At 38.4% G+C, this 242,427-nt stretch overlaps 2 protein-coding genes across 2 annotated transcripts; both read right to left on the reverse strand.

Moving 5' to 3' along the window:
- Positions 1 to 1,859: 1,859 nt before the first annotated feature.
- FYB1 (FYN binding protein 1) lies at positions 1,860 to 172,892 on the reverse strand. Its single transcript, XM_081233888.1, has 19 exons — positions 172,607 to 172,892; positions 97,784 to 98,939; positions 54,163 to 54,319; positions 35,793 to 35,839; positions 33,847 to 33,866; positions 33,374 to 33,408; positions 32,280 to 32,400; positions 29,826 to 29,985; positions 29,180 to 29,324; positions 24,805 to 24,827; positions 23,662 to 23,728; positions 22,758 to 22,892; positions 21,065 to 21,090; positions 18,488 to 18,554; positions 15,891 to 15,981; positions 14,568 to 14,730; positions 6,914 to 6,947; positions 4,010 to 4,041; positions 1,860 to 3,221 (listed from the first exon to the last, which is right to left on the reverse strand). The coding sequence occupies exons 2-19, from the start codon at positions 98,910 to 98,912 to the stop codon at positions 3,199 to 3,201; spliced, it is 2,475 nt and encodes an 824-aa protein (XP_081090014.1). The 5' UTR covers positions 98,913 to 98,939; positions 172,607 to 172,892; the 3' UTR covers positions 1,860 to 3,198.
- An 11,267-nt stretch (positions 172,893 to 184,159) lies between these two features.
- On the reverse strand, positions 184,160 to 236,297 carry C9 (complement C9). Its single transcript, XM_081231266.1, has 11 exons — positions 236,180 to 236,297; positions 223,153 to 223,258; positions 222,623 to 222,767; positions 222,221 to 222,368; positions 215,172 to 215,310; positions 205,501 to 205,770; positions 201,106 to 201,346; positions 198,209 to 198,334; positions 195,672 to 195,850; positions 187,901 to 188,129; positions 184,160 to 184,490 (listed from the first exon to the last, which is right to left on the reverse strand). The coding sequence occupies exons 1-10, from the start codon at positions 236,254 to 236,256 to the stop codon at positions 187,914 to 187,916; spliced, it is 1,647 nt and encodes a 548-aa protein (XP_081087392.1). The 5' UTR covers positions 236,257 to 236,297; the 3' UTR covers positions 184,160 to 184,490; positions 187,901 to 187,913.
- Between the last annotated feature and the right edge of the window lie 6,130 nt (positions 236,298 to 242,427).

Raw genomic sequence — 242,427 nt, forward strand, 5'->3', positions numbered from 1 at the left:
TACAAACTCTCCAGCGCTACTGTGTTCAGTGCAGGTCCTCTGGAAAGCAAACACTAAGATTGAGTGAAAGTGTAGTAATTTTTTTTTTTGGGGGGTGACACAAATACCTGTGTCAGTGGAAATGGGAGGGGGCCAGGGAAGGCTGGAGGAGCCATCAGGCAGCAGCGCAAGTCTGACCTCATGAAGGGAGGAGGGGGAGATGATTGGGTAGAAGCATCTCAGAGTGATATGTGGGGTAAGGAAGGGTTAGCCAGGCTGCTGGAAGCTTATGTATCTTTCAGGAACAGGCCTGCCATGCTCAATTGCTGGCTACACAGGAGCAGTCTGTGGGAAACTTGGCATTGGCACAACTGTGGGGATGGATTTCAGAGTGTAGAAGCTGGGGCCTTTGGTTAATTAAGCTCTCTGAGGTTGAAAGTCTGTGAGGCACATTCTCCTGGCTGCCACATATACCCTACCTTTTTTGGGGGGTGGCACGCCGGGTGGCATGTAGGGGTCTTAGTTCCCCAACCAGGGATTGAACCTGTGTCCCCTGCAGGGGAAGTATGGGAGCCCTAACCACTGGACCACCAGGGAATTCCATTTACCCTACTATTTTAAGACAACAAGATGAGGAAAGGAAGATAGAAATGGTCTGTCGTTAGAGAGGTATTTGGATTCGAGGCAAGGTTTCCTGCTGTTTTTCAAATAGGAAAGACTTTGGTATGTTTGTAAGCCTAGAAGAGGGAATCTGCAGAATGGAAGATGTTAAAGATAGAAAAGAGGAAGGGAAGGATGGAAAGAGGAATGGGGAAGAGGTGCAAGAGGGAGGTTGATAATGAATTAATTGTGGAGGAGGAAGACTCCAGAGAAGGTAGAAAGACGTGAGATAACAGGTTGTGTCTTTGACTCTAAGCAGTGACATCTTATTTTCTGGGATAGTGTCTGGATAGGGTTAAGGTTGAACGTTGTAGGAAGTTAAAGGGAACTGCACTTGGTTATCTCAATTTCCACCACAAAACAGGAGGCAAAGTATCAAGGGCACCAGTGGTGGAAGGTTTGGTCTTGAACAGGAGGTACCACCCCATCCTCTGAGGCGGAAATCAAAAGAGGTAAAAAATGGGCTCAAAGACACATAGATTTGGGATCAACTCACAGGACAGAAGGGCTGATGGCCTTGATTTCTTGATAAGTAGGAGGCAAAGTTATCTGCTGAAGGTATTATTTATTTGTCGCTCTTCTCACACGACAAAATTCCTCACATAAAACCATAACAGAAATAATATTTAGTATATTAAAATTAATACTTCAGATATTTCTCCTATATTAAGATGATTGTCTATTACATAAATCTTTCATAAACATGTGTCTGTTTCTTGGTGTATAAACCATAACTCTGAAAGAGTCCCTTGATATAATTTAGAATTTTAAAAACTGACATTGTATTGAGTTTATACCATTCTCAATCAGAAGATAAAATTACTGGAAACATAATGTCAGTGTATGTTGTATATTTGTTACCAAATGTAACAAACAAAAACCACTTTTGGATGATGTAATTTTATCTAGTATTAAAATAAATTCATCACGTGAGCAAATACTGGCTCTCCCTATCAAAAAGTAGACATCAAAATATTTCATAATTGGAGGGAGTCTTTGAGATCAGTGGCTTCTAATTTGGGGGCCTCAGACCCCCAGAATATACACATTGAACAATAGTAGTTGATGATCTATTTTTAAATTTCAAAGCACCTAATAGAAATCCCACTTTACCACATGAAGACTTTGAGTTCCTTTACAATTATTTGAAGTTATTTCAATTCAGTGGGGCTACTCTTCAGACTCTCCAATGGGCCTTTGCAATATTAAAACATGGATAATGCATTAATCATTATTTAATCAATGAGTTTTAAAAATCAGCAAAACTTCTGAAACACAGGGCTAGGGTAGAGGGAGGATTATAGACATTTGAGGTAACTGATAGTGAAAACGTTGGGAAAAATTGACTTAGTCTAATCCTGAAATTTGCAGATGAGAAAACTAGGAGGAGGATAAATAATTTATCCAGTAACACATCATGGTTCATTAATAGCAGAGCCAGCATTAGGATTTGCTCAATTCATATTTTGGAAGCTGTGAAAAAATTTCCTAATATGCTATTTTCTTGGGTGTTAGGTTTCTGCATTTTGTATCATGGTGTTTAGTGTTCTTAGCATTTGGAACCCAAATGCTTCACATTTTGTTTTTGGGTTGTTTTTGGTTGAGTACGTACCAATAGGAAATACCCCAGCCCAAACGCTAAGGTTTATTAATTTGTATTTCCTCTGCTGGCCAACTTTCCAGTAAAGTGGTTTAAATTTTTTTTTTCCATAGAGGTAATTGAGAAACAAAAACAGAAACCTTTAAAAGAGTCTTCATAGTAAAAAGGTGCCATAAAAGGCTAGTTAATTTTTAACTCCATTCTTCCATTCTTCATAATTTTAGGGTAGTCTTCATTCATATCTACCCTAAAATACAGTACTTTAAACAGAATTATATGGTTAGCATATGAATCTACACAAAGAAAACATTTTAGATCCTTGTACAGTTTTAATCTTAGGTGTGCATACTAATTGCACACATTCTCATCAAATAATTAAAAAATATTCATAATTAACAAATAGGGACAAACTTTATACAAAAGTTCTGTTACTACTATAATTTTTGAAAACATTTAACCCACCAGTAAGAGTGGAGACAGCCCTGCCTTTTAAAAGATAGATAATTTGAATAGAGAATATAAGATAGGATCATTAGAAGTACAAACAAGAGTTTTTCTTCTTATGAAAAGTTTAAAAATTTCCTTCCTTATATTTTTGTTGTTCTTTATACTTTTTTAGACAACAGCCATTTTTTCTCAAAGATTTTTTTTTTTTTTAGGAAGGGAGAGTTGTCTATTGATGGTCTAAAAGAAGTGCTTACATAATTGTTGCTGAGGCAGAACTGGGTATTTAATATTTCTTACATCTCATTGATGCAGTCTTCCAAGATGTTGATTAAGCAGAGAAATCATTTTCTAAGTCCAAAATCTCAAAATGAATAAAAATAATCAGAATTTTATAACAAATGGTAATAACTAGTTTTGTGCATTCATTTTCTATGATACCCGATAACATAGGCCAATTAAAACACAGACTTCACATTGTCATCAAATGAACATAGAATGACCAAAGCTGAGAACTAGTCATTGTCATAGATGCAACCTAAAAGAAGAAAATACAAATTTAAATTAGTTACACAAAATACATATCCTCTAAGTGTTCCAACGTTGTAAATGTAAATGATTCATACTCTCCTGGTTTAGGATAAAAATAGGAGAATTGGCTCACTTTATGAAAAAGCAGTTAAATCGAAGGCCAATATTTATTTAACATTCATTGCTTAGTGTACTTTTCCAAACAAAGTTTCTGGACAAATCTATTCTCTATCAAAATGAGACTCAAGATTATTTTACCTGGTACTTAATTAAATGTACTTTTTGATAGTAGTTCTGAATGAGGTTGAAAACGTTAGGTATCAGTAAGAATCATACATTTAAAAGGAGACTAAAAGGAACATAATTAACACTATATTTCATTTCAGGTGAGATTAATTTTTTAGATCATAATTTAGAAATGTACAATGCTTAGATAGTACTAGTGAGTAATACAGGTTATGAAATAAGTACCTACTTATTGTCGAGGCACAAATATTTTTGTGGATAAAAGCAATTCTTATTAAGATTCATGGTATAATGAAAAATACACTAATATTTCATTCTTTTGTTTTCCAAGAAAATAAATAAGAGATTTTTCCTTGATTTTCAGTCATGTTCAAAAATAATTTTATTTCATTATACCATGGCATTTACCTCTCTTAACATTTTCAGGTGATTCAAATTCTAATCAGATTGGAAGGCTCTAATTAATCCAGCAAGCTATTTTCAGTATTTCAGTAAGAACAGTAAATTCACCATGACTGTTCTCTGTGCTGGGTGCCACGTGAGACTTACCATCAGCAATATCGTCATAAATCTCTCCATCACTGTAAATGTAGAAAATAAATTTTATTTTAAAAAAAGAATCTTCTTAACATTAAAGCAATATTTAGGTTATAAGTTTAATAATGTGATTTTATGTGACACAAGGCATTTAAGGGTGAGAAGTTATATTTATAAGTGGGAAGAAATTTCATATTCATCTGTATCTTCTTTCATTGACTTAATCTAATCCTCTGTTTCATTCTTAAATGACGCACACACACACACACACACACACAATTTATTCCATATCATAGACATACAGAATAATGAAAACATGCCCCAAGAGCATAGACCATGCCTTACTCATCTTTAGATAGAACTATAAGCCTAGCACACAGCTGTCCTTGGTCAATAGTGTTTGTTGAACTGAACAAACTTAAAAATCATGGCACAGTACTCCACTGAGGGCCCTAATCCAAAACTGTGATGGATTCTTTATGTTCAGTAATATCAGATTTATACTACTTTCACTTGAACTTCAAATGTTGAATCAAATACAGAAATATTAGGCATAGGCCTTCCCTGGTGGCACAGTGGTTGAGAGTCCACCTGCCGATGCAGGGGACGCAGGTTCGTGCCCGGGTTCGGGAGGATCCCGCATGCCGCGGAGCGGCTGGGCCCGTGAGCCATGGACGCTGAGCCTGCGCGTCTGGAGCCTGTGCTCCACAACGGGAGAGGCCACAGCAATGAGAGGCCCGTGTACCAAAAAAAAAAAAAAAAAAAAAAAAATTTGGCATAGGAAATGAGTGCATCATTTTTGCAATGTTTCTAATTATAATTTGTAAATATTAATTTAAAATATATAAATATTGTTTACAAAATAAGCAGCCAGGATATGGTTTGTATGGTGATTCTTTTTTTTATTTATATATTTTATTTATTTATTTATAATTAATTTATTTATTTTATTTTTGGCTGCATTGGGTCTTCATTGCTGCACGCCAAGCTTTCTCTAGTTGCAGCGAGCGGGGGCTACTCTTCACTGTGGTGCGTGGGCTTCTCATTGCGGTGGCTTCTCTTGTTGCGGAGCATGGGCTCTAGGCACGCGGGCTTCAGTAGCTGTGGTGCTCAGGCTTAGTTGCTCAGAGGTATGCAGGATCTTCCTGGACCAGGGCTTGAACCCATGTCACCTGCATTGGCAGGCGGACTCTTAACCACAACGCCACCAGGGAAGTCCTATTTTTTTACTTTTTAAATTTTTTGGCCATGCCGCACGGCATGTGGGATCTTAGTTTCCCGACCAGGGATCAAACCCATGTCCCCTGCATTGGAAGCATGGAGTCTTAACCACTGGACTGCCAAGGAAGTCACTGTATGGTGATTCTTATGTTATATAATTTTTTAAATATTTGTGGTTATAGGAAGCAGCCATAATAATCATTCTGGTGAGTTTTACACATTTTAGGTTTTATCTGGTCCTGAATCTTTGTGAAATATTCTATTCCACACACACACTGAGTCCCTCCTATGTACCAGGAGATATAAGGAAGACACAGCTTTTATTTCAAGAAACTTATAATCTAATGGAGGAGAGAATGATATGCAAGTAATTAAAATAAAAAGAATTATAAATATTAATATAGCCTTGAAACGTAGGATACACAAATGTAAGGTGATTTTGTCATTTAGACCAGACCTACTCTTGGTTCCTATACTACCTCTGTGCATTTATCATGGAAGCAACAGCAGGCTTTTCAAATTGCTGCCAACTATGGCAGATGCTGTGAGTTCCCTATGTCTTCTGTTTGCATCCTTTCTCTGAGATTGAGGGAGGATTTGGCTAATGGAAATCCGATACAAATGCAAAGAGGACAGATTTTTTCTATTATTCATTCAATAAACTTTTATTAAGTATTCACTTCAATAGGTGGTAAAGCAATAATTACTTAGAGAGTACACTTTCTGAATTCTCTCTTAATCATCCTGTAGTAATCACTGATGAAGACGTGGTCCCGTTATTTGTCACGCATTCTTTCCTTGAAATTTGTATCTTTCATAGAGTAAAACCTACTGAAAAGTCCCATGCCTACTACTGTGATTAATGCTCTGAGGAAAATAAAAGTACTGTGATTATTTTTCTTTTGACTCTTTCCTGGTTTGCTGACAGAGCCCTTAACATTGCTTTGCCTCTTTCTGATTGGTGTCAGGTTGTTTATGGATACAGTTTGTGAATCTTCCTTGATTTCTTAATCATGCTGAATTCTGTAAATCTCTGTATTGGTATATGACCTACCCTAATAATGGAGTTCATTTCTTGCACTGGTTTACTTGGAATAGAATCTTATAACATTGTGGGTGGACTCTAATAGCACTAGTACCAGACTGTGACAATGTCCTATTCATAAAAATAGAAGAATCATTGACCACTATCTTTTTCTTGCATGCTTCCAAAAAAGGCAATTTAATACTCTACTATGCCTAGTGTGAGTAAAGAAAAGCCTTCAATTAGGGGCCAAGCTGTAAACCGTTAACAGGTGATATTTGAACCTACTCTGCAGACACTAATCGATACCTGATTAATTCAATTCAATCAACTGCATTAATAGCTAGTGAAATGCAAAGTATTAATGAAAGTGTTAGTGGTTTTGACCTGTCTCCAATATTTGCAATGTGTGTATCCAATGAATATATAAAACTATGAACTGTATAATCATGAATGAGAAGAGCTCCTCCTTTATACTTAAAAGAGTGACACTTTATCAAAACTAACTTTGTTATGGGTACTACCATATTGACATTAGTATAGCATATTGTTTTAAAATTTGTTTATGATAGTTTAGTAGATTATCATATGTAAGTGATATTAGGAAACTTTCTTAAAGAAAAACATATAATTATTTTTGGAAGTATAGTAGTAGAAGAAAATGGGCTTACTTGTCCACCAAGTAACTCCGAAGGACATAACCATCTAAGAAAGAAAAAGAAAATAAATTTTATTAACAAACTTGAAAACTCCCTACTATTTTTAAAGAAATTGAAATAGAATTTAATAATTAAAAGAATATGATATAATATATTGAATAATTATATCTATCTCCAAATATGACTTATTTTTCTTATTTGTGTCCACTTTTCTCTCCTTCCTTTTTTTTTTAACATCTTTATTGGAGTATAATTGTTTTACAGTGGTGTGTTAGTTTCTGCTTTATAACTTTTCCTCTTCTCTCTAACTTTTTTTCTCTCTCTCTCTCTCTCCTACATGACTCTTTTCCTCCATTTACAATCTTTCCTCCTTTACCCCTTAAATTAAAAACCAATATTTTCTTTTCTAAGCTACTGTAGGTTGTAGCACAATCTTCTTTCACATTTTAATCTATTTCTTTAAGGTGTTACCCATTTGACACAGTTTTAAGAATTTATTAAGCATAATTTCTCCTATGCCAAAAGGTCACAGGTAGGGATTTTAAATATCACCAGGTCTAAGACTTAACTTTTCAAATTTTATTATACTGAACAGTCAGAACTGTGTTCCATTCCCCTTTCAGATCTGCAATCTAGTGTTTACTTGGGGGCGTGTGCATTCTAAATGGTTTCAAAACAGCTGTCTTATAATCAGCGTGAAAGATCTTTCACTATTGCTTTTGCCATTTGACAGAGTGTCAATGTTTGCATTTTCTTCTTTCATGGAACAAATAATTATTAGAAGAGCACGTATCAGGGATTCTAGTGATTCCTCTGTTAAATGGAAAATAAACATTTTATACAAGAAAGCAAAGATTTTTTTCACTTTATTTTTGCCCCTCTTGTGCAAAATACTCCTAAGAAAAAATACGGGCTATTTTTCTTAAGAAAATGTCTGCTGACATCTAATTAATGTTACTAGCCTTTGGAATTATTGGTTTTGTGTTAGCGTCTAGCCACTGTTGTATGCTTGAGATCAGTACCATTTATAGTCTTGTCAATACAGCTTCTAAATAACTTCTTTCACTGAGTCAATCTATTGGTTTTGCTCCACCTCAGATCTAGTTTTGGTTCTAAATCAGAGTAAATGTGTAAAAAATGATAAAGCAGGAAGCTCACAAGCAAAAATTAATACCAATGTTAATAAACTTATGTAAACATACTAATATCATATTTCCATTGATTTAACATGCCAAATTTTTCAAAAGTTAGAATCATACAACTGAAATTGTAGATTAAAATTTAAGACAATGAACTTTCCCTTGAAATATTCCAGGGTAAAAAAAATTCCACCAAAATATTTTGTCAAGAAATAAACTTGTTGATGAAAATTGTTCATAAGAATCATATTTGGAAAATAAAGAATCAAAGTTATCTTTGTATTACTGCAGCATGGCAGTAATGAAGCATATGTCAAAATGATAAAAGTATAATAAGTAATATTTTTCTCAGAGTATGAAAAATTAGACCATGTTATACCTTCCTTTTTATTTCAATTAAAGAAGTGGGAAAATTCATATAAAGGTCATCTAAAATTAATATCTATGATCCTTGGGTAGACTTTGATTCCACAGTTCTTTCAGTCATTTCACGTTAACAAACTTAAAAAAAAAGTTAAGGTAGACATCATCATTTAGCATAATTTTTAAAGGGGGATAATCTCATCTCTAACAAATTCAAATCTATGTGTGTCTCTCAAAAGAGAAACTCTGTGCAAATAACAGACTTTTTGAACAAATTGTGGATTTTGTGTCAGGCTTCCAATAATTGAAGTCTGTCTTTACTTGTACTTCTGTTTAGGGTTAACATAAAGTGTGAACCATTTCTACAGACAGTAAGAGTCACAAAGTTTTTTTTTTTCATTAGTTAAAATTGATGGTTATGTTTTCATTTTGAATTTTCTCTTAAAACAAATTGGAAAATAAAACAATACAAGTAAGTGTTCCCATGATATTCATGTTTAAATTAATAATTTTAAAATAACAACTGAAGCCTTTAACAATGAAGTCAATCTCATCATGAGTTGTCTGGGCTTTGTAAAGTGTCTGAACTAATATTAGAATGTAGACAATTAGAGAAATGTATAAGAAGTAAGAAAATATTGTCAGAGATTGGAATTATTCTGGCCTCAAGTATATTTATGTTGTTGTTTGTAAAAAATATTTAGAAGGTCAAGAGAAACAAAATCCAAAACAAAGAGAATATAATCACCATTTCTGGAAACAAGAGGTTTTTATTTTCTTGTGCTTGTAGGTCATCTACTTTTTAAAACTCAGTTATGCTAAAATTGTGTAGACCTGGATAAAACACTATCTGTAATTAGGCATAAAACAGTCCTTTCAACGACCAAAGTTAATAACTCATGATATACAGCTTAATTACCTAACCTCACAAAGTTTATTATAAAAAAATATATTTTCTTAGCTTCTCAAATCCCTATTACATTTCCTCCTATATCTTGACTCTTCAAGAGTTCTATGGAGCAGCTTTTTCTTTTGTTGAAAGCTCTAATGTTGTTGCTGTTTTGTTGTTGTGTGAGCTACATAAACATCAACGATTGTGAATATTATTTAAGAACAAACTTATCAGGGGGTTGGGATGTGGGATGGTACTGTGCTGCTCTACTTTAGTTCCCTGAAATGATGTGATCATTGGGGCTCATAAACTATAAAATCACTATTATATAGCACTTTTGCAGGGTTAACAACTTTTAATACAGCATAGGTTTTGCTGTCTAGTACCTTTAAAAATCTCCGCTGAAACTTCATTCTATTACAAGCACGATTCATGACAGTGTCAAAACAAGTGTCTTACCATGAAGTTTTAAACAACTTCTCCATGATAGTTCCTAGACACAAATTTTTTTTTTTTTGCAGTAGAAAAATGTTCTCTGCTTACATGTTCCATGAACATTCATCATAGGGAATGTAATGAAAAATACAAACAAATGAAATAAACAGAAAACCTCATCATAGTTCTGTAACATGCAGAGTGGCTGCTGTGTTTAGTTAGCTCTATAATATCGTGGGCACTGGCACACCAGGGATTCTCACACATAATATGAAATTATCATTAGGAAATCTCACATTCATAGAGCAGAACACAGTCACTTGAAACAAATGTTTTGAAATATGTGGTGGGTAGAGTTGGTTAAGAAAGTAACACCCACCCACCATATGTGCCAGTTAATTTTTTCCCAAAACATTTACTTGCTACAGTGCAGATGTGTCCCAGGACTAATAACTCACCTTTCAGAAGGGTGTTGTGAATATAAAATTACCAAGGATATACAAAACCATCTTTGGAAAAAATGAAAAATATCTTTGTTCTAATATTTTCAAAATTTTTACTCAATAAAAATGACAAATTTTATTATTTCCTTATTATTTCCTTTGTTGTGAGCAAATCCAGAAATAAAGTTAAACTTACTCAATTTGGCCTCATGCAGTTTAAAAACAATAAAGTCATACTGCATAGATTTACTAAGGCAAGTGGAACAATATCAGACTTCAAGAGAAAATGCTCATAGTGTAATAGAAATTAAAAACAAAATGCAGTGTATAATGCTAAATATAAATTATTATCCTAGGTCTATAAAAATGTTCTCTTTCCCTCTCTCTTTTTCTCTCCCTACTTATTTTTAGGGCTTCAAATCAGGTGACATTAAATTTCTGAATACAAAAATTTTCTTCAGTGAACATGTGTTGTTTTAAAATCGAAACCAAAATTACCTAAGCAAAGAAATGATAAATTGGATTTGGGGACACCCAAAGCACCTTTAAAATTCCCCTTCCTTTGATGCCCAAAGGAAATGGACAACATTTTGGTCTCAAATAACTCAGCTTATGTCTCATTCCACACTTTTTTGTAGAAAAATTTTCTCCAGTGACAGGAGGTGGGAAAACTCACAGCTTAAGAGACTCTGAGTTGAGGAACATGCACAAATATTAGCGAGAAATTCTAAACATTTGGGAATGTGACAGAAATATATATTTAAGATCTCAATGCCTCTACAATATGCTTTTCTACAAGTCAGTGGGTGAGACTTGATCAAATGTGATAATGCCTGTAAAAGTGGCTCGTACTCTACTCCACAGTGGGAAGGGATTACTGTTAATGATTTAGCCTCTCATATCTATCATTACAAATTAGGTTTAAGTAAACTACGGTTTTCTTTTTTTTTTTTTTTGGTCTGGATTAAAGAAGAATAGAAAGTAAGGAAAATATAAGGGTCATCATGGTGTTGGACTGCAAATGTCGTTACTGCTAATTAGATGTAGAAAAAAGGAACTGAAAGATTCAGAGTCTCCCAAATGATACACAACAAGTGAACCACATCACTATGGCTAAGACAGAGAACTTTTGTCTTCTAACAAGTTAAACTATTCAACGGACTTCTTCCTGTGAATGTCAGTATGTCAGATTTTCATCTGGTTATCCGACTGCAATCTCCAAATTGTTATACTCAATTCAGCAAGCCCCAAACAAGGTGCCAGGCAGTGTAGAATGTGTTGGCAATACAATGTTGAGAACATTTCACTGAAGCTACTCTCAAGCTCAGTCTCATAAAAGTAATAGATTGGAAAAACAGTAAAGATAGTGACAGCAATAACAGTAGTGGCATGGTGCAGCAAGGGAGAGATTAACTGTGTTAGGGTGGCTGCGGAGGAGTGAGTGAGTGTACTTCCAATTTTAGAGGACAACTGGGTTGTTTTTAATAGATAATTTATGGGCATTCCAAGTAGAATAAAATAGCATAGAAGGATGAAATAGCATAATTTATTCAGGGAATGACAAATGAGTAGTTTACATTTCTGGAGTGTTAGTTGCAGATGGGAAATAGTTGATGAAGGTGAGGCTAGATCACAAAGAGTTTTATATACTAACCCTAAGGACTTCATGTTTTTAAAAATAATATTTGGGTAACAGTATGTTGAGTGGATTGGCTGAGAGAAGGGTAAGGGAGACATATCATTTGAAAGGCTATTGCAATAATCCAGGTGAGGAAGGGTTAAATCCATACAACAATTGTCCCAAATCCTATGGAGGTATTTGAGGAATAGATCAGAAATTAAGAAAATTAAACATGTTAAGGATCCAGCTCAAGGAAAGTCTAACCAGCAGTTTCAGAAAAATTAAGAAAAGCAAGAGATTTGGAAAAATAAAAGGGAAAGTAAGCAGATATGATCATTGAATTGTGGAATAATGCAATCGTAGATGCTCTTGGTGGTCCTCCCACCTGCCCAGGAGTAGGCTTCAATTCCTGATGGACACGGAGTTGTTGTATAAGTACCCCAGTTTGTTTCCCACCAGATGGGATAACACTGCTGCTCCGAGTTCCCAACTGATTAAGCTCCTACTACCCAAGTGTACCTTTTTTTGATAACAAGATTTTATTAGCTGCCTTCTCTTCCCAGTCTACTTCTCCACGTGCTCATGGGAGTATCCCAGAATCTCCTCCCAAATGGGAAAGCCAAACTAAGACAAAGTCTAGGCCAAAGAAAGTCTATAAATAAAAACAACTAGTACGCAAGTGCTACTGATATAATCATCTGGTTTTCATTCTGTTCGAGATGGACCCCCAAACCACCTAAGAATTGAATTAGTTATCAGTGAGCTTGAGAATTGTAAAGTGCATTGGCCCTGCAGCAGAAAAAAAAAAGAAGATAAAAGTTACAAGGAACTCTTGATTTTATCTACCAGAATGTCATGTAATGTTTTCACCTCTCATTTTTAACAGATGATAAATTCTAAGAGGATAGGAGTCATCCAGTCATCCATAGCAGTATTTAGAATTATTGATGTTGAAGTAGAAAATGATAGCAGATTACAAATTATCCCAGAATGGCTGTTGCTTTTCCTCATTCTTAAGGTCTACTGGTTCCTAGGTAGGAGTCTCCTCTGAATTTCTCTTTTTGATGCTGAATCTACATCTGCTCATCTGTATCTATACATGTTTGTTGTTGAGGTCATTTATATCCTGTTACTCAGAGTATGTTCTGTGGACCAGCAGCATCAATTACCTGGGAGCTTGGGAAAACACCTTACCTCAGACCTACTAAGTTAGAATCTGCATTTTTAACAAGATCCCCACGTGAAATGTATGCACTTTGAAGCCGAGGAGCATTGCTGTAGATGGGATTTGTTGCGGGGAAAGAAATCTCAGGACAGCAGGTCAAGATAAGTCTGAAGCTTGTCCTCTGGAGAAAGGTCCACATGACAAGTACTAGAACAATTCTCTGTTGTGAAAAATGTGAAATAATTTGGAAAGTAGAGGGAAGGAAACATATCATTTAGGCCCATCACCCTAATCAGCCACTATTAGGATTTTAGTTTGGTTTCTTTTATTTACATATTTTTTAACATAGCTGTAAATAAATCCTATCCTACTTAAAGCAGGCTTCTTATTTCTCTTACTGTTGTATCATGAGAATTTCCTCATGCTATCATAATCATCCTGGAAAATACTCAGTTTGTATATTCATCATAACTTATTTAATAATTTTAAAAATTTGAACATTTTAAAATATTTTGATGACCTTTTAAAGCATGAAGTTATTCTGCATTTAAGACTATTCCTTGGGGTACATCTTCACAAATCCTGATCTGAATGAGGGTTTTCTTTGTCTTCTGGAGCTCCATCTTTGAATTATCTCCAGTGACCTTCAAGTCGTAATGCTACATACCCCTGCCTGTTATCCTTTGCACCCACATCCCATTTTTTTCTTTTAAAGCCAACCACACCCCTTCCATAAAAATTTTAGATCCATTTTCCCCACCCTTGAGTCACTGTATTTTATTCTTAAAAAAATCTACTTCGGTTCCTGTCCCTGAGTCACTTTCCTGTCATTAAAATTGAACTCAGAGTTTGTGTTTTCCATGCAGACTTACCGAGCTGATATGGGACAACCATGCTGGCTATTCAATTTTAAATATAGGACAACATAATTTTGACTTACTCTTCCCTGGACGTTAAATGAAATAAGCTTCCTTTTAAAACTGGACAAAAACATTTCCATCTGCCAGCTTTAGTAGCTAAGAGAGGACAGGACTCTCTTGTGTTTATTTGGAATAGAATGTCATATTAAATGTGGCCGAACAGGAAGTGAAAACAAGTGAATTTGCAAGGTAGGAAAACTGGAGATTCTAGGTGTGACATATGCAATATAACTTCAAACCAGACCAGAGCAGAACCACTCACTACTTTAGCAGAGTGGTTCTCACTTTAGTGTACATAGGAGCAAACTAGGGAAGCCGTTATGATCACAGACTCTGTCTGACCCACAGAGTACGTGACTCAGCAAGTGAAGGGTGGGTCCAGGGTGTTAGAATTGTAATACACACAGGAGTTTTCTGATGCTGGTGGTCTGTGGGACCACATTTTCAGAAGCACTAATTTGGCAAAACTTTGGCAACTCAGTGCCAAATATAGCAGGTGGGAAATGAAAAGATAAAATAAAATAAAATACATTGATTCCAGCACAGCAAGATCTCCAGTTTCTTAATGTTTTCCACAATTCACAAAGCATGAGCAAAAACAGTTAATACAAATAGGAATGATCACTAAAACTTGTTTAGTCGTTAAATTCTGGGGTGTCCTATCTATAAAGAATAAATAGTGACTTACATTTTCCTTCTTCATTCCTGCAGAGAACTTTTGTATCATCTGTGTTTTGTATAACTTCCAGGGATTCCCCAGGCTTTACCTGTAGATCTCTGTTCCCCCACTTTTTAGAAGTTAAGTAGGGTGAAACTTTGGTGGAATAGAGGACTCTAATTTCACCATCATACTGGAAAAATAAGGAAAAGCATTTACATTATTGATTGATGTGTATTATTCAAGTAATTCATTGACAGATTTATTAAGAAAATCTTTGTAAATAACTAGTTCCTTGTTTTCAAAAAATAACAATAACTTCTTTGGAGAAAAATCACTCATAACCTCACCAACCTAATAATTTTTTTTTTTTTTTTTGCCGTACGCGGGCCTCTCACTGTTGTGGCCTCTCCCGTTGCGGAGCTCAGGCTCCGAACATGCAGGCTCAGCGGCCATGGCTCACGGGCCCAGCCGCTCCGCGGCATGTGGGATCTTCCCAGACTGGGGCACGAACCCATGTCCCATGCATCAGCAGGCGGACTCTCAACCACTGCGCCACCAGGGAAGCCCCTAATAATTATTTTTAAAATAAAAAGTTTTTTAAAATTTAAGATGTAATGCATGTGTTGATTTGTCGCACTCATATATTGCAAAATGATAACAATCAGAACTTAAATTCTATTGGCTTGATTACCTCGCAATATTACCATTTCTTTTTTTATAGTGAGAACATTTAAGATTTGCTCCGTTAGGGACTTCCATGTATATAATACAGTATTGCTAACTATAAGCACCGTGCTGTAATTAGATCCCTAAAACTTATTCATCTAACTGCTGAGTATTTGTACCCTTTGACAGACATCTCCTCATGCTCCCCTCCTCTGGTAACCACGATTTTACTCTTGATTTCTGTGGGTTTGGTTTTTTTAGATTCCACATATAAGTGATATCATACAGTATTTGTCTCTGTCATTCTGACTTATTTTGCTTAGTATAATGCTCTCAAGGTCCGTCCATGTTGTCACAAATGGCAGGATTTCTTTGTTTTTCATGGCTAAATAATATTTCACATATATCTATCTATCTCACATCTTTTTTATCTATTCTATTTTTAGCTTACCTTATTAAGTTTCAAAGGACAGCTAAATTTAGATGATTATCACAGTACATATATTGTGCATGTATGAGAGTTTGCTTAATTTCTTATAGGAATAAATTTAAATCTAAAATAAATTTTGTAGAAAATAAAGGAGTTGTGATGGAGAACTGTGATATTGATAATTACACTTTTAAAAATCATCAATTTTTTTATTAGCACTTTGAACTTTGTATGATATTTAAATGTAAACATACTTTAAATTTTTTCCTGAAGTCTTTTTCTTCTTTTTCTTGCTTTTTTAGTTTCTTAGGGTCTTTTTCTTCTGCCTTGGCCTTGGCTCCTTGACTAGGATTGCAGAATACACATAAAATAGCATTTAGTTTCAAAATATAAGAAGAATAGTGTATAACAGACAATTCATAATATTACATTTTTGTTAAATTTCATTTTCAATTATCTTTGTTAGAAATCTAGTACATTCATTGTAATAAATGATAACATTTTATAATGTAGAATAGATCTTCAAGAGAATACAAACTGAGTTAAAATGGAAGTGAGAGATAATGTATTATGTTGAATGGTATAAAATGACTGAAGTATAGTTTAAACATGATTACATATCAGCAGTTTCATATGATTCAACCTATTCTTGAACCCCTTATATTTTTCAACCCTTCCTAGATAATTAAGTGGTTTGGCTAATGTCATAGAAAAGGCTTTTTAAAAAAGAACACTTTGTGAAAGACTGATTTTTATGGCTTAAAAAATTTATCTATATATAATCTACTTAAAACAAAGCCAGGGTCACATCTCATGATACCAACTAAAGCCAATTATTATAAGAGAGGTGAACAGCTCTGAGGTAGTGATTCTCCAGCCTGGCCACATATAGGATCACCTGGGAAGTTTTTTAAAAATACCAGACCTTGTCTAATTCCCAGAAATTAAATTAATTAAAAATTCTAATTAATTAAATTGAGTGAGGTCCAGGTACTGACATATATATTTTAAAAGCTCCTGGGTGATATTAATTTGCAACCAAGGTTGTGAACAATTCCTGGGTTAAGTATGGATGTTAGGGAAAGGCTGTGACTCTCTGTAGGAGGGAATTTAAAAAATCAGAATATTTGTGAATAATGAAAAATTTTAAACACTGACATTAATTTTGATTACCTAAGGTAAAGTTTTGTTTGTAACTGATTTATTTAAATTTTTGAATCTTAGAATTTAGTTCATTCACTGGGAAATGAATTAACACACTGTCCTGCCCTAGGTTCTGCATTGTCCCTCATATCTTCTCTCTGATGGTACCTGGGTAGTAGTGGAATCACTGGCCCGGATTAGCACTCTGGAGCGATCAGAATATACATGAATGTTAAAAATGCCCCACAAGCTCTCTTTAAAGGTAATTTATTGACATTTATTTAAAAAGTAGAATGCTGTGTTAGAGACACATGATTGCCTTAAACTCTGAAAATAAGCAACAGGAAAGAAATTAGTACATATTGCACAAAGTTTAATCAGCTGGGGCTTATTTTGCTTAAAGAAAAGGGCCAGTGGGTGACTCTGGGTTCCTAGAGAGCTATTTAATGGAATGTGGTGGCATTTCTACAGTAATATTAAACACAAAAATGTGCTTAAAACTGTCAGGAATAGAAGTGACTTCCCAATGGTGAGGAATATTAAAACTTAACATATTTCTGAAGATTAGATTTTCCTTTCATGGAGAACTGAAAAAGGAGAATGATTCTCCTTTCATATTTCTGGTGTGTTTTCCCTGTAGAACTTGATCTTCCTATATAAATAACAGGATATTTTCCCCTCAGTTTCTTTGATCTTGCTCTTGTTCTGTAAAATTAGTTTAAAAATGTTGGTTAAAAAAACCAAAAAAGACAAAAACAGAAACTTAGAGTTCACTCATGCATTTTTACCAGTACAGCTCAGAAGACACCACTTACTGTATTCCATTGATGTTACTTTTTTCCTTTAACTGATCAACTTCAAGATCTTTTTATTCATCTTTCTTTTTTCTTGAAAAAGCTAGAGAGGTGTTCTTGCTTCCATACATAGCATGTATCAGATCATCTCACATATTTATTGGAGTATATAAAAGCATCCTAACGTGTTATTTTCTATTACAAAAGAATTTTCAAAAGGTACTCCTCTTCTATTAATTGATTTTAGATTTTCCTACAACTTTTGTCTAAAATTAAACTGAAGCCATAGGTAAGCTAAAGAATGTCACTATTCACTGTTGACTGTTTTTGTTTGTTTGAATGGAACCTTTGAGAATCAGATGATTTTGTGAAAAAGTGACATAACTCTTAAAAGTCCTTTCAAAACACAAATCTTCTCTCTCTTTTTTTTTTCATAAAAGGAAATGATCTTCTTGTGGAGGATGGAGGAGTCTTGAAGCAGGTGGGTTAGGATTGAGACATAAACTAAGCAGTGTGTTCAAGACAAAAAACGTTTTGAGAAAAAAGTAAAAAAGGGAGCGAATGAATCAGTGAGAGCAGTTGCGATCAGGCTCTCAAATATTTTCCCAGTGAATGAGTGAATAAATGAATGAAGACATTGATGAGTCACAGGTCAGAAGATAATCAGGGGACAGGAAGAAGGACCACTGGGAAGGGGTGAGGGGAAGCGAGAGAGAGAGAAGGAGGAGGAGGACCTGAGCTATCCATCCATTGACAAACCTGGCAGAGAGGTCAGAGTTGGGATCAGGGAGAGGAGGACTGAGCCAACAGGATGGCACACAGTACACACGCCCTCACTGGGGTTTTATTCCAGCTGAATTTTCTTGAACCGTCTGATGTTCATTACTTTATTGTAATGAGAACATTTAAATTACCTCATCTCTGGTGGTGGAGCAGGGAAATCAGAGGCATCCACATCATCGTAAACTTCATCTCCCATGTCTAACAAAAGACAGAATAGCAAATGTTGAAACACTGTTAGTGTACATTTTGATATGAGCATTCAATGGTATTTTAATATAAAGATTGTTTCAAGGACAACAAAATACGTTTTCCTGAGGTCTCTGTACATTTCTCCTGGAGGCACTGCCTATTCCTTAAAAGGGAGAGGTTCCTATCTTCCTTGATGCTTGTGTTAAATATCCCTCAAAAAGAAAAACAACAACAACAAAACAGTGACAATGATTATAACTATTGTTATCAGAAAAAACCCCTAAAGCAATGACTGAGATTATTTGAATATCCACAAATGTGATGAATTGTAAGATTAGTAGATTGCTGACAAGCAAATCAATATTACTGGCCATTGGCTGCAGGTAGAGATTGAAGTCAAGATTTTTATGGGATTTGGGGTGCTAGGATAATATATATCATTTTATTTATATGTCTTTGTCTTTGTGCCTATCTATCTATCCCTCTTTTTTACTCATTGATCTGTCTTTATTAACTTTTACCTTATAGGAATATTATGTGTGGCACAATTGTAAAATAAAAGACACTTCTGATACCAGCAGGTCCTGAGAATCAGTACTGGTGGAAAAGTTGATATGACCTTAACTGGTTCAAAGGCTTTTCCAATATGTAGACATTTTTCTTGCTTCTAGACTTCTTGTTAATAAAGTCAGGAGGAATGTGTCCTGTCTACACCTATTAAGTTGCTCCACAGCAAATTAAGCTGAAGAGATGAGTTGAAGAGAGTACAAATGTTTTAAGGAATGATTATCACAGAAAGTTTAAAATGTTCTCTGGTAGTGGTAAGGATTTGATTTCCTTTAAAAAATCCCCCCCCCCCACCTTGGGACTTCCCTGGTGGCACAGTGGATAGGACTCTACGCTCCCAATGCAGGGAGCCTGGGTTGATCCCTGGTTAGGGAACTAGATCCCACATGCATGCAACAACTAAGAGTTCACATGCCATAACTAAGAAGCCGGGGAGCTGCAACTAAGGAGCCCGCTTGCTGCAACTAAGACCTGGTGCAACCAAAAATAACCCTCCCCTTCTGTATATATGTACACACACACACACACACACACATATATATATATATATATGCTCTGTATATGTATGTATATATGTCCGTGTGTGTGTGTGCTTGTGTGTGTATTTTCCTCCCACTCAGGTTAAGTAATTTCACAGGATAAAACTTGCTCAACTATATGAAGAATCTATAATAAAAATGTAAAAATACAACATATCACTGGTTTCCAGAAAGGGAAAAGTTACTATTCCATGCACATGCACTTAATACACATTTGAGAATGAAAGAAAATTAAAACAAGAAACACATTTTTTACTTAATTGATCACATTTTTTCCATTTTGTACCTACTATTTGTGGAGCTAAGTTTCTTGAGTACTTTTTGAAAATTATAGATTAAGATATAAGTTTATCAGTTATTGATCAATTTAAGTTAGAGCCTTACATATTTTCAAATTGATAACTGAAAACAAAGTCAGATAAACAGTCTGGAAGAATAGATTATCTTTGTGTTTGGTTTGCTATTTCAATTTATTGATTGATTGATGTTGGGGGTAGGAGTTAATTAATTAATTAATTAATTTTTGCTGTCTGGCATCTTCATTTCTGTGCAAGGGCTTTCTGTAGTTGTGGCAAGCGGGGGCCACTCTTCATCGCGGTGCTCAGGCCTCTCACTATTGCGGCCTCTCTTGTTGCAGAGCACAGGCTCCAGACGCATAGGCTCAGTAGTTGTGGCTCACGGGCCTAGTTGCTCCGTGGCATGTGGGATCCTCCCAGACCAGGGCTCGAACCCATGTCCCCTGCATTAGCAGGCAGATTCTCAACCACTGCGCCCCCAGGGAAGCCATCTTTCAATTTATTTGCAAGTTAAAATAAACTTTTTGAAAGCCCCTGAATATTCTTGTGAGACATTTTATTTTGTTCAAAGTAAATTTAAGAAAACTCCTTTAAAGATCTGTCTCAGCAGGGGTAAAAAAATAAGCTGATCAAATTTGTACAAAGAAGAAACTGTTTCACATTGAGCAGTGGAAAATTTTCCAAAGACAATATACGTGATACATTTTAAAAATCAAAGAAATTTAGATTTAGAAGGACCTTCATGGCATATAATGTGGCATGTTTGTGGTAATCTTTATGCATAAGTCCAATACATCAAGCTCTGACTGAATTGGGGTGGGGAGGGTCCATGGGGAATGTTGGGGTCCATCCCTACTCACTTGTCCCTTTCTCCATAGTGATCCTATGGCTGGAAGAACTGTTTAAAAATCATTGATATTTAAAAATTTCCTCTTCCCACTGTTTTACTGTTGAGAAACTGTGGCGACCCCAGGTGAAGTTACTTGACAAGGTTACACAATATATTATTTTCAGAGTTAGGATTTTAATTCAGACAGCTTGACTATAGCCAATCCTTTCCACTACCTCATCTGCAAGGAGTGAGATATAAAATATACAATTAGCTTTTATTACTTACCCACTTGTTTAGGAGGAGAAGGGAAACTGGAAAGAAAATGAGAACACAGTTATAATCAGACCAATATAAACACAAAAATTTAGTCTTTTATTTAGGAGAGACATGAATAGCCTGGAGGCTTATAAAGTCTAATTAATCTGTTGACTGTCATTCCTTTCTCATCCTCCATTTCTCTGCTAAGTCCCAAGTTTTTGTCCATCAATCTGGAATTTAGCAAGACTTTTTGTCAACTCCAGTGTTGACCAAAAAAGTCAAGAGTCAAGATATCCAGTGGTTTATTTTGCTCACAGCCATTAGACCAATGTTTGCAGATTTGTTCTATGAAGTTTGGGCATATTACCATACCAGAGTAATTAAATGGTCTCAGTATTCTGGAGTCATTGTGGCATAGCTCAGGCCCGAAACTGTTTATTTGACTCAAAGAATAGAAATGCCGAGTCAAAATCAGCAGAGGTCATAGGAATCTCTATATGACCATGTTTCAACAATATGTACATGTATATCTCCAAAAGAAGAATGATGAATAAGAGAGGAATATCCACTGAAATTAGAGAGTGAGAGCTTATTAACAGAAGTGATTTGAAATCAGGATCGGGTGGCTTTTAGTTGCAACAGAAAACGACCTTTGCTTTTATTACTTTCTGAGCTTTAAACACACACACATACACACATCACTGGAAGAATGGTGCACAGTTACAGTAAAGTGTGAAAGGTCATTAGTTCAGTGATCTAAAACCAGAATTAGCTGGTGTGTAATTAGAGCAAAAAAAAATCTGTGCTTTTATTTCTAAGGACTACATTTGAGTAATGCTGCATGAAGAGAAGATTTGCTATGTTTACTTGTAATTTTAAGAGTCCTGTTTATTGAGTGTTGTTTTAGTGTCTCACAAAAGTGTTTAAAATTAGGACTTCTATGTGGAATTAACATCTTATAAAGACTTCAGTTAAGTGTGGTGAATCTATTAGGCACATACAAAATAAGGATATCCTGTACCAGCGAGTGTAATTAAGATACTTCAAATTCATACACATGGAACTTATACTAAAGGGTTATTTTTAGACGGAAAGATAAAATTTATGATTTAGTTTTATTTATACAAACTAAAGATATTTAGAATAATTTTATTATAGGATAAATATGTAATTCAAGTAGAATTAATATATCACAATTGTGATATAGAGTTACAAAGACTTTAAATACTGTACTTAGAGAAAAGAAATTCCAAATTGTGTCCTTTATTTCTAGCAATTAATTTTTAAAAGAAAATGTATATTTTGAAGAATAGTCAGTATACAATATTATATAATAAAATGTGGCATTGGAATTGTGAACATTCAGATGTGATGCCACAGTTAAAAAAAGTCCTACTAAATGGAGGGTGAGTGTGTATGAGTGTGTGAGGGTGTGTGTGTGTGCACTTGTGCATGTGTGTGCTTGTACATGTTTGAATGGAAAGCCAAATATATTTTTGAACCATATGATGATTTTCGAATACTTTGTGCTCCTCTTATATAAATGCATGAGTTTAAGGGTGACACAGTAAATGAGGCTAGAATAACTAATGGAAAAACACATTAAAATGGCTTAAAAGTCTGTCAGAAATTGGTTATTGGTTATAAAATATTAGCAGCATTTGATTAAATTATTAGTGTTGTTATCGTGCACTGTATTTGGTGGTTGGTCGACTCTTACGATGAACCTTCATTGTCTGACTCAGAGTCTTTTGCTTTCTCTCGTATACTTTTCTTTCTGTCATCTTTTCCCTTTAACATCTTCAAAATCCCCCAGGACCACGTGTTACTCTTCTCTTCAACCTGTTGCATGGAGCTTTGAAGCATGCAGGTATTGATCAGATTTTTTATAATTATACTGCTTTGATCATTCAGGCTGTAAGCTACTCATTGTATTGAACAAAATGAAGCTATTACGTTTATAGGTTATGGTCTTTGAATACTGCTTCTACTAGGTAAATAGTTAAGTTATTTTTTCCTATTTGGTAGATTTCTCCTGGTTCTTAAACTAGCGAGCCAAGTCAGGATTAAGTTTTAAACATCAATTTAGCTTTACTGTATTAAAAGTAAGTTGTTAATAGATTAAAATTTTTTAATGTATTTAAATTTTAAAATACGCCATTTCAAAAGTTTAAACACCTATAGGATTCAATACTGGTTTTGCCACAGATAGCATATGATCTCAGTTTCTTTGGGTTGCCTACAACTATGATTAATATACAAAGGATAGCCATGTGACTGATTAACTTTCCAGATTGTCATAAAAATAAATTATTGATTGATAAATAAATGATAGGGAAAAGTTTGAAAAAAAAATCTGCAACACTTCTAATCCTTTATCCCTTTTTCCTTTCACTTCTTTTGATGTAGTTGTCAAGGTTATTCCAAACAATATACCACTTCATTTGAAGTGTGGTGCAGTTACACTTCCGCATTTACTAATGCTGTTAATTAAACATTCAAATAATTTTTGGTAATGTAACAGGGAATGCTATTTCTGCTTTTTATTTTAAATAGAAATCAAAACTATACAATTCCACTATATACAATACTTTGCAGAAAGGCAATTCGCTGATCATTCTTACCCATTAACAGCATCCTCCTCTTCTATCCCATCATAAATATCATCATCTGGGGGAGGTGGGAACATCCCTTCATGTGAATTATGGGGGAAAAAGTCTTTTGTTAATTTTATAATTTGGTCACAAATGTTCACTCAAAATCTGATAATAACTCTGTCTTATTTAATCACAGAAAGCATCCTATTTTCATATCAACTATTTAAATAAAAAGTAGCTTTATTTCCCACTGTCACATAGGTAGTAGGTAAATTAATTATTTTTAACATTATCTTATAAGGAATTCTTAGAGGTGAAATGTAATAAAAATATGAGGGAAGATAAAGAGTAGTATGCATGGGAGATGAAAGAAATGGGGGGGAAATAACTATGAAAAAAGTAAAATTAAATAAAGATGGAGTTAGAATTTATTGTGGAAAAAGAAGGGAGAGGTGATAAGAAAAATTTAATTAGTACTGAGGAGACATTCAGAAAAAACTACTGATCAAGATATAAGTAAAGAAAAGCAAATAAAATGAAAGGTGAATTTATAAACATTGATGGGGTGACTTTTCATTTCTTTATTTCATTTAATCAATGGATATTTTAAAAGTTAAACCTTTATTTAATTTGTTATCCTATAGTCCTTAGGAACCTTTCTATTTGACAAATATTTATTTAACAAATCTTTATTGAGTACCTTCTCTGTACAGGAATATGCACAGTCAACTTGAAATTTGATTTTTAGGATGAGAATTTTAACACTGCCAGGTATTAGTAACCCTTATTTTGTTGATGAGATAAAAAGGAGTCTTTAGGAGTCATAGCTAAGGTGACCATGTAAGTTATCATCCAAACAAGGATATTTCTGAAAGTGAAGGGGGATACTACTAAAAATTGTGCTCAGACAATTGGCATAAATCAAGACTGCCCTGGGCATACTGGAAGCGGAGTCACCCTATGACCCATAACAAACTTGGAAGAAAGAACTGACTTGCTCAGGGTCACTCAGTGGCCAGGGCTGGACTCCAGGTCATTGGTTCCTAGTCCAGTGTTCTTTCTACCACATTAAGATCCTCCTCGTTATTTGCAGACAAAAGCATTTTGTCATTAGTACACACGAAAACGTTGAAGACTTGCAGAAACTGCTGATGAAAGTGTGTGGCTTACCTCCACTTCCACTCTGATTGTGGCTAGGAAAAAAAAGTGGACCAATTAAATTAATATATGAAGTATTTAGCTATCAGGGAGAGAAGTACATATATTAAGCAGTTATACAAAAGAAAAAATAACATTCCAATCAAAAGTTTATCAGGATGTTATTTACAATAGCCAAGATATATCAATAGAAGCAACCTAAGTGTCCATCGACAGATGAATGGATAAAGAAGACGTAGTATATGTACACAATGGAATGTCACTCAGTCATAAAAAGAATGAGATTTTGTCATTTGCAACAACACTGGTGGACCTACAGGGTATTGTACTTAGTGAAATAAGTCAGATAGTTAAAGACACATACTGTATGTTATCACTTATATGTGGAATCTAAAAAAAGTAAAACGAATGAATATTACAAGACAGAAAGAGACTCGCAGATATTGAGAACAAAGTATTGGTTATCAGTAACAAGGGGATGGGGTGGAGGGGCAAGTTGGGGATAAAGCTTTAAGAGGTACAAACTACTATGTATAAAATAAATAAGCTACAAGGATATATTGTACAGCATAGAGAATATAGCCAATATTTTATAATAACTTTAAATGGAGTATAACCTATAAAAACATTGAATCACTATGTTGTATACCTGAAACTAATATAGTATTGTAAATCAACTATATTTTAGTTAGAAAAAAATTTATCAGATGTTATATGTGAAAAGGAAGAAAAACTGTTCCTTATTGTAATAGATGAGTAGTAACAAAGCAAAAAACAAAGCAAAACAAACCTAATAAGAATCAAGTGAGATTCAGTACCATAAAGTATTCTAAACAATGATACTGTTTGCTTCTAGCATTTTCCCATGGGGCAGTTTTCAGATTATACTGTATTACATCATTCCATAGATGGACTTATTTATAAAAAGAGAGTATTATTCCAGAACCATTATTGCATTAAATTCAATTTTCTTTTGCTATCTTATAGTCACAGCATTTAACTCTTAGTCCAATAGCATTACACTTTTTTAAAAGGGAGAACTTAAAAAAAATTGAAATCCTCTTCATGGGGCCTTTGTAGAGTGTGGCTCCTGATTCTCTAAATCCAGAATTCTGATTTTTAATTTATTTTGATAACATTCTATATTTCCCCTCTTTATAATCGTCTGTTTTCTTGTCCATTTCTCCCACTAAAATATGAGTTCTGTGAGAACAAAGGAAGTGTAGAGTGTGAGAACTAAAAAAAAAAATCTCAGAAGTCATCTAGTTCATTTTGCAGAAAGAAATTGAGGCTCTGAGAAATGACATGATATGACCAAGCCCACTTTTAAGTAAATGAAGAGATGAGAGGAGAACTTTAGCATACTGCCTTCCCTTACAATATCCTTTTGGCTACATCTCGCTGCACTCCCTGTCACCATTTTTGCCTTTTGGATAATCTGCCAGTTACAGATATCAGTCTGATATTACAATCGTATAGTGTAATTATACACTCATATCTGATTCCTCAACCTTTAAGTCAGAATAAAATAAATTGGTCCGACGCAGATCTACTGCTAATCTAGAAATAAAAAGTACATTTGTTAATGGAACTTTGGAGAAAAACATGCTACAAGTGTCCTAATATATAAATAAGAATTGATTTTTGATGAATTTTTAGTATGTTCTCTACTTGCTTACAAACTATTTTCACATTCATTGTCCTCAACACTTCCCTTTGAGCCTGAAGCAAGCAGACAGAATTATGTGAAAAACTGCAGTTTGGGTTGGCTGCCACTCCTGGCAAATACAATACATTCCCTTGGAGAGTCTCACACCCAATTCCTAAAGAACAGAGTTATAAGCAGGAGCAAAGCCACCATACATTATTTCACTTCTATAGCCGTTCTTCAATTTCCTATAACGGTCTTTTTGGAATACAAACAATTGATCAGATGAATGAGAGGTAAGGAGAGGAGAGTGTGAGAAAAGAGGAGGAAAGAGAAAGAGGAAAGGATAAATCGCAGGGAAAAGGTTGGAAACATACATAGAAGAAAGTTTTTTTATGTGATGGACGAGTGGTATTTGCACTTGTAATTTCCTTTTGTTCAATGTTTCACATTTAGCACAAAAAATTGCTTAGTTGAGAAGAAAGGGAGAAGAACCGCTGTCAGGACCTGTGCTTTTAAGCCTCCTGTCTGCTCACAGAATTTGAAGTACACAGTCCACTCTCCTTACCCTGGAGGAATTGGGAAAGAGCTGGTAAAGAGTGCAAGGAACCAGGAGGCATCTGGGGGAGGGAGAGGAGAGGATGGTGCCTTCTCTTATTCTTGCCAGGACAAGCTGCCAGCTATACTCAGCATCTTTCCTTGTTCTACTAAGGACAAAGCATATTCTGTTATGAGATCTCTGCCAGCAGCAGCTGTGGTTTCAAGAAAAAAACTTGTGTAGTAGTGATGTCTCTTATTCCATTTTCTTGTTAAATATGCATAAGGGAGGAATAGATGCTAGTAAATATTGTGGGGCTATACTTGTTTAAAATATTAAGCATAAAAACCATACACTTCCTCCAACCCCAGTTTATTAAATGGAAGATTCTTTTTCTGCTACGTGTTTACAAACTAGAGATATCTTTTAGAGTTGTGGTATGTATAGACTAGATAAAAGGAAAAGGTAATAGTATTAGTTTTGGGGAATAGTCACCTATTATGGAAAATAATGTTTCATTTTAAGGATATCATCCCTTTTTGTGGATTTATCATGTTTTTTCTTGAGTATGTTCATCAGTGTAAATATGTATATATTAATATAACTGGGGTTCTTTAATTTCAAATTAAGAGAAATGTGTGTGTTTTTTTTTTAAAGATAAAAGACAAACATAAGGTATAATGTTGCTAATATACATGGTATGGCATACTCATGTCCAGAAAATTCTGTAACTCTCAGAATATGGCCATTTGGAACTTTGACCTCCAAATTAGCATTTACTGACTTTCAAATTAGGTCAAGGTGTTTCTTATTACTAAGGCCAATTTACAATCTGTAAACTCCACTGCATACATCACATGTTTTGATATATATTGTATAATTTATGATCATAACATGGTAAGAAGGCATGGAAGGCCATCATTCTTTTTTTTTGGCTGTGCCACGTGGCCTGTAGGATCTTAGTTCCCCAACCAGGGATTGAACCCAGGCCCCAGGCAGTGAAAGCCCAGAATCCTAACCACCAGTCCGCCAGGGAATTCCCTATTATTCAATTTAGAAAGACAAAACTGCCAGAGAGAAACATAAGTTTAATTGATGCCATGAGCTCAAAGTCCACAAGAGGCAAATTTAATTCTTCATATATTTCAAAAGTATATTACTGTTTTGATCATTTTACATTTTTTAAATGGTTGATAATGAAAACATTTTTCCTTTAAAATTTGAGTTATGAAGAATGCAGACACATTTTTTCCCAAGTGAAGATCTAGCACAGATCACGTGTTTTGGGATCACGTGGGGGGTTTCCCAATTTCACAAATGGGCATAAAAAGAGGACTCTTCACCGTGCTGGAGATTTTCCTTCTCCTTTTCCTTCAACTTGAAGGGATTACGGCTTTACCAGGAAAGGGAGATATTGGAGGCAGGAAGGAATGAAAAGAAAAGGGGAATGGAAAAGGAAGGAGAAGGAAGGACAAGGAAGATCAGAGCTAGGAAAAAGAGACAGAAGAGGAGGCAAGGATAAAGGGAGCTGGAGATGGAGAAAAGAGAGAAGGGAAGGAAAGGTATGTGGGAGAAGATGGCCACCCTCTCCTCTGGACTCCTCTACACCAGAAAGATGTTCCCATAATTCTTGCAGGGAGGTCATGCCATTCTAGTGGAATGAATGGAAAGTTGGACCCTTAGTTGATTGCCAGGGATCATAGGTGATTTTTCATTTTTACTCTTAAAGAGCAAAGTAGAGTTGGCTTAAAAAAGCATTTTTGTCTGTTATGTTTTTAAATAAGAACGACGAACATATTTAGACTCAGATTTCAGAGAAAAACACTTTATATTTTTCAGAGCTAACTTCTACATCTCATCCTTCAATTTTACAAAATCATACTTACTTTAGGCATATCCTTAAATCAAATCAGAATAAATACCGTAAAACAGCATTTTGAATTGACAACACATTTGGCAATATCTGGCAAATGGCCCATTATATTTCAAGTAGTATTTGATACATACAACCAAAGAGTAAAATAAAAGACTATGGAGTTTCAAATGACTTTTCATACATATTGAATTGATTGTAAATGGTAATTTAGTTTAGTGATAGAGAACAGTAGGAAATAGGGAAAGTAAAATTCTAGCATCTTAAAATCCACAGTCTCTGACAAAGAGATGATTTGATTTGCTTTACAATTTGTATTTACACATACCTGTTAACATCTTCCTGCTCTGCGACATCATCATATACTTCCTGGTCATCTTCAAAAGGTCTTGATGAAAGAGCACCAAGCGAGTTTTTTTTCCGTTTCAAGGAATCATAGTCAATCTCTACAGCCGTTGTTTTAATATAGCCATCTACCAAAAGGGGAACAATTTATGTTCAAGTAACTGTAGTTTAAATATCATAAAGTTGTGGGTAAAATATTAATTGCACACCTACTATTTAAATTTTCCCTTTATTTCTTTGCTTGCAATTCTGATTTATAGACTTGTTGACACATGTTTCACTGTGCTTTGTCAAAGTCTTATGCTGTTGTGGTTTGGGGTAAGCCTAGGGTCTATTTTCAAGATTCCAAAGTGATTCATATGAATCATTTTTGCCTTTTAACATCAATGAAGAACCTAATGCTCTTTGCTCCTCCCGGGGATACTATAAAAATTTACATTTTTCCCCATTAAAAAATTACACAGATGAGGTGAAGATGGAGCTATACCTGTCATTTAAAATCTTCCTATCTTTGTCCACCGTGTAACGTGCTCCCAACTTAATGCTTATGAGTAGCTTTGGAAGAATTTTCCCATTAATATTGGCTCAAATAGAAAACACTTCAAAGTCGTAGGAAAATGTGCACTCACATGACCCCCTGGCTGTTCTGCCCAGCCATTTCCCTTCAGGGTTGTCTGTGATTCGGATTATTTCAATTTCCTCTCCTTGCTTGAAGCTCAGTTCATTCTTTCCTCCTTTGACATCACAGCAAGCTTTTGCTTGGTGGATGACTTGAATAGGGCCTGTTAGCTGCAAAGAGGAAAAGAAAATCACGACCGGCTTCTTTACTATTCAGAACATCTTTAAGGAATGCGGTTTTGAAAGACAATATGTCCACCACTTGTCAACCTGCCTATTTCCAACATTTACAAGTTCGAACTAGAAGTTGAGGGTGAATGTTATTCCTGGTGAATGTTCTCAGAGGAGGGGTTAGGGGAAAATTGCAGAGGTCAGACAGAACCAGCAAAGAACAGGTAAGCGTATGCTCGGGGGCCAGGAGAGAGTGGCAGTGATCTGTTGACCTCTGGAACTCTGTGGACGATTTGCAGAGAAAGCCACCGATAACCGAATACCACTTATGTACAACATGCTGGGTGCTTTGTGTTTTTATGGGGTATGCTGGTGGTTTGCTTGGTAGACAGAGAAATAGCTTTGTGAATAATAAAAATAACAAACAAATATTATAAGAGGTTTTTAACTTAATATCCTGAAGAGTACAGTGTTTTCTTGACAGCAGGGGAATAATCTAGTTTAGAGGCCGTGAATCCTAAACATTTCCTAATCCTAAATGGGTCTTTTCAACAGAATTTCTTGGACCTTTTGATATGCAAATATGCATTGTGAGTTTTGAAGAAGGTCTACTTTATTTTACTGAACTTGTGATGTGATGAATTGTGAGACATATCATTAATTATGCACCACCAAGAAAGAAAGAAAATAGCTTAAGTTAAATTTTGATATGCCAACGATGTTAAAATGCATCTTAATATCAGAATTTTAAAATGTGAAATATTTTGTCTTGGAATTAATGAAATGTGAAGCTATGTGACAGTTCTCACATTTAGTTATTTAATTGGAACATCTATTAACATTTTGTGGAAGGAATATAGAGTGTGAAGTCCTAGTCTTGACAAACATTTGAGTTCATATTTGGTAGTATGTCTTCCATATCCTATTTTTTTCTTACTAACAAATGTTATTCAAATGAATGAGTGAAACAATGCAAAACTGATTTCTCAAAAAAAAAAACCCCACAAGGGAAAGCTTCACACCACTCCTTCAAAACTACAAACAGTCTCTTCATAAAAAGTACGTTATAAAGATTTTCATTTAAGAAATTAGTTTTTCATGTTTTCCACTTGAAAACTAGAAACATTGATAGCCATACATTCTGTATGAGTAAAATGTTTTAGTATTCACACTGTAATCTTAATTTTGCTTAATGTAGTAAGCAAAATTGAATGAGGTCCTATAATAGTTACAGTGCCTTCCGTGCATTATTTTATTTAATTCCATAAAAAACTTTCAGGAGAGGTATCATTGACTCATTTTAAAAATAAGAATCTGAGGTTCAGAGAAGTTTAGTAATATGCCCATGATCACATTATTTGCATGTGCAGTTGGACTTTGAATCCATATCTGTCCAACTGACTCTAAGCTTTACATTTTCCCTTTGCCCTGCTGTTGAATCTTTGTTTTACTATAATCAATATACTGGGAAATTATATACAAACCACATTTTTATAATTCAAACCATATTGTAAATGTTCAGGAGGAATTAAATATTTAAAGGAAACTTGATATGAATCCTTTTTATAGTGAGAAATAGTTTTGTAAATAGATAATCACTCTATAGCTGACATACTAGACCCACCCCAGATGGGCCATGTCATCAAAGACGTACTGGCCAAAAGAGTATAGTCTGCAAGTATAGTGGTAGTGGTGGTAGTAATAGAAACCACACAATTAGAAATCAGAGATCAGAGAAGACAGAGGTCAAAAATCCAGGTGGATGAAGAGGGAGGAGAAACAGCAGGTATCAAAAGTCAGCATGTACATCGGCTTAAAATAAAGGCAAAAATGTAAGTCAGGTCTAGACAGCAGCAGTCAGGTAGCTCACGGAGCTTTATTGCGACAGGTCTGGTTAATCCAGAGACACTTCTGTCCCTCGTACCACTATAATACATGCCACAGGGATGTGTATGTGTGTGGTCTTGAGCTCATATTATGAGTAGGATAAAATGAAATGCATAACAAAGAGGGTCAAGATGGGTCTGAGAAATCAAGTACTCTTTCACTCAATTGACATAAAATTTCCTGAGCTCCCACCATATTTTATTTGGATTTTATTACATTAGTTTTTTAGTGTAGGGGTAAAGGAGATTATTGGACAAAAACATTACTATTGTGAAGGTAGTTACTCTTTAGAAAACAATGATTAAGTAATTCTCCGACCATGTAAGGTTTCAAGAATTGTGCCCCTTTTGTGTGAAAGTTATAAAAAGAGGTTACTCTTTTTCACCCTTTGGCAAGCAAGCTCTTACTTTAAATTTCTTCTTTATTTCCTGTTCTTTCTTTTCTCTCTCTTTCTGTTCCTTTTTCTCCAGCTCTAATCTCTTCTTTTCCTCCTTTTCCCTTTTCTTCTCTCTTTCTTTGGATGCTTCTCTGTGGATTAAAATTGTAAGTTTGTTTTAGCATCCACGGGCATTGATGTGTCAGGGCTCCCTATCCAGAGAGGTTTCTACCCAGAACAGAAGATAGTATGTGAAGAAGTATAGGTGAAGGTATAAAGCCAAGGCTTGTCAAAATTCCTGGGTGTGTGAGACTGTTCTTAGAACCAGCAGGAGGCATTCAAATGAGGGTGCCTTCCTAAGGTTCTGCTGCGCTTACAGCTCATGCAGGCAAGTGGAAAGCACTGTTTATAACGGCTCTTGCTTAATCTCTCCTCTCTCTCTCTCTCTCTCTCTCTCTCTCATGCACTCACTAGTACAAGTTCACGTACACACATGCACTTGTACATACATGTACAAACCTTAATTCGGAAACTTTAGTCAGAATTAGTTGAATAAGAACTGGGTAGGGAAAATTAACATATTTGAATCAACAAAAGGTAAAATAACATATTCATTCTACTTCTACTCATTTTCCAAGAAATTTCTTAGTCTCGGGCTACCCAGAAACCCATTTTGGAACCCTTTCTAACACCTTTCTGTTTAGCAGGCTAAAACTTTGGCATCTGGTGCTGTGTTAAATCGTCTCTCATAGCAAGGTTGTGAGGTGAAGAGCTATCTAGGTGAGGACATTGTAACGTATACACGAATTCATGTTCCCAAAGACACACCGAGAGCAAGAAATCAGATTCCCGGCCCCTGTGATTCCCTGCCTGTGGGCTATCTAGTGGGCTGCAGGCCTCTGACCTCTCCGGGGATGGCGTTTTAATAGAGTCCTCTGTGAAATCCTTAGACAAGAAAAGAATCTTTAGTCCTTTGTATTGAAATAAAGGTTATCATTGTATGCCCGACATTTGAACAATACAGCTTTTCCCTTCCAGTGTTGACTATCCCTCCACTCTCCCTCATACAAATCATTATATTCATCTTAGAAGGAAAATATCATGGTAAAAAAATGTAACTCATACATGTCTTCATATGTTTCTCCTTCACTCTCTTGTTCCTGTCAAGAAAAACATTAATAATGATTAACTGTACTTATTTAATAAGGGAACATACACATATTACATTGCTCAAATAATCAGTAAAACAAGCATACATTTTTGTGTCAATTTGGCTTATTTAAAATATTTTTGTTTCCTTTTTAGAGATAGACTGGAAAAGGAAGCACAGAAAGATTTCATTTTATATCTTACTATGTAATTCAGATGTGTAGCCAGACTTCATCTATGTTTAGCATTACAAAATTACTATGAGTCAGTGTAATAATGGGTGTTTAATGTCTCAAGCATTTTAGATGAAATAAGATTATATATGGAAAAAATCACCATTACTCATAAGGATTTTCATTTGTTGGTTTATATCAATAGAAAATGAATCACAATAATTGTTACATATTCTAGTTACAGCAATATAATATGAGAAGGAAAAAAAAACTGACCTCATCCAGATTTCCAGTTCCTAAAGTGTTTAAAAAAAGAATACAATTTCATATACTGTAATTAAGAAGTGCTTTAATACAGGATTATTAGATGTAATATAATATTCAAAACAGTTCATCATGTAACAGAATTTATAATTTACCAAAGGTATAGAAGTACAAAATAGAATATGCAGTTTAGATTCTTACTATGGCTTTTTTGAATCTTATAATTTAATTATAAAATCAATTCACTGACTTTCATAAGATAATGCAAAAGCCAAAAATTAATGAAGACACTCTTTATTCTCTTTATGAAAAGCATGCACATTTGGTTTTGTGGGCTTGCAGTATGGAACAAAGATTTTACCAGAAAATCACAAGTAGTTCACACTTTTCGACTTACTTGTTCCCAAGGATTTGCTTTCATGTGTCAAACAAATCAAGTTAATAAGATTTTTTAAAAAGATATTTACTGCTCAAGGGTTTGGTAGTATCAATAAATTACCAGGTACAAAGACATCATCTAAAACAATAATAATAAAAACAGTGTGGAACTGATATACAAATGAATGGACCAATGGAATAGAGCAGAGAGCTCAGAGACAGATACACAAATTTACACACACACAAATAGAAACACACATTATGCACACACAAACACACCTATATATACAAAGACACAAACACACCAATAGAGTTAATACAGTAAATGTGGCATTATAAATTAAGGAGAAAAGGGTGGATTTCAGAGTATGGTAATGGGAAAACCGGCTTTGTACATGAGACAACAAATCTAGATTTCTACTAATACCTCAAAAGTGGACTACAAAGAGATCAAAGACCTAACTATAAAGGATAAAGTTCATAGAAGAAAATGGAAGATAATATTTGTATTTCCTAGGGATAGGACTTCTTAAATAAAACTTAAAAAGTATAAACTACAAAGTAAATATTAATGAATTTGATTATATCAATATATTTATGTTCAGTGAAGGACAGCATGGACTAAGTTAATAGACAATGGACAGAATGAGAGAAGATATTTGCAATATCTACAACTGACATAGGATTAATATCTGGAATACAAAGGAACTCCTGCAAGTCAGCCAGAAAAGGATACCAACCCCAAGAAAAAAATGGTCAAGGAATAGGAACTGGCAACGTACAGAAGAGAAAACCACAAAGGCTAATAAACAAATCAAGTATTCGAACTCAGCAGCAAGCAGAGATATGAAAATGAAGCAAGTCATTATTTTATGCATGTAAGACTGGAAACAACTGGAAAGCTGCATAGTACTATGCACTGGCAAAAGGTAGGCATCTTGGAATCTTCATGCCCTGTGATGGGAGTACACAGAGATGCAGCTCTTCTGGAGAGCACTCTAATCATACTCAGTTGGAATGAATATGCCATTGCTTACAAGCAGCCACTCTACTGCTGGATATACATAAAGAAAGGCTCTCAGAGGTCCACATGGGGATATGGACAAGAAGGTGCATTGAACTATTATTCGTGGTACCAGCGAGTTGAAGGTGAAATGTGAATGCATAGGATGCATACCATGGAGTGCTGTGCAGTAGTTAACAGAAAGGAATTAAATATACATATACAACATGGAGGAGCTCCCCAAAACACATTATGCTGAGTATAAAAAAAGGCCAGAGTGAGCTATAATATACAGTTTATGTAAATTGAAATATGTACATATACACATACAACAGCATGCAAAGAATAAGTTCAAAAGACACACACTAAGTACATTAGAATATTTGTCTCTGGTAAGGGGGAGGAAGGAAAGGGAGTGGGTCATGGAGATAAAAGGAAATAAATAAATAAGTAAAATAAGAGAGGGGTCTTGCATGGACCAATGACGATAATGACCCATTAATGATCCTATGAGAATAATTAACTCAAACTTCCGTATCTGAGGGAACAAATAAATAAAACATCTTTCGCCTCTTACCATCAGAGTGCATGACATTATCTTGATTTTCTTCATTTACAGGGCTTCTGAAAACAAGAGAGAAGAAAAAGTGAAAATGGAACAAGTAGATGCTCCCCTTACAATGAAAAAGAAAAAAGAATAAAAGGATCATTTAAAAATAACTCTTCTCTTTCATATCTGCTCTGATTTAAAACTTCAGAAGTCAGTAGAATAGGCTTTAGCCTCGTATTGATGCCACTACTGCTGGAAAAAAATGGAGAATAAGGGAGCTTGAGCACAGCAGTGCCCATTCAAAGTGAGTATCTACAATTAATCAGTAGTTTAGTTTCAGGGCAGAAATATTTTTCTGTTAAAATGACAGTATGTCAATAAGTCAATTCTGGGTACTGAAGGTATATGATTGGCTGTATGGTACAGATTCCAAAGATCATTAGTTCCAATCCTGACTCATCACCCTTTTCCAGATGTTCTCCATCTGGTTTTGCTTCCATCACTTGTGGCTTGGACTCCAAAGTGCTTCATTCCAAACCACTTCACTCCAACTACTCATAACAGCTATCAATACCTGGGCTTCATGAATCCCTAATGATTTATGGAACAATCTATATTTTCTATTGCTATTCTTGGGTTGATTTGCATAACTGGGGAAAATTGCCATTTTACTGATTTAGGATATTACCAATAATTGACATTCAATCTCAGCTATACCCCCAACACTATTCTATAATCTCATTACGATTTTTTTCTAGTCAACCCTCTCTTGCATCATCCTTCCCAATGGCTATTCAAAACGTTCATTACTTCCCTCAGATCTCCTATTCCTCTCCTTTCTCTTTTCATCAGATGATCTTGTTTCTTATTTCACTGATAAAATGGCACTTATTGGGGGTGAACTCTCTTCAAATGCATTCCTTTAACTCCCAAGCTTATCTACAGTTACGCTCATCCTTACCTGTCCCTACCGAAGTTCTTTCCATCTGTGTTCTGAATCCTATCTGAATGATCAATTATTTTACTTCTTTTATTTGCTTTCTTCTGTGTGTCATCATATTATTTATATTACTATTATTGTTCTTCTTCTTTCACTCCCAATCCCTAAATATCTCACTACTGCTTTCTCCCTCAGCCCCAGTTACTCTCATTCATGAAGGACAAACACTTCTCTTCACCTTTCTAAATCCTCCACATTACCACAAGGCCATCCTCCTTTTCCCAAATTCGAAAAAGCTGTCCATACTTACCGACTTTACTTGCTCTCCTCCTACTCATTTCTTCATTGACTACAATCTGGCTTCCCTTGCTAATCCTTCACTGAAACTATTCTTAAAAGATTTGATTACCAAATCCATTAAACAATTCTCAGCCAGCACCTTACCTGATGGCTTTGTGGCTCTTATCACAGTATTGGCTATTTTGCCTTCCTGGATTCTCCTTTGTTTCCATGAGAAATCTGTCCCACTCACTTCTTGTCCCTCTGGTCACTACCCCACAATTTCCTTTGTGGGTTAATTTGCTCTGACTTCCCTTTTTAAGTGATGGTGTTCTTTTGTGTTCCAGTCTTGGCTTCCTCATTTTTATTTTCACTCTATATTTGCCCCTAGATGGTCTCATATTCTCATATAACTCCACAGCTTCACATATTATCTTAATGTTGGTGACTACATGTTGAAATCTCTAGTCCAGACTCACTTCTGAGTTTCAGACTCATCTATCTATCTATCTGTCTATCCATCCATTAATCTATCTATCTATTCATCTTCCTATCTATCTTTATTTGTATGTCCCACTGACAGTTCTATATTAACATCCCAGAAGCTGAGGTTTCCCTCTTTCATCCCAGCCTAAACCTGTTTTTCCTACTAAGTTTCTTACCTTGGTCAATTGCACCACAATTCCCTTAACCACCTAAGACTTAAGTCATCCTTTATTTCTCACTCTTCTACAGTCCCACATCGAATTAATCAAGTTCTGTAAGTTCTGCAAGTTCTGCGTATTTAGTGTCTCCTATAATACACTTCCCCTTCTGCCTCTCCTCTAACCTGCTAGACACAAGAACAGGATTCTTTCATTGCTAGTGTGGACCCATGCAGTAGCCTTCTGGACAGTCTTCTAGTGATGAAAGTTGCTCTTCATGTTTCCTACCCTTAAAGTCCCTTCTACATGCTTCTGCCAAAGTGATCTTTCTAACATGAAATTGACACCATTTGAAGAATGTGAGCAGGAAGTGCCTTGTTATCACTGAGACCCTCTTGTAGCCCAGGAAGAATTGCCATGGATATACATGTCTCAGTTTCCACCTGAGATGGTAAACATATGTGATCATAAACTGTTATCTAATAAACTCACGTTTAAAAAAATTGAACATTTAAAATTTAACACATATGCATAGCTTACTACTTAGGTAAGTGTAAAGGCCCAGTGAAATTGATCATGACATGACACTTGTTTTTCTTAGTAAGCCTTTTTTAGATCTTGGATGATTCAGAATTAAATACAGAAACGATGAAGTAATTCAAGCCCACGGTACAAAAATCTGTTTATAATCATTGGGACAATATATGTATGTTCAATATTTTAAGTATTTGTAGTATTTAAGAGATTTACTACATTAGATATTCAGTTGAAAATCTGTGTCACATCACTTAAAAATTTGTCAGTTAGACATAATATTTTAGTTGAAAAGTAAGGACTCTAAGTGTTAATGTCAATGGCTGCTGGCCTCACAAAACAGAGTCAGCCAAAATTATGAGCTCCTAATAAAAGAATATACCATCATCTAGGAAGGAGTCTTACCTAAATAAAGAAAAAAGTACATTTAGAAAATAGAACTAAATTTGATCAAGCCCCCATCTGTATCCAACTACCAATTTGAAGAGGAATGGGGAACACACAAGCTATACTGTGAGGAAACAATCAGTGCAATCTAGAGTGTGGGCAACTATAATGACCACGAACAACTTGATTTGCTCAACAAATAAATTGCAATAATTGAAAAGAAAGTAATAGAGGGTGAACCTAGAGACTGAAAGAGAATTACAAAACATATAAGCCATAAACTTTGCTTGGATTCTTATTCAAACAAACAAGAAAACTCACATAGAGTTTAGGAGAAAACTGGAAATTTGAAGACTTTATTTCTTAAATTAATACATAGAGTCTAGTTTTAGGAAAACCTATGGAAATATTTATGGTTGTTATTACATGATGCTTGGTATTAGTTTCAAAGTAATAAGAGAAGAGAGAAGTGGGGGGTATAGATGAAACAAGATTGGTAGTGAGTTAAAAACTGTTGAAGTTGGGGAAGGGTGCATGGGTGCATACTATGCTATTCTCCTTGCATTTTATACACTTAAAATTTTTTTAAATAAATGTTTCTTAAAAAGTATAAGAAGAAGACTAGGAACCAAGATGGTGGAGTAGAAGGACGTGCTCTCACACCCTCTTGTGAGAAGACAAGAATCACAACTAGCTGCTGGACAATCATCAACAAGAAGACATGGAACTCACCAAAAAAGACACCCAACATCCAAAGAAAAAGGAGAAGCCACATTGAGACAGTAGGATGGGCACAATGACAGTCAAATCAAATCCCATAACTGCTGGGTGGGTGACATACAGACTGTAGAACACTCATACCACAGAAGTCCACCCACTGGAGTGAAGGTCCTGAGCCCCACGTCAGGCTTCCCAACCTGGTGGTATGGCAAACGGGAGGAGGAATTCCAACAGGAGGAGGAAGAAGCAAGAAGAACTACAAACCTGCAGCCTTTGGAACAAAAACCACATTCACAGAAAGACAGACAAGATGAAAAGGCAGAGGGCCACGTACCAGATGAAGGAACAAGATAAAACCCCAGAAAATCAACTAAATGAAGTGGAGATAGGCAACCTTCCAGAAAAAGAATTCAGAATAATGATAGTGAAGATGATCCAGGACCTCAGAAAAAGAATGGAGGCAAAGATCGAGAAGATGCAAGAAAAGATGAACAAAGACCTAGAAGAAATAAAGAACAAACAAACAGAGATGAACAATACAATAACTGAAATGAAAACTACACTAGAAGGAATCAATAGCAGAATAACTGAGGCAGAAGAACGGATAAGTGACCTGGAAAACAGAATTGTGGAATTTACTTCTGCGGAACAGAAAAAATAAAAAAGAATGAAAAGAAATGAAAACAGCCTAAGAGACTTCTGGGACAACATTAAATGCAACAGCATTCGCATTATAGGGGTCGAAGAAGGAGAAGAGAGAAAGTACCAGAGAAAATATTTGAAGAGATTATAGTTGAAAACTTCCCTAACATGGAAAATGAAATAGCCACCCAAGTCCAGGAAGCGCAGTAAGTCTCATACAGAATAAACACAAGGATAAACATGCCAAGACACATAGTAATCAAATTGGCAAAAATTAAAGACAAACAAAAATTATTGAAAGTAGCAAGGGAAAAATGACAAATAACATACAAGGGAACTCCCATAAGCTTAACAGCTGATTTCTCAGCAGAAACTCTCAAGCCAGAAGGGAGTGGCATGATATACTTAAAGTGATGAAGGGAAGAACTTACAACTAAGATTATTCTACCCAGCAAGGATCTCATTCAGATTCGATGGAGAGATCAAAAGCTTTACAGACAAGCAAAAGCTAAGAGAATTCAGCACAACCAAACTAGCTCTACAACAAATGCTAAAGAAACTGCTCTAACTGCAAAACACAAGAGAAGAAAAGAATCTACAAAAACAAACCCCAAACAATTAAGAAAATGGTCATAGGAACATACATTTCTATAATTACCTTAAACGTGAATGGTTTAAAGGCTCCAACCAAAAGACACAGGCTTGCTGAATGGATACAAAAACAAGACCCATATACATGCTGTCTAAAAGAGACCCACTTCAGACCTAGGGAAACATACAGACTGAAAGTGAGGGGATGGAAAAAGGTATTCCATGCAAATGGAAATCAAAAGAAAGCTGGAGTAGCAATATTCACATCAGATAAAATAGACTTTAAAATAAAGAATGTTACAAGAGACAAGGAAGGACACTACATAATGATCAAGGGATCAATCCAAAAAGAAGATATAACAATTATAAATATATATGCACCCAACATAGGAGCACCTGAATACATAAGGAACTGCTAACAGCTGTAAATGAGGAAATCGAAAGTAAAACAATAATAGTGGGGGACTTTAACACCTCACTTACACCAATGGACAGATGATCCAAAATGAAAATAAATAAGGAAAGAGAAGCTTTAAATGACACAATAGACCAGATAGATTTTATTGATATTTATAGGACATTGCATTCAAAAACAGCAGATTACACTTTCTTCTAAAGTGCACATGGAACATTCTCCAGGATAGATCACATCCTGGGTCACAAATCAAGCCTCAGTATATTTAAGAAAACTGAAATCAAATCAAGCATCTTTTCTGACCACAACGCTATGAGATTAGAAATAAATTACAGGGGATAAAACGTAAAAAACAAAAACACATGGAGGCTAAACAATACATTACTAAATAACCAAAAGATCCCTGAAGAAATCAAAGAGGAAATCAGAAAATACCTAGAGACAAATGACAATGAAAACATGACTATCCAAAACCTACGGGATGCAGCAAAAGCAGTTCAAAGAGGGAAGTTTATAGCTATACAAGCCTACCTCAAGAAACAGGAAAAATCTCAACCAAACAATCTAACCGTACACCTAAAGGAACTAGAGAAAGAAGAATAAACAAAACCCAAAGTTAGCAGAAGGAAAGAAATCATAAAGATCACAGCAGAAATACATGAAATAGAAACAAAGAAAACTATAGCAAAGATCAATAAAACTAAAAGCTGGTTCTTTGAGAAGAGAAGATAAACAAAATTGATAAACCTTTAGCTAGACTCCTCAAGAAAAAGAGGGAGATGATTCAGATCAATAAAATTAGAAATGAAAACGGAGAAGTTACAACAGACACCACAGAAATACAAAGCATCCTAAGAGACTGCTACAAGCAACTCTATGCCAATAAAATGGACAATCTGGAAGAAATGGACAAATTCTTAGAAAGGTATAACCTTCAAAGACTGAACCAGGAAGAAACAGAAAATATGAACAGACCAATCACAAGTAATGAAATTGAAACTGTGATTAAAAATCTTCAATAAACAAAAGTCCAGGACCAGATGGCTTCACAGGTGAATTCTATCAAACATTTAGAGAAGAGCTAACACCAATCCTTCTCAAACTCTTCCAAAAAATTGCAGAGGAAGGAACACTCCCAAATTGATTCTATGAGGCCACCATCACTCTGATACCAAAACAAGACAAAGATACTACAAAAAAAGAAAATTAAAGACCAATATCACTGATGAATATCGATGCAAAAATCCTCAACAAAATACTAGCAAACAGAATCCAACAACACATTAAAAGGATCATACACCATGAACAAGTTAGATTTATCCCAGGGATGCAAGGATTCTTCAATATACACAAATCAATCAATGTGATACACCATATTAACAAATTGAAGAATAAAAACCATATGATCATCTCTATAGATGCAGAAAAAGTTTTTGACGAAATCCAACACCCAGTTATGATAAAAACTCTCCAGGAAGTGGGCATAGAGGGAACCTACCTCAACATAATAAAGGCCATATACGGCAAACCCACAGCAAACATCATTCTCAATGGTGAAAAACCGAAAGTGTTTCCTCTAAGATCAGGAAGAAGACAAAGATGTCCACTCTCACCACTATTATTCAACATAGATTTGGAAGTCCCAGCTATGGCAATCAGAGAAGAAAAAGAAATAAAAGGAATACAATTGGAAAAGAAAAAGTAAAACGGTCACTGTTTGCAGATGACATGATACTATACATAGAGAATGCTAAAAATGCCACCAGAAAACTACTAGGGCTAATCAATGAATTTGGTAAAGTTGCAAGATACAAAATTAATGCACAGAAATCTCTTGCATTCCTATACACTAATGATGAAAAATCTGAAATAGAAATTAAGGAAACACTCCCATTTACCATTGCAACAAAGAGAATAAAATACCTAGGAATAAACCTACCGAGGGAGACAAAAGACCTGTATGCAGAAAACTATAAGACACTGATGAAAGAAATTAAGGATGGTACCAACAGATGGAGAGATATACCATGTTCTTGGATTGCAAGAATCAATATTGTGAAATTGACTATACTACCCAAGGCAATCTACAGACTCAGTGCAACCCCTATTAAATTACCAATGGCATTTTTTACAGAACGAGAACAAATCAACTTAAAATTTGTATGGAGACACAAAAGAGCCCGAATAGCAAAAGTAGTCTGGAGGGAAAAAAACGGAGTGAGAGGAATCAGACTCCCTAACTTCAGACTCTACTACAAAGCTACAGTAATCAAGGCAATATGGTACTGGCACAAAAACAGAAACATAGATCAATGGAAAAAGAGAGAAACCCACACACCTACGGTCAACTAATCTATGACAAAGGAGGAAAGGATATACAATGGACAAAAGAAATCCTCTTCAATAAGTGGTGCTGGGAAAACTGGACAGCTACATGTAAAAAAATGAAATTAGAACACTCCCTAACACCATACACAAAAATAAACTCAAGGGCTTCCCTGGTGGCGCAGTGGTTGAGAGTCTGCCTGCCGATGCAGGGAACACGGGTTCGTGCCCCGCTCCGGGAGGATCCCACATGCTGTGGAGCGGCTGGGTCTTGTGAGCCATGGCCGCTGAGCCTGCGCGTCCGGAGCCTATGCTCCGCAACGGGAGAGGCCACAACAGTGAGAGGCCCGCGTACCGCAAAAAAAAAAAAAATAAAAAAAAAAAATAAACTCAAAATGGATTTGAGACCTAAATGTAAGACCGAACACTCTAAAACTCTTAGAGGAAAATATAGGAAGAAAACTGTTTGACGTAAATCACAGCAAGATCTTTTTTGATCCACCTCCTAGAGTAATGGAAATAAAAACAAAAATAAACAAATGGGACGTAATGAAACTTAAAAGCTTTTGCACAGAAAGGGAAACCATAAACAAGACGAAAAGACAACCCTCAGAATGGGAGAAAATATTTGCAAACGAGTCAATGGATAAAGGATTAATTTCCAAAATATATAAACAGCTCAATATTAAAGAAACAAACAACCCAATCTAATAATGGGCAGAAGACCTAAGTAGACATTTCTCCAAAGAAGACATACAGATGGCCAGGAAGCACATGAAAAGCTGCTCAACATCACTAATTATTAGAGAAATGCAAATCAAAACTACAATGAGGTATCACCTCACACCTCACACCAGTTAGAATGGGCATCATCAGAAAATCTACAAACAACAAATGCTGGAGAGGGTGTGGAGGAAAGGGAACCCTCTTGCACTGTTGGTGGGAATGTAAATTGATACAGCCTCTATGGAAAACAGTATGGAATTTCCTTAAATAATGAAAAATAAAATTACCATATGATCCAGCAATCCCACTACTGGGCATATACCCAGAGAAAACCATAATTCAAAAAGACACACGCACCCCAGTGTTCATTGCAGCACTATTTACAATAGCCAGGTCATGGAAGCAACCTAAATGCCCACTGAAAGATGAATGGATAAAGAAGATGTTGTACATATATACAATGGAATATTACTCAGCCATAAAAAGGAATGAAATTGGGTCATTTGTTGAGACATGGATGGATCTAGAGACTGTCCTACAGAGTGTAGTAAGTCAGAAAGAGAAAAACAAATATCGTATATTAATGTATGTATGTGGAACCTAGAACAATGGTACAGATGAACCGGTTTGCAGGTCAGAAGTTGAGACACAGATGTAGAGAACAAACATATGGACACCAAGGGGGGATAGCTGCGGGGTGTGGGGATGGTGGTGTGATGAATTGGGCGATTGGGATTGACATGTATACACTGATGTGTATAAAATTGATGACTAATAAGAGCCTGTTATATAAAAAATAAATTAAATTAAATTAAAAAATTAAAAAAAGAAGTATAAGAAAAATCCAATTGCAAATGCAGTTGGAATAGGTAAGAGAAATTGATATGGTTTAATAGATTTACAAGAGTTGTTTAAGTTCTTGGGAGGTTTGCTGAGTGGAGTTATGAAATTTGTTCAGTCAGGTATCAGAAATGCTTAAAAACAAAATTCAATATGTAAATTTATACCCATAATGGGAAACATGTAAGGGAGTTTAATTACTTAAATTTATTATAAACATAACTATTGATTTGAAAGAAGTTAGTCTGAATTTTCCAAACACTAATCAAAGATCCCCCTGAAAATAATTATTCTTATTTAAATAAAAATTGCTAGGTGTATAAATTGCATAGCAAGTTATATTTTGTGAGTTTAAGTATTTAAAATAAATTAGGCCTTTGCATTACTAACTTTAGTGAATTGAATATTACTTAAAAGCACAAGATGTAAATACCTTAGACATCAAAATACACTGACATTCTACAGAATAAAATCTATAGTTCTTTTCATGGTATATAGTTCTTAAGATCAGTCCTGCTCGTTTACAGTTTTATTTTCCATATTTCCTCTTCTTACATTGTCTTCTTTTCATATATTAATACTGAATTCACTTATTCTATGAACACTGGTTTCTTGTTCCTCCATGCTTAGCCCCTGCTGTTTGCCTTCTCTGGAATAATTCTCCCTTCTCATCATCCCCTGCTGTGGCCCTCCTTAATCTTTAAATCTTTAAGCCTCTTCTTAAACACTCCCTCCTCTGTGAAGTTATCCCAACTCCCCCAAGCTCACACAGTTGCTGCTTCCATATGTCATACATTGCTCACTACAGAGATTATTCTGGATTGCTATAATTATAGAGCAATTACTTGCAGGTCTCTATTCCTACTACAAGACCATAAGCCCTTGGAATAAAGAGATTACCACTCTGTTAGTTAATTTATTATTATGACTGTCATTTTTAGGAAGCTATTAGAATAATTCCTGTTATGTATAGGACTTTGATTTTTTTTGGCCAAATTAACGATGTCTTAGTAATACTAAGAAACGAATGCTTATTATTAAGGTGAATTGTTTATTATCATTTTTGAAGAAGAATATAAGTTAAAAAGACTACTGGACTTGCAGTTTACTTCCTGAAACACTTGGATGAATTACAAATATTTGCAAAATGAAGGGGATCTGCATAACACACTCATACATATATGCCTGCACTTTAATGTAAACCATTTATTACTTGTAGGTAATGTTTGTATGCATACATATATTCATGGAACCAACATTATAGCATATAAATTTTAGTTTTATATAGGTCTGAATTCACCATATATAGAACATTAAAATAGTCATCAATATAGTCACTAAATATGAAATAGTGTTAAGAATAGGAATAACAGTGAAGAATAAAATGAAGAAAGATGAGAGGGAGAAATAGGTGAGTGTCAAGGATAGACCCAGATCAAACTGTCACCAGCTGCTCAAAACAGTGTTCCAGGCATTGAGAAAAGCCACACAGAGAGATAAAGAGACAAACAACGACACTAGCCATAACCCAAGTCCTAGAAAAGTAAACAGAGGGAGCGGGTAAAGAAGAAAAGGAAGCTTATCAGTTGTTACAATAAGGACTTCTATTCAAGAAGGCCTTTCACCATAGTTCTTTGTTTTAGTATAAACAAAGCATACAGAATTAAATAGGAAAAGCAAAATTAATTTAATGTTATGACTGTCATGTTTAGAAAGCTATTAGAGCTCTATTTCCTGACTTTTAAAGATGGGAACTGTTGACCTTTATACTTTACTTGCTATTCATGACCTTTATTCCGTGACTTTAGCTCTTAATTGTCAGTTTGTTTTTTAAAGAAGAAGGAGGAAATCTAAGCGACATATAAAACTGTGTTCTATACCTGACCTCACTGAAAATGAAATTCCATGAATTTTTCTCTGAAACACGACTTCCTGTATTTAATGCATGAGAAATTATAAAACTATGACTTCTTTAAGCCAATGGACTTAGGTAAGAGTGTCTGGGAGTGCATGACTGATATGGCAAGTCTCAAAATTCCAGAAAGTGTTAAGCATTTCTTTTTTGTTTTTCTAATGTTCAAAAAATGTTGAAGAAAGTGTTACTTTATTTTTTTTAACATCTTTATTGGAGTATAATTGCTTTACAATGGTGTGTTAGTTTCTGCTTTATAAAAAAGTGAAGCAGTTATACATACACATGTTCCCATATCTCCTCCCTCTTGCGTCTCTCTCCCTCCCATCCTCCGTATCCCACGCCTCTAGGTGGTCACAAAGCGCCAAGCTGATCTCTCTGTGCTATGCGGCTGCCTCCCACTAGCAATCTATTTTACGCTTGGTAGTGTATATATGTCCATGCCACTCTCTCACATTGTGCAAGCTTACACTTCCCCCTCTCTGTGGCCTCGAGTCCATTCTCTAGTAGGTCTGTGTCTTTATTCCCGTCTAGCCCCTAGGTTCTTCATTACCATTTTTTTTCTTTAGATTCCATATATATGTATTAGCATACAGTATTTGTTTTTCTCTTTCTGACTTACTTCACTCTGTATGACAGACTCTAGGTCCATCCACCTCACTACAAATAACTCAATTTCGTTTCTTTTTATGGCTGAGTAATATTCCATTGTATATATGTGCCACATCTTCTTTATCCATTCATCTGTCGATGGACACTTAGGTTGCTTCCATGTCCTGGCTATTGTAAATAGAGCTGCAATGAACATTGTGGTACATGACTATTTTTGAATTATGGTTTTCTCAGGGTATATGCCCAGTAGTGGGATTGCTGGGTCATATGGTAATTCTATTTTTCATTATTTAAGGAACCTCCATACTGTTTTCCATAGTGGCTGTATCAATTTACATTCCCACCAACAGTGCAAGAGGGTTCCCTTTTCTCCACACCCTCTCCAGCATTTGTTGTTTGTAGATTTTCTGATGATGCCCATTCTAACTGGTGTGAAGTGATACCTCATTGTAGTTTTGATTTGCATTTCTCTAATGATTAGTGATGTTGAGCAGCTTTTCATGGGCTTCCTGGTCATCTGTATGTCTTCTTTGGAGAAATGTCTACTTAGGTTTTCTGCCCATTTTTGGATTGGGTTGTTTGTTTCTTTAATATTGAGCTGCATGAGCTGTTTATATATTTTGGAGATTCATCCTTTATCTGTTGGCTCGCTTGCAAATATTTTCTCCCATTCTGAGGGTGTCTTTTCGTCTTGTTTATGGTTCCCCTTGCTGTGCAAAAGCTTTTAAGTTTCATTACATCCCATTTGTTTATTTTTGTTTTTACTTCCATTACTCTAGGAGGTGGATCAAAAAAGATCTTGCTGTGATTTATGTCAAAGAATGTCCTTCCTATGTTTTCCTCTAAGAGTTTTATAGTGTCCAGCATTACATTTAGGTCTCAAATCAATTTTGAGTTTATTTTTGTGTATGGTGTTAGGGAGTGTTCTAATTTCATTTTTTTACATGTAGCTGTCCAGTTTTCCCAGCACCACTTATTGAAGAGGCTTTCTTTTGTCCATTGTATATTCTTGCTTCCTTTATCAAAGATAAGGTGACCATTGTGCATGGGTTTATCTGTGGGCTTTCTATCCTGTTCCATTGATAAATATTTCTGTTTTTGTGCCAGTACTGTACTGTCTTGATTACTGTAGCTTTGTAGTATAGTCTGAAGTCAGGGAGCCTGATTCCTCCAGCTCCATTTTCCTTTCTCAAGATTGCTTTGGCTCTTCAGGGTCTTCTGTGTTTCCATACAAATTGTGAAATTTTTTGTTCTAGTTCTGTGAAAAATGCCAGTGGTAGTTTGATAGGGTTTGCACTGAATCTGTAGATTGCTTTGGGTAGTAGAGTCATTTTCACAATGTTGATTCTTCCAATCCAAGAACATGGTATATCTCTCCATCTATTTGTATCATCTTTAATTTCTTTCATCAGTGTCTTATAATTTTCTACATAAAGGTCTTTCTTCTCCTTAGGTAGGTTTACTCCTAGGTATTTTATTCTTTTTGTTGCAATGGTAAATGCGAGTGTTTTCTTAATTTCACTTTCAGATTTTTCATCATTAGTGTATAGGAATGCAAGAGATTTCTGTGCATTAATTTTATATCCTGCTACTTTACCAAATTCATTGATTAGCTCTAGTAGTTTTCTGGCATCTTTAGGATTCTCTATGTATAGTATCATGTCATCTGCAAACAGTGACAGTTTTACTTCTTCTTTTCCAATTTGTATTCCTTTTATTTCTTTTTCTTCTCTGATTGCTGTGGCTAAAACTTCCAAGTCTTTGTTGAATAATATTGGTGACAGTGGGCAAACTTGTCTTGTTCCTGATCTTAGTGGAAATGGTTTCAGTTTTTCACCATTGAGGATGATGTTGCCTGTGGGTTTGTCATATATGGCCTTTATTATGTTGAGGAAAGTTCCCTCTATGTCTACTTTCTGGAGGATTTTTTTTATCATAAATGGGTTTTGAATTTTGTCATAAGTGTTAAGCGTTTCTAACTAATAAAAAGGTTATAATGGTAAATTCTTACTTTTCTTCTAATTTTAGAACCAGAAAAAGAAAAGTCTTACACTGACTAAGAATGACCTCAGGGTAAGAACTGCTTAATCTTTCCGTTTCCAATCTTAGTCATTTCCATTATTTATTATTTCTTATTACTTTACTTTTCCTATTGCATTACTATTAGCAACCATGTAATTTGCTTTGTATACCACAATATTCAACCACTGGTTCTGTGTTCATATGAATGAGTTATACTGTTAAAATTATAATTAATTTTTAAAAATGGTACCAAGAAATGCGTTACCCTAGAGATATTGATTTGAACACTAAAACTGATAAATGAGCTCCTTTGACCCATTTCAGTTCCTCTTCAGATGTCTGAGTAAAATAGAAAATAGAACTAGCTGATTTCTGACCACTAGGTGGGGAAACAATACAGTTTAAAATACTGTATAACTTTGGCCTCCACTACTGTCTTTTTGAAGATGTTTATTATTTGTAATTCTCACCTGCCTCCAATTCTTCACATTCTTAAGGCATACTGACCTGAAAGATATAATTACAAGTGACTTCTGGGAAGTGGGCAGGTGATAAAGACTGGGAGATCTCCTGAAATTCTTTCTTTGATCCCGATTCCTTTTCTTGCCTTAAGCAATACAGACTCTACACCCTGGGGAGAACTGTGAACCTTATCAGTCATTTATGCCTTTGGGAAGCCAGTCCCTCACCTGAGCACTAGTTCTTCGTTGTTCTAATCATTGGTTCTAGAAATTCACTTCCTTAGTGATCTTAACAGTGTCAGGACTTTAAGTGTGGAATATACACCCATGACTCTCAAATATATATTTTTAACCGACAACTCTCTCCTAAGCTCTTCACTTTTTATGCCTAATTGCCTCCTCAACATCTGGGCTTGCATGTTTAAGAGATGCCACAAGCTTAACATAGTTGGGCTCTCCTGATCTTCCCCACGCCCAAACTTGCTCACCTTCAGCCAATCCCATTTCTGTTGATGGACACATCAGCCTTGGAGTTACTCAGGCTCAAACCTTGGAGCCACATTGGATCCTCTTTTTCTTTCATACCCCAAATCCAAATTCTGTAGTCTCTACCTTCAAAATACCTCCAGAATCTGGACCTCGTACCACTTGCCCTGCACCCTCCTGGTTAGAGCCACTTCCGCACCTTGCCTGCATTTCTGCACTATCTGCCCAACTGGTTTCCCTTCTTCAGTTTTTGCCAACTGTCCCTTTTCAGACAGCTGTTAAGGTGATATTTACAAAACATAAGTGTGAGAATGTCACTGCTCTGCTCTAGCTCTTCAGGGTTTCCCATTTCACTTAGGATAAGAGCTGCAATCTCTATTATGACCCGCAGGGACCTGCATGAGCTGAGTCTTTCCCTCCTACTCCTTCCCTTTTTCATCTACTCCAGCCCCAGCTACCTCCTTCTGAGTCCCTGGACATTCTAGGGCTCTGTTCTGTCTGTCCTCTCTGCCTGGAATGGTCTTCCTCCAGATATCTGCATGACTAACTCCTTCACTTCCTTGAGTCTTTGCTCCAGTATAAATTCCTATAAGGGGAGTGACGCTCACCTGTCCCTTTAAAGTTGCAACACACTATCCCCAACCCTCAAGCTACACCACCTAATCTGCTCTACTTTCTCCTATAGCACTTGATATTTCCTAACATGCTATATCCTTTACTTGTTTATTATGTTTTTTCCCCTTGTGTCTCTTGCCCCCTGTTTTATGTGGGCTGGAATCTTTATTTTGTTCACTGATATTTTGTGAATTTCTATTGCAAAGGCACAAAGTAGTGGCTCAAAAAATTATTACTGGAAGGGTGGTGGTGAGAAGAAAAAGCATAGAACACACATCACTCACAATTTTACTTAAAAATCATTCCATAAATTTCCCTCTCACATGAAATATAAATTTGTGAGACTGAATATCAAGACCGATGTTACTTTCATTTCCTCTTTGTGTCTTTTCTAGCTTCCCCTCCTTGGGGGAAAGTTTCCAACCCAGATATTTCTTCATTTTGGATTTTACTTGAGGTCTCTGATGGGAGCTTGAAAGTCTTACACCATACACCACATTTTTACTTAAGAAAAAATTTTGTCTTATAGATGTCCCTTGTTTTTCATTTTCTCTGTTCTCTTCATCTGACATTTAACTTTCAGATGTGCCAGTTCTAGCTTATCTAGGCAATGTAACATCTAAGATTCTTGTTTCTCTCCAACTTTTTTCTGAGAGTAAGAGTAACTCTTAGATGAATCAAACTTTCTAATTAGGAGCCCTTAATAAGATGGAAATAGGGATGAGGTTAAGTTTATTACAACTGGTGGATTTTGCTGATTTCTGATGAAAACACTATTACAAGTAAAAATTTGAACCTGGCTGGTTGGCGGGCTCTTTTCAACTTTGCGCAAATTTCCTACAAAGTTGGGAAATTGACCAGCAATGGTATGATGTTGTAGTCCAGGCTACTGGTCTCTTTTTGAAATCTTTTCTTCTTTTTATAACTTTTTATTCTCCACTTTATCACAGTGGATTCTAGGGTGTAGGTTTACAGAACAGAGTTATCATAGCAGGCCTGAAGTTGCTATTTTTAAAAGAATCTTCTATCAAGATGGGCTATTGATTTGTAACTGGGAACTCAGCTCCGAAAGCATTTCCTGCACTGATAGGAAAAGTTGCCTAATGGTAAGAATGCTTTGCTGTGCCTAGATTGTATAAACAACATGACTTATGGTGAACACCTGCTTTCCTTCTAGAAGTCTAGTATTTTGGTAGTTGCTAGGCAGAAGGTGCCTAGGTGCCAGCTTTCAGTAAAAGCTGCCTCTAAAATGCTTTCCTGAGAAGCAACATTACACTTGTATTGCATTTTTTTACCTGGAGAAAAGAGCAGTCCTACTCTGTCCACTGCCAGGTTTAGAAGGAGAGTGTGACTGGGATAAATCTTAGCCATGAGTACTACTATGTGCTGAGTTCCGTGTGTCCTTTTAGTGGATCATCAAACATATGGGTGGTCTTGGGGACTCCCAAACATCAGGAATAATGCCAAACCCTCCTCCTCTCCATGATTTCTTCAATCAAAGAGTTACCAGTCTTTATGCCTTAGAAATGATCAGGAATTCATGCTCAAGCTACTTACTGAAATTTCTCATTAGAATTAAACAGGATCCAGAAAGATAACTGAAGCCAGGAGCTGGGATAGAGTCATATACTAAAATTCAAAAGTACTAAGATCAAAATCTAATGGGTTAAATTCATCAGAGTAGGAACAAAATTAGGAAAAAGACACAGGATTTAATACATGTGAATGGAAAGTAATTTACAGAGAAATCAAGTGTATATAAGAACACCTATTAGTTATTTTAATTAAACTAATATTTATTTGACACATATGTTAGTAGGCATATGGCTTACACTCTTATTTGGTAGCTGGTTATCATAAATTAGTATTCATAAACTCAAATGCCTGGAAGGGCATGTAGTTAACATAAATGCACAATGCAGCTTATACAGAGGATTGTAGCCACTAAGCTGCTCTAACACCTTCTAGTTAGTTGAAGTTATGCCTTTAACCCCCCCCACCAAAGCCTAATAAAGTGAAATATAGTGGTGGCTACCCATGACATGTTTTCAACCCCTGCTCTAAATTGTAATCATCAGCATTAAAGAAAGCTGTCAATCGGATTTTGATATTAATAGATTCTATCAGAAGGATTAAGGATATTAAGTGCTTTAAATGTAATGAATATCAATCTGATAGGGGATTGAAGTGAAGGAAAAACAAACGTAGCTAAATATTTTGGCATATTACTTACTTGCGGTAAAGGAGAATCATGCAAAACAATTTTCTAGAAGATCTACTCTGACTTGCCAAAGGAATCTATGCTTGCCATCATCTGGCTATTTCTTTTCAAAACATTGCATCTATCCCCATCTTCTGCTTACTTTTTCCTCAACCAGCTATTCTGGTAAATCACGGATAAAGAGCCCATGCATACAACCCATACAGTTTTGACATTTCTAAAACTACCATCTAAGAAAAGTGAGAGTGGGCTTGAATAAGTTTCCTAGCTTTTTAATACACAGTCAAAAATCTGAATATTCAGAGAAAACTTCCATTTTTTACTTAAAGGAGGTTATTTAGCAGGGTGGTTAAAAGCTCCCATTTTATTTGGACTCAGACTGACATTGACTCACATTTGGAGAAGTTACGTAGCCTCTGTAAAGTTCCATTTACTCATCTATGACAGGATGATAACACTAACCACTCAATAAAATTATAAGGATTATACATGTAACGTGCCTAGCACATCATAGGCAGTGAGTAAAATATGGTGGTGGTGGTGGTGGTGGTGATGATAATGGTGGTGATGGTGGTTGTGATAGTGGTGATGATGGCAATGATGGTGCTGGTGGCGATGATGATGGTGGTGATGATGATAATGGTGATGGTGGTGATGATGGCAGTGGTGGCTGTGGTGTTGGTGATGATAATGGTGGTGATGATGTTCATGGTGGTTGTGGTGATGCTAATGGTGGCGGTGGTGGTGCTGACTTGAAGAATGCTTCAGAACTTCTAAAAGGGCACTGGGAAATTTCTTCAAATGAACTCTTAAGGGGAAAACCACTGAAAAAAACAGAGAAATAAGAGTTGCTCAAGGGTATGGTGGTGTTAGAGCAGTTTGCTCAGCCATCTCATCCCCCTGCCAACTGCTCACCTTTGTGGCTACATTATTTTACCATGGAACCCTCAGCATTCAGCCAAACATAGTTTGAAAATCCATGGCAAGAGACTGACAAAGAAATGGCAAGATAACCTTTTGCTTACTTGAGATCTAAGGGAGGCTTAATATTTCTGGGAGGTAGACTTGGGACTGCCGATTGTGATGGGTGAGATGCTGGCAATGGTGGCTGGCTGGCCGGATACGATGGTGGCGGTGGTGGTAGGGAAGTTGTTGAGTAAGACGTTGAGACTTTGCTGGTACCTAAGAAGCAAAGCAAAAAATACTGTGAATTAAGACAAATCTTCAAACTATAAGAACTGGCTATTCCAAGTATGTAGAAATGAGGATTTTAAATATAAATATGTAAGAAATGCATTCTATTTATTCTAATTAATGCTTTAAAGAGTTTAATACTCTCAGTATCATGGGACATGGCTTTTTTATTTTCTTTCTGCATGCCAGCTTTTATATTTACAAAATTAAAACATCTACATATTTTTATACTTAAATGCTTACAAAATCTCTATAGCATCATGATTCTCTGAATCCTCCTCAACCCTCTTGCCCTCATAAAGTCAATTTTTTTTCTTTCTTATTTTTCTTTTTAAGTTCATTTTTTTTCACACACACACACTGTATTTTATTTTCACAAGAGATAAATAAACTGACACAAAGCATTGTAAGTGGATGACCAAAACAAAAGCAACAATGGTTGCAATTACCAAACACAAAACACACTCATACTATGTCATAATATTGACATTCAGTCCAGTAATCCTCCACTGTAACAGCTCCTTTACTTTGCAGTGAAAATTGATTTGTATATTTTTTGTCTCTGAGTCCTTGTGGGATTTTTTTTTAATTCAGACAGAAGGTCACAAAAATTATAATCATCCTCATCAGTTCACTCAGTCCCATGTAATTAATTTTTTTCATCTTGATCTTTTGTTAGCACTTTTATGAATTCATCAGTTTTCCATTAGAGTTCTGAAAATGCTTATTCATTCACTTCAGCAGTATAGGCAGTTACCAGAAACCTGTACTTGTCAGAGTTTTTTCCATGAATTCCTTGAAGATGAAACTCTTTTATAGGAACAATTTTGCAAAAGCATCAGAGTACACCAAGAACTGTCTGTAAATGACAAAAGACTTAAAAATGACCATGGTTAAAGATTTGATGAAAGTTCTTAATAATGCAAATGACAAGGAAATTTAGTTATTTCTGAGATATACATTTTAAAGTAATAACTAGAATTATGATTTATAACTATATACCAGAACATATAAGATTTTTAGAAATTTCATGTAATGTCTGAAACATTTATATTAACATATTTCCATACAAATAACCCAAAGAAAGTTTAGTATTAGTTGTTTTTTGTTTGTTTGTTTTTTTATACTGCAGGTTCTTATTAGTCATCAATTTTATACACATCAGTGTATACATGTCAATTCCAATCACCCAATTCATCACACCACCATCCCCACCCCCTTCCGTGGTTTTCCCCCCTTGTTATCCATACGTTTGTTCTCTACATCTGTGTCTCAAATCTTCCCTGCAAACTGGTTCATCTGTACCATTTTTCTAGGTTCCACATATATGCATTAATATACGATATTTGTTTTTCTCTTTCTGACTTACTTCACTCTGTATGACAGTGTCTAGGTCCATCCACGTCTCAACAAATGACTCAATTTCGTTCCATTTTATGGCTGAGTAATATTCCATTGTATATAAGTACCGCATCTTCTTAATCCATTCGTCTGTTGATGGGCATTTAGGTTGCTTCCATGATTAGGCTATTGTAAATAGTGTTGCAGTGAACAGTGGGATGCATGTGTCTTTCTGAATTATGGTTTTCTCTGTGCATGTGCTCAGTAGTGGGATTGCTGGATCATATGGTAATTCTATTTTCAGTTTTTAAGGAACCTCCATACTGTTCTCCATAGTGGCTGTATCAATTTACATTCCCACCAACAGTGCAAGAGGGTTCCCTTTCCTCCACACCTTCTCCAGCATTTGTTGTTTGGAGGTTTTCTGATGATGCCCATTCTAACTGGTGTGAAGTGATACCTCATTGTAGTTTTGATTTGTATTTCTCTAATAATTAGTGATATTGAGCAGCTTTTCATGTGCTTCCTGGTCATCTGTATGTCTTCTTTGGAGAAATGTCTATTCAAGTCTTTGGCCCATTTTTGGATTGGGTTGTTTGTTTCTTTAATATTGAGCTGCATGAGCTGTTTATATATTTTGGAGAGTAATCCTTTGTCCATTGATTCCTTTGCAAATATTTTCTCCCATTCTGAGGGTTGTCTTTTCATCTTGTTTATGGTTTCCTTTGCTGCGCAAAAGCTTTTAAGTTTCATTACATCCCATTTGTTTACTTTTGTTCTTATTTTCATTACTCTAGGAGGTGGATCAAAAAAGATCTTGCTGTGATTTATGTCAAAGAGTGTTCTTCCTATGTTTTCCTCTAAGAGTTTTATAGTGTCCAGCATTACATTTAGGTCTCAAATCAATTTTGAGTTTATTTTTGTGTATGGTGTTAGGGAGTGTTCTAATTTCATTCTTTTACATTTAGCTGCCCAGTTTTCCCAGCACCACATTTTGAAGAGACTGTCTTTTCTCCATTGTATATCTTTGCCTCCTTTGTCATAGATTAGCTGACCATATGTGCGTAGGTTTATCTCTGGGCTTTCTATTTTGTTCCATTGATCTACGTTTCTGTTTTTGTGCCAGTACCATATTGTCTTGATTACTGTAGCTTTGTAGTATAGTCTGAAGCCAGGGAGTCTCATTCTTCCAGCTCCATTTTTTCCCCTCAAGAATGCTTTGGCTATTCAGGGTCTTTTGTGTCTCCATACAAATTTTAAGATGATTTGTTCTAGTTCTATAAAAAATGCCATTGGTAATTTGATAGAGATTGCATTGAATCTGTAGATTGCTTTGGGTAGTATAGTCATTTTCACAATATTGATTCTTCCAATCCAAGAACATATTACATCTCTCCATCTGTTAGTATCACCTTTAATTTCCTTCATCTGTGTCTTATAGTTTTCTGCATACAGGTCTTTTGTCTCCCTAAGTAGGTTTATTCCTAGGTATATTATTCTTTTTGTTTCAGTGGTACATGGGAGTGTTTCCATAATTTCTCTTTCAGATTTTTCATCATTAGTGTATAGGAATGCAAGAGATTTCTGTGCAGTAATTTTGTATCCTGAAAATTTACCAAATTCATTGATTAGCTCTAGTAGTTTTCTGGTGACATTTTTAGGATTCTCTAACATTCTCATGTCACCTGCAAACAGTGACAGTTTTACATCTTCTTTTCCAATTTGTATTCCTTTTATTTCTTTTTCTTCTCTGATTGCTGTGGCTAGGACTTCCAAAGCTATGTTGAATAACAGTAGTGAGAGTGGACATCATTGTCTCGTTCCTGATCTTAGAGGAAATGGTTTCAGTTTTTCACCATTGAGAATGATGTTGGCTGTGGGTTTGTCATATATGGCCTTTATTATGTTGAGGTAGGTTCCCTCTATGCCCACTTCCTGGAGAGTTTTTATCATAAATGGGTGTTGAATTTTGTCAAAACCTTTTTCTGCATCTATTGAGATGATCATATGGTTTTTATTCTTCAATTTGCTAATATGGTGTATCACATTGATTGATTTGTGTATATTGAAGAATCCTTGCGTCCCTGGGATAAATCCCACTTGTTCATGGTGTATGATCCTTTTAATGTGTTGTTGGATTCTGTTTGCTAGTATTTTGTTGAGGATTTTTGCATTGATATTCATCAGTGATATTGGTCTGTAATTTTCTTTTTTTGTAGTATCTTTGTCTGGTTTTGGTATCAGGGTCATGGTGGCCTCATAGAATCAGTTTGGGAGTGTTTCTTCCTTTGCAGTTTTTTGAAAGAGTTTGAGAAGGATGGGTGTTAGCTCTTCTCTAAATGTTTGACAGAATTCACCTGTGAAGCCATCTGGTCCTGGACTTTGGTTTGTTGAAGATTTTTAATCACAGTTTCAATTTCATTACTTGTGATTGGTCTGTTCATATTTTCTGTTTCTTCCTGGTTCAGTCTTTGAATGTTATACCTTTCTAAGAATTTGTTCATTTCTTCCAGGTTGTCCATTTTATTGGCATAGAGTTGCTTGTAGTAGTCTCTTAGGATGCTTTGTATTTCTGTGGTGTCTGTTGTAACTTCTCCTTTTTTATTTCTAATTTTATTGATCTGAGTCCTCTCCCTCTTTTTCTTGATGAGTCTGGCCAATGGTTTATCAACTTTGTTTATCTTCTCAAAGAACCAGCTTTTAGTTTTATTGATCTTTGCTATTGTTTTCTTTGTTTCTATTTTATATATTTCTGCTCTGAACTTTATGATTTCTTTCCTTCTGCTAACTTTGGGTTTTGTTTATTCTTCTTTCTCTAGTTCCTTTAGGTGTACGGTTAGATTGTTTGGTTGAGATTTTTCCTGTTTCTTGAGGTAGGCTTGTATAGCTATAAACTTCCCTCTTTGAACTGCTTTTGCTGCATCCCATAGGTTTTGGATAGTCGTGTTTTCATTGTCATTTGTCTCTAGGTATTTTCTGATTTCCTCTTTGATTTCTTCAGGGATCTTTTGGTTATTTAGTAATGTATTGTTTAGCCTCCATGTGTTTTTGTTTTTTACGTTTTATCCCCTGTAATTTATTTCTAATCTCATAGCGTTGTGGTCAGAAAAGATGCTTGATTTGATTTCAGTTTTCTTAAATATACTGAGGCTTGATTTGTGACCCAGGATGTGATCTATCCTGGAGAATGTTCCATGAGCACTTGAGAAGAAAGTGTAATCTGCTGTTTTTGGATAGAATGTCCTATAGATATCAATTAAATCTATCTGGTCTATTGTGTCATTTAAAGCTTCTGTTTTTTTTTTTTTATTTTCATTTAGGATGATCTGTCCTTTGGTGTAAGTGAAGTGTTAAATTCCCCCTCTATTATTTTGTTACTCTCCATTTCTTCTTTTGTAGATGTTAGCAGTTGCCTTATGCATTCAGGTGCTCCTATGTTGGGTGCATATATATTTATATTTGTTATATCTTCTTCTTGGATTGATCCATTGATCATTATGTAGTGTCCTTCCTTGTCTCTTGTAACATTCTTTACTTTAAAGTCTATTTTATCTGATATGAGTATTGCTACTCTAGCTTTCTTTTGATTTCCATTTGCATGAAATATCTTTTCCATCTCCTCACTTCAGTCTGTATGTGTCCCTAGGTCTGAAGTGGGTCTCTTTTAGACAGCAGATATATGGGTCTTATTTTTGTATCCATTCAGGAAGCCTGTGTCTTTTGGTTGGAGCACTTAGTCCATTCACATTTAAGGTAATTATCGATATGTATATTCCTATGACCATTTTCTAATTTGTTTTGGGTTTGTTTTTGTAGATCCTTTTCTTCTCTTGTGTTTCTCAGTTAGAGAAGTTCCTTTAGCATTTGTTGTAGAGCTGGTTTGGTAGTGCTAATTTCTCTTAGCTTTTGCTTGTCTGTAAAGTTTTTGATTTCTCAGTCGAATCTGAATGAGATTCTTGCTGGGTAGAGTAATCTTAGTTTAAGTTCTTCCCTTTCATCACTTTAACTATATCATGCCACTCCCTTCTGGCTTGTAGAATTTCTGCTGAGAAATCAGCTGTTAATCTTATGGGAGTTCCCTTGTATGTTATTTGTCATTTTTCCCTTGCTCCTTTCAATAATTTTTGTTTGTCTTTAACTTTTGCCAATTTGATTACTATGTGTCTCAGTGTGTTTCTCCTTGGGTTTATCCTGTATGGGACTCCCTACTTCCTGGACTTGGGTGGCTATTTGCTTTCCCATGTTAGGGAAGTTTTCGACTATAATCTCTTCAAATATTTTCTCTGGTCGTTTCTGTCTCTCTTCTCCTTCTGGGACCCCTATCATGCAAATGTTGTTGCATTTAATGTTGTCCCAGAGGTCTCTTAGGCCGTCTTCATTTCTTTTCATTCTTTTTCCTTTATTCTGTTCCACAGCAGTGAATTCCACCATTCTGTCTTCTAGGTCACTTATCTGTTTTTCTGCCTCAGTTATTCTGCTATTGATTCCTTCTAGTGTAGTTTTCATTTCAGTTATCGTATTGTTCATCTCTGTTTGTTTGTTCTTTAATTCTTTTAGGTCTTTGTTAAGCATTTCTTGCATCTTCTCGATCTTTACCTCCATTCTTTTTCCGAGGTCCTGGATCATGTTTAGTATCATTATTCTGAATTGTTTTTCTGGAAGGTTGCCTATCTCCACTTCATTTAGTTGTTTTTCTGGGGTTTTATCTTGTTCCTTCATCTGGTACATAGCCCTCTGCCTTTTCATCTTGTCTTTCTGTGAATGTGGTTTTTGTTCCACAGGCTGCAGGACTGTAGTTCTTCTTGCTTCTGCTGTCTGCCCTCCAGTGGATGAGGCTATCTAAGAGGCTTGTGTAAGTTTCCTGATGGGAGGGACTGGTGGTGGGTAGAGCTGACTGTTGCTCTGGTGGGCAGCGCTCAGTAAAACTTTAATCCACTTGACTGTTGATGGGTGGGGCTGGGTTCCCTCCGTGTTGGTTGTTTTGCCTGAGGCAACCCAACACTAGAGCCTACCTGGGCTCTTTGTTTGGGCTAATGACACACTCTGGGAAGGCCCACCGCAAGGAGTACTTCCCAGAACTTCTGCTGCCAGTGTCCTTGTCCCCATGGTGAGCCACAGCCATCCCCCAGCTCTGCAGGAGACCCTCCAACACTAGCAGGTAAGTCTGGTTCAGTCTCCCCTGGGGTCACTGCTCCTTCCCCTGGGTCCCGATGCACACACTACTTTGTGTGTGCCCTCCAGGAGTGGAGTCTCTGTTTCCCCCAGTCCTGTCGAAGTCCTGCGAACAATTCTCACTAGGCTTCACAGTGTGATTCCCTAGGAATTCCTCCTCCCATTGCTGGACCCCCAGGTTGGGAAGCCTGATGTGGGGCTCGGAACCTTCACTCCAGTGGGTGGACTTCTGTGGTATAATTGTTCTCCAGCCTGTGAGCCACCCACCAGCAGTTATGGGATTTGATTTGACTGTGATTGTGCCCCTCCTACTGTCTCATTGTGGCTTCTCCTTTTTCTTTGGATGTGGGGTGTCTTTTTTGATGAGTTCCAGTTTCTTCCTGTTGATGATTGTCCAGCAGTTAGTTGTGATTCTGGTGTTCTTGCAAGAGGGAGTGAGAGCACGTCCTTCTACTCCGCCATCTTGGTTCCTCCCCTCATATACTCGACATGGCTTCTTAAATATTCAATTTCTTTCCCTACCTCTCCCCACCCCCAGTTTGTACATATAATTGACAAATAAAATTGTAAGATGTTTAAAGTGTATATGTGATGATTTGATATACATATATATTGTGAAAGGTTTCCTCCTATCAAGTTAGTTTACATCCATCACCTCACATATTGACCTTTTCTAGGGTTGGTGGTGAGAACATTTAAGTTCTATTCTTTTAGCAAATTTCAGTTATGCAATACTGTGTTATCAACTGTAGTCACCATGTTTTATTTTAGATCCTCAGATTTTACACATCTTATAACTGAAAGTTTCTACCCTTTGACCAACCACTTCTTCTTTTTTTTGCCCATCCCAGCCCCTGGCAACCACTTTTCTACTATTTATAGATTTTACAAAAAGCTTCCGAATTCCTTTTAGATATTTCTGCCTCTCTCCAAAATTTTTCACTTATGGTGATTATTAAATATACTACCCTCTCTCCTTTCTCTGACAGTCCTCTTGGAGTTTTAAAAATTGCTCAGCCCCTGCACCCCTGACTTGTGACACTTCTTGCAAGGCGCAAGTCTCACAGGAATAGCTCATTTTCTCTTTTGGCACCTATGTTTTCGGGTTGAGGTAGGGAGAATTAGTTCCCTTATAAATATTGTAAATAAAAATTTCTAACTGATTACAGTTATGTTAAAAATATTTTGTCTAGTTCATTTTTGTCATAAAGTTAATTTTTTTTGATATATAGGACTTACTACTTTTTCTCTAGTTCAATTAGTACATTCTTGGGAATTCCCTGGCGGTTCAGTGGTTAGGACTCGGTGCTCTCATTGCCAGGGGCCCGGGTTCAATCCCTAGTGGGGCAACTAAGATCCCAAAAGCCCCACAAGCCTTATGCTGGAGCTTTCTGATGGGCATCTGGGATGCGCCCCTGCTCTTCTGCCTGCCCCGCATCTACTCCCCCTCCCCTGGTTAGAATAATTTGAGCTGCCCAGAAAGGTGTGTCACTACTTTTCCACTGGACTTGGAACTCCAAGGGGGTCCTCTGGGAATTCTGCAGCCATATCACCACCACCACTAGAGGGCTTGCCTGAGGGTACAGCAAAACCAGAGGAAAGCAAGGCTGGGAGATGGAGAGGGGTTGGTTGGATTTTTTTTTTACTTTGGAAAATTGTTAGAGATAATTTGACAGGCTTAATGAGACACTAAACTGTGTAAGTGTCTTATTCCTCATTAAGCTTGGGAGAACACATGCTAAAGTTTTCCTATGTTACACTAGTATTTAGCAGTGGAATGTTTTGCTTTGCAAAATTTTTTTTAAACGTATTCATACAGTGATCATTTGGTTAAAAGGATTTTTTTTTTAGATGTTAAGGGTAGGAATTAATTAATTTATTTATTTATTTTTGCTGTGTTGGGTCTTCGTTTCTGTGCGAGGGCTTTCTCTAGTTGTGGCAAGTGGGGGCCACTCTTCATCGCGGTGTGCGGGCCTCTCACTATCATGGCCTCTGTTGTTGAGGAGCACAGGCTCCAGACGCACAGACTCAGTAGTTGTGGCTCATGGGCCTAGTTGCTCCGCAGCATGTGGGATCCTGCCAGGCCAGGGCTCGAACCTGTGTCCCCTGCATTAGCAGGCAGATTCTCAACCACTGCGCTACCAGGGAAGCCCTTGCTTTGCAAAGTTTATGGTCACTTTCAAATACTACAGAGAATATATTTGCATGTATACAAAATAATTCTAAGGAAAAGCATCTTAGTATTTCAGGGGGAAAAAAACAGGTAGACTTACCTTACTATAATATGATTGGTTCTAAAATCTTAATGTGGACTTTATAAAATATATCAAAATATAATTAGTAATATTGGAATTCTCAAAAACAAAAATCTAGTCTGATGTGATGAAAAGAAAAGTGTGGATATTGAATTATAATAAAGCAAGTAAAGAAGAAACAGAAAATAAATCTATAGGAAATTTCTGAGATTAATGATAACATTAATAAATCACTTTTTTGCTAGGAGCCATTTTAGGCATTTTGCATATGGAATTTTATTTAACTTTCATAACATTCCTTTGGGTATATATTATTATCTAGCTTCCATTTGATAATTAAGAAAACTACCCAAGTTCAGAAAGCCAGTAAACAATAGAGGTGGAATTCAAACTCAGGCAGAATTTGAACCTTAGTTGATTTCTTATGATGTCTGTGCCCTTTCTGCTATGTTCTGCTCATGCCCTCAAAGTGATGAAATGGAAATTAGTGATACATTCAAATGGACATATTAACACATTTTTGTAAGTCCGGCTTTTCTAATTGGTACTTTTCCTCTTAGTGCAGCTTTGACAACTGTTTTCAGTTTCATTAGGGCAGTACTAGCTCTGGCGTCTATAAAGTAATCTGTAAAGGAATTAAAATATATTGGTGTTTTGGATATATGTTTCAGAATTTGATCTTGGAAACCACATAGCAGGAAAGTAGATCTTCAGGAGTTAGTGGAAAATGGGCCCCCAAAGATGGATGACTGATGTGGGCTGACAGGAAAAAAAAAGTCTCATGAATTGGAATTGAGGAGTTTGAAATAAAATCATGAAAGGATTTAAAGATATGAAATAAATAAAGGGAAAGAACAACAAGTTTAGAGTTTGGTTGGCATCAAGAATTAGAAATGTAAAATTTGAGACCTAACACACAAAACTCTGATCTATCTGTTTATCTGTCTATCTATCCATCCATCCATCCATTTATCCATCCATCTATCTATCCATCCATCCATCTATCTATATGTGTGTGTGTGTGTATATATATATATGTCTTATCCCCCGAGTCTCAGGGGATATCGCCTAGGTAGTCTGTGGCTTTACAGGAATTGAAAAGACAATTTGGAATTTCTTCCCCAAAGAAGGAGAGGACTGTGTAGGGATATGGGTCTCATAGCAGTAGGCAGAGCTAGTCTCTTGGACAGTATAGGACAGCTCAGTGGCAGTGAGCTAATCAGGTGAATACGCAACCTACTGCCCACTCTCATCCCAAGTCAGATTCCGGAACTGTGTTCCTGGGCCTTTTAACTGGAACCCAAGGCTTCAAGGAGATACTGAGCATTTTGCTAAAAAGCCAAATGGAAGCTTGACTTACACCTTGCTGTAACACTTGAACTTCCACAAGAGATGTAATTTTGATAATAAAATTCTTAGCCATAATTTAAAAAATGTGACTAATAGAACTCACTGTACTTATAGTAGGGAACAGTTCATACTGGTTACAGAAAAAATGGGGAGAGTTGGGAATGAAGGGGAGAGAACTTGCAAAACCTTCTAGAGCATGAAAACAACTCTCAAGAATCTGGAAAGTTAACAACCTCTGATTCAAACTTCATTCTCTTAATTTTGGAAGCTCAGAAGAGGTCTTGCACAAGTCATGAGCCCCGCCTCAGGCCGGCCTGGATGGGTGGAACACAAGGGCCATTTTACCAGGAGCAAACTACTGGGAGAGGCTTCCATGAGTCAGCAGTGCCTAGGGGTTATCTGGCCTTGCCCTGAAGGGTGGCTCCAGGTTCACTGAAACACAAACTACCCAAAGTGGTGACATTATGTCAGGATTTAAAACTATAAATGGGGGGCTTCCATAGTGGCTCAGTGGTTGGGAATCACCTGCCAATGCAGGGGACACAGGTTCAGGCCCTGGTCCAGGAGGATCCCACTTGCTGCAGAGCGGCTGGGCCCGTGCACCACAACTACTGAGCCTGCGCTCTAGAGCCCATGAGCCACAACTACTGAGCCCACGTGCCACAGCTACTGAAGCCTGTGTGCCTAGAACCTGTGCTCCACAACAAGAGAAGCCACTGCAATGAGAAGCCCTCGCACCGCAACGAAGAGTAGCTCCCACTCACCGCAACTAGAGAAAGCCCGTGTGCAGCAACGAAGACCCAACACAGCCAAAAAACAAAATAAATAAATTAATTAAATAAATGTGAAAAAAAAAACTATAAATGGAAAAACAGAGTTGAGAAGGAAGGAAAGAAGAGATGCGGAGAAAGGGAGGGGGTGATTAATGAAGAAATGGTGATGGTGGTAATGTACTCATGTTATAGAAAATGGAAATTGTATTATTTCACAAACTTTGCACTTTAGATTTTTTTGACGACTAAATACTGGTTCCTGATATTGTCACAATAATCTTGTAACACAAATATCTATGAGGACTCGGGAAATCTATCCCACAGATTCTGACATTTATGACTTTTGATTAAGAAAGTACTTGTAACCTTCATGTCCCAAGGCATCTAAGGAGCATCTTGAGTTGTGGTTCTGGATTTCCTTTTTAATCCATGGATTCATCTATAAAACCAAAGACACTATCACCCAATTGCCATAAAACCCTGACTCTAGACCTAATTTCTAATTATGGTTTTGTTGGGATGTCTTAGAACTGAGCCAGAAATTAGAAAACTTAGATTTTACCACCAGCTCTGTCACCAAAGAGCTCTTTGTCACTGGCAAATCATTTAACTTCCACGTGATTTAGTTTTTCCAACTGTCAAAAGGGAGTGATATGACCCCAACTACTTCACATAGGTTTAAGGATTAGGTGAGCTGATATGTTTGGAAGTATCTTGAAAAGTCTGAAGCATTATATAAACATAAAAGATGATCACACAACGATGAGGGGGTGCCACAAATAAAATCATTACTAAGTTATCCTGAATTGAAATATTTTAAAATCATTTATATAAGGTCATTTATTTATTTGGGAATTATTATATGCCTGCCCCAAGATTTAGCCATTGAACTGGCAACATGGAATATAGAATTTTATTTTCTCTAAGCCTGGATAAGCATATGGCTATTGCCCATCCAAACAGGATGAAAAGCTCTAGCAATTGTATGGCATTTCCAGAACCTGGACTGGTGAATTCTGCACTAAGAACAATCTAAGTGCACACTTGATGGAACCCCTGGCAGTTGCCTGCCCATGCGCAGTCATTTACACCTAACTAAACATGGGCTTTTTCAGGACCGAGTCTCACTAAGATCTTATCACATTTACCACAATAGTGGTTTCAAAGTTCCCCACATTACCGGACCCTATTCATGTCTTCCTCATTCACCACAGATTTTCTTACCTCTTATTTTACTAACAGCATGGAGAACACTCTACCTGACCATTCCCACTTACCCTTCATTCTAACTTAAAGTCTCCTTACATCTTGCTTCCCTCATTTCCTTTATCACTGCTTCTCTGGAAAAACATCAGTCTTACCAATACTAGCTGCCATTCTTGGTTTGTATTAGTGCCCACTTCCTTATAGACCATGCTTCATTAATCACCAACTCTCTCACTTGCATCAGGTAAGAAACATTTATTACGAGATTACTATGTGTTCTGGACTGTGTGTTTCCTCCTTTATGATGCACTTCCCATCTTAAACATGGTTTGATCTCCTCTACTCTAAAGAAACACAACAATATCCTTTCTTCTTTATCCCCCACTCTAGTTACCAGCTGCTTTTTCTCCTTCCCTTCACAGCCACACTTCTTGGAACACAAGTCTATATTTGCCACTTCTATACCTTTATTGTGCTTGGGTGGCTTCATGGCAGAGGGAAGAATGAAATGTTCTGAGGTAGAGAGGCTTGGGTTAGAAATCAGACTTCACCACTCTTATGTTAACCTTTATTTAATTGTTTATTACTCAATTTGGGGCCTTAAGTAAGTTGCTTGAGTTCTCCAAGTCTTCATTTTCTCATCTGTGAAATGGTCATATACACCCACCTTGCAGAAGCACCTGAACATTGCAGCACTTAATAAACATTCCTGTTCTTAACTGTTACCTGATCTGACTGCATCATTGATATATGGCAGTTTGCCCACCTCAACTGTAAAAACCAAAACCTTTTCCCCAAACCAACTATGCATAATCTTGGTTCTGTTAAGAGATCTTAGAATGGGTTAAGAATCAGGAAGTTTAACTCCTTATCCAGCCTGTTAGGTACCAAACAAACAAACATTACTTTCACTTTCTTGATTCCTAAACAACACCAGAAGCAAGTTTTCAACATGGGAAGTAGAATGGTTTGGTAGAAACAATACTTGTGCTGGAATCATTCAGATCTGGGTTTGACTACCAATCCCAACTAGTAGTAGCTGTAGGACACTGGGTAATGTATTTTGCTTCTCTGGGTTTTATATTCCCTGCCTGTTAAAATAGGACTACTGCTTCCTAACATGCAGGATGGTTATGAGAATGAGAAATGATATGTGTACCTACCAAGCACATAGTGGATGTTCTACTTAAGAATTATCTTAGAACCTAGAACCATTGTGTTCTACATGGGACAGGCTCTCATTAAGCCTCCGAGGGCACGTTTATGTCTCTCTGTGTAGTGAGACTGGGATAATCATACGCTATTACGATTGACCTTTGATCTAGTATAGAATATCATTTACAATATAGGCATATAAGTAGTATTGCCATTTATGTCAAATCATAAAATTTTTCAGAAGATCCTCAGTAGCTTTCAAAAGTAAGGATTTGAAACCCCTGGGTCACAGGCTTAGAAAATCCTGTTTTACAGAATTTTTTTCTTGCCTGATTCAAAGTCATCTATTCTTATCTTCAAAGAATTTATAAACCCATAGCGGATGTAAACCCATAGAGAATGGGAAATTTTGAAAACCAATTTAGTTGAAAACAAAGTACTGTAACTATATTAGTAAAAAAAACAAAACAAAACAAAAAACCTTTGCTTTGAAAGCAAGCTGCCAAGAAAATGTTGGCCAGCTTAGAATAGTCCATTAACATGGAAAGAAAAGTAATACTGAAACGTTCATGTTTTCACAGATAATCAAGGCAGATATTAAAAAGAAGGTGAAGAGGTAGAGATCAAAACAAATATGATCAATTAGAGGAAAAGAAGTAAAGAAAGCCTTTGATCACTACCTTAAACTTCCCTATCTCAGATCTAACTGTAACATTCAATGTCTCTGAATACTTTTTTAATTCTTTTTTTTTCTTTCTTTCTTTTTTTTTTTTTTGTGGTACGTGGGCCTCTCACTGCTGTGGCCTCTCCTGTTGCGGAGCACAGGCTCCAGACGCACAGGCTCAGTGGCCATGGCTCACGGGCCCAGCTGCTCCGCGGCATGTGGGATCTTCCCGGACCGGGGCACGAACCCACGTCCCCTGCATCGGCAGGTGGACTCTCAACCACTGTGCCACCAGGGAAGCCCTACTTTTTTAATTCTTAAAACTTCACTTGCCCAATAACTTTGTTGGCTATCCATTTGTTTATATCGTTATTTTCATAATTAGACATAATCATGAAATGTAAGTTGTTTTTATAAATGTTTTTATTTTATTTATTTATTTGCGGTATGAGGGCCTCTCACTGCTGTGGCCTCTCCCGTTGCGGAGCCCAGGCTCCGGACGCACAGACTCAGCAGCCATGGCTCATGGGGCTAGCCACTCCATGGCATGTGGGATCTTCCCAGACCGGGGCACGAACCCGTGTCCCCTGAATTGGCAGGCGGACTCTCAACCACTGCGCCAGCAGGGAAGCCCTGTTTTTATTTATTTTCAATTCATAAAATAACATGAAATCAAATCACGCAGTAATTTGACTGAAGATTGCTGACTTCTGAACCTTTTCTTTTAAAAAAATGTTAAGTATTATATTAAAAGGAAAAAAGTCAGTATATAGGAAAAGTTTTTTGTCAGATGCTGATAGCTTACAAGGTGCCTTTCTTGTTCTGAGATAGAACATATTTGGGCAGAAGACAATAACTGAATTTCTTTTCTTCAAATGCTAAAATTCTTTAAAAAGTATACTAAAACTCATATAGGAATAAAGGAAGTACTAGAACTCAAGGTTTAGAAAATCCTCATATGAACTGTTTTATATGTTGAAGGAATAGTGAGTGTTTTGAGTAAATCAATACTTTAAAAATAAAAATCAATAAAAATCAATCCAGAAACAAAACATCTATAAGCAGAGAAGGAGTAAACATTGTTGATGCAGAGACAATGTTACAGCTTCAGAATGTGAGCAAATAGAGGGACAACTAAAGCAGATGCTTCAAACTCAACTGTCAGTGGAAGCCAGACAGGAACATGCATTTGTACATAGCTCTGGGAATCGACTGGTGAGCAGGAGATTCATGCCCTGGCTCAATGGAGTGGCTACTGCAGGGCTCCAGCCAACTGTAAATTTGTGGAGAACAAGTCTAGATTTTTCTGTGAAATCTTTTAATGTTTGAATGTTGACAACTAAGTAAACAAAACAAAACAAATACATAAAACAGACAACTTCCCCCAAATTCTGCACACCAAACAAAGCGCACTTTTGGATTAAATTACTTTGTGATAGACACCTTTTTTAAGTTAAGTGAGAGGAAGTGCCATAAAGAAAAGGTCTCTTAAGGGAAATTGCCTGATCATAGGTTCCTCCAGGAACCCAGTTTTTTCCTGCTAAAACTATAAGGATTTGAAAGGGGTAAATTAGACCACCAGACCAGGTAGAATCATGAATTGAGGAAAGAGGACCAGAACTGCCAACAGAGAAGACAGAGCTTCCCTGCAGCGCCTGGACAGAGATTCCAAAGGAAGAAGCACTGGAGAAGCAAAGTGACTACGACCCAGTATACCTGAAAGAAGCACAACTATGTAGACAGATGGATGTAAACAGAAGGTTCAGTTCAATTAATGTTTGTCATTTTCTATGGCAATGACTATTCTTGTCATTGCTAGTTTTGGAAGATCACCAAGGGAGAAGAGAGAAGGGTCCCTGAATCAAGAGACAGCACAAAAGCATCAGGTGATAAATCAAGACCTAGAGGAGAGAAAGACATAGAAGAAGAGAAGACCCAAGAGAGAAAATATAAAAGCCACAGAGAAGCTCCTACCAGAGGCATGACCTCAGGCAGGTCTTGCCCTCTTCCTTCTTTTCTTAAAAAAAACCACACAAAAAAAACAGTATTTTAATTTACACAAATAACATTAATTATTTCTTGAAAAAGTTCTGGAACAGAAAAAATAAAATTTCACATGACATCTCACTCCCCATTCCAACCATTGTTTATCTTTGCAGAACTTTTTCTATGCATTTATTCACCTACGGATGTATGCATAGAAATATCTGATTAAAAGCCTAAATATTGCTGTATGCTGAGCGTCAAATTGCATAGCATGGGCCTAGCTCACTCTTTTAACTGTGGCAGAGTGCTTTGTGATCAGGATATTTCATAGTTTGTACAGTCTTTACCCACTTTCTACTAACAATGCAGCCGTGAGCAGCTACCTACATGCTTCTCTGTATATCCGTGGCAGTAGTTTTCTAGACTAGGTATGTAAAAGTAGAATTATTGAGATGAAGGATTTGCACATTTTATATTCACATGGTTTCTGTGAAATTGTCCTCCAGTGGAGCTTTACCAGTAGAGACTCTCTGAAGGCTTGCCCCCTCATACCCTCTCTACCACTGGACATTTCTTTTTTTTTTTTTTGCGGTATGCGGGCCTCTCACTGTTGTGGCCTCTCCCGTTGTGGAGCACAGGCTCCGGACGCGCAGGCTCAGCGGCCATGGCTCACGGGCCCAGCCGCTCTGCGGCATGTGGGATCTTCCTGGACCGGGGCATGAACCTGTGTCCCCTGCATCGGCAGGTGGACTCTCAACCACTGTGCCACCAGGGAAGCCCCACTGGACATTTTTAATCATTTTTTTTCAGTTGTGTCAACGCCATCACTTAACTTTTCTGAGCCTCAATTTCATCTGTAAAATGATAAAAATCCTACTTCCCAGTGTTAGGATAATTACGTTAATTAACAAAAGTGCCTGTCACAAGTGCCTAGCTCACAGTAGGTAATCCAAGAACTTTCATTTCCTTCCCTTATTATGGATTCCTCAGTGAAGGACAATTTAATCTAGTTAGTTGTATTTGTATAATTTTCTTATGGTGCTAATAAACCTTTTCAATTAGTAATGTGTTTAACCATTGAGTAAATCTATTTTTAATTTTTAACCCAGATTCACAGTCTATTTTTAATTAAAGTGCTCTAATGAGGAATATTTCTTTTAGAGTTTAGTATTGCTATAGTATTATGTCCTGTGTTATAACCCAATTTTACCACTACATTCTTCTTTCAGTTACTGTGAAACCTTTGTTTTTATTTTCATTGTGATATTTTTTGGCTTTCACTTGTACTTTTCATTAGTCTGGGGTAAATAAAGGTGTATTTTAATGAAAATTAATGTAAATGAATGCTTACATTAATTTTTTTTTAGATTTTCACTAAAATGATAATTTAAAAGTTTGTATAGAAGATCTAAGGAACTCTGAGAATGTCTGAAGACCTCACATTGAAATATACTACCTTGTCTCTCCATAGCTCAGTCAGGTTTACGAATCGCAAATAAAGATTTCTCCACCTCATTTATCTCATCTGTGTGCTTTGCTTAATGATTCTAACTGATCAAACAATACCAAGTTTTACTGCTTCTAAATCTAATTCATAAATTTCTTCACTATATTATGCAAATTAAATTAAAATAATATAGTCACATTTACATTGTGCATCTAATCTTGTATGAAGTCCAAATATAATAGTAAATTGGTGAAATCAATGTATAATATTTAACAACTACTCATATTGGTTCCTATTTTGTATTTTCTTACTCCCTACATCTAGTATGTGAACAATTCCTATCAACGCTACCTCTGAAACATATTCTAAATTCATCTACTTGTCTCCCTTCCACCCTGGTCCAAGCCACATCGTTTCCCACCTGAAAATCTTCGAACCTGTCTTTCAGCTTCATTCTTATGTGCCTACATTTTATACTCCACACAGCAGTCAAAGATAAGTCCCAAAACGTAAACCAGATTATAATACTCTTCTTCATAATGGCTCCAATTTCAATGGCTTCCTTTTACAAATTCTAAACCATGACCTTCTAGGACCCATTGGATTTTGTCAGTGCCTACTGTTCCAGCCTCATCTTGAACCACTCCCCCTTCACTTATGGTATTCCAGCTGACTGAGGTCTTACTGTTTCTTTAACCAAGAAATAGGCTGATTCTTGCCTAAGGAATTTGCACTAACTGCTTTCTGGCCAGACATTCCTCTCCCATATCACTGTATAGTTGGACTTTCTCATCATTCATGACTCTGCTTAAATATTATCTTCTCAGAGAGGTCTTCACTGACAATCTCATCTAAAGTAGCTTCACCTTGTCTGCTACCTCTCAGTCACATCATTTTTTGTTTGTTTGTTTGTTTGTTTTTGTTTCTGCGGTACACGGGCCTCTCACTGTTGTGGCCTCTCCCATTGTGGAGCACAGGCTCTGGACGTGCAGGCTCAGCAGCCATGGCTCATGGGCCCAGCCGCTCTGCGGCATGTGGGATCTTCCCGGACCAGGGCATGAACCTGTGTCCCCTTCATCAGCAGGCGGACTCTCAACCACTGCGCCACCAGGGAAGCCCACATCATTGTTTTTATTTCATTCACAACACTAAGCATTCTCTGAATTTGTTATCCATTTACTTGTGTATTATCTGCTCCTCCAACTAGGATGTAAGCTATATGAAAGCAAAAACCATATAATCATTCTTATTGCTATATTCCCAGGCATAAACACATGGTAGTCACTCCCTAAATATTTGTTGAATGGATATATGAATAAATAATCTTCTGCTAGAAAAAAAATGTCAAACCCTCTTGGATCTTGTCACTCTTGGAACAAAGCAAAGGTTAAACACAATAAAGGATTTATTATGTAATTCATGTTTATCATTAATATTCACACTAAGGGTTATCATTTTTTGCATTCAGTAGTGAAATTGAATGCTAGAGGGCACTGAACAGAAAGACTGACAGTCAAATATAGGCATAAGTCATATAATTAGTAGAAAGAATAACATTTAATATCAGACTTGGAGTTGGAATAAGAAATCATCCAGTAGAAAAATTCACTGGGTCTAAATACAATTAAATTTTAAATCATTGACTTGACTGAAAGAAAGGAAATCTTTGGTAATAAGAGAGCAAGGCCAGTAAGCAGTATAGGATCAAGACTAAGGATTCTGAATAGATCAGAATTGGACGGGTCTAACTTCATCCAGAAAGGTCAGCCAGGAAGGAGAAAAGAGTCCAAGATAGCCAGCCAATGTAGAGTTCCAGTCAAAACCATGTACTTTGGAGTCAATCAGACTTGGAGTCAAATCCCCTCGACCTTGCACATAATTGATGCTCTTGTCCATATTGGAGTTTTAGCATGACTAAACTGGGAAGAGGGGAGGATAAGGGGTTTGGTAAGACCCCATTTTGCTCTTTCCACATGTGCCAGGAATTCACAAACAAAACAGTACATGTCCAACATATAATGGAACCAAACCAAAGTTATCTTGAGGAACCGGGAGATATAGAAAGCTATGACCACCGAAACTGCCCCAGCCTGATTTCTTCTGATATGCTTTGCTAAAACTGTATTACTTATACTTGTCTTGGTAAACTTTGACAGCTACAAATTGTGTCATAGTGTTCATTTTGACCAAACTTCCAATGCAGTCTTTTGCAGGACTGCATCAAAGGAGCACACTTAACTTAGATTGTTGATAACACCTTGTTGAAGGGCCTACTGCTACTTTAGAAGCTAAGAATTATATTTAAAGAAACCCCAATAAGTTAGAGAGCTCTAACTAGAATGACATTAAACACAAGAAGTACAAGTAAATTACTCAGTGACCAAAAATTTAGTATGTGATGGGGAAAAATCAAGTATGTACAGCAATCACAGAAAAACTTTTAGGGTAACCTTATTTCATCATAGATCAAATATTAATAAATTATATAGCATAGCTATTTTAAAACTTAAAATATTTAATATTGTAGATATTTCAACTGAAATATGGCCCCTAGTTTCAAAAAGGAATCACCTTTTAGGCTCTTATTAAATTGTCAGAATTTAATTATTCAGAAATTGAGTATAAGGCTGATTATTGAACTTAGATCTACAGCAGTAGTTTCAAAATTTAAGAGTAACTCGGGTGCATATTTAATAAACAGGTTCTAGGAGCCCATCCTTAGAGATTCTGATTCAGAGATGCTCTTGGATGGGGCTCAGTGATCTGCATTCTTGCCTAGAATCTCAGGGAGTTCTGATGCATGTAGACTATGGACCACATTTTGAGAAATGTTAATTTTGCTTTCTTCTCCTTTAAAGAAATACGGAAACTCAAGCCAGCTAATGTTGGCACTACTGACGTGGTAAGAGGTTTAGATTAAGGTATGAAGAGATGCTTTAAGTAAATTGCTTCAAAGAATTAAAAAAATAACTTAGAGATAGTATTTGTCCATTTTCTTCTATTTAGCATAGGACAGTGTTTCTTGAAGTGTAGACCCAGCACCAGTAGTATCAGCATCATCTGAGAACTAGTTAGAAATAGAAATTCTCAGACCCCATCTCAGATCTAATGAATTAGAGATTTTGGGGCTGGGACCCAGAAATCTGCATCTTAGCAAGTTCTGGGGTTGTTCTGGTGCACAGTCAAGTTTGAGAATCCTGGTGCAGACTAAATGGTGGTAGACCAGGGCTGTGAAGAGACTGGTAATTTTAAGTAGTCATTGTGCTAATAAGGTGTGTAACTTGTTGCCTGAAATGTATTATTTGTATTATTATCAAAACCTCTCTTTCTTAAAGCACAACTTGTTTATTTTTGACCCTCAATAATATCATATTGGCTACTAGATGATGCTTTCAGTTTGTACTTCATTTTCTAAGAGTTCCTTCTGTTTATTTCTTGTCTTGTCTACAAGAACCAAACCTTACATGATCCACCCATAGCTGAAATAAGAGAACCTTGTGATTATGAAATGGGAAAAACCTCATTAAGATGACACCACACTGAATTAGGAGATTGGAATTCACATATACACACTATTAAATATAAAATAGACAACCAAGAAGGACCTACTCTGTAGCACAGGGAACTATACTCAATATTTTGTAATAACCTATAAGGAAAAAGAATCTGAAAAAGAATGTATATATATAAATGAGTCACTATGTTGTACACCTGAAACTAACATGACATTGTAAATCAACTATAATTCAATTTTAACAAAGAACACCACACTACCCCTTTTATAATTGGATGGATGGGGAAGTGACAAGTAGAGGTGAAGAGTAATAAAGGCAAAGGGGAAGATCAGAAGATAACTTTAGGATATGGCAGACTGAAAAGATTGGAGAAAGGAAGACAAAGTGATCAGGAGCAATCTTTAATGTACAGTTTATAGAATACTGACCACCAGTTTTCTCTCCAGAAAGAGAGAAAGAACCAGGCAAAGTGGATTCATCAAGAGGGTAGAATCCATTTTGACTACGTACCCTATACATTTTATGGAGCAAATGGCCAAAGAATTAGAATCTCTGTTCCTAAAGACAACCATAAAATTGTAGGACTGGAAGTTCTTGTGAGTTTACTGTTTCTGTGCCTTTCACATAATTTGACGTAAAAAATTGATTGTTGATTCTTTATTAAGCCATCTTCCTGCTTCTGCATAGGACTTTGAAACACAGAATGAGAGAATCATTCAGCCTTATGGATGACAAAGCACAAAATAACTCTTTAAAGTATCCTCAGTTCTGATCAAAGATAAGAAGTCTGAGGTCCAGTTAAGTTTAGTGATTCATGAAGGAATGCAAATCTTAAAATCATGAGATCCTGATACTAGAATCCTTTTTCCTTATTCAGGTCTTATGTTCTTTCTACCATCCCAGGAAACCAAATCTCTCTCTACCTCATTTTTTCCAAAACCCTAAGGAGATAAAAGCTTAACATCTTCCTTTTGAAAGTTTTTTCAGTATCTCAGTGGTGAAATAACTGAAAATGTACATGTTACTCTTCAAGATGAAAGAAGCAGCTACGGAGAGACTAGGCAAAACAGAAAAATCAACAACTAATAGACTAAAGGCAAACATAGCAGGCAGAACTCTTCCCCCCACACAGAAACAGTTCTCCCAGTTGTTTTTGTGAAGGGGAGGACCTTAATAATTCTCCAGAGTCATGAGTATATGTTTGCTTGCTCATACGTTTGTGTGCATGTGTGTGCTGAGATGATTCCGGCTGTGAGCAAGGTTGATACCTAACTTCCGGGAAGGAGGGGAATTGTTGATAGCCAGATCTCTGAATTGAGGGGAAGAAGAAGGGATGTAGGGTGGGAAGACAGAGCAGAGTGGAGATTCACCCAGGCAGATTCTACATTGGCTGTTGAGCCTTCTTTACGGAGAATTCAAGAAAACATCAAAGAAGGGACCCGGTTGGTGAGGGGGAAGGTCATGTGTCAACAGCAACTGGGTTAGACATCTATTCGATGGGGCTTGGAGAAGACTGTAGTTGACTGATGTTCCTGATATAAGCAGTGAGCTGGGTTGGATTGAGTTGAAATGGTTCTGAAATGAGAATGTCTCACATGGACTGGAGTATGGGTGTGTGAAGGTTGGAACTAGCAAGGGACTTCTTTTGACCTCATTGAGCAAAACAGGTGCCTTCTTCTGGAGACAAAAAGAGAAGTATGACAAAAGTTGCTGTGAAAGTATGTGGAATCGCCACTCTATAATTTCATAACGAGCTCAACTCTTAATGTACCTTTTACGTGCAGGTTTTCTGCTGTGTAGGATGTTTCCAAAAGATTTTTAACTGCATGCTCATACTGCTCAGTGCTCTTCTTGGCCATCCTGATAGGATGCTAGGCAGAAAAGAATATCCATGTGCATCTGTTCAAATGGGGGTGGGCAGTACAAGCTTCCAAAGAAGCATTTGGAACTGGGGATGGGGTGGGGAAGAAGGGGTTGATTTTGGCTATTCCAGTGGCTACTGGCTTTTCAGTGGTTAGAGATCAAGGAGGCTAAAATTCCTGAACTAGGCAAGACAGCTCTACTTGAGGAAGAATAGTGTGTCCCAGCCTGCTGGTGGCATTCCAGCAAACTGAAGACCTCATTTTATACATGAGATCCAGGGTGTTAAGTGCTCTAGAGGCAGGTGCAGAGCACGGATCAGCCCCCTCTAAATACAGCAATGTAACATCCCTGCCCCAAAGTGGCCCCCTCATGGTTGTCCTCTTTTATTCAGAAAATCCCAAGTTGTTTTTATATCCACCTAAGGACGGTGTGATTATAAAGGCATACAGCTGCTATACTCCCCATCATCAGCAAAAGCAAATCTATATTTTCAAACAACTAAACATATAGTAACTCACAGCTCTGGATGATCATATGATTAGTCTTCCTTTGGCATCAACGATTAGGAGTGGCTTTACTTTGAAAGTGCCAATCTTTGAAAAGATAAACACCATTGATCTCTCAAGACAGTCATAAATGGTAGGAAAAGAAACAAAGATGGAAACCTTAGAGTTTTTCAGAAATGAGCCTTTTTCTTCAAGTTCAGAGTAAAATAAAAATAGTGATGCAACTTCCTGGTTCAAGTCGTTTCATGCAGTAGTCATTTGGTTTGCTTTCGCAAGCCCAGTTTAATTGAGATGGTGTAGGCAGTGACAACTGCACCAGTGAAACCACGGCGAAGTTTCACCCCGAGAGACAGGAGCGAAAACAGGAAGGTAAGAGGTTAGCCTAATTTCCAGAGACTGGGTGGTTACAATTTCAATTAGGCATTATGAACCCATGGGAGGAAGCCAGTGACCCTCCTTCTCATATATATAGTATTTCTGATTTTGTGGACTCTGTCTTAGGAGCTTTTGCCCTGGCAACATTGGAAGATCACAGCTGTCATTATTTCCAGCCATTCATGGCCTACACTTACTATTTCAGGCCCATCCTGAATTTAGTAACATGACACAGTTGCCTGCAGGCTACAGCCTAGACACCTATCTGGTTTCCTCAAGGCTGTGGCTAACCTCCAAAGTTTATTGTTTCTGTTGCTGCCTCCTTACTGCCATGCCCCTGCTATCCAGATAGGTCTCTATTTTCTTGGGGAATCAATGACCAGAAGAGGTCTGTGACCCACCTCTTCCTTTAATTTCACAGATTTCCAGAGCAGGAAGGTACCTTAGGGGTGATCCAATTCAACTCTCTCCTTTTGCAAATGAGAAGGCGGTCAAAGAAATTGCTTGTCCAAGATCACCCAAAGTTGACAGAATTGGACCCAGAAAGGAACTCTTGACATTAAAGATTGTTAATAATTGTGGGTTGATCACAGTCACTGCAACTTATGGTGCTGAAACTGCTGGTTGTCACAGAATTAGTGAATCATTTAGAGTGCAAAACTACTTTTTTTTCCAGTAAGTTTTTAAACTTTGCAATTGCTTTACTTCCAGCTTTTGAACCTCAACTTTTATATATAAAAGGGTGCCACCAAAATCCCCAACGTTCTTCATCACCTCTCTCTGGTCCTTGAGGTTGTGTGTGCATGTGTGTGTGCTCTCTGAGATAAGGCATCTTACAGCTCTGGCTCTGAGCAACAAAGCCGCTGAAGCTGTTAGAAGCTGCAAGAATACCCACTTCCTACTTTACTGGTGACATATTTTTGCAAAGTTGTTCTCACTCAGCTTCCCCATCTCAAGCAAATTAAGATTTAGAACAATGACTTCAAATTCCTTTTTATGCAATTTCTGCTCTGTACAGTAAAACATCTTTCCTAGCAAACACAAAATATTTTTCACCAGTGAATTTGAATTGTAAGTATTATGTTACTCTGCATTTATGTCATGCAGCATTTCCTTCAAAGTTAGTTCCTGAGAACATTGGTCTTACTGAGCTATTTTGAGAGAGGGAGGAAAAAAGAAAGAGGTCTGTAGTCAAATATGATTTGGAAATTGCTGCAAATTGTATTCTTCGTTTGATATTCATAGTGCTCAGTAGTATATTAAAGACCTTACACTAAAAAACTAATTTAAATTTGCTTAACCCAGGATTTCCCAAACATAGTTGAATTACTTTTCCCTATAACATTTATAACATCCTGAGGAAATCTCAGTAGATGGGCAATTCTGAGATAACACTAGCCTTTCAGTATGTCTCAGTGTTCCAAGCACTATATGATAATGAAGTTTTTTTAAGGCTCAAATATCAGAATACAAATTCAGACTCTATAGTCAAAAGGCTCAGGGTTCAATTTTGGCTACATCTCTTACTAGTTGCATAAGTTTGGGTAAATTACTTAATTTCTGAGCCTCAGTGTCTTCATTGCAAAATGGGGAGAATAAGAATGGATTGTAATATAATATTAAGAGAAAAGAAAGAAATACTGGTAGAATATCCAAATAAAATAAAAGAACTTGAGCAATACTTGCATTTTTTTAACTGAACCAAGATTCAAAAAAGTACAGAAGGCCTGATATTATGTTTCTGATAACAACTGAGGCTAACTAACAATTTTTAATCTCTAAAGAAATATCACTCAGGAATTTATTGTTGGGCGTGGTAAGACAGATTTTTCTTTTTCCTCAGATCTTTTAACATATTGCAATAGTTCTCTAAGGTACCTGATAATTTTCTCAAAATCTTGGGACATCCCTAAAAAACATATTATCTCATGGAACACACAGAAAATTTGCTAAGTTTAAAAATCTTTCTAGCCCCGGCTCCTAGTGGATTGGGACACAGAGAAGTTTGTAAGTTGTTTCCCATGGAAATGTAGGTTAAATGCTTGTTTCCACATAGCTAACAAGAGTCTTTTTAGCCCACGCTAATAAAAAATAGCTTTTGTAGGGTGCTTCCTATGTGCCAGGCACATATGTTCTCAAAGCTCTGCTTTTGGAAATATTCCTGTAATTCCTCAAAAACCTCAGAAGGTGGGTAGCATTATTGTTCTCATTTGTAGGTGAGGAAACATGCAAATTATTATAACTTGCCCAAAGTCTGACAGCTACTGGTGTGCAGAGCTGGGAATCACACCCACACAGCCTGGCTCCAGAGCGTGTGCATTTAACCACTGTGCAACTACGTGGTGTGACTGAATGGCAGGGTTGATTTAGATTCCTGTGGGGGAGGAAGAAACACGGGGCAGAGTAGGAAAAGAGAGAGAGAAAAAAAGATGAGATCTTTTCCATTTCTAGGGGACAGTGAACAGTATGTAGGCTTTAACTTTTCAGTACTTTTTTGTACTTCCCACACCTTGCCACTTCTCCCAGTGATACTCTGAGTTACAGAAAAGTGCACTTTGGGGCCCCTGCCAGCTCTCACCTCTCTTCAGACATCTGCACGTGCTCATCTATCTCCCCACTCTTCCCTCACTGGCCTGATTGACACTCTTTTCTGAGGGCTCTGCTTAGGCGTCATTTCCAGTAGGAAGCCTCCTCTTCTAAGTCTCTAGGAATATTTAAGTCTCACAGCATCCAGTCCATGCTGTCCTTTCCTTAGCACTTGTCAGGGGTAGTATACATGCCCACTGACTTGTCCGTGGCTCCTAGTACAAGACAAGCATCAGGAGAGTAGAGACAGATCTGTCTCTTCTCTGTTGGATCCCTAGGGTCCTGCATAGTACCTAGGGCATGCTCAGTGCTAAATAACTATTTGCTGCTGTCCACACTGTACCATTACCCAATGATTTACCATGTCCAAAATAATTATCCCTCACCTACAATTTCCTTCTTCCTTGTGCATAAACAGGAAAATTATATCAGAACATTGTGTTGCTGGGATAAAGGAGGAGGAGTACGTTTCTATTCAGGCTTGGCCACTCCTGTCCTATTCCATTTTCATGTGCCTCATCATTCCTCCTGGGACCTCCACCGAGGTTTAATTTCTATTCCAACCCTCCCATCCTTATGTGTGAGGAGGCAATCCCTTGCAGCAGCATTGTGATGGGCGTATGCAGATTGGATGTTGACTAAGGCTCTTGGGGAAATCCTTATCGTGACACTGACCAGTCCCAGGAAGACTATGTGGCCAGAACTCTCAACACCACCACCGTTATCTGGCAAGGTATTCTGGCCATTTAGGGGCAGAACACTTGAGGGATGGAAACAGAGATGCTATAGCAACAGATGCTATTGCTGCTGCTGTCTCCATGAAGTGGTACATGGTGGTAGGTATTACCCACTGAATGTTGGTCTCGTTAAAACTGAGTACAGTAGAGGCAGAAGGTAACTCGGGAGTACACCATCTACTTTCTACCTCTCCTGCCTCTACTCTAATTATGTTATAATTATGAGTAATAAACCCTTTTCCTGAAGCGGTCTTATAAACCAGGCTATATTATTATTCTATGGTTCCAAAGTTCAGTAGTTATCTCAGTATAAATCTAAGAGGTTACATAAGTGATTACTTTTCTACATATTTTGGGGACAGAATTTTAAATATTGTCTTGCTCAGTTACTCATTCAATCAACCAGTGCTTGCCAAGCACATAGTACAAGAGCATTTTGCTGGTATGGGGGGACTTGAGGATGAGTAGGGCATGGTTCTTGCTTTCATGGAACTCACAGTTTTCAAGAGTTTAGGTACAGAAATAACCAGCACCCTATAACATGTAATTGGTGTGATATTGTTGGTGATATTAATTCAGTTTTGGAGATGTAGCTGAGGCACCAGGAGGTCATTAGATGAGTGTTGTTCAGTAGAATGTTCTGGGATGATGGAAATGTTGAATATCTGTGCTGTCTTATACTATAGCCACTAGCCATAGGCGGCTACTGAGCATTTAAAATGTGGCTAGTGCAACTGAGGAACTGAATTTTAACTTTATTTGATTAATTTAAATTTAAAAATCTCCCTGTGGCTAGTGGCTACTATATTGGACAGAACAAACCTAGATAACAGTCTATCAGACAAGTGGAAATGTAAACACTCAGAAGAGCATTGGGTCCCAAGAGACAGGCTGAAGTGTCAACAATGTAGAGAGAGAACTGAAGCTCCTATGAGCTCCAGACCCTTGTAATTATCTGTCTGTGTGACGTCTCAAAGACTCCTGTAATTGAACATGTTCAATATAAAGACCGTGGTCTTCTCACATAGTTAATCCATCATTTCCTAGTCTAGATATCTCTCAGATTCACTCTCTTTTGCCATCTCTATTGCCACCTCTGTAGTCCAAGCTCTTGCCTGCGTTACTGCAATGGTCTCCTACTTCTTTATACTGCTCCTAGAACAATCCTTCCCAAACATCAAATCTAACCAGGTCATCTCATATTTAGGCAAAAGTCCCAAGTCTTTAACATGACCTATAAAGGTGGACCCCTGCCTACCCCCCGGTCCCATCTTTTACTGCTTTTATTTCTTTCTTTCATTTTTTTTTGCATTTTTTGGGGATCTTTTAATAAAGAATAAAGCATACAAAATATTTTAAAATAGCATCATTCTCACATCAAAAATAAGTTTCTTTATTTTGATGTTTTTGCCTTTTTAAAAAGGCGTAGCCAAAAAACAACATTTAGCTACTAGCTGTTTTACACACTTAGGAGCATGTGTCAGAAATCTTTTTATTTTATTTTATTTTTTTAAAGTTTGAAGTTTTATTTATTGTGGTAAAATACATATAAACTTTACCATTTTAACCATTTTCCCTCCTTTTTAAATTGAATTATAGTTGATTTACACTGTTGTATTAGTTTCAGGAGATCAGCACAGTGATTCAGTTATACATATGTATATATCTATTCTTTTTCAGATTCTTTTCCCTTGTATGTTATTATAAAATATTGAATAAAGTTCCTTGTGCTATACAGTAGGTCCTTCTCATTTACCTTTTTATTGCTCATTAAACAATGCTGGTGTGCATGGAGAGCAGGTGGCATGTACAGATGCCATTAATGTGTGTGTGTGTGTGTGTGTGTGTGTGTGGTCAAATATTATCTACCATTGCCATTTGGTTTCACTAAAATTTGAGGAAGCTCCAAGAGGTGCTGTGCAGGTGGCTCTAACCAATAAAAACAGATGCTTTTATTTAGTCCTGAGGTCTATCTCTGTTTTAAAAAAAGGTTTAATTAAATAGAAGGCTTTCAAAGAGACTCAGGTCATATACATCCTTTTTACTAAGTTAGTGTGAACTGTGCAGGTACAATGTGGGAAAAGTGAGCTTGTTTTAGCATGATCATATCCCTTGCTAACTGGTCCATCACAGACCCAAATCAGGGTGAAAACAAGGATCCAAAATTTAAGATCCTTGAAGGTCAGAGTACTTAGCCTGTGGGGGATGTGAAACATTTGGTAAAATAAAGTACCCATCTGGAGATAGAGAAGTAGGAGAAGGCTTTCTTCACAACACTTTCTCTATAATAGTTGGCACCTCAGTCTGACATACTTTCGTGCTATTGTTTCTTTCCTGTTTGTTGTTGTTATTATTAAGGTTTTTAGGTGTTTCAGGAAAATTTCATTATCCTCAAAAGTTGTTCAGGGCAGAATTGTCTTCTTAGGCAAAAGGAAGTAAGTGTAGACAGGCCTAGTTCTAAGCAAAACTGAGTTGACAAAGTTCATCTTCAAAGGCACCCATGTCCCCTATTTGTAAATATTGGTATTTGTTTCTCCTTTTAGGTACTCTCAAATTCTGGTCCAGGAAGGAAAGGGATTGGTTTGGTTTAGTCACAACCAAAACCAAGCATAATCTATGCATTTGACATGTTTGGACCTATCCTAAGAGCACTTAGCTCTTTTAGGAAGATTGTCTGGAATTCCTAGCATGATGGGAGAATGAATGTTATCCAGCAGTCTCCTCTGATTCTACACAAGCTAACTGCCAAATGCCAGCTCTCGTAGCACTTCAGGCCAGCGTCTATGACAAGGCTGTGTGGAATGGTTCAGACCAACTGCCTGGTTTACCAATTGTCCTTTTCCTTGATATCGCTACCTTTCCATTCCTACTCAGTCCAGGGCTTCCCTGAGGAACATGAGTTTCTAACACTGCTCAAAACAAGCTATTATTTACTTTATAACACACAAAAAAGTATTTGCCAGTTAAAGAAGGACTGATCTGAGTTAAATTTTTTCTATTGTCAATGTGCACGAGCATCTCCAGGGCAGTTATTAAAAAATGGAGATACCTTGGCCCCAAAGCCAGAAGTTCTCATTCAGAAAGGTGGCTATGGTGGTGGTAGAATTGTGGGGATGCAGTGATTTTAAGTTTTGTAAAGTGCCTAAGCCCGTTCTGATGTAGATGGTCAACAGGCCACACTGGGAGAAACACTGCCTTGAGAAACAATGGGTAAAAAGGAAATTTTATAATATTTATCAGGTGAGATATTTTTTTTTTTAGGTGAGATATTTTGAGATGATAAAAATTTACTTCATCTAATGGCAGACCCAGTCCTATTTAGCAACTTAGAAGAAAACTCAATTTTTAATTATTAGAGAAAACAGAAAAATGTATCATAAATTGATTTGTTAGGCTAATTTTGTGACCATATCAGAAAATGTGATTATAATATTCATAAAACTATCTAAAGCAGATAGTTGCCAAAGTTATGAGGTAAATTATAATTTAACAAAATTGACCAATGTAGTCTAAAACTTTTTTTTTTTTTTTTTTTTTTGCGGTACACGGACCTCTCACTGTTGTGGCCTTTCCCGTTGCGGAGCACAGGCTCCGGACGCGCAGGCTCAGCAGCCATGGCTCACCGGCCCAGCCACTCTGCAGCATGTGGGATCCTCCCGGACCGGGGCACGAACCCGTGTCCCCTGCATCGGCAGGTGGACTCTCAACCACTGCACCACCAGGGAAGCCCTAGTCTAAAATATTTTGTGTTGCTGTATGTGGAACAGAATAACAAAAGTTAAAATAATATATATGCCTTATTAATGTTTTCCCCCTTAGATATATGATTAAAAGTTCCCAGTTAAGATGGCCGGTTGACTACATGCCATAGCAAGCTCTGCTCACCCCAGATCTCTAGAAATGATGGAAAAGATAATTAATGAAAACAAGCAAGCAAACAAACAAACAAATGATAAACATATTGGAAAACAAGAAAGTAAATCCACAATGGACCAGAAGCCGTGAGGAATCCCTAAAAAACAGATTTGAAAAGAGAGCTGTTGAAAGAAGAAACAGAAGCCCAACCAGAGCACACGAGAGAGCGGGACCCCACCCAGAGCGCTCTGCACTCAAAAGACAGAGAATGCGGGGGACAGGAAGGGGCTTTGGGGGAGTATTTGGAGGGAAAGAAGCAGTATAGATATGGCCAGGAATCAAGGGAGCAATGACTGAGCCCTTGGGTGGGCGAAGTGGAGCAGAACTCCGGGCGCTGCTATGCCCAGGAGGCAGGGGCTGTCCTGGGGAAGACTAGCCATCAAGGCCCTACCCCTCAGCACTCAGCCACTCCCTCACTCCACTGAACTCTGTCTCCCCCAGAGCTGGCTGCACAAACAGAAACGGCAAACAGCCGAACTGCATCACCACTACCAACCTGTGCACCAACAAACAACCTCCAAAATTCAAGAAAAGCCAGCGCCAAGAAAGGAGAACTCTGTAGTGAACAAATAGTAGAACTCACACCTAAGGAGACAGTAATACTGCAAGAGGGATGCAAGGCGATGCTGCATCTCAAAGAGGACCAAGTTGATGCTGTGATAATGAAAATCTTGTATGCTGTGTTGAAAGAAAATAAACTATGATTTAAAGTCTGCAACAATTGGATGATGTTCTTACTAGAACTGATTGATACCTGAGGTGACTTCTGATGGCTGCCATCTATTACTCATGTATTTTTCAATGAGGTCTTTATTTGAACATTATCTCTGTTTCCCCTTTAATACATATTAAATTACTGCTAATGGTTTGAGTCTTCAGGATACACCAGGAACATTAAAAGTACATTATATACATTTTCATTTAATCCTCACAATAACCCTATGACAGAACTGATTTCTTATTTCCGTTAACAGATGAGAAAACCGAGGCTTGGAGAGGCTAAGAACCCTCCTCAGGGTCCCACAGTAAGTAATGGAGCTTGTACTAGACCCCGAGTCTCTCTAGCAACAAAGCAACTGCTCCGAACTCTCTCTGATGAGAAACAATTGTGTAAACACTTACATTTTTCAAAACAAAAAAAGCACTACTGTCTTTAGAATACATCTCACTTCTCATAGATCATAGGTGTTCACAGCACTTTCTATAAGCTCACCTATCAACTTCACAGCGAGATTAAAAAGAAAGTTTCCAGCTTACAAAAATACAGTGACAAGCTTGAAAAAAATCTGTTTTTATCCATGCCACATCCATCCTCTCTTTTTATCATTAGGCTCACAAATGCAGGACTCTGTTTGCAACATCGGAACTTGAGAGAGCTTTTCTCCAAACTCGAATAGCTTTGAACATCAACTAAACAGCATTACAGAGGAAATCTACCCTTTATTTTGGGACAAATGCCCAGCTTTCTTTTGCATTGGCTTAATTACTCTTAAGTACTATATGAACATAGGCCTATTTTGAAGATTAGTAACTTAATACACTAAATATTGTTAAAGAAAAAGATGAATGTTGTAACCAAGTGATGAGTTATATAGGTAGTGGGGTAACTAGGCCAGTACAGTTGCACTTGGGCGCTGATGAGATTCAGAGCATAGAAAAACCCAGTGCTTTTAACTCTGCTTATCCCCTGGCCCTCCTGCTCAGTCTCAGTGGAGGGGACCCTCCATCTCCAAGCATGGAGACCTCCCAAGGGAACAAGTACAGCCACCTTGGGCAGGACTGTGGGCTCTCCTGTCATCCTGGCCCCCATCAATATAGTGGTAGTTCTTACAGTGATACACAATTATTCAGGTTTCCAAAGTCTGTTTATTTTAGCACTTACATTGTTTTTCCTTTGCCTTGAGTACCACCAGTTGTGCTAAATATGGCTTTTTAATTTGATGAATAGTAAGAATATGTGCCATGTGAAAAACACTGCTGAACTAACCTGAAGGCCACTACAGGGCAGAAGGGGAGAAAAGAAATGAAAATAGAAGGGAATAGAGAGCAGAAAAAAGGAAAGAAAGGGAGAGAGTAGTGAGAGTCCTTGATTACAGGTGTTCTGTGGGGGAGATGGGGAGCACTACACGCCTCCAGGCTGATGGGCAGGGTGAGCTGGGGTGTACCAGCCAGCTGGTATGTACAATTTAACCATCAACTTTTAAAACACTCTAACTAGCTGAAGCCCTCTGAGGGTTCCAGATGCCCCTCAGTAACCCCTGGATGTCTTTGCAATCCATCAACGAACAGGTTAATGCCTGATATAACAAAAGACTTTCAGGACTCTGGCGCCAGCCACCCAGATGTTAAATATTTGAATAGCATCTTTGCACTTTCCCTAACTAAGCAAATTTTTAAGCTCAACCACAGGATACTACTTGTTTGCTTAAAGAGATCACTCACTCATTTCCATGTTTGATATAATCACTAACTTCTAAGATCCTGTCTCAGTGTTACAGCATTTCTTTTGTTTTCAGGAAAATACCGCTGGTTTAGAGACCCTTCCTCTCCCCATCATCCCCTTTTCTCCTTCCCCACTGTAATAGTTCTCATAAATGGCAGTATTTCTCAACTGCGGTCAGGGAACAACTTGCATTAGAACCACTTGGTGATGTTGATAACTATTCCAGTTTCTGGGTTTCATCTCAGGCTTCTTGAACTAGAAACTTTGGGGTCATTCCTAAAGCAATTTAAAGTTTGAGAACTTTTCAAAGACTAAGGCCTAATTTTTATGTCCTCTGGATCCTTCTGAATACATATGACGTACACATTGTTGATCAGAGCCACTATTCATTTTGGTCATCTTTCTCTTTAGGACCCATTTAGTGTCACAATGATCATGAAGACATGTAAGAGACATTAGTTTGCATGGTTGTCCTTATATTAAGGCAAAAGTCTGAAAACTTGCAAATCCCAGATCTGATAGAAGAAAACTGCTCTCCAGCACTCTTATTTTTAAAGAATCTCCGGTTATTAGGCACTGAAAATAGACAAAAGGATGAAACAACCTGACTCTCACACCAATTTGGAACAATTCAGTGTCTATATTTCTATCAGGGTAGACCAAACTCTCTTGGATGTATTCTATTCATCAGCAGTTTGTTTCTAGTAATAAAATGGCTACCAATCACAATAAAAAAATAAAACCATTTCCACCCACTCCCACTGGGCCATCCCATCCCACAAACTCCTTCCATTCTTAAAAGAGATAGTGAGGGCTTCCCTGGTGGCGCAGTGGTTGAGAATCTGCCTGCTAATGCAGGGGACACAGGTTCGAGCCCTGGTCTGGGAGCATCCCACATGCCGCAGAGCAACTAGGCCCGTAAGCCACAACTACTGAGCCTGCGCGTCTAGAGCCTGTGCTCCGCAACGAGAGGCTGCGATAGCGAGAGGCCTGCACACCGCGATGAAGTGTGGCCCCCGCTTGCCACAACTAGAGAAAGCCCTCGCACAGAAATGAAGACCCAACACAGCAAAAATAAATAAATAAATTAATAAACTCCTACCCCCAACATCTTCTTAAAAAAAAAAAAAGAGAGAGATAGTGAAATGGCCTTTGAATAAGAAACTCCTGCTTATGTGCAAGGGAAGACACCAGCTGAGTTTAAGTGTTTGCGTTAGAGGCAGCTGAACTTTTCTGAATAAGAAAATGGAAAGTGTGTTCTCATTTTTCTTCGCCATTGAGAAGGAGGGGTCAAGAAGTGAGGAAAAGAAAGAAGAAGGTGAGTCACAGTGCAGGGGACAGGAAGCTGAGCTGCAAAATGCACAGTTGCTTTTGAAGAACCGTGGTTGCCAGTGTTCCATTTTACATTCCTAGCCTCAACACAATGTGAACTCCTGTCTCCACAGACCTTCACTGAAGTCTGTCACTCACGCACACAAATGCCTTCAGTGAGTGGTTTGCAGTGAAAGTTAAGGAAAATAGCTGGGTCTTGTTTGGGTGACTGAGGTACAGCACAAGGTCAGGGGGGCAATTGCTAAACCAATCCAAGTTAGAAGCAGGAGCTGAAAGACAGAAATGACCTTGAGAATTCAAGCCACATGGTTATTCATTTATCTTCTGTGGGGACCATTAAATTTGTCCATGAAACATGGGCTAGCATTTGGAATGAACTTTATCCAGATTTTCAGAAGCACACTAGCAGCTTTTATTTATTTCCTACTTTAGCTTTTCCATTTCAAAGTCATGTTGACACATGTAATTAGCCATGTTTTCTTAGTAGTTTAGAATCAGCAACCTCTTTGATCCTCATGCCTTCATAAAGCTCAGCATTTTCTGTGGGTTTTACTCTTAGGCTTCATTGTCCCCAAAGAAAAGAGATTTGTGGTGATGGTGTGGAGGGATGGAAAAAAATAAGATTTTTAAAAAGGAACCATAGGTTAGAAGATGAAAATGAAGAAGAAAACAAGAAAATAGGAGGGAGACAGATGGTTGGGGAGTAGTAGACTCTCATTTGCAAGTTTGAGTGGCACAGGAATGTTTTTGTTCCTCCAAAATTTACACGAGACCTAATCACTAATGTGATGATATTTGGAGGCAGAGCCTTTGGGAGGTAATTATGTCGTCATGAGAGTGGAGCCCTCATGAATGGGATTAGTGCCCTTATCAAAGAGACACCAGAGAGCTTTCTAGCTCCTTCTGCCATGTGAGGACACAGAGAGAAGACAGCCATCTATGAAACAGGAAGTGGGTTCTCACTAGACGATGAATCTCTCGGTGTCTTGATCTTGGACTTTCCATCCTCCAGAATTGTGACAAATAAATTTGTGTTGTTGCAAAGCCACCAATCTATGGTATTTTTGTAATAGCAGGTTGCACTGACTAAGATACTACTGTACTTTTTAATAGTTCACCCAAGGTCCATTAGATAATCACTCGGAGTCAGTGGAAAAGGTAGGCGTTCCTAAGTGGTAGACAGAGATGTAGCAGAAGATAGTGATCTGGAAACGTCATCTGGTTGCACTCTACTCAGCCAGAGCACAACTAACTTCTCCTCCTGAGGACTAAGAACTCAAGCCTTCAGAGAAATCAAAGACAGCCTCTTAAAGAGTGAGATTTCCTGCTTGTCAAACTGTTCACATCAGGTCTAGAAAATTCTCTTTAATTTAGAGTAACGTGAATGACTGAAATTTATTTTATAGACTTACCTTATCCTCCTTTCATATAAAACAGCTTTTGAAAAAATGGCTGAGGAGCAAGTCAAGGCTATGTTGTGTGTGTGTGTGTGTGTGTGTGTGTGTGTGTAGCTTTACCCACTCTACATGAACCAGAAGCTAAAGGCTGGGAAGCAAGGAGAAGCCACACTCCAGACCCTCAGTAACTGAGAACACATGATGTATCTCAACTTCTTTAAGGTGACAATTTGGAAGAGAAATAGGAACTACTGCAGGATTTAAAAACAGACCACTAAAGACGGACTCTTTTGGGCGTTAATCTAGGCTTCCTTCTCCACCTAATAACAGTTGAACAACTTTCATTCCAGATGAGAGGAACAAATACTCAAACACACTTTGAATCTCTGTGATATTTATCTGCCTTGCCATTTTGCGGGGACAGATTTTTTTTTTTTTTTTTTTTTGCGGTACGCGGGCCTCTCACTGTTGTGGCCTCTCCCGCTGCGGAGCACAGGCTCCGGACGCGCAGGCTCAGCGGCCATGGCTCACGGGCCCAGCCGCTCCGCAGCATGTGGGATCTTCCCGGACCGGGGCATGAACCCGTGTCCGCTGCATTGGCAGGCAGACTCTCAACCAATGCACCACTAGGGAAGCCCGCGGGGACAGATTTTTGGCTGCCTGGTCGCAGAAATCCTATCACCACACAGGCTGCTTTGGAAAATCAGATGAGCTATCTTATTGCTCTAAGAATTATAAGAAAATCAAGAAAAGAGAGCAAGGGGTGTTATGTGGCAAGAACTTCCCTGTGCCCCTCTTTACCTCAACAGACCTACTGCCACGCCTGGAGAAACACCTGCCCAGTAGCCAGTAGCATGCTGGCAGAAAGAGCTGTCGTGGTGTGCAGAAGCACAGCTGCAGAGAGATGCAGACTTTTGTAACAAATACGAACAGCTGATTCGACAATGCAAGTTCTTACTCTGGGGAAAGAAAAACCTCACATGGGTTTTTGTTCAGACTTTTTTTTCTACTGCCAGATGTCTCATCTTTGGTTGCTTTTTCCTGATGGTATCTATTGCTATCAGCTGTTCTAGATGTTTTTTTCTAGCTTGCTATGCCAGACAAAATGAAGTATAGTCTTTTTTCTTTAGTGGCAATTTAATGGAAGAGAAATAGGTTTCTTGTCTGTGTATTTACTAGTGGTTAATGTAGCAGTTACATTCTCCAGCATGTGGACTTTTTTCTCTTCCTTGTTTCTCATATATTGGAAGAACAAACAATCTAGTGCTCTAGATGTTTCTCTGGGCTTTAGAGCCATGGCACAACTATCATGACTGTGCTTACTCTAAAAGGCTAAAACATTTCCAGATATTTTTGTAAAATCAGGTAGCTGGATTTCTGCTCCTGAGGCATACTTTTTTTTTTTTTTTTGCGGTACGTTGGCCTCTCACCGTTGTGGCCTCTCCCGTTGCAGAGCACAGGCTCCGGATGCGCAGGCTCAGCGCCCACGGCTCACAGGCCCAGCTGCTCCACGGCATGTGGGATCTTCCCGGATGGGGGCACAAACCCATGTCCCCTGCATCAGCAGGCAGACTCTCAACCACTGCTCCACCAGGGAAGCCCCTAAGGCATACTTTTGCTCTTCTAATAACTGAAGTTGTTCTTGTGTTATAAAAGTTAATTCGTTTTGTTTTGAGAATAAAACACATATGCACAAAGAGGTACTTTTTGCATATGAACTCATCATATTCAGAAACAGTTGTCATCAGGGGAAAAAAGGAGCCTTCAATGGCAAATGACTATTCTGGAATTCCAATTCTTAAAAAAAAAAAAAAAAAAGGTTTTATTTGGCTTGAATTGGAAATTATTTTAGCAGATTATATGAAGCAAGGCATCTCCTGCCCAGTAACTGGACTGAATTATAACACGTACATTTGTCCCAATCTTCCTATCTAATGCTTTTCTTTAAAAAAATTTTTATGTGTAAGCATAATTGAAAGTAAATCAGGAGAAGCTTTCAGGTATTTGATTACTTGACTCATATGTATTTTTATTTGACTCTTAGATGTGACTTTCTTTTTTACCCCCTTCCCTCCTCAAGTAAATTGCAATTTCATTTTAATGCTTTTACCTCTAAGGGTTACATGCCTGTTTTTTTCCAGTTTTATTGAAATATAATTGACATACAGTACTGTATAAGTTTAAGGAGTCTACAGAAACATAATAATTTAACTTATATACTGCATGAAAAGATTACCAAAATAGGTTTAATGAACATCCATCATCTGAATATGGCTAAAAATTAAAGAAATAGAAAAAAAGTCTCTTCTTGTGTGAGAACTCTTAGGATTTACTCTCTTAACAACTTTGCATGCCTATTTTAAGAATTAAATAATGTTGATCAAAATGTTTATATATTAAATCATCTCATATGCATTTTATACATTAAGGGTAAGTTAGCCACTGTAAAACAAAATATGCCTTTATATTACAAGTGGTCATAGCTTCTTTGATCTAGCGCATGTTACAAACGTTGATATAATGCCAGTTGGTTGGGCAATATTTCCAAATTTTCCTTTGTAAGTGGCTGAAAAATATACCGACTTCTAGCCTCTTGATCACAGGAAGAGTTATTATTACATCAGGGTAAATCATGGCATGTTGCTCCAAATGGGGTTTACAGAAATTTCTCTTCTCATAGTTAAGAAAACAATAGTCTGTCTTACAGGCCTGGTGAATATCACTGTAAGGAAACTTTTTCCTGTAAATTAAATAATAAGTGTGGTTTATCATGTCAAAATTAATATTAAAAGACTAGCTGGTGCCCAGGCCGTTAAGAAAGAATTTTGATGGCCCAACTGAGCGCCCAGCAAGAAACCAGGAACCTCAGTATGCTGAGGGGAATTTTCAGTGGTGACAGTGGCCCTGAAGAGGGGGAATCTGCCTTCCGCAGGGGTCAGTTCAGTGGTCCTTTCCTTTTCCTGGCTCATCTGCCTAGTCAGTATTTGAATTCTCTCTTAGTCCAAGTATCAACTGATTGGCTGTTAAAGGCTTAAAATATGACTGCTCTCAGGGATTTGCAGGTTAGTGGAGGTCAGATGCTATCAACAGACTGAGTGAAGCCCGCATGGGGTAGCTGGATCTCCCCCTAGCCCCTTCTTGATTGTGTCCTGAAGACTCCTCAGAATAGGAAACTTGGGGAGGGGATAGGGAGCAGTCATCCAAGTGTCCATGACCAGTGAGCACAGTCCAGAGGATACGAAACACAGCTCTCAGTGGGCACTCAAAGACACATGAGTTTCCTCTCTGCCATCTTGCTGCCTGCCTTGTGAAGGGGTGAACCTATGGTCCCTTTGGAAATACTGCTGACTCCTGGATTATAACTGAAATATTTAGTTGGTATTAAATAATGAGGGAGGGGCTTACAGGATGTCCCTCCTCCAATTCCCAAATAAAATAGGAAAAACAAAATAAGGCAAGATAAACATTATCCCGAACTCACTGGGAGCCATGGCACAGGCAAAGGAAAATAACTGCATTAAATGAACTTCAAAAATTAGTGGCTAAGGGAAGAAACAGAAGAGTCTGGTACCACAGGAGGCAAGCGAAGCTTCCCACTTGTTCCCCAGGCTAAGAAGCAATACGGGGAGCAGACAGTGATCCTAGGAAGACCTGTGGATTCTTCCTAATACATGCCAGGTTGGAGAAGTGGACTCAGAGGTGGTGAACAGCCTGGGGAAGGTCAAGGCAAAGCCTATAGCATGAAAGCCCTACATACCACAACAGGATCTTCCCAGAGACAAAGGGGGAATGAGCTGCCATGGTTGGCCTTGTCCTGGTACAGGGCTCTGAACGAGATGTCAGAAAATGGAACAGCATTCAGGTCCCCATCAAGGACTGCCCTCAAGACCAGCACAGCTAACCTTCATTTTACAAATGAGGGGATTAAAAGCAATACTCAGAACTCAAATCACAGCTCTGAAGGGAAGACAAATTTATCACACTGGATTAGAGTGAGTAGATGCGTTTGTCATCCATCAGCCAGATGAAAAGAAGTGGTGGGCCCTCCTTATACATGGAACAGAAAATCTCTGAGAGCTAAGAGGAATATCATCTCAGAAAATACTGGTGATAAAATGATTGACACAGATACATCTTGGCTGTTTTTAAATCTTAAAGACAGAGATTTCTTTGGGAATCTAGACAGAAAAGCAAATCATTTTCAAAGTAATTGCTAAGGTATAAAGAGTATGAATACTAAATTCTGATTAAATGATTTTGGTGGGAGGACAAATCTGAGCAACGAACAAGAATATATTATTTCTATGCTCCAAATAAATAATGTTAAACAGACTGGTCTCTGTTTACATGGAGCTTATAGTGGTATTTATAGTAAAACAAAAAATGACGTGTTTTAGCCAAAGGACAGAGAAAGGGAGAAGAATGAAGATTCTTTGGGTTTCACTTATGCTTTACTTTTTATCTCATAATATCCTATGTTTCAAGAGAGGGACCATAGCAAGGAGGGTGGCAAGGGGGGACACAGGCTCTGAAATCAGAGAGACAGGAGGACCAGCCCTGTCTTTGCCTAGTCATATTATGGCCTTGGGCAAGTCACCTAACCTCTCTGAGCTTTAATTTCCTCATTGAATTCCCATTTCATTGGTTTCTTGGGAGGAATAAACAGGGGTAACATGTATCTAATATGTAACAAGTCTTCAATAAATGATAAGCACCCTTAATGGCTAATATATTGGACAGAGATGATAAAAGATGGAAGGTAGATCTGGGGAAGAGGTTTAAGGAATTAGATGTGAACCTGGAAAGGAAGGAACCATGTAGAAGCCTAAGAAAAAAGTTCTAGAGTTTTGAAAACCTACAGAGTTACTAGGTGAAGCTTCAGTTAATTTGAATACTATTATACACTTTCAAATTCTGGTATTTTTTTTAACCTTTCTAAATGGAGTACTAAATTACTCAGTATGGTTTAGGAAAAATAGCGATGGTAGGATTAGGAGTCAGCAGACCTGACTATTAAGAAATCCTCTGTGTTCAGAAAGTAAATGCTCATTTTGTGACACATATACAAGGTTATTTTCTGTAGCATTGTTTGGAAGAGCAAAAGTTTGGAAACAATAGAAATTGCTAAATCAATTAGGTGAGTCATCCATTTACCTGAATATCATGCAGCTCTAAAGAATATTCAATAATCTCTTATTAAAATGTGGAAAGATAGACAGGAATTTTATTTTCATTTTTAAAAAGGAAGGATCAAAGCATTGTATATAGTATTTTACTTATTGAGGAAAAAGCAAGGAGATTAATATCTATATTTATATTTGCTTGTGTAAACACAAAGAAACTTTGGACAGACATACAAATTAAGAAGAGTGGTTTCTGTGGAGCAGAGGCTGAGAAGACCCAGGAAATGGTGGAGACGGACTAAAGTACCTTTTACTCTATATCATTTTTGAGCCAGATGTAAATTTCTATTTAAAAAATAAGTTAAAAATTTAAATGCTTTAAAAAAAAAAGTGAATGCTGTAAAGGGGTGTTACTCAGAATTTAAAGTTATGAATCAGATTGCTTTATCCTGACACCAACCAGATTAAGAAGATTGAGTTTTGATTTGTGGAAGAGGTGGATGAAGAGGGAACAGGGTCCACTTTGAAGCATAATATATATCGGGGGATCAGAGGGTGGAGGTAGGGTACATGGATGAGAGGATTTAGAATCTAAACTATGTCATGGGGCACATGAGCAGTGGGGAGGCATGTCAGGATGGGGACAGGGTTGCAAGGAGGAGGAGAGAGAGGGCAAGGATCAACTTGGCTTCCTAAGCAGTTTTGCCTGGGTCTCTTGGAGCTATACTGTACTGAAAATCAGCTCAAGGCTGACCTTGCCAGGACTGCAGAGCCAAAAGAGAACTTCGCTGGCATTGCAATAGCACAACAGCAGCCATCTGGGTACTACCACTCAAACCAGGTAGTGGAGTGTAAATAAAGATGGAAGACGTGGAAGAAAACTCTCAAGGATTTCCGCTTCACATCAGGACAGTTTCCTTGGCATGAACTCAGAGCCATAAAATGGAGGTTATGATAGTTAATTTTTTACCTGAGGCAGAGAACTATGACAGGGAATTAAGAAAGGGTTTTTTTAGAAGGTTTCAGAAAAACAACATTTCTCAGTTATGGCCCGGTATTAAAACAAGAAGGTGACATATGAGGATACAATAAGTGTAACAGGCTAACTCTTTCTAGAAGACAGGTGATCACGGGGTCATTCCAAACTTGCTTTCTACGAGACCGATTAATGGGGGATTTGATTCCTAACATGTTGGTTGACACCGAGAATATTGGTCTCAGGAAGATGACATGTTGTGAGATGCTTCTACAGAGCCGAAATAAAAATGAACTACCTTTCTACCCAGAACTGCTTTAATTAGATCACACTTTCATAAGTAAAAAATATATATAGTTGTGGTGTGGTCACTCGTAAGTATCCTTTTTCCTTTCTCACTATAAACAATGGTTGTATATTATTTGCCTAAAATATTAATCATTTCAAGCATAAGTGAGCTTCTTTCATTACTATGAGGATTACAAATCTTTACCAAGTCATTCAGGATCAACTTTTAGCATGTGCCATAGTATGGTGGTAACATCTCTGGTAGAAAATTAAACTATTTACCCAGGAGGAAAATAATGTATCCCTTGGTCTGGCTTATTATCTTAGTTATGTACTACTTTATGAATCAGAAATGTTCAGAAAAATTTATGCTGATGGAGCAATAGAAAACAGGTGAAATATAAAACAGTAAGTGCCATTTCACAAGAGTCCTGTGCATCTCTTATTTGAATATCGGGCTTAGGAGACCTATGATAAATTTGTGGACATTTAAAGTCATTTGGAAAAAGGTTTCTCAACCTCTGTACCATTGACATTTTGGACTGGATAATTCTTTGTTGGGAGGGGCTGCTCTGTGCATTGTAGGATGTTTAGCAGCATCCCTGGCCTCTACCCGCTAGACGCCAGTAGCACCCTCCAGCCGTGACAGTCAAATGTCCCCTGGGCATCCACCACTGTCTTAGAGGTTTGCTCACCTTCTAACTCCTTTGTGGTAGTAGAGGGAACACACCTCAGTCTCATTCAACAGAAATGAAACCCAACAAAGGAAGTAAAAGAAATGGTTATCATTAAGCAAAACCACTTGGCAATCAAATGGATGTATTTCTCCCCACGCCCCCAAATCAGCCCCCCAAGGCACTTCCTCACAGAATGCTGACCTAAAACTAAGGATTTCACACCAGAGGAAAAAAATGCCAAACAAAAGTCGCCATACACACAGGAGTACCGGTGACGGCATCGTTCCTTGTTACACATTTTTCCCTGGAAGCTAGAACACCCTCTGCTGGGATAAAAACATGTGCAATAGCAAATGAGAAAAGAACTCACTGCTTCCACAAGCGGCTTTCCGGAATTTCGTCAGGTCAACGTGCGGCGGTCTGCTGGGTTTTTGTGGAGGGGGGCCCAGGGTAAACAAGGAGGGCAGGGGTTTCCGCTTGGGGGTGGCTGAATTCTGGTCCTCCTTTTCTTGACTTGAGCCCCAGGGCCCTGCCATTGTCCGCTTCGAAGGTGTCTTCAGGAACTTGGCAGGAGCGGCCCCAGAGGCCGGCTCTTCCGGATTCATTTGGCTCAGGAAGACGTTCTTAGCAGCATCTACCTTCCTATCTTCTCTTCTTTCTTCAGCATTTTTGGAGAGGCCTGGGGCCCCTCTGCTTGCAGCAGGTTTCAGAACGACTCCAGGAAAAGGAAAACTGGACGTCTCGCCTCCACGCTCTTTATTCTCTATATTGTCCCTGGCTGGTTTCAAAGGCCCCGATGTGGCCTTGGCTCCCAGGGCGGCTGGTGGGCCTCTCTGTTGAGCCACAGTCTTGGTGGGGCTTTCGTCTTCCTGGGGGTCATCTTTATTCAGGGATGGCTTCTGGCCGAAGACGGGTTTGGGGAAGAGCGGCTTGGGGTCATGATCTTGTGAGGCTGACATAAACTTGCCTTTAGCCCCAGCCAGCTTTGGGAAGACTTGCTTCGGTTCATTTTCCTGGGCTGGATGATTTGACCCCGGCTTGGGGCCTGGTGGCTTAAAGTCACGGTCTTGGTTTACACTGTGAGGTGAAGGCTTATTCCCAGGAGGCCGGGGAACCGCAGGTTTGGAATCTTCTTTGTGCAAGTTGATGGCCTTGGGGCCTACAGGTTTCAGAAATCCCGGTTTCACCTCGGGGTCTCTGGTGGCCGAGTTAGCCTGGGGTCCAAACCTGGGACCCACTCCAGTCGGCTTTAGAAATGGAGGTTTGGGCTCCTTGTCAGGCTTTTCCTCAGAAGAAGGTTTCACCCCCAGAGGGGGCTTTGGGGACCCAAACTTGGGCACACTGCTCAGTCCTGCAGGAGGGCTGGCATTTCCTTGGTTGTTGAATAAGTTCTTTTTGGCCTGTACTCCCAAAGGAGAGTTTTGGCCCGGGACCTTGAAGGGCCTGCTGCTGACCGAGACCTCCTCCATGGGGTTGCCCCCTGTGTTAAACTTCTCCATGAGAGACTTCACATTTGCTTTCCCATCCTGCAAGCACAGGGAACAAAAACTCACTGAGAGCCCAAAGTCTCACTTGCACAATTTAAAGTACTACACCTCAAAGGGTTTCCTGGTTTGAGGCCTGCAGCGCCGCTGATTGGTTCGTGATCTATTGTAACATGTATCTTCCTCTATGGCAAAATAAGTTGTGAGAATTTCTTGAAGGGGGAGGGCTATGATACTTAGACTTTTTTTTTTGGTTGTCTTAGACTGACTTGCTTTTTGTTGTTGTTGTTAAGTCACAGCTTATATTTTCCTCTTTCCTCTCACTGGTTCTCTCTCTTGTTGGATTTACTCTGAACTTGGTATTTATGTGTTTTGGTAAACTTGAAAAACTATGAAAGTGACTAACAAATGACCTCTTCCATATTTTATAGCTGAGTCTCTTAAATAGAAACTGCATTTAAAAAATGAAAGCAAGCTCTTCTGTAAATCTGGGTTGCATGCTTTACACGGCATAGCCACGTTTGACATTTCTGTGTTTGCAAGCCTGTTCTTGTTCCCACCTATATTTAAGGTCCATCTGTTTGCTAACAGGGAGATGTGGCAGAAAAACCCACTCATTTTTATACATAAGCAATAAAATGAGTTTTTCTACTTATTGATACATATTTAGTGTAAATGATTCAACTGGAACCAGACTAGCAGGCAGACTGCGCTCATTTCTAAGAGGCATAGTCTGGAGCACACAGGGAAGGTGACAAGGAAAGAGCAGGGACAGCCTGGAAAATCTCATTTCCAGATGCTGGTTTCTCCAGTCTCTGTCCCCCTGGTCTAGAATTAGGGTATTACCTAGTAAAGAGGGCGGGCAGCCACCTTTCTCTGACTATAATCCCATGTAACCTGTAAGAATTCATGGTGGGTTTGCTTTTTCTCTCAAAAGCCAGGAGTTGAACCTTTCTAGTTCTTTTAGGAATATTTGAAAATCTGAGGCTTAGAAAAAAAAAATCACAGGTAGCCACAACAGTTTCCATTTTTTGCTTTAAAATTCACCTAGAAAACGTTTTCTTACTCCCTATCCCCACCTGTCATCGCCAAGCGTATTTCTTCTCTCAAGGCCCCACTCAGATACCACAAAACCAGATCCTGTCTGGCTGGGAAGAATTACTCCCTCCTCTTGACTCATGTAGCACAGCAGGCCCTGCTACAGGCCCCTGTATTACTTCCTTTCCTAATAATAAGAACCACCGTTGAGCACGTAAACACATGTGCTTGATTCTGAGCCAGGCAGGTTATCTATGTCGCTTCATCTCATTCTTTTGGATGATGGCATTATTTAACTCCATGTCACAGGAAAGAGGATTGAGGTTGAAACTGCAGGAAGACATCATGTAAGAGCATGGGAACTTGGTTGGAATCCTAGTTGATTAGCAGGGCCTCAGTTGCACAATCTGTACAATGGGGATAATAGAGCATATCTGCCAGGATTGTCACGTGTGTTAGAGATAGAATTTGTAAAGTGCCTGCCTGGCCCTCAGCCTGGGCTCAATGTAAGGAAACTATTATTATTAGAAACGTTAAGTAGCATATTCAAGGGCTCACAGCCAGGAACTGTGAGGACAGGGATGCAGACTCAGGTCTGTCTCGGGCTCCAAAGTCCAGAAACTGTCTCATTCCCCTTTGTATAGAACCCTCGGGATTCTAATATATTTGGGAAATTGTTCAGCTTGGCACTGAGATGAATACTGTGAATGGTGATTTTAAAAGAAATGGTCCCTTCAGCAAGAGTTTCTCTCCATGCCAAACTATAGTCTTTCAGGACTGGGATAAGCAACCTAGGCAGGAGGCGAAAATGAGGTGAAAGGAGCAATTTCCAGCTTGGTTTTGCTTCTTTAATTTACTACCCTGTATCCAAGTTGCTAAAAATATCTTGTTTTCTACCTTGCCTCCCTTGACCATTTTTTTTATCCCCATGATGTTCTCAAATCTTCAAGTAATCCCCAGAGGTAATAGGCAGGAAGGCAGCAGAACCAGGGAGAGTTTGGGTGCTGGCAGAGGGAACAGGTGAAGACGGATCCTACCCTGTGCCTCCTGGGAGATCATAGGTGCAAAGGATTTTAAACCTTAACACAAGATGCGTAAAAAAAAAATCAATACAAAAATTTGCTCCCCACCTGGAAGAAAGTCTGTCTCTAGGGAAGAATCTTTTATTCTAGATTCACTCCATATTTTGTAATTTATATTCTAGATCTACAATTTAGTCCAGAATAAGAGGCTAGAGAGTAAAGTGGTTAAGAGCATAGACTAGGGAGCCAGGTTTTGAGTCTGACCAGCTATTTACTGTAATGTGAGGTATATAAGCTCCCTGGGCCTCAGTTTGCTCACCTCTATTAAGGGAATAAAGAGTCGTGTCACAGGGCTTTAAAAGAAATCAATATCTGTAAGGCACTTTAAAGAATGCCTGGAACCTGGGAGGGTTTCCTATTTTTATAAAGAAAGTGAAATGTATAACTGATTCACTTTGTTATAAAGCAGAAACACACCATTGTAAAGCAATTATACTCCAATAAAGATGTAAAAAAAAAAAGAAAGTGAAGACTTAGAAATTATCTATTCTACCTCTCTCACTGCATTGGTGACAAAACAGAAACTAAAGGATTTAAGTGATATCCTATTTAGTCACAGCAACTTCACAACCTGGATTTCATGGGGGGAAATCCATGAGACACACTAACACATTGTCAAACTGCACACCCTGGTTTTAGTTCAGAAAATATGGAAGTGGTTGATTTGGAATTTAAGTCCCAGATGCCAACTCAAAACCAGGAGGCAGTGCAGTATCATGGTTAATAGCTACGTCTCTGAAATCATTGACTTGTTTTCCAGCCTTAACTTTGCTACTCACTAGCTGTGTGATCAAGCAAATTACTTAACCTCTCTGAAACTCAGTTTTCTTTACCTATAAAATGAGAATAATGAGTACCTATTTGTCACCGGGTTTTGTTTTTTAATTAGGATTAAATGAGTTAATGCATGTAAAGTTCTTAGATCAAGAATTGCATGTAATATACATCCAAGGATTGTCCGCCATCATGATTTTTTTTTTGAATTCACTAGTCACATAACATCATTTCTCCAGGTGACCAAATTCTGAAGTTACAATCATTAATGTTACGTCTTAATTTTAAATTAATATGACTGAAACAAACATACTGCTGGATAACATTATAGAATTTATGATGTTTGAGTTTGGTTTCCCCCACTCTGAAACTTTCAACTGTATGTTGAAAGACAGGGAAAGAAAGAGCCACAGGTTCCTATGTGGGACACATTGAAGAAACAGTAACAGCATCTGAACTTACTAATATGTCTCGTAAATCAATAGCCTGAACTCTACAACTATTTAATCTCTTATACTGACTGCTTAGCTTTAGAGGTTTTTAGTTGTTACAACTCTTAATAAGTTTATCAGATAAAATTTTCAACACCCAGGTTCGCCCTTAATCTTAATAGCTAGATTTCTTTCTTTATGATAATGATAGAAAGGCAAAAATGATTAAATTTTTTTTGACATTCTCTCATTTCATTCCACTTTCTAGGGCTCTTTTTATTCTAAAAAAGTTTAAAAGAGGGTAAGAGCAATGTATTTCATGAAAAAGGGAAAAGTAAGCCTGCTCTAAACCCTGACCCTCCAAGCCCTCATGCCCCAGTTCTATGGGGATCTTAAATACTGACTTATCAGTACAGTACAAGTTCATGCCTATTGTTCTGGAATAATTATTAATAATGCTCCCTTTCACTCTCAAAATTGACCTACTTTAAACAATAAATTACATGGTGAACTTACCCAGTTCCTCTCTAGGGTCAGTCAACCACTGTTATCAGTTTGTTATGTATATTTCTAACTGTGCATATACAAATATATAAAAATAAACACACACGCACATCCTTTCTGTCCCCGCCTTTTGCACAAATGGAAACCCCTCCTTGGCACCTTGCTTTTTTCCTGAACTGATACTAAGTTGCTACACACCAGCTCAGCTGGATGTGTGGTCAGCAGCCACTCTGATTGCTTGGTGCCTGTACAATTCCAGCTGTTAAATATTTTCAATATTAATTCTCCTTTTTTCCCCTTGATAATTGGATCCATATCAGTGCATATTATTTGCACCATCTCTTAAAAATAGACTTAATTTATTTATTTTTTACAACAGTTTTAGATTTACAGAAGAATTCAGAAGATAGTACAGAGAGTTCTCACATAATTTACATCCAGTTTGTCCCTTACTAACCTCTTACATTAATTTGCAGGAACTCTTTAACTTTTAATGATTTAAAGATCGGGCTTCTGTTTATTCTTAAGAAGAGGCATTTCACAATCTAGGAGATCTCAGAGTTTAAGATATTTAAGTAAAACAAACATTTTATCTTGAAATTTACTTGAAATTTATTTTCCAAATTTATTTGAAACAAATTGTTATTAATTCCAGCTGTTAATGAGTTTGTGCAGATCTTTCTCCACTTATGATAGTTACATCCAGATAAACCCATTGTAAGTTGAAAATATCCTAAATAGAAAATGCATTTAATACACCTCACCTACCAAGCATCATAGCTTAGCCCAGCCTACTTTAAACGTGCTTAGAATACTTACATTAGCCTATAGTTGGGCAAAATCATCTAACAAAAAGCCTATTTTATAATAAAGTGTTGAATACCTCAGGTAATTTATTGAATACTGTACTGAAAGTAAAGCAGGATGGTTGTATGTGTATGGAATGGCTGCAAGTATATGGGTTGTTTACTCTCATGATTGCGCAGCTGACTGGAAGCTGTGAGCATCACGAGAGAGTATTGTACCACATATTGCTAGCCTGGGAAAAGATCAAAATTCAAATTTCGGTTTTTCGTAGATGCATATTGCATCATTATAACGTTGAAAAATCCTAAATCGAACCATTTTAAGTCAGAGAACGTCTGAACAATGTTTGGCCAAAACTACTCCTGTGCATTGCTCTATAATTATACAGGTGTAATTGTAGAGAAGCTGTTGACAGAAATGAATTTCCTTTAGCCCCCATGTTTTCCCCTTCCTCAGAATTATATATCTTCACTAACATAAACTTAACATGCTTTTCACAGTCCCTGGGAAGATGCAAAAATGCTTTAGCTATATCCTCTGTACTTCTAGTTCACAACTCCAGATTCCAGAGAATCTTTTTTGCTTTCAGCAACTTACATAAAGGCAATAAATCAAGTACATACTTAAACAAAGGCTGAGATGGCATTTAGGAGAGACATCAAGAAACTGCACATCAAGAAAATGTTTTCTTTTGCAGCTAGTTCATCTACATATTTTCATATGGAAAATTAATAACATTGGTAACTGGATTTTGTTTGGTTTTAAATATATCCTGAGCATTAGGTTAATCCAGCGGTTCTCAAATTGGGGCAATTTTGGCAATGTCTGGAGACATCTTTGATTGAAATGGCCGACTGAGAAAGTGCTCTTGACAACTAGTGAATAGAGGCCAGGGCTGCTGCTAAACATCTTACAATGCCCAGGACAGACCCCGAAACTAAGAATTATCAGTCAAAATAGTGCTGAGATTGAGAATCCCTGAACTAATCCTCTTGCTCCTGAATAACTGGAAACATCTTACCAGAAATTCTGCTTTTAATTTTTATAATGTAATACACTCTAAAACCTACAAGTAACTGTAGAGAAACTAATAATACAAAAGACTATCACTAGATTGTTTTCAAAATTCCTTGTCTTTGAAAGTCTCATCTTTGTAAAGTTTCATTTGTAAAGCACAAAAGAAATAAAACACCCATGAATCGCGGGTAACTAATGAATTTAAAATAACTTTGAGCCTAATTTTACCTCCTTAATATGTGTTAGTGTCTCTTTTGTAATTAAAGCATGAGGAGAATGAACCACTCTTATGGATGCTGTTATTCTTTCCTAAATAGAGCCCAAGGAATAAGAGAAGAAAATGATTTCACTTGATTGCATCTAATGCTTTTAATCATGAGGGAGTTGGTAAATAACAATAGTTTATCCAAACTGGTCTCTTTCTCCCTCTATCTCTCTGACTCTCCTTGTTCTTTCTTTCTTTCATCATTGATCAATTTTACCATTTGTAGGTTTTCTTTTTTTTTTTTATTGCTATGTTGAGATAACATGTCAATACTCATGATTTATTTGGTCTGAATTGCTAGTGCTTCTCATGGAACAAAATTAGTTCCTACCACTGCCACCACTGTCCAGAACAGAACCCCAGGTAGAGCAGCATTGGTGGCATCAGGGTGCAAGGAGATGCATATGTAGTGGGAAAATGTTCCAGGAAGCCTGCCCTAGTCCTGCTCAGCACGGGTGGAAGAGGAAAGAAGGCAGGTGAGGGTGGCATGCTGCACGGGAGAACACAGCTTCTGCTGAGATGATGGCTCATGTTATTCAAATTTAGGATCCACTCAGCCCAGGATTGACCAGAGGTATAGCAAAAAGACAGAAAAGATAGTTCTTCTGTTAAGCCAGATAAATTTACCATCCTTGAGGTAGGAAGCAGGCTGGTGAAAATTTGAAATAGACTCAAGCAGTTCAAATTTTCATAGAGCAATAGTAATATTTAGCATCATGAATTTATATTGCCTAGATTAAAGAAAATAAAACAACAGATATATTCCTCATGACCAAACCAAGCCCTCCTCCACTTCCCAACACACACACACACACACACACACACACACACACACACACACAGTGATAAGTTGTCTTTTCTCTTCAAAGTGACTTGATCTGCTATACCCAGTAAACTTGGAAAAGGGATTTTTTTGGGGGGGGATTATTTTAGTCCGAAAGTAAATTTTCTTAGAACTTCTATTGTTAGAAATTATATAATAAAACTATTTTAATTATTTTTGGTTGTCAAGATAGAGTTAATGGTTGAAAATACAGTACTTATGACAATGCTTCACAAGATAGTAGATGGCAAGCTCCACTCTAGACACTGAAACTGCAGTAACTTTTTTTTCATCCCTGTTAACACTGTCTAAATATTTAGGTACTTAATGAATCATAATTTATGTATTTAATGTGTGTTCTCTGTTTTCTTAAGGAGATGTAAAAGCAGGGACCTGGTTTTCTTTTCTTCCTCAAAAACCTCCCTCTGCCACCCCCTACCCAAATAAGCACTCCCATAATGCCTGCACATTTCTTTCCATAATCACTATTAAACATATGGCTGACAGGCTGAATTTACTTGAATTTCTTCATGACTGATCACACAGATGAAAGTAGGAAAAAAGGTTTCCTTAGCCTCTTAAGGAGCATTGAACCCAGTCATGAATCTATTCTTGAGAGCTCCTTGCTTAACGGAATGTTTACTTCATGGTGAATGGGCTGTGATAGATTCCAGTTGGCTGAGCCTCTGATACTGAAGGGAGCGTCAGGCCCCTCTTCAACAGGATGTGGGAACGTGCTTCTCACCACAAGTTGAGTTCTTGGGGTGGGAGCGGGCTGCTGCAGGCTGGGCAAAGCATAGGGAGGAGGAATGGGCAGTGGGAGAAGTCGTGGCAGCCCCAAATCTGACAACCCCTTACATTTTTGTCAGTGACTTATGAAAGTGGAGAGGGAACTGCAGACCACCCCAGCCTCGTGTTGTGAGGTGAAATATCGTAGGAAGAAAACACCTGGTATGAGTGGGGTCTCTCCGGGAGGTGTGTGTGCGTGGCTTCCCTTGATGCAGGTCAGTGTGGCATTTTTTCCTCAGGAGGCTGTCCTGGGCATCTTAGCAGAAAACCTCTGCAGATGTCACTGTGTATCATCATTCCCTCTTCTGGGATCTCAGGCACCTGCTGCTCTGCACTCTTTCCTGGTTCCTACTGGGTTCTCTCTTCTAGGGTGAATTGAAGTAGAGGAAGCCAGGTCACACAGCAACTTAAAGCCGGTAAAGCTTTACTGGTAAAGCTTAACCAGTAAAGACCCACCTCCCAAATGCTGTGGCACCTTGAACTCTCCAGGTATATTGATCAGTTAGGCTTTTGGGTACGCTTTGTCTTTAAACACAGGCTTGAAAATCACCATCATTCTACAAATTAGAACCTTCAAACCTCTTCCTGGTCATCCGACCAAATAGCTCCTACACAAATACAGGTTTTTGGGTTTTTTTTTTTTTTTTTTTTTTTTTTGCGGTTCACGGGCCGCTCACTCTTGTGGCCTCTCCCATTGTGGAGCACAGGCTCCGGACGCGCAGGCTCAGCGTCCATGGCTCACGGGCCCAGCCGCTCTGCGGCATGTGGGATCTTCCCGGACCGGGGCACGAACCCGCGTCCCCTGCATCGGCAGGCGGACTCTCAACCACTGCGCCACCAGGGAAGCCCCACAAATAATAGTTTTGACTTTGGCATGGTCTCTGATGGCTTAACCATTAATGGATGAGGAAATTACCTATGACTTTCTATGTGTTTCTGAAATTTGTTCTGCTGTAAGTTTTTGACTTCTTGATGCTAATGGAATAGCGATAGGATGTAGATAATATAGAACAACAAACAGTCTTGACGCCATGTGTTTTTGTTATTCCATTTTATATAGTTTTTATAGCAAATTTATCTTATATTTTCTTATGATATTATTCACTTAGCCTGCATAAACTATACCAAATCAGAGGATAAGCTCGGAGGAATTTACATTTTGTATAATGAACTTGTAGATAATTGAAGTATTTTCATAGATCTCTTCCTAGGGGCTTATTTGGGTCTTAGGATAATATTTAATGTCCACGTCATAATACAGTATAAGTCCTTTCATTTTGCCTGTATCGCCAACTCTGTCACCTCAAAGAGATCTTATTTTCGTCTACTCTTTCTAATGGTTATTCTATTTTCATATAAAAGGAGTATAAACCAGCAAAAGAAAAACTCACTTTGCTAAAAACATATGAAATTTGAAATAAAACATTCTTGATGGCTGAGAAAGATACTCCTTGGCATAGGAAAAACAAGATAGAAATGGCCTGCTCTCTTTTTTTCTCAGCCCCCAGATCCCTCTCAACACACATAAAGACACCTTGACACCAAGCCTGGGATTTGAGTTCCTTGCTGCAGTTGATGAGTAGAAACTGAAAGTGCGGGGATGGGGAGAGGAGGCCATCTGTGGGGTTTTCTAGACACTTCCTTCCCAGCGTGTGAAAAGTTCTGTGTGAAGAGAACTGCTTAGAAGAGAAAGATTTCAACAAGCCCATCAAGACAGGGGGTGGCACTAACAAAAGATCAAGATGAAAAAAAAAAATTACATGGGACTGAGTGAACTGATGAGGGTGATTATAATTTTTGTGACTTTCTGTTTGAATAAAAAAAAAAAAAGACAGGGGGCAGCAGCTCGTCAGCGAGGGATCCAGAATGTGATTTGAGGAAAATAAAAACTAGATATAAGAAATGGAGGGTGGGGCTTCCCTGGTGTCGCAGTGGTTAAGAATCCGCCTGCCAATGCAGGGGACACGGGTTAGAGCCCTTGCTCGGGAAGATCACACATGCCACGGAGCATCTAAGCCTGTGCACCACAACTATTGAGTCTGTGTTCTAGAGCCCGAGAGCCACAACTACAGAGCCTGTGCTCTAGAGCCCGCAAGCCACGACTACTGAGCCCACGTGCCACAACTACTGAAGCCCACGCACCTAGAGCCTGTGCTCCGCAACAAGAGAAGCCACGACAATGAGAAGCCTGCTCACCGCAACAAAGAGTAGTCCCCGCTTGCCGCAACTAGAGAAAGCCTGTGCACAGCAAAGAAGACCCAACACAGCCATAAATAAATAAATAAATAAATAAATAAATAAATAAATTTATTTTTAAAAAAATAAAAAAAGAAATGGAAGGCTATGGAAGATTCCACACACAGAGATGGTTGATATTTGAAACCTCAGTCTACAGAATATGTGGAATCCTTCCCCCACACCTCTCCCCAACTCATTTTTATTCTATTTGTTCTCTTTTTGAACGTGGAAGAAAATGCATTAGGTATTTTGTAATCAGGATTAAATAATATAATCACCTCACGGTTCTGACCTCACTTTTTCTCTCCTATAAGTCACAGCAACAAGACTTTGCCATGAAATGAGCAATTTCTCTCACCTTTGTCATCATGGGGCTCTTTACTGTCAGTTGCACCTTTTCTCATTAAAACTGTGATATCCTCAATTTCAACCTTTCCATGGTGTATAACCTGCTTTTAACACCTAGCCACCCTCTTTTCCCAGGCACCCTCAATTTTCCAGGGAGCTACATGACTTCAGCTGCTCTGGGTTTTCACATACCCTCTCATTCATGCATTCTATCATTCCCTCTTGAGGGTACTGGTGATTCCTTGCTTATGTGTTAGTTCTAGTACGTGGCACTTTGCCACTATCTAGATTAAAGTCTGTGCTTTAGTAAGATCGCTTATTCCAGGCTATAAATCATCTCAATATTTTTCTATGAACACTCGTATATCTGGCAAAAAACATTCTGGAGTTTGGTATTTTACACCCATTACTAATTCTATTATTAGAACTAATAGTCACATTAAAAAATTCCATATATAATATCTCTTTTGATCTTCCCAAAAGCCTGGTAAATTCTTATTGTTACAGAAATGTAAACGGAGTTCAAGTACATGGTAGAAAGGAGATCTAAAGCCAGAGTTTCTGATAAGTCCTGTGTTTTCCCGAATACATCATAAGATCATGACTTTCTTTCTTCCTTTTTTTTTATAAATAGGTTTTTTCTATTTTTTTTTTTTTTTTTTTTTTTTTTTTTTTTGGTACGTGGGCCTCTCACTGTTGTGGCCTCTCCCATTGCGGAGCACAGGCTCCGGAAGCGCAGGCTCAGCAGCCATGGCTCACGGGCCCAGCCGCTCCAAGGCATGTGGGATCCTCCCGCACCAGGGCACGAACCCGTGTCCCCTGCATCGGCAGGCGGACTCCCAACCACTGCGCCACCAGGGAAGCCCTCTATTTATTTTTATACAGCAGGTTCTTATAAGTCATCAATTTTATACACGAGTGTATACATGTCAATCCCAATCGCCCAATTCATCACACCCCCACCTCTATCTGCCCCACGGATTTACCCCCTTGGTGTCCATACATTTGTTCTCTACATCTATGTTTCAATTTCTGCTCTACAAACCGTTTCATCTGTACCATTTTTCTAGGTTCGACATATACGCTTTAAGATACGATATTTGTTTTTCTCTTTCTGACTTATGTCACTCGGTATGACAGTCTCTAGATTCATCCACGTCTCAACAAATGACTCAATTTTGTTCCTTTTTATGGCTGAGTAATATTGCATTGTATATATGTACCACATCTTCTTTATCGATTCATTTGTCGATGGGCATTTAGGTTGCTTCCATGACCTGGCTATTGTAAATTGTGCGGCAATGAACATTGGGGTGCATGTGTCTTTTTGAATTGTGGTTTTCTCTGGATATATGCCCAGTAGTGGGATTGCTGGATCATATGGTAATTCGATGTTTAGTTTTTTAAGGAACCTCCATACTGTTATCCATAGTGGCTGTATCAGTTTACATTCCTACCAACAGTGCAAGAGGGTTCCCTTTTCTCCACACCCTCTCCAGCATTTGTTGTTTGTAGATTTTCTGATGATGCCCATTCTAACTGGTGTGAGGTGATACCTCATTGTAGTTTTGATTTGCATTTCTCTAATAATTAGTGATGTTGAGCAGCTTTTTGTGTGCTTCTGGGCCATCTGTATGTCTTCTTTGGAGAAATGTCTACTTAGGTGTTCTGCCCATTTTTGGATTGGGTTGTTTGTTTCTTTAATATTGAGCTGCATGAGCTGTTTATATATTTTGGAGATTCATCCTTTATCCGTTGACTCGTTTGCAAATATTTTCTCCCATTCTGAGGGTTGTCTTTTTGTATTGTTTATGGTTTCCTTTGCTATGCAAAAGCTTTTAAGTTTCATTACGTCCCATTTGTTTATTTTTGTTTTTACTTCCATTACTCTAGGAGGTGGATCAAAAAAGATCTTGCTTTGATTTATATCAAAGAATGTTCTTCCTATGTTTTCCTCTAAGACTTTTATAGTGTTCGATCTTACATTTAGGTCTCAAATCCATTTTGAGCTTATTTTTGTGTATGGTGTTAGGGAGGGTTCTAATTTCATCCTTTTACACATAGCTGTCCAGTTTTCCCAGCACCACTTATTGGTGCTGTCTCTTCTCCATTGTCTTTTCTCCATTGTATATCCTTGCCTCCTTTGTCATAGATTAGTTGACCATAGGTGTGTGGGTTTACCTCTGGGCTTTCTATCTTGTTCCATTTATCTATGTTTCTGTTTTTGTGCCAGTAACATATTGTCTTGATTACTGTAACTTTGAAGTATAGTCTGAAGTCAGGGAGTCTGATTCGTCCAGCTCCGTTTTTTTCCCTCAAGACTGCTTTGGCTATTTGGGGTCTTTTGTGTTTCCATACAAATTTTAAGACATTTTGTTCTAGTTCTGTAAAAAATGCCACTGGTAATTTGATAGGGATTGCATTGAATCTGTAGATTGCTTTGTGTAGTGTAGTCATTTTCACAATATTGATTCTTCCAATCCAAGAACATAGTATATCTCTCCATCTGTTTGTGTCATCTTTGATTTCTTTCATCAGCATCTTATAGTTTCCTGAGTACAGGTATTTTACCTCCTTAGGTAGGTTTATTCCTAGGTATTTTATTCTTTTTGTTGCAATGGTGAATGGGATTATTTCCTTAATTTCTCTTTCGGATCTTTCATTGTTAGTGTATAGGAATGCAAGAGATTTCTGTGCATTAATTTTGTATCCTACAACTTTACCAAATTCATTGATTAGCTCTAGTAGTTCTCTGGTGGCATCTTTAGGATTCTGTATGTATAGTATCATGTCATCTGCAAACAGTGACAGTTTTACTTCTTCTGTTTGAATTTGTATTCCTTTTATTTCTTTTGCTTCTCTGATTGCCGTGGCTATCAGAATATGTTGAATAATAGCAGTGAGAGTGGACAGCCTTGTCTTGTTCCTGATCTTAGAGGAAATGTTTTCAGTTTTTCACCATTGAGAATGATGTTTTCTGTGAGTTTGTTGTATATGGCCTTTATTATGTTGAGGTAGGTTCCCTCTATGCCCACTTTCTGGAGAGTTTTTATCATTAATTGGTGTTGAATTTTTTCAAAAGCTTTTTCTGCATCTATTGAGATGATCACATGGATTTTATTCTCCAGTTTGCTAATATGATGTGTCACATTGATTAATTTGCATATACTGAAGAATCCTTGCATCCCTGGGATAAATCCCACTTGATCGTGGTGTATGATTTTATTAATGTGTTTTTGGATTCTGTTTGCTAGTAGTTTGTTGAGGATTTTTGCATCTATATTCATCAGTGATATTGGTCTTTAATTTTCTTTTTTTGTAGTATCTTTGTCTGCTTTTGGGGTCAGGGTGATGGTGGCCTCATAGAATCAGTTTGGGAGTGTTCCTTCCTCTGTAATTTTTTGGAAGAGTTTGAGAAGGATGGGTGTTAGTTCTTCTCTAAATGTTTGATAGAATTCACCTGTGAAGCCATCTGGTCCTGGACTTTTGTTTGTTGGAAGATTTATTTATTTATTTATTTATTTATTTATTTATTTTGTGGTACGCGGGTCTCTCACTGTGTGGCCTGTCCCGTTGAGGAGCACAGGCTCCGGACACGCAGGCTCAACAGCCATGGCTCACGGGCCCAGCTGCTCCGTGGCATGTGGGATCTTCCCAGACCAGGGCACGAACTTGTGTCCCCTGGATTGGCAGGCGGACTCTCAACCACTGAGCCACCAGGGAAGCCCTGTTGGAAGATTTTAAATCACAGTTTCAATTTCATTACTTGTGATTGGTCTGTTCATATTTTCTATTTCTTCCTGGTTCAGTCTTGAAAGGTTATACATTTCTAAGCATTTGTCCATTTCTTCCAGTTTGTCCATTTTATTGGCATAGAGTTGCTTGTAGTAGTCTCTTAGGATGCTTTGTATTTCTGTGGTGTCTGTTCTAACTTCTCGTTTTGCATTTCTAATTTTATGATTTGTGTCCTCTCCCTCTTCTTCTTGATGAGTCTCGCTAATGGTTTATCAATTTTGTTTATTTTCTCAAAGAACCAGCTTTTAGTTTTATTGATCTTTGCTATTGTTTTCTTTGTTTCTATTTCATTTATTTCTGCTCTGAACTTTATGATTTCTTTCCTTCTGCTAACTTTGGGTTTGTTTGTTCTTCTTTCTCTAGTTCCCCTAGGTGTAAGGTTAGATTATTTATTTCTTGAGGTAGCCTTGTATAGCTATAAACTTCCCCTCTTTGAACTGCTTTTGCTGTATTCTAACAGTTTTGGATTGTCATGTTTTCACTGTCATTTTTCTCTAGGTATTTTTTGACTTCCTCTTTGATTTCTTCAGTGATCTCTTGGTTATTTAGTAACATAGTGTTTAGCCTACACGTGTTTGTGTTTTTTACATTTTTTCCCCTGCAATTCATTTCTAATCTCATAGCATTGTGGTCAGAAAAGATGCTTGATATGATTTCAAGTTTCTTCAATTTAAAGAGGCTTGATTTGTCACCGAAGATCTATCCTGGAGAATGTTCCATGCGCACTTGAAAAGAAAGTATATTCTGCTGTTTTTGGATGGAATGTCTTATAAATATCAATTAAATCTATGTGGTCTATTGTGTCATTTAAAGCTTCTCTTTCCTTATTTATTTTCATTTTGGATCATCTGTCCGTTGGTGTAAGTGAGGTGTTAAAGTCCCCCACTATTATTGTTTTACTTTTGATTTCCTCATTTACAGCTGATAGCAGTTGTCTTATGTATTGAGGTGCTCCTATGTTGGGTGCATATATATTTATAATTGTTATATCTTCTTCTTGGATTGATCTCTTGATCATTATGTAGTGTCCTTCCTTGTCTCTTGTAACATTCTTTATTTTAAAGTCTATTTTATCTGATATGAGTTTAGCTACTCCAGCTTTCTTTTGATTTCCATTTACATGGAATATCTTTTTCTATCCCCTCACTTTCAGTCTGTATGTGTCCCTAGGTCTGAAGTGGGTGTCTTGTAGACAGCATATATATGGGTCTTGTTTTTGTATGTATTCAGGAAGCCTGTGTCCTTTGGTTGGAGCATTTAATCCATTCACATTTAAGGTAATTATCGATATGTATGTTCCTCTGACCATTTTCTTAATTGTTTTGGGTTTGTTTTTGTAGGTCCTTTTCTTCTCTTGTGTTTCCCACTTAGAGAAGTTTCTTTAGCATTTGTTGTAGAGCTGGTTTTGTGGTGCTGAATTCTATTAGCTTTTGCTTGTCTGTAAAGCTTTTGATTTCTCCATCAAATCTGAATGAGATCCTTGCCAGGTAGAGTAATCTTGGTTGTAGGTTCTTCCCTTTCATCACTTTTAATATGTCATGCCACTCCCTTCTGGCTTGTAGAGTTTCTGCTGAGAAATCAGCTGTTAACCTTATGTGAGTTCCCTTGTATGTTATTTGTCATTTTTCCTTTGTTGCTTTCAATAGTTTTTCTTTGTCTTTAATTTTTGCCCATTTGATTACTATGTGTCTTGGTGTGTTTCTCCTTGAGTTTATTCTGTATGGGACTTGCTGTGCTTCTTGGACTTGGGTGGCTATTTCCTTTCCCATGTTAGGGAAATTTTTGACTATAATCTCTTCAAATATTTTCTTGGGTCCTTTCTCTCTCTTTTCTCCTTTTGGGGTCCCTATAATGCAAATGTTCTTGTGTTTAATGTTGTCCCAGAGGTCTCTTAGGCTGTCGTCATTTCTTTTCATTCTTTTTTCTTTATTCTGTTCTGCAGCAGTGAATTCCACCATTTTGTCTTACAGGTCACTTATCCGTTCTTCTGCCTCAGTTATTCTGCTATTGATTCCTTCTAGTGTAGTTTTCATTTCAGTTATTGTACTGTTCATCTCTGTTTGCTTGTTCTTTCATTCTTCTAGGTCTTTGTTAAACATTTCTTGCATCTTCTTGATCTTTGCCTCCATTCTTTTTCCGAGGTCCTGGATCATCTTCACTATCATTATTCTGAATTTTTTTGCTGGAAGTTGCCTACCTCTAGTTCATTTAGTTGTTTTTCTGGGTTTTTTCTTGTTCCTTCATCTGGTACATAGCCCTCTGCCTTTTCATCTTGTCTGTCTTTCTGTGAATGTGGTTTTTGTTCCACAGGCTGCAGGATTGTAGTTCTTCTTGCTTCTGCTGTCTGCCCTCTGGTGGATCTCTTTCTTTCTTATGTAGTTAGTGTTTGGAGTTTAAATTCTCAGCTCACATACAAAACTTTTTAGTTTCCTTTTCTGATACAAAAATTTTCCACTAAACTCTCATAATTTACCTTCTGTTCAAGAATCCCTAATCAAGTCAGGTGATGTGTTAACATTTTTTCTACTCATTGGATGAGATGAACAAGGAGACAGAACAAGGTATAGTGGGTGTATAGCTCTGGCCAGAACATCTTGACTGACTTTGCAACATCACAGGCAACCTGGAAAGGGGAAACAACTAAGAGAAGACAAACAATGCTGCTTGATTTTTTGATGTTTGTTCTAAGGGTGTCTTGGTGTGGGGGTGGGTTTTTAGGCAGGTGACTGTATTAGTGTCTCTTTCCAGCAAATAGCTGCCCCTAGAGTCCATAAAATGAGTCGTCCAATTGTCAGTTCAGGGACATGGGGCGCCATTCTGGCTCATCCACTGTCCCATGGGGATGGTGTTTATTCCTTACCTGGCTGCAGCTTAAAGTTTATTACCCAAGTGAGGTTGAAGATGGATGTGAACTGATGTGAAAAATTTGATCTTATATTTTCCCACAGTGAGATGTTTTCTTTCTTTTTTTCTAAGTTACAGTGATTGCAGGAGCAAAGTGAAAATGACTCAATCCCTCAAACCATACACAAAAATAAATTCAAAATTGCTTAAAGACTAAAGTATAAGACATGACACCATAAAACTCCTAGAAGAGAACACAGGCGAAACATTCTCTGACATAAATCGTAACAGTGTTTTCTTAGGTCAGTCTTCCAAGGCAATAGAAATAAAAGCAAAAATAAACAAATGGGACCTATTCAAGCTTATAAGCTTTGGCACAATGAAGGAAACCATAAACAAAAACAAAAGACAACCTATGGCCTGGGAGAAAATATTTGCAAACCGACAAGGACTTAATTTCCAAAATATACAAACAGCTCATGCAACTTGATAACAAAAAACAAACAACCCAATCAAAAAATGGGCAGAAGACCTAAATAGACATTTTTCCAAAGAAGACATACAGATGGCCAACAGGTACATGAAAAGGTGCTCAATATTGCTAACTATTAAAGAAATGCAAATCAAAACTACAATGAGGTATCACCTCACACCAGTCAGAATGGCCATCATCAAAAAATCTACAAACAATAAATGCTGGAGAGGATGTGGAGAAAGGGGAGCCCTCCTACACTGTTGGTGGGAATGTAAATTGATACAACCACTATGGAGAACAGTATGGAGGTTCCTCAAAAAACTAAAAATAGAGCTACCATATGACCCAGCAATTCCACTCCTGGGCATATACCTGGAGAAAACCATAGTTCAAAAAGATACATGGACCCCAATGTTCATTGCAGAACTATTTACAATAGCCAGGACATGGAAGCAACCTAAATGTCCATCAACAGAGGAGTGGATAAAAGATGTGGTACATATATACAATGCAATATTACTCAGCCATAAAAAGGAATGAAATAGTGCCATTTGCAGAGACATGACTAGACCTAGAGACTGTCATACAGAGTGAAATAAATCAGAAAGAGAAAAACAAATATCATATAATGTCACTTATATGTGGAATCCAGAAAAATGGTACAGATGAAGTTACTTGCAAAGCAGCAATAGCAACACAGATGTAGAGAACAAACTTATGGATACCAAGGGGGAGAAGAGGCGGTGGTGCATGCCAGTGTTCATTGTAGCACCATTTACAATAGCTAAGATGTGGAAGCAACCTAAATGTCTATCAACAGATGAATGGATAAAGAAGATGTGGTTGGGGGCTTCCCTGGTGGCGCAGTGGTTGGGAGTCCGCCTGCTGAAGCAGGGGACATGGGTTCGTGCCCCGGTCCGGGAGGATCCCACATGCCGTGGAGCAGCTCGGCCCGTGAGCCATGGCCACTGAGCCTGCGCATCCAGAGCCTGTGCTCTGCAATGGGAGAGGCCACAACAGTGAGAGGCCCGCGTACCGCAAAAAAAAAAAAGATGTGGTATATATGTATATGTGTATATATATATACACACATATATATGTATATGTATATACATATATATGTATAAAGTGAAATACTGCTCAGCTGTAAAAAAGAATGAAATAATGCCATTTGCAGCAACATGGATGGACCTAGAGATTATCATACTGAGTAAAGTAAGTCAGACAGAGGAAGGCAAATATCATATGATATCGTTTATATGTTCTAAAAAATAATAAAAATGAACTTATTTACAGAACAGAAACAGATTCACAGACATAGAAAACTAACTTATGGTTACCAAAGGGGAAAATGGGGAGAAGGGATAAATTAGGAGTATGGGATCAACAGGTACACACCACTATGTATAAAATAAACAACAAGGCTTTACTGTATAGCACAGGGAACTATATTCAATATCTTGTAATAACCTATAATGGAAAAGAATTTGAAAAAGAATATAGTACATATATATATATATATATATATATATATATATATATATATATATATATAAAATATATATCCGAATCACTTTGCTATACAACTGAAACTAACACCGTATTGTAAATCAATTATACTTCAATTTAACAAAAAAGAAAATGACTCAAAAGTGAGGAGAAAATGGCATTTCAATAAGATCAAACTTACATGTAAACATCTTACTGTCCAGATGAAATTTTGTTTGATTCAAAATATTTTTTTAAGCTTTTAGAAAAAATTAAATGACTTACATATAAGTGTGGCTAAAATGTAACAATGGACCAATGTCAAATTTCTAATATGAATAAAAACAATAAAAATGACTTGAGAGGTACAAGCATACTTGTCACTGACTAAAGTTAGTTTTTGACTGATAAGGTAAATAAAGGTATCTTGGATGTCCTCTTTGAGGTGAAGACAAGGAAAAAGGAAGGCAAGAAGCACAGGGTGTGGTAGAATCACCCTGGAGATTTTTTCAAGCTGCACATGCTAACTGTCCCAACGCATCCTGCTTTGTGTCTCTAAAAATTTCTTTATGGAGAATCACCAGCCCAGCCACTACAAATGGGAGGCTGTAGAGTCCCCTGGTGTATTTGAGTACAAAAATGATGCAAAACCATGGGGATCCTGGATCCCTCTTGTTCTTATGCTCATATCTTTATTGATCAACTCCTGCTAACAGAGTTGCAGAAATTCAATGGCAAGGACTGGGATGTCTTTCGGGGCTACCCTGATTCAGCATGGTTGAATAGAACTGGGGTGCAGATGTTGGCTGCTTGTCTTTCTAAATTTCCCCTCTGTCTTCTATGCTCACTAAATGGGTTCAATGGTAGCAATCTCAAAATATATGTCCATGTCTCAGAACCTGTGCCTGTGACCTTATTTGAAAAAGGGTTTTTGCAGATGTAAGAATCATGTGAGGGGATCATCCTGATTATCTAGGTGGCACTAAATCCAATGACAAGTGTCCCTATAAGATACAGAAGAGGAGAATACAAGAGAGAAGGAGATGGCCATGTGAAGGTAGAGGCAGACTTGGAGTGATGCAGCCACAAGCCAAAGAATGCTGGCAGCCACCAAAAGTTGGAAGAGGCAAAAAATGGATTTTCCTCTAAAGCCTTTGGAGGGAGCAAGGCCTTGTCCACACCTTGATTTCAGAACTCTGGTCTCCAGAACTCTGAGAGAATAAGTTTCTGTTGTTGTAAGCCACCTAGTTTGTGATAATTTGTTATAGGATCCACAAGAAATCAATACACCCACCCTCACAAAGATCCAAATTGCCTTTGTTCTGTATTTCTATAACTGTCCAAGCACTTGCATGGATGAGGTTTAGGATGAAGGGCAGAAAGTCTTGTTTCATGATTATTTTTACTGAGCCACCATTTGTTACCACCCCAGAGCAAGGTGTGCATACTGGGATGGCCCCTGGCTTGGAACAACAGAGTGGGGAATTAGTCATATGCAGTAGGTGAGCTTTGGTGGCATTTAACGTGCTCTTGGAAGAAAGATCAGGTAATAGTCGAACCAACATTGGTGGCACAGACTTGGCAATAGTACTAATAAAGTATATATTGAATTTATACAGCTCAATGGTTTTGCTGGTTTCCTGTCCATGGAAGGAGGCTAGTTAGCAGAGATTAAAAAAACAAAGCAAGTTCTGAACGCTCCAAATGAATCAGAGAAACCCCAGACCAGCTTCTGTTGGGGGAATATTCTTCAGCTTCTAGGACTTCCCTTTGGATTCTCATCCCTGCCCAAACATGTACTTGGTCTATTCCTAGTGGCTGGTACAGAGACAATTCCAATCTCTATTTCTCATCAGTCAGCAACTATAGAAATAAATGCCTGGGACATGCTTGACCCTGGGCTTTGGTAAAAGGAAAGATCAAAATGAGCCTTAAAGGGGGGCCAATTTTAATGGGAAGACTTACCTTAGACTCACAGTGTTTGAGAAAGAAAATAACCTTAAACATCAGTGAATTCAAGCTCTTCATTTTACAGGAAAGGAAACAGGGTAAGTGATCTGTCCAAAGTCACACAGCTACTTAGTGGCAGAACCAGAATCTGGGTCTCCTGTTTGCTCATCCATTGGGTCCACTGTCCTGTGCTACCTGGCCTGTGAGATAACAGCTTCTACAGCATCTTACTTTTAAAAACAGTCACGACAATAGATAATGCTATGGATTGCCTTCTGTGCTAGGAGCTCATAATAAACCATGAAGAAGTTATCGTTATCCCCATTTTATAGAAAAAGAAACCAAGGCATGGGGCAGTTCAGTAATTCACCCAAGGCCCATAGCTGGTGAATGGCAGGCCCCACCCCCACCCCCATTCAAACTCAGATCTTGATTCTGGAACCACGGTCATAGCCACAACCCCTGGGACTACAGCCTTAACTTTGCCAGTAGGCTACGGTCCTCTCCCACGTTCTTGTTCTTAAAAATGTTCACCCAGAGGCAGCCCGTGCTAACACCTCAGACCAATGAAAGGTCTTGTCTACTTCCCCTGACATCTCTCTCTCTCGTTAAAGTGGGATTCCAGTAGTAGAAAGAAAACATGAGTTTTAAAACACAGTAAGGCTACAACAAGCTTCAAAGCAATCGCTTGCACTTAGCCTTTGCGCCACTAGGTGGCGGTGTGACCGCTCGATGAGGCCGCCATAACTTTCAAGGGTGTAGAATTTCCCCCAAAACCACCTTTACTGAACTTCGAGTCCAGGAAAATGGCCTCTGGATTCCCACAGGAGCTGGGAAACATTTAAAGTGCACTGGTAGTTAAATAAATGGATGGAAATAACATGCAGGCAGCATGGATTTGAACTTTTAAAATAATTTCCCAAGAGAAATGGAGTCCTTCTCAGACATTTCTGTTTGAAACAGAAGGCTAACTTCTCCAAGGTGTCCCATGAATACACCGCGATTCGTTTGACATGCCTGATCAACTTTAATGGAGCATTTTTAAAGATGTGGTTTTATTGGAAGGAACAATCGCGTCCTCCTGCCCCTCATTTATCATTAATTTCTTGGAGCATTAGAATCTGAAGTTTGAGCCCCATCTTGTACATGCACATGGGTTTTTTGTTTTGTTGTTGTTGTTGTTTTTTGCGGTACGCTGGCCTCTCACTGTTGTGGCCTCACCCGTTGTGGAGCACAGGCTCCGGACGCGCAGGCTCAGCGGCCATGGCTCACGGGCCTAGCCGCTCCGCGGCAATGTGGGATCTTCCCGGACCGGGGCACGAACCCGTGTGCCCTGCATCAGCAGGCGGACTCTCAACCACTGCGCCACCATGCACATGTTTTGATCAACGTAAAATCTCCCCCGACAGTTTCTCAGCATGGACAGAAAAGCACAGCCATGATTTTGCCTTGTGTTCATAAACCCATCTATTTTTCTACACAGAATAATCCCTAATGCCAAAATATTTAAAGTGGCAAATATTAATGATCTCTTATTATATATTAGTACACAATAAATATATATAATTTTATACTCACAACAACCCTGTGAGGTAAGTACTATTATTATCCTCATTTTTTTAGAGGAGAAAACTGAGGCACAGAGAGGTTAAGTGGCTGGCCCAAAGTCACACAGCTGGTAGGAGATACAGTAAGAGGCCTATGCTCTTCTTTTAATTACCTCATTGTAAGTTTAGTTAAAATGGGGGAGGCACGGGGAAAGGCCCTGTGATTCTTTTCATGAGAGGTAGCAATTCATACAAGTGGGCCAAAGTCTCCAACTAAATATTGGAGGTATCAGTTGCTCTGAAAAGATTTCCTCAGATGCCTTGTAGCACTTTGTCATCATTTGTCCCACTTTGCCAGGATTCCTTCTGAGAAGACAGGGTTGATGGCAGCAGAGCCCCCTTTCCCTAGTCTGTGAGGAATTCCACATGAATCCCCACTTCCTGCCAGCTCCTTAAGCTTTGGGAGAAAGTGAGATTTGTTCCTCTTCATCAAAAGGTAAGCACAGGCTTGTCAGTAGCCAAGATGAAATCAATCGTCTGTGCCCAATTAAGACCAGGGCTCTGGTTTTGTTCCAAGACTTCATTTAATACCAGCAGCACCAGAGGTTGGAACAGGCATGTGTGACAGGCCCTATCCAGTTATGAAACAGCAAGTGACAGACACATTTTTATCTGCTTATCACCCTTCTGGCTACAATGAGGCTGAGTTGTGGTGTCTGATGTCCACCTCTTCTGCTATTTTCAACAGAACATGCTTTTCTGTCAATGATTCCAGCCAGCACAATCTGCGCTGCCAGAATTTGGAGGCGGTACCTTTTCCTGCTGTAAAAAAAAATCACACATTGGTTTGAAAAGGGAAACCTGGATAGACCTGTTACCTGAACTCCTGAAGAATGAAGTGGGAGGGTGGTCTCATTGAGTAGGTCTTCCTGGGGCCAGGGGCTGGGCTCACTCACTTTTGGCTGTTGTGTCTGCTTGGCATGTAGAATCCAAGACCTGTGGCACTTTCTGAGCCCTGGCCAGGAGATGTCCAGGGGAATGGTTGAGAGATCCACTCTTCCCCGCTCCCCACCCCACCAGGCTGACTTAGACAAGAAAAGTTCTGTTGTGCCCTCAGGATATTGAGTAAGAAGGAGGAGAAAGAGGGGAACTAAAAAGAGTCTATTTGGCCTGAATGCTTCTGCTGACAGTCCGACCAAGCATGTGATATTTAAAAGAGCAAAACCAAGTCAAGGCTCTTCTGCTGCCACCATGGCTGTCAAAGGGAAGAACCTGGAAGGCCTTTGGTTCTGTAATCTGCTTGCACACCCGGGGTTGTCCACCTGCCGTGGAGGTCAAGGACAGGGGGCTGTGACTAGGGATGTCCACTCCAACATGTGGAATGTTTGGGACCCAAGTGCATCTGTAGTTGGGAGGTGAAGTGGGCTGCTTGACTGCAGGAACTGAAGGGGATTGCAGCGGGTGGAAAGCCCAGTGGATTCACTCTTGTCTGTTCTTGGTTAGACTTTTCTTCAAACTCTGGAGAAAATGGAGTATTCAAATGACAATCCATGTTAAGAGACTGCCATTGGCACAAAATGGGATTTTAAGAAATTGTGGGGCTTCCCTGGTGGCGCAGTGGTTGAGAATCTGCCTGCTAATGCAGGGGACACGGGTTTGAGCCCTGGTCTGGGAGGATCCCACATGCGGTGGAGCAACTAGGCCTGTGAGCCACAACTACTGAGCCTGCGCGTCTGGAGCCTGCGCTCTGCAACAAGAGAGGCCGCGAGAGTGAGAGGCCTGTGCACCGCGATGAAGAGTGGTCCCCGCTTGCCACAACTAGAGAAAGCCCTCGCACAGAAACGAAGACCCAACACAGCAAAAATAAATAAATAAATAAATTAATAAACTTCTACCCCCAACATCTTCTTAAAAAAAAAAAAGAAAAAAAAAGAAATTGTGGCTATTAAATTAACCTCCCCTATCTTCCTTCTATTCATTCATTCATTCATTCATTCATTCATTCATTCATCAGTCATCCACATTAAGCACCTACTGTATATGCCAGCACTGTGCTAGTCAGAAAGGTGAATGAGACAAGGCTCTTCCCCTGAGGGGTTTATAGTCTTGTAGAGGTTATGCCAGGAATGGCCACTTTCCTTCTTATATAATTCTCCTTTCTTCCATAGGGTTGACAGACTTCGACTTCTGTGCCCAATCTGGCCTATGGCCTGTTTTGCAGAGCCTCAAGGTAAGAATGGGTTTCCCATTTTTAAAGAGTTGTAAGAAAAACAAAGAAGAAGAGCAACAATACATGACAAGGACTATATATGGCCTAAAATATTTACTATTTAGCCCAAAAATATTTACTATTTGGCCCTTTGCAGAAAGTTTGCCAACGACTCTTCTATAGTAAGATAATTCTTGCTTTTTAGCCAGGCATACAACTACAACTACATTTTCTACCCCTCTCGACACTAGCTGTGGCCATATGACTAAGTTTTGGACCGTGGGATCAAGGCTGAAAAGATCTGAAGAGCTTCTGTGTAGTGCTCTTAAGCTGGGCTCACCATGCTTTTCTCTGCCAGAATGCTGTGTGGGCCTGAGCCATTCAGACTTATTGATGACTAGGGCTTATTAATACCCTAGTGATGGCAGAGCCACAGATGGAAGGAGGCTGGGCCCTGGCACCAGAGAGCAACTCTACCATCCCTGGATTTACTGGATGGTTATGAGGGAGAGAAAGAGAAAGAAGAAAAATGTTAACTTTTTTTTTTCACTCTCTCATTTTTTCTTTTATTGGAGTGTAATTGCTTTACAATGTTGTGTTACTTTCTGCTGTACAACAAGGTGAATCAGCTATATGTATACATATATCCCCTCCCCCTGGACCTCTCTTGCACATCACCCCCTCATCCCACCCATCTAGGTCATCACAGAGCACCAACTGAGCTCCCTGTGCTATATAGCAGGTTCCCACTAGCTAGCTATTTCACACATGGTAGTGTATATATATGTCAATCCTAATCTCCCAATTCGTCCCACTCGTCCCTTGCCCCCCATGTCCACAAGTCCATTCTCTATGTCTGCATCTCTATTTCTGCCCTGCAAATAGGTTCATCTGTACTGAAAAATGTTAACTTTTAAAAATCAGTCTTATGTTTCTGCCCCTGCACCAACCTGCCCCTGATGTCAAAATCAAAACAAAATCCCAGAACCCAGAATGTGCCCTGTCTTCATGGAATGCACCTCCTTTCTTTTCTTTCAACTGGTTAACTCCTGCTCGTGCCCCAAAGCCCAGTGTAGATTTATCACCGACTTCTGACTTCAGTCCCTAAAGACTGGGGAAGGTGGCCTGCCTTCCTTTGGCTTCTGTGCTATCTTTTAGTTGTTGGAATCTGTCTCTCTCTAGACCTTGAGCTCTGTAAGGGTGGACTGCGACTTTTTTGTCTTTGATTCTTAGCTTCTAGTACGGTGCCTGGCACACAGAAAGTACTTTATAAACATTGCGGAATTGAATTAATTTATTAGAAGCCAAGGATGGCTTCCTGGTTTGTGGGGCAGTTGAATTTTTTATGTATTTATCCCAGGTAAAGGTGAGTCTAGCAATTTCTACCTCTGAGGTGTAGACATAAATTTTGCTTTCCAAAATGGGGAGAAGAAATCTACACATTTAGAAAGATTATATTTTAAAACTTGAATATTTTATTGGGTTTGGATGGTAACTCTGTTTGCTGATAGTTCTGAATAGGTTTGAAGATTTAATAAAAACAAGTAAAAAGCCATGAAGCCAGTTTAGTAACATGATGATATGTTCCTGAAATAAATGGAAGTATAGATATTTTCCCAAATCTATCTTATCTTGAGCTAATCTTATAACTATGGAATAATAAGCATTCAATCTTTTCCTATTTTTATAAATCCTTCTAAAGGAAAATTTGTGCAATAATCTGTTATTATTGATAACAATTACATAATAATGAAGATAAAAATTCCATTGGATTCTCCCCATTCCTCTCTATGTTATACAGCTTATAATCAAGAAGTGCAAAAACAAAAACACTGTTTTTGGTGTAAACCTCTTTTACCATATATGTATGGTATGGATATATGTAACCAATTTTCTGAACCAACAAGTTAATATAAGACTTTCAAGACATGATATAGCAGTAGTATTTTTCCCATTATATAGAGGAAAGAATACAAGATAGGAGGGGCATATTTTTTTCACATATAATCCTTCTTGAGGTGGTGTTAACAGAAGGCAGAGTTGGAAAGAATTACTTGTACTATTTTTTTAAAGGAACCAATAATGTAATATGGGGTTAGTATCTGAATGTCTACTTTTCATTATTTTTGTAGTTACTCCCTAAAGCTTTTCATAAATTACAAGGAACCCTGAGCAATAAAAATAAAATAATTCAAAGGTTTCTTAAATCAGATGTTAGATCTTTTATTACATCTGCTACAGAATCATAGCTAACACCTCAGTGCTTCTGGGTATTTTATTAAATGTTTAGGGCTCTCCCCCTCCCCCAGCAAAAGCCATTCTAAGCAAATGATGAAGGTCTCAGTGAATAGCTCATTCTTCGTGCACCTGGGTGCCAGGCTTTTTCTTCCCCATCTTGAGCAATTCTATTGTGCCACACAAGGAAATAAAACATTATAGGAGGAAAATTAGTGAGTTGGGGGGTTATGGATGAGGATGGAGGAAGTCAGCTTACTCAACTCATGACTTCTAGTAGCAATGCCTATTTAGGATTCAGAATTTTGGTCTTTATAATCCAGGCAAATTCTTCTACTATCCCTATCTCATCCCATCCTCACCTCTACCCCAGGCTGAGGACCTTACCCTATCTCCATCTGGTAATTACTACCTATAGCACTGGCCTGTTTATACCTATGGCCCATGAACAAGCTTACTTTTCTGATTCTAAATGAAAATACTGTGTATTATTGTTCTTACACTTTAGCAATTACGACGTTTACTTTCCCTCAGTTTAAAAAAATGATAAAGTTCATCTTCTAGTTCTGATGGGAGTGACACAAAGCCGATGGCCAATCCAACCACTGCTCAAGGAGAGGTGATCTGCTTCCGGGGGCTACGCCTGCTCTGCTGTGACATTTAGAGCCTCTAGCGACTTATTCAGAAAACAAATCCTGAATGTGTTTGAGAGTGAAAATTATTTGGCCTGAAGTTAGGCTTTCGCACAATCCTGATGGCTTCCTTTCCTAGGGGCATCTGGGTGTAGTGTGAAGACACACGGGGCGGGTTTCGACCTTCTGCTTGCTCAGCACGCGAATGCCTTGGGCAGGAGAGCCCGAGCCCCGCACCACTCCAGACTATGGAGCACAAGATGAAGCACAGATGAAGCCACGCCCTTCCAACAGTTCTCCCTTGGCCTGCTCCGTATGCCTGAGTTCCGGGAATTCTGTCTCTAAGCCAATGACGTCCTGATCACAGGTCATCGAAGGTGCATGTTCCTGGAATGAGTCCACTGCCTGCCATCAGAAACACCCTATTGCCAGACACACTGGCGATTAGGATGAGAATGCATTGTGTAAGGCTAGCAAGAAAAAAATATTTGAGCATGTGCCCCTAATATCTGGGTATTTATTACTGATATCTATCTATCTATCTATCTATCTATCTATCTATCCATCTATCCATCCATCCATCCATATATCTTGCTTTGGGAATATTCTTTACCCATTATAAAATGTAAACAAAAATAGAAAAGAGATTTTTTTAAAAATCTAGTATTTCTAACAATTTCTCTTCATGCTCAACAAACTGTCTTAAACCCTCCTTTGGAGGGTCCTCCACTTTGGAGGCCACTAGAGAAAGGAGTGGAGAGAGGAAATTGTGACACTAGGAGTCAGCAAAGGGCACAGGGACATCAACAAAACCAAGGTCCCCTAGTGGTTGGCTCCACCCATTCAAATGGGTTAACCACTTGCCTTCTGTAGCAGGCAATCCAAGCACACCCTCTGTCTGATCAAAAGGCTGGGTCCTCACTCCGTTCTGCCCCAATGCATGGCCTCTCCTGGGTCTCTCCTGGGTCTGAGGCTCTCACTACTGCTCTCCTAACCAAGTAACCACCTAAGGAACGTTGTCACTTAAATGTCCAGCAGGCACCGCAATCACCTATTCACATGAGACCGAAACATGAGCCCAGAATCAGCTTTAGCCTCCCTCTTCCAGCTCCCAGGTTCACGTCTCCACTGCCCATCCTGGTGCTTCTCTGTCTCAAGAGCTTGCCCTCCTGCCCCACTGCACTGCCTCCATCACTTCCTGACTCTGTAGCTGCGGTGGCCTCTTACAGAGTTGCTCTGCCTCTGATCCTTCCTTCTCAGGCCTGTCAAACATGGTCTTCCTATGATCGACTGGATCATGGTTACTTAAAGCCCTCCAGTAGCTCTCTAACCCTTCAGAAAAAAAAAAATTAAAACACCTCACCATGGATGAGACTCTCCTTCACCCATTCTTGGCACACCTCCAGGTGCACGTGGCAGAGCTTCTGCTTCTCTCATTGCCATACAGTTCCCCATCCTTCATCTGGTTAACTCAGCCTTCATCTTCAAACTCCACTCAGAGTTTACCTCCCCACCCCCACCCCAAAGCCTTCTCTGACCTTCCCTCTGGGCGTCCGCAGAACTTATTGCCTCAGTGATAACGTTTTATGGTTTGGTTCTACTAGAATTTGCCAGGGGTAGGGCCCCATCCTTAATTTATCTGTGTGTCTTTAGAATAGTAATCCTCAAACTTTAGCGTTCAGAAGAATAGCTGGAGGTGTTTTTACAATAAGTGCGATTTCAGATTGAGCAGGCTTGGGGTGGAAGCCAGCCACTGGCATTTGTAACTAGATCCCTCTCCCAAGTGACTCTCATCCAATTCCTCTTCAGAGTTTAGCCAGGTATCAGTGCTACGACCTTCAATTAATAGCAGTGAGAGAAGGAATTCTCTTTCTCTTTCTCTCATCTTTCCGTCCTTGATAAGTGAATGCACTAATATGGGCTGAGACAGACCATGTTGACTCAGCTTTTGGAAGTGGAACCTTTGACAGACTACGCTTGGGTGCAGAGAAGTACCCCACGGTGGGAAGCTGGCCTGGGGAACTGCTTTCATTGCCTATGTGTGTGTGTGTGGGTGCATACACCCCTCCACACACACACTCATTCATATAAATCATATTCATTACCAACAATTAAAAATAGTTTTGAAAAATAAAAGAGGGTAGAAGAATTCTTCTAGATTAAAAGATACCAAAGGCACACAGCAATGAAATACAATATGTAAATCTTGACTGGATCCTGGTTTGAACAAAAAAATATATATAAAATAATGTTGGGACAATTGGAGAAATTTTCATATGGGCAATTCAAAGATAAAGAAATTGTTGCTTTTCTTAGGTGTGATAATGGCATTATGGTTAAAAGGGAGAAGGCCCTTATTCTTAGGAGATGCATGCTTCAATTTTTACAGATGGATTGTCATGATTTGCACAACTTACTTTCAGATGGTTCAGGAAATTATTTATACATGTACATAAAATATGGCAAAATGTCAGCAATTGGGTGAATCTAGCTGAAGGAAATACAGTTATTTGCTGTGCTATTGTTTAAGCATTTCTGTAGATTGAAAACTTTAAATATTAAAAAAATGGGGAAATGTAAAAACTAGAGTGATTTCACATAATTATTTAGATTTGTAGCTTTCATTGAAAAGTCCATTTTCCCAATAAAACAATTGGCTGGAGTTTCATGGAGCCTCCATAATTTGCTGTGACTACTTAGCTCATTAAAGTCACCTACCTGGCCAGAGGAGGCATTTGATTTGCAACCCATGAGATGAAGGTCAAGAGCCCTTGAAATTCTCCGCCTGGACTCTCTTTATAGGATTGTGTCTCTTGAATCCAAGAAGACTGATCTAAAGTGTCTTTTGTTGGGCAAGTCCTTCCACCTTGAGGAGGCCAAGTGGGAACCAGGGAACCAGGCTTGGACCCACACCATGTAGGCTGCATCTGTTCTTGGCACACACAGAACCTAGAGCGTCTCTCCAAGATCAGCGACCCGATCAGGATATGATGTGAAAGACCCAGTCAGCAGCAATGGGTCACTCTTAACTGGAGCAGTCAGCATGTCCATCTTGTGGGGTTTGGGATCCTGGCCTCACAAGTCAGGATGAACAGCACTGACCTTGGCTAGTAGGTAAAGAAGTAACCCTAAGAGAATCACAGTGAAATCATGATGGAGACTATCTTTGGGAAGGCCTGAGGAGGAATGATGACTGATTTCAACTTTCTATATACAGTTTATTCTTTAAGCAAATATGACAAAATTCTTGGTCATGGATCCATTGGTGTTTGTTATATACTTTTTTTGTGTGCTTTTTTCTCTTATTTAAAAAATTTCTCAAAAACAAACAAACTAAAATATTGCTTCTACCTCCCACAAGTGTTCCATGCCCTGGATATGCAAACTTGGGCAATGTTGTCCCCTATAGAAATGTGCTGTCAGTCTCTTTCCAGAACTGAAGGAAGCAGAAGTAGAATCATAAGCTCTAATTTTCCTGAAGACAAAGAACCACAGATTTTAATTTTTAATCACCAGGGTCAATGTTTTTTGATACTGTATTTCCCCTTAATTTCCCAGCAGTTAAAGGAAGAGGTTAGCAAAGGAAAATACAAGACAAAAAATGAGGGAGATCTTTCTTACGTATGATATAATTTCCCTTTTCTTTTTTCTGACTCTGGAAACTAATAAAGTAAGATCCCTAACTTATGATGTAATCTCCCCTCTTTTTTGATTTTGGAAGCTAATAAAATTTTAAAACACAGTTCTCCTACTACAATTGATGACTTTAGCTAAGCACAACCTTTTCTCACTATAAAATTAGGCAGGTTCTTTTGGCCCATTCTAATTCTCAACAATGCATGAAAATAAAGCAGGATAGTAAAGGGGGTTTATCTAGTGGGTAACATCATGCAGAGGGTCTCATCTTTCTGTGGGACAGGGTGTGGCTGCCACACAAGACTGGGGTCAGTCTTGATTGAACGTCCCACCTCATGGGCTGGGATGGGGCTTGGGCTGATGAAAAGAATCTGGGGCTTGGGATCCCAGGCGTGGTGAGCTGAGTCTTTTAGAGAACAGGGGCTGGTACTCTTTTACTAATGGAAGGACTTAAAACACCAGTAGGACTATGAGCCTTGTTGGGATGGGCCTGAGTTTATACTATCCCCATGGAGACAGCTGGCTGTGTGCACATGATGCTAAGCTGATTTGTCCTTCAGGCTCTGCTGTGTGAAAGGAGAAAACCCAAGGAGAAACCAGTCAACGCCCAGAACCAAATGCAAGGACGGCGGAGACTAATAACTCTCCTGAGACATATCAGTTTATAGGCAATCTCAGCAGAATTAGTTGGAACCCTAAACTTCTTTAAGTCTGATCAAGAGGGGTGAGTTTGGGGCATATTCTTGGAGATTCACTTTTGATACTTATGTTTGCCATTGCTTAGGGATGTAAGTTGGCCTGCTCTGTAAAATTGATAATTATGACTACCTTTTATTGAGGGGTTAACATGTTCTAGGTAAGGCACACAGGACTTTATATATATTATCTAATTTAGTCCTCTTATGATTATTATGCCCATTTTTTAGATAAGGGCACTCAGGTTCAGAAAAATAAAGTGAGTGACCTAAGGGGCTGAAGAGGTCCGCAAACTTAAATTTGTGTGATGGTCCAAATCCACTCTCTTAAATACACCCAGTGGCTCTCAAATCTCGCTTCACAACTGAATAATCTAGGGTACTTTTAGCAAATGCTGATGGCCAGGCCCATGTGGCCCAAGTAAATTTTATTATTTGGATGAGGTGCCTGGGCATCTATTTTCTTTAAAGCTCCCAGATTATTCTAATGTTCAGTCAGGATCAGGAATCTCTGACTTATCTTGCACAGCTTCCAATATAATCGAAACTGTCCTATAGTGTGGTAGGCAAAGTAATGCCCTGCCTACCTAGGTGTCTACATTCTAATCCCTGGAACTATAGATATGTTACTCTACATGGCAAAGGAGAATTTGCAGGAAAGTGATCTTGAGATGGGGAGATTATCTTGGATTATCCAGGAGGATCCAATGTACTATATGGGTCTTATACAGGGAATAGGGAGGCAGGTGTGTCAATGTCATAGTGATGCAGTCTGAGAAAGATTCCATCAGCCCTTACTGGCTTTGAAGGTGGAAGGAAGACATGAGCCAATAAATGCAGCAGTCTCTAGAAGCTGGAAGAGGCAAGGAAACAGATCCTCCCTTCGGGCCTCCAGAAGAAACACAGCCCTGCCCACACCTTGATTTTGACTCATAGAGACCCATTTTAGAGTTTTGCTCTATGAAACTGTGAGATCATAAGTTTGTGTTGTTTTAAGCCACTAAATGTAACCTTTTGCTTATACTGGAAGTGGTATAGTTATGTGTCAGACAATTTTACATATGCTGATGGCTCTCTATCCAACCATACATACACCTGCCTACTCATTCATCCACCCATCTATCCATCAATTCAGGAAACATTTACTGAAAACCTATTAATGGTATGAGGCAGGGATTGTCATCTCCATTTCACAGGTGTGTAAAAAAGGCACAGAGAAATCAACAACTGAGGCAGGACTTGACTCCTAGTCTTTGGATCCCTGAGTGCACTGCTCTTTCTCTGTAGTATGTTACCTCTAGAATTTCTGATTATTAGAATCCCAGGCCCTGTGAGTAAGCATTCAAATATGGCCATAGCTGACCAATAGAAGAAATATTTTGGTGTATGTAGATTTCTGTAGCATTCTTCAAGTCATAAAGTTGGTGAAGTGAGTTTGCCCTTCATTGCTGTAAGGCTGGCTCTGGAGTAGTCATGCCTAGGTCAGTGTTTGGTATCTTCTCTGACCTCTACAACATGGGACACCTAGCAATGATGAGGTCATATTTTGGCCTCTCTCTGAGACTCGTTCCTGTAGCAACATAGAACCCAAGATCTGAGACTGGGCTACAGCTGATTTCAAAAATTTTAAAAGCTGTCGAAGACTTTCTTTTAAATGAAATGTGTTAATAAAAGATATAAGTTAGGAATTCCCTGATGGCGTAGTGGTTAAGAATCCGCCTGCCAATGCAAGGGACATGGGTTTGATCCCTGGTCCGGAAAGATCCCACATGCCACGAAGCAACTAAGCCAGTGCCCCACAAGTACTGAGCCTGCGCTCTAGAGCCCATGAACCACAACTACTGAAGCCCGTGTGCCCTAGAGCCCACGTGCTGCAACTACTGAGCCCACGTGCTGCAACTACTGAAGCCCGCATTCCTAGAGCCTGTGCTCTGTAACAAGAGAAGCTACTGCAATGAGAAGCCAGTGCACCGCAATGAAGAGTAGCCCCTGCTCACTGCAACTAGGGAAAGCCTGCGTGCAACAATGAAGAACCAACGCAGCCAAAAAAAAAAAAGATAAGTTAAAATCACTCCAGTAGAGGCAGAGATGTCAAAACTCATTTCTCCTACCCCAACCCACTGATGTGTCTCCCTGGAATTCCCAGGACTCCTCAGAGCAATTTGAAATTACTGGGCTATAGTATTAGTGGAGAGTGGGATGTCTGGTTGCCCTAGGCTAGCCACACTAAGAATGGAGCATAACCTTGTACAAATATCTTTTCATTTTAACAGGAAAATATACTCATTTTATATCATGATATTGATTGATATTGATTAGGAAGAGGAGGAAGATAAATATGAGGAGGAGTAAGAGCTATTAATCAAGAAATATTTACTCAGGGAGGCAGTGTGATGAAATAGAAAAAGGTGTTTAGCTCAGAGCCAAACAACTCTAGCCGCCAGCCCTAACTGCTGTTATTCTTGGATTGCTGTGTTATCTTGGACTAGTCCCTTCATCATTTTGAGCCTCAAGTTCAAGGATTAAATTAGATGATTTATGCAAAAGCACTTGGCACATTGCTTGGCACATGGCAGGTATGGAATAAATGTTGCATCTGTACTGAGTACTTTTCAGTCTACAAGGCATTTTATAATCAAAGATGAATAAGAGAAAATCTCTGCTGTCAAGAAACTCAAGGCTATTTGGAAAAACAACACATTTTTGGAAAATTCATAGTATAATGATTGTTACAGGGCAATATAGTTCAAGCACCAAATAAGAAGTCCAGACATGAGAAATTATGCACTTGAAGTGATCCTGAAATGCTACTTGAGGCATGGCCAGGGTTTGGTGGGATGAGAGACAAGGAGAACAGTGTAAACAATGGGGAAAGGGTGCTAATAAGGAGAATCTCAGAGGCTACATAATTGTGGGAGGTGAATGGACAAACAGATAAGAATTTCTCTTCACTGAGTGGGGAACTGATAGAGGGAAGTCTATGTTCTCACAGAGTCAGCAATTCCCACATGCACCCTGACCACCTGGGTGTCAGTCATTAGACCACATTGCCATCAATGTTGTCTTTGAAGGGGTGTAAAGGAAGGTTGGATCACCCAAGTAATAATAGATTTTTAAATAGGTGATGAGACTTGAAAAGTGACTCTAAGCAGGATACAAGCCAGAAGAGAAGCTAAAAGACACAGAGAAGTACATCATCAAATATTTTGGCTTAGTTCTGAGCTCTTGGGAAATGGATCAGTGTAGAGCAATTAGGAGTGGTAAGTTTTTTTCTGAGCCAAAGATAAGATTGGTTGAAAAAAGGAGACTGAAAGACATCTATTTGAGAATATGCACACATGCACACACACGCACATGAACATGAATACCAATGCCCTTCAATAGTCAGTTTTTATTAAAATGAACATTGCATTCTTCTATAAAAAGGATCAATTTAATATAAACATTCCTGGTATCATTAGCCCGTATTACTAAAAATACATCATGTGAAGCTTAACAAACTAATAAGCCATTAGGAAAATAGTCAGGGCTGATTTGGGCACCAGTCTACCCATTCCCTTTGCAGTAACCCACAGGTGCAGCAGGTCTCAGAACTAGCATCCGTGTGCTGTGATCACATGTCCAACCTCAGCCCAGGTTGCCTACAGACCTGACCATGTTCTCAAATTAAAACTGAATTGTTGGGCTTCCCTGGTGGCGCAGTGGTTGAGGGTCCGCCTGCCGATGCAGGGGACACGGGTTCGTGCCCCTATCCCGGAGGATCCCGCGTGCCGCGCAGCGGCTGGGCCCGCGAGCCATGGCCGCGGAGCCTGTGTGTCCGGAGCCTGTGCTCCGCAACGGGAGAGGCCGCGGCAGTGAGAGGCCCGCGTACAGCAAAAAAAAAAAAAAAAAAAAAAAACTGAATTGTTATTATCTACTGTCTAGCACAGGGAACTATACTCAATATTCTGTAATGACCTATATGGGAAAAGAATCTAAAAAAGAGTGGATATATGTATATGTATAACTGATTCACTTTGTTGTACACCTGAAACTAACACGACATTGTAAGTCAACTCTACTCCAATAAAAATTAATTTAAAAAACTGAATTGTCATTGAAAACCATTGTAAGTGTGACATTTTAGAGTAAATATTTTATGAAACAACACAATTTGTATGCAACTGGAAAGAGTTGGCAAATATTTGGCTGGCAAATGAATGGCTTGATTTATGAGAAGAGAGGGAAGTAAGACTTAGATGCAGACTTCAAGGAGCTACATGTAATTAGTTGATTGGATAAATAACAATGGTCAGCATTTTTAGCAGAGTCTTCTTGTCAAGCTTAGAAACAGGGTTCCATTTGCTTTTTCCCTTCCTCAGTTAATCATTGTTTGGGAGCCTATTTATTTTATATTTATACTCATCATGTTCTAGTACAGTGGTTCTCAAACTCTTTGGTTTCAAAACCACATTGACTGCTTAAAAATATTCATTGCAGCACTATTTACAATAGCCACGACATGGAAGCAACCTAAATGTCCATTAATAGATGAATGGATAAAGTAGATGTGGTACATATATACAATGGAATGCCACTCAGCCATAAAAAAGAATGAAATAATGCCATTTGCAGCAATGTGGAAGGACCTAGAGATTATCATACTAAGTGAAGTAAGCCAGACAAAGACAAATGTCATATGATATTGCTTATATGTGGAATCTAAAAAAAAATATATATGTATACAAACGAACTTATTTACAAAACAGAAATAGACCCACAGATATAGAAAACAAACTTATGGTTACTGAAGAGGAAAGGGGCGGGGAAGGATAAATTAGGAGTTTGGGATTAATAGATAGACAGTACTTACTATATATGTAATAGATAACAAAAAAGGACCTACTGCATAGCACAGGGAACTATACTCAATATTTTGTAACAACCTATAAGGGAAAAGAATCTGAAAAAGAAATATATATATATAAATCACTTTGCTGTACACCTGAAACTAACACATTGTAAATTAACTATACTTCAAAAAAAAAAAAATTGGAGGACCCTAAATAGTTTTTGTTAAGGTGGGTAATAGCTGACAAAATTTTCATTTATTTATTAATTCATTTAAAATAATGATAATAAATTATTACATTTATGTAATAATTTTTAATGAAAATATACTTTTTTATGAAAAATATATTTTCCAAAACAAAAAATTTAGTGAGAGGCATAGCACTGTTTTACATTTTTGTAAATGTCTTCAATGTATGGGGTAATAGAAAACAGCTGTATTCTCATATTTGGTCTACATTCAATCTATGGTGACATATTGTTTTAGTTGAAATATATGAAGATATGGCCCCATGCAGATATGCAGTTGGAAAAGGGAAAACGAACTTAATAGCCTTTTCAGATAATTTGGGGGTCTCTGGAAAACTCCACTGAACATTCATGAGAGAATGAGAATGAAAAAGGCAAATAACATCTTAGTATCATTATGTAGGTAGTTCTGACCTTGTGGATTCTTGAAAGGGAGTTGGTGATTCCCAGGGGGTCTTCAGACCATACTTTGAGAAGCCCTGCTCTAGCCTTTCTCTAGCTTTATACGGGCCAGATGTATTTCCAGGGAACATGGGGTTTCCTGTTATCTGTGGATGATTGTTCAAGTAAACTAAGTGTGCACTCCAAATGCATGATATTCAGGCTTCCAGGATTGTTTCTAGGTATTCTAACAGAATCTTCCACCTAGTTCCATTATAATGGCCCCATGATCACAGCACACATATTTTAGATAGTCTGATTTGCATGAAACTGTGAGGAATCTGAAAAAAGGTCATTCATGGAGGTTGTTTTGTTTTTAATTGTATTTATGTTTTATTGTTAATATGATTGACTTGAAAGACTTAACTCCAGGTAAGGAGACACATTTGTTAATCTTAGTTAATTTATCTATTTAAAAATACTTATTTGGTAAACAAACAAACAAAACTTATTTGTTATCCCTATGGGGCCATGTCATAGGTAATGGGATTATAAAACTAAATCAAACAGCCCTATTGTGCCAAAGCTCACAATCTTTGAAATATGAAGAAGTAATCACAAAACCATACAGTTCTTAAACACAAATGCAGTAATCAATTTAAATTCCATGGAAGAAAAGAGGTCAATTGGCTTGTGAAGCAATGGAATTGCTTTCCTGTTTGTATTAACAACTAGGAATGGAGGCAAGAAGTGATGACTGTCAGAAAGCTTGAAATGAAGAGGGAATTATGGATAACACCCTAAGGAACAGCTTTTCCTTTCCCAGTCAGCGCTGGATCTTAAAAATATTTTTCTTGAGAAATGAACAAAGGTGACATTTTTACCCTTTGGGCTTAGAAGCGGGTCACTGCACATTTCGAAAATAAATAACTCCTGGCTGATTTGATGCAGATGTCATTCACAGCTGTCCAAGCAGGGGCAGAGGGGGTGTCAACAATTTGCCAAAAATCTACATTTAGAATTTGGCAGAATTCATGAAATGTAGATTACTTTTGTATAGAATAGCTTGTTTCTCTATATGCTGCTTAAACATTTCCTTTTTTTAAAAAAAAAATTGTGTTGTCAGACAACTGAGTATCTAGTACCTGTATAGGAGCTGCCATCTTTATCCTACACAACTTGTTAAACATTTCTGAGCACTTATTAGGCACCAGGTATTACACTGAGTGAATAAAACGTGAACAAAACACTAACTTAGCTACTCATTTACCAGAACTTGTAGCTAATATATCAGCAGCTGCTACGAATTACATCAAACATACATATTTTCCAACAAAACTTAGACGAGTGCTGTCCAACAGGATTTTTTGTAATGTAGAAATGTTCTATATCTGTGCTGTCCTATGTGTAGCCATTAACCACTTTTCACTACTGAGCACTTCAAATGTGGCTAGTGCAACTGAGGAATTGAATTTTAAATTTTATTTACTTTTTAAAAAATTTAATTTAATTTAATTTTTTAAAACATCTTTATTGGAGTATAATTGCTTTACAATGGTGTATTAGTTTCTGCTTTATAGCAAAGTGAATCAGTTACATGTATACATATATCCCCATATCCCCTCCCTCTTGCGTCTCCCTCCCACCCTCCATATCCCACCCCTCTAGGTGGTCACAAAGCAGGCTGATCTCCCTGTGATATATGACTGTTTATGACTGTTTCCTACTAGCTATCTATTTTACATTTTATATATAAGTCCATGACTCTCTCTCACTTCATCCCAGCTTACCCTTTCCCCTCCCCGTGTCCTCAAGTCCATTTTCTACATCTGCGTCTTTATTCTTGTCTTGCCCCTAGGTTCTTCAGAACCATTTAAAGTTTTTCTTTAGATTCCATATATATATGTTACCATACAGTATTTGTTTCTCTCTTTCTGACTTACTTCACTCTGTATGACAGACTGTAGGTCCATCCACCTCACTACAAATAACTCAATTTCATTTCTTTTTATGGCTGAGTAATATTTCCTTGTATATATGTGCCACATCTTCTTTATTCATTCATCTGTTGATGGACACTTAGGTTGCTTCCATATCCTGGCTATTGTAAATAGAGCTTCAGTGAACATTGTGGTACATGACTCTTTTTGAATTATGGTTTTTTCAGGGTATATGCCCAGTAGTGGGATTGCTGGGTTGTATGGTAGTTTTATTTTTAGTTTTTTAAGGAACCTCCATACTGCTCTCCATAGTGGCTGTATCAATTTACATTCCCACCAACAGTGCAAGAGGGTTCCCTTTTCTCCACACCCTCTCCAACATTTACTGTTTGTAGACATTTTGATGGTGGCCATTCTGACTGGTGTGAGGTGATACCTCGTTGTAGTTTTGATTTGCATTTGCCTACTGATTAGTGATATTGAGCATTCTTTCATGTGTTTGTTGGCAATCTGTATATCTTCTTTGGGGAAATGTCTATTTAGATATTCTGCCCATTTTTGGATTGGGTTATTTGATTTTTTGATATTGAGCTGCATGAGCTGTTTGTAAATTTTGGAGATTAGTCCTTTGTCAGTTGCTTCATTTGCAATAATTTCTCCCATTCTGAGGGTTGTCTTTTCATCTTGTTTATAGTTTCCTTTGCTGTGCAAAGGCTTTTAAGTTTCATTAGGTCCCATTTGTTTATTTTTGTTTTTATTTCCACTTCTCTAGGAGGTGGGCCAAAAAGGGTCTTGCTGTGATTTATGTCATAGAGTGTTCTGCCTATGTTTTCCTCTAAGAGTTTTATAGTGTCTGGCCTTACATTTAGGTCTTTAATCCATTTTGAGTTTATTTTTGTGTATGGTGTTAGGGAGTGTTTGAAGCATTTTAAGTAAGACAAAATAGCAAACATTCCACGAGTGCCTATTCTGTGGTAGGCTCAGTACTAAAGGCTCCTGGAGTATTGGCTCATTTGATATGCATTGGCACCCACAGGGTGGAGGTTATCATTGCCCCCATTTTACAGAGAGGGAAACTGGGCCACTGAAAGTGAAGCAGTTTGCCCAAGGGGAAGCAGGAAGCAAAGAGTAGAACTTGGATTTGTACACAGACTGTCTGGCTCTGGAGACTGTTCACAACCACTGTGCTAATAATCCATGAGACAGATGATCTCCAGGAGTGTGTATGGGCAACACTGACTACTTGGGAGGAGGATGAAAACAGAAGTGATCTGATACACAAACTGCACCCTCATCATTCATCATTTTATCCTTTTTCTCTACATTCCTGATCCTACAAGGATAAAATACTAGAGTATAAATATGATATTAGAGCCTTAAAAACCACTTGAAATGGATTAAAATTATCTGATTTTAAACCTGAACAATTGAAAACATGTCAGCGTTGAGAAAGTGTAAAACATTTTGAAGTAATTTATCTTAAAGCATTCTTAATTCTACACAGGCAGAAAGGAGTTCCTAAAATTGTCAGTATTTAAGTTGGAACCTCAAAAAGGAAGTGTGTGGAAGCTTTGCTTTGATACTCTGAACGCTGAGAACATGTGTAGTTGTAGATTCTTGGCTGACTTTGAAAGCTGACTGGGCTACATTCTCCAACATTCTCAGAACTGGTATTGACATTTTTTGACTCTTCCGGACTGTTGATTGTTGTCATTTGTGTCACGTGCACAACTCAACACACTGGGCTCATGTTGGTAGAAAACTCAAACTCTAGAGTTTCCTGTCATCCTTAGTTTAGATAATGTTAAAAGTTGCTACGACTAAATAAAAAACAAATTAGTGATAGTAACTAAGGGGTCACATAAGCCACAAGTAACCAATGTGTTCTCAAAAAAGGCCGAATGAACACATGTCATAGAGGTCAAACAAGTAGGTTGGCGGAACGGTCATGGATTCCACATTACTACTTTTAGAAGAATGTGGTATTTCTGACTCTAAGTCTGAACGATGCTATTATGAAAGTGAACTTTAAAGTGTGTGAACAAAATCAGGTTGCTGAGGGGATTGTTATCAGTTATTTTTCCCAGACAGAAGTCAACATCTCATGGTGGGGGAGGGGGAGAGGGGGTGAGGGGTTACTAGGGTATTTTAGCGCTTGCACAAGCAGCCATTCTTCATCTGTCAAAGAACTGTAAGTCAAGAAAAGAGACTGACATGTTGAGAAAGAAGTTTGAATGTGGAATTTATCTATTTGACCAATATTAGTTAAGCTTCTGGCACAAACTGGCCACTGGATTAGGGGCTTTTTAAGCAGACAGACACAAGTTGGGCCAGGATCTGCATTCGGGGACTGCGATTCTGGTTGGGGGAGATAGATCAGAGTCAAAAAAAAAAAGTTTTCCTGGTCATATGATGCCTCAGTGAGGGCACAGAACAAATACCCAGTTCTTTGTGAAGACCAGGGTTTAGGTGTCAGAAAAGCCTCCTGGGGGGACCCTGGGAAGATGGCAGAAGAGTAAGACGCAGAGATCACCTTCCTCCCCACAGATACATCAGAAATTCATCTACACGTGGAACAACTCCTACAGAACACCTACTGAACACTGACAGAAGACCTCAGACCCCCCAAAAGGCAAGAAACTCCCCACATACCTGGGTAGGGCAAAAGAAAAAAGAATAAACAGAGACAAAAGGATAGGGACGGGACCTGCACCAGTGGGAGGGAGCCGTGAAGGAGGAAAGGTTTCCACACACTAGAAGCCCCTTCACGGGCGGAGACTGCGGGTGGCGGAGGGGGAAAGCTTCGGAGTAGCGGAGGAGAGCACAGCAACAGGGGTGTGGAGGGCAAAGCGGAGAGATTCCGGCACAGAGGATCGGTGCCCTCAGGCACACACCAGCCCGAGAGGCTTGTCTGCTCGGCCCGCAGGGGCGGGCGGGGCTGGGAGCTGAGGCTCGGGTATCGGCTTTCAGTCGGAGCGCAGGGAGAGGACTGGGGCTGGCGGCAGGAAGAGAGCCTGAAGGGGTTAGTGCACCACGGCTAGCCCGGAGGGAGTCCGCGGAAAGGGTCTGGAGCTGTCGAAGAGGCAAGAGCCTTTTTCTTCCCTTTTGTTTCCTGGTGCGCGAGGAGAGGGCATTAATAGGGCTGCTTTGGGAAGCGCTGGAGACGCGCGCGAGCCGCGGCTAAAGGCGCGGACCCCGGAGACGGGCGTGGGACGCTGGGGCTGCTGCTGCCGCCGCCGCCGCGGGGCCTGTGTGCGAGCGCGGGTCACTGTCCGCCCCGCCTTCCGGGGGGCCTGTGCACCCCGCCACTGCCGGGGTCCCAGAACCTGGGGACGGCTTTCCCGGGAAAGCGCACGGAGCGCCTCGGTCTGGTGCAACGTCACGCCGGCCTCTGCCGCCGCAGGCCCGCCCCACACTGCGCGCCCCTCCCTCCCCTCTGCCTGAGTGAGCCAGAGCCCCCGCATCAGCGGCTCCTTTAAACCCGTCCTGTCTGAGCGAAGAACGGACGCCCTCCGGCGACCTACGCACAGAGGCGGGGCCAGGTCCAAGGCTGAGACCCGGGAGCTGTGAGAGCAGAGAAGAGACAGGGAAATCTCTCTGTGCAGCCTTGGAGGCAGTGGATTAAAGCTCCACGGTCCACTTGATGTGCCCTGCGTCTGTGGAGTGCATGAATGGACAGCGAATCATCCCAAATTGAGGAAGTGGACTTTGAGGACAAGATTTAAGACTTTCCCCCCTTTTCCTCTTTTTACAACGAATTATCCCAAACTAAGGAGGTGGATTTAGAGAGCAAGATTTCAGACTTCTCGCCCTTTTCCTCTTTTTACAACGAAGTATCCCAAATTGAGGAGGTGGACTTGGAGAGCAAGATTTTTGATTTTTCCCCCTGCTCTCTTCTTGTGAATGTGTATGTGTATTCTTCTGTGTAAGATTCTCTCTGTATAGCTTTGCTTCCACCATATGTCCCAGGGTTCTATCTGTCCGTTTTTTTTTCAATAATTACTTTTTAATTTTAATAATGCTACTATATTTCATACTTTATTCTATTTTACTTTACCTGCTCTTTCTTTTTTTCCTACCTTCCCTTCCTCCCTCCCTCCCTCCGCCCCTCCTTTCCTTCTTTCTCTCTTTCTTTCCTTCCTCCCTCCCTCCCTCCCTTCTTCCTTTCACTCTTTCTTTTTCTTTCCTTCCTCCATCCCACCCTCCCTCCTGTCTTTCTTTCCTTCCTCCCTCCCTCCCACCCCTCTTCCTTTCACTTTCTTTTTCTTTCCTTCCTCCCTCCCTCCCTCATGTCTTTCTCTCTTTCTTTCTTTCCTTCCTCCCTCCCTTCTTCCATTCACTCTTCCTTTTTCTTTCATTCCTCCCTCTCTCCCTCCTTTCTTTCTTTCCATCCTTCCTCCCTCCCTCCCTCCTTTCTCTCTTCCTTCCTTCCTTCCTTCCTTTCTTTCCTTCTTCTTTTCTTTCTCTCTCTCTTTCTTTCTTCTACTAATTCTTTCTTTCTACTTTTTCTCCCTTTTATTCGGAGCCGGGTAGATGAAAGGCTCTTGGTGCTGCAGCCAGGAGTCAGTGCTGTGCCTCTGAAGTGGGAGAGCCAACTTCAGGACACAGGTCCACAAGAGACCTCCCAGCTCCACATAATATCAAACAGTGAAAATCTCCCAGAGATCTCCATCTCAACACCAGCACCCAGCTTCACTCAACGACCAGCAAGCTACAGTGCTGGACACCCTATGCCAAACAACTAGCAAGACAGGAACACAACACCACCCATTAGCAGAGAGGCTGCCTAAAAGCATAAAAAGTCCACAGGTACCCCAAAACACACCACCAGATGTGGACCTGCCCACCAGAAAGACAAGATCCAGCCTCATCCACCAGAACACAGGCACTAGTTCCCTCCACCAGGAAGCCTACACAACCCACTGAGCCAACCTTAGCCACTGGGGACAGACACCAAAAACAACAGGAACTACGAATCTGCAGCCTGCAAAAAGGAGACCCCAAACACAGGAAGATAAGCAAAATGAGAAGACAGAAAAACACACAGCAGGTGAAGGAGCAAGATAAAAACCTACCAGGCCTAACAAATGAAGAGGTAATAGGCAGTCTACCTGAAAAAGAATTCAGAATAATGATAGTAAAGATGATCCAAGATTCTATTTCCAAGATCCAAAATCTTGGAAATAGAATAGACAAAATGCAAGAAACAGTTAACAAGGACCTAGAAGAACTAAAGATGAATCAAGCATCGATTAAAAACACAATAAATGAAATTAAAAATACTCTAGATGGGATCAATAGCAGAATAACTGAGGCAGAAGAACGGATAAGTGAGGTGGAAGATAAAATAGTGGAAATAACTGCTGCAGAGCAAAATAAAGAAAAAAGAATGAAAAGAACAGAGGACAGTCTCAGAGACCTCTGGGACATCATTAAACGCACCAACATTCGAATTATAGGGGTTCCAGAAGAAGTAGAGAAAAAGAAAGGGACTGAGAAAATATTTGAAGAGATTATAGTTGAAAACTTCCCTAATATGGGAAAGGAAATAGTTAATCAAGTCCAGGAGGCACAGAGAGTCCCATACAGAATAAATCCAAGGAGAAATACACCAAGACACATATTAATCAAACTGTCAAAATTTAAAAGCAAATAAATCATATTACAAGCAGCAAGGGAAAAACAACAAATAACACACAAGGGAATCCCCATCAGGTTAACAGCTGATGTCTCAGCAGAAACTCTACAAGCCAGAAGGGAGTGGCAGGACATAATTAAAGTGATGAAGGAGAGAAACCTGCAACCAAGATTACTCTAACCAGCAAGGATCTCATTCAGATGTGATGGAGAAATTAAAACCTTTACAAACAAGCAAAAGCTGAGAGAGTTCAGCACCACCAAACCAGCTTTACAACAAATGCTAAAGGAACTTCTCTAGGCAAGAAACACAACAGAAGGAATATACCTACAATAACGAACCCAAAGCAATTAAGGAAATGGGAATAGGAATATACATATCAATAATTACCTTAAATGTAAATGGACTAAATGCTCCCACCAAAAGACACAGAGTGGCTGAATGGATACAAAAACAAGACCCATATATATGCTGTCTACAAGAGACCCACTTCAGACCTAGAGACACATACAGATTGAAAGTAAGGGGATGGAAAAAGATATTCTATGCAAATGGAAATCAAAAGAAAGCTGGAGTAGCAATTCTCATATCAGACAAAATAGACTTTAAAATAAAGACTATTAGAAGAGACAAAGAAGGACACTACATAATGATAAAGGGATTGATCCAAGAAGAAGATATAACAATTGTAAATATTTATGCACCCAACATAGGAGCACCTCAATACATAAGGCAAATACTAACAGCCATAAAAGGGGAAATCGACAGTAACACAATCATAGTAGGGGACTTTAACACCCCACTTTCACCAATGGACAGATCATCCAAAGTGAAAATAAATAAGGAAACACAAGCTTTAAATGATACATTAAACAAGATGGACTTAGTTGATATTTATTCCATCCAAAAACAACAGAATACACATTTTTCTCAAGTGCTCGTGGAACATTCTCCAGGATAGATCATATCTTGGGTCACAAATCAAGCCTTGGTAAATTTAAGAAAATTGAAATTGTATCAAGTATCTTTTCTGACCACAATGCTATGAGACTAGACATCAATTAAAGGAAAAGATCTGTAAAAAATACAAACATATGGAGGCTAAACAATATACTACTCAATAACTAAGTGATCACTGAAGAAATCAGAGAGGAAATTTAAAAATACCAAGAAACAAATGACAATGGAGAAACGACGACCCAAAACCTATGGGATGCAGCAAAAGCAGTTCTAAGGGGGAAGTTTATTGCAATACAATCCCACCTTAAGAAACAGGAAACAACTCGAGCAAACAACCTGACCCTGCACCTAAAGCAATTAGAGAAAGAAGAACAAAAAAACCCCAAAGCTAGCAGAAGGAAAGAAATCATAAAGATCAGATCAGAAATAAATGAAAAAGAAATGAAGGAAATGATAGCAAAGATCAATAAAACTAAAAGCTGGTTCTTTGAGAAGATAAACAAAATAGACAAACCATTAGACAGACTCATCAAGAAAAAAAGGGAGAAGACTCAAATCAATAGAATTAGAAATGAAAAAGAAGAAGTAACAACTGACACTGCAGAAATACAAAACATCATGAGAGATTACTACAAGCAACTCTATGCCCATAAAATGGACAACCTGGAAGAAATGGACAAATTCTTAGAAATGCACAACGTGCCAAGACTGAATCAGGAAGAAATAGAAAATATGAATATACCAATCACAAGCACTGAAATTGAAACTGTGATTTAAAATCTTCCAACAAACAAAAGCCCAGGACCAGATGGCTTCACAGGCGAATTCTATCAAACATTTAGAGAAGAGCTAACACCCATCCTTCTCAAACTCTTCCAAACAATTTCAGAGGAAGGAACACTCCCAAACTCATTCTATGAGGCCACCATCACCTTGATACCAAAACCAGGCAAGGATGTCACAAAGAAAGAAAACTACAGGCCAATATCACTGATGAACATAGATGCAAAAATCCTCAACAAAATACTAGCAAACAGAATCCAACAGCACATTAAAAGGATCATACACCATGATCAAGTGGGGTTTATTCCAGGAATGCAAGGATTCTTCAATATACGCAAATCAATCAATGTGATACACCATATTAACAAGTTGAAGGAGAAAAACCATATGATCATCTCAATAGATGCAGAGAAAGCTTTCGACAAAATTCAACACCCATTTTTGATAAAAACCCTGCAGAAAGTAGGCATAGAGGGAACTTTCCTCAACATAATAAAGGCCATATATGACAAACCCACAGCCAACATTGTCCTCAATGGTGAAAAACTGAAACCATTTTCACTAAGATCAGGAACAAGACAAGGCTGCCCACTCTCACCACTCTTATTCAACTTAGTTTTGGAAGTTTTAGCCACAGCAATCAGAGAAGAAAAGGAAATAAAAGGAATCCAAATTGGAAAAGAAGAAGTAAAGTTGTCACTGTTTGCAGATGACATGATACTATACATAGAGAATCCTAAAGATGCTACCAGAAAACTACTAGAGCTAATCAATGAATTTGGTAAAGTAGCAGGATACAAAATTAATGCACAGAAATCTCTGGCATTCCTATACACTAATGATGAAAAATCTGAAAGTGAAATCAAGGAAACACTCCCATTTACCTTTGCAACAAAAAGAATAAAATATCTAGGAATAAACCTACCTAAGGAGACAAAAGACCTGTATGCAGAAAATTATAAGACACTGATGAAAGAAATTAAAGATGATACAAATAGATGGAGAGATACACCATGCTCCTGGATTGGAAGAATCAATATTGTGAAAATGACTCTACTACCCAAAGCAATCTACGGATTCAATGCAATCCCTATCAAACTACCACTGGCATTTTTCACAGAACTAGAACAAAAATTTTCAAAATTTGTTTGGAGAAACAAAAGACCCCGAATAGCCAAAGCAAATTTGAGAACAAAAAACGGAGCTGGAGGAATCAGGCTCCCTGATTTCAGACTATACTACAAAGCTACAGTAATCAAGACAGTGTGGTACTGGCACAAAAACAGAAAGATAGATCAATGGAACAGGATAGTAAGCCCAGAGATAAACCCACGCACATATGGTCAACTTATCTTTGATAAAGGAGGCAGGAATGTACAGTGGAGAAAGGACAGCCTCTTCAATAAGTGGTGCTGGGAAAACTGGACAGGGACATGTAAAAGTATGAGATTAGATCATTCCCTAACACCATACACAAAAATAAGCTCAAAATGGATTAAAGACCTAAATGTAAGGCCAAAAACTATCAAACTCTTAGAGGAAAACATAGGCAGAACACTCTATGACATAAATCACAGCAAGATCCTTTTGGACCCACCTCCTAGAGAAATGGAAATAAAAACAAAGATAAACAAATGAGACCTAATGAAACTTCAAAGCTTTTGCACAGCAAAGGAAACCATAAACAAGACCAAAAGAGAACCCTCAGAATGGGAGAAAATATTTGCAAATGAAGCAACTGTCAAAGGATTAATCTCCAAAATTTATAAGCAGCTCATGCAGCTCAACAGCAAAAAAACAAACAAGCCTATCCAAAAATGGGCAGAAGACTTAAATAGGCATTTCTCCAAAGAAGATATACAGACTGCCAACAAACACATGAAAGAATGCTCAACATCATTAATCATTAGAGAAATGCAAATCAAAACTACAATGAGATATCATCTCACACCAGTCAGAATGGCCAGCATCAAGAAATCTAGAAACAATAAATGCTGGAGAGGGAGTGGAGAAAAGGGAACACTCTTGCACTGCTGGTGGGAATGTGAATTGGTACAGCCACTATGGAGAACAGTATGGAGGTTCCTTAAAAAACTAAAAATAGAACTACCATATGACCCAGCAATCCCACTACTAGGCATATACCCTGAGAAAACCATAATTCAAAAAGAGACATGTACCAAAATGTTCATTGTAGCTCTATTCACAGTGGCCTGGAGATGGAAACAACCTAAGTGTCCATCATCGGATGAATGGATAAAGAAGATGTGGCACAAATATACAATGGAATATTACTCAGTCATAAAATAAACGAAACTGAGCTATTTGTAATGAGGTGGATAGACCTAGAGTCTGTCATACAGAGTGAAGTAAGTCAGAAAGAGAAAGACAAATACCGTATGCTAACACATATATATGGAATTAAAAAAAAATGTCCTGAAGAACCTAGGGATAAAACGGGAATAAAGACACAGACCTACTTGAGAATGGACTTGAGGATATGGGAAGGGGGAAGGGTAAGCTGTGGCAAAACGAAAGAGAGGCATGGACATATATACACTACCAAACGTAAGGTAGATAGCTAATGGGAAGCAGCCACAGAGCACAGGGAGATCAGCTCGGTGCTTTGTGACCGCCTGGAGGGGTGGGATGGGGAGAGTGGGAGGGAGGGAGATGCATGAGGGAAGGGATGTGGGAACATATGTATATGTATGACTGATTCACTTTGTTATAAAGCAGAAACTAATAAATAAATAAATAAATAAATAAATAAATAAAAGAAACCATTGCCAAATCCAAAAAAAAAAGTGCATCTCATATAAAAAAAATAAAAATAAAAAAATAAAAGTCTCCTTAGAAGAAGTGAACCTTAAGTTCACTGTTGAAATGTGTCTCCCAGATGAACAGGGTATTCTAAGTATTTTAAATATTCCTGTTAGAGTGAACAAAGTTATGGTTGGAGACACAGTCTAGAATAACACTGTCCAACGTAGTAGCCGCTAGTCACATGTGGCTTTGCTTAAACTTATGTTGATTACAGCAAAATACTATTTAACATTTAGTGCTTTGGTTTCCCTAGCCACATTTTAAGCTCTCAACAGGCACACGTGGCTAGTGGCTACTGCACTGGACAGCGCAGGCACACAACATCTCCATCACCACAGACATTTCTACTGTTCAGGGCTGGGAAACTGCAAGCAGACAAGCACTGCTAGAGGGTCAGTTTTAAGGGGTGCATGGCCAGAGCTAAGCCTGGGGGTAGAGGTTGCAGCCAAAGGATGGAGGTCTCACATGTCATACCACAGAGTTCAGACTTTACCCACTGGGCTAGGCATTAGCAAAATTTTCTGTAAAGGACCAGATTGTAAATATTTTTGGCTCTCTGAACCACATAATATTTGCTGAAACTATACAACTCTACTGTTGTAGCATGAGATCAACCACAGACAATATATAAATGAACGAGTGTGACTGTGTTCCAATAACATTTTATTTGTAAAAACTGACAATGGACTGTATTCGGCCCACAGACCACAGTTTGCTGACCCCTGTGCTAGGCCATTAGGAACCCCCTGAGGGTTTGAAGCCAGAAAGTTGCATAATTAGATGTGTGCTTTAGAAAGGCCATTCTAGTAGCAGAATAAGGATGGATTTAAGGAGTGTGAGATGCAAGATTGTTAATAGTCCAGTCAAAGAGGATAAGGGCCTGAATTCTGAATGCAGCCTATTGAATACGGCTGGAGAGAAGAGAATGTGTATGTGCTTTTAAGTTAGGTGGTGGGGCACTGGTGACAGTGGAGAGATATTAAACGACATAGAAGTACAAGGCTCAGGTGACTGGGTAGGCAGTGGCTGTATCATCTTGGCTGCACCAAGTTATACAATATAGGAAGAACAGATTTGGAAAAGGATGATAACTTCAGTTTGGGTCAGGTGGCATTTGAGATGTCACACGTGTGAGTCATTAGCAGAGGGTAGTAGCTGAAGCCTTGAGAGTGGCAGAAAATATCCAGAGAGGGCGGGCAGAGGGAGAGGGAAGCAAATGATGGTGCTTTGAGTGTTACCAAAATGGAAGACATTTGGTAACAAGAAGGAATTGTTACAGACACAGGGAGGAAAACCAGGGATGGATGGCATTGCAGAAATCAAGGGAAGATTTTCAAGTGCTTTTGAGAAGATTAAGAGGATTCCATTATGTTTGGCAATTAGGAGTCATTTTTAGAATGTTTTCCAGAATAGATTTCATAAAAGGAAATAAGATATATTAGTGGAATGATAGCTATGACTTGGTTTGTGTTTGTGTGTGTGTGTGTGTTTTAAGCATTAGGATTCCTTAAAGCAAGGAGAAGGTTAGGGTCCTTTGAATCTGCCCTTGTACATTGATATGGTCCAGCAATCCCTCTATTTGTGGCTGGAAGGGCAGGTGAGATCTTGCCTGGTCTTTCATGAGGTGATCTCTGTGCAAACCTCTTGGGAGAGCTTCATGCTTTGAGTGTCAGAAAGCAGCTAGATACCCTCTTAAAATGATATGTTTTCTGATTTTAGAGTATGTGAGAACAAAAATGGACTTCTTAAGACAAGGAACCCTCGAGTTTTATGTAAGAACCACGTTTCATATATATAAATGTTTTATTCTGAATCCATCTTAATAAAAAAAACAATAATAACAGCTTTAAGATAGAATCATATGATTTGGGAGTGTCCCATTTCACAATTTAATGGTCAAAGGATTAGTCATCCCTTCAGTGGAGGAGTTTCAAATGATTTATAGCCACCTCGAAGAGGTTTATATTAGGAAAATATTTTACATGCCTAGTGGATGAATATAACTCACTCAAACTTTGCATGATTTGCTGTTTAAAATTTTGTCTTAAAGTATGGAAAAACTGACAAAAACATGCTTGTGGTTTTCAAGAGTATTTTGTGAGAGAATAAGAATTGGTATTTGTTCCTGAAGGAATTGCTTTAGTAGAGCATGAAGATCTAAGGAACACGCATTTCTGAACACTTTAAATGACTTTTACCTCTCTAAACCACAGCAAGGGAAAAGTGAAGTTGAATGACAATAACACAACAATAATAACAATAACAACAAAAATAAAAGAAGGACCTTCTTCATCACCAGTGACCAGTTGGCTCACTAGGTTAGACTGGAATACAGTTTTTTGTTCTCTCTCTCTCTCTTTTTTTTTTTTTTTGGCTTCACCACACAGCTTGTGGGATCTTAGTTCCTTGACCAGGGATGGAACTCGTGTCCCCTGCAGTGGAAGAACTGAGTCCTAGCCACTGGACTATGAGGGAATTCCCTGGAATACAGTTTTAACCAGCACTAGAGTTTTACTGAGGGATAACTTTATTCCCTGTACGGGCTGCTCTCTACTTTTTGGCCAGACTCTGCCCCGACCTGAAAAATCATCCTGAGATTATGTGGGGCTACTTGAGTAGGCAGGAACATCTCTAAAGTGTGAAGTGTGAAAAGTAAACTGAACTTTATACAGAGCTATACTGAAAAGGAAAGCTGGATACTGTATACTAGTTTTTAAATTTTTTCTTTTGATACTGAAAGAGTGATGATTAGAATCACAACTGTAATTTTTGAAGAACTTAAAAATTATAAACTTTACTTAGAAAAATACATGGTTAAAAACATCAATGAATATTGTGAAAAAAGAGGAGTAATGATGGAAGGGATGAGGGAGATTAGCCCTATTAGATATCAGAATATATTATACAATAATAATTGAAACGGTATGATACTACAAAAATAAGATACAGATGGCTCAGAAGAGAGCCATAATATATGATAATCTAAAAATAACAAAAATAGGGAAACAGAATATGCAAATAGATATTACTTTAACTTCACATTGAATTACTTCTGTAAGTCAAAATAAATTGCAAATAGACTGTAAAATTAAAAGGAAAATCAGCAGAGTATGGATTACAGTATTTATACAAAAATGTGTTGACTTCTAACAAATTTACAGCAGAGAAGACCAACTCATAAAGGAGAAAAACCTGTCATGCAACAATGGACAACAGCAATAAAATAAATGGAAAGCAAAATGTGTAAATAATTTGCACAAATGGGAACAAAATTTAATATCTTCTAAATTAAGAATTTAAATATGAGAATATAATTTAATGTCAATAGATAACCCCTCACCCGTTGTACACCCATAAATCCTATGTGAGAGGAAATATTAACCTAATGTAACTGAGAGTGTTCAATAGTAATTGAAGAAAATTTATTTAAAATGGTTCTTTAATATTGTCTTATTTATTAAGTAATTAAACTGAAAAAATTAAAAAGCCCATTCTGTCAGTGTATATATCCATACTGTACTAACAAATTTATTTATTTATTTTTTGATTACCTTTAGGACTTTAAGAAAATCATCCAGATTCAGATTCAGAAAACAACTATCAATTATATGCATGAAAATGTTTATTACAATTTTTCTAATTGGAAAAATCCTGGCCATAACCAAAATATCTAAGTAAATTATGATATCTTAATGTCATGGAATGTGTTGCAATCATTAAAAGAACTATGAGCAACATGTAACAACATGGAAGAATGTTCATGAATTACCCTTAAGTGAAAAAATGCTATGACAATTATGTAAAAAAAATATATATATTTACTTGTAGATAAAGAATGAATGGTCATATGATATGAGGGAAATAGTTATGACTGGATTATTTCTCTTTTCAAATTTCCTTTATTTTGCATAACAGACACAAAAAGAAAAAAAAATCCATTGTTCACAGGAGAAGAGGCAAGGAAGCAGAAGTCAACCAACATAAATTCATTCTGATTTTTTTAGAAAATGTCAAAGCATATGTCTTAAGAGAAGGCTCATAGCAACAATTTAGTACAGTTAACTAGTAATCTGATACTAACCTGCTAACAGCCACCTAGAGAAAGATAGACTCATTCTAACTTTATGAACAAAACAGTAAGTTCCCAACATGCCCTACCTCTAGGCTATTCTAGTCCATTTCTTTGTAGCCTAGAGAGTCAGTCAGGTGAAATGGTTTAGGCAGAGGCCCTGGAGCCAGTCTTGGTTTGGATTTTAGTTCTACCACTTACTTGCTGGTTGTGAATTGTTTAGCTTCCTTTGGTTTCCAGATCCATAAAATGGAACAAAAGTAGTATATCTCCCAGAGTTGTAAGAATTTAATGAACTGATATTTTTAAAACACAACACAGTGTCTGGCATATAGGAAGCACTTAGTAAGATGTTAGCTATTGTCACTATATTTCTTATTTCCTTAGTACAAAATTTGAAAAGTGATTCAGACCTTGATATAGCTCTGGACAGTGCTATACTAAAAGGAGGAAGATAGAAACAATCCATTTTTCTAGTCCTAAAGAAACGTACACTTTTACTGCCAAGATTATCTAGCCTATTAATCTATTATTTGAGATTCCATGAAAGTTTTTGATAGGAATAAGTAAGATGTTTCTATAAAATCAGGAAACCACTTAAAAATTTACAGTGCAAAAAAGTGGACTCATAAAACTCCTTGAAGTAGATTTATTAAAGATAATTCTCAAATATGAGTAAAGAATATTTCTTTTTGCTCTTAAAGAATAAAAAATCTCGTTTTATTTCCATGAAATAAAAATGTCGATAAAAACTGCCAATACCCATCTAGGGAGCCTGAACCTTCCCTGCTCTGCAGAGACTATACCAATTACTCATTATGAACCCTTGGGATATGTCAATGACAAAATCTAAGATAAAACTGCGTGAGCTGAGAGGTTGGCTTATAGTTTCTGAAATAAGAATTCTATGTGTTATAATCTCTGTGTTTCCCATGATTTAGCAGAAATTGATTGGCACGGATATTCTCATTTCTGTCTCAAGTGAGAATTTTGTTTTAAACTATGTAGTTATTAATTAAATCAGGAAGATAGTTGCTTTAATCAGATTAGGCTCACGTAAAATTATGAGTCTGACAGCAAACATGTATTGGCAGCTTAAGGTATTCAAGATAGCATGGTAGGATGCAAAATAACTGGGGAGAAAATGCATTTGAATATTAGAGGTGCTTGATGAGAATTTCAGGGCATTGACAAGAGAAATGCTGAAGGTATGGCAACTCAAGGGGAATTAAGAGAGGGGTAATATAGTCTGAAATCAGGGAGCCTGATTCCTCCAGCTCCATTTTTCGTTCTCAAGATTGCTTTGGCTATTCAGGGTCTTTTGTGTTTCTATACAAATTGTGAATTTTTTTGTTCTAGTTCTGTGAAAAATGCCAGTAGTAGTTTGATAGGGATTGCACTGAACCTGTAGATTGCTTTGGGTAGTAGAGTCATTTTCACAATATTGATTCTTCCAATCCAGGAGCATGGTATATCTCTCCATCTATTTGTATCATCTTTAATTTCTTTCATCAGTGTCTTATAATTTTCTGCATACAGGTCTTTTGTCTCCTTAGGTAGGTTTATTCCTAGATATTTTATTCTTTTTGTTGCAATGGTAAATGGGAGTGTTTTCTTAATTTCACTTTCAGATTTTTCATCATTAGTGTATAGGAATGCAAGAGATTTCTGTGCATTCATTTTGTATCCTGCTACTTTACCAAATTCATTGATTAGCTCTAGTAGTTTTCTGGTAGCATCTTTAGGATTCTCTATGTATAGTATCATGTCATCTTCACACAGTGACAGCTTTACTTCTGCTTCTCTGATTTAGATTCCTTTTCTTTCTTTTTCTTCTCTGATTGCTGTGGCTAAAACTTCCAAAACTATGTTGAAAAATAGTGGTGAGAGTGGGCAACCTTGTCTTGTTCCTGATCTTAGTGGAAATGGTTTCAGTTTTTCACCATTGAGGATGATGTTGGCTGTGGCTTTGTCATATATGGCCTTTATTATGTTGAGGAAAGTTCCCGCTATGCCTACTTTCTGCAGGGTTTTTATCATAAATGGGTGTTGAATTTTGTTGAAAGATTTTTCTGCATCTATTGAGATGATCATATGGTTTTTCTCCTTCAATTTGTTAATATGGTGTATCACATTGATTGATTTGTGTGTATTGAGAAAAAAAAAAAGGTCATGAAGAACCTAGGGGTAAGATGGGAATAAAGACACAGACCTACTTGAGGATATGGGGAGGAGGAAGGGTAAGCTGTGACAAAGTGAGAGAGTGGCATGGACATATATACACTACCAAACGTAAAATAGATAGCTAGTGCGAAGCAGCCGCATAGCACAGGAAGATCAGCTTTGTGGTTTGTGACCACTTAGAGGGGTGGGATAGGGAGGGTGGGAGGGAGGGAGATGCAAGAAGGAAGAGATATGAGAACATATGTATATGTATAACTGACTCACTTTGTTATAAAGCAGAAACTAACACACCATTGTAAAGCAATTATACTCCAATAAAGATGTTAAAAAAGAAAAAAAGAGTGGGGTAAGAGTGAAAGGTGGAAGGTTTCTCGAAGGAAGAAAATGGAAGCCATGCATTAAAGGAAGGGTCAGAGCTGGTTGGGCAGAGCAGAAAGTGGAGAAGTAGCACAAGTATAACTACAAGAGGCACATATGGAAGATCTTAAACTCTCTGTAGTGATATGTCTAGAAAAATAATTACTAAACTATTAACTGCATTTTTTTTTCAGATAGTGAAATTTTTACTTTCTTTACATTTTCTTATATTTTCGGAAAATATTCATCATCATCATACATCTCACTTTTATAAGAGGGGAAAACAATAAAGCTACATACTTTTAGAGGAAAAAACATTTTTTTGCTGATATCTCAGTGGATAAATGGAAGCTGTATAAATAAATGCCCTGATTAAGAATATAAAAAATGGAGTATTGTACTAAAATACCCAGCTCCCTTTGCCCAGTTTTTTGACCTTAAACTTTTTACCCCATTTTTTATTATGAAAAATTTCAAGCATATCCAAAAGTTGAAATTGGAATTGAAAGTGAATGCCAAAATACATCCCCCCTCCCCATATTCTACAATTGTTTGCATTTTGCTATTCTTGCTTTTGCTTTATATCTATTCATTTATCCATTCATCTTTGTTTTTTGATGCGTTTCAAAGTGAGTTGCAGACATGTATACCCTGTTTGATACTAAATTTTATCCACCCACCAATTCCCTCTGCACACATACACTAGTCCAGAACCATCCAGCCGGTTGTTATGCACTGAAATCTGATCTCATTTCCCATATCTAGACACAGCTTCCAATCCAAACACATCCCAAATCGGCTGCCAACCCAGAAGGCAGTTTGCCAAACTTTACTCTGACTGTTCCTATATATCCAGAACTATGTAATTTATTCAACTCATAGGATATTAAAGCCAGAAAGGGAAACTATCTGCTCTGGAGTCAGCAACTTCAACTTTTCCAGGAACTAAGCAGGTAGTATAAAAAGTGGGTGTTGGGCTTCCCTGGTGGCATAGTGGTTGAGAGTCCGCCTGCTGATGCAGGGGACACGGGTTCGTGCCCCGGTCCGGGAAGATCCCACATGCCGCAGAGCGGCTAGGCCCATGAGCCATGGCCGCTGAGCCTGCGCGTCCGGAGCCTGTGCTCTGCAACAGGAGAGGCCACAGCACGGAGAGGCCCGCGTACCGCAAAAAAAAAAAAAAAAAAAAAAAGAAAAAGAAAAAGAAAAAGTGGGTGTCTCCTGTAAGATAATCCAGTGGATCTGATAAAGAAGACTGACCCATCTCCATGTGGGGAGGTGACAAGGAGCAGCAGAATGACCCAGGGAGTTGAGAAAACAGAATTAACACTGGGGCAAGGCTTCCAGCCTCAGCCTATGGTTCCAAGGGCCCAGTATTTTAACCACAGCTCCCTTTTTGTCTCCTCTGAGGGTCTAGGAAACCACTTAAAATCACGTATTTGTTAGAATAGCTGAAAGAGTACACTGTTAAGTAGAATCTTTCTTTAATTAAAAGTGTTTATGGATGCAGTATTTATACCCTCTCAGTTAAACACAGACCTTAATGGTGCAAACAGTAGCACAGATATTATAAATGCAATGATGTGATATATGTCTAGTTTTCGCACGTTGCTTGCCCAAGAAGGCAATATTCCCCCACCTCTGGTGGATTGACTACCTGTCTGTAATGAACCCAAAGAAGAGAGAAACCAGTTTTCTCACTGATCAAAGGGTAGATGTAGCGTCATTTCTCAGAAATGTGCCTGCATATATATATATATATATTTTTTCTTGGTCTGTGTGGCTTACAAATTAAAAAGAAGGCGTTACCGTGTGGAAGTGGGGAAGAATGGTGAAAAAAAAGGGATGTAGAAGGGTCAAGATGTATAGAAACTATGTCTGGTTTTTCATGCCCATTAGCCAACTAGACGTGGTTATTTGGCCTACTTTCTGGAACTTCCTCCCTCTCTCCTTGCCCTGCTTATCAAATTCAACCAGTGTTTGCTCAGGTTGGCTAACTTTTACATCTACTGAGAACTGAAACCATCTATTGATACTTTTCACATGTGCAGTAGCTACAGGTGGACGTTGCTTAGAAATCAGAAGTTACAATTCTACCCTCACAGTCTTTTCTTTGTATGCTTGATAATTAACGAGAAGTTTGGAAACTCCCCCTCCCCCAACCCCCCTCCCCCACCCCAGTAAACTAATTTAAACAGTGTGTATCTCAGCCTTACTGTGTTGGTATAGCTAGTTCTGCTATTAAAAAAAAATTCCACCCAGGCCTGTAATGCTGTCTCATGCAGTTGTGGGTACATGTGATAAAATTAGTTTCTTTTGGGTGAATGTTGTCTTGTGATAAAGTAAACTCAACTCCTTTTCTTCCAAAGTTATAATGAACAAAATTGCCAGTAGTTTTTTTGGACTATGCCCATACACTGACAAATCAAAATGTATTAATGTAAGTTAAACCTCCTAAATGTTTATCTATTAAAGGGTTTTTACAAGATTTCACATGAATTCTTTCAACTTAATGTCTGTCATAGATCAAATTCAGCAGATGTTTATTTCAACTCCACTTCTTTTGATTTCTACCAGGATTTACATAAGGATTGAATTTATTGTTGGCTTATCAGTTTTTGTAGCTCAAATCTGACTACAGACCAGTGATACTGAGCTGTGGTTTTACAATCCCACTAGCTGGTTTTAAAAGGCATATAGTAAAATTCTGAACATTTTAATTTAAAAAGTTATTTTTTATTGAATTAATATTTAAAAGAGCATATAGCATTTTGAGGAAAAAGTGAGTCATAGAAAGCAAAAGGTCTCAATATGAAAAAAAAAAAGAGAAGAATTCTTTAAATGCTTTTAAAATTCCCATTCTCAAAACACTAATTTCGACTGGTTTGTTTTGCAAGTTCTTTGCATATTTTACTTATAAAATAAATAAATAATTTAGAGAAATTTTGTATAGCTTTTGCTATGCAACAGGCATTATTCTGAAGACATTCATTTGTAAACCTAAATAAGCCTCATAACAACCTTAGTAAGTAGTAGGTATAGTTATTCATTTTTTACATATAGGGAAACCAAGGCACAGAGAGGGTAAATTGATCAAAGTCACATAGCTGAAAATGGGCAGCACTGAGATTCAAATAAGGAAGTCCAAATCCAGACCAGACTCACTTTAAACTCTATTCACTAGAAGTTTACCAGTTTCCACTTAGAGTTCCCGAAACACTGAGTAAGACTTGACATAGGTAATCATCAAAATGGGTTAAGCAATAAATAAATAACTAAAGCAAACTTTGTATGTTTGAATCATTCAGGGAACTTAAAAAAAAAAAAAGTACCTGAGGGCTTCCCTGGTGGCACAGTGGTTGAGAGTCCGCCTGCCGATGCAGCGGACGTGGGTTCGTGCCCCGGTCCAGGAAGATCCCATGTGCCGTGGAGTGGCTGGGCCTGTGAGCCATGGCGGCTGAGCCTGCGCGTCCGGAGCCTGTGCTCCGCAACGGGAGAGGCCACAACAGTGAGAGGCCCGCGTACCGTAAAAAAAAAAAAGTACCTGAGCCCCACCCAGGCCAGCCTGAATCAGTATCTCTGGGCTGGGGCTTATGCAACTGTGTATTTTAAAGTTAAACAGCCGATTCCAATGTGCTGCCAGATTGAGAGCCACTGATCCAAACTTCTAGCTAAGTCTTAGTACAGGTGATCTCAAACTTGAGCATGCATCAGAATCACCTGGAGAGCACGTTAATACACAAGCGGCTGGGTCCGACTCCCAGAACTTACTCATTCTTGGGTGGAGCCCAAGGATTTCCATTAAGTTCCCAGTTCATTGATGTTGATGCTGCTGGTTTAGTGACCACACTTTGAAAACTACTGTCTTAATAAGCTGGGATAGGGATAAAGGTGGGTAATAGAGACCTGGAGGAAACTGGACTAATTCTAGTATCTCATCAGCCCTGATGCTGACATATTTCCTCTACTTTGTTGATTTACCCAATAACACTGACTGAGGATGAGAGAAGAAAAGAAAAAGGAAAAAATATGAAGCTAAAGGGAGGTGAGGGAAAAGATAGAAGAGGAATTAACTTCTTCAGTAAACTAAAATTTGTGACTCTCTCACTGACCTAATCACCTGTCACTGATAGAATACGAAATGAGAAAATTTAACGATAGCTACACTCAAAAAGAAATGCACCTTTCTATGTCAGAAACAGAAAAGAAATATAAAACAGTGAGTGAGACTGGAAGACTGGAGGGCTGGCAAGGCGGGCTGTTGGTTTCGGGTACAGAAGTATTTATTAATTCAGCTCCTATAGGTAACCTGAGAACCTGAGCTATAGTCACTCTTTGAAACCAAGGGCAAGGACAGATATGCTCTTTTCCCATCCTTAGTGCCATGAAAGGAGACCAAATGATCAGTGCTAAGAATTGCCTGGGGATAGACCAGCAGTTCTCAACTGAGGATGAGAACATGGCAAGGGGAGGGGGGGAGCACATTTTGTAATATCTGGAAATGCTTTGTGTTGTCACAATGAGGGGGACAAGGGTGCTACTGGATCTAGTGGGTTGGAACCAGAGATTCTGCGAAACATCCTACAATGCAGAAAAGTGCTAAAGTTGAGAAATGCTGGGCTAGAACCAGGATCTGGACCAAGATGCCAGTTAACTTAGTAATGAATATACTAAATGTGCAAAATTTTTGTGGGCCTGTATCAGCTGTCAATATAGACCTGGTTCTGGGCTGGAGGAGCCTCAGAAAGAAGTAGTAGAGGTAAGCACAATATTAGAGATGGCATATAGAAAGCAAAAACTAAGCAATCAACCAAAAAACCTTCTCAAATGGGTCTACCACACAATTCCAAACTACAGAAAGACTATTAATAAGAAGTAAAAACACAATAAAATCAACAATTTTACCTCAAATTAAATTAAAATAATAGAACAATCTGAAAGTGACCTTAAGAATTTAGGACATATCAAGAAAAAAAAAAGAATAATACCTATAGGAGAGCATAAGAATATTTGAAACAAAAATGGGAAGACATTAGGCAAAAACAGGTGATTATCAAAAACAACCAATTTTTAAAACTGGAGATAAAAACTTAACCATTGAAACATAAATTCAATATATGGGATAAAATATGGATTGGACACAGATAGGGTGAGCAACTATCCTGGTCTGTCTGGGACTGAGAAGTTTCTAGGGCATGGGACATTGGTGCTAAAACTGGGAAAGTGCTGGGCAAACTGAGACAATTGGTCATCCTAGACACAGGTGAAGAAAAACTTAGTGAACTGGAAGAAAAAGTTGATAAACTGATTTAGCATTCATCACAGAGGAACAGAGATAAACAAATTTGGAAGAGAAGTTAAAATCACATAGGATAGATTGAGTCTATCTAGCTTCTACCTAACAGGGATTCTAAAGAAACAGACTAGGAAGGAGGAAATGGTAGAGTAATAGTTTTTGAAGAAATAATAGCTGAGAATTTTTTAGAATTGAAGAAAATCATTAGACCTTACATCAGGGGTTGGCAACTACAGCCCATGAGCCAAATCCAGGCTGCCACCTGTGTTTATAAATAAAGTTTTATTGGAACACAACCACAGCCATTTGTTTATGCCATGTCTACAGCTGCTTTCATCTACAAAGATAGAGCTGAATAGGTGTAACAGGGACCACAATACCTAGAAAGCCTAAAATATTTACTATCTGGCTCTTCACAGAAATGTTGTAGATCCCTGCTTTAAATTGCTACTCTGAGTACCAAGCAGGATAAATAAAAATCAGTTCACATGCCTATGAAGCATAGTAAAGCTGCAAAACATAAAGACAAAGAGACATATTGAAAGGAATGACAGAGTTTCACCTACAAGGTAAGACAATTAGAGTTGATAGCATACAATTCTGCAACACTAGAAGGCAGAAGCCAATGGGGTAAGTCTGTAAAGTGCTGAGGAAAAGTAACTATCAATTTAGAATCTTTATATACGGCTAAACAATCATTTAAGAGTGACGTCAAAATGAAAGTGTTTTCAGTTATACAAAACACAATATACATTGGAGTATATAATATTACTCTTCTTCCAAATGGGTATCCATCTCTGCTGTTACCCTGAATGCATAAAAATTATACATCCCTACATCTCTGTCCGGTTTAGCTGAGGCATGACTGTGCAACTTATTTTGGCTGATTAAATGTGAGTAAAAGTGAAGTACATATTTTCCAAGCAAAAGTGTTAAGAATTAGAAATAGGGTTGGAAGATTATGTTAAATGGGTAATGGTATTTTGTTTAGGTTCTTGCTGTGTTTGGGAGAATATTAACAGAAATACTAAATAGTTGTAGACATTATTAGAAAATAGGTAAGAGCATGTGTACTTGGGTAAGAAGATATATGAATCCAGAGCACAAGAGTAAGATGGAAGAAAGTGATAAACATGGAGTTTTATGAAGTATATGGATCAGTATGACAGAATTAAGAGCTTAGAAGCAGAGTCACACATATGTGGGAAATGGACATATGACAAAGGAGGCAACAGAAATAAGTAGGGGGAAAAACAGACTAAAATAAATGGTACTTGACAATTGGTTATCCATTGGGAATATATTAGATGCCTACCTCACACTACAAGTATAAATAGAGCCCTGATTATTAAAGACCTAAATATGAAAATCAAATCTTTAAAATATTTAGAGAAAAGGTTAGGAAAACAGCTATAACATTTGAGAGTAGGGAATAACTTTTTTAAAAACGACATCAAAGCAGAAATGATAGACTTATTGTAAAATTTGACAGCATTAAGATTTAAAACTTCTGTATAAAAAGAGACACTAAAAATAAAGTAAAAAAGAAGCCATAGATTCAGAGCATAAAATTAGCAATGCACTAACTGACATAGAATTAATGCCTAGAATATATAAGGAATTCCTGTAAATCAATGTGAAAAGATAATCTGTAAGAAAATGAACAAAGCACATGAGGCGAATTTACAGAAGAGTTACCTGAACAGTCAATAAGCTTATGGAAACACATTCCATCTTAGTAGTAATCAGGAAAATTAAAACCAAAATGAAGTAGAGTTTTGCTATGCCGACAAGGGTTTAATTTCCAAAATATACAGACATTTCATACAACTCAATATCAAAAAACAAACAACCCAATCAAAAAATGGGCAGAAGACCTCAATAGACATTTCTCCAAAGAAGACAAAGATGGCCAACAAGCACATGAAAAGATGCTCAATGTCTCTAATTATTAGAGAAATGCAAATAGTATGGAGTTTTCTCAAAAAAACTGAAAATAGAGTTACCATATCATCCAGCCATCCCACTCCAGGGCAAATATCCAGAAAAGACGAAAACTCTAATTCAGAAAGATACATACACACCGATGTTCTTAGCGGCACTATTTAGACATGGAAGCAGCCTAAATGTCCATCGACAAATGAATGGATAAAGAAGATGTGATATATCTGTATCTATATCTATATCTAATAGACTATTACTCAGTAATAAAAAAGAATGAAATAATGCCATTTGCAGCAACATGGATGGACCTAGAAATTATCATACTAAGTGAAGTAAGTCAGATAAAGACAAGTTTTTATGGTATCACTTATATGTGGAATCTAAAAAAATAATACAAATCAACTTACTTACAAAACAGAAAGAGGCTCACAGACATAGAAAACAAACTTATGGTTTACCAAAGGGGAAAGGAAGGGAAGGGATAAATTAGGAGTTTGGGATTAACAGATACACACCACTGTATATAAAATAAATAAACAACAAGGATTTACTGTATAGCACAGGGAACTATATTCAATATCTTGAAATAACCTATAATGGAAAATATTTAGTTATATACATATATAACTAAATCACTTTGTTGTACACCTGAAACTAACACAGTATTGTAAAGCAAGTATAGTTCAGTTTAAAAAAAATTTTTAATGAAGTAGAGTTTCGCATATAATAAATTCTCAAAACTCTATCAATAAACTTGACAAAACCAAGTTTTAGGGATGATGCAGAGAAATGGCAACTCTCATACAAGGTTGGCAAGAGGTAAATTGTTACAATGATTTTAGAGAACAATTTGCTAACATCCAGTAAATTTAAAGGTGCCCAGACCCTCTATGCAAAAGAACATTTATTCTAGTACTGTTCAAAACAGAAAATAATGACAACGAATTCAATGTGGAGAATAGATGAATAAATTGAAATATAATTACACAGAAATTCAATAGGTTGAACCAGAGCTGCATGGGTCCAAATGGATACATATTGAAAACATACTAATGTCGAGTGAAAGAATGCAAATGCAGAAATCATAAAAATAAACAGGGCAAAACAGTATTATATAGTATCTTATGGATATAGGCAGATGAAATAAAAATACAAAAACATGGCGGGGAAGGCGAGACAGCACTATCAGAACAGGTGTTCCTTTGCTCATGGAAAGAGGGGTATGGAACTGGGAAGGGCAAAAAATGGGCTTCAACTTTGCCTTTTTTAGTTTTGAAAAGATGGCAAAATGGCAATAATATGAAAAAATGGTAATATGTGTGGACTCTGGGTGGTGAGTATGTGAGCATTTGTTAGGTTATTTGTTTCTTAACATACCATAGTATTTGAAAAAGAGAAGCACATGAGAAAAAGGGGCAGATGGAATGCACCTCCAAGAATTAGGGAAGTGATATTGAAGTTACTAAATCCAGAGCTGGAGCCCCACACCCATTCGCTTCAAGAGCAAGTGTGTTGCACATTTAGCGGCTGCTCATACGTGCTCTAAACAAGTGCCTCTCATTTCCTCCTACGTGCAATGACCTGTGAATGAACGAGGTCTAGAATTTGAACCTTTTGCTCTTGGCTTCAAACTCGCTTGTCCATCGACTGATGAATGGATAAAGAAGATGTGGCACATGTATACAATGGAATATTACTCAGCCATAAAAAGAAACGAAATTGAGTTATTTGTAGTGAGGTGGATGGACCTAGAGTCTGTCATACAGAGTGAAGTAAGTCAGAAAGAGAAAAACAAATACTGTATGCCAATGCATATATACGGAATCTAGAAAAAAAAAAGATGGTACTGATGAACCTAGTTGTGGGGTAGGCATAAAGAGGCAGACATAGAGAACGGACTTGATGACATGGGGTGGAAGGTGAAGCTGGGGTGAAGTGAGAGTGGCATCGACATATATACACGACCGAATGTAAAATAGGTGGCTGGTGGGAAGCAGCCACATAGCACAGGGAGATCAGCTCGGTGCCTTGTGACCACCTGGAGGGGTGGGATAGGGAGGGTGGGAGGGAGGGAGACGCAAGAGGGAGGGGATATGGGGATATATGCATACATATAGCTGATTCACTTTGTTATACAGCAGAAACTAACACACCATTGTAAAGCAATTATACTCCAATAAAGATGTTTTTTTTTTTAAAAAAAAAAGAGAAATGTGGGACTCAAAAAAAAAAAACTCGCTTGTCATAACAGAGGTGTTTTTTTTTTTAACACATTGGTACAGACATTGCAGCAAAGGGGAAGCGCCCATTTTGCAGAAGCAGAGGATATAAATAGATCGAGAGTAGAGAGTAGGGGTGTATGTGAAGGGAGTGTGTGGAGGTGAGTGGATTTCTATTTGGGGACAGTAGTCATTCAGGACTGTGACTGACCCCCTCCAGCTTACATGATAAGGACAAGAATCACCACTCTCCATGAAAGAAGTGGCTTAGAACCGCAGCTCCCAGAAGGATTCTTCTAGCTCAGATTTTATTTTCTGATTTTCCTGGAACACCAGCTCTCAAGTAGGCCTCCACTGCAGCCCCTCAAATTATTTGTGGGGCCCCAAACCCATCCCCCTCAGAAATCCTTCACAAATTAAACACTTGGCTGTGTTTAAATTTGGGGTCAAAATTTAAAGGATGAGGGAGAGAAACTCAGTAGTGAAGCCCCACACCATGGTCAAGGCTGCCTGGAAAGGATGCATGTCACTTAAGAAGTAGCCCTCCCCTCAAAATGTGAATCAGATAATGACACTCACTCCTTTGCTTGGGAGCCTCCAATGGCCGCCTGTGAACAAAATAAGATGAAATTCCTTGTCATGGCCCTCAAGACCCTGCAATATGTGACTGCTGCCTGCTTCTAGAAACCACCTCTTTGCCTCTCTCCTCTTCTCTTGCTTTTCCTCCTGCCACCCTATCTTCTTGCAGATGCAAGCTGTCCCCTGCCTCTTGTCTTTTGTATCTGCCATTTCTTGTGCTTGAAATGGTCTTTACTGCCACCTTCCCTGTGCCCAGCTTATTCTCACTATTCGGTGCCACAATTCTCAACCTGTACTGGACCCCACTTCCCACCTTAAGGGTTCGATTTAACTGGACTTGGCTGGGGCCTGGACAATGGGTATGATTTATAAGCTACTCACGCGATTCTAATGTGCAAGGAGGGTTGAGAACCAGTGCTTTAAGTATCATGGCATCAAAGACCAGACCACTATCTAAAGAGGATGTTTCCTTCATCTGTTCTATCTCAGCTCCTTATTTACCTCCTTCAGAGCTCACTGCCTGCTATTTTACTTATTTGTTTACTTGAATTAACTTTCTGTCTTCCAGGGAACAGTGGTTCTCCAAGTGTGGTCCCTGGACTAGCAGCATCAGCATCACTTGGAAAAGGGTGATAACACATTTCTTTTGTTAGTTGCTCACACGTGAACTGCAAGCTGACTGAAAGGAGCAAAACAAACGAATAAAACCCTCAAGCCAATTTTTACTTCATTTCTTGAAACCTTCTAAGGTTTATTGATAAAAGATTTTTCCCCTCACTAACTGTGAACATACAAAAATTTGTGCATGATTCGATATCTGCCCCTCCCGCTTTTTCAGAAAATCTACAACTTGAAAGGTACCTAAACATACTTGTCATGTGGACAGGTATCATTCTGTTATTTCCATTTAAGGCTGCTAAGTGACATAATTTGTCTAAGGTCGCAGATTAAGTTAATTTCCACAGGACCATCTGTTTGAGAAGTAGAATCTTACGGTCGCTTCCTTCTGCTTCTGAAATATGGAATCATAAAGAACATTATGGAACGCCTAGCCCACCCTCTACCTTAACTGAGCTGCTTGAGAGAGCTGGAAAGCCGAGTCAAGATCCCACTGCGGGTTATGGGGTGGCTGGGCCTGGAGCCCAGCACTCCTTGCCACTATGTAGCTAAAATACATCATGCTTTATAGCTGATGTCCTTGTCCTCACAAAGCCCCACGTACTCTTCCACCTAATTCTCACAAGTTTCTACAGTTCCTCTGCCAATAAGTTATACAAAGAGGGTGATAACAAGTGAATTTCCCAAAAACCACTTGGGCCATGATGTGGTTCCACTTTCTGATGCTCCCCTCCTGCACTCAGCCTGGAGGAGGCGGAGTTAGTCACACCAGTAACACAGCAGGTGAGCTTGGAGGGAAGGCGAGGTGTTTGATTATTGAATACCCCTTTCTAAACCCTGGGGTGGAGAACCACAAAGCCAGGAACCCATTTAATCTCTTATCCCAGTGGCTTTGTAAGATTTCAATAAAATGAGCATTCTGAAAATAGGATATAATTCATAATGGTAATAGCAGAAGAAGTTACAACCACTGACTCCCAGATCAAACAGAGGTGGTCACCAGCCTGAGGAAAGGCCCCTGGCCCTCCTAAAAGCCAGTCCCAGGCTTTTCTAGGACCACCTTGTTGTCTTCCTCTGTACCTACTTTTTCTTGGATGCAGCATAATGCAGAAAAACTCAGGCTCTGAGAGCAGACAGAATTGTGCTCAAGTTCCAGTGCTGTGGACTCTGGAAATTCAGTAGCTGTGTGGCTGCGAGTAAGGGAATCACCCGTCCCAAGCAAGACTCAGTTTTCTCAGCTAGGAAATAGGGAAGATAGCAGTAACTATTTGTAAGGATTGTTATAGTGATTTAATGAGATGGTGTATGTCAAGGCTCACAAATGCTAACTGCCATTGTGTTCTCCTCCTGTGTTCATTGAAGTCATTATGCCTCCTTAGGAAATCATTTATTTGGGGCTGGAAAGAAAGAAACCAACATTCATTCAGTGTCTGGCTGGTGCCTGCACTTTAATAGGTGCTTTGTAATCACTATCTTATTCACTCCTTAAAACAACCCTGCGAGATAGTTACTGTCATCATCATCAACATCTTCATCACTGTTGGACAACGAAACAAACTCAGAGCTCAAGAGACTGATGAAAAAAACATACAACTAGTAAGCAAAGCATAAGAAGCCAGGAGTAGGGACTTCTCTGGTGGTTCATCCTGTAACGCAGGAGACACGGGTTTGATCCCTCGTCAGGGAAATAAGATCCCACATGCCGTGAGGCAACTAAACCCACGTGACACAACTACTGAGCCCTTGCACCTCAACTAGAGAGCTTGTATGCTGCAAACCACGGAGCCCATGCGCCACAACTAGAGAGAAGCCCGTGGGCTGCAACAAAGAGCCCACGTGCCGCAACGAAGACCCGATGCAGCGCCCCCCACCAAAAAAAAAGCCAGGAATATGGCCTTTTGACTGATCTGTGATGTCTTCCAAGGAGAAAAAGTAGAAAGAGTTTTTTCTTTCTTGTAATATGTTATGTGCCTTTCTGTAACGTTGTAGAATGTCAGAGGCAATGTTAGGGAGAGAGAAATTAAAGGAAATCTACTTCCTCTTTAAGTATATCCTTGATATGCTACAAAGATAGGCATGTATATACCATAACTGCCACTGGGAAATTCATTTGCCATGCCATTATATAGTAGGTAAACTTAAAATACATTGTTTAACAAGAGGGTAACTGTGTTCAAAGTCTAAATATATGTTTTTTCACCTACCTATTCTTCTAGTAGTTCTGACAATGGAAAATTATAAGGCAATGTATATAAAAGAATGTTTATGACAGTCTTGTCTATATTACCATAAAGAAAGAAAAATAAAATAAGAAACAATTTCAATGTCCAGCTATATGGAAATAAAATAAATTATGGAGTACAATGCAGTAATTAAAAATGATTCATTATTAAAAATGCTATCATAACTCAGATATTATTCAAGATATTTTAAATTATAAAGCAAGTAAGGAAATAGTTTATAAAGTGTGATAGTACTTGTAGAAAATTATATTTATAAGACATAGTTTTAAATGACAAAATTCTAAAGGGATCTGTATTAATTTAACAATGATTGCCCCCTAAGTGATAGAACTATAGAAAACAAGTATTGTGTCATTTCTTTTTTTTTTTTTTTTTTAATTAATTAATTTATTTTTGCTGTGTTGGGTCTTCGTTTCTGTGCGAGGGCTTTCTCTAGTTGTGGCAAGCGGGGGCTACTCTTCATCGCCGTGCATGGGCCTCTCACTATCACGACCTCTCTTGTTGGGGAGCGCAGGCTCCAGACGCACAGGCTCAGTACTTGTGGCTCACAGGCCTAGTGGCTCCGTGGCATGTGGAATCCTCCCAGACCAGGGCTCGAACCCGTGTCCCCTGCATTAGCAGGCAGATTCTCAACCACTGCGCCACCAGGGAAGCCCTGTGTCATTTCTTCATATCTATGTTTCTAAGAAATTTTCTTTAGTAATATGCATTAATTTTGTAATAAGATGGTGATCTCTTAAGAAAACATTATATGTAACACCAAACACACCCTATCCAATTAAACCTCTCTCTTTTTTTTCTTCTATTACCATCTATTTTTCCCTAAGAAAATGCAAATAAACCTGTCAACCACAGTGCCCTTATTTATTTTTGAAGAGGATATCGTAATTAAGGTCAAGATCTTTTCTAAGAATCCTGGATCTGAAGACCGAGTTTGGAAACACTAGAGGGACTTGTAAATCCCATCTTGATAGGTGACCGCCCTCCTCTACAGATGGGGCTGCAGGGAGAGCCCACGTGCTACCGTTTCCTCTCTGTGGTATTCCTCTCCCCATGACTCTGCAAGTCTGACCCCATCTCTTCTCCTCTCCCTCTCTTTCCCCCATGGTGAGATTACACTCTCTCACCTCTGCCCTTTCCCCATTCTGGCACAAGAAATTTTAGACTACAAACTCATGCCATGAGTCTTTCTGCTCTCTCTATTCCAGAGCCTACAGTGCACTCCCTGCCCCACTGAGTACCTGCAGGGATCATTGCCTCAGTCACCATCTTCCCACTGGGAGGTGGCAAAGGAAGTAATCCTCTCCATAACAAGAGAAGGGATAACCGATCTCTATCTTCTAGGGGCTGAGGAGTCTGGAAGGGGTGTGTGGGATAGAAAGTTGACTCTCTTCTAGATTCTGTGAACCTGAGAACACCACATGTATAAGAACACAGTCAATCATACAGCGAAATAATAGGAAACTGTAGCAGAATCTTAATGCTGTAGTTCAGCTACTTTATGGATTAAGCTAGTTTTTATGGCACACCGGGAACCCAGTCATGATTTTAAGTGCGCTTCACATAATGACTTTCAATTAACTTTGGAACACAACCTGTCCCTAAGATTTGGACTACTTGGACTTTGCTTCTCTTAATTAAAATAATAAAATACATTTTTTCTAAACAAAAGAGCTCCTCTTGTAAAATTCACCGTGTTGTCAAAATGGCACTCATCCTCAGCAATACTGCCCAACGTATATCACTGGAGTTCTCTTCAGGGTTCCAAAGTGCTCATAAAAGTAAACGACTGCAATTCTGGTTATAGCACACAACCATCTTAAGAGGCAAGACAAAGAATGCAGCTTTTCTTTCTTTAAGGCATAGTTCTTCCTCTATTCTGAAGGCTAGAATCAGAAAAGGGAACTCTTGCAGCCACAGTCCCTCAGCTGATATAATAAAGCCTTAGCAGCTTTATAAGCAAATGGAACTATGGTGAGATAAGCAAAAATTCCAAAGACTTGGAGGACCTGGCTGTGAAGCACTCCCACACCTCTCCGCTCTATGTTGAAAAGATTAGATGTTTGCTAGGAGACCAAGGAGAGTCATAAAATCTATTACTTACCATTTTTATTGAAAAGAGTTGACGTGCCTGGCACACAGTGACCCCGAAGATGCTGTAACTCAGACAGTGAATGTGCAAGTTAGCTATGCAGGGTGTACTTCCTTTTTTGAACCGTGTGGTCTGTCCAGTTTTCACACATTGATATCTAAGGTTTATTTGCATGTTATCTCAGCCCTCAGAGCATTTGTATAACTGGCCAGGTTTATCCAGTTATTATGCTTTAATAATATGAAAACAACTACAGGGGAAGTTTGAAGTCTTAAATACTGACACAGAATTTTTTAAAAAGGGCCTGAATTGTAAACTCTGTGTATGTTACTAACCCATTTTATATAAAATGTGTGTTTGTGGACCTATCTATGTATCTATTTATTTATCTGCCAAGGACCCATATTAACATGTTAACAGTGGTTCACTTCGGTGGAGGTATTATTACAAATAATCCTTATTTAGTACTTTGCTGACTTTCTGACTTTTTAACTGTGAGTATATGGCACATTTAAAATAGAACTATAATCTTAAAAAGAGCAAAAAGATCATGATAATTTTAATCATCAATTCTAAATGCATTTAAATCTATCTCACCAATATTTGAATGGTGGACATATTTTAAGTTTATCATAGGATGTTACTCATTTCATTAAAAATATAAAGTACATGTCAGTCTAGGTTCATGCATTAATTTTTTGGTAATATTTGTTAGCATCAGATGCCTCAACCTCTCACACTGGTGAACAAGATATTCTTGAGTTAAGGGCATAATATTTGATCCAACTAGTCAGAGTTCCCACCAATCTTCTCTAGTGCTTCTTTGAACTCATTCTGGTACATGGATTTTTACCTCCTTTATTTTTAATATATAGTCTATATATGTATACTGATACTAAAGTAATTTTAAGAGTAGAAAATCATCTTTATGTCCTATTGCAAAGGAAAGGCAACTGACTTTTTAATTTGGGGTTGCAAATTTCTAGATCTTGTATGTACTACCACATTAACCTAGTAGAGAGACACCGAATTTTTTCATTTGATCCTGACCTGATATTAATTACTACCGTGACAATAAAAATTCTTTATTAAATGGATAGTCCCTATTATTTATTTCTTAAAATGAAAATGTTTTTCAAAATCAAGATGTGGTTAGAAATATGGATAGAATCATTGCCAGGACAAGGCAGAAATGCAGGACAAGGGTCAGGTCCCAGGGGTAGAAAGGAATTTGAGATTGCCTTGAAACTGTAGGTATTTTAAAGAGGGGTAGGGCTTGAGGGCTTGAGGATAGTCGGGAACTAGGAGGGTAGTCAGAAATTGCACTGTCTCTGGCACATAATAAATACTCAGTGAATTAACAGAGGAGGAAGATCAAAGCAAGGCCAGTATGAGAACCATGCATTCTTTTAGACATAAGCCATTGCCAGAAGACCTTAAAATGGAGACATTCTCTAGCTTAACTGAAAAGCCTCTCATCCACTATCTGTTGGAACAGTACAATTTAGGGTCTAAAGCAGAGGGTTTTCATCTGGCAGCATGTTAAAATCACCTGGGAAGCTTTTAAAAATCCAAGTTTCCGGGCTTAACCCCAAACCATTAAATAAAAATCTCTACTTTGAGACCCAGGCATCAGTGTTTTTTAAAGTTCCCCAGGTGGTTTCAAAATGCAGGCAAGCCCAGGCTCTAAAAGTAAGAGCAAGTGACTCATACGAGGAAGATGATAGATTAAGAGGCAATAACTTGATAGTACTGTAGAAATAATCCTGATGCTCTGACACTGTTTACTACCAAGTTTATCAACATATTTTCACCATGCGCTCCATAATAATTACTTATTCTTGGTCATTCTATGATTTTCTCTCTGGGCCGGTAATTTGGACAAAAATTACATGATAAACGGAAATCGAGCAATTTCCATTAACAATGTAGCTAACTGTACAAGTCTCTGGTTAAGAGAATGCTGAGTTTCAATTTATTCATTTGAGTTCCATTTCAATTTGTGTTTATTTCTAATTGCAGATTAAGGTGATTTTTAGTTGTTATTGACATAAATTCAGCAGTCTCTCAAAAATATATTTAAGAGAAGTATCTTGGCTAAGAAAAAACAGGCTAGCTGTAGCTCTCATCCATAACTCATGACTCACCAATAAGTTTTTATTTTTAGTTTTTGGAGCATAATCATTTTACTTAAAAAAACATGTTTCAAGTATCACTTATGTGAGCACATTTCCTGTGAACTCAATTAAGTATGTAAATCCTTGAGCGGGAAGAGGAAACAGGAAATGCAAGAAAGCTGACTCACAGTATAATGATACCATCTGAAGAAGATAAAGTTATTTTTTTGTGGTATGGGCGCTGCAGTTATTCCTGCTAGTGGAAGGGAGAAGTAGCTTAGAGAACACACAAATAGTTATAATTCTTCAAATCTCTTTTCATAAATTTGCATTCTAGAGAACTGTTTTTGTTCAGGCAATGGTAAAATGAGGCTGTCTCCCTGGTACAGAGTGACAGCTAGATGGAGACTGTGAGGCCCAGAGACATGGTGGGGCTGGGGGAGACTGGTGAATCCAGTTTCATTTTTTTTAAGTCAATTTACAAGATGGAGGGTGAGAACACTAATGACAATGTAACACTACTTATCGAGCCTTATTTAAAAACGTTGTCACTGTTGTATCTATCAGGTTTTCAAAGGAGCATGGTTGAAGTTGTTAGCACAGAGGGTTAGAAAGACTTATAAACTCTTACACAGTTTCAGCTTTATAACCTGAATGGCTAACATTTTAGAAAAGAAACAGATGATCATCTGCTTTACATGCCCAACAATCACAGGCCTGGGCAAGACCCCTGAGGTAGGAGAACAGGAGGATATTGAGTCTCACCTCTTCCAGAAAGCCTTCTGTGCCACTGGCTCACTCATCTCTCCCTTTTTCTGGACTCCTGCAGACTGCACCACGAAATGAACTCTTTGATATGTTTCCCTTTTATGGTTCTCCCATTGTATCGGTTGCATTAAGTTTGGTTCCCTAACCACATCTGAAACTCCTCCAGTACAAATGAATTTTCATACTTCCTTCTCTCACCCTAATATCCTCGAGTAGCTTTTATTTTTTATTTATTTTTTATTTATTTTTTTATTTTTATTTTTTATTTTTATTTTTTTTTTTTGCTTTATAACAAAGTGAATCAGTTATACATATACATCTGTTCCCATATCCCCTCCCTTTTGCATCTCCCTCCCACCCTCCCCATCCCACCCCTCCAGGCGGTCACAAAGCACCGAGCTGATCTCCCTGTGCTATGTGGCTGCTTCCCACTATCTATCTACCTTACGTTTGGTAGTGTATATATGTCCATGCCTCTCTCTCGCTTTGCCACAGCTTACCCTTCCCCCTCCCCATATCCTTAAAGCTTTTTTTGTGACTCACGGGTTCCTTTCAGAACCTGATGACAGCAGTATATGGTTCGCACACTAATTCTGCGTGTGTACAGCCTCTCTTGAAGCCCATCCTTTATGGGAAGCTGTAGGAGAACTCTTGGCTAAAATATTGTCAAACACTGGGAGATGGTCACTACATTGGTGTTTTCTGATGACGAAGTGAAAGCACAGCAGTGGTAAGTGATCCCTTATGTTTCCAGACTAGGAAACTGGCTAAAACTTCATTATTTGTAAACTTGTCTTTTATCGACATGCATTTGAACCTTGCCAGGAAAGAACAACTCAAACTCACAAAATAGATTCATGGAAATTCAAGGAAATTCTAGTTTCCTTGCGTGGAGAGATATGGAATAGCCAAATGGAAAGGAGCAGGAAAAAAGCAGGATAAGAAAAGGCACGCTTTAAAAAGTTGTGCGGGAGGAAACGGCTAGCTCCTTGATTTGGCTTATTTCTCTTTCACTTTTTGTTTTGAAAACAAAATGGATTTTTTTCACTCTTGTACTTTCTAGTTTTGATGAAAGGAGGCCTTAATCCTTTCAGAACATCAATGCACTAGGAAGAAAAAACGTATTAATCAACTTCAGTGAAAAATCAATTCGTCTTTCAGTAGAAGGAGAATTCCTACTATATTTCAATAGGATTGTTACCCCCAAACTGGGTTTGCCTCTTGGTGGCTGTTGAGCTAAAAGACACAACCAAGCCAAAGCCCAGGAGAAGGAAGGATTGATTACTTGCAGCCAGTAAGCAGAGCACCAGGGATCTTTCCCAAAACAGCGTCTCCCCGAACAGCAAAACTGGGGGAGCTTTAAGGTAAGGGTACATGCATATTCATGAAGGGGCTTGGGCGGTCAACAGAATCCAAGCTTTAGTTGACTGAATTCACGAGGGTCAGCAAAGGTCAACATCATCATCTCTTACAGCCCAGTTGATCTGGTGGTTGAGGGCTTCAGGCTAATCTTTACCCTTGCAATAGAACTAGGAGTCTTTACAACTGATATATTATCTTTGCTATTGTTATTTTTCTTGCCTGATAACAGTCGTTTATTTGTTCCTTTAAGATCATTAATTACTGAGACCTGTTAAAGGACATTGTGGCCAGGCTTAGAGCACTAAATGGCTTAGGCCAAAAATAGCTTCTCTTATGCTAAGAAAGCCATGCCTGGTTCTTTTTCTCTAGGGACCACCTACCCTATCTGCTTACAAGATGAGTAAACTGTATTTAAACTCAAGAAGGGCAGGGAACAATTGTCTCTACAATTTAAACCCAACCCCAGGCAAATGTTTACTAAACTCTAAAAAAAAAACCTGTTGAAATAGGACAATGGAGAAATAATCTAAACTTTACTTAAGGAGTCTTTTATCAAACCAATCAAGTTGGAGAGCAAAGAGACAAAGAACAAACCTTCTAGAAGAATCCTATGTTATATATTAATTTACTTACTACTTTCTCATTTGGGATATAATTTGTATCTTACCCTCTCTTGGGATTTGGGGAACTCCTAGAGCTCTGTGGGAGTCTGTTGAGTCTTGTAATCCTTTTATCTCACTGGATCTCCAACAAAAGATTTAACTGACACCATCAAAATACACACCCTCATTGGATTGATTGTTGCGCTTGAAGATTTGTTTACAATAATTGCTCTTTAATGAATAAAAGAAAGAAAAGGTCCTACATGAAAAATAGATCTATTTTTCTTTTTGTCCTTCTGCATTCATTCATTTATTCCCAGTTTCCTTCCAAACATGAAGGTTAGGCCAGAAAGGTTGGAAAATAAACTGATGTGCTTTGGGAATTTACAGACTCAGAGAAGATGACAAAGGGGAAATGGATCATTCCCCCATTCCTGGAATTCTTATCCTGTCCCACTGTCAATTAAGTGCAGGTGTGAATATACTCATTTTCCTAGTCTGTTTAATTTTAAAATAGAAATATTTCCATTTCAGTACAAGATAAATATTGATGAAGACTTACACCTTTTTTGCACTCAGAATATATTTCAAATTTGTTTAAATTAGTCACTTTAAAAGCATCTCCAGTTTATACTCTTTTTCCTTGAGTTTCTTTTTTTTTCACTTTAGAATCACCCTATTCTCTCCTTCTCTCCATTTGAAAAATTACTCAACCTGTCTTTCTTTTTTTTTTTTTTAATTTTTATTGGTGTATGTAGTTGCTTTACATGTTGTGTTAGTTTCTTTCAACCTTAGTCTTTTTGGTACCCTATTTCTCAAATGAAGATTTGTCAGACTGGAAGCCTTCCTAAACACAAAATTATTTATGACTTAATACAAAATTGGTCATACCTGAGTGCAACCTAGTGACAATTTTCTTTTTAGTTAGAAGAATAGGAATATTTCTATTTTCAATTCTGTAGTACCTTTTGGAACTAAATACTACTACTTAATAATGCTATCTGGCAGACTTAGTGGTATATATAATGTAGCTATGAAAACAAATGTAATAGAACACAATTTGTGAAATGACTCAATGTCACCCTGACCCTCTTTTCTCTTGTCCTTTCCAGGTAGATTGACTTTAGTAGGCTAACACATGGTTAAAAAAATCACTGATCAACAAATGATACTGGGATATTCACATTGCAAAAGAATGAAGTTGGAACCTTACCTTATACCATATACAAAAATTAACTCAAAATGGATCAAAGACCTAAACATAAGAGCTAATAAAACTATAACACTCTTAGAAGAAAACATAGGGGAAAAGCTGCATGACATTGACATTGGATTCAATGATTTTCTGAGTATGACACCAAAAGCACAGGCAACAAAAGGAAAAGTAGATGAATTAGACGTCAACATTAAAAAGTTCTTGCAAATCAAATATCTGATAAGGGATTAATTTCCAGAATATATAGAGAACTCCTACAGCTCAACAACAACAAAAAACCTGATTAACAAATAGGCAAAGGACTTGGACATACATTTCTCCAAAGAAAACATACTAAAGCCAATAACCACATGAAAAAATGCTCAACTTCATTAATAATTAGGGAAGTGTACTTTAAACTCACAATGAGATACCACTTCATACCCATTAGGATGGTTATTATAAAAAAAACAAACTAAAACCCTCAAACACAAAATATATTACACTAAGTGAAATAAATCAGATACAGAAGTTTTGTGAGTCCACTTATCTGAGGTACCTGAAATAGTCAAATTCATAGAGATAGAAAGTAGAATAGTAGCTACCATGGCTGGGGGAGTAGGGAATGGAGAGTTACTGTTTAATGTGTACAATACAACACGTATTGTAATAAAACTCTGCATACGGAGTTTCAGTTTGGGATGATGAAAAACATCTGGAGGTGGAGAGTGGTGATGGCTGCACAATGTGAATGTGCTTAAAGCCACTAAACTGTACACTTAATAGTGGCCAAATGGTAAATTTTATGTAATGTGTATTTTGCCACAGAATAAAGCACCTCCACTTTTTTTTTTTTAAAGTACCATCAGGGTAAAATTATATTCAGGTAAGTGCTTACAAGAACAGAAAGCATATTCAGAACTTAACAGTTTGTAAATCTAACCAGGTTAACTTTTTTTTATTTTGCTGTTTAGTTTTTTTTTTAATTTATTTTTTATACAGCAGGTTCTTATTAGTTATCTATTTTATATATATATTAGTGTATATACCTCAATCCCAATCTCCCAATTCATCCCACCACCACCTCCCTCCCCACCTCCCACTTTCCCCCCCTTGATGTGCATACGTTTGTTCTCCACATCTGTGTCTCTGTTTCTGCCTTGCAAACTGGTTCATCTGTACCATTTTTCTGGATTCCCCATATCTGCATTAATATATGATATTTGTTTTTCTCTTTCTGACTTACTTTGCTATGTATGACAGTCTCTAGGTCCATCCACGTCTCTACAAATGACCCAATTTCATTCCATTTTATGACTGAGTATTATTCCATTGCATAAATGTGCCACATCTTCTTTAACCATTCTTCTGTCAGTGGGCATTTAGGTTCTTTCTGTGACCTGGTTATTGTAAACAATGCTGCAATGAACATTGGGGTGCACGTGTCTTTTTGAATTATGGTTTTCTCTGGGTATATGCCCAGTAGTGGGATTGCTGGGTCATATGGTAATTTTATTTCTAGTTTTTAAAGGAACCTCCATACTGTTTCCCATAATGGCTGTATCAACTTACATTCCCACCAACAGTGCAAGAGGGTTGCACTGTGCAAGGTAGATTGCTTTGGGTAGTAGAGTCATTTTCACAATATTGATTCTTCCAATCCAAGAACATGGTACATCTCTCCATCTGTTTGTGTCATCTTTGATTTCTTTCATCAGTCTTATAGTTTTCTGGTCTTTGACCTCCTTAGGTAGGTTTATTCCTAGGTATTTCATTCTTTTTGTTGCAGTGGCGAATGGCACTGTTTCCTTAATTTCTCTTTCAGATTTTTCATCATTAGTGTATAGGAATGCAAGAGATTTCTGTGCATTAATTTTGTATCCTGCAACGTTCCCAAATTCATTGATTAGCTCTAGTAGTTTTCTGGTGGCATTTTTAGGATTCTCTATGTATAGTATCATGTCATCTGCAAACAGTGACAGCTTTACTTCTTCTTTTCCAATTGTATTCTTATTTCTTTTTCTTCTCTGATTGCTGTAGCTAGGACTTCCAAAACTATGTTGAATAATAGTGGCGAGAGCGGACATCCTTGTCTTCTTCCTGATCTTAGAGGAAATGTTTTCAGTTTTTCACCATTTAGAATGATGTTGGCTATGGGTTTGTCATATATGGCCTTTATTATGTTGACGTAGGTTCCCTCTATGCCCACTTTCTGGAGAGTTTTTATCATAAATGGGTGTTGAATTTTGTCAAAAGCTTTTTCTGCATCTATTGAGATGATCATATGGTATATCAATTTGTTAATATGGTGCATCACATTGATTGATTTGTGTATATTGAAGAATCCTTTCATCCCTGGGATAAATCCCACTTGATCATGGTGTATGATCCTTTTAAAGTGTTGTTGGATTCTGTTTGCTAGTATTTTGTTGAGGAGTTTTACATCCATTTTCATCAGTGATATTAGTCAGTAGTTTTCTTTTTTTGTTGTATCTTTGTCTGGTTTTGGTATCAGGATGATGGTGGCTTTGTAGAATGAGTTTGGGAGTGTTCCTTCCTCTGCAGTTTTTTTGGAAGAGTTTGAGAAGAATGGGTACTAGCTCTTCCCTAAGTGTTTGATAGAATTCACCTGTGAAGCCACCTGGTCCTGGACTTTTGTTTGTTGGAAGATTTTTAATCACAGTTTCAATTTCATTACTTGTGATTGGTCTGTTCATATTTCCTATTTCTTCCTGTTTCAGTCTTGGAAGGTAATACCTTTCTAAGAATTTGTCCATTTCTTCCAGGTTGTCCATGTTATTGGCATAGCATTGCTTGTAGTAGTCTCTCAGGATGGTTTGTATTTCTGTAGTGTCCATTGTAACTTCTTTTTCATTTCTAATTTTATTGATTTGAGTCCTCTCTTTTTCTTGATGAGTCTGGCTAATGGTTTATCAATTTTGTTTATTTTCTCAAAGAACCAGCTTTTAGTTTTATTGATGTTTGCTATTGTTTTCTTTGTTTCTATTTCATTTATTTCTGCTCTGAACTTTATGATTTCTTTCCTTCTGCTAATTTGGGTTTTGTTTGTTCTTCTTTCTCTAGTTCCTTTAGGTGTAAGTTTAGATTGTTTATTCAAGATTTTTCTTGTTTCTTGAGGTAGGATTGTATTGCTATAAACTTCTCTATTAGAACTGCTTTTGCTGCATCCCATGGGTTTTGGATCATTGTGTTTTCATTGTCATTTGTCTCTAGGTATTTTTTGATTTCCTCTTTGATTTCTTCAGTGATCTCTTGGTTATTTAGTAACGTATTGTTTAGCCTGCATGTGTTTGTGTTTTTTACATTTTTTTCCCCTGTAATTTATTTCTAATCTCATAACATTGTGGTTGGAAAAGATGCTTGATATGATTTCAATTTTCTTAAATTTACCAAGGCTTGATTTGTGACCTAAGATGTGATCTATCCTGGAGAATGTTCTGTGTATGTACACTTGAGAAGAAAATGTAATCTGCTGTTTTCGGATGGAATGTCCTATAAATATCAATTAAATCTATCTGGTTTATTGTGTCATTTAAAGCTTGTGTTTCCCTATTAATTTTCCATCTGGATGATCTGTCCATTGGTGTAAGTGAGGTGCTAAAGTCCCCCACTATTATTGTGTTACTGTCAGTTTCCTCTTTTATAGCTGTTAGCATTTGTCTTATGTATTGAGGTGCTCCTATGTTGGATGCATATATATTTATAATTGTTATATCTTCTTCTTGGGTTGATCCCTTGCTCATTATGTAATGTCCTTCCTTGTCTCTTGTAACATTCCTTATTTTAAAGTCTATTTTATCTGATATGAGTATTGCTACTCTAGTTTTCTTTTGATTTCCATTTGCATGGAATATCTATTTCATCCCCTCACTTTCAGTCTCTATGTGTCCCTAGGTCTGAAGTGGGTCTCTTGTAGACAGCATGTATAAAAGTTTTGTTTTTGTATCCATTCAATGAGCCTGTGTCTTTTGGTTGGAGCATTTAATCCATTCACATTTAACGTAATTATTGATATGTATGCTCCTATTACCATTTTCTTAATTGTTTTGTGTTTGTTTTTGTAGGTCCTTTTCTTTTGTGTTTCCACTTAGAGAAGTTCCTTTAACATTTGTTGTAGAGCTGGTTTGGAGGTGCTGAATTCTCTTAGCTTTTGCTTGTCTGAAAAGCTTTTGATTTCTCCATCAAATCTGAATGAGATCCTTGCCAGGTAGAGTAATCTTGGTTGTAGGTTCTTCCCTTTCATCACTTTTAATATGTCATGCCACTCCCTTCTGGCTTGTAGAGTTTCTGCTCAGAAATCAGCTGTTAATCTTATGGGAGTTCCCTTGTATGTTATTTGTCTTTTTTCCCTTGTTGCTTTCAATAGTTTTTCTTTCTCTTTAATTTTTGTCAGTTTGATTACTATGCATCTCAGTGTGTTTCTCCTTGGGTTTATCCTGCCTGGGTCTCTCTGTGCTTCTTGGACTTGGGTGGTTATTTCCTTTCCCATGTTAGGGAAGTTTTTGACTATAATCTCTTCAAATATTTTCTTGGTCCTTTCTCTCTCTTTTTCTTCTTCTGGGACCACTATAGTGTGCATGTTGGTGCATTTAATGTTGTCCCAGAGGTCTTTTAGGCAGTCTTCATTTCCTTTCATTCTTTTTTCTTTATTCTGTTCCACGGCAGTGAATTCCACCATTCTGTCTTCCAGGTCACTTCTCCACTCTTCTGCCTCAGTTATTCTGCTCTTCTGATTCCTTCTAGTGTAGTTTTCATTTCAGTTGTTGTATTGTTCATCTCTGTTTGTTTGTTCTTTAATTCTTCTAGGTGTTTGTTCTTTAATTCTAGGTCTTTGTTAAACATTTCTTGTGTCTTCTTTATCTTTACCCCCATTCTTTTTCCAAGGTCCTGGATCATGTTCACTATCATTATTCTGAATTCTTTTTCTGGAAGGTTGCCTACATCCACTTCATTTAGTTGTTTTCCTGAGGTTTTATCTTGTTCCTTCATCTGGTACCTAGTCCTCTGCCTTTTTATTTTGTCTGTCTTTCTGTGGATGTGGTTTTCTTTCCACAGCCTGCAGGATTGTAGTTCTTCTTCCTTCTGCTGTCTGCCCTCTGGTGGATGAGGCTATGTACGAGGCTTGTGCAAGCTTCTTGATGGGAGGGACTGGTGGTGGGTAGAGCTGAGTATTGCTCTGTTCAGCAGAGCTGAATAAAACTTTAATCTGCTTGTCTGCTGATGGGTAGGGCTGAGTTCCCTCCCTGTTGGTTGTTTGGCCTGAGGCGACCCAGCACTGGAGCCTAGAGGGTCTTTGGTGGGGTTAATGGTGGACTCTGGGAGGGCTCATGACAAGGAGTACTTCCCAGAACTTCTGCTGCCAGTGTCCTTGTCCCTGTGGTGAGCCACAGCCACCCCCTGCCTCTGCAGGAGACCCTCCAACAGTAGCAGGTAGGTCTGATTCATTCTCCTGTGGAGTCACTGCTCCTTCTCCCCGAATCCTGATGTGCACACTACTTTGTGGGTACCCTCCAAGAGTGGAGTCTCTGTTTCCCCAAGTCTTGTCAAAATCCTGCAATCAAATCCCGCTAGCCTTCAAAGTCTGATTCTCTGGGAATTCCTCCTCCCGTTGCCAAGACCTGCAGGTTGAGTAGCCTGATGTGGGGCTTAGAACCTTCACTCCAGGTGACTTCTATGGCATAATTGTTCTTCAGTTTGTGAGTCACCCACCCAGCGGTTATGGGATTTTATTTTATTGTGATTGTGCCCCTCTTACCATCTCATTGCAGCTTCTCCTTTGTCTTTGGATGTGGGGTATCTTTTTTGGTGAGTTCCAGTGTCTTCCTGTTGATGATTGTTCAGCAGTTAGTTGTGACTCTGGGCTCTCACAAGAGGAAGTGAGAGCATGTCCTTCTACTCAGCCATCTTGAACCAATCTCCCAAAACACCTCCTCTTAAAAATAAAAGGCATTGAATCCACTAATTATTTAGAGGAGAGTACTAAGCCACTCTGCCATATACAGTTATCCTCCATTTTCAGGTTTAATCGTCTTGGCTGTCTAATGTCACAAACTTTAGAGTGAAACTTGAAAAGATTTATATCAGTAGCCTTACATGATACCATTGCAACAGCTACAATTTATTCCTATTAGGAGTCAAGATTATTATATGCTTTATCTCAATGAATCAACCGAACAATTCTATGAAGGATATATTACTAACCCTGGGCATATCTTGGGGTTTAGGAGTTTAATAATTTGTCTAGTGTTAAAAAGCCACACCATTCCATTCTCTTGAACTATTTCACTGCTCTTAGTATAGTAGGGAGTAATGAACATGAGGTGGTGGTGGAGGGGCTGGGAGAGGGTTGGTGGGCAGAAAGATAGATGGTTGTCCTACAAATTATTTATGTGTGTGTGTGTGTGTGTGTGTGTGTGTGTGTGTGTGAGTGTGTAGAAGAGAGGGATATATAGAGAGAAGTTTTATTTTCTTTGAAAATAAATGTAAGCTGAGCCTAGTCTTTATTCACTATTTTGGGTTGTTTTTCATAAATATTGGGACACTAACTCAGGAGCTGCTCTTGTGGGGTTTTTGGATGAAGTGTTCTGCTGTGTTTACAATCAAATACACACTCAAAAGGTCTTGGGGAGACCATGGTGTAAAGCTGGTATGTGTTGGCAGTGAGCAGGCATATGTCTACCAATGTCATCAGTAGAATAAATAAGCAAACTGAATTTTACGTTTAAAAAGGGAAAAGCGTAAAAATTTAACAATTCTCTGAAGGTTTTTTTCTTATTAAGGCCAAGGAAACATTAATGCCCATCCAACTTTCCCAGGTCCTTTGATAATGGCTGGAGCTCAGTATAATGATCTGAATGTACGGCCTGAGCATTAGAGGACTGTTTCCCTCACACATCCCTTGCTCTTTGAATTTGTGGTGTGCCCTCTCAGAGAGCATGGGTGGGTAATACTGCACTCAGTCTGGCCAGACCAAGCTAGGACTTCCCTTCTCAGGAAACCTCAATCCAGGATGAGCCATGTAAGCCTTAGCCTCCAGGAGGTCCTCATCTCCCCCAATTTCTGATGATTCTTCCTCTGTGTTGATTCCTGCGGGGCAGTTTCTGGTGTCTCAGTGTTGCACCCTGCTGGAAATGCTCTACCAGATATGCCACCCTTGGAGGAAGTTGGAGAGTCTCACTGTCAACAGTGAACATATAATCTTTCCCCCATTTCCAGGAAAGGGACTCTGATAAATCATTAAGCTTACCCTCAGGAGTCTGGTCGAGGCTCATCTCTTTTCTTGTTTGACAATTTGTAATTCACAAGGATGCAAGGAATTCTCAGTAGTTACTATGGTAACTCTACCTTAATCTAGATGCTCTACATCAGAAACTCTCTCAACAGTGGATTGTCTAAGAACACACTAGAGTTCAGTATTTGTATGTATTTAACATCCTAATTCTTTCTGATTCACTCAGGTTTCTGGGGGGCAGGAAATAGGTATTTTCTTGAGCACCAGTGCTATTTTACACCCTAAAGGGCCTGGCACTTTTATTTTTAGAGAACTATCTCTGTGTCCTACCTTACATTAAAATACATCTCATATCCAACAACAGTTTTCTTTGCTGGAAAAAAAACCCTTGAAAATTAGTTTTTAAATTTTGAAATTATTTGTATTGTGATTTCTCAGCAATCATGTACATTCTTGAGAATTTCTGTGAAGTGAGGAAAACTAACTTAAATTTATTTATAAAGGTGTGAAAATTTTATTAATAAAAAATGAGTGAATTGACATGATAATCTTGTTGACATTTAATTAAATATTTATTAATTTTGATTTTGCTTTTTTCCCCTTGTACTTTGAGCCCTTCTTTTCTCCTTCCTTCTCCTTCTTCTTCTTTTAGGGTTCTCAGACCTTTTCAAAGCTCTCAGGTCTTAAGTACCGTGCTATCTAATGAATAAAATTGTATAGCCAGCTCCTTTAATTAGCTCCTTATGTGAGTAGACTTAACCTTACACAACTCATAAGGCTAGGTATTAAGTTGGATCATATGAAATCACTGGATTTGGGGTTTTGTTTTGTTTTTGGTAAAATATGACTAAATAGAGACAATTTCACATGATTTAACCTAATGGTTTGTGGTTGCAAAGACAATACACTTTTCTCCTTGGAGACATAGAGTTAAATCAGAGAGGTAAGATTTAAAAAAGCAGAGTTCTGTGCTTGTGGTAGGTGTTAGGCAAGTATTTGCAGAATGAATGCATGTATCCAAGAATGACAGAACAAGATGTAAGAACATAAACAAGAGCACAACTGCATGATACAGACTTGTGGTAATGGAACTGGCAGAACGTATTCATCATACAAATAACTTTCACAATTACTTTAAGTCTTTTTAACCATCACTCTCTTTTTAATTCAATTTTGTTTTGCTAGCAAGGGATTGGCATTGGCTGTAGGAGAAAGCAGTCCTGGCATATTTCACAGCTGACTCTCCTCATTAGGGAATAAAAAATGGAAACATCATAGGAGTTTAAGGAGGAAAAGAAGCATTGTGGATCTAAGAGAGAGGAGAATTCAGAGGTTGGCAGGATTTTCATGAAGCACGTTGCTTTTCATTTGGCAGCAAGAACTATCTCTGGAAGGTTCTGAAGCTTTACTTTCCATATGATCCCTGGGAAACAAACGGCAGTTCTTTTTTTCTTTTTTTGGCTGGCAATCCTAGGAAAAAAACAAAAGATTATCAAATCTTAATGATTAATAGAACTTCAACTTCGGGTCAATCCACCCACCCATTTATTCATCCTTTTATCTTGTACCATAATGTGCAAGATACTGTCTAGGTGCTAGGAGAAGAGTGAGATTTAAGATATAAGACACATTTCCAAACTAGAGGTGATGTTCATCTTGTGTCGGTTGAGTAAGTGTGATTAGTGCTGGAAGAACAAGGGGGAAAGCACTCAGGGAGCGTAGACAGAGAACTGATGCCTGAAGATGCTGGAGGAGATTTCATTGGATGTGTTAATTGGCCTGGGTCCAGAATAGAGGTTTTTAACCCTGGCTATAGATTAGAATAACCAGAGGATTTAAAAGAAGAAAGGAAGAAGGAAAGAAAGAAAGAAAGAAAGGGAAAGAAAGAGAGAAAGGAAGAAAAAGAGAACCATGGCCAGGCAATATCCACCACAAAGGTTCTGGTTTAATTAACTTGGGATGGATATCTGTTTTGTTATGTTTCTCTTTTTGCCTTTTTAAAAAAGTTAACCAGGTAAATACAATGAGCAACTTGATTGAGAACAACTAGTCTGGAAGAAGTAGAAACACATAAGGAGAGGGAGGTTGGATTGGTTGATGGAGGAGAAAGTTGCAGAGCCTTTCACCCTAGGTAAATAGTATGCAAAAAGAAAAATGACGTCTTAAGGTTTTCAACCTCATGAAGGGGGTCAGCTCAGTTTGTGTGGAAAGCTGGAACTGAACACTCTGCAGAAAACTGGATACCTGGAAGAGCTCCCTCACTGGGAAGACTCAGCAAGAAAGGTTTTACTGTGGTCTAGTGTCTCAGCAAGGAACTCGTGGACCATCATTGGTCAGGCATGAAAAGTCAACCAGAAGATACCAGTGTTTTCAAAAATGTGATATACATATAGGAGGAGGGACCTTGATTTTCAGTATCCATAAATCCAAAATATAGAACTCAAACCAAGACATTTACATGAAAAACTGGTGCAAAGGGATGAAAACAATGGGGTTTCCCCAGAAGCAAACAACCCTAGGAATACCTTCACTACCCAGAGTAGACAAGGTTCCCACAGGAAACAAATTCCACTGAAGACTAGGCCTGTGATGAAAAATTCTTCAGTACTCAAGGAAGAAAAAAATGCCATGAGAATGAGTACATGCAGAAACTATATATTCTGGATCAATCTGAGAGAGACTTCTATATAAACATATTTAACATGTTCAAAGAAATAAAAATAGGAAAAATCCATAGGCCAGGAAAGAAAAAAATAGACTTAAAACAAAACAAAACATACAGAAATTAAATTTATTTATAATTTAATTAAAATTATTTTATAATTAAAATAATCTTTAAAAATCCTCTATAGATTGGTTAAAGGGTATAGCCCTTTAACCAATATAAAGGGTATACATAGCTGAAGAAAAGAACTGAAAAATTAGAAGATAGAGCTGAAGAAATCACAGAAAGCTGCAGAATAGTCCACATAAAGAGAAATAGGTAAAATACAGTGGTCTTGAGTATGGATTTTTGGAGACTACTAATGCTTTTTGGAATACAGAACATTGGGTTGACATTTTAGATACATGAGAGACAGAGATAGCATACAGAAAAAATCAATTTCCTAAAATTTCAGAGAAATCTAAACATGTATATTGTCACCATGTTGTTGAGTTTCTGTGTTTGCTAAGAAGAGCAAAAGACATTCTTGTAATATTAAAAACTTTGTAAAAATATTTTTGTAGCAGTAGTTGAAAGTATGTTTGAATGATAAACTTGAGACTGTGAATCTTTGTCTGAGGAAACTACATAATTGTTTCAGACATTTTATTGTAAGAAACTGCTTATTCAATCAAAAATGTAAGCTTTGATTTTCATAGGAAGTTAATCTAAAATAATTAACAGTTGAGCTAAATCTTACTTATCTATTAGGATTCTAATTAATTCTACCAGAATGAAAGACCAAGCAGATCCTCTTAGTATTAGAAACAGAGCTAAAGTCATTCTTCCTTGAAAAGAGTAAAATAATATGATTTCAGATGATTAGCTGTAAAAAGTGCAGAAACTCAGTTTTCTTAAACACTAGTAAAGTTAAAATTGCAAAATTAAAATTCAGTAAATACCTTTTATGTAAATTTTAAAAATCCAAAACAACATTGAGTATTTTTTTATTGGTACAGATGTATTTAGTACCAGTAAAAAATATGGACCAGAAGGATACACTCTAACTTAATGAAAGTGACTATAAGAGAAGGAGGGTGAAGGAAAGAAAGAAATAGGTGAGGGGGATTAAGAGGTACAAAATATGAGTCAGGAGTATGGAATGTGCAGTGTAAAGAATGTAGTCAATAACTACATAATATCTTATACGGTGACAGATGGTAACTATACTTACCATAGTGATCATTTTGAAATGTATAGAAATATCGAATTGCTATGCTGTGTAACAGGAACTAACATAGTGTTTTAGGTAGATTATACTTCAAAACCAACGAAATAAACAAACTCATAGAAAAAGAGATCAGATTTGTGGTGACCAGAGGCGGGGTTGGCAGGAGGGGGAAGTGGATGAAGGCAGTCAAAAAGGTAAAACTTTCAATTATAAGATAAATAAGTACTAGGGATGTAATGTACAACATGGTAAATATAATTAACACTGCTGTATGTTATATATGAAAGTTGTTAAGAGAATAAATCCTGAGTTCTCATCACAAGGAAAACATATATACTTTTTTCTATTTCTTTAATTTTGTTATTTATAGATGAGATGATGGATGTTCACTAAACATTGCAGTCATCATTTCATGATCCATGTAAGTCAAATCATTATGCTGTACACCTTAAAGTTATACAATGCTCTATGTCAATTATATCTCAATAAAACTGGAAGAAGAAAAAAAAAGAAAGTGACTGTATCTGAGTAGTGTGGGAGAGAAGAATGGACCTGGGCTTTTTTTGTGGGGGAGGTGATGTGGTACAAAGTACTCTATTGTATCTGTGATTATTCTTCTTATAAAAGGGTTCTGAAGTATTTACCTATATGTATACACACACATATATGCACATGATGAGTATATGTCCACCTGGATGTTTGTTATATTTCTGTAAGCGTTTCTTTTTATATGAACATTTTTAATAATTAAAAAGTAATACAATCATTACAATTTATTATTTGTTTAATAGTTCTGTTTAGATGTAGAGGTAGATTTTTAAACTGTGTGCTAAATGACACATAAAGGCTGATTTGTCCATTTCCACTATTCATTCAATCTTTATCCTCTGTTTATATGGAAAATCTAGAAGTTTAGTGAAAATTAATTCAAGAGCTAGTTTTCAAATTAAATAACCCCCAAATGTATATTTTTGTCCTTAATAATATCAAAGGAGTTGTTCTCACCTTCATAGATTTTCTATTTTCTGATTTCACAGGCAACTCCCTCGAACTTGTTTGGGCAGGAACACAAACATTGTCCATCCAGCAGAATCACATTCCCTCCATTTTGGCACGGTTGGCATTTTCTTACACTGAATTCATTGATGTAGTCTTCAATGGCTCTTTCCAAATTTTGTTTCTTTAGGTGTGCATCTTTTATTTTCACTGGAATCAGATCATATATCGGAGACAGCTGTAAGAGAGCAAAACATTTAATTTTAGGTCTTTTTCTATAGACAGAGCATGTGCAATATTTTTCACTAAATTATTTATTCATTGCTTCATTAATTCAACAAAGGCTTATTGAATGATTATTATTGCCAGATATGATGTTAGCTTTTAAGACTGCCAGTGATCAAATCTAGTCATGATCTCTGTAATCATGGAGATCCCATTATGGAGGTAAGGAGATTGATATTAAAATAATCATACAGACAAATTTAAAATGGAAACTGTGACTAGGTGCTATAAAGGACAGGTATATGTATTTTAACAATGAACAGTCAGGGATTTAAAGTTTTAGCAGGCTAATTTACTGACATATTGTGAATCCTTTTTGCTGCCTTTTTTCTGCCTCCCCTTTTCCAGAAGGTAGGCAAGTGCTTGCGATCTCTTGTCTAAGAGGAGGTTTGTGTGTGATGCCAAGTCCAGAATGCCCCAAAGGCAAACTCTTTATTGATTTTTTTTCTTTAAAAGCCTGAACTCATTGATACATTTTTGTTGGGAGAAGGAGTGTGGGAAGAATGCCACCAAGGTGGGGGCATTCCTCCAGTCCAGGAAGGGGGTAGAGTTAGCATGTACCTCAAGTAGCAGGAAACCATAGCTAGATCTCTAGCAGCTATTTTGGGAAGTAGCAAAATCTTTGGAGTGCCCCTAGGGAAGGTGGCTATCAAGGAACAGGCTACAGCTTTGCCAATGACTCCCATGCCCATTCTTGGCATGGAAAGTTTGCAAACACCTGACTTCAAGTGAACTTGTAAACTTGAACAATGAGGTTATCAGGATGACCACCATAGACTAAATACTTACATATATCGTATCTTCATTTCCCAAACAGAAGCATCAGGACAAGCAAGAGCCACCCTGAACCCCATCCAACAAATGAATGATGAATTTTCCAGCAGCATGGAAGGATGGGATCTCAATGTCAAATTTAATTATACTAAGATAAATGAAGTAAAATGATTTATTTTGTACACTTAAATTCCTGGAGTAAGATACATAGTTGCTACCATTGAATCAGGGAAGTTTGGAAAGGCTTTCCTGAGAAAATGACTGTGAAGTTGAGATTTGAGGGTGTTAAGACGGCAAGAAGATTACTCTAGTAATATAAGGCAGAATTCAAAAAATGCTTAGTTATGTTACATAAATAACACATATAGAATATACAGGGCTATGTTTTATGTACATATGTAAAACATGTATAGAAAACTTGTATTTAATGTAAGCAAATTCAAGCCTATTTAATGTAAGCAAATTCAATTGTGTGACTATAAAGGTGTTTGAGTAGATAAACTGTAAGAAATTGAGACCCTTTGGTGGCACAGTACTTTGAAATAAGAGACCACAAAATTTAGAAGCAATTGGAATTGAAAGACAAGATTAAAAAATATACCACAGGACTTCCCTGGTGGCGCAGTGGTTAAGAATCCACCTGCCAATGCAGGGGACACGGGTTCGAGCCCTGGTCCAGGAAGATCCCACATGCTGCTGAGCAAATAAGCCCGTGCGCCACAACTATTGAGCCTGCACTCTGGAGCCTGTGAGGCACAACTACTGAGCCCACATGCCACAACTACTGAAGCCTGCGTGCCTAGAACCCGTGCTCCACAGCAAGAGAAGCCACCACAATAAGTCCACGCACCGCAACGAAGACCCAATGTAGCCATAAATAAATTTATTTAAAAAAATAGTTTATATATATATATATATATATATATATATATATATATATATATATATACACACACACACACACACAAACACCACAAATTCCTGCCAAAGAGTAATGATGGGTTAAATAAAGTCAACTAATCCTTTTTCTGAAGACAATGAGAAAAGCTGAACAAGATAAAAGTAAAATTAAAAAATTTACTTGAAAGCCCTGGAGAACTAACAAGGTAACAAAACATTATTAGGCTAAGATCTGGGAGGAGGTGGAAGTTCCATGAGGTGAGCCCAGTACTTCTGGGTCACCAGTCCCCATGACACATTGCCTAAATCAGGAAGAGGCAGTCGAGGAGCTAAGAGGTAGAGCAGCACGTTACTGGGCTGGGGAAAAAAGGTTGGAATTCAGGACAGCAAAGGTAAAAAAGCTGTGCTTTGGGTTGGGCCCCAAAGGACTGCAGCCCTAGAAGTAAAAGGGAATTGGAATTGAGGTAGCCCTGGCAAAGACTGCAGCTGGTTTTAAAATAATCCTGAGTCATTCGTACTCCAGAGGCTTTTCAGATACAAATATATATTTCTTTTGAAGACAATAAAAGCATCTCAGGCCTCAAGCTACTCTGATAGCAATTTTTAAAGTATAATATCCAGCCCACAATAAAAGTAACTAGGTACACAAGGAAATGAGCCAACGTGAATGAGAATCAGTAGAAATAGTAGAAATGAGAAACAGAGCTTGGGAATGCCAAGATTTGAGTTATCAGATGTAGACTTTAAAACAACTATGCTTACATAAGCATAAGAGACAAGATTAAAAATTTTAGCAGAGAAATGAAAATTATTTTTAAAAATAGAAGATTTGAAAAAAAATAAACAAAGAGAATTGGAACTTGCTATTATAATATACAAATTAATGGACTGGTTAAATAGCAGATGTGACACAACTGAAGTAAAGTTAATGAATTGAAATATAGGTTAGAAGATATTGACAATGAAGCACGAAGAGATACAAAGTCAGGAAATACAGAAAGACAATAGGAAACATAAAAGATAGAGTGAGAGGCTTCCCTGGTGGTGCAGTGGTTGAGAGTCCGCCTGCCGATGCAGGGGACATGGATTCGTGCCCCGGTCCAGGAAGATCCCACATGCCACGGAGCGGTTGGGCCCCGTGAGCCATGGCCGCTGAGCCTGCGCATCCGGAGCCTGTGCTCCGCAATGGGAGAAGCCACAACAGTGAGAGGCCCGCATACCGCAAAAAAAAAAAAAAAAAAAAAAAAAATCAGAAAAGTTAACATTGACTAAATCACAGAGCTTATTCAAATTTCACTAGATTTTCCCCTGATGTCCTTTTTTCTGTTCCAGGATCCAAGCAGGATCCCATGCTGCATTTAATTGTCATGTCTCCTTAGTCCCCAGTCTGTGACAGTTTTTCTGATTTTGATAACTGTACTATGGTTCTGTAAGCTGTTAACATGTTGGGGCTGCTGGGTGTAGGGTATGTGTGAAGTCTGTGCTGCTTTTGAAATTTTACTGTCTGTACTATTTGCACAATTACAAGTCTAAAATTATTTCAAACTAAAAAGTAAAAAAGAGGATATCTGTTATCAAGAATACTATTGAAGGGTGAAAGTTCTCCAATGAAAGAAGACATTTGTAACACTTTTATGTGAGAATAGGCTCATATCCAGAATATATCAAGAATTTCTATGAAGTCACCACAACTATCCCCTAGCATAGTCTTTTATGAATTAGCAGGTAGGATTCAGATTTCAACTATATGGTGTTTATTTGGAAGAAAGAAACCTCTTACCAATGTTGCCTCACTGGCACAAACAACATAAGCATATGGTAGAGTTATCTTGATTATCAAGAAAAGAAGTTCATCTTGTCTGACCTTTCAAAGGAAAGTCAAGGCCAGATAACTGAAGATACAAGAATAGTGGGTCTTGGAGAAAAAGTTTGGATGAAATGCATAAACAATGTTCAAAGAGATAAAGAAGAAGGATGTGCAATGGCAAATAGTTTCAGAGGAGCCTCAAACCCTGGAGTCGAGAATCCCACAAGAAGACAAAGAACGATTAAAATATACTTCTTATATACTTCTTGAAGAATAACATGTTTTTCTAATGAACTTTGGCTTGTGGTTAACTAAGAAAACAGTTTTCATTTTTCTCCTATACTAGCTAACTCCCTTCTCTTTCTACCATTTTCCGTGGATGTAATCTATCACTCAACATGCTAAAATACAAATAAATTGACAATACTGTTTGATATTAAGTACATTTAGGTTTCTTTCAGGCTTCCAAACTGATGAAACTATATGTACCAAATGTAGTTTGTTGAAAGAATGAGTGTTTTTTTTTAATTGCTATACAAGAGAGTTAGGAATGATTTTTACTATATCATTATAACTGTAATGACTATAACGTAGAACACTGGTACCATAGCTGTTCAAAATTCTGATGTTCTTTAACATCTGGCACATCACTCTAAGAATTGTATAATATAACAAAAATGGTAGATAAATTAATTCATTATTATTCAAAGTTGCTCCAGAAAGAGCTTAATCTAACTTGACATGTGTGGATAAGAGTGGCTGAGGGAAATGAGGAAAGGAGAACTGAGAAAGAACGGAAAAGGCAAGATAAAGGAAAAGATACACAAAATTCATGCAGGAGGACCCATCCATTTGCACAAGGTGAGTCATAAATTTGGTTATATTTCCAGCACGTTGAAAAAGACAACTGAATTTTAATGATTATTTGCATGTAAGAAAAGCTCACCTGATTCCCAAGAGAAACAAAATGATCCTTGAAACTGAGAATGAAGAGTTGTATCTCCCATGAGTTCTCATAAAGGGGACATTGTATTTTGTAACATCCTTTCAGTACATAAAGCAAGAATAACTTTGTTCTTTAGCATGCAAAAACAAAACTTTTCAGGAAGTCAATATGCTGTATGCTAGCTCTGTGGATTTTTACTGCTACTGCTCTGGAGGAAATCCTAAACTTTATATTTCTCAGGCAATCGTTACTAAATGTAATTTCTCTCACCTGACATTTTTATAACTAGTTTGTAGCAGTAAGCTTAAGAAACCAAAGTTCAGCTATTCTATTGAGGTAAAATGTAGAGCCATTTGTGTTAACATTCAAGTAAGCTGGAATGGAATTAATACACTTTCATGAAAGTTAAAGACTATGACAAAGTCAATATTGAAAGAGAGACCCAGCCTATCTCCTCTGCAGGGAGAAGGGCTGAAGGAAAATTCTTGGATTGAGCCAAGACATTCCTCAAGAAGTGATCTGGGGTCTGTTGATGCACAAACAAAAGGATAATCAAAGCCACAAGATTCTACTTAATATAGCATGGTCATAGTTACTTTAGTGTGGAAAATAAATATAAATAAAACCAAGTGCTTTACTTAGAAAATCTCAGTAATATATTTAAACAGCCTTTAATTTAGAGTGATGTAACTTCTTCCTGTTTCCTCCAAGAGAAACTCTTTGCAACATAAATACCTAGGTAATTGACTTAAATTGCTACAGAGAATTAAATACAAACCAGTTTAGTATGAATGGGGAGAGGTTTTATCAATTCTTTACATAATTAAATAGGAGAGCCAATTATTTTAATATTAAGGTCATCCCTAGTGCTTGGACATGTCATATGCAGACAATAAAATGCTTCAAATTACCAAAGAATGAATTAGTGATTATAGATTGTTTAATTACCTCTTGGAAATGCCAGTTAACCAAAGGACTGCTTGCATTTATGAGGGCAAAATAACTTGGAGTCTATTTCAAGGTCAAATTAAGCTACATCTCAGGTCTCTTTAGAGATTTAAAAGCCATACAAAGTCAATAAAAACCATAATATTTTACTATTTTTTGAACTTCTCCTCCAAGAAGCTAAATTTAAAAAGTCTTTCATGGTGGACTAACTACAGTTGCCTTCCTCTTAGGCAGAATATCGATATGAAAAGTCCAGGCTTTCAATTCATGAAGAAAGAAACATACAGATATTTTAGATGGAATGCCTACCAATCTAAAAGTCTGGGGGTCAATAGTTGCCCTTAAAGATAGGATAAAACTATATTTTGCATCCAGCCAGTAAGACTGTGCCAACAGAGTTGATGAACGTTTTAGAATAGTTCTAGTAAATCCAGTAGTAAATCTTCAGCAGACACTTTATTGACTTGAGATTTTAAAAATCAGCTCTAGAATATGATGGACTATTATTAAGACCTCCTCAGAGAGCAGTCTTAGATCCATACAAGGACAGTTGAACTTCCTTTGCAGAAATGAGAAGACAAGACACTTTAGGTGTCCATCTGAATGTAAACATCCACCTAAATCAATTTTTTTCTTGTTTCTTTGTTTTGGCCATCCAGCTTGTGAGATCTTAGTTCCCTGACCAGAGATTGAACCCAGGCCCTTGGCAGTGAAAGTGTGGAGTCCTAACCAACTGGACCGCCAGGGAGTTCTGAATCAATTCTTTTTTTATTTAAGATCTTCTGAAACAGATTTATTTCACTGAGTTCAAGATAATGAATTTAAATATTATTTAAATACGACAAAATAAAAGGGGTCTCTTCTGATTTTAATTTTATATATGGGCACGCTAATTTGAACAACTTTTTTCCTCTCTTTGTCCTAGTTTTGGGACAAAATATGTGAAGATTCTCACAGATGTGCTTGCATTATTTACAGCTGGGTAGATTTCCACAACCTAAAGGGAGAGTACATTACAATTTTCCAGTTTCTGAGTTTCTCTCTCACATAAGTGAAGTAGTTTTGGTGGTTTCACTCACTCTTTAAAGACAATAATGAAGAATGAAGGAACACAATTCTCTAATAACTAGTCCTATCAAAAATGTCAACATGTTGGACTTCCCTGGCAGTCCAGTGGTTAAGACTCTGCACTCCCATTGCCAGGGGCATGGGTTTGATCCCTGGTTGGGGAACTAAGATCCCGCATGCTGTGTAGTGTGGAAAAAAAAAAAGTCAACATGTTTATAATTCAAGTTAATCAAAAGGAAGTAGGGGGCAATCAAAGATAAATTTGACCCGAGGGAAGAAAATTGTGAAACATAACAGGGAATATTGAAAGCTATAGAAGAAAGTAGGAAAAATACTTTCTAATAATATCAGGAACAAAATAGCAATAAAGGAAAACACATAGCCTTTATAGTTAGTTTGGGGAGAGAATGTTTAGGCTAGTAACATTGGCATTTATATCTTTATAATTATAATGTAGCTTTTTCCTCTTAGGAATAAGCACCAAGACTGTAAAGTCCCAAAAGGTTTATAAACGGAAGACTATTATAATCAAGACACAAAAAGGAAAGGATTTCCTGACCATGAGAATTGTTCACTCTTGGTCTTATTTTCTGAGAACTTATGAACTTCCCTTTCACAAAGGCCCTTGATAATTACAATTCTCCTGTGTTGGAAGTGGTGGTATGATGTCACCTGAAGGCAAGGGACAACTCGGGCAGAAGGAAGGGAACTAACAATTTCTGTGCAACTATTTTGCACCAATCTGTGCTATAGTCTCTATACAAGGAATCACATTAAATCCTCCAAATAAACATGGAGCCCTGGAGAATTCAGTGTTGCAGAAGTCAGAAAATATTACACATCTAATGAGGAGCAGAGACTCAGACTCAGCCCGGTTGGTCTGATGCCCCCTCTGTGCCTTTCTTCTACGCCATGCTTCTTTCAGGGATGGGATGGGAGTGCATTTGAATGCTCACATCTTTTTCAGATGAAGTTAACTGTTCATCTGAACCAGCAATTACATTTAGTAAGAAAATGACAACATCTTCTATTTGAAAATAAATATTTCTTACTTTTTGATTTATGAGCACTGGAGCATCATGTAAGGAAGAGGCCCAATTTACAAAGTCAGTCACATTAATCATCCTGGCTCCTTTGAGAAGCTTCTCTTTCAGTTCAGTTGCATATTTTCTTGTTCCTCCTCTTATGAATGAAATAACATCATCAATGAGGTTGTCATTCATGATGTTTTCTGAGAAGAGAAAGAAGATATAAGTGAAGCATGTATAGTTCTGTGACATCTGATAGACATTTATTAAACCCCTTTCATAAGGTATAGTCTAGTACATTTATTGAATTTTACTTATAAATAGTACTTACGTAATTTTTTTCACCCCAAGTCTCCAAGGGTAATTTTATTAGTAGTCAATTATAGATTTCAATCATCTTTTTAAAGAAAATATAAATGGTATGTTGCTTGAGATACATTAATAATTTAAAGTTCATCACCTAAGCACATGAACACATGGGAACACGACTCTTTTTTTTTTTTTTTTTTTTTTGTTACGTGGGCCTCTCACTGTTGTGGCCTCTCCCCTTGCGGAGCACAGGCTCCGGACGCACAGGCTCAGCGGCCATGGCTCACGGGCCTAGCCGCTCCGCGGCATGTGGGATCTTCCCAGACCGGGGCACGAACCCGTGTCCCCTGCATCGGCAGGCGGACTCTCAACCACTGCGCCACCAGGGAAGCCCAAGGGAACACGACTCTTGATTGGATACATTTCTTGTTGCAGACTTAGCTTCATAATTATATTTTGTATAAGTTTGCTTTAAACTATTTTAATATTATAAAAACTTCAGAGTATAAAAAAGAATAAAGTAAAAAGCACAATTTCTTTCCACCCCAATTTTTACGTTATTTCTCCCTCAGCCTCTCCCAGACTAAACCGCTTTTTAAAAGTGAATCATTTAGAGTTGTGAATTTTTTGAACTAAAAAGTAATTTCAAGGTGATTTTTGTTCATCCTTCCTTATTTTTATAGATGAGAAGACTGAGCCTCAGAGAGATGGAGTGACTAGCCCAAGATCACACAGTAAGCTTAATGGCCAAATTTTGAAATTATGACATTTGATGGCAAGGTCAGTTTTCTTTTCACTTCATCAGTAGTTTCCAAGCATGGCCACATGTTAGTGGCTGGTATGCTTTTAAAAATATTAGGTTTACCTCTCTTCTACTTCTCCACTATCAGCTGACTCTTTTTTTTTTTTTTTTACATCTTTATTGGAGTATAATTGCTTTACAATGGTGTGTTAGTTTCTGCTTTATAACAAATTGAATCAGCTATACATATACATATATCCCCATATCTCTTCCCTCTTGCGTCTCCCTCCCACACTCCCTATCCCACCCCTCTAGGTGGACACAAAGCGCTGTGCTGATCTCCCTGTGCTCTGCATCAGCCGACTCTTTAAATCACTCTTTAAGTGAGTCTCAAGCATTTGTATTTATGAGAATGCTCTCAAGTATTTCTGATTAGAGTAAAAATTGAGAACTCCAGCACTACCTCATGCTTATAAATCTGCTAATGATTAACAACAGAAGTAACATTTATACCAAAAAATTATATTTTTAAAAACATTATGCACTGATTTAATGTTAAGGATGGATTAGGTATTTTCTTTTTTTCACCCAGTTTTATTGAGATATAATCACGTACAATACGGTATAAGTTTAAGGTGTACAGCATGATGACTTGACATACATATATATTGCAAAATGATTATCACAATAAATTTAGTTAACATACATTACCTCATATGGTTACAAAAATTATTTTTTTCCTTGTGATGAGAACATTTAGGATCTATTCTCTTAGCAGCTTTCAAATACATCACACAGCAGTGTTAACTATAGTCATCAGGTTGTACATTACATCTCCAGTACTTATTTATCTTATAACTGGAAGCTTGTACTTTTGACCAATTGGGTGAAGGTGAATTAGGGATTTTGAGTCATGTGGAAGATTGAGTTAAGGAGATGGCTTTGGCCTTCTCCTTTCTTGATGGACACAGACAGCACTGCCACTAGGCCATTTGAAGCTTTGTTAAAATTAGGGGAAAAAAAGAAAACTTTCCTCAAGATATTTTTCTACCATTGGGCTTCTACCATTGCCATGATAAAAATACAAATCTGCAATGACCACAGTGTGAATGGCTGTATTCCCCAGAGCTGTGCAGTTCATGATCTGCACAATACTGATACCATTGAATACATATCCCCAGGTTACTTGTGTTTATAATGGTTTGGGAACCACTGTAAAGATAAAATTGCTTTTGAGAATTCCCTGGCAGTCCAGTGTTTAGTACTCTGTGCTTTTACCACCGAGGGCCTGGGGTCAGTTCCTGGCCAGTGAACTAAGATCCCACAACCTGGTGGCTTGGCAAAAAAAGAAAAAAAAAAAGATAAAATAGTTTTTAAGCACTTTCAGTTTGCTGTTGTTGTTATTATTGTTTATAAAGAGGGGAGACAATAAAGAAGGCTCATAGTGACAGGGCAGTGTTCATTGACCTTTCCTCCTTCTTTTTACCCTAGTAAGTTAGACCATACTTACCAATTTTACCATCACCCCTCTTTGAGCATTTGTCTGAATTAATTTTTCCTGTAAATTCAAGTGCAGCATTCAGAGATAAATCCAGATTAAACCCGAGGCATCTCTGTATATCCCTTAGTTCAACACCTGTTTAATATATTTAGTTAGAAATTATTAGATTATGTCTATCAACATCATAAACAAATTCCAATTTTGCTATTTTGTAAGAAACATACTTACTTGGATTCCTAGACATTATTACTGAACTCAAATGCAAGGTTATATCTCCCTTGCTTTGCCTTCATATTAGAATCTAGTGGTCTCCTTTGACTTTGCTTGTCAACTTAATGGTAAAGGACCTATAAATTTACCCCTTTTAAAAAGGGACATGAGTCAGACAGCGGTGGTTATATTCCATCCTTTATCTCTAATACCATAAAAGGGAGACAATGTCTAACATATATTGAATGATTATATGCCCAGCATCATTCTAAGCATCTTGTGTAAATCAACTAATTTAATCCTCCCATTGACTTTCTGAGATAAGTTTTATTATTATCCTCATTTTACAGATGAGCATAAGGAATAACAAAGCAGTTAAGGAACCTGCTGATGGTACTCAATTAGTAATTAGCCAAGTAGGTATTAGAAACAAGAGCTGTCTGGCTATTAAGCACTTCTCTGTATCAACTTCATAATTTGGTCACGGGATGCATCAACATCTCCTGATCCTCTTTGGAAGACTCAGTTCATCATTGAGGTAGGTAGTTTGTCACTTTGGGCATATGGTTTAAATATATGACACTTTATTCTGGTCCTACTAATGCTGTTTAGTAAACATTGGTCTTAGGAGGTGACTCATTGTGGTGTGTGGTTGCTCCAGTTATAACGAAGAAAAATCCCAATATTTACTCAAGTATATAATTTATTGTCTAATCTCCTGATTTAAAAGAGGAAATTACTTCTTCATTTTAAGAGTAACTTCCCAGGCCTGAGCTCATTGATCATATCAGTTTTTGCTCTTATTTATCATTTCAGATCACACACACACATACACACACACACGTATACAAACATGTGGTTGTTTGTCCTGGAAGCCAAAATGCTTTACGAAAATGGAAAGGGAGAAGTTAAGTTAATCCCAGGATCCCATGGTGAGATTTAGAAGTAGAGATCTGAGGCATTTAGTCATTCATTCATTCAATGAGTATCTTTTGTGTACCCACAATTACTGAGAACTTAAGAAATACACAGTGGAATTTCCCATGGTAAAGCAGGAGGGAGGATAAAAATGGAAGATAATGCTAGAAATTCAGAATACTAGATTTCCAACCTTAACCTTAGAGGCATGAGAATTCTGATTCGAAGATGAGGATGAAAATACCTAAGTGACCCCCTAAAGCTTAGATTCTCTACCTCAGCTGTGGACCTCTCCACAATCAGACAGAGTCTGGATGCCACAAACTGAGGTGGAGGACGTGGCTTGAACCTTGGCTGTGGCAAAGCAGAGAAGTGAGAAGAATGACTTCCTCTTCAAAGACCCAGAGTCCACCTAATGACCTTTGTCTACTAAGGCCAGAAGGTAAGTAGATATAAGTAGGTAGCTCTGAGTTGTCCAAGATGAAAGATTTCAGCCCATGGAGTTTTTTCACCAAAGCAACTCTTAGCCTGAAGAGTTCTTTGTGTTTTGATCACCTTGCTGAGCCTTTCTCTTCTGATTTTCAAGTTACTTAAGACACATTTCTCTTGTGCCCCTCCCCCACGTGATATCTATCAATATAGCCTACTGGGCAGGGCTCCTAGAGACCCCATTATGCCATCTCACTGGAATAACCTTGTGAGGCAGTATAAACCAAGAAACCTCATACTCCACTCCCCCTGGAAATGCATCTACCGGCCCAAGACTAGACTGAGGCATCAAGAGCAACTGGTTCTGGCCATTCATATTTGTTTCATCCATAAAGGGTTTATCCCCACTGTGGGGACAGTGTCAGGCTTTAAGATCAGAGCTGAATCCCATTTTTGCTTGACACAGCCAGAGGCTAAGGAGAAAGAGCCATGGAAGTGCTTTTGGCAACACTTCCTTCCCTAAGAGACACAACCCAAATCTTTGAGGGCAGAGAGAGGAGATATGCTGGCATCTTTCACCTCTTTAAAGAGTGCTGTAACTAAGCCTTAATTACTCACAAAATAAATATTAAAACTTATTAACATAGAAACTTGGCATCTAGTTTATTCTTAAAAGGCTTTGAGGAAGTCTTTAGGTCAGGATGTTAATTATGTAGCACATAGGCCTATTCTGTGCATATGGCAGACACTGATGATCAATCATAGACTCTTTTCCATGATTCAAGTGTGGTCAGAAACCTATTTATGGACCCAATTCAACTACCACCCCATAGTTAGAATTGTCATCATATGAGGTAAAATGAATTTTCCACTCTTGCTTTAGACTTACATGCTGTTAACATTGTTTCTTCCTTCCTCTCTTAGAGAAAATTTAAAACATTTCCTTTCCAATTCTGAAGAATACTTTGGAAGATAATTGGCATACATATAATTGAACCAGTCTATGGATTAAGCAAGAGGTTATGTAAATGACGTCTTTTGTACTTTTCACCTTTTAAATAGTATTTCACTAAAAGCAACACCACCAAATAATATTATATTGCAATATGATTTTGTGCATTTCTCAGTAGTGTTGCTGAGTAGTACAGGGCCAAGTCATCTTGTCTGAGGTGGAAGTCAATTTGCTGTTTGATAGGATTTTAGAGGCCAAAGGGCAGGGAGAGAGTTCTCTCAAAGAAGCAGGTTACAAAACTCTACTCTAAGGCCTTTAACCATTGGAATAGGATAACACTAGAAATAGTGGATAGTTACAACAATGTTGGAAGTTAGAACTCTATTTCTAGGTATACCTTTCTGGTTCATGGAAGCTTTATCCAAAACATATATTAGTTCATAGAGTCCTCCTAGAGACCCAGAGCTACTGTAGTGGGTTCCATATGTTTCCAAAAATGCAAAATATTCCCCCTTTTCATAGGTAGCTGGTAGAGCTTTTATAGAATCCAAGAAAGTTGTTGTCAGCATGACGTCCCGAGTTCTCATCACAAATCTTCCCAGGTGAATGACTCCTTTTACATGCAGCAATATTTTTTCCTTTGTTGTAGAGCAGAAGAAAATAAATATGAGTTTTATCGCCATTATTTTGAATTCAAAAATCACAAAATTTAGAATTTCCATAGTCAATACGTTTTTAGCAGTGACCGCAAGATATCACTTTAACCCACTTGGAATGACAAACTTAAAATCCTATCAAAACTGTTGATGAAGATGTGCAGAAACTGGAATTCTCTCACATTGCTGGTGGAGGGGTAAAATGGTACAACCACTCTGGAGAACTGTTTGGCAGTTTCTTGTAAAAGTCAACACACATCTACCCCAATGGCCAGCAACTTCACTTCTACATAAGATCAGTAAAAAAAGTAGTTCACAAAAAGACCTGTATGAGACTTTTATAGTGGCTTTGGTCAGAATAGCTTAAAATTGAAAATGACAAATGTCCACTGACAGGGGAATTAATAGACAAATTGTAGTCTATTCACACAAAGGAATACTAGTTAGCAATAAAAGGGAACAAACTACTGATACAGGCAACAATATAAATAAATCTCAAAAATATTATACTGAGCAAAAAAGTCAGGCACCAAAGAGTATATACTGTATGATTCTATTTATATGAAGTTGTAGAACAGGTGAAACTAAGCTGTGGTCAGAGAAATCTGGTCAGTAGTTGCCTCTCAGGCAGTAGGGAATTGATGCAAAGGGCACGAAGGAATTTTCTTGAGGTGATGGAAATATTCTACATCTTGTTTAAGGAGGTGGTTACAAAGGTGGATACAATAGTCAAAACTCATCATGGAACTAAATGTGCAAAATATTTTCATTTTATTGTATGCAAATTACACCTCCCTAAGTTGACTTAAAAATGTTAACAATGGAAGGAAATGTAGACGTTATATGTGAAGCCTAATTTTATTTTACACATGAGGAAATTCTGATACAAAGGTATCAAATTATTTTCCCCAAATCACACTGAGTCTGTGGCAGAGATTTGTCCCAAAAATCTAGGTCTCAGGTCTCTCTGTGCCTTCTACTAAGTCCTCTCAGTTTTTGATAACAGGAGGGACAGATAATATTCTAAGCTGTGGCTTTCAAGCCAATCTAAACACCTCAGCAGTTAATGTTCCCAGGGATGATGGCTTAAATTTCCAAAGGAAAACTGAGGCAGTCACAAAGAACTATGTGATTTAATGCTATAGACTGCGTTGGACAAAACTAAACTACAACTGACATCCATGATTTTGTGGAAGGTTCTTTTGAAGTTCTCCTGCTGTAGTTGTGGTTAGCACGTGTTGATTGCATAGGAGTTTAATACTTTATTATTTTTTTAAAGGTACATCTTGGTGTATACAAACATCACACCAAACTTTTTATGTTTTAGAAGCACAATTGTTCACACTGCATGACTTAACTTCAGGTGATATTGGGTGATTCAGTATCTAACAAAAATCTTAAAGAAACTTACTCCATATATATATGTTCTCCACCTGATGACTTGCATAATAATTTTTAATGCAACCTCAAAGATGCACAAAACATATTTGGATTCCCTCTCGTTTTTGCTAAAATTAGGTGTATCTTGTCAGAAAGACATTATGTTCTTTGACTCAACTTACTTATTCCCATCCAGATATACTCTTGTTTCTTCCATTTTAAAGGAATAAAGATAATCTCTTGGCCTTACTTGTTCAGCCATTTGCCTCTCATTTCTTTGCCCTCATTAGAAGCAAAATTCCTTTAAAGAGTTTTCTGTACTGGCTGTTTCCAATTCCTCTCTTCCCAGTTTCTCTTAAATTTAACCCAGTCATGCTGCTGCCCTCACTACTCCAACAAAACTTCTCTTTTGTTCAAAACCTCTTCTGAAGGTCACCAATGACCTTCACAATGCTAGAGCCAGTGCTTCTTAGTCCTCATGTTTCATATATTGGCACATGTGACACAGTTCATCACTCTTTTCTCTTTGATAGAATTTATTTATTTTTTGTTATCTAGGGTAGTTCTTCTCAAATGTACAGTGTGAACAAATCACCTAGAGAATCTTGTTAAAACACAATTCTAATTCAGTAAGTCTGGGGTAGGGTCTGAGATCCTAACTTCCCAGTGATGTTGTTGCTGCTGGTCCATCGACCGCACTTTGAGTAGCAAGGTTCTACAGCATTACACTGGCCACATCTTGCTTTCCTTCACTCCTCTTTCTTCAGACCTCTTTCTATTGAAGTTCTCTGAGTTTAGTCTTTGAGCTTCTCTTTTCTATCCACACTAACTTCATTAGTGGTCTCATCAAAGCCTATGACTTTAAGCACCATCTATATATTAACAACTCTGAAACTTAGAGCTTAATCCCAGACCTCCTTCCCAAATTCCAGACTCATAACATCAACTTCCTATTTGACATATCCAGTGGAATGTAGACATCTTAAACTTAATCTAACTAAAACTTAACTACTGGTCTTCTTCTCCAAACCTGCTCTACCTGAAATTTTCTCCATCTCAGTTGATAGCAACTCCATCCTTCCGGTTGCTCAGGCCAAAAACTTTGGCATTTGTAGAGTCATGTTTGACTCGACAACTGTCCTTTCTGAACTGTCATCATCTCTCACCTGGATTCTTGCAATAGTTTTAACAAACCTTCTTCCTTTTGCTCTTAACTTTCATAATCTCTTCTCAACAGTACCCAGAGTAATCATTGAAGATATGTTAGAATATGCCAACCTTCTATTCAAAACATTCCAATGCTCCCTCATGTCACTCACTGAAAAAACCAAACTGTTAGAACAGGCTGTGAGGCCCTTTATGATCTGATTCAAGGTAACCTCTCTAACTTTTTCTCCTTCTTTTCAGTTTGGCCCAATGGGCAGGTATGTTCCCATCTTAGGGACTTGTCTTTAATAGATCCTTCTGCCAGATATATCACCCCAAATATAACTATTTGACTATTTCCTCTCCTTCAAATCTTTATTCAGAGCTCATCTCCTCAGTGAAGCCTACCCTAAGCTTCTTTTTTAATACTGCCATCTGTCCAGGAGTCCTGATTGCCATTATGCTACTCTACATTTCATTTTATTCTATAGCACCTATCATTTTCTAAATACTTAACTTCACTGTTTTTTTTTTACTGTTATGTTTGTTTCTGTCTATCTCCCCCTGCTAAACTTTCAGCTCCATGAGAAGAATCTTTATGAGTTTGGTTCACAAATGTATTCTAAGCACATGGAACAGTGCCTGGCCACATAGTAAGTCCACAATTAAATATTTGTTGAATGACTTAAAAGATTTTCCAACTGCACCCTTTGGGTGAGTGTGCAGGTGGATATGGAAGCAAAGTATTGATCGACCCATTATACAATTAGGCATAGTATAAGTACTAAGAATGAATGAGTATTATTTTTTTAAGTGGAAGAAGGGTACCTAAATAGGTGACTGTGATATCAGAAAAGAAAGAGTAAGCATTTTACCAGCATCATACTGACTACAGAAAGTATATTCTATATTTATTCCAAAGGCGATGAAACAAACTTCTAAATCTGGCTTAAATATTAAAAAACAAACACATTTTCAAAGTCTCAAATTAAAGGTATGATTACAAAGTAAGCAGACCAATTTCATATGCAATGTGTACAATTTCATGGCATCGTTACTTGAGAAATACACTTTACAGTTAAGTAAATAGCCATCATTCTAAGACATTACAGTGAATTACCAAAATTCCTTAGTATGATTTTTCATTGTACTTCTGAAGAGAATATAAATTAAACAGTCTATCACCGCAATCTCAGTCAAAAAGAATGCTCTGAATTCCCTTTTTTCTTTGGCTGTGCCACACGGCATGTGGGATCTTAGTTCCCTGGCCAGGGATCAAACCCGTGCCCTCTACAATGGAAGCACGAAGTCTTAACCACTGGACCACCAGGGAAGTCCTAAAGAGTATGCTCTGAACTCTTAATATGCTTGTTCTGTTGACAGCCACAAACATCTCACCCACTTATTACTGCTATCCTGAAGAGATTTTTCTCCAGTTAGCATTCTTCTTCTGGGCCTTCAAAGTACCTACACATTTGAGGATTTGTTGAGTATTATTTTTCTTTCTCTTATGCACTCTATCTGCTCTAAACGATTAAACTTAAAAGAGGAGTTTTGGTTAGTTTGAAAAATATTCCATTATATTCTCTATATTAAATGTTTGGTCTTACCTTCTTTGAAGAATATGACAACAACAGTTTGTAAGTTTCATTTTTGGAATATGTAAATCGAAAGGTACCGTGGGCATTTAAATGACTTGAAATGCTTTTTCTGTCAGAAGGTTTTGAAACTTTATTTTCCAACCGTCCAATTGCTTCAGAAGGTGTGTATTTTATAGTTAAATCTGCATTAAAATTTGATTTCTTCTCTTGGATGATACTTCTGAATACTTGCATCTGTCCATCATAATATTCAGTTCTGAAATTTTTGTCAGCTTTGGTCTAAAAGAGAATAGCAAAGTGTTTTTGAAAACAACATACAAAAAAACCACCCAAAATAAAAATAAAAAATCAGGCAAATTATTTGAAAGGGAGTAGAACAAAGAAGTTGAGCCAAGGCAAGAAAGTGAGACTGTTAGGGTTCAAATACAGATCTGATGACTTTGAGAACATTAAACGATAACCTCTCTGTGCCCAGTCTGATTCCTAGTGTGTAAAATAGGGATACTCACCATACCTGGCCCAAAGGTTGTTATAAGGAGTCAATGAAATAAAGCATATGAAGGACTTAGAACATAGCAAGCTTTCAAGAGTTAATATATTAATAATTAAAAAGCAAGTTGCATAACAGATCAGATGCACAATATACTCCCATCTGTGTAGAAAAGGAAGGAAAGAAATGATAAAGCTAAGCCTTCCTGAAGACTTATGGACCAGGCACTGTTTTGAGCTTTTTTTTTTTTTTTTTTTTTTTTTTTTTGCGGTACGCGGGCCCCTCACTGTTGTGGCCTCTCCCGTCGCGGAGCGCAGACTCCAGATGTGCAGGCTCAGCGGCCATGGCTCATGGGCCTAGCCGCTCCGCGGCATGTGGGATCTTCCTGGACCGGGACACAGGTTCGTGTCCCCTGCATCGGCAGGCGGACTCTCAACCACTGCACCACCAGGGAAGCCCTGTTTTAAGCATTTTATACATGTTAATTAATATAAGTAGAAAGGCCAGGACTTGAGCCCTGAACTGCCTCTTAACGTTTACACTCTACTGCCTATTAAAAAAAAAAAAGCCTTTACGTGCATAGAAAATTGCTGGAAAAATAGACAAATCATGGAGTGATTGCCCTGGGTAAGGGGAACTGTGAGTAAATGGATATCTGGAGTGGCAACAGGCTTGCTTTTCCTTGCATCATCTTTTATGTGGCTTGGATTTTATTTATTTATTTACCACATTCATTTTTTGCGTAAAAAAAACTAAGTAACCTAGTTAAAAATTAAAATTTTCCATTAAAACAAATGAACTTATTTACAAAACAGAAACAGAGTCACAGACATAGAAAACGAACTTATAGTTACCAAAGGGGAAAGGTGGGGGGAGGGATAAATTAGGAGCTTGGGATTAACAGATACACACTACTATACGTAAAATAGATCATCAACGAGGTATTACTGTATAGCATGGGGAACTATATTTAATATCTTATAATAACCTATAATGGAAAAGAATTGAAAAAGAATAAAACTGAATCACCTTCCTGTATACCAGAAACTGACACAACATTGTAAATCAGCTATACTTCAATAAAACAAAGAAACAAATGAAAACTTTCTTTGCCAACTTGGTTATTGTCAGGCCTCAACGGGAGGGCTGTTAATCTCAACAAACTCTCTTTCCAGAGGTCCTCTGTAACAGGCTGCAACTCTTGTCTGGAAGGAGACACTCATCTCTTCAGTCAGTGGCACAGACTGGACTCAGTAGCATGCCTTGGGTGACTGTTCTGCACGAGGAATGCTGTGGTTTGAATGTTTATGTCTCCCCTTAAATCCATATGTTAAAATCCTAATGCCCAATGGGATGGCATTAGGAGATGGGGCCTTTGGGAGGAGCTTTCTTGAAGAGATTCGTGCTTTTATAAAAGTGACCCCACAGAGCTCCCTAATCCCTGCCAACCATGTGAGGATACAACGAGAAGTCTGTAGCCCAGAAGAGGGCCCTCACCCAACCCTGCTAGTGCTCTGATCTGAGATGTCCAGCCTCCAGAACTGTGAGCAATAAATTTCGGTTGTCTCTAAGCTACCTGGTCTCTGGTATTTCGTTATAGCAACCCAAACAGACTAAGACAAGAAACCTAAAGTCACCATCTAACGGGAAAGACTAAAACGTATATAATTTTCGTTAAAGAAAGGTGTACTGGGAAAAATGCTCAATGCAAAGGGAAGAGTAGCCTAACCGTGTCACTTCCCTGTTTAAAATCTTTCCACCTTCCCACTGTCTTTAAGATAAAGTCTAAACTAGACTTATTCCAAGTTAATCTCTCCCTGACTGTACTCCAGCCCTCTGGCCTCCTTTCTATTTCCACAGCCTATGCTTCTTCCCACCACAGGGCTCTCTTATGCTGCGTTTACTTTCTGGAATGTTCCTTAATCCCCCAGCCTCCCCCAGCCTCCCATAACACAGACATTATACACACTCACACACACATATTATATATCCCTGGCCTGGTGGATCCCTACTTCTATTTCAAGTTTCAGCTTAACCATCACTTCTTTAGGGAGACCTTTACTGATCCCACAGACTAACAAATCTGTTTCCTATAAGCTCTCATGGCTCTTCTTTTAAAATAAAACAAAATGAAAAATGCTTCCCTTTTATAATGGCTTATTTAGTAGACCTTCAGATGGTAAACTCCAAGAAGTCACGGACCACATCCATCTTACCCACATGCCTTCATAGCCTCACCACTTAGTAAAGTGCCTGGCAAAAAGTAGATTATAATAAAGATGTATTAAATTTAATATGCAGATCCAATATAGCTAACAATATAGCTAACAATAGCTAACACTCATATGTATTGAGTGCTTACTCTGTGCCAGCAGCTGTTCAAAGTGTTTTATGTAGAATAAATATTTAACTTCCTACCTTTAAGGTAATTTCTATAATTATCCCCATTTTACAGATAAGAAAATATAGGTTAAAAAATTTGTCCAAGATCATACAATCATACAGCTAGGAAGTGGCCCAGCCAGCAATGAAACCCAGGAATTCTGATTCCAGGGTGGAGCTGTTCATTCTTATGCTATACTTCCAAAGAGGGCTTGACAAGTTCTGAGTGGTAAAATGAAGAAAGAATTCATGGAAAATGTTGCCCTGAACATGGCCTTGGAAAAAAAAAAAAATATATATATATATATATATAAAGGTGATTCAGTTTGCTGTACACCAGAAACTAACACAACATTGTAAATCAACTATACTTTAATTATAAAAAAAGAAAGAAAAACAAATAAGATTTCTATTGCTTTGAAAGCTAAGACTAGTAGAAGCAAATGAAGACAATTCCACTCAGTCTTCCATGATGAGAAGTGCCAAAGCTGAGCAAAATGGCACCAGGAAACCACCTCTCTCTCACTCTTCTAGAAGGCTAAGGTCTTCTTAGCTCACTGGCTTCTAATTGGTTGCAGGATAGGAGTGGAATAATTTGTAGGCTCTTGCACTTAGACCTGAACTGGTTAGAAAAGAACTGGTACTGGGCAGGGATCAACTTAGCAGTGTGAAGGATTGCTTGCAGGTATAAGGGAATGTTGGTCAGGGTGTCAATTAGAACGTTGTTGAATGGTCCTCTTTCACTAATGCTAGGACGGTCGTTGTGAGTAGAGTCTGAAACCGTGAGGGTGGGGTCACCCCAGGAAACCTAAAGGCAAGAGCTGGATTGAAAAGCCAAAAATCCATCCATCAAAAAAGAAGTCTGAGCTCAACAATAGGCATTCAGAGGTGGATAAATATGTAGAATCGTTTTGAAGAGAAGAGCAAAAGTCTTTGAAGAGAGGTCAAGGAGCAAGATTATAGAAAGTAGGAAGACACATGGATGGAAACAAGTTTCTTTATGAGAACCAAATAAACAGATGTTGGAGAAGCAGAAATTAGAGAGAGGGGCAAGGGTGCTTACATCTTCCAGAAGGCCAGGCATATTGTAGGGGTTAGTGAAATCTATCCTGTTTAAAGATTTATCAGTTAATGCTTCTTGAAAAGAAATAAACATTAATCTGGCACTGGGAGTGGAGGAGATAGAACACCTCAACACACATTCCAAAGTTCAAATTGAGGAGGCTTGGAGAGCAAGTGGGAATAAAAGGTAAAGAGAACTGTAAAAGATGCCACTAAGATTTTGTATGTACAAATAAAGGATAAAACCATATACTATTTACTATTATTATTAAAGCCATCTCTTACTAATTGAGAGAAGGAACCAGGAAAGAGCAGATTGCCTGCAACCTTATGAGTCATCCTCAGCTAAAGTACCTAGCCAAGCCACACCCACATTCCTAAACTTTTAGCCGTTAAATTTTGGGGTAATTTGAAATTTAGCAATAGATAATGAATACAATTATCTTCAAAAGATCATCTTCTCTGCCTAGATCTTCAATATTGGTGTGTTCTAGGACTCCATTCTCTATGTTCTTTTCTTTCTCATTGTACACCTCCTGGATGATCTCAAGCACTATCAAGACTTCAATGATCCTCTCTCTGCTGATGGTATTTAAATCTCTGCCTCCAATTCAGGCTCCATCCTCACATTCATATAATCTACTCCTGGCAAGATAACTCCAACCAGATGCCAATCATTATCTTCTTGGATTTAACTCTTCTTTTGGTAGATCCCCCCACTCCCCCTTCCAACACACACACACACACACACACACACACACATCACACACACCCCACACACACACACTTCTCAGGTCTTCTTTGATGGCCCATCATCCACTGGGGGTCTCCATATTTTTCATCTATTGTGAGTTTATTTTGTGTTAGACACTCTTCTAAGCACTTTGCACTTATTAACACATTTAACCTTTCCAGATTCCTACGAAGTATGTCCTGTTATTATACCACTTTATGATAAGAAACTGAGATTCAGGAAAGATAAATAAGTTGCCTGGAGTCACATGGATGGTAAGTGAAGGCACTTATCAGAATTCAAATCCAGGGAATTTAATTCAGAACTGGGCACTTGACCATATGCTCCACTATCTCCAATTCTGTACTGAACTCTTAGTTCTCAAAACTGAGCTGGATTTCATCTCTTCCTCTCAGCCTCTACTATTATAGACACAGTTCAGTTTTTCATCATCTTCTTCTTGGACCATAAAATAGCCTCCTTCTGTTATTATCTCTGGTATTGTCTCCTTAAAATTCATCTCCACAGGGACATCTCTCGTGGTGCAGTGGTTAAGAATCTGCCTGCCGATGAAGGGGGCATAGGTTCGAGCCCTGGTCCGGGAAGATCCCACATGCCACGGAGCAACTAGGTCCATGCTCCACAACTAATGAGCCTGCGCTCTAGAGCTTGCAAGCCACAACTACTGAGCCCACGTGCCACAACTACTGAAGCCCGGGAGCCTAGAGCCTGTGCTCCACAACAAGAGAAGCCACCACAATGAGAAGCACACACACAGCAATGAAGAGTAGCCCCCGCTCTAGAGAAACTAGAGAGAGCCCATGTGCAGCAACGAAGACCCAATGCAGCCAAAAATAAATAAATAAAACTAAATAAAAAATTTAAAAAAATTCATCTCCACAAAACACAAAGATTTAAAATGAAACTATGACCACATTGCTCTCCTCAATGGCTCCATTACCATGCTCAGGATTATGCCCAAGTTACTTAGTATGGCATATGATCACCTTCATAATTGACCCCTGCCTATGACTCCAAATTTGAACTCATATAAGTACATTGTAGGCTGTAGTTCCTTTCAGGATAGCAGTTTCTATAGTCACAGTATTATTTATTCCTTGGGAACAGCAATATGTAATAAATAAATCACTGTGTATATATAAATTTTATCTGTACACCGCCAGGTTTTCTAAATGGGCTCAAGCTGACAGTAGAAAGAGTAGTTGAAATGTTTATTAAGCCTCTGTTTTCAGTTGCTGTCAACTTTAATGGCGATTCCAATTATAAGTTTTCTTGAATATGGGTTCTTCCCTTCATTAAAAAAAAAAAAAAGCATTTGCTTTTTGAAAGAAGAGTGTCAATATACTGCATGCACTTATTTATTAATTCATCAATCATTTGTTTAGCCTGCTTTACGATGTTAGTTTCTCAGGATTCCATGGTAAATAAAATGACTAGAAATTCAACTAAGGGTATATATGATACAGCAAAACAAGGACCAGAACAGAAAGGAAAGCAAAGGCTGTTGCATTAATTTGCAGGAAAGTCATGTAATGGAGGATTCAGAGGAGAAAGCTGAGGGTAACTTGGCAATCAAAAGCCAGATCAGGAATGACCTTTTTCCCCCTGCCAAGGGGATTGATTATTATCCTGCAGGCTGTAGGGAGACATCACCAAATTTAAGCAACAGATTTCAGAGGCAGCATAGTTCTGGTGAACACAAGGTTAAGGATGTGGCTGGAGATGTGAGTGACTCGAGTGGGACAGATATAGGAAGTTAAGAGACAGCAAGAAATTATTGGCAATTCACATGATATAAAAGTTATTCAGGACTCTGTTAGGATTTGCGGTGGAAAGGATGATTATAATCCAGGTGCATTTTACAAACCTTTGTTGACCTACAAAATCTTACATTCTCATGAAGATCCAGATTTAAAGAGAATTATAATGAAAACCTTAAACCTGATTTACAAGTTGTTACTTTCAACAACAAAAGCAGAGAAGACTAAAGAAAAACAAGTGAAAAGGAAGTAATTCCTAGATGTAATCATCACTTTTCCCCCCATAATCGCAAGCTTCAGTTGTTCTTGATCATACTTACAAAATACTTACAAAGCAGCCAGTAAACCTTCACTTAGAATGTAACCACTAATTATGCATTTAACCATAGCTAAGTCTTTTACCATAGCTAAGTGTTCTTATATTCTAAAAAAGAATAGAAAATATTTTTTTTATTGGAGTACAGTTGTTTTACAATGTTGTGTTGGTTTCTGCTGCGCAGCAAAGTGAATCAGCTATATGTATACATATGTATATATGTATACATATATCCTCTCTTTTTAGGATTTCTTTCCCACTTAGGTCACCACAGAGAGTTCACAGGAGAGTTCCTTGTGAAGAATAGCAAATATTTATTGAGTATTTGCTAGTGCCAATAACTTTCTGAATGTTTCACATACATAGACTCATTTATCTTTACAAGGTAGGCATTATTATTTCTGTTTTACAGATGAGGAAACTGAGGCATGATGAGGCTAAATAATTTGCCCAGATCTCACTGCTCTTTGGGGCAGAGTTGGGATTCTAACCTATGCAGTGTGTTCTAGAGCCACAGCTGCATTTGAAACAAGAGGCACTGAGGGAGTGTAAATGTATCAGAGTAAGGTGTCATTATCAAGGGATATTCCCCATGGAATGATAGGCTGTAGAATTCTTTCAAAAAATGAAAGACAGTAAATTATTGCCAATAAGCAACTAAAACAAGATTTAAAAAATTAATTCATCCAGTAAAATGTTGTTGAGCACCTACCTTATACATATATTTAGTTGAGTATTGGTAATAGCTATAAGGAAGAAAAATATGCATTCTTTGTCTTCAGGCACTATAATAATAACATACACAAAAAAGTAGGTAAAATATGTCATTGAATATTAGAAAGTGCAGAAAGTAGCCCTCTCTAAGAAGTCAAAATCGAGATTTCCACTCAATAAGCTCACACACATTCTTTTATGTTCAGCTATTCATTTTCCAAGACCATAACAGATTAGAATAAGGGGAGCATCAGAATTAATAGCACCAAGAGTGTGATCTGGGGACTTTAACAAGCCCCCAGCCAACTCCATCAGCACTCTTTCTCAGGTGGCACCAAATTAATACTCAGGTCCATAATCCTTGTCAGTTTTTTTCTAAGCTTGATGTTAAAACTCATCTGAAGGCCTTAATCTGATCTGAACTGATAAAAAGGTATTGTCTTCATTTCTTCCACTTTGTGTGAACATTGGTTAATTTTTCCATAGATATATTAATGTGTTTGATTCTAAGATGCTCCCAACTCCACCTGGGTTGTAAGTAATATACATGGTAAGCACCACATCACCTTTGTAAGATCCAAACCCTTCTGAATGTGGAAGTACATCTGTTTCCAGGGTTGTAGATAAGGGAAAACAGCATGCTTACTCTCCAAATGTAGCTTCAAGATAAGTCCCAGGCAAGCCCCCAGCCCTCACTTCTTGGTTCACACCAGTTACTAACCCTACAGAGAAGCAAAGAGGCTGGTGACAGTGACAAAGACAGGAAGACTATACAGCACAGACCTGAGAACTAAAAAAATAAAACAACAGGGCTTCCCTGGTGGTGCAGTGGTTGAGAGCCTGTCTGCCAATGCAGGGCACACAGGTTCGTGCCCCGGTCCGGGAGGATCCCACATGATGTGGAGCGGCTAGGCCCATGAGCCATGGCCGCTGAGCCTGCGCGTCCGGAGCCTGTGCTCCGCAACGGGAGAGGCCACAACAGTGAGAGGCCAGAGTACCGCAAAAAATAAAAATTAAATTAAAAAAATAATAAAACAACACAACAATAACCCTTCCTGCATCAGCAATGACAGAGGTTCCCTTATCTTTGGCATACTCTTTTGAAGAAAGTAGAACATGTATAATTCTTTCTAGAAAGATGATAATCTTCCCCTCGAAACATGTACTTAAAGAAGGTTAACCTAGCATGATGGGAAAGATCAATAATCCAAAATGTTCCCTGTGATTAGTGAGAAACTGATTTTATTCTGGACTTATAGGCACCAAAAATATGAAAACGTGGTCATATGTGAAAAAAGATGCCAGTCAAATAAGTAGGGACATTAAATCTTCAGCATTCATGGGAGAGCATGATCACTTCAGGCTGCAATGGGTAGGGGTTGATTTACAACATTGTTAGAGATAAAAGGAATATTAACTACAATTATTGAAAAGTATTTATGTTTTTCAAACTGGTGGGAGTGAAAATGATAATGAAGGACATTGTAATGACTGAATAAAGTGAATTTTATGGGTCACCAATGGGACCAATGAAAGAAACAGATTATCGTAGCTACTGGTTCAGAATAAACTAATTTATTTTTTTATTATATCTTGTTTAGAGCCCCCAAAATATCTCTAAAGGTGATAAATATTAATCCTTTGAATGAGGGGGTATAGTTTGTGGATGGCTCTAGAGAATTTAGGTGACTTGTAGAAAGGTGGTAGGTTTGAGGTAGCATTTTGTAGAGTAAAAATCACTTTAAGAAATAGTTTCACTAGAACTGGAGGAGTTTGAGGTGAGTGACTACAGCCACTCACTTTAGTCAAGCAGGTTTTACAAGGGGGACTAGTGAAGGAAAACAAATGTAAAGATGGTTTTTCATCAGTAGGTTAGCGAAAACCGAGCCTCAACAACATGGAAGCAGTGTACACAGTCCTTAAATCAGCACTAATTTAATTTTTAGTTTCATCAGAACCTTAGATGATTCTTTTTACAGAGTTTAAGTATTTCCCAAAACTCTATCACTGGGTGCATGTTACTGAAGATTGATGGTAGACTATTGCATATTTCCTAAAGAGACCCAAGCTACATCTCCTCTTCTTTAAGTCAATCTTACGTTCACATTAAATTTTCATTCTACTGAATTTTTTAGTAGGAAACTTATGGAAACAATTTTTCAGCTAAAGCTGAACAATGTGTTTTCTTCTGAGGATACTTACTTCATAGGCCAGGGAAGCCACGTTCCAGGGTCTGCGGTAGTACGTCAAGGTGTTGCCATCCCAAACTCGGTCACAGAGTCCATTGTAATACTCGTTGTTGAAAGGGGTGCTGAGGGGATCCATCCCTAAGACGTTGATCCTGAGTGAACAGAGTAACATCAGGCGTGGAGACACCAGGAGCTAATGCGAGGCAGCCCTCAGTCACTGGGGGAAGAGAGCTTCAGCTCACCCATGTGATGATGGGATATAATCAGGAACAGAAGCAAGAGCCTGGTCACCTCTGCTCTGTGTCCTGGGCGGGAAGTACATATTAAGAAGGTCTTATAAACTCTTCTAGGCAACTAGGGCACCGTTGAGCATAATGAAAGAAATGCAGTAAGTAGGAAGCAAGGGTCCATCTGGCTTCAGGAGTGGAACTCCACTGATGTAACCCTTAGCTATCCTCCCTTGGTGAACTAAACGCCAATGCTGTAATACCACGGCTTTAAATTATTTGAGAACAGAGCATCTCAGGGGGGCAGTATAACTTATGCATATAATTTTTAATCTGTGAATCAACATTGGGGCTCTTTCTCTCTCCATTCTCTTTAAACTTAAACCTTTCCCTCCAGCTATCTCATTGATTGTCAAGAACCTTGTTCCCTCCAGGCTTATTTTACTCCTATTATACTTACAAGAGGAACACTAAAATGTCATCGTCCAGCAAGGCATTCTCAAAAGTTCTACTTTTTTCTCCCAGCAAAATATTTTTATTTGGCAAGCTTTAATTCAGAAATAGGAATCTTGTTTAGCCTAAAAAGTATTTACTTTGATTCGTAGGCCAAAAACCAATGTATGCAAAAGAAGCAGTTCATTCTTTGTGAAGTACTAATTGGCGAAATAGTCATTGCTGTCTAGACTGTATCTGGAATAAATGGCCCCAGGGCAGGGAGGCCAAATGGAGGTTTGCTCCTCACATCTATAACTTAGCTTGGCACAAAAGCATAAAGTCTTCCATTGTTCTGGATCACATCCCGAACTCCAATGAGCTGGATTACAAAGCTGGTTGTTGGTTTCAAGAGCAATTTGTCAAAGGATGTGGATATGACTTACTGCAAACCCATTGCTAATGCAAGGAAAATAAGTGGACGAGTATCCTATTGCCAGTTGGTTAGTTAGAAAACATCTTTATATAAACAGCACATTCTTAATAAACTTTGAATCTACACAGAAAATGAACATTATAGCTCAGCTTGAATGAAAGGCAAGTTAAGGAACTGATTCAGGAATACCTTTCTCAAGGCTGACTGTATAATTAGAATTAACTCCTTCTCACTTTTTTGCTCCCCCAAAAATACTTTTCATGAAAAACGCTATGGCCCTAATTTCTAATAAAGGGCCAAAAATTAGACCTAGTCACTCGAATAAAAAAGAGAGGAAAAAAGAAACACTATATGTCTAGTTTACTTTCTTAAATATCTTATCCTGGATGGGAGATTAAAATTTTGGCTTTAATTTTTCACCCATCCCTGCATCTACAGACATGTGAGCAATAAATAGTTTAAAAAATATTACTAAGGTTTCAATACAAAGGCACAGAATACTGGAACCCAAGTACATTTTCTTTATTTTGTAGTGAACTTTTCTTCCATATATCTCATTAACAGAGACACTGCACCTCTTTGTGTTCAGTGAATGAGGACATTAATCTTTGCTCATAATGGTGATGAATTCTTAAGAGTACTATATCTATGGGTAGTGTAGTGTTTGTAATAAACAGTGGATAATATTAAGACAGTTAATACAGTCCTTGATCTCATTAAAATTATATTCAAGGTAAGGGGTTGGATATAATTACCAATTTCAAACAATAGTCCAAGGACGAATATACATGTGCCAAATGAGTAGTACAGGTAAGTGATGTACAATGTTCCCAAGAGGAAGCGGTCCCCATGGCAGGGTCATAAAAAGGGTTTTAGAAGGAGTAGGATTTGATTTGGGTTTTGAAGGATGGAGCCTGAAGGGCAGGAGGAACGAGGGTGCAAAATTCTGCAGGTGGAAATGTATATGGCATGTTTTTGGGTAGTAGTCTCCAGATTTTTCTGCTTGTCTAATCCATAAAAAATGTTGATAAACTATGCCTCCTTGAACAGTTTTAGTTGGACATCTAAAATGTTCCCTCTTAAGTTTAAGTAGTTGCAAAGGATATAACTTCTCAGCAAGCTGTAAATATTTATGCTTTAAAATATAATTATTTTGCCTCTTTTAAAAATAAATCCAATGGAATATAAATTCTATAGTGATGATGGGTATCAAGTGACTACAATGTTTATATTTCTTTACCAGTTGGATGTTTTATGGTATTCCTTTTGATTCTTTCTTCTTTTAAAAATAGACCTTATTTCTTAGAGCAGTTTTAAGATTCATGGCAAGATGAGTGGATTATAAGGAGATATCCCATAAGCCCTTATCCCCCTTTTATGCTTGAATCCATATTTCTATTCCATTTCTGCTCCAGAATTTTAACCTAATGTAATGTAGTTTTATGCTTGGAAGTTTTAATTGATCACTTTTTCATACTTTTCTGTATGAAAAAGGTATTAATTGAAAATTTTAAAACATTAAATATCCTTTGACCATAAGGCCTAAGTATTTAAAAAATTCTTCTGGATTTGAATTACCATTATTAGTAGTGTATTTAAGTATATTAAAATTTAAAACTAGTTAATAAATCTAAGTAAAATTTTATTGGATAGTTATCTCTCAGTGAAATGAATGGGGCTTCCTTTTTAATTAATTGATTAGCTACTGTACCCATGGATGAATATTACTTATTGCTAGAAAAAGATAGGGCTGAGTACCAATTTTATTTCTACTTTCCATTTTTATAGAGGTAAATGCTGAGAAATTTAACTCACATAAATAAGTAGATAAGCATAGAAAGAATTTTGTCGCAGCAATGTCACTCAATTCTTTGATCTTCTGAGTTTTATGCACCCCCCAAAAAGAACACACACTAGTCTGCCATTAAAAGTTATTTTTATAGTCCATTACCTGACAATTGATTAGGACATCATTCAATGCTGTTGGTAAAAAGAATTGGAGACCACTTGACTTACAAGGCTTGACTTACTTGAGGAAACTATTATCATAAAACTCACCTATCTCCCCCTTGGAAAGTCATTTTGTACCCCATGCTATACATACCCCAGCTTGAAGGTTTTTGTTTCACAGAACAGCAAATTGCCCAGTAGGCTAGATCCATCTGGAAAGTTACAGTGAAGCTAATCCACAGTCTAAAGTACAACTAAGGAAGAAATGTTTCAAAACTTCTGACTTGGTTCCACTCCTACAGAGACAGACAGGCTAGTCTAGAATGAGCCAATATTTTTTTCTGCCAAGAAACATGAAAACTTCTCATGGATGGAATGTCATCGCCTGAGAAATAAAAAGCATGTGTTTTTTGGCAGCACTTAGAGATGCCTGTTTTCACACCTGCACCTAGAACCGTAGGCAGTTCCAATTTACCAGGTGAACTGAAGAGCAGGCTCCCTTCACAGAAGTGGTGTTATGCTTAGATCAAACACAAAAGTAATTCCTTGTGTATAGCACATCATTTACAGCTGGTTTGGATTTATATCTTTTTCAATGAATTCAAGATGGGTTGGGGATTTCCCAGAACACCTGTGGAGAATCTCAGATTCCTACAAGACAAGAGGCTGAAATATGTGTGATACAGGTGAATTCTCCTGACATGAGAATTTAAGTGAGAGTCCTTCAAATGAAAACAAATATAAATGTATTACTATGAGTACTTGTGACTTTCATGTGTAAAAGAATCTGACTGTATATTACTTCTGATAAAACTTGTTGAGGTTTTCCAGAGTGGACAGTTTAGAAGCATGTTGCTGTGATTAGGATGTTTACTGCTATTAGTTCTATTTTGGTGTAGCCCCATAGCCCCATATAAGCATAATGAAGATGTATAGTAAATAAATATGTAACATCAATGGTATTGAAGAATATCATAACTATAACAAAACATGTTATTTTGAAACCTCTTCCTAAATCTTAATTACTGATTTATACTACTCTTCTATGCTCTTAATTCAAATATTTGGGTAATAAATAGCTACTTAAGGAGTTTCATCTTCTAAGGTTAGTTTTGCTTTGAAGTCAGGGAGTTGACCTGTGGGCTTTGTAGTGATGTAGGGGGGAGTGACATCGGTGCTGATGGGCATGTGGGGAGAAAGAGAGGGTTAGGTGGCAGGGTAAAAAACAAACAAAACGTAGTTTCTATCAGTCAGGGAAACTTGGATTTTAGTTCTGCTAGCAACTAATGTGTCAAATAGCCTTATTTATTTCACTTACTTCTGATCTATAAAGTGACTGTAATACCACCCCTAACCAGCTCCACAGGATTTTTATGGAAAGCCAAGAGGGGGAATGTGCAAAAAGATTTTGAAAAATTCAAAGTATTATGCACATGAAAGCTGTCAGAGAACAATAGCTTATAAAGACTACGTTAGCTATAGGTGACTGCTTATGGTAATGGGGAACTTAATCAAAACCGTTGGTGGTGGGCTTCCCTGGTGGCACAGTGGTTGAGAATCTGCCTGCCTAATGCAGGGGACACGGGCTCGAGCCCTGATCTGGGAAGATCCCACATGCCGCGGAGCGACTGGCCCCGTGAGCCACAATTACTGAGCTTGGGCGTCTGGAGCCTGTGCTCCACAACAAGAGAGGCCGCGATAGTGAGAGGCCCGTGCACCGCGATGAGAAGTGGCCCCCACTTGACGCAACTAGAGAAAGCCCTCGCACAGAAACGAAGACCCAACACAGCCATAAATTAAAAAAAAACAAAAAACGTTGGTGGGCTGATTCTATCAGAGCCTACCTCATTTTCCACCTCTCAGCCAACCTTTCCACACAGCTGGGTCCCCACCTTCTCACTTAGTCCTGAAGGCTCAGCCCTGTGACGTCTGTCATCACCAGCCCTGACCGTGCTAAGGCAGGTATTTAAGGGGTCCTGGTCACTCTCGGGTGTGCCTCATTATGAAACTCCCTGGCAAATGCAATAGAACAAATTTTCTTTTCCCTGAACGAAGGAAATCTATAGATTACAAATGATTGTTTTTCAGCCAAGAGGGCTACGGTTTCTGTAGCCTTTTCCTATAAAATCAGATGTAAATTTGCATAGAAGGAGACATACGTAACACAGGTAATGCCCTGCTTCAAGCCTGTTTGTTTAGATTAGAGAGAAAACCATTTCTTGGATCCCAAATAAAGCAAGTAAAGTAGTAATGGGCTTTCACCATGGACTCACAGTCTCTCCCTGAGGAAAGCAGCAAGAAGAGTCAGGACTCATTGGAGCACGCTGTGGCTAGAAGGTTTCGGACAACCCCCATTCCATTTCTGCCAACTATGAAGAGGCCCTGCTGAGTGCAGAGCTCAAGACCATCCCATCTGATTCGAGATTCCTACTTTTAGGCTCTGGGCAAAGGCACTGTGGGTTATATTTGGACTCTGCTAGGATAAGATTTTATGAAGGGATAAAGGATATGTGAAATGTTTTATCTGGGGTCTGACTCTTGGTATCCTGAATTTTTTTTCCTACGGTGATTAAACAAGTAGATGTTTCATCTGCCTTAAAGAGAGGAGACATCTCTATTTTCAGCCAAACCTGATACACAGGTCCTGTCTTAGGAACTGCCCAGTTCCTCAGTGTAGGGTTCTTCTCAACCTCAGCTTTCCTGACATGTTGCTGTCCTGTGCATTGTAGCATCATCCAGGGTCTCTACCCACTGGATGTCAGTAGTCTTCCCTCACCCCCCCGGAAAGCTCCCCACTTCCATATCCCACAGTCATGGCCACTGACAACTTCTAGACATGACCAAATGTCCCCCAAGAGGAAAATCCCCTCTGGTTGAGAACCACTGCCTTAGTCTCTCTATCAGGCCTTGATCTTACCATCACCCGCATCTTCTTTCCTCTCCTCATTCCTATTCCCAGGACTCCAGTTCTGAGCCTGAATTTCTTTCCAGGGACCCAGTCTCAATCTTACCTGATGCAATTGACAGTATTTTAGAAGCATTTATTTTAATTAATTAATTAATTAATTAATTATCTTCCCTATTTATCAACCCACCAGTATTAATTGAGTGTCTATTATGAACAAGGCACTGGGGTTATGAGGATGAAGAGACACATTGCATTACAGGCCATGAAACACAGCCATGTGCCATCACTGTCAATATACCACTGGGTGGGGGAACACCTGTGTCTCTGTTGGGGACAATTTGCCAACAAATCCACCCAAAGTACCTTTACTGAAAACAGATCAGAACAACTAATGGGTACTTTGCTGTGGACATTCCTGGAATGTTCTCTAACTAAATGAAATAGAATAGTACAGAACCTCAGGCCTATGTTATTTTCCAACTCTGAGAGCACAGATCTCTGCAAATGGTCTCTATTCTGTGTAACTCTAAGTTCTAAACTGTCTAAGACGTCTCATCCGAGCTGACCCTGCTGGAATGCCTATAGTTTGTATGGGAAACAAGTGAAACTTCAGTTCTTTGATGAGAACCAGAGTCTCAACACCAGCCCCATCTGGCATCAGAATTGCTTCCTCTGTCCTTTTCCTCTTGGGTAAACTCCAGAACGCTGGCACCTCCTGAGAGAGAATTTCTACCCAGGTATATATCCAAGAGAAATTCCAACAGAAGACAGGCTTCCTGGCTACTCAAATATTTGAATCGAATTGCCAGACCTACTACTGGCAATTCAATTTCCAAAGTTAACATGTCATTTCAATATTGCTACGGTCTTCCAGAGGTTGATAAACAAGGTTTCTCATCTCTTACTGGACTCAGAAGTAATCACCTATCACCCTGATGGTCTAGTCTATTCTACAGATGCCTACTGAGGCCAGGGAGCTTGTCCAAATTATCTTGAGATACTGATTCAGCACTTACCTTCTTTCAAGCTCAAATGTAATTCAAGCAGAATACAGACTCAAAGGTTACTCTTTGTACCAGCTCAAACCCTCTACCACGTGGGGTACCGACCCGTAGCCTGCTGTCCGTGCCAGCTCCGACTCTCCCACCACTTTGTTGCGGCAGGGAGGATGAGGATCATTTTCACAGTCATCCTCATCTGAAAAGTCTCCGCAGTCATTGTCACCATTACACAGAAGTCGCCTCTTTATGCATATGCCTGCAATCAAAATCAGGAAAGACAGAAAGACACCGTGTCTCTCAGGCCAAATTCTCTCGCTTTTTTTTAAGTTATCAAACATACTTTAATGATAGAGGGGAGGGACCACACCTATATTTGAATTTTTTGTATAGACTATATAGATGGCCCTTTTTTCAGCCCCTTTCATGCTTGGAAGCATGAGCGTCTGGAAGCACATTTCTTTTCGCTCGTGAGGGCACATCGAAACCCACACTAGGCAACGGGAGGATTACCTGTGTGGCATCGAAAGTCATTTTCACAGTCATCCTCAGGGTCTTCGCAGGTCTCCGTGGGCACGCACTGACGTCTATCTCCTACAGCATCCACGCACTTTTGCCCGTTAAATTGTCCAAAGACCTCAATGCTCCTTGAGCGAAACTGCCCAGGAACAGCTGGAAATGTTAGCGTTTCTAAGGCCAAGAAGGGATTCTGATCTAAAACTGCATCCACACCACTGCAGCCCTCCAAACCCAGCTTAGTCAAAGGTTTTCAGATAGAAGCCCGATGTCACTTGAAGGAACAACTCACGTGGTGGGGTTGGCGGGCTCTTCTATAGAATATGGTTCCTCCCAATGCTCATTTAGTCACTGCGCAACACTCAGGTTTCCCAGCAAGGTTAGCCTCATCTATTTAGGTATTTCCCTTTCTTTCCGGGTTTGGAACTCAGCTGGGGGCCTCCCTGCCTCATAGTCATTTTCCTGGAGATGCTGGCAGTACAGTTTCCACTTGGGGACATCAGTGGGGAATGGCAACGAATGCTTACCATTTGTTTGAGGCAAGGGTCACATTTGGACCAACTGCTCCAGGAGCTCATCTTGCAGTCTGTGGGCAATGGCGTGCCACTGCTTTTCACGGGCTCTGAGTCATAACTAAGACAATAAAACACATCAGCTTATAATGACCATCATGTGTGCTTCTTTCTAAAAAGTCTTCACAAACCCATTTAATTTTATTTACTCCTTTCCCCCCTTCTGAACCACAGTATTTATCCTTTTATTCCATCTCGCATTTGACACTTGATCACATGCTGTTTTGTATTTTCAACTCAACTTTTTGTTTAATTCTTATACTGCATTGTAATTTAACCTTCGCCCTAACAACAACCACAATAATAATGATGGTGATGAAGAAAACTAGCAAGTCATCCGGCTATGTGTTCTTCACTGATTAGTCTTGTATTTCCAACTAGTGTACAGAGTCGTTGAAGCTAGAAGCCTTGTTTCACTTTGTACCCCCCAGAGCTTCTGGCAAAGCCTCAAGTTGCCGGGTTTTCTTGAAGATTTAAGCCATTGCACCCAGCCGTTCCCGTGGTAAGTGCCTCATAAATCAAGCTCTCCTGTCCCTACTTTCTGTATGTGCTGAACTTCCTGCTTCACACTCCATGTCTGGACTTATTCCTCATCTTTCTGAATTTCAATGTATATTTTCTGGCACTTCTAACCTTCCCTCCCACCCCCAGCTGTGCTCTTCTGGCTTTGAACTGTTCTATCTCTCTTGGTTCACCATTTGGATCTCTTCTGGTTGCAGCACCACCTTGGATTACTATCTTATTCAGTGACAGAAAGAAATCCAAAAACAGAAGCCATGAAACAAGAATCTTATCAATTTCCTGCCCCACTTACCCGAACTGGCACCTATCCTTTTTCTGGTGCAGCCTCTTATTTCAGAGGGATGGTAAGGCCAATCCCTCCCCTAAAGCTCTAGATCCCAGGATCTCTTTGAGCTCTTGATAACTGAGATTCTCCTCCATTTAAACCTCTCCCTTACAACCAGCTCCTTTCCATTTGTAATACAATGTGTTCAAGTCTTTGACATTAAACATAAACAAACAAAGGAATGAACAAATAGAATACTCTTCCTGAACTTTACATTTCCTTCAAGCTACCCCACCTCCCTCCCACCCTTCACAATGACACTCAAAGGAATTGCTATAAACATATTTCTGTTTCTCTCTCTTCCAAAATAAAAACAAGTCTCATCTCCTCCTTTTAGCTACCTCCAAAATTCTCTCATCATTTTTAGGCCAACTTTCTGGAAAAAGTAGTCTGCACCCTGGTTTCTTGTTCCTTGCCTTCCAATTACAGCTCAACTCTCCTGACCCAAGGTCATCGCTCTTGCCAAAGTCAACAATGACTTCAAGTGGCTGGCTCCATGGTTTCCCTCAGTTCTTATCCTACCAACTACTTCACAGCTGTCAATACGGTTGACCACTCCGGCTCTTTAAAATAATCTCTTCCCTTGGACTGAATGACATTAGACTCCTTTTATTGCTTCTTTCCCCTCCATCCTGTTCTCCTACTCTCCTGTTCAGGCTCCTTTACCTTTGACAGTCTCAGAAATGCTGTTTTTCCTCAAGCTCCTGTCCTTGGATCTCTTTTCTTTTTCTTTCTACACTTTTCCCAGGGCCTTGGTTTCCATGTATATATTAATGACACCCAGAGATAAGTCTGCAGTCCAGACATCTCTTCTGAATTTTAAACCCTTGGATATAACTCCCAGTTGGACATCTGCACTTAAATGTCTTCATGGCTCATGAATTTAATGTATCCCCAGACAAATCCATTCTTTTTCCTCTTCTCTCAAGGCTTCTCCTCCTGTATTTATTGTCTTGGTAAACAGTGTCTCCATTTATGCAGTCACCCTAACCAGGCTAGGGTGGTACTTGTCTTATCGAAGCTCATCCCCCATATCGAATCAACCACTGAAACCTGTTCCTTACAGTCATAAATGACTCTCAAATCCTTCCACCCTTCATCTCTTCCAGACACTGGTCTACACTAACATTTCATCTCTCCTAGATGACAGTCATTTTTTTCTAATCCTGTTTCCCTAAATCACCCAGAGCGATCTTTTAAAAATGCAAAGCTTATCATTCATTCCCCTACTGAAACTCTTCAGAAGCTTCTCTGTTCTGAGGATAAAGTCCAAATTTTCTAACATGATATGGTAGGCAGAGTAATGACCCCCCAAAACATCTGTGTCTTAATCCCCAGAATCTGTGAATATGTTACTTTACATGGCAAAAGAGACTCTGAGCATGTGATTAAGAGGAAATTATTCTGTATTTTACCTGGATGAGCCCATTCCAATTATGAGAGCTCTTAAAAGCAGAAGAGTGGTTCAGAGAGATGTGCAGACAGAAGTGGCAGGAGAAATTCAAAGCATGAAAAGGGACTCCATCCACTGTTGCTGGCTCTGAAGACAGAAGGAGTTTCACCAAGGAATGCAGGCAACCTCTAGAAGCTGGAAGATGCAGGGAAATAGATTCTCCCCTAGAGCCTCTAGAAAGGACTGTAGCCCTGCCGGAGCCTTGATTTTAGGCCAGTGAGACCTATTTCAGATGCCTGACCTATACAACTGTAAGATAATAAATCTGTGTTGTTTAAGCCACTAATATGTGGTAATTTGTTACAGCTGCTACAGGAAACTAACACACATGGTCTAGAGCGCTCTACATGGCCCATCTTCCTAATTCTTCACCTTCACTTTCCCCCCAGCCACGCTGAACTTGAAATGCCCAAGATAAGCTACATTTTCTCACAGCCTCAGGCCTTTAAACCTACTGTTTCCTATTCACCACACTGATCTCATCTTCAACATATTCTTTTTTCCAGAAAACCTTCCCTAACCCCTCATGTAATTTACTTTTCTATGTACATATTCTTATAATGTCTTGTTCTTCCCTATATCATAAGTGCCTTTGCAATGACACGTTTAATTTAATTTATTTATTCACTCATTTATTCACCTATCAAATATTTACTGTCTATTATTTGCTAGGCTTTGAGGATACAATGGTATGCAAAACAACAAAACAAAATAAGACAGAAACCGTGATCCCCAAACTAACAGAGCTTATGTTCTAGGTAAAAATATCAGTGAGTTAAGGAAATTTTCAGTCCTGCTCAGCTTACATATCAAGTGTCTGGAACATAGTAGGTGCTCAGTAAGGGCTTTATGAATGAATAAATGAAAAACTAAGTGCATGAAGAGGAAGAAAGTTCTTGATCGTGTGGTCTAGGACAGACCTAGGTCTGTATTTCTCTGGGTTATCATCTCCTGGTGGTGGACCACACATATCATATTTTTGCAAGACCTGCTTGTCATTAGGCAGTCCTAATGACTGGAGATACCATTTCTGTAAGCCTGATCCTTGCCTACATCATTCAGAAAATCAGGAGACTTGATGAGCTTCAATCTTCTAAAAGTACAGGTTAAAAACATATTAGACAAGCTGCCAAACCTCCTTGAAGAAACTGATTTCATGGAGGTTTGAGTATTAGTATCTATCTGAAACCACATGGCTGAGACATTTGCTACTAGAACTTTTCCATCAGACTAAATCCTCATCTGGAACTGACCGGCCTCATCAAGAGACAATGGCAGATGCGCTTTTATGACCTATAGCAGCAGGTCTCACTACTGATTGCATATCATAATCTTCAGAGAGTAAAAATAGGAACTGTAAAATTGTGATTCCCCATTCCACACTAATTAAATCAAGCTTTCTGAGGATGGGCTTCAGGCATCAATGTTTGTAAAAAGTATGCCAGGTGATTCTCGTGTTCACACAATGTTGAGGAAAACTTCTTGGCACCATCTGGTGGGTATCCATGAAATCTGAAGGGGTGGAATTCAAGTATGGGGGTGCCCATTTCATCACATAACCCAAGCTTGAGGTCACCACTGACCTGAGTCACTGAGCTGCTTTATCATTGGTTTTAGGAATTACTCTAGGCTTTGCCTATTAGTGTCCCTATGGATCTTTGTAATCTGTGGATCTAGTTTTTCCAGTATTAGTTAGGCCTGCTGCCATCAACTGGATTATCTGCTCCTGTCTATCCTTTTTGTATTTATCACTTACTTAGAAGATCATGTTAGCATTTTGTTTCAGCATCTCTCCCAAAGAGATTTGTTCTAGAAACCACACCCTAAATAGACCTGTGGTATGACACCTTAATCTTTCTCACCTGCCATTGAGACCAGCTTCAATGAATAACTAGTTCAGAGGGTACAGTACAGATTGGGGGATCATGTATGAAAGGTAAAACTCACTGCAAATACTGCAGAGTGAGTTACAGTCCTTTGGTGGGCAAGCCTAGAGCCCAGTCAGTGAAGGGGGCCGATCAGAAAGCTTGTTCATCTGTCTCACACATCAGTGACCAGGACCCTGCTCCAATGATACTGGCATTGCCTGTATATGCTTCTCTAACATCCGTCACATTAACAATAGCCCCATATTAACAATGTGCACACTAATTCCCTTCCTTCTAACTTCAGGACTCTTTTTTTTTTTTTTTTTTACATATTTGACTCACACCTTGGACTTAGAATAGAGCACCAGAACTTTGCCTTTGATCTTTTATTGCCCTCCTAGATTGTGATTTAGATTCATTTCCTGAATGATCCAACCTGGTCCTGTGGGAAGGTCTGCACGGATCCCACCCTTGCCCTCAGAGTGGGACTTACACCCCACTAGATATCATGCTCAGTGTATTCTTTCATTTGCTAGGACTGCCGTAACAAGGCATCACAGGCTTAAACAATAGAAATTTATTTTCTCACAATTCTGAAGGCTAGAAGTCTGAGATCAAGGTGTCTGTGGGGTTGATCCCTTCTGAGGCCTCTCTTCTTGACTTGCAGATGACAATCTTCTTCCTGTGTCTTCATTTGGTCTTTCCTCAGTACATGTCTGTGTTCAAAGTTACTCTTCTTTCAAAGACACCAGTTGTATTGGATTAGGGCCTGCCCTAATGACCCCCAATACAGTCACATTCTGAAGTCTGGGGTTTGGAATTTCAACATTTAAGTTTTGGAGGGACACAATTCAGCCCATAACACTCATAAAAGTTTTTCGATTAAGCAATACCTATGTTTTCTACTAGTTTTACTAGATAATTTCCAAAGCTCATTTTCTCATTAAACGTTTATTCTACCACTGAGGGTAAATTTTGTAGGTGTTATACTTTATAGGTGGGAAACTAAAAACAGAGAATTATGCTAATTATTCAAATTTGGACAGTTAGTTGCAAAACTGGGCTTAGAATCTATATCTCTCCACTCCTATTTCACTGCGATTTTGCTCTCTCTCCTGTGCTGCCTTTCCCCCCACCCCCCAACCAACTCAAATCCTCTTTGAAATAATCTAAAGGGTCATGGCTTATTCAATAATTGCTGGATGTAATAGTCTGATGATTTGTAGACATTTGGAAACACATTAAGTTAATAAGAATATATTTAAAATATAGCAGAATATATTTTTAAAGAATGTATTTATATTTTTATTTAAGAACACTTTTTAAAATATAGCAGCTCCAGGTAAAGCACAGCAATTGGACAATCTGGCTCTTGCCTGGATATATTTTTGAAGCTTACACTTAAATCTTGTCAAATTAGGCAAAAATAAATTGAAAATTGTGGGAACACCTGGATGCTTTTCTTTCACTGCACCAGGTACCTGGATATTTAGAGGCAAAATAAAGGCAGGACTTGAGGGAATTATTAAGAGGAAATAATAGATTATGCAAGGGGAATATGTTATTGAAATGAATGCATTCCATAAATATTAAGAAAGAGGATGAGTGATCTTGGATAGCTCCTTCTGAGCCCAGTACCCCCTCCCCAGCCCCTTTGACTCACTAGACAGACAATCTTTTGTAGCTCAAAGACTGTGTATGTACAATGCTTACCACCTGCCTTTCACCCTGCTGAGCTATTAGGCTGAGCGGAGAAGTATTTGTAAAGCACTTTCTGGATTCGTAGATGAAATGTGTTTATCAAGTAAAGCCTATTTCCAAGTGTTTCAATCTCAGCTTGAAAGTCATTTCCTAGATCAAAGTGATGTACATCAACATGGCAGGAGGTCTAACTCTGGGCCAGAAATGCATTGAATGAAGAGCCATTGATGTACACCTGGTCCCATCTCCCTGCCATGAAGAGAGGTTTCCAACTTTAGAAAAAGAAAACCTCAGGAGCAGTTCACACCCCAGGACACTTGGTGGGGGGCCCAGACAGGAAAACACCTGCTGTAGGAAGGAATCTTTTTGTCAATAAATAAGACAATGTGGCTCCTTTGAGTGGAGAAATGTAAGCTAATTAGGACAGCATCCTTAACCCATGGATCTGCCAGTTTGTTTAGTTCCTGCAATTCATCAAGGTGAAGAGATAATATAACAGCAGTGGCCAACACTCTAAAATTTCAGGACTTTTCTGTTTTCCCAAGTCTTAGTCAAGAGCTTCTCTCATGTGCTTCCAATGAGCCAACATTCAGTAACATTTATGGAGGGTCTGCTCTATGTCACGAATTGTTCTGGTAACTGGGGCCACAAGACGACATCCTGACCGTCATGGAGCCTGTGTTCCAGTGGGTGAGATACAATAAAAGAGTATACTAGAAAATACAACATGCAGTATCAGTTAAGACATGTGAGCTGTGAAGGAAAATAAACCAGGGTAAGAGGACAAAAAATGCCATAAGGCTGCGCTGGAGCCCCACAGGGCTGGGAGTTTCTTATAGAGCGTGGTGAGAGGACCCTCTCAGAGCAGGTGTGGTGCTTTACAAACATGTTCACAAATTCTTTGAAATTAGGCTCATCAAAGATGGGGTCTATGCGTCCCGCTTTTGAGGCTGGTGGGTCTTTGTTAATGCTTTTGAGGAGTAGAATGCAGTGAAAGAGAGCCTGCATGCCTTTTAAGTCTATGTTAGAGAAGCCCATGCTGGTTTACCTAAGGACACTTACTCTGGGAGCCTTTCACCACTACGTATGAAGCTAGCTATCCTGAGTCCACCATTTGGAGAGCACACACACACACACACACACACACACACACGAGAGATTCCTAGGGAGACTCAATTGCTCTAGTCCCCCAGCTGTTTGGGTCTTCCCAGCCCAGGTGACAGACATGAGTGAAGAAGTTGTCATGATGACCTCAGCCACAGCCACCATCTGCCTGCATGTGAGAGACCCATGACAACTGACCAACTGAGCCCAGCCAACCCGCCGCTTCAAGAACCAAAGAAATAATTGGTCTTGTTTTAAGCTACTATTTTATGATTTGTTACACAGTAAAAAATGACCAGAACAGGGAGGTGGTGTTTGATTAGGTACCTGAATGAAATCAGAGAGAATCTATGCGAGGGTCTGGGAGAAGAGTGTTGTAAGCTAGGGAAAAGTAAGTGCAAAGGCCCTGAGGTGGCATGTTGGAGGCACAGCAACAGAGCAGAGTGACCACAAAGGAGAATGAGGTGCATCTGGAGGAACAGGCAGGAGCAGCTCATGCCTTGTGGGCTGTGGTGAGGAATTTGGATTTGATTCGGAGCTTGATGGGAATCCTTAGAGGAATATGAGAGCAACAGTAACACTCAGATTTACATTTTCAAAAGCTTTCCCTGGTTTTGGGGTGGAGAATTGACTATTGGGGAGTGGACAAGAGTGGATGCAGGGCAGAAAGGATAGTGATTTGGGCTAAAATGGTCACAGTGGAGACAGGGAGAAGTGGGTAGATTTGGGACACGTTTTCGAGGTAAGGCCAACAGGACCTACACTGCCACATTGCATGTGGAAATGACATGAATAGAGGAGTCAAGTATGGTTCCCAGGTTTTTACGTGAGTAGCTTGATGAGTAGTAGTGCAGGTTGGATGAGGATGGGCAGAGAAATCAATAAGTATGTTCTGGACATGTTAAGTTTGGGATGCTTGTTACATTTTCAAGAAGAGATGCTGACTGAGTAGTTGGACACTGGGCTCAGGAAAGAGATCAGCATCATAGATATAAATTTGAGAGATGTCAGAAATTAAGCAATATTTCATACCGTGAGGCTGGAAGTGAGTGGGTGTGTTGAATAAGTCTGAGGACTGAGCCAACATTTAAAGGAAATGTTACAACATGTCTGCAAGCTGATGGGAATGATTTTGTACAAAGGGAGATACTGATAATGCAGGAGAGGGGGCGGAATTAAAAGAGCAAAGTCCTTGATGAGGCTGGAGCAGATGAAGCCAGTGTACAAGTGAGTGGTTAGGCTCAGGGGAGCGTGTTGCCCTTAGCATCACAGGCCTCACTCAGAGAACTTGTAAGGCCTCACTCAGAGAACTTGGATGAATTGCAATTGCCATTTACTTGTTGATATTGCCCACTAGTCTGTAAGCTCACTGAGGGCAGAGACCTTTGGTAATAACATGCTCTGTATTACACTACAGCTCCCGAAGCAATGTCCAGCCCACGTTGCAAACAATAAATATTTCCTGTATTAAACGGGTGAATAAAAAAGACCATACTTGGCCAATAATAATTCATAAACAAATATCCGTTAACTTATATTAAATATGGATATTAAGAACACAGATACAACCAAAGAAGGAGAAAAACACTGACATTTTGGATATTTTCAATTCTGCTTTTTTTTTTTTTTTTTGGCCACACCATGCGGCTTGTGGGATCTTAGTTTCCCAACCAGGGATCAAGCCCCATGCCCTCCGCAGTGAAAGCATGGAGTCCTAACCATGGGACAGCCAGGGAATTCCCTGGACATTTTCAATTTAATAGTTATTCCCAACTTTAATGAGTGTTTGGGTATTTTTCCTGATTGTTAAGTTTAATTAAAATAAATTGAATGATAATTTCTAACATTTCTGAGTGCTTAGTTTATGTCAGGTTCTCTTCTAAACTTTTATATTCATTATCTCATTTAACTTTTTACATCAGCGCTATGAGATATCTTCTACTAGTATTATCATTCTTGAAAGATGAGAAACTAAGCCACAGAAATGGTGAGTAATTTCTCTTGGGTTACACAGCAGCTACTTGGTGGCAGAGTTGGGATTCAAGCCCAGGCAGTTTCTCTCCAGAGGTGACCTACTCAGCACTCTCTGGATTTCTAACTCCCAGTCTAGAATTCCTTAACTATTAGAAAGATGAAGAATAAAATAACTATGACAACTATAAACACCCACATATGCAGCCAAAAGATGAATGACAAACTGGGAAAGATGTTTGTAATTCATACCAGAGAAAAAGGACGAATACACTAAGTCATCATAGAAATCTCTAAGTGAAAGACAAGAGACTCAATAGGAAAATGGACAAAGAATATAGATAGTTCACTGCCCCCCAAAATACATATAGCCTTTAAACCTATGACAAGATGTGTAACCTGATTAAGAGAAAGGCAAATTAAAACTATTCAAAGATACCATTTTTCACCTATGAGATTGGCAAATATCAAGCTGTTGGCCTAGAGCTCCCATTGGCAAAGCTTTGGGGAAACAAGCACTTTTACACTCTACTGGTGAAAGTGTAAAATAATACCCACCCACGGGACTGTGGGGAAATTTCAGCAGAAGCTTGAAGCCGATACCTTTTGATCCAGTTATATCACTTCTTGGAATTAATCCTCAGGTACAATTATCCATTTGCAAAATGATATGTGAATAAGGATATCCATTGCAACATGGCTTATAATACAAAACTGGAAACAACCCAAATGTTCATTAATAAAAGAGGTTATCTGAACTGTATATCCAGAAAATGGAAAATTAATCATTTGTGAGGAGAAGGAGGAAGTTCCTTTTTTCTACTGATACAGGAAGGTCTCAAGGATATATTGCAAAGTAAAAAGAAGAAAAGCAAAGTACAAGATAGTATATATGTTATGATACCTTTTATGAAAGAAAGGGGAAGAGTAAGATTATAGTTAGCTCCATGCTTTAATCCACATAAAGACATACTGGAAAGATACAGGGAATTAATAAAGGTGATTCCCTGTGGGGAAAGTGTGAGGTGGGAGACAGGGAGTGATCTAAGTACTTTACATATAACACAAATCTCATGAAAAGCTAGGAGTAGGAAATCAAGACTTCTCAATGTATACTTGTTATATTTTTTGACTCTTGAACCAGGTAAATATTCTGTTATTTACAAATGAAAAGGAAGAAACTAAGGATAGCTATACTCACAGCCAGCTTGCCTGTCACTGTGCTAAGCACATTGCATTTATTATCTCGGGGATTTCACAGCAGGTCACATTTTTCTTCCTATTGTGCAGGTGCTAGGAACAGGTTTAGAGAAGTTAAGGAATTTGCTTAGGGTCACACAGCTAGTAAATTGTGGACCTCAAACTCAAACCCAACTGCCTGACTCTGGAACCTATATTATAAACTGCTATTCTACTTGTACAGGGTTTGTTTTTGTTTTTGTTTTTTCACATTTCTACTCTACCTTGAGAGACGTAAGAGATGATGTCCCCTCATGACCTAGTCTCATGGGCATGCTTGTGTTTGCAAACAGGTGATTGTTGGAAATCCCCAATTGTTCAGCAGTTGCAATAGCTCACTGTAGCAATGGCTTAAGATACAATGTTTGCGGCCATGTGCTCTCCCATGAAGGCTAGCTGTAATTCCATCCCCTCCTCTCCTAAACCAGAAAGCATATCAAAGTGAAAGGAATAGCAAGGTTATTATTTTAAGGAATACTTCACATTTATTGAGTTCTTACAGCGTGCCAGGCGCAGATGTTGTAAGTGTATAACATGTATAAAGATTTAATGTTCACGTAGAACCTTATTAGGTAGGGACTATGGTTGTCACTGTTATGGGCTGAATTGTGTTCTCTCAAAAAGATATGTTGAAGTTCTCTACCCTGTACCTCAGTTTGTGACTTTATTTGGAAAGAGGGTCTTTACAGAGGTCATCAAGTTAAAATGAGCTCATTACGGTGGACCGTAATCCAGTATGACTGGTGTCCTTCTGAAAAGGGGAAATCTGGAGCCAGACAGACATGCACAGACAGGAGAGGATGTGAGCATGGCCATGTGATAACAGAAGCAGAGATCAGAATGATGTAGCTGCAAGCCTAGGAATGTGAAAGATTGCTGGCCACCACCAGAAGCTAGGAAGGATCCCCCCCAGAATTTCAGAGCGAGCATGGCCCTGCTGACACCTTGATTTCAGACTTGTAGCCTCCAGAACTGTGAGACAAAAAATTTCCGTTCTTTGAAGACACCCAGTTTGTGGTACTAGGAAATGAATACAATCACCATCTTACAGATGAAGAAACCAAGGTACAGAGATGTTGAGTAACAGTTCGTAGAGGTTGCCCAGATTTATACAGTTGGTAAGTAAGTATTGGCACCTCAACCTGAGCTTGAGAAGGCTGGTTCCAGAGGAATGCTTCATCCTGATCAAATCTGTATCTTAAAATCATTTGCAAACCTCAGTTCTTTGGCTGAACTGTGTGTCTTGCTTCATGGCTGGTCTGAACACTCTGACCTCAACGCTGTATCAAAGGGCAGAGAACAGAGTGTTTGGAGCGGGACAACCCTACCAAACTCCCGAGGGCATGGCAGTGAGAGTGATTGCAACCAAATCCCAGCCAGAGGTGCAGCTGCTCAGAGCTGGGGGGCAGCCAAGGGGGCTTCCTGGTCCTCCCTGAAACAGATGAGTGTGGCCAGGACCCAGGGGGTCCAAACTTCAAAGCAGCGGAAGCCTTCCTCATGGCCTCTCATTTTCTGATGAGCAGGAGTCACAATCCAGGAATGCGGGTTGTTTAAATTACTTTTTTAACTTAAGAAAGGGTCAGGGTAAGTACAAGAGGGCTAAAGCCACTTGTAGTAACTGCCTTCCCAAATCCCCTTTGTACTTGATGCCCAGTAAATGCAAATATTTTCTGAATAGAACAATGCTTCTTAAATAATGTGGGAAGAGGAAGCAACGGGATGAAGGAAACCCTGGCGGAGCACTTCACCCAAGCCCTGGCTGGTCCGAAGAGTGTCTCTGTGTGCCCCTCTTAGAAGAGGCAACCCTGTGAGCAAACCACGTGCCTGATGGGATCCAGGTGGAATGGCAGCCTCCACTGCAGCTGGGAGGCTGGCAAAAATGTGCTTGAGATGGACATTAGCGTCCAAAACAGAATTTGGTGAAACCGAGAGTCAAATGACCAAAGGGAAGTTGGATACAGGTCACAGTCACATCAGGCAGAGGGACAGTGTTTGGGTAGATAATTTCCCCCAGCTATATTGTCAAAGGCCAGAATATTTTAATACCATCACCGGATGAGATCATGCTGTATCAGATGACACAGGACTGTGTGTTCTCCAGCCACTCTGGGTACAGTGTAGACAGTCAGTGAGCACATCTTGTCTGGTTGGTTTATTTCCTGGATGGGCTTGGCGTGGGCTTCATGTTCCCAATTAGGATCAGAGCATGAGAAGAGAAAGTGTCTTTCCTGGAAGCCTGGCCAACAGGTCTGCACCATGGTGATTCTTCTTGAATGGAAGAAAATACCACCCTAAACCTAAGGACAAAATGTGTGCCTCTGGATACAACTTGGGATGTCACGGAGGAGAAACAAAATGCTTAACCTTTGCCTGATGTGGGGAAAAGGAGGATGTAACCAATAGCTAAAAGAGTGTTAGACACTGAGGCAGAGTGAGAGGAAGATTTATTGCCTTAAATTTAAACTTCTCAGACCTTAGATACTGATATACCCAGGTTTATTATACTCTAGTAAAAACCAACTTTGTTTCCTAAGTCCAGTATTTGAAGACTATCTCAGCCTTCACACTTGAATACCTTGTTTAAAAGAAATCCCTGGAAACAACAGCAGGTATCCTCAGAAGACTCTGAAAGACACACTCAGGCTTTTTCTCACCCTTTTTCAAAGTTTAAATTCTGGGACTCTATGTCTCGATGTGCGTGAAAATGTTTTACCTGCTTTGCTGCTCTGCTACTAAAGCAAACTCTGAAATATCGAAGCCTACAGGGAAATTCCAGAGACAAAGGAAAAAGTGACTCACCTGGGAGTGGGCCCCGCTCTCAGGAGACTTATTTCTAAAATGCATATTGCAAAGGTGAACCTCCGGCTGGTAGACATCTGCTCTAGCTAGGCAGCTCCGAGTGGAATGGCCAGATGGTTCCCGGAAGACATTTATTTGCAAAGGACTGGGGAACAGTTAGTGTTTGTTTTTGCTTAGGACTTTTGTCAGATTGGGTTTCCTGGGTGCCAAAGTCCAATCAGAGGAGAGTCATTTCATAATTTGGGCTTACTGTTTTGGCCAAGAATATACTTTTCAATTGTATATTCAGGCAAGGGGCCTGTGAATGCTTGACGGCTGAGATTAGCGGCAGTACTGTGTTGAAAAAAAAAAAAACAAGCAAACAGAAAACTCCAGTGGTTTTCATTTTGGGAGATTCTGGAAGGGGTGATAAGGGACTGTGTAATTTGGGGAAAAAAAGGTCTGTGGATGATTCTTATAGAGGCAGAAACTCAAAGTTAGTAAAAGAATTGCACCGACCAGAAATGGAGGCACAGACCTAGATGTTCCAATCTGAGTATGAGCTCTGTGGCTTATTTCCACATGGGCAAAGTGTAAAATACATTTACAAACCTGGCTTTTTGTAACAGGTATAGTGGGTCATTTGGAAGAATCCAGGTACCCTCCCTAAGGCCTTTCCAATATCTTCCAGAAGGATACGGTCTCTTTATCTCAGAAACACACCTGTCAGCAAGATAGAGTCTGAGATGGAAGAATTTGCTCTAACCCATCGGAAAGAATTTTTTTCCCCTCACTTTTATGTTCTTCAGGACTTGTGGAAAGGGCAGGATATTTTGGAATTACTGTAAAATGGGGACATCACAGCAGTTTTTAAAACACTGGTTGCACAATAGAATGACTTGGGGACTTGTGAAAAAACACTGGTGCCTGCCCACTCCCACCTGATACTAATTATTGATCTGGGATGGGGCCCTGCATCAGTATTTTTTAAAGCTTGCTGGGTCATTCGAATGTGTGGTCAGGATCGAGAATTCAAATGACTACCTTGAGAAAAAACACATGAGATGCGGTATGTTATTGATTTTTTAAAATTCGCTAACACTTAAGGGGACTTCATAAGTATTCATCAATCAAAAATAGGCAATTTTCAACGATTAGCACATACAAAGACCAGCAAAACAGAGGGTAGGGTTGAGGAGATAACAGATATAGAGCTAGTTTTTCCAGTACTGCCTACCTTTTGATCTTTTCCATGGTCTTACCTAGAGTAAAATTCCCTAGTCTTATCACCCTTTCTTGCCCCCTCTTTTTTTTTTTTTTGGCGGTACGCGGGCCTCTCACTGTTGTGGCCTCTCCCGCTGTGGAGCACAGGCTCCGGACGCGCAGGCTCAGCGGCCATGGCTCACGGGCCCAGCCGCTCCGCGGCATGTGGGATCTTCCCGGACCGGGGCATGAACCCACGTCCCCTGCATTGGCAGGCAGACCCCCCAACCACTGCGCCACCAGGGAAGCCCTCTTTTTCTTTTTTTTTTTTTTTTTTTTTCTTTTTGCGGTATGCGGGCCTCTCACTGTTGTGGCCTCTCCCGTTGCGGAGCACAGGCTCCGGATGCGCAGGCTCAACGGCCATGGCTCACGGGCCCAGCCGCTCCACGGCATATGGGATCCTCCCAGACCGGGGCACGAACCCGTATCCCCTGCATCGGCAGGCGGACTCTCAACCACTGCGCCACCAGGGAGGCCCTCTTTTTCTTTTTTTATGCAGGGCTAGAGCTCTCTAATGGGACTAATTTCATCAGTTCCTGAGTCTGCTGTGTAGACAATTTTCATGGTCGATATGTAGGTCGTGCAGAGTTGCCAGGTAATAAGGTGATTCGAATGTGTGCGGCGACACTTATAACTACATTGATGAATAAATCTATGCAACAAGACACTTCTTGGGAATCTTTGCAAATGACAAGTGAGCTGTATCCAGATACGGTAGGAATCTGTCAGATATAATGGAGGAATGTTGAACCCCCTCTCTTACATGGCCTCTCTGAACCCTGCCAGGATATGTATGGAAAGAAGGACTTGGAAGCAGGCAGGGTACAATGTTGCTTTATGCTAATGAGACTTAATGCTAATTGATTAGACTTCATGATAATTGACTTCACAATCAGATGTAACTGAAGATTGAAAAATCACCTCTCTCCTTGGAGACTGACTCACTGGAGGCTGGGAATGGAGTATAGGGCGGTTTCTTAGCTGACTGGTTTGAATGTTGAATTGCTCCGTAGAAGTTATATTTATTTTTTTCTCCATGGCTCAGGCAAAATGTAATGTAGCAAAGTAATGGAAGCAGTAAAGTATAATAATAATATACTATAACAATAATTATTATAAAAATATAGTATGTCTTACATTTTTGTAGCACTTTTTTTTTTTTTTTTTTTTTGCGGTAGGCGGGCCTCTCACTGTTGTGGCCTCTCCCCTTGCAGAGCACAGGCTCCGGATGCGCAGGCTCAGCAGCCATGGCTCACGGGCCCAGCCGCTCTGCGGCATGTGGGATCTTCCCAGACCGGGGCACGAACCCGTGTCCCCTGCATCGGCAGGCGGACTCTCAACCACTGCGCCACCAGGGAAGCCCTTTTGTAGCACTTTTAACTCTTCTTTGCCCTTAACATCTATCACGTACAGGACACGTTTTGAAATGAGGTTTGTGTTTATTTCAGGGAAATGAAGACTACAGAAGTGAAAATGATAACATTTTTAATTTGTGTAATACTTAATGGCTTCCAAAGAACAGAATGAATAAATATTTATGGAATTTCTGTAATATGCTAGGTTATATATGCGTAATCTCATGTAATCCTCAAGATAACCCATTTTACAGTTGAGGAAACTGAGGTGCACTGAGATGACATCGTTTGTCCAGCATCACCCACCCCAAGTGGTGAGTAGCTGGAATTTGAACTTGGTGAATCTCAGGCTTGTCCATCAGTTCTGTTGTTACCATTCTAATTATGTAATGTGAAACAACATGAAACTATAAAATTCCTCACTAAATCCTCTCAACTCCATAAAAGGTAAGCTTTCAGTCTAGTCTTACAGATGAAGCTCAGAGAAACAACAGCCAAGGTGACATGTAAAGAAATGGCAGAGGTGAGATTTGAATAAACCATGTCTTCAAACTCTAATTCCAGGGTTTCCCACTCTGTTGAGGGTTTTCAAAGTTTTCACCACTCAGGGGCCTTTTGAAATTAAAAAAAAAAATTCCCACTGGTTTCAATTTGCTTGGGAACTTTGCGAGGTTAAATTATATTTAGCGCACAATAATAATACTTTTCCCCATTTTTAAGGCAGAGGCATGCACACGTGGACATTAGAATGTGTGCCCATCGGGCAGAAACCCTGAATTTTTACTGAGGTGATATAAATGCATTGAGCAAAATTTCCATTTGGTTCTTTTAAAGTGGTAGAATCAGTTCTTTGAAAGTTTATTATTAGTAATTTCATGGACTCCCTTTTAGGGTCCAGAGATTTCAAGTTGGGAACAGTTGTCTCATTCCATATAGGCTTCTAGCTGAGTCCCACCATGTGTCTTACAATGCTATGAACTTGTTGTGCTTTTACTTACAACACATGCACTTGCTGTAGATAATTAGAATCATTGAACAGGGAGAACTTGGAGATGACTGTCAACTGTAGACCCCTTGGTTTTAGGTGTGTTTTCCTTGCTGCTAGGTCCTTAACATCTAGGATTGTGCCTAGCACATATTAAGCTTCAATAGATATTGCAAGTTATATGCATTAATAGATGAATGAATGAATACAGGTGGGGAAAGTGATGTCCAGGACAGGTAAGTGACACATCCAAGGTCACACAGTCAGAGGCAGAGGCAGCATCAGATTCCAGCTCTCTTCACTGCTGGTTCTGTGCCTGTTCATTACAATATTCTCAGCTGAGCTCTTTTACAAGAAAGGGGAAAGAATTTCTCTATCGAGTGGTTTTGGGGCTACTGTGAAGCTTAATGGGGTGATGTAAGTCTGGCTATCCCTTTACAGTAATGAGGATTCCTGTGGCTCAGATCTGTTTACAATCACATGGAGCTCCTTGGGAACCACTTGACTGCATTACAGCACTTCATTTTAAGGGAAGATTCCACACAGTCCCTTCCTCTTTTGAAGTTCACAAAGTCTGGCTCTGTCACCTCCTATCTTTCTGTTTACCAACACTCTTGACCGCCTACCTTCACGGAAGGCTTTGACATCACGTTAGAATCTCCCTCTCCACTCACACCTTAGCCTTTACTTTAGTTATTCCAGTATTCTTAAAGGCACCATACTCACTGCCTTGATTTCATCAGTTCTATCAATATTTGTCTTAATGCCATTCAGCCCACTGCCATACTCAGCTTCATCCCAACACCTGTCATGGCTTTACCTTGAGAATGTCAATGATCTCTTCTCTGACCACAATTTCCAATTCTTCCAGCTACCTCACTCTCATAATACTCTCAACATCCCCTTTCTTTGGCTTTACTGAGACATCCAGCTCCTTGATTTCTCCATTTCCCCCCAGATTAACACCCTCTTGCTGGCCTCTTTTCCTTTCCTCCTCTGTGTGGATTCCCTGCCCATTAATGGGCCCTTCTCACAAGCTCAACCCCCTCGCACCTCTTCCACCCCTTGGACCACCGTCTACAAACTCTCATCCTGGGATCAGTCCTGCCAGTTCAGTTTTCTGCTGCTTTGCCTAAATCGAGTTGGACACTCATCTTTGTTTACTCATTGGACTTTGGACAGATTCTTTCCCCATTTCTCTTAAAGGCTCCTTCACCTCTTGCTCTACCAAGAAATTCAGAAACACTTTGTCTTCCAGTGCGTGCCTGTCATGTCAACTTCCATGCATCTCAATCAAATCTCAGAGGAAGGGGAGGCTTGCTTTTATTTAGGAAAATCTGGTGCTCTATAGTTACCTCTTGACTTGCCCAGATTCTGCTGTATTAGCTGTCCTGTCCCTTATATCTTCCATTTCTTCATTTTGATCAATTTCTTCTCCTTAGCCTTGTGAATATGCTCAAGTCTTTTTTATCTTTATAGAGTTCTACTGAATTCTTTGATTTTTTTTCTCATTGCTACCACCCTTGCTAGCCAAACTTTTGCAGTCTGTATCAATTTTCTTCTTTTACCACATGGTTCTTCCTTTACCTTCAACTTATTGCAGCCTGCCTTTTATTCCATTGAAGACCTCCTTACTGCTAAATTGGAGGTACATTTTTTGGTCCTATCTTTGTCTCATAGAGACATTTGACCCTACTGGCTGCTCTTATGCTTTAAAATTCTCTGTTCCATTGGCTTTTGTGATACAACATTTCCTGTTCTTCTGCTTCTCAATTGTTGGCTCTTCCCCCTTGTCCATCATGCAAATTGTACTATTCCCCAGGGGGGGTCTCTCCTCTGCCTTCTTCACTTCTCAATCTCTACTTACTTTTCTTACCTACGCTTTAAGAGTAAACCTATCATTTAGAACCAGAAGTCTCAAAGGGTGGTCTGTTGAAGTTCCTTTCCCAACATCTTCTGAGTTCTTGTTTTGAAAGTATAGATATCTAGAAGTGATAATTTTCAAAAATGTAAAGCTTATTGTGTTATTTTCCAGCTTAACAATCTTTGAGTACTCCTAAGAAATCTCCAGGTGGATCTTAATTTATCCATGATAAGTTGAACTTGCCATGTCTAAAATCAAATGTGTAATTCTTTCCCTGTCCCTGTCAAGGAAGCTCTTTTTATATTCCTTATTTCGTTAATGAGTCACCACCTGCCTTGTTTTTCTGTTTCTATATCTCAAAATCATCTTTGTCTTTTATTGCATTAATATTCTGACAGTGTATGAAATGTTAAGCAGTTACTTCATACTTATTTTACAGTTACTGAATGATTGGTTGATTTCACTTGGTTCAGGTATATTTGGCTTCTGGAACTTGGGACTTTGATAGAAAGAAACTGGCATTTGAGGACCAAAATATATACAGACTTATTAGTTAAAGATATGTAAACCCAGCTAAATATAATAGGGGATTGAATTTTATGGTAAGCATATTGGTTATAGGAAGTATAAGAGGAGAGAAGTACTGTGGGGAGAATACAATCTGGGTGAATGTAAGGTATGCCAGCCTAGACGCAATGGTACCAGTTTTTGGAGGCAGTGAAGTGGATAAGCGGTTAACTTGAGGTTAAGCGCAAGGACACTGGAGCCTGGGTTGGGATTCCACTCTGGCCACTAGCTGTAT

This window comes from Mesoplodon bidens, assembly GCF_964165515.1.
Source record: "Mesoplodon bidens genome assembly, chromosome: 4".
In the NCBI taxonomy this organism is placed as follows: Eukaryota; Metazoa; Chordata; class Mammalia; order Artiodactyla; family Ziphiidae; genus Mesoplodon; species Mesoplodon bidens.

What these genes read in the sequence shown, in the direction of transcription:
- FYB1 (XM_081233888.1), bottom strand. Translation starts at nt 98,912, where the DNA reads ATGGAGAAGTTTAACACAGGGGGCAACCCCATGGAGGAGGTCTCGGTC. An exon ending in GAGCAGGAAGATGTTAACAG is followed by an intron (nt 24,828 to 29,179) that starts GTATGTGTAAAT and finishes TTTTTTTCCTAG; the next exon opens with CCACAATCAGAGTGGAAGTG. An exon ending in TTCTCCTCCTAAACAAGTGG is followed by an intron (nt 18,555 to 21,064) that starts GTAAGTAATAAA and finishes GTCTTTTGTTAG; the next exon opens with ACATGGGAGATGAAGTTTAC.
- C9 (XM_081231266.1), bottom strand. Translation starts at nt 236,256, where the DNA reads ATGTCTACCAGCCGGAGGTTCACCTTTGCAATATGCATTTTAGAAATA. An exon ending in AGCTTCCATGAACCAGAAAG is followed by an intron (nt 198,335 to 201,105) that starts GTATACCTAGAA and finishes TATATTAAACAG; the next exon opens with GTGTTGAACTAAGGGATATA. An exon ending in GAGGGGTGATGGTAAAATTG is followed by an intron (nt 195,851 to 198,208) that starts GTAAGTATGGTC and finishes TTCTCTTCTCAG; the next exon opens with AAAACATCATGAATGACAAC.